We start from the raw sequence: 287693 nt of genomic DNA, 5'->3' as shown, positions 1-287693 counted from the left end.
ATAGGTGCTTGGGGAAGAAGTTGCTTGTAGGGAAAAAAAAAAGAAAAGAGAGAGAGATATAAATTAAGAGCTAAAACAGTTGGAGGAAACTCTTGGGAAAATTACCAAAAAGAGAGAGAGAGGGGTTTCTGCTTATTGAACTGTTGAATCATGGAACTGATTTCAGTTGGAAAACTTTGTGATGAAATTTCATGCAGGGAGAATTTTGGTTTTCTTAGTAGGTAGGTGGGGAGGGTGAGACCTTCTGATTTCTGTTTCTCATTCACATCTTGTTTACCCCAGGCAGGGAGGTGTCCTTCACGCTCACTAACACACTGTAACAAGCCCTTTTTAAACTTCTGATGTAGCTGGGGTATGATCTACAGATTTTTTTATTGGTGTTTAAATGTTTATTAATTAGGCAACTCAAAGCATCTCCCTAGGTCTGACCTTGACCTACTAACATCTGTTAAAATCATAGTTTACTTTATTTCCCTACTGAAAAACACCTGTTTCCCTACAGAACATCAAAACAAATAAATGGCTGTGCTCTAGTGATCTGACCTTGATTCTGTAGCTCTGGTTTCTGATCCTAAAATATTGTTATTCCTTGTTTCCTTTGCTAATTCGTTAGGAATTAATTTTCCACCTAATCCCCTTCTGTAGCTTTTTGAATATAAAGTGTTTATAAGTGCCAAATGTTGCTGTTACTGCTGATTAGGTTATTAGGTAATAATCAGTAGCTGAAATAGGACTTCCCAGAATGAGAAGCAAGCATGGCACTCTTCCATCTCCTCTCCCATCCGAGGAATGGCTGAAACACTCTGGGGCAGCCACACAACACTCTTGTGAACACCTTTCTGAGGTGTCTATGGCTAAGTAACACAGATTAATTCACAGATGCATTTTAATACCCCTTCACAAAATTAACTTTTGGATGCAGTAGCAGGCTTTCAGTGACATGAGTTGCATGTGCCACTCCACAGCTGTCCTTTAGGACTATAATCCAGACATGTGAGAACCCGAAAAGACTAATGCCTTGGTTCACATGGCCTGACTTTTGACCCAGTTTCTGTGCCTAATATTTCCTCTTGGCTGGCTGTAGGCCTTCAGAGGTGCTAATTGAAAACAGCAGGCAGGAGGAATTAGGTGAAAGCTGGGCTGAGGGAACCTGGGCATGGGCTGTCTCCTGCAGCATGTGAACGTCAGAGAAATGTCAAATTACAAAAGCTGTCATCTTCCTCAGTAGCGATGGGCTGACAACAAGCATGGGCACGAGGGAAATTCTTCTTCTGGATACACTTTTGGATTGATTTTGCTGTCAAGATCTAAGTCAGGACAGCATTCCCAACTCTATCCTTCAAGACTGGGTCTGCAGTATCTTTTATGTCTGGGCTGATGTTACTCTGCTGAGCTGCGTGAGAGACGGAGCTGCCTTTATGTTGTCAAGTGTAATAAACCCAAATGTTAGTATGAATTTGCTAACAAATGAAGGTAATTGGGCTCTTTAGGAGGGAATGAGATGACAGCTTTTACTGTACTTCAAATATCAGTCCCAATTACTGTAAATACGATCATGATGCAAAACATTAATTAGGAAAATCTGAACTGTTTGAAAAGTAGAGTCCCATATGAATGATTAACTACATGCAAAATATTGTGCCTGATTAGAGGCATTCTACTGAGACATCCATCTGTGAGCTCAGAAAAACCTGGTAGAAGGTGAGGAGAGATCACAGCACTAAGGGACTGGCACGGCTGAGGTGACCTAGGGAGGGACAGGCCATGTGTATCTCACATAGGGTCATAGGGTTTCTGGGACAGGCACATCTGTTTATCCTCTTTTCTTCCCTGTAAGCATCTTCAGAAGGAATACTTCAGGTTTAAATAAGTCAGACACTGAAACAGTACATGGCTTGCTCACAGAGGACAACAGGACCAGAGAGGAAAGGAGCATGGGTCTTCTAAGTCTTAGCCTTAATCTAGCTCTTATTCCTTACACAAGAGTGGAAGTGGCTGTCCACAAAAAGAAAATTAAACTTCTCAAAAAACACAATGGTAAGCAGAAAGCCCAGGAACTACAAAATTTTCCCTAGATCACCCCTGGAGCAGGTGGTTTTTGTGATCCTGCATTAGCAAGCGTGCATCAATTGCTAGTTAAGAACTCACCTGAAAAAGGGAGTTCAGGTATTTCTGATGGAATAAACACATCCACCAGTTGTCTCCACTCAGCCATGGGCAAACCCTAAATTGTGAAGGACATTCTACTATAATAATACCTATTTTATGTATATATAAATAAATATATATATATGGCCTTTCAGACATAGCTCAGTAACAGAATTAATTTAGGGGAAAAAAGGAAAGAAATATCTCCTAATCTTGTGACTTAGTTAAGTCATATGTTCTTTGGCAGAGGGCAGGACCATGAGAGCTCAAAACACTTTATCTGTTGTTTTGTGTCTTATTTGAAATTCATTAGTCTTAGTTAATTAAAAATACTAAAGAACTAGGCTATTGCTGTTTTATTATGAAACTTGGGTATGTTTTGCCAAATGGGTTATTTTAAGCAAAATATTCTGTTGTCTAAATGTACTATTGTTCCCCATTTGGACAAGTGTCCAGAGCACATGAAAGATAAAAGCTGACAAAATGGTGTCTCTTTGTCAAAACCTTGGTGAAAGAATAAAGCGACAAAGGATAATTGTTCGTACTTTGGACTCCTTTTTCAGGCAGTTCTCAGTCTGAAAGCCCCCTCTCTTTTTTTGGTGGTGATGCCACATTCATTGCTGGTAGAACTGCTCACCACCAGATCACCCACTGATCCAGCTGGAGCATGAATATACGCTCCCATTTCTGTCAAATTACTCACATCACGTGCCTTGGTATTTATACTGCCTCCATCTTCTGTGCCAGCTTTTGGGGGAACAGATGATACCCAGAGCAGCACAAACCCCGCTGGTACAAAATTAACTTGCTTTTGAAGAATTTTGATCCAGCAGCACTTTGCACCAGGTGGCTGCAGCACTTTTGATCCAATACTGGCAGGCGCCAGGTCAGATTTGCAGTACTTGGAGCTGTGTGCCCAGAGCTTGCTCTGATCATGGCATGAGCTTTTCTGCTTTTCTTTCTGAGCGCCTTTAGTCTTCTCAGCCTCTTTCAGAAGGACAGCCTTCCAAAACCAATGTCCAATAAACTTCCCCCGCTTGTTATACTGGTGCATGGCATTATTGGTGAAGATTTTGGAGACAGAAAATAGTATTGCTTATTGTCTGATTCCCTAGAGTACTACAATTGATGCTTACATTTATCCCAAAATGGAAGGTGGCCATTTGTCCCAAAGAAAATGGGTCTAGCTCATAACAATGCAATATTGTATGCATTATATCAGACTATAACAATGACAAACTACGTAATGTCCTAGCCTTTGAATTTTTTATCTCAGTATGCTCTTTTTCTGATGAAATGAATCCAGGCTTATTCATGAGCAGGTTGTGAGAATTTCACTTCAAGCATTCTATCACCTAATTGTTTAGGAGCTCTTAAAGGAATTACCTAACCATTGACCATGATGCTACATTTTATTAGCTACCTCTTGTTGATTCAGAATTAACAGTCCTTTGTGGTCTGTTGTCACAGATTAAAGTTGATGAAGGAGGTGCAATTGCCCAGATTTTAATGGAGTTCAATATAGAAATGCACAGCAAGCTGCAAGAGGAGGGTTCTTTTGGAGGCCTTTTAAAATCAGTTGCTAAAGGGTGGTGTAGGTAACAAGTCAGAAGTACTGTTAGCTGATCATGGAAATGGCTGTTCACTGCTCCTGTGGTCTCTTTCTTTGATTGAGAGAGCTCTGTGATTGAAACCTACCACTGAAACCTCATTCTGGGTTTCTCTCAGCCAAGATATACCTGCTCTTCCTATCATTGCTCAAATTTCCACTGCAGCATGGAAGTTTCCTTTTGAGGGTGGTGCACAGAGGGAACAATTCTGAGAGGACTGGCTCCTCAGTTCAGCCATTCACCAGCAGGTCAAGAAAAGCCGCAGCCATGGCAGATGCTCCTGTCACTGATGCTGTAACTCACTCTGGCCTTGTTCTTGCTGTCTTACTCAAGGTCCTGAACCTGAAATGCAAGGCAATTCCCTGTCACTGAAAGAGCTTCTGGTGCTCCATCCCTGAAGTAGGAACATTGTCACTGATGAAAGCCCTGGTGTCAGTTGTAAGCATTTTTTGACTCGTGCATATTTGGTAGTGTGTGGCTCTAGTGCTCAGCTTAGGGACCATGAGATGAGATTAACTCATGAATATTTGCATTTGAGGTAGGTGTTCTCATTATATTGATAATGACTGCTTCTGGATGTACAGTTTTCAAGAACTTTAAGAAATGAGCAGGAAGAATAAAGGGTGATTGCTTTCCAGAATAGCTAGCTCCTAAAACTACAAAGCAGGGTATAGTCTTCCTAAAAGCACAGAGAGCTGAGAGAGTAAAGCCCAAGAAATCCAGCCATCTTTTACCTGAAAACCAGATGGAATAGATGTTTGCTGGGTACAAGACAGCTGAGTTCTAGCACCACCTCTTGGCTCCCACCTGTAGGTATGGGAAGATTCCAGCCAAATAAGTGAATAATGGGAAATCAAAAAGCTTAGCCCCTTTTTTTGGATAAAAATCATTCCATTCTTATATTTTTTAAGAGATGTTATTTCCTTAGCTAGACGCACAAAGCAAGTAACCTACCAGCCTTACAAAACACCGTTGGAATTTCTGGTATTTCCATTGGAAAGCTGAGCTGTGGATGATTGTCTGTGTTGTTTATATTGTGAAGAATCAGGGCTTCTACAGTCAATTATAAAATCAATTCCTTCCTTTTTCAGTGTAAGGGCAGCAATGTCAGATGCAAAGATATTTTTCCTAGGAGAAAAGGGATCTTGCCAGTTTTACAGATGGGTTGTATAGCTGCAGTTCTCTTTTTCCTATCACAGTCATGTACGTGTTAGGATCTGTTATGGGGCTTGTTTATTTTTAATGCAGATGTCATTCACAGACACAGCACTTCTCAATCAATCTTTGCTCAGACAGGTTCACAAAACAAAATCTTGTACTATCCCATTAAAATTCTATTGTATGAAACACAAAACCTGTGTCTGGATTGCCAAGTCCCTGAGCCACAGACTGCTTTCCATCAGAGCCCCTGAGCACAGGGCTGCGTGATCAGGCCCTAGGACACGGAGTAGGAGGCAGACAGAGATGTTTGGTGGAAGGCACTGGCAAGTGAATGACAGACCTGTGCTGTATTTGTGAGATATGGTAGGCACTGCAATAGTTGCTACTTCTTCAGCTCTCAGAAGCATGGCACAACTGAAGACACATCTAGTTTATGGCTAGTTCCTGAGGGAAAATCCATCTGGGAGATACAGTCTGAGATTGGTGTCCTTGGTAGTGAGTGGCATGATACTGATGCTGTAAATTGGCAAATTGGAGAAGGCCAGGTTATTTACAGTGTGAAATATGTATGTGCCCCATTTGAAACTGTGCTGTCAAAATATTTCATTATTTCTCCAAAACCACTAGGAATTATACATGTCATGATATCACAGCATTTGTTGTCAGAAGGACGAAGTCGCTGGAAGATTTACTTCAGTTTAGATTCTTGAAAACATCTTAGTCTGTCTCAAGCCACACCCTAGCCATAACTGGAGGCTGAAGGATAAGTAGACAATTTGGTTTTGTTATTGAACAGAGAAAGGTTATCAGCAGGTGTCAATGGGCATGAAGAGATACACCAGACTATTGTCTGCAACTCCTCTGCAGCTGGCAGCATTGATGTCCAAATCTTGGAGCACTGAAGTCAAACTGAACAGGACCTCTAGGATACTGTGGTGGAAGTATATGCAGATGGGAAACTTATTTCTTGTGGCTCCAGCCATAATGAGAGATAATGTGTGAAGATATTTAAGCTATGGCATTGGTTCTTTGGAGCACGAGGCAGCTCTGCCTCAAGCTCCGTGTGTTATCTCAAGCAGAGTCATGCAGAGAGACAAGGCTGCACTTCAGGATGGTGTTCAAGATTTAAAATCTGGCCTTGATCCCAAACTGGGACTTCATTTTCCTTCTGTATAAAAGAAGAGTCAGATACTGCCTTGTTTTCCATCAGCAGATTTGACTCAGCTGGGTGCTGACTTTAATGGATTTATTGAGGGATTGTCATGTAACTCATTTTTTGAAGTGAACACCTGTTATGAGGGCATAAAACTGGGATACCTACCCCTTAGGTATGTATATATATCCAACATGTTTGTAGGACATATTTTTTATTAGAAGTTTGTTTTCACATGTCACTAAATAGCCCAAGGAGGGAGGATGAGTGTCTGCAGCAAGAGACATGCTACGCAGTTACAACACCAAAAAAAACCCCATGTTGCACAATTCCTCCTGTCTCAGAGTGGATAAATGCCTTCTTTTCTTGTTCCCTGGAGGACCTCCTTGAGTGTTTCCTGGGTCTAAATAGGGCTTTGCTGGAAATGTTGGTTGGTTGTGAATCTCTCAATGTTGCTTCATGTTCATTTCTTCAATTTGAGATTTATTCATTAATAGAAATAGCGAAAGGATCCAGAGAGAAATCCTGCCTTTTAGGCACAGTCACTGTAGTGGTGAAATTGGAGGGTATCTTGAGCCACAGATATGTGCCTACTGCATTGCTCCTGCTGACATGATAAAGACATGATGGTGCAGTTCAATCACCTGTTGCCATTTAGAAGCCAGTTCATTTACTGATGCCCTTTTTTTCCAGTTCACCAGTTTCTTCTTACTGACATCTCCTTCCCATTGCTATTCTGCAACAGTCAGCCAGCCTCCATCACACAGCTCTGCCAAAAGCTCTGCCAAGACAAATAGGAGGAGAGTGTGTGCTTTTCACTTTGAGGCCAAAAAAAGTTTAATTACAGTCAGTGTCAAAGCCTTAGATTTCAGGATGCAAAATTCCATCCCCTCTGAGTCAAAACCAGAACCTTTCCCCATTCAGGATCACTAATATAGATAGGGCAAACAAGGAACTGAGATGTACTCCCTACACTATGCCCAGGGATCCTTCTCCCTCCCCTAGCAGCAGAGACCCTTTTCAGTCTCAAGCCTAAGAGCAATCCTGACTAAGCTCCAAGTGCTTTTGTGATAAACCTTTTACTAGATGTGTTTCCAGGTCCCTCAGAGTCCAAATCTCATGGCAGAGGCATTGCTGAGCCCTTGTCCTGGGGTGGCATCCCTTGGAGAGTCAGATGAGCTGTCTGGTTGAGCCACCAATTTTTTAAATCTTCCTCGGGGACAAGATACTCATAGAAAACTGAAGAGAGGTAACCTTAGGGAGTTTATTATTATTATTCATGCTGCTGTCTTACAGCAACACTCAAAGGTCAATGGCACTCACTGTTAACACCTTAAATTTGGCTCCTCTAAAATTATTTTTCACACAGCTTTCAGTGAAGGAACTGGAAAAGCCTTATAGGGACATTCCCAACCTTTGTATGCCCATATATGTGGCTGACTCAAAAGATACACTGTCAGCTCAAGTATTGCCTAAAATTAGACTTTATTTACTGATTACTGTTCTGATGTTATTTTTTAAGATTAAAAAAAGCTTTGGCTCCTCTGCTAGCATCTATCTTCTCCCATTGGAAAGCATCCTAGGAGGAGCTGTGGACCTGAGGCCAACTGTTGTGAAGAGGCAACTGTGACTCTCCACTTCAGCAGCGAACTCAAGGATTTCATCCTTTCTCTGTCCTTTACAATGAGCTAGGTCATGTCAGAGATGGGTGTTGAAGAGCTCTTGGCATTTACCCAGCTAGTTTTAGCCAAGTTTCAGTTTTACTGGTGATACCAGGGCATGCACAGCAGCACCCAGTGATAGTGCTGAGCCTCTGCTGCTCCAAACCCATGCCCCTGCTCTTGCACAGACCCGTGAGGAGCCACCAGCCTTCAGCAAGGCTCTTACACGAGATGTAACTGCTTTGTCAGAGCAGTGGGAAACAAACTTGGATAGTCCAAGCACCTCTGTGCCCATTGCCTGGGCTGGGCTTGCCTGTAACCCACCCATCCTGCAGCTTTGCTTGGATGCAGCATTCAAACGAGTCCTGGTGATAGTTTTAGCCCAGTTTGTGGGCTTGATTCTGGGTAGTGTTGGACTATCTCAGAACAGAAGGCATTTCAGTGCTAAACAATATCTGCTCTATATGGCTATTCATTAACTTCAGTGCTTAACTATTTGCAAAACAGTTTGAGATCTGCTTCTTATCAAGTAGTCTGATATCAGGGCTGATGTCAGGCCACTGGCAGCACTGTATTCTGGTGCAGAAGAAGTCAAAAACCTAGTGCTTAGGAATATTAATAATCTATCCTACTAGATTTTCATATCCACAAGGATAGAACAGAAGGGCTCTTCATGACATTCCCAGGCCAAAGATATACCTGCTTCTAAGATTCTTGGAAAGTCCTGCTTGTAAAGGGGCAACAACAGTACCTCATTGCTACATGACTTTGCTCTTCCAGTATCAGGAGTTAAGAATAAAGGCAGCATTTCCCTTCAGACTAAAATTTTCCTGTGATACTGACAAAATAATATATGGTGGTGTGTGTGTGGCAGTGCCATCCATAGCCCCTGCTACAACATCTCTAATGTAAAAAGCAGAGGGAAACCACCAGTGAATAAATTCATTAAGTGCATGCTTTGCAATTACAGCAACCCACAGTGATATTGGGGAATGGCTGAGAAATGTGGGAATTTTGCCTGGTGGAAACTCATAATTTCTTCACTTATTGGCTGGCAAGATTTGTGGTTTTATTCTGTACTTTGATTCCTTCACCCATTCTTTCATCTTGGCTGTATCAAAACCTAGTCCATACACTGCAGCCCTGAATTAGGAGGACCAGACAAAAAATCCTGCCAAAATCCTAAGAGTAAACTGTAGTTTTGTATTAGCATTGTCTTCTCCTAAAAATGAAGTGTTTTCAAATAAAAACCACTGTTTCTCTGGCTTAGAGAAATGCTTGTTGATCCTGTACACCAGAGATGCTGATGAAAACCAACTTCATGTACCCAGCTAATTTAATACTACTATTTACTATAATGTACTGCTTGAATTGCAGTAGCACTTAGGATTCCTAGTCACAGATTGGGGCACTGCTGTGCTAGACACCAGGCAGGCATGGTACAAAAATGAGAGTCTCTTCCCTGAAGAATTTTCAGTCTCTGGCATGAGTATGGTCATTACAAAGACAACAGTCTTTTTTTCCAAGAAACGCCTCATCTTGTTCATTATCCTTTGCAATTAGTCTCATGGGGCTCCACTTCCAGCAACATGCACCTGTTAAGTGCAGCCTAGTCAGAGCTTAGAGAGACTTTGGTTCCTCTATTTTTTAATGAACAACAAATGGTGCATTAGAGATGTTTGCTACTTCAAATATTCAGACATCTGAATTTCTAATTGTTTAGCATTAGTCATAACTTAAGTAGGACAGAGCAGGTTCTATATATAGCTCGTTGCCCAGCCATTCAGGATAGATAGTGTGTTTGTATTTCTTCCCATATTTCCTCACTTGAAAAGAGTGAGAATGCAGTTGCGACATCTCAAGTACTCCAAATTGTTCTGCCCTCATCTCCCTTTCCCCCAGATATTGAGACTGTTTTCCAAATAATAAGGTTTTTAAAGAAGATTAATTCTCACTCAGTTCTTCTGGTGTTTATCTGGGGATTCTCAGCCCTGATGATATAGCTGGATGATGTCTTTAAGCTTGAAGTTTGGGGTTTTTTTAAATTTTTTTAAGCAACAGTTGAAGTCATAGCAAGATTCCAGGGCAGGAGTTGCCCTTGGTATCACAGAAGTCCTTTAATTTCACTGATCATTTTCCCCCTCTAGTCAGTTTTCATTTTTCAGTCTCATTCCCATGCTGTACATACTCTTGCATGTGAATATATCATGTGTTTTACATTACTGCATCCAGCTCTGGGGTCCTCAGCACAGGAAAGACATGGACCTGTTGGAGTGAGTCCAGAGGGGAGCCACTAAGATGCTCAAAGAGCTGGAGCAGCCCTCCTATGAGGAAAGGCTGAGAGAGTTGGGGTTGTTCAGCCTGGAGAAGAGAAGCTCTGGGGAAACTTTAGGGCTCTTTCCAGTACCTAAAGGGGGCTGATGAGAAAGATGGGGAAAAACTTCTTAGCAGGGTCTGTTGCAATAGGACAAGGAGTAATGGTTTTAAATTAAAAGAGGGTTGCTTTAACTTAGATACAAGGAAGAATTGTTTTACAATGAGGGTGGTAAAACTGGAACGGGTTGCCCTGAGAGGCGACAGATGCCCCCTTCCTGGAAACCTTCAATATCAGTGTGGATGGAGCTCTGATTGAGTGGAAGGTGTCCCTGCTTATTGCAAGGGGGTTGGACTAGATGACCTTTAAAAGGTCCCTTCCAAGCCAAACTATTCTGTGATTCTATGATTATGAAGGAAATCCTGGCTCACAACAAGCACATGTGGTGGATGTTTTGCAATTGAATGAGGGTTTCACTTCCTGAAAATTCAAACTCCAGCATTTATTCCATTACCTTCTTCTCCAACAGGAGAACAGTGGGTTGACCATTGAAAAGAACATAGATCCAGAAGTTTGCTCAAATCTCTTCTGCCTGGATGCTGGAGAAAATGCCACAACAGTTCAGTTGTGCTCAAATATTTCTCTTGAATTTTCTAGTAGTGCTCAGATCCATCACCCCAGCTGCCTGGTTCCCCCATGCTCATGACATGGCTACAACATCAGAGCAAAATGCACTAAACCTTGCTGCTGCCACTACTGGCTGATTAGTGAGAGCCCTGGTGCTGCACATGATAAGATCAAGGCAGGTCCCTGGTGTCAGTGGTGTGTTTGAAGGCTGAAGCCATTTCTAGCCCAGTGGTCTTTCCCATAGGAACATCCTAGCTGGGCAGACAACTCTCATCTGCTCCTGGCCCTTTGTGGACAGTTCTTCACAGGGTTCCTGGAACAAGCCTGCCAACAGCATCCATAATATGGTTCCAGCATTGTGGGCTCCCCTCTGTGCTCCCCTCCCAGCCCCACGTTCAGGGGCAGTCCTGGGCTCTAACCTCCTGGGACAGTTCCTGGGGAGAGGCACTGTGGAATTCTCTCCCTGCTCTTCCCTGAAGGTCCACCCTGGTTTCCTCTTCTTCCCTGTGCCCAGTGTCCTCCCCTGGCTCAGCTCCCCTGTTTTGCTCACTGCAGCCATACCCTGCTGTCCATCGTGTCTGTGCGTCCGTACCTCTGCCCCTCTGAACTGAAGTGAACCTGGCTAGCCCAGTGGCTTGCTCCAGATGCATGCCAGATGCAAACCCAAATCCTTGTCCTTGCCTCACTCTGCACCAAGGATAGACAGACAAAGTGGGCACTCAGCTAGCCAGCAAAATCTCTTTCATGGCCAAATGTACCCAGACACCGAGACAACCAGGAATATCAGGTGCTCGGCGCTCCCGGGACATGCCTGTTTGATGGATTTCCTTGTTGCTACCAATAAGTGTGAGATTAGCTCCTCCAGCATGATCATTAACAGCATAGAGGGCTCATGCACGTGCCTGTGCAGCCTTCTCCAGCCCTTATCTGAGAGCAAGAATAGCAGCTGACAAGTCTTGTGAGGTAAATATAAAGGTCAGCTGTTGCCTCCCTGGATGAGGGCTGTCAGGAGGAGAGAGGCTCAGCACTTTCCTGCCTGCATGCTTCTCACAGCTCCTGCAAGTCCCTTCCCTGCTCAGAAGAAGAGAGCAATGCTGTGAGGCCTCCAGAAATGCTTTTTGGTGTTGTCCAAGAGGGTATGGGAGCAGCTCCTCCCCGTGTGACCCTCACTGGTGGGAATATCCCCCAGAACAGGCAGGGCTTTGGGCAAAGGGAAGGCTCTGGCTGGGGCAGCAGGGCCATGCTTGGGATTCCTGAGCAGTGCATGCTGCCCCTGCTCAACTGGGGCTCAGCCATCCCTGCCAATCCACCCGTGTGTGAGCTGCTGGGAACGGCTGTGCTCCTCCCAGACATGGTGGAACCAAGAGGATATGCCTGAGGAATGTTTCCTTCTGCTGGGACCCCCAAACCCATAAAATTATGTCTTGTGAGCAGATATCTAGGATCAAGAGTATTAATATGAAGTTGTAAATGAAAATAGTCCTCTGGTTGAGCTAATGAACTTGGTCTCAGATAATGCAAGATTCACTCCTGCTTCTTACACAGTTCCTGGAGAGATACCTGATAAATTTCTTAACCCTCTGATGCTGTTTTCCCCCATGGAAAGTTTGGGAATTTAAGGTGCTTTACTCTCTCTCTCTCAGGACTGTAGGACAATCTGGTACAAGTTATAGGTGGAGCTCTGCTGTAAGATTGAGGTGCACCACAGAAAATCTCTGTGACAGGAGCATGTGACTTCCTTCCCAGAGCAAGGTGATTGAAAAATGAAAGAGAAATTAAAAGTGAAGGAGAGAATTTTGAAGACTTCTGGGGTCAGAAGCAAGGGCAGATAGCTGAAATCCTTATCAGTTTAATTATTCATCCTGATCTACAACATACTTTTTGTATTTAATTGATTTATTTAGATCGATTTTTATAACTCACTTTAATTGAGGTTCTCTATGATTATTCTAGCAAACTCAATCTGCTGTGGAATAATAGGCAAATGTATTTTGTTCTTAAAGTGACTTATCACCTTCAGGCAGAGTAAGATCCCCTACATTTTTATTTTCTTTTTCTCTCAGTTGTCCTAGAATCCATAATATTTATAACTATCAGACACAGATTTCTTTGTATCCAGACTACCAAAAGATGAAATGGAAGTGTGATGTACACATGATTGCTGGCATCTCAGATGAGCTGAGTTCACCTGAAGTAGTCAGACTGTAAGAATGCATGTCTGATCACAGGGATCAAAAATGAAGGGCTACTGTGAGATGTGGAAATGTTTGCTGAACTCAGCAATTCAAAAAGCCCTTACTGCCTTCTGACAAAGTGGTAATGAAACACTGCACTGTGGTAGAAAGTTGATCTACATCTAGTGTGTGTCCTTCCACGTTTGTAGCTGGACATCTTCAGAAATACCTGGGGTAAGAGCCATACCCTCAGTTTAACATCACCCCTCTGCATTACCATACTTAGAGCTGCTGATCTCTGTGCTGTGGTCACTCACTGAGGAGGGGATTCTTCTCACATCACATTGCTGTCTAAGAATCCAGTGGCCAGGCAAAGGTGGCAGTCTGCACTCCCTTTATAGACAAGGGAACAAGGTGAATGTCCCCAGAAGCCTGAAGGTGCTCTATTGCAGTGGGTGCATCATGCTCTGGGCATGCTTTTGCTTCCCCTGAGCTACCTCAGAGCAGCTGTAATTGCTTTTCAGGAGGTGCCTGAGTTTGAGATCACCAAGGCTAAAGGGCAAGAGCACTCAACCCAAGTCAGAGGAGAGGAAATGGGCCTCAATAGTGCTTTTTATTTCTAGACAATGTTATTTTGTGATTCACTAAAATTTCTGTTTGCTCCTGATGTTTGCAGAGTGAGTCAAATATGAACACTTTTCTTATGAAGGGTATGCTAATCTCAAACTATAACACTAAACAAAAATCTCTAATCCACATGTACCTGATATCCTCCTTGTCTTTCTTTTTTCACCCCTCTGGTGAGAAGCCAAGATTTCTTCTGTTGCAATCTCCTTCAGGAGTGACAGCTGACATTTCACTCAGAAGCTAGTGACTCTGGAGAAAGGACTTTTATATTCCTAGGCAGTCAGTTCTGCATTTGAAGTGCTGAGGGAAGTGTTTTTTGGTTTATGTATCTGTGATAGTTTATATTCCTCATTATCAAGACATCCAACTGTCTCACAGTGTTCCCTGCATTACTGCAAGCCCTCTCACACATCACTCAGGATCTATGAGCAAAGTGGGGTAATAAGACCATGTTGGCTTAGAAACAAGCTTGTGTGAGACATTGCAGACCATGCTCAGAGCCAGGAGTGAGGAAAAAAATGGAGAAGAAACTGGCAGGTTGTACAGGTCTTGTGAAAACTTGAGAACCCCAGCCTGCTTCTACGTTGCATTTGCTATACCTGGATTTTCTCAAGGGACAAAAGTGTCTGCCTAAAGAGACCTAAATAATATTGTAAATTATCGAAAACATAACATAACCTGTGCCATTTCTCACTGGCATCAATCTTTTGGAGAAATGCAGCTCTGTCTTATCCAGATCTCACCCCTAACACACAACAAAAAAATATATTGATCAAAATTCTTCTTTCTTTACCTTTACAGTCACATTATTTTAAGAGGCTTTTGTGTTTTTAAAGAGTATGTTAAACCTAAAAATGGAGACACTGTGATAAAACCCACCCCAGAGCACATCTGAAGGAAGGATTTGAGTTTAATAAGTACCTCTTACATTTTCCTTCAATTGATTGAACTTAGCTCCTGTTTCTTTGAACCTCTTGTTCTCACTGAAAGCCATGCTGACATGCTCTAAAAGCATACAAATAACTGCTGCTGTGACTAGCTACACAATATATTCTGTTCTGTAATACACATTTCAGTTCATGAATGCCTGAGCAAAAAGTGGTAATGAAGAGCTAAATCTCTGGTACTACTACTTGTTTTTCCATTTGTTTCTTCATGATGCACAAGATCTGATTCTTTGGCACTTTGCAAAAAGTGCAGCCGAGGCTGGAGCTTGGTATAACTAAAATTGAAGTTTAGAGCATCCCTAAGGAGATGCTTAGAATTGGGCTGTGGCCAACCTCATACATTAAGTGGCTTTAACTTTGTTATTTTATTAAGGAAATGGAGTTCAGATTTATCACTTTACATCAATAGCATGTGACACCTGTTCTGTCCCAACTCCTGTCTACAATGGGAGACACTCAAGTGTGTGACTCCAGGAGTTTATTGTCTAGACAAGATACAACCAATAGGTTTTCTGTAAAGTTTTCCAATTTAAAGGGAAGGATATGATTGATGTTTCAACTGAGGCAGTAGAGAAGGAGGGCTGAGAGACGACACTGGCAAAGATAATGGGATGCAAAAATGGAAGAACACACATTACACATGGAATGGATATTGGGCAGAAGTTATTTCTACAGACAGCACTTCCTCTTGAAGAGATCAGAGGGCAAGAAACCCAGGTGGAGACACTGATGTAATATGGTCTGGAGCATGAAGACATACCGGTCATGGGAGAACACTTGGAAAAAAGCTCCACGTGGGATTAGGGCAGGCTGGAGGGGAAGGCCTTAGCTGAGGAGGGCAGACAGGGCAAGCACCCGGCCATGGCGTTGAAGAGGTGGGGAAGATCAGCCAATGGAGTCGAGAAGGGAACAAAGAGCAGTTGTTGCCTCCATGCAAGCAGGGGGAAGGCAGTGGAGAGGAGCCCGGCCAGACGGCGGGAGCGGTGCCGGGAGGAGCGGGCGGCGCTGCCGGCGGTGGCGGGGCAGGGGAGCGCAGCGCCCCCCGGGCGACGCTCCCTGCCCGGGCAGATGCTCCCCGGCGGCCCTGGCGGCTCTCTCGGCCTTCCCCGCCAGCCCCGGGACCTTTCCGCCCCCTCTCCCTCCGACGGGGCCCCTGGCAGCTCCGGTGCCAGCGCTGCCCCGGGTCCCCGCCGGCACCGGCGCCTGCTCTGTCCCTTCCCCGCGGGCTCGGTGCGCCCCTGCCCGCCCCGCAGGGCGAGCGCTGCCCGGCCCGGGCGCACCCGGGAGCACAGCAGAGACGGCACCCACGCAAAACACGGGCCCTGCGGAGCCTCCTGCGCCCACCCGCCGCAGCCGCCCCGTGCGGGCGGGCTCGGAGGCGGCGGAGGCCGGGGGGCCGGGAAAGAGCGGGGATGGAGAAGGAGCTTGCCCGGGATAGCAGCGCCGGTGCCGCTCGGGTCGGGTCCCTCCCCGCGGGCCGGCCCGTGAGTGGAAAGTTTCCCCGGAGTGACCTCTCATAGTACGCGCCCGCTAGGAAATCTCATTCAAGTATTTTTGTCAATGGGGTGGGGGGGGCATCCTGCTCCCCGGCCCCCGGCCCGGCTGACGTCACTGCAGAGGCGATAAATATCTGTTGATATAATTGGACGTGAGATTTGGGGTTGCGATAGCGAAACTCGGCCCATCGCCGCTCCGACGGGCCCCCATGATTTATTCAGCAGTAGATCGGGGCACGCAATCGGGCTGTCAGGGAGAGCGTCAGCTTATTAGGCAAGTTCTGCGTGATTCCAGGAGAGGGTCTAAGCTATAAAAATCCCGCGCCCCGGCTCTGATTAGTACCAAATCTGATCCCAAGTTCGCCAGGAGCCGGCTCCGAGGGAGAGCGAGAGGAAGGGACGCCGGGCACCGCCGAGTCCCGCCGCCGCCCGCCCTGCCCTGCCGCCGCCGCCGCCCCAGGTAGGTGCGCGGCCGCGCCCGGGCGCGCAGCGGATGCGCTGCCCTGCGCTGAGCGGGGCTGAGCGCCGCGTCCCGCGGGATGCGGGGACCTGTCCTAACCGCACAGGGAGCGGGGAGGTGGGGAACGGGCGCTGGAAGCCCACAGCTCGTGGGGAGAGCCGCCCCGCCACAGGCACCCCACGCTCCCCCTCGCCCCGGGTGGGGGAAGAGGCGCGGGTCGCGAACACGCGTGGACGCTGCGCAGGGGCTCAGCCCAGCCTGGTCTCCGGGAGCCGCTGCCGGGGCAGACCGGAGCCGCCCCGCGGGGCTGTTCCGCAGGGTTGTTCTGCGGGGAGCGGCCGCCTCGACGGCGCGGATGGACGGGCCGGGCTGAGCGCGGCCGGGGGTGCTGTGCGGGGAACCGGGGAACCGAGGGGCGCGGAGCGGCGCGGAGCGGAGCGTTTCAGCACCGGGACAGCGGCGGCGGGGACGCCCCCTCCCCGGCCGCCCGCTGCCCTCCCCGCCGCTGCGGCTCGGCTTTGTAACCCAACCCCCGTCCCCCCTCTGCCCCCGCAGGTTTGGGCCCCGATCATGAAGATCCCGCTGCTGGTCTCCACGGGAATCCTGCTGGTCGCCCTCCTGCCCTGCCAGGAGTGCAGAGCTCTCAGCAAGAGCCCGGCACCCGCCCCTGGGGCTCTGCACCAGCCAGATTTCTTCCAGCAGCAGCAGCAGCGACAGCAGCAGCAGCAGCAGCAAACTCTGCCTGTCCTGCTCCGCATGGGAGAAGAGTATTTCCTGCGCCTGGGCAACCTTCACAAGAGACCCGTTGGCTCTTTCTCCGCCTCCTCCAGCAGCACCAGCCACCTACAGCCCGAAGCCTCCGCCAGCAACTTTTTCCGGGCGGCGGTTCAACAGCTGCAGCAGCTGCCCGAGCGCTCGCCGGAGAACCGAGAGGACGGCGAAGCCGAGGGTGAGGCGGTGGAGAGGGAGAAGCGATCCGAGGAGCCCCCTATTTCTCTGGATCTGACTTTCCACCTCCTGCGAGAAGTCTTGGAGATGGCCCGAGCCGAGCAGTTAGCGCAGCAAGCTCACAGCAACAGGAAACTGATGGAGATAATCGGGAAGTGAAACGGCCCCTCCCCGCCTTGCCAAAGAGATTCCGCAGTTAGCACAAGAATAATTACACCGTCCGATGTACCATAGTGCTGCTCTGATGTCATCTCTTTATTTTTATATAGCTTTAAACCTAGAAGGGCGTATTCCGAACAGCCTCTGTCCCTTGACTAGCATGCACAACCGTGTACCAAGTGCAGAAACACGAGTGTCGTTTGTAACCTCCCTTACCTTTATTTATTTCTCCATTTCCCAGTTATTCTAGTGCCATCGCTACGTAGGGATGTGTGAGCATTGGAAGAAATGGTGCCAAGAAGACAGAAAACTTTTCTGTTGGGGGCAGGGAGGTGGGAGGGGGAATCTCTGTAAGCTACTTTCAATCCACTTTTTTTTCCTGTAAACATTTTCACAATAAAACATCTTTTCAGCGCTCGGTCGATTTGGTTGTGTAAGAGAATGTTTAATATTTATATTTTTAATAAAAGCTGCAAAGTAAAGATGCCTTGATAGACTTTCTTGCCTAGACGCCTGGGGGCTGCTCCGCCTCCCTCGGCGCTCACCGGGGCGGGGTGGCACCCATGGCCGTGGACACCCAGAGCCGTGGGGAGCCCTGGATGTCCCCCAAGGATGTTTCCTCCCGCCCCGGGGAGCTCTGTCTCCGTGGGCTCTCCCACAGGCGCGCCCCGACGCCGCCGGCCCCGCTCGGGGGCTGCCCCCGCCGCCGCCGCCCTGGGCGCAGGCGGCTCCCGGGAACGGGGTGTCGAGGGCAGATCGGTGCTCCCCGGAGCTGCCGAATCCCACCTCTGCAGCCCCCCGAGGAGGCTCCCTGGCTCCTGCCGCTGTGGCCGGGATCGGGCCGCCTCCTCCGGCCGGGGAGCAGCGGTGGGAAGGCGGTGAGGCACTCCCGCATCTCTTTTGCGTTTTCGCATCCTCCCCGCACTCTAAAAGGGCGGGTTCCCCCCCTGCTTCAGCTTCCCCCGTCCCGACGGCCGTGCCCGAGCGGGGTCCCTCCCAGGGACTTCTAGGGAAGCTGCAGTGGGTGTGGAGAAACTTCCCGGGAGGAGCTGGGGGAAATCTCCAGGACGACTGGGAGAAAATAGTAAATCCCTCACCCCGAACCAAATCCCAGGGAAAAGCTGCTCCAGCAGCCGGAGGCGATGCGGTGGCGGGGCTGCGCTCGTTCCGGGCTGTGCAAGTTCCAAAGCTTTGCGGAGCTCGCCTGTGCAGCCTCCGAAACTCTCGCAGGAGAGTCTTCCAGGGAACGTTGTCCAGGGAAAACAGATACCAGCGAGGGCCGGTAGCAACGGGTGTCCGGGACAGGGGCTGACCCCACGCAGCCTGCTGACCACTCTGCACTGCCCGCTCACCAGCCCTGCTGGGGCACAGCGCAGCCTTACAGCCCCACACAGGCCCCTGCCAAAACAGGGCACCGAGGGCTTGGCTCCGGGATTTGGGAAAGATCCACACGTAACGTTAGTGCAGAGCTTGACACCTGGTCCCCTATGGCACCAAGCACTCCCGGCAGCTGCCAATCTCTTAAAGACTGCTGAGTGTTGACGCCCTACTCTCAGTGAGAAAAACCACAGTGTTGCCTTCGGTATAACTTGTAGAGCCTCTTGTAAGACACAAATTTGATTTCATTTGATGGCTCAACATCTGCAATGCACACAGAACAGGACAGTCAGCATCTACCTTTTCTACAGCACAGCACAGGGGCTTCAAATTAAACCTTGAGTGAGTACCTGTGGCCACCTTATTGCACCCTGGTTCCATGTAAGAACATGTCCCCTTTTGTACACACACTGATGGCTGAGAGGACACGGACACAGTTACAGCTGGACAGACTGGGCAGCACTTCAGCAACTGCCCCACACACTCAGAGCTGTGTGGGGGTCCTGGCCAGTGCTTTTGGTAAATGTCTCTTCCTCACTCCTGCCACCGGGAATCTTCCGTACAAATAATGTGTTTCTGCAAGCGTCATCTGTTGTGGTTTAGTAGAAAGAGCAAGTGCAAAGGAAGAAATGGCAGCTTCCTCCTTCCCTCCCGTGTTCAGCCTCCGCAGCCTGGGAGGCACCAGTGCTGTTAGACACAACCCTGACTTGGGGCTGCCAAGGACATGATCGTGTCACTGAAGTCACCAGCACTGACAAGCGGGGATGCAGGAGGATACTGAGGAGAAACACTGTTTTAGCAAAGAATGCTTCTAGAGAATATCATACCAGCGTTTTAGCTAAGAACATTGGTGAAGTGTTTACACCTACATGGGGACATGCCAACAAGTGAGTTACACAACACTAGCAGTGCTCAGCCTAAAGCTGTAGTGATGCTTCTTCCCCCCTGGAAGTGAGAAATTATTGGAAAACACTATGACTACAATACATAGAATAATCTGTCCCCATGCTCCCCTCCCTCTCAGGTCTGTCAGTTCAAGGGTATGGTGTGGAGGTCAGCTGAGTTCCCAGGAATGAAACCTGCTCAGATGCCCCTTCCCAGGCCAGTTTCTTTGCTGACTGCAGCCAGGCTGCCTGTGCTTGCGGTCCTTCTGAGGAGAAGCACACCAGAAGCCAGCCAGAGTGAGTCATCACTCATTCAGTGAGTTCAGCCACGAGAAGGAGAAGACATGACGAGCCGGCTCGTCACCCCTCTCACTGCTCACGGGAGCTTCCTCCACTCGTCCTTGAGGGTATGGCTCAGAACCAGTCTGCAAAGGAAGGAAAGGCTGATAAATGGAAGAGGAAAATATGAATTGCATTAAAATCCATAAGACTTCACAACATGCAGGGAAACAGAGTGAAGTGGGAAAGAAGGGAAAAGGCAGGGAGCATGGAAATTTGGGAAGCTAAGACAAGACTTCTAACACCAAAGAAGTCAGAGGCACTTTTGCCATGACAGTGTTGGAGGAAGGATTAAGCTGGGTGAGCGTGTCGCATCTGTGCAAAGGGCTTAGTCCTGATTTGGACCTCTGGAATATTATTGCACTGAAGGTGATAAATGCCTCTTCAGAAGTGATCCTGAGCCAGCTTGGCTTGTGTAGCTGGGCCTCCAGATTGATGTGAACCAGAGCCAAATGTTATTGCCAGTGCATTGCCACTCAAAATGATACTTGTTCTGCTGTTATGAAATCTGCCTTGGAAGTGTTTTATTTTTTTTTCCCTTAAAATCTTCTAATATTTGTTTCACTTCAATTTAACTCAGATGAGAAACAGGAAACAAATAATACAGAGATATAAACTTCAGTTTATATCTCTCTTTTTTTTGCATAGGTATCCTACACTTACAGTAGAAAAAGGAATCTGGACATGTATACTGTAGCTGCTAATAAAAGGAATTTCTAAAATTAGTTGAATATTTAACAGACCAGTGTAATAGGCAGAAATATTTTACTAGTTCCAGATCCCTTTGGCAAAGAATGAAGATTGCTTTGTGATAGGATCAGAAATCCTATTAAAGATAAAATTAATAAAAATGTGTGATTTGCTACCTAAGGAAAGCCTTGTGTCTTCATCATTAAAACCACAATTTAACTTGCAATATACAGGATTTTTTCCCCCTTGTATTCCTAGATGCACACATACGTTATTGTGCATTCCTAAAATTAAGCCAGCCACGCTGCCAGTCTTCTTTGTGCAGCTTACTTTTCCTTTTTTAGCTTACTTTGGAAACCTCAGCATGATCTCAGGTGAACTATTTGATGTCAACATACTACTCAATAGAGAGCAAATGACAAAGTAGTGTCCTCTGAATTCCAACATCTCAGTCATTTATAGAATTGTCCTAAACCAGAAAGTTACTTAAGCAGTGTTGCTAATAGACACATCCAGCAACAAACATTGAAGCGGGGATGCTTTTGAGGAACTGAAGCATGGGATGGATGATTTTACTAAGCATTTTTGTAAGTACTTACTGTTAAAGTATACTACAAGAATAAGTAGGAACTAGTGGTATGTTAAACATAAATTAGCTGTTGGGCTTCATTCCAGTTACTACCTATTTCAGTGTCATCAACGAATGAGACAGCATGAAGGTATGAAAATAAATAGATCCCTGTTTCTTTATTTATATCTAATTACAGTTCACAGTGCCATTTTTATCAATATCCTTGATTGCTCTAAATTGAAATAGCCCTATTAATTTCAATGAAATATTATCTGAGAAACTGCTTTATTATTTGAAATGAGGACCAATCTTTGACTTAGATTCATATTTTCAAAGCAAGGCACTCATGGTGACTTACTGCAAAACCCAAACAGGCATCTTGCAGATGAAAATAGCTTTTGCTTGCTAACTTTATGATGTATTTTATCGAGACCACAAGCATGGTGAAAACATGGGAGAAACAGCTGTCTACTTGAATGCAAAAGCCCATTTCCAGCAATGCTGTTGAGAAGGGCTGTCTTCCAGGCTCATGCAAAAGTATGGCAAAGAATTGGGCCCAGGAGGCCAGATCTTCAGCTGAAGGCAGGTAACTAATTGAGGCCTGATTATAGAAGATCTGCCTCTCAGCCCTGGAAAGTGCTGATTGCAAATCTTTCAACCTGACTACAGTAAATACATGGCTAGACTCTCTGAATTTATAAGGCATTGGCGCTCTCTTCATCTTGGTAGATGCAGGAGCGTAGGTGGTTTATTAGTCTTTTGTGATGCTGAAAACTTCGCCTTTGTTTTTGGAAGGGCAGTCAGAGTGCCTGGACTAGCTAAGAGTAATTTTGAACCTGGCTGTACAATTTTGTGCACCAAGCCCTCAGCAGTGTGTGTAAGCAGGCATGGTCCTCACTTCTCACCCTGTAAAAGAATAGGACTGCCAAGAGGTTTAAAACACAATTCCTGCTTTTTTTTTTTTTTTTAATTTTAATCCACACTGGTACCTTGTCATAAAGGAAGGCTTCCTTTAGCACTTTCACTTGCTATTCTAACCAGCCACTATCCACAAATTTACAGTAAATCAAGACTAACTTTGAAGCAAAGAACCATCTATGAGTTTAAAGTTATGTTGAGTGCTTCATAGGATTTGGACCCAATATATAAGAAGAAATAAAGCACAATGCAATGACTTAGACTGGCAAGCTGACTGCATAACCCTGTTAACCAGCACTGCTGCTACTGCATTTCAAGCAAAACAATCTTTGTCTGCATCGCTGCCAAAACTGTATTTCATAATGTGTTAACTCCTTCATATTTTGCTGCGATGACATCTTCCTGTGTCAGCAAAACAATGTTGGAACTCCAACACATTCCCACTGGGTTTGGCTGGGTGAAGCATTTGCTCCCTGCACCTTGCTGCGCTCAGCAGGCTGCTAGTCTGCAATACCTCCATGTGCCTTTCCAAAACCAATCATTTTCCATCACGCCCAGCTAGGAGTGAAGCAAGCACAAAACTGACAGTAGGGACATTACTTGGCTTTTAGGCTTGTGTTTTCACACCTGTGACACTTCAGTGTTTGTCTCTGAATCACACAGTGACTGAGGTCTGCTCTCTTTGTGTAAGACAAGAAACCATGAAAAGGTGCCAGCAACAACTTTGTCCATGTTATTAAGTCCATTCTTCCCTTCCAACAGCAGCCCACACAACTCAGAGTTATACAGTGTGCTGGAATTGTCCAAGAAAAAGATTTCAGCTGTAGATTTTACAGAAAAAGACCTGGTTTGAACCAGGCTGTGATTGTGAAAGACAATACAGAAGCAGGTCATTGGGATTGAGGCATCTGACCTCTCTGTAGGTCCCTGTAATCTCATGCTGGATTATCTCGCTCTCCCTGTTACTGCAACCCTACTCTGCTCCCAGAGGAAAGCTCAGTGCTGAGCATGGCACAACCCTTGCCACATGCCTTTAAGACAGTCCAGATTCAACACTTCATTGTGTCTGTCCATTGCTATTAGGTAACTTGTCAAGCTTCTACCTGAGCTTTATCTTTGCCTTGGCGATCTCCTGGGTAGGACTTGTTTTTCACATTACTAGAATAACAAGTCCCAACCCTTTGGGTCCCTAAAAGTAATAAGGAATAACTAAAGGGTTTACCTCAGATTACATTCACCACATTAGGCCAATGCTGAGAGAGTGCTGAATACTTACCCTTTGATTTATGTTTTCCCTTGTGGTGTCGAGTGACATCAGATGGTGCTTTCAATAAGTACCAGGAATTTTCACCAGGCCAGCTCATGAAGTGGGGAGAGAAGTATACCATGCATGACTGATGGTTGGTTTTGTTTTTCCCATAAGCAAAGTCCAGACTGGAGTTTACATGCCAGCTCTATGGAGGTGCTGAGCAACCACAACTCCCACTGAGCAGCCATTCAGCACTCCTCAGCATTTGGCACGCTAGAATTTGCATGAATAAACAGTATAAGGATCTCAGAGTTGAGCCTGATGAGTCGTTTCAAAGTTGCACATATTCATAATTTTTCAGTATTTGCTTCCTTAAGCAGGACTCTACTTAAATCTGTATTAGGTTCTTGTAAAAATGGGTGTGGAGATGAGGAAAGAGGTTGGTGGGATGGTTTGTCATAACATTTTCATTATTAGGTCCCAGCAGTTATCCTATTTATGCTAGGAGAAAATATGTAGTCTAGGCCTTTTATATATTTGAAATACAGTGAAGTCTACACATTGATTTCTGCTTTACCAGCACGAACCTCAGCAGCCTTTAGGTACAAAGGCTGGGATCTGAATTGACAAACTTTAGTCATCCAGAAACAAGATATCCACTCAAGCAAACTCTGTTCATCCCCTCTAATGGGAGTGATCAGAGAAAGGCACAACCAGAGGGTGATTTGTCCCATGTTCAAAGAAATGGATTGCTCTCTGGAGGTACCTGTTTAACTCTAGTGACTCCACAGACACTCTGGATGACTGGGTTAGACTACATCTGGCTTTTAAGCAATTATACAAGAAAGATTCCAGCCAAGTATTTCAGGATATCAAAACACTCCTTGATAGGAATTCAGAACTTTGACTGCAGTATTATTTTATGAGATCACAAACTCCTAAGTTTAGGAAGTCGGAAGGAAAGGTGAAGGGCTGAATGGCTTCATAATCTACTTTAATGTAGATGGATGAGGCAGTTGGCTACAACCTATGTGAATGATTTCCGGAGCAACAATGCTACCCGAAGCAGGTTCTGCCCCTTGGGTCCCCATTCACCTCTTCCTGCTTTGGTTCCATGGTTCACTGTCCATTTGCATTGCTGCAGCTCTTTGAAGGGCTGTGCTAAGAATGGGAATGTCACTGGAACAACATCATTTTTTTTCCTTTTTTTGAGGTGAAGGAAGATATTTTTAAACCTGGATCATTTGAATGATTTGATTTCAGCACAGCCCAACAAACAGCTTCCTCAGCACAAATGCCCTGTAAGTGGTGGCATCTGGGAAGCAATAAGAGGCAGGGCCATTTGGCAAAAAACTTCTGAATCACCTTTTCTGCTAGAGGAAAAACTGGATCCACACCCTTAGAGGCACATGTACTACCCAGTGCCTTTGCTGCCTCCTCTTTATCCAGCAGGAGAGCAAGGGTGTGAATTTGTTAGAAAGTGTGGGTCTTGGAGAGAGAAGCAGTGAAAATACAGGTTTCTTGATTCCAGGGTTTCTGTAGCCTCAGAAAATGAGCTAGAGATTAAATTTAATGCCCATTTTTAGCTGGCTTGTTTAGAAACAACCCCCAATGTTGACAAGAACAGGGATGATTAAAAAATGCTAGCTGGTTGCAAAGCAGTCACAGAATCTGTAGGCTATGTTTGTCTGCCTCAAATGTCAAGTGTTACACTGCTGGCACTCAACACTTCCAGGCAGAGGAAACAAAGGGAGCACAACAGGTTATTTTTAAATAGTTTAAACTTTAGTTCAAGCATTTTGTTTTCATATTTTTATGCAGTCTAGCTCCTTCAGCATAACACCTGGCAGCTGTCACGTATATCACAACAATATTGTTTCAAAGCTAAGGGGCTGCTTATTTTGCATGGATCTTTTTTATCAGTGGGAATCAACAGAGCATTCTCCAAAATATTTGTTACAATTACCTGCCACAGAAGTACATAAGGTAGCAGACAAAATTATATGCATAGACAAGCTCCATCAGACACAGAATTAGACATATCACTCTCTTAATAGTGGTCAGTAATTAATTTTAAAAGTCCATTGGGAGGAAATGCCTTTCTTCAATAGATCATCACTATTACAACTAACATTATATGGATAATGTCTAATGCAGAGTCTCTTACATAATGATCTCAAAGTGATAAAATATATTTCAGAGGAAAACAGCCCAACTGTCTTATTTTGGTATAGGTTCCACGCATCTCCCATGGGACATGGAGGTCCAGACACTTGAACCTGTGGTGGAAACTGCATTAGAACATGGTGTGGGAGAGCAGCTTTATTCTCAGCATTACTTGGGACAAATGACATACAGTTCCCCTATAAAAATCACCTATTTTTTTCATAACTTAAGGAAGAAAAGGAAGCAATAACATACTTGTGTAATATTTGACCCATTGCTGCACCTCATTGATCCAACTTTTTATTGAGAGTAATTAACTACATATTTGCATGAAACCTAGTCCTCCTACTGGCCAGGAAAATGGAGGAAACCCAACAGGAGAGTCTTAAAAACATGTGAATATTAAGGCTGCATGATCAGAACAGTCTGTCCTGCATCTATCCACACCATTCTTCACTCCTCTAGGAGTGAAGGTTTTTTTGGGACCTCCTGAACAATGAGCCTTTACCATTTCTGCTCACTTGCAGGCCTGCTGGAGAGCTGTCTAGCACAGGGAGGATCCTATTGAGAGGCTGCCAGAGTAAGTGCTGGTCACGTACTACATGCTGGCCACCAGTGCCAGGAAGCTACTCATGAATACCAGCTCTTCCCTCTTCCTCCTACTGCTGCTTTGTCACACAAATAGATAGGAATTCAGATTAACAAGTTAAATGTGAAGTAAAGACCTTCCAAGAACTTCTCCATGTTGTAGAAATTTTGCTATTAGCTTTCAGGGAGAAGTAGCAAAAACAGTAGTGGTTTAATGTCCTGTCTGTCTCTGTCAGGCAGACTTTCCTTTGACTAATGTGGACTTTTGTATTTCAAAGCTTTTTCTCCCTCTGCAAACGGTACTTTTGGAAATCCAATGAATGACACAGTGATAGTTCAGGCTGTGATTCACCCTGGAGCTCCATTTGTGGGATCAGATAACAGAGCCAGCATAGCTTTGAGATGTGTAGACGCACACATCCCATGCTTGGAGGCTCATCCCGTGCTGCTCACATTGTGAGTGACTGCCCTGGGCTCTCCTAAGCCTGCAGGGGGTGAGAGTGGTGTTTGTGAGCTGTGGGCACAGCACAGCCTCTCTGAGAGACAAAACCAGTGGAGGTGCAGGACAAAAAGCAAGATTGTCAGCTAAAGCAACCTGTTGTCATTCCTTAAAGCCACCACATAACAGAAGAAGAAAGTCTTGGCCACAGTTACAACATTTTTTTCCCTCATCAGCTGTTGTTGCTACCACTTTTTCTTTGTGTGCTCATTTTTCCATGTCTCCAGTTGCCTGAATCTGCTCCTTACTGCAACCACAGCAACTGAAGCTGTTATCCACGCTATGACTCTGCTCCAAAACCCCAGAATTGCTCAGTGAGTAGCTCTGTGATTGCCCAGATGGATGTCTGTCATGTCAAATCTCACATTGTAATCTCTGCTTGCCCGTTAGCAGTGCTGGCCTGCTTGCACAGCACTCAGCCAAGTGATGAGCAAGATATTAAATCAAGTTTCCTTCTGTCCCTCTCACACTGTTCCCAGGTGAAGACCAAGGAAGCTGTGATAAATGCTGCTCATAGAGCTTAGAATTCAGTCACAGTTATTGACCCGGTATTGACAGGGTACAGAGTCACTGTCACCAGAGGCAAGCTTGGAACTGACCTGCATCTGGGCAGGCACCAGCTCAATTTTTCTTTAAAAAGAAATTTATTTATTTTCTAAAATTAAATTTTGAATTTGTGCATAAATATAAAAATGAATGCATTTTAAAAACAAATATTTTGTCAGATGTTGAAGAGGCTCATCAGCACTAATGGGGGAAATGACAGCTATATTTTCTTGGTAAGGCATTTTGTAATAGAATAAGTCATACAGCAAGTGTTTCATCATGAACAAAAACCACTTCTTTGTACAGAAGTGCTGAGCCAGGAGTGCTCTGAGTGACTGATCTGTATTTCGATCACCACCTTCAGTGGCTGAGACAGACTCAGGCAGATTTTATAGGGTGCTCTCTAAATTGAAAAGAGCAGTAAGAAATTCAGATCACTTATCCCCCAGGACTGTGAGCTCCTCATTTCTCTGCTCAGTCAAAGGCATGATGTCTCTGTTTGACATCTGTAGCAGGGTTTGAACGTTGCAGCACCTCTTGGCTGGCAGCCAGGGATAACAGGTTTTTTTAATTAGTCACTGGCCTCTTACTTAATGACCTGAGGATTATTGCAAAGATGCCAGGAATATATATCACCTAAAAAGAGATACAAGATTGAATCATCACTCTTTGATATGTCTGTCTCCTCATTTTCCATTTTTAATTTTGGCTGCACATGGTCTTATCTCCATTTTAGCCCCCCTAGTCCTAATCTCCATTTTAAAAGCCCAGCAGGTGGGCACTGCAGGGTGCTGCAGTCCAGCCCCTGCCTGCTCACAAGCCTGGAAACCCTGCAAGTGGAAGGATACCCTTCCCAAACATAGGGGTTCAGGCCCAGTTAACTAATTACCACCACGGGGATTTTCAATCAGCTAGGCTGGAATTTAAATGTTGATCCATCTCTAATGCTTACAGGATACCAGTGCTGCTTTCCAGAGGTGAGTGAGTGGCTGCACTGAAAGCCTGGCCTGTCTCAAGGCAGTAAGGTAACTAAGCAAATATTCCAGAAGCAGATGGTTTGTGTAGTTGTGACATACATCTACCACAATGTGATGTAAACCAGTAACAGTTCATCCATGATTAAAAAATATTTTTTGTTTACATTCTATTTTCCTTTCCAAACTCCTTAACAATGAGCAGAACAGGTGATGCTTGGAGGAGGAGGCTGAATGGAGGTAGAATTCAGTATTTAAATGAGCTAGTCACAGAAAGACAATGTCTATGTGAGCCTGGCTTTGTATTAATTTCAACAGGAAAAATAATTTTGTCCAAACTGTCATTGTGGAGATCCTTTTACGAGTAATAGACTGAAAAAAATGAAATATCCATAAATCAGATGATATCTATGACTCACCAGACAAACAGCAGAGCAGACTATTTGAGGGAAAACTTCAGGTGAAGTATTTGCCACTCATATTAATTATGAGAAACTGTTGTCTGAAATCTGGTCTTAATGCATTGCCCTCACGAGTCATCGCTGCTGTCTCTGAATCACCCAGGTAATTCTCAAAATTAAGGGAGAGGGAGGTGTTAAAAGAGGAACAATCAAGACTTTGCTGATCTCCTCTGCATGCATTGCCAAACTGAGGGGAAAAAAATTCACCTGAAGCACAAAGTCAAGAAACAAAATGGAAATTTACAGGCAAAATTTACCACCAACTGAACATCAGCCTGAATGGCCACAGATGTAGCTGCTATCACCGAGTCCCAACTCATTGAGTCAAGCTACAGAGAAGCAAAGGCAGAATTTCTTGATTGTTAACTGAGTTTCTTGCATTCAGGTACAGGAATGCTCCCCTCCACACCCCCACCGCCACCCCCCACAGTGAAATTTAAGAGATGTTTAGGGAGAAGATTGAAACAGAGTTTGATTTGGGCTTCTACACCAGCTGATTCAAGGGTCTCCTACAAAAAGCTCAGCTTCATGGAGGACAGATGACTCATTTTCATTCAGTCAAACCTTGCAGATATTTTCTAATGGTACAGGAATAAACTCATCCATTTTCCACCTAAGGAAAGGTAAGATACAGGTATATAAAGACCTAGATTGCAAATATCAAGCTGATTTTTGCTGTCTGCATTCCTGGATCTTTCATTAGCACTAAACACACGTTGCAGGGAGCAGAGAGCCTTTGGAGCAGCAGCTGGTGTCTTGGAAGAAAGCTACCTGGGCCATGCCCATGGCTGATGCTAATAAACTTCTTGTTCTGCTCTGGGGGAAACTGTGGGACGGTGTGTCGGGAATAGAGACCCTTTCTTAGCCCCATTCCTGCAAGATCCAGCCTCACAAGAATGCCTTCTCTTGAGCAAGAAATCCCTCTTGGAACAGCTGGCTTGAAGTGGGTGCTTGTCTTCCTCACCTGAGCACATTGGCAAGACTGAGTTTCCAATTTGGTGAAGAGAACATTTCTTATTTGTGTTCTATGCTTGTGCAAACACTCCAGAGTAGCACTGTGCTAAAATGTGGGACCATGCCTTGTATACCCTGATGGAAAAGTGGAGGTATGTGAACAAAGAGCACAGTGCAATCTCTTGGCCTTATTTTGGTTTTCAATGATCTTATTTAGTCCATGTTGTCTGCACATTGACATGACAACCAATAAGCTAAAACTTAGCTAAATACTGATCTCTCTGATGTGATTTAAAGATGTTTCATGGGAAAAAAAAAAAAAAGAAGGATCACCAGCTGAAATTAAAGTATTCAGCAACAGGGCAAAGAGAACTACAGAACTACAGTACATGAATACAGAGAAGACTGTCCTTATGGTAATTCTGGCAGATGGCATAAGGTTGCAAGAAAGTAATAGAAAATTTTAAAACTAATGAAACAAGATTAGCATAGGCCATTCCATTAGTATTTCTCCTCCCAAACAGTTCAGTCCTGATTATATTTTATATCCTCATGGAATTAAAGCACTGTACTTGCTGACTGCAAAGGGAAATTAGATCAGGCTACTGTTTGTGGATGATTAACTTGCATTTCATTTCAGACTAAATGGAGTCCTTTGGAGCCACAGACAGACTCTTTTCTTATGGGGAATTTCAGTAACAGGATGCAGGGTCCAGCACTTCATTTTAGCTGAAATAAACCGGGTAACCACAGACTCAGACAAACCAAGACTTTTATGAACGCTCACAAATTTATATGGTTTCACTGCATGAGAGATGTTGCTGACAAAATATGATTAGGGAAAGTTGTGGGACTCCAAGATCTGCTTCTCCCATGCACTGGAAAGGGCTGCTTGCTAATGTCTGTGTCACTCACCACTAATACAGCCCTCCCCATGGAGCCAAGGCAGTTCATTGATGCTATTCCTGCTCCCTGTGCTGTAATCATTTGCTGCTGGTTGTCATCTCCCAAGGCTCAGATCTCCCCAGCTTCAGACACCGAACAGGGGCAGCTGGGCTGGGAGCAATGTCACCTCACACTCAGCAGGCAGGTGGGACAGGTGCCAAGTGAGAAGCAGCAGCTGCTGCTGAACTTGCTCTTAGTGGAGATGCCTCTCATTCTCTGTCAGAGGCAGAAGCAGCCCGTGGTGACCACACTGCTGATTTAGGCACTCCCCGAAGGAGGATGAGGCTGTCTGATGCAGAGTTACTTATTTTGTTCATGCTGAATAATCTTCTTTTGGCCTTTCTTACACCAAACAATCTGCACACCTGCAGGCTATGGCTCCTGTTGCCTTATCCCTGCTCCCACACTCTGGAGGAAATTTATAGATGCATCAATACAATTTCTTAGAGTGAAATGACCCTTGAATAAAGTAAATGTCGGGAATTAATAGGGGAACTGATCTCTTTTTGCTGCTGAAAACCAATTAAAACCCTATTGGTGCATTCTATTAAAAGAGTCTGAAAATAAATTATATGCTGCTCTTATGATGACAGTCATGCAGGTTTATATTATTATTATTATAAATAATTATACAGTTATTCAAAGTAATTTTGTTATTTGGCTTTTGGGGCTTATCACACAAAGGAACAAGGGCAGTGACCTGATCTTTCATATGAAAAATGAAGACACATAAACTGTCTAACCAGCCACCTCACTATGCAAGGAGAATAAAACCATTTTTATGCAAATAGAATCTGAGACCAAAATGTCTTTTCCCTTCACCTTCTTTCTACTTCATTATTAAATAAATCATAAAGATGTCACTAGAGACCACACAGAGAGAGGTCTCAAACAGTAGAAATAAGAGCTTTCTGCCTTTATCTATTTTTTATTTTAAAAGGTATTCTGAATTTAAAAAATAAGGAGAGGGGAAAGAAAGCATGGTGCTCTTCACATGCCTGATTTCCCAGGAATAAAAACAACCTCTATGTCCTTTAGTAATAATACAAGTTTTCAAAACCAAACACAAGCAAATGAAGATTAAACGATGGTCCATAAACTTAATTGAGATTCACATTGTCCAATGCTCTTCAAATTCAAATTACTACCAGACAGTGAATCTTTTTGGCTAATTTATGCAACTAAAGTGTAGATGATAACTTCTGCCCTCTCCCTTTTAATTATTTTAATTGAGAGATATTCTTCAGTCAGAGTGCTGGAAGTTCTGCACATAAAAGCTGAATAATAGTTTGTCACTTTTCATAGATGCTCCATATCACATACAGTGATGAGACCACAGTGCAGAAAGTGAGCAGGGAAAACCAATCATCTTTGTGTTGAAGAATAGATCAACATTGAATTTGTCTGTCATTTGAGCAAATACCCAAAGCTAACTACAACTGGTTTCAGTCAGATTTTTGGTTTTCAGTAAACAATATTAAATATCCCAGTTGTAATACAGAATTCTCTGTAGATCAGTTATATCACACTGAAAATTGAACACACATGTATGACTTACCTAAGAGGGGCACAAATTTGGAGCTGGAAGATAGTCATGGATATTGTCTACCAAAAAAGGGGTTATTCCAGAAGAGATGTTACAGAATAGTTAAGGTTTAAATTACAGAGTTTGTATTTGGGACAACTTCATTTGGTAGTAAAGTTCTTAGTCCTTGATCTTGTGGATATTTCAACTCTTAATGTGACCTAAGGAAAAAAAAATCCTTTGTCTAGATTGGGTGGGATTCCTGTAAATGCTGCATTTCAGGGCCATGATTGGTGCTCCATGCTCACTGGGAATGTGGGAGAGATTGCTTGAATGGCAGTAGGACCTGAAGGGAATGTGGGGTGTGCTGTGTGAGCTGGGGTGTGAGGGACCCCTTTCCAATATGTCCATGGGGACCTCTGGAGAGTGGGGCTTGAGCCATCCACCCAAGGGAGCATAGGTGATTTGCTTTCTGTGGTGATCCTGGCAGCAGGAATATTCAGTGGATTTGTTTTCCTGACCTTAACCCCTCTGATGCCAATTATTACTCTCCAGCTCTTCCTCCCCTACTTGCTGGACTGAACAAGCTTGGTGTTCTTCACACCTGTCAACCAACAGATTCTCCATCCTGCTGGTCATCTGAACAGCAACTGAAATACAAGCCCATATATCTACAAGAGTAAATGTCTCTTTTCATTTTGAACCAGGGAGATGCAATATTTAACCATGCAGGAATAAGCTGAAGGGTGGCATTTGTGAGGAGGAAGAAATGATTTAGGCAGCTCATGTTGTGAACTAGCATGATGTTTTTGGATAGGAAGAAAGGGAAAAAGTCCTTTAAAGCTATATAGGAACATCACCAGATACACTATTTGAACTGTTAGTTAGTGGTAAAATGAAATATTTCCTACCCATGAAAGTACAAATCATGTATTGAATCAGAGTCCAAAGACGATGTAGTATGATAAGAAATGCCAAAAGTGTTATGCAGAATGCTAACTCCTGTGAGAAAATAAGAAGAGTGCTTCACCAGTGTTGTCATCACATGAAGTACTCATTATCACTATGTTCTGTCAAAAAGCTCTGTTTCCACAGCACTTTTCCATGATATACTTTAATTAGAGGAAGGGAGTAAATACAGTGGTGTGAAGAACATCAGCTGGGGTTTAAAAAAAAAGGGAATATAGCACTTCAGAGTGGGTTGAGTAAAATCACATGCAGGAAAAATACAAAGTTGAAGTTCACATAACTGAAAATGATCACTGCCCCACGACAGCAGTCATTTCCTTTGTGACAGAGACACATCTCAGCTCAGATCCTTAAATCTGACCACAGCATCATCTCATGGCATCACCCTTACTCAGACATCCTGCTCTTTCTATTCTTCTGCATTTTTCTGCTTCTTGTGCTTTCCTATCTCTTGCTGTGTCTCCAGCTCACTGGCAATCCCATCCTCAGCTGTTTCCCTGCTCCTTTCTCCCATGTCCCCAGAACCATGAGCTACTCTGCTCAGCATCCTCCTCCTCCTTCCAAAATGCCAGTGTCACCTGTGATCTGGGAAAATATTGAGATGCAGCACCCCCAAACACACATGCCAACAGGAACTGACATCTTTCCTATGTGCCTGTTTTTGCTCCTGGTATTCAATGAAGAAAGCTGGGTACCAGGCTGCTGTTGTTTTTCAGACAGCTGCCCACATCAAACACAAATTTTGTTCCTTTTGTTCTTGCTGGGGCTGAGGGATGCAGACCACACTTAGGCAAGCTCCCAGGAAATTAACCTAGTACAGAACTTACGTACCTATGGTGAGGTTAGGCTGCCTGGTCATCAGTGTAACTAATAAGAGGAAACAGCTCTTAGGAAAGCTAAGAGGAAACAATAAATTTCATTGTGAATTTACTTTTTGCCAGCTCATGTAGAATACACTTAAGAAGACAATGTCGTAGTAGATTTGATAATTTTAAAGTACTTCTTGTTTTAATTCCACTCAAATATTCCCAAATAAAACCCTGACTTGAAAAATAGCCACTGAAATTTAGTGGTCAGATGTTGCTTTTGTTAAGAAAGTCAGCAAAGTCAGCCACCAAATTCAAGTATCACTGACTGAAACCTCTAGCAGAAGTGCCCCTTTTATCATATCTCTGTTAATTCCTTCTCCTAACTTTTTGCCTGGAACAGGATTGTTTATCTATTGTCATACAATTGCAGCCTATATAGCTGCTTATGTATGCTATATAGTCATCTCCAGACTTGAAGGAAACAGCATGAAATACTTAATACCCACTTTTTCTTTCTCTCTCTCTCTCTCTCTCTCTCTCACACACACACACACACACACAATCCCTTCTCATTGCACACATACAGGTAATTTCTTTCTTAAAACATGCAGCTAGAACCTGTAAATTACTATGGTTTGATTTACAGAGTGCTGCTCATGGGCTGGTCACCAGACACTAGAGCAGGACCTGGTGTAGTGTGCAAATCCTTGCACAGCTCCCTCAACTCTGTTCCTTGTGTCTTTGGGCCATGTGGAGTTTGTATACATGTGCTGAAGGAGGATTATTCAAATTCAGGTTATACCAATTCTAATATTGTCATTTTAAGGAAAACATTCTCCTATACTCAACACATCAGTATCTGTTATCCCATCATGCTGCTGAGTGTCTAACACTGAACTGAAATGTATTTTCTTCACGCTCTCTTTTAATCAAGTCTCAAGATTCCTTGGAGCAAAGCCTCTGCCACAGATCTGAACCCAGGAAACCACACTCCTTACTGAGAGGCAACCAACCACACAGGAAGGCTCTGGGTGTTTGCACAGCTTCATGTTCACATGGGGAAGCACTCCAGGTGCAGCCACAGAGCTGCAGAAGGCAAAGCCAAGCCATAGCTGCTCCACCAGTCACGGTAGGACAGCACATACACAGACTGTCAGCAGGTGATGAGAGTAATCTCATGCACAGGATTTCTCTGCCACTAACACATGCAAATATCTGATGTGCAGTGACATCACTGGCCTCTCCAATAGCTCCTGTGTGTGAGTAATTTGGATAACAGCTGGCACAAGCAAGGTGCACCAGCAGGTAAGCACAAGCAACCACCAGCATGCTGCTTCAAAGCTATAGTCAGCCTGTCACACATTGAACCATCTATAAATGCAGTTTGTGCTGCTTTCACATGTTTGAAATTGCTCTTGTTCTTTAGCATGCAGAGGAAAATGAAGCCACATTTTCCTTAACATTGCTGTTCCCGCCTTGCTGCACGTCTCAGCCCTCTGGGATGACTTTGGGAGCACTGACCTTGGACGTCGCTGCAGTGGCATTACTTTCCTTACCACTCCCTGGTGCACTCTCCTCGATTGTTGCTGCTGTCGGGGCTTCTGCCTTCTTTGCACTTGTTTCCAGAGAAACAGGAGTCCCTACTTTCCCCAGCCCACTCACCGGGGTTGAGCTTGGGCTGCTTGGTTGCCGTGACTGGGACTTATACCAGCTAGGGTAAAACAAGGGATCCGTGGTTTCTGCTGGGGCCGGCACTTGAGTGTCAGACTCGGGAGTCTGTTGAGAACCACTTGGTGTCACAACAACATCCTTAAGCAGGACAGATAAAGAGAAGAACAAGCAGAGTGCACCACGTTACCTTCCTGCTGTAGTCACATTGTTCTGCATGTTGTGTTTGTTAGATAGCACTGCAAGGCATAGGTTTGTCCCACTAATATGATCTGAAAGAATTGCAATCAAAATGCAAAGCAAAAGCAACTATATCATTTGAATAACACAGACAAGAGAAAGAAAATAAATGAACTTAAAAATAGAACAGGAAGGTAGAACTAGCTGGGAAGGGGGTGCTAACTGAGAAAGGAGTGAGCGATGGGTTCATCAATTCAGATAAACCCTCAATTCAATCCTAAAAACTTAAATTCTGCATGAAAGTCTCATGAACCCATACCAGCCATGAATGACAGGTGTAGGTACCTTCAGATGGCTTGTTGGGATTTAGGTTAAGAATAACACTTTTGCCAAGGAGTCTGTTGATACAAGCAGCAGAATAAAGGGAATACTGCAGAGAAGCATTTGCCCACGAGCCTTGCCATCAATGCTGTAAGCCAAGCACTGTTGCTCTGCCAGGAGGAGGAGCAGCCAGATGAACTGCAACTCTACCTGCATCAGGCTCTTGGGGTTTCTGCACACACAGTCTGCTATCACCACTGCATTTCTGCTTTGCCTTTTTACACCAGAAGGCAAAAACTCAAATACAGGTATCCGTCACACCACAACACCCACATACCATGTCTGACTTCATGCCTGATTATCTCCTAATGGCATTTTACAATTTCTAGAGCAGCATGCTGTACCTTTCTCACTTAAGCCTTAGAAATTAGAGAATTCTAATGTTGGTGGGCAGAATTGCTTATGCCTAGTTCTTGTTTGCATAAAACCCTGCATCAGTTAGGGAACACAAGTTTAGTTAACTCAGAGCAAATTTTCAAATTTTGATTAAATCAGTAAAGCCTGATTTAAGAGCATCTTCACATGACTGGTGAAAACTCACACGTGTTTTTAGATCAAAGAAAGAATGAATCTATAGTATTTATTTTCACTTGTTTTAGGTAGGGAGCTTCCTACAATCAAATATCCTTTGTGTGCTTTCTTGTTTTCACATAGGCCTCCTCAAATATATTCACAGCAGCCTTTACCCTTCAGCAACTTCACTGAGTAAATTTCCTAAGAGGAGAATTTGCTAAGTTAATGGTATGCAAGGCAAACTAAAGTAGCACATGAAGTATATTTTTTAATGTACATCTTTTAGAATATGCAGTAATTATGGTCTCATTCTAATCAAATTCCCTAAGAAAAGTGTTGGCCTAAAATATTCACACCCTGAACCTGTTTGCTGTCAGGTTGTAAAAGGCAGTTTCCTCTCCTGTTTGGTGTATGATATTCCTGCATCTAGCTAGACATATCCCAAGGACGATCAGAGTAGAAGGCAGCAAGTGCCATTCACAGAAAACAGTAGAAGTATAATCTAAAAACTGGTGGTGGAAAGCTTCCTAAATCCAGAGAGAATGCCAAATTCTCTTGGTATAAATATTTTAACAATCATCTCATTTATAACAGTTAGTCTGAGTTAAATCACAGCAAGCAGAACATTCGTTGTAATGCACTGAACTCCCAAATGGAGTCTTTTTTATTTATCACTTATGTATCCCATATATATCTTAATTGATCTAGCAGCTAATTTTTTGCCTATCGAGTGACACATGCACATGTTGAAGTAAAGTTGCATGTATGTGTACAAGGGCAATAAATAATTTTACCCTCCAGTGCATTAACTCCCTTAGCCCTGCTCCTGAGTCACGGTGCCCACAGGACACAGGGGAGCATTTCTGGCTCTGCCAGGTGCACTCAGCAAAGCTGGCAGGGCAGTGGGGCAGCACAGACATTTACCTGACCAGCTGGGGCAGCCAGCACTGGCGCTGGAGTGGGTTCAGCCAGGGGCTCTCCCCCTGCACTCTGTGCTTCAGGGTCCTGCTGAGGTGCCTGTGGTACTCCCTCTGACCCTTCCTCTTCCACCTCTTCCTCCTCTTCCTCCTCTTCCTCCTCTCCTGATGATTCTGTGTGGACTTGACCCAAGCCTTCACCATCCTCTGTCTCCTCCTCTTCTTCTTCTCCCTCCTCCTCTGATAGAACATGTGTAAAAGGACAAGATGAGCACCATGTGAAGACGACTTCAGTCTTTAGGTAATTAAGAAGCCATTTGCAATTGCATGGCAAAGTCACTGACAATCTTCTGCCTGGCAGAGAGGATGTTGGTGAGGAGCCTGCTCCCACCAGCCTGGACTGGGCACTGCCATGGAGCTGCCAGCAGGAGCTTTGGGGCAGGGAAGACACTGAACACACATGCTGGTTAAAATCTTAAGCTGTCCCTTTCCATGGGAAGGAGGACAGAAATTCCTGTCAATGCAGTTATCCTCATGAGGAATGTGCAGCACAGCCCTGCACGTTTTGGGGAGAGGCTACCTGGGATCTGGCACAATCTCATGAAAAAAGTCCTTCCAATTCTAGGTATATGTTTGTTTTAATGCCATTGAAGCTGTCCTCATAATTCTTTACTGGGTCAGTGCTTTGCAATGCATGACTGGAAGTTTGAGATACCAACATGCCTAAACCAGACTGTCAAACTTGAAACTTGGTCAAACCATTGCTTTTGTGCCATCTGACAAATCCTGTGGTCTGCAGTCATGGCTCAGGTTGTTTCCAGAGGAAGGCCTCTAGCACTGCATTTTCTTTAATATAATCACACTAGTTATCCTAAAAAATTTGCAGGGCCATCCGAGCACTTAAAAAAAAATAAACCTAGATTTGATTATAATTGATACATAATGCTCTGGTTACATTTTGGCATAGAGAGAAATATCTGATTTGAGGTTTCCTACTCAGTATCATCATGTGAATCACACATAGCTGCTATATAAGAAAGAAATTTTGGTAAAATAAATTACATACCTCTATCAAAATCAATTTCTCGTATTATTTTTTCTTCTCTACTGAGGTTCACTGTGAATTGGTTCATATTCTCATACCCATCCTCTATTTTTTCCATTTGAAATCCTTTAGAAGCTTCAGTAATTCTAAAATAGAAATTGGTTATTGTCATTGGATTTGAAGATAAATTTATAAATTGTGATTATAAAAAACAAGAGTCTCAAGTTTAAAGACTTACTTTTGTAGCAATGTTTTGGCATTCTGTAGAAACAAAAAAGAAATAACTGAATTCATAAATTATTCAATTTTCTCAGAGATTTTATGCATTGAGAAATAATTCTTACAATGTCAGCTTTTAAAAGCACTAATAAGAATTTAAATAGTGACAGCCATGACATCCAGGAATGAGATGAAATTTGGATGGTAATTAGCATACACCTGAGTAAACCTTTTAGTTCTTCAAAGATGTTTTAATTAAAACAGGAATATGATGGGAAACATGCAGAGTTGATAGGAATAAACCCCAAAAGGAAATATTTTTCCTCTTTTTTTTTGGTTGTGTTTGTGGTGAAAAGCATCTGGTCTGTTATCCTCTTTTGGAGACACAAAACTCTATTTGTCTTGGAAGAATATTGTACTCTTCAAAGGCAATTATTTGATGAAAGTAAGTGTTGGTTGTTTTAATTTGGTTTTGTTTGTGGTTGGTTTGGGTGTTTTGTTTTGTTTTGTTTTGTTTTGTTTTGTTTTGTTTTGTTTTGTAGAAATTGCCCTTCCAGCCTTTAATACAGAGGAATTGTAAAATTGCAGGACAGAAATTCTACACCAATGAATTCATTGGATGGGCTGCTAATGGTTCTCTACTCACCTCTCTTAAATTTACAGTAAGAAAACAAGAGACAAAAAAAAAAGTAAAGGTATCAAAATGTATCTTAGCACACAAATTATTGAAAAGTTAATAATTTTGTCAATTTACAAGTGAAACCTATAATTCTCAGAAGATCATGTACACATGAGCATATTGTCCCACCATGGTATTGGTGGGAAAATAAAGATTACCTGGAAAATGTTTGAATTTCTATTTCTTCTAAGGGGACCAGAAACTCATACACAGGATAGTATATTTTGTTGCAAATAGCAAATACTCGTGTTCTTGATTTGGATAGTATTCACAAGATGAGTAGTTATTTTTCTGAGCTGATTCAGGTGTTTAAAAAAAAGAGTTTGTATACATGATCACTTGAAGATGAATGAACTCTGAATGGGCCTACAATTGAGAAATGCTTAAATAATATATCAATAAACCCATCATTCTTTTTCTGTCTTGATTCATAGACTTTATACCTGCAAAAACACAGCCATTTCTGGTTCTTCCATGAACTGGATTCCTGATTCAACCAGTTTTGACACAGCTTCCAAGTGAGCCGCATACTTCTTCATCAGGGAGCGGACGTGTTCCAGTTTCTCCTCTTGGGTTCTAGTGATTATTTGTGTCATCTCATTTTTTCTTTCTTCCAGTACAGAATAGAGATAATCAAATTTTTCACACAACTGTTCTTTCTGTCGTTTGCAGCATTCCTGTGAATCATTTGGTTTATGTTAAACATGTTATGTTCTTAAAAGGGTTTCTATTTTTACAGTTACTTGGAAACATTTTCATCAAAGAAATTCCTCTTTCTGAACAGTGCAAAGGATTCTGAATGACCCCAGAGACTTTTATAATTTTCAAAGTCCAAGCTGTTGGAACAAAAGTTTAAAAACTCTTCTCAAACTCTGAGTTTCAAGCCACTGAAAGCCCCCAAACAGGTTATTGTATAACTTGTGAGTCTGCTAAAAAAAGTAAAAAGGTATTTATGATGTCTGTAGTGATACATCAAAGTCTGAAGAAAAAGTAAAAGCTCCCACCGTATTAGCAGCTGGGTCCATTTGCGTGAACAGAATGGTTTTAAAAGCAGTGAGCATCTCAAACAGCTCTGGAGAATTTTCTTTTTCTGCCAGAGTACCTGGAACAATCCTGGCTGGGCTTGATTTTCACATACGCCCTCTTAGACTCTATTTGGACAAGAGGTGTCCATTATATTCCATTTACTGTGCACTGAATGAGGTAGAGGTTCTGTAAAGAAAATGGGGTGTGACAGAAGCACAAAGACAAGAAGGAGGAATCAGATTCCAACCGGATGTTCAGGCACTGATTTTCACACAGTTTCTTGAGACACTTCTATTGTCCCTCCAAGCAGACAGCAGCATCTTTCACTGAGTTAGGAGGATGGGTTTGATGACTGCTGCATTGAGCGCTCTCTCACAAGAACAGACTGCACTTGTAAAAGAGGATTTATGGGGAGGAGATGGGGGATAGATTATATATAATGTCTAAGGTCTACCAAATAGAAGTACTTGAGTCATCTGTGTGCCCCAGGGCATGACTTTATTGTGGTTAGACCTGGTTGTGGATGGTGTTGATTATTTAAATCTCTTTCCTAGGAACTGAGGCTGAATTGATTCCTCATCTTTGTCCCTTGAGGCATAATGCTGAGATTCTGGCAGCACAGGATTATTAACAGCGCCACAGAACTTTAAGTAGCGATAAGACTTATTATTCACAGCACTTGACCGGAGAGAATCCCACTTTTTTCTTGACTTTCAGCCAGAGCTCATTCCTATAAGTGGTATCATGAGCTCTGTATCATTCAAATGAGAAAGCCTTTCAAAGATCTGCATTTGGCTAAAAATCACTGTCTACATGAGGGAGGAGAGGGGATTAAATGCATATCTTGATGCATTGACCCAAGTATCCACCTCTGCTTCCCAATGAGGAGGGCTAGGCTAAACAGGCACTCCTTGCAGGGGATACAGGCTTGTCCTGCCCTTCTGGGAGTCCTTGTCACTTCCCAGAAATTCCTGATTAGTGCAATTACAGGGTGGAGTTAAGGAAGTTTTCAAACCAAGTGGGTCATGGTTTCTGAGTGTCCTTCTATGTTCAGACCTCAAATAATCTTTTCCCACTCCTCTCCTAGCTTTCTCCCCATGAGATGTCGTTCAGATCACTTGGAAAACAACCTTAATTTCGAGACAGGTGTGTGCTATCTTTGTCATTTGACACAGGACAAATGTTAGGGTAAGAAGAGCAAGCAAGCTATATCAGGGTGCTCTGAGAGATCCTTCCCTGTCTTTAAGCACTAATAGATAGTATTTCCTGCCAGCAGATATTACAGAGTTGTGAATCTCATGAGTGAGAGTGCAAAACAGGTTTTTAACTGCAAATGCTGAAATATATCTGAAATATTCTCTTTCTGCATAAAAAGTTCCCATATGAAGCCTCTGCCTGATGGAATTACTCTAATCAGATTCTGTGCAATGAAAGAGGTTAACAAATACATGACTTTGCATTCTAAAAAGTTCTCAGCCTTTTTGTTTTTTAAAGCACAGCTACATCAAAAAGAAAGGAGTCCTTGCTACTGAGCATGAATCTCACTGCTTGTTCCAAAGGACCTGTATTGACTGGCCTATGCTCTTAGCATTTGAAAAAAACACTGTAATTTTCCCTTTGTTATTAGACTCATTTACAGAGCCAAACAGAACCTAATTATTGATTATAGTTTTCCGGTATTTAGCATTTTAAATTCCTTTCTCAATTTTCAGTATAATATGGGAATTAGGTTGACTCTTCAATCAGTTAAAAGCTGTACAAGTATTTTTTTGCTTTTCTGGTTTTTAAGGTTGGACAGGAGCAGTGGCTAAATGTAGAACTGTAGACTATTACTTATTCCAGCTAAATGTAAAATGATTTTCTGCTAAAGCAGATATTTATTGTTCTCTACAAAGTGTTAAGCAGAAAGAAGAGACAATCCTGGATGGTGTTATTTCCATGTGTAAACATTTCTGAGTTCCAGCGGTAGGCTCTTGTCTTCAAGGACAAACTGATGTCAATTCAGACAAAGCTCTTGCATAGTAGGAAATGTGATTTGCTTGAAATGTAACATGGAAGTGCCAAGGTAAACTCTAAGATCTGTTTTCTGCAATCTTTGACTTTAAAGGTGAAAAGCCTGATAAAACATCAGAAGGTAAAATGGCTGCATTTTCTTTGGGCTTTAACTTTAAAGGTTAGATTTTAAACTGAGTGGATGACTCTGAGGAAGCTGGTTTCAGAAACTGTTGTATTTTTAAGGTATTTTTAGCACAGTGTTTTCTCCATACTTCAGGCTAGGTGCTTGAAGATTTCTTTCTGGTTCAGCTAGTTCAGCTTAAATGAGTGTAAGCTTTTGCTTTTGTATAATTCAAATTTCTGCAGTTAACCTACTTGAAAAGCTTATTTCTGTCTGCAAAGTCCTGATAGCAGCCAATAGCAGCCAATTTCATCCTTGCAGTGTGAAGGCTTCCCAGCTACAAAGTTCTGACTGCCATTAATGTGCTCTCTCTTTCACTTGGGCCAATGGATTAGTGTTCTTTGAAACAAACTCAGACATTTTCTGTTCCTTCTTGCTTGGAATTGTGTGCATTGATTGTATAATTGTTTTTTCTTACTAACTAGAATCTGTACATCTTGGATTAACTTATTTTTCCTTACCATTTCTCCTTTCTGCTCCATCTCTGAAGGGTCAATATAATTCTAATTGGGCTGAGAGGGATGCAACTCCTTCACTAGATGCTTCATCAAATTCTGATCACAAAATCAATTCATATGAACTCCTTTCAGCCCATTATTCTGTGATGCTCAGATTGGTCAAAGTTGATGTTTATATTTGCTTTGCTGATGTAAAGCTCTCAGAGGAAGTGAAAACCACTTCTGCTATTGAATAACACAAAACTAATTCCAACTCTTCCAGAGTGAGGCCTTCACCAGAAAGTCCAGTAAGAACCCAAACTCTTCTCTCCCATGAGCAACAAAACAAGACTCCTTAAAGGACACCATATTAAAACAACACTTCTGTGCAGAAGGCAAAGCAACCAAATACAGAACAAATACTGACATACCTGTGAAGCATGCTGTGCCTACCCTGTGGCTGAGGCTAAGGCTCTGTTCACAGGACCTGTCAGACTTCAGACTAACTGGTCTTTCATGTAAAGATCTTAGATGGTCTTAGATGTAAATCTAAGAAACTGATCTTAGATGTCAAATGAGATGGGAGTTGATGGCATTTTGTGGATCTGCTTTTAACTTCAGTGAGATCCTATTCCACTAAGAATATTGAGCAAGACTTGCTGATATGGATTATCCTTACTCTTTATCCCCCACCATATAACAAAGGCAGAGGTGCTGAGCAGGGTGTACCCTTTGGCTGGGGCAGCACATTTTGGTAATGTACAAAGCCATGAGGAATGGTTTAGTGAAACAGTGTGGGAATGCATTTGGATAAAGTGGGACCTGTTGAAATTACCAGAAATTTAAAAGATGCAATGTCACACTGAAATAACAGCATTTAAAGAGGTGGCACCTACCTCAACCGACTTGCAGGTCTCCTCCAGCTGCGTGACAATCCCTTGCATTCTGTCATTGCTCCCCACCAGGACTGCAATGCCATCACTCAGCTCAGACTAGGCAGTAAGGGGAGAGCAAGCAGAAGGGTGTTAGGTGCTGTCACACTTCAGGGTGACACATCTAACAATGGGGAGCAGGGCACAAACAAGGCATACCGAGTATATCACTTCGTCTTTCCACCAGAAGTGAGAAAAATTGGAGCTTTATGTGCCCACAAGATACCTGCTTGTGTTTTGACATTTGTTTCCTCCCTCAACAGACTATGAAAACACAGATATTTTGGAATTTTTAATGGAGAAGAAACTGTGGTTTGCAAAGAGGGAAGAACTTTGTTCTAGGAAGTTCTTCTAGATGCTTTTGTCTGAAGTGCTGTTTCAACAGGCCCTAAATATTTCCTTTGGGTTTGTTGAGGGAAAAGACTCTTGAGGGGTTGTTTTTTCAGTGTCTGGCTCTAGCCACACCACTGTGGTCTTTCCCTGAGGACTGTAGTTTTTGGCCTTGGAGTAGAGAAGAGGTGGCCCATGGACCTGGAGTGACCAATGTGTTACAGAGTCCCTGGCATGCAGGCACTGGGGCTGGGGCTGTGGTGAGTGGGGACAAGGGAAAAGGAGAAGAAGAAGGTAGAGGCTGGACCACTGGCATGAGGGAAATGAGTGGAGGAAGAAAATAATCCCTGAGTGTGGAGATGGAGATGACTGTGAGGTATCCCTAAGAGAGACAAAGAAGCCAGTCCTAGGGAACTAGGCAACTAGGGAGGGTGATGGGGAGTGCAAGGGGCCCTTGGCACACTGCTGTAGTAACAGTGACAACAGTGTTCATGGCCTCCACAGCTCTGTACAGGCTCCTTTGAGGCCTTCACAGCTCTGTAAAGGCTCCTTTGAAGCATGCATCCTGCAGGTTCCAGGTTATGCCTCTCATCTTGGGCATGACAGCCCCTTTCCATGGGCACTCTGGAAAGGAAGACACAGCTTGCAAATCTCCATGGAAAATGAGTGATTGCGGGCATGGGTTCAGTCCAGAAAACTTCTCCTTCTTCTCCCACCTCTTTTTGATTGAAAAGGATGTTTTTAACTCCTTTCCTAAAGTAACTCCTCATTTGTAGTTTACATGCACACATGCATCTGTGTGACGAAGTTGGAGGCTGGGATTGCAAACTTGGCCTGTCTGATTGCTTGCCCCACTGGGGCCTTCCAGAAAAATGAGCTGTTTATCTCAGGAGGATAACCCAGTGAGTCAGGTTTTAAATTAACACTGTATTAAAAATAAACAAGTCTTTTATTGGTGACAGCAAGGGCAGAAGTTGTTAGGTACATCCTGTGCTGCCAACTATTGAATATTCCTTCATTCACTTGCAGGAGGAGGTTTTTCACTTAACTTTTCTTAAAAATGGCATGCTTAAATGTAAAAGTGTCTGACAGATAACTATTTGATTTGAAATGGTCTGTTCTCTTTCCAGTTCTTAGTGTTGAAAATACCACTTGTTTGTCTCATCTAAAAGAACAGCAAAAAAGGGATTAGGAACTCGAAAGAGAAATCCTCAGCTCCATATCAAAACTGGGATAAATTGTAGTATCTTTTTGTGTGATCTCATAAATTTATTTTCCTGTGTTTCTAAACAGTTTCTACAGATTTATAGCAGCCTTTCAGTCACACACACGAGTGGCAAAGGCAACCCCAGACCCTTTTGGAAACTCGGAGGAAGGTCATGGGAATACTTTCCTGTTGATGGTCCTGTCAGTTTCTTCAAGTACTTAGAGAAACAAAAAAAATATTTACCTTCTGTTGCTGGTAAACACTTGTGAGAGGAGCAACCTGACAGTCTTTGTGGGCACCAAAGATTTTGCACAAGGAGCAGGTGGGCATTTCACAGTTCAAACAATAAATATTAATCCTCTCATCTTCGTGCTCTTCACACATTGGCTGGTCACACTTCCTTTCAGGTCTGCAAAAGAAAATATTTGTTTAAAACAAAGATGGTGCTCATGAGTTTCTGATATCACCACTTAGAGTGTTAGCATGAAACATGGTACATTTGTATAGCAGCATACAAGGCTGACTGAAAAGACAGAGTAGACTTAAACCTGCCCCATGGGATGACTAAAGAGACAACGGTACAGCTTAATGGTACAGCTTAATACAGCTCAAATGGCACAACATGATGTGATGACAAAACAGCAACATGACTTCATATGGGGATTCCTATACAAATGAGGAATGTGACTGGGAGTGTGACAGAATGCTTGCTCATATTTAAAAATTCAAATAACCTCACCAAGCCTGGACTCAGACTACTCATGTATTTTAATTAGCATGTTATCTAACATCTGTCTGAAATATGAAACATATGTAATTTCTTTCTGGTTCATCATGCAAATTGTTGTGCACTTGGCTTAATGCAGCAAAGCTATTGTGGGGAAGACTGACTTTAACCAAGAGTTGAAGATACTGATGAACCTTTAGGCCCATAACTCTAAATCTCTGCTGCTGAGCTTTGTGAGGCCCTGGTCAGGACTGTCAATATCAAACAGCACTGGGTCCTTACAGCCTTTACATTAGGCCAGCAACCAAAACAAGGTGTCACACAAATTGATTTCAGCCAGGTGGCACATGTCTAACTTTACAGTGTCAAATGTTTTAGCAGTAGTTTATTCATTTGTACCCAGCAGAAAAGGCATGGGCTACACAAGTGTTCTTCTCCTTTGCTAAGCTATGAACTGTTGCCACATTATAGCTGTCTGATCTTCTCTTTACCAAAACCATTTGGCTGTATACACACAAGTCTGCACAACCTGCTATCTTAGGATAATTTAGTTGTAGCTTCTTTCAGATGAGCCACTTAGCCAACATTCCCAGTGCAAGTGACATCTCTGGTCTGGTGTGTGTGGGCAGGGTGGTGCTTTCCTGAGCCCACACTTCAGGCTTAGCAACCTGAGCACATCTGTGGCAAACACCTGAGAGTGTTAGCATGTGCTACAGAAGACAGGGATCAGTAGACTGATGGAAAGAGTGTGTCTGGGATTCAAGCCTTCAAAAGCCACCACTGTTACTGTGGCAATATTAAATATTTTCAGCACAAATCATTATCCCTTTCTGCTACTGCTTAGAAAGAGAACTATGACTTACCTGTAGCAAGTGGAACAATGGCATCAAATAAATATTTTTTCATCATTAGAAACTATGGAATTTAATGGAATTACATAGGAACCTTTTTTAAAGCCTTTCTATAGAGCTCTGTAGCAAGGAGGCAACCAGCCATTCTATTAAAGCTTAAAATATATGGGAAAAATAATTATTTTATATCATATTAGAGTAGAGATTTTCCATACCATTTGGTAGAGTGGATACGGCATTTATTTTTTAATGACAAAGTACAGATTTTCCCTTCTGAAGGGAATGGAATATGATCAGTAAGATGCATTAGAAAAAAAATCTAGCAAGAAACAAAATGTCTTACACATTTGTGGTTTTTTTTTAAATTTAAGAGTGCCCTGGGATTTAAAGGGTTCATAAAGAAAATCTGTAATCTGCCATATTATGTGATATACCAGAATAAAACAAGACAAACATTTCTGAAGAATGCCTGTATAATTTGGGTCAGATTTCCAGCATTCATTAACATAAGGCACTTTGTCAAATCAAGCATTGTTTCAATGCTAGTCAAAAGAGGTGTGTCTCCTCCATAAAAGATTCTCTACATTGTTTGCAGATTACTGCAAACAGCCCCTAATATATTCATGCCATTGTGCGCCAGTGGGAGGGCCCATGTGTGAACGCAATACAATGAATTTCAAAGTGATTAATTAGCCTGAGATAGCAGCTCTTCCTGCAAATATTCACAAGATCAGAGCCAGAAACTACTAGAATTTTATTGGACACTGGAATGGTGCCACTTGCATGAAAGACACACTACACAGAGCAAAAAGGTGACGGTGTCAAGCAAGTTCAGCCAGCAGCAGCCAACCTTCAAAGGTGCCGCGGAGAGCTGGAAGCAACCTGGCAGAACTCCCTGAACTAGTGGGGCCCTGAAGACAGTGTCAGAAGACTAGAAATAAACAGATTTACAGTCTCCTCCCCAGGCAGTGCAAAAGGAGAGATTTTTAGCACACCACTCCTTGACTTCAGACAGGGTCCTCTAGATCTGTGTTGGGGTAGCAAAGGCTGAAACAAAACCTCTAAGTTTAAAATGGAGATTGCTTCTGAAACAGGAGATTAAAGAGTAGCTGATAGGAAAATGACTGCATGGCTTAAGCAACAGAAAAGGTTCACCACAGCTGTGCTGGTGACCAGAGAAATGTCAGGTTGCTGAAATGTCCTGATAACTTCGTGGTCTCATTCTTGGACTCTTCTTTTTGAGATGCTAAGCCTCTGTTTGACAGCCAGAGGCTTATTTTTTCCCATTGAAATTGTGTTTGGACCACACCTGAAGAACTGACTGGGTCCTGTCTGGACTGCCCAGTACATGAAGACATTGACATACTGAAAGGAGTCCAAAAAAGAGCCCTGAAGATGATTAAGGGTCTACAGCATCTCTCCTGTGAGAAAAGGGTGAGAAAGCTGGAGCTTTCAGCCTGGATCAAAGAAGGTTAAGGGGAATCTTAACAATGACCTTGATCTTATCAATACCTTTGGTTATCTAAATACCTGAATGGAGGGTGTAATGAGGATGGAGTCAGGCACCATTCAATGCCAGGACCAGAGGCAATGGGCACAAACTGAAACATGGGAGGAACTCTCTGAAGATCAGGAAACACTTTTTTACTGTGAGAGTGACTGAGCACTGGCAGAGGTTGCCAGGAGGGTTGTGGAGTTTCCATCCTTGAAGATACTCATACACCATCTAGACATGGTCCTGGGCAACTGGCTCCAGGTGGTCCTGCTAGAGCAGCAGGTGGTTGGACCAGATGACCTCCAGAGGCTCCTTCCAATCTCAGCCACTCTGTGGCTGCAACTTGGTGAGGCAGTGCAAAGTTGCTGGACACATAAAGAAGCACACTTTAATTAAGAACATAGTAAACCCTTAGGAAAACTGCTGTTAGCATGTTTTCTGGAGGATTTTTTCAAATCCAAAAAGGCCTCTACTGAAGTGCTGAATCCAGTTATGATAGTGTTTTTACTGAGGATCCTAAGACAGGAACGGCTGTAGCCCTTTCTGTGGCATCACATCCCCTGGTGTTTGCACCTGGTCAGGGGATGGAGAGGATCTGCATGGCTCTATGAGGCACAGCCAGGTCATTAGTAAACATATGAAACTGCATTTGCCACAGGATCAATCTTGGGCATACAGTACTAATGACTGGCCTCCACCTGACTTCATGCTGCTCACCATGACCCTTTAAGTCTGGTAGTAAAGCCAGTTTTTGGTCCAGTTCACTTTCCACTTTCCACTGTCCACTCTGTCACAGGAGACAGTGTCTAAAGTCTAGATAAACAGTATCTACTGCTCTCCTCTCATGCACTGAGTTAGTCATCTCCCTGTAAAAGGCTTTCACATTGGTCATGCAGATTTCCTCTTCATAAATGTATGCTGACTATTTCTAATCACCTTCATGTCATTTATATATTTGGAAATGGTTTCCAGGAGGGTTTGCATGAAATACTTTCTAGGGATCAGTGTGCATGACTAGCCTGTAGTTCCCTTGATTCTCCTTCTTGCATTCCTTGAAGATTGGAGGAGCATTTGTTTTCTTCCAGTCCAGTCTACAGGAAACTGTACCAATTACCACAGCCTTTCAAAGATTATTGAGAGTGAACTTGCAATAAGTCAGCTCCTTCACCACTTGTAGATGCCTCCCATCAGGATGTCCAATTTTTTTTTTTTTCAATATTCTCTAACCTGATCTCCCTCCACCAAAGGTGAGTGTTCCTCGCTTGAGAATTTCCCACTGGTCTCAGAGTACTATGATTCCATAAAACTCAACAGAATAGAGAAGTCTGAAGGTGAGTACACTGGCCTTTTCTACATCCTGTATTACATGAGGCCCTGCTTTGTCTAGTAGTGAACTCACAATTTCCCTAATCTTCCTTCTGCTGCTGATGCAGCCATAGAAGCTCTCATTAGCCTCCAAGTCCCTCATCATAATCAGTTCCAGGAGGACCTTGGCTTTTCTAACTTCATCTGCATGTGCTTGGGGAGTGTCTCAAAATCTTGCTGAATCACCTGTCCATCTTCTTTTTGCTTCTTTTTTAATGTGTTTTAGGCTTTGCTTTTTTTTTAATCAGGAGCTCCCTCTTAATCAACAGTGGTGTTTTGGCACCATTGCTTGAGTTCCTGTATATGGAAATAGACCATTTTGACCTTGGAGGAAGGTGGTCCTTGAAAATCAGCCACAGTGATGGACTCTCTGAAAAGCCCACCAATACCCAGGGTAGAAATCGGTATTGAAAACTGAGAAGGCTGTAGAAGTTCATGTGGACATAAGGATTCCTGGATCTCTGTTACACTGCTATCATGGATGCCCAGCCCAAGAAAACTATTGGTGCAGATGAGCTTGGGGCTTTGTCTTGTGGGGAGTTGGAGAAGATCCAGATGATCCCACTCATCATCTCCTTCACTGCATAGCTTGTGGGGCTCCTCCTCTCTTGGTGACCTCTGGTCAGGGAGCAAATTTCCCTGGCCCAGCCTGTCTGAGATCCCCAGATGCCCCTGCAACCTGGCCTGGAGAGACACATCCTGCCTTGGGAGTTTGGGCTAAGACCTTGGAGGTGTCAGGGACAGACATTTCTGGTGGTGCTGGCTATGGGGCCCTGCAGGACATCAGCACCATCACAGAGCCCATGTAGGCTGTTCTCAGCACAGCCTAGTCCCTGCTGCACACTCTGCTCCACCTGTGCTGGGGGCTGCAGGGACAGCCTGTTCCTCAGGCTCTCCCTGGTAAGTGCAAGGCAGAGAGAGTGCTCGACCCTCCCTGATCAGGATTCAGCAGGTAACAAAGCCCAAAGCACCTTTTGATCTGGAATAGCCAGCTGAGATCATTAGAACCTGCCAGATTTCACAAAAAGTCACAGCCTCCTGTTGCTACCCTTTCCTGGTGACAGCAGGGATCCTGATGTTCCTCAGATAGTTTAGGTGATCAGCAGCCTACAGGTTTTCAAAGACTGGTTTAATATTTAGCCAACTCAGTTTCCACTGTTTTCAGTCCTTTGCTGTCTTTTAAAGCTTTTTGCAAACCACCTCCTGCTAAAGAATTCTTCCGTTGTGTTACTAACGCATTCTAAATTGGGCAACAGGCTATGCTGCCATCAGCTGGAATTTGATGAGCAATGGGATAAAAGACCATATGATGTGATACTTAGTAATAGGAGGGGCTGCATATGAGGGCTTAGGTGGACTCTCCCAACCTCAGTCCACCTCCTGCCCCAGTTTTTATTTTAAAAAAACCCCAATTCCTTAATTCAAATAGAAAGTCCAATTACAAAATAATAAAATAAAATAAAACAACCAAACCTTTTGAAATAAGCCAGTCAAATCTTGCTCCCTTGCTCATTTTACTCTCCCTTTACTCTAAGTTCATGTGAAATGCAGATGGGAGCTGGCCTCATTCTGGCATATGCAGTTATAGTAAATTATACCCACAGGAGAACTTGGAAGATGTTCCTGAATAGGAAGAGGTTCCTGTCTGGAAATCACACGTGCTGCCAGTTTGAAGGGCTGTCTTGGGAAGAACAAGGAGGCAAAGATCACATCTCACCCTTCTTCCTATGTATCTCTGCCAGACCCCAGTTGTCACGATGGAAGAGACTGGTATAAAAGGAAGAAGTGGGGAAGACTTGATTTCCCTTTTTGCTTTCAGTGGGACAGAACTGGGAGAAGCCATGAAAGATCTGCTCACACTCTCAGGGGAACCCAAGGAATGTTAGGCAGAGGGAGATAAGCAGCTGAGGCCCACAAAGGGCCGAATAGTTTAGATAATGCTGCTATGCATTGCTGCTACTATGTAGCCCTGACAATGACTTTCATTCTAAGGACATACATGAAGGTAAAATAAGCACCTTAACAGATTAAATAAACAAATCTTTTGAACAAATATATAAGCAAATCTATGTTTTTGTGGTTTTTTCCTATTCTCCTGTTTTATTCATCATGCGTTTTACTTTTGTGGATTTTTTAAAAAATCTTTTAAATCTATTCTTACATTTCTACTTAACTGTATTTTGTTCCAATTCTCCATGAACTACACAGGAAAGAGGACCTGCCCTTTTTTTTTGTTTTGTTGTTTTTTGGGGTTTTTTTGTTTAATACAACTGTGAGCTGAAAAAAAAAGGAAAACCAAGGAAGACATGAGGCCACACATGTCCAGCTTATTTGATCAATAGCAAAGTCCACTCTTGCAGCTTTGTTGATTCATTTCCTCTGAGATTTTCCTGACTAAAATAATGTTTGAGTATCAATGACACACACGGGGGTAGCTGACCTTTACTTGGCACGGAGCGCAAAGGGCAGCAGAAAGGACAATTTAAAGCCAACTTTGTGCTCTCCAGTGCTTTGGAGCTCCAACCTATGCCCAGCTGCCACAGTCCTCAGAGAGATTCAAGCAGCTGAGAGTAGCCAAAGCCATGTCAGGCTCTAAAGCGTTCTCTTTGCTGGTGACTGTCTTCCTCTGCTGGAGGAAGAATCCTCAGCCATCCCAGGGACTGGGTTCTGTTGGTTGTGTCCACCTGCACCAGTGATGCCATCTCTCTGTCCCTGGGAAGTCCAGCTCCCTGCTGTGGTGGGATCAGAAGACTGTCAGGGAGCATGGCCAGGATTACACCTTCCAGGTGAACAAAACACCTTGCCATACAGAACCAACTCTAAGGATCCATGCTGGCGACAAAAAACAGCTTCCCTGGGTGAGAGCTCCTTGCTTGGTGGTCTGGGGCCAGGTTAACTCCATGATAGAATCACAGAATTATAGAATGGTTGGGGTTGGAAAGGACCTGAGAGATCTTGTAGTTCCAATGCCTCTACTTTGGGCAGGGACACCTTTCACGAGCCCAGGTTGTGTGAAGCCCCATCCCTCCTGGCCTTGAACGCTGCCAGGGATGGGGCATCCGCAACCTCTCTGTGCAACTGTGGCAGTGCCTCACCACCCTCATAGTGAAGAATTTCTATATCTAATCTAAACCTACTGTCTTTCAGTTGAAAGCCTTGTCCTACCACTTCGTGCCTTTGTCAAAAGTCCCTCTCTAGCTCTCTTGTAGGCCCCCTTTAGGTACTGGAAGGTGCTCTAAGCCCTCCCCAGAGCCTTCTCTTCTCCAGGTTGAACAACTTCAACTCTTTCAGAGGAGAGATGCCCCAGCCCTCTCAGCACCTTTGTACTCCTCCTCTCGACTCACTCCAGCAGGTCCATGTCTTTCTTGTGCTAAGGACTCCAGAGCTGGATGCAGTATCCCAAATGGGGTCTCATAAGAGCAAAGTAGAGGGAGAGGACTGTCTTCTTCACCTCCCCCCCAGCTAAGTTCTCTACAGAATCCTACCCATCCCAAGGAAATAAAGATGAGAACACATTTTTTTCTGTTTCTGGAGCCATTACACATCAAATGCAAGAAATTACCATTCAGGAGTAATCTTACTTTTTAGAATTGACCTATTTCTCTGCCCTGAGGTCTTGATTCTTGTGCACAGCCACACAGCTCTGAAATGTATTGTTTACCATTCTTCCTTCTCTTTCATGGACTCATAAATAAGACTTGATTTCATAAGTTCACATCCCAAACTGACAGGAATGGAGATATTTTTAACAGAATCTTCATTTGGCATTATGACATAGAGTACCTTCAGTGGGAAATTCAGTTTTCTTTCTGTTTGCACTGTCTGTTTCTCAGGATTTTCCAATAAGATTTGAAATCCTTTCCCTTCTTTAGCATGAGAACGCACAAATACTTGTCTGAACTGTTTTTGCAATAAATTATGTTAACCAAGGTACTTTTCCCTTAATCATGTTAGTAGCTGTGCTGACCTCAAGGGCCTTGCTTGCACGGGTAAGTGTTGCTCATGTGAATAAATATGGCCCAATCCTCTGCTGTGAGTGGAAGTAGGGAAGCTCAGCATCTATTTGGACACAGTTTTCTGTCCACAGTGAGAGCTGACTTCATGGTGCAGCAGACAGTGAGGCATGGCAGCACAATCCCTTTTTGCTTTTCCAAGAGACAAAGTGACTAAATCAACCTCATGCATGTCCTCTGAAGGACACGCATTCCCCTGTTACCTTGTGGACTCCTGCTTGTAGATATCGATGATGTTCTCCACCAGCAGGTTCCTCTGCAGCCCGTAGACGCCGTGTCGGTCCAGGACCACCTCATGCCTGCAGGAGGGGCAGCGGAAGCGGCCCCCCGACGCCACAGTTGTTCCTCCCCTGGTCGGCAGGTAGGGGTTGGAGGCCTGTTCTCACCAAGCAGCACAAGGAGAGGAAGGTATGGCTGTGAAAAACCATGAAAGCCTCTTCCAAAAGCACCAAATGGTAGGAAACCATTTGTCACTATGCCCAATGAGAGGGTAATTCCGACATGTCACCCCTGGGAAAGCACCTGGTGGCTGCTGGGCGAGGGGCCAGTCCCTCAGCTCATGCTCGGCCGTGTCACCACAGCCAACAGGTGGCACTTTCACCTGCTGGGACCTCAGCCCTGGCACCCAGATACATCAACTTTGGCCTGAAATCACTCCCCCCAGCCCTGTCTCACCAACTGTTAAAACTGATCTACCAAAACATGTAAAAAATGTTCTTTCCCATTCATTCCAGCCAGTCCTGCTTGGGAAGCAGAGCTGTCTGTGGGAAGAAGCCTACCTGGAAGATGTCACTGGCACACTTCCGACAGAGGTTGTGCTGGCAGGGCAGGATGACCACTGGCTTGGTGAACATCTCCAAACAGATGGGGCAGATCAGCTGTTTCTCCAGGTTATCCATAGTTTGCTGCTCTTTGGAGAACGACTTGTAGCTCAGGGAGGTGCTCATCCCTAGCTTTTCCCGGGGCATACGCTCAGGGCCACGGCCTTGTGGAGAGGTTTTGGGGTTAATTTCCCCTGAGATAAGTCCAAGGCTGTCTGTGATCAGAGGCTCTCTGTGCTGCTCGGGCCAGAGGACATTGTTTGAGCAGGGGCTGAGCAGAGCCGGGGCTGTTTTTAGCAGCGCTGCGTCACAAGCTGCCGTCCTGCCGTGCCCATATATGCGCGTGAGAGCAGGACAGGCTGGGACAGGTGACAGCTGCCGGGGAGGGGGGAGAGGCCCTGGCTCTCCTCACTCACACATGGCAGCCTTCACCCCTTGATGAGTTGTGGGAGTGATAAGCAAAGGCCATCTGCTCCCTTCCCTTATCTTTGCGGGTCAATGGAAATTGAAGGGCTTGCCCCAGCTTGTGCAGCCACATCCTGCAGCCTAACAGACATTCTGTTGTCAGTGAGCAGCCACTGAGGCAGGATGTCATTTTGCCATGTGTTTTGGGGGGCTCCAGGATCCTACCTTTCCAAGGTGTGAAGTACATGTGGTTACTGGAGAGGACAATAGGAGCGATGGCTGCTCTGGAGCTTGAACACTTCAGGGTGGAAACATCTTGCCACCTTAAAAACCAGACTGTCAGACAATTCAGACTTGTTGTGCATTATAACATCTGTATTGCCTCACCCTTCTCATGAGACTGAAAGTAGAATAAAAGTTTTTAAAAAGCCTCTCAGTTGCCCCATCTCTGGGTCAGAAAAGGGTATAATCCAACACCAGACAAACAAAATTGCCCACCTATAACTGTGCTTGAGTTTCTTCTGGTAAGATTTTGGTCTCAGGAGCTATAACATAAAAATCCAACGTGACTTTGTGCCATTTGTGCACATTAACTCCATGGGCAGGTTAAATATGCATGAAAAACATTTGAATCTCCCGATGAGAAAAAAACCAGAAGAAATACAGTGTGAAAGGCTTTCATTTGTGCTGCTAGAGAATAGGTACTAATTGTATATGCTCTCTCTCTGATAGTTAGTTTGATTCAAATATATTTTAGTTTTGGACACTGCTGTGTTTATATCTGTTTATTAGACACTGATATCCCTTTCAGCTTGGCACTTGTTCCAGAGTTATTTTTAAAATGACAATTTCCCAGATAATTTGTGACATGTGATGCCTGATCTTAAGGGAAAGCCATCTGTGCTTCTAGTTGCCAATAATTTATCACACAACTGTACAAGCAATAAATATCTCATCTTCAAATTTAAGCCAAAGTCCCCACATTAATGTATGAAATCACTTTGCCACCTTACTGTACATGCATTCAGAATATTTCCTTCTCTTTCAGTCAATAACTATAATACTTTCTCCATTCAGTGTCTTGTAGAAACCTTTAATGTTTATTCAGCCTTATGACTGTATAGGGCTAGCATCTGAAAAATGCAGTAGAGCAGCTGGGTGAGTGCCCCATGCATCCAGGGACAGACCCCCAATTCTAAAGCAGGACCCTCAGTCTGCATGCAACACCAGTCTGGAAACTGCACTTCAGGAAAATACAAAAGTGAAGGTTCTCATGGATTTCTGCATGAAAATGAATACTATCCTCTGCATGCAATTGTGACAAATAACATTAAATTAAATGTATTACTGACTATTTTATTTTCAGTGCCTCACATGCTTCGTGTTTGAGTGAACTCCTGTATTCATTTGTTGCCCACCAAGCTGAAAATTCCCCTGTGTAAACTTACATACATTTGTCAGCAGTCCCATAGAAATAAATCGATTTTTCTAAGTCTTGCATTCATGGGAAATTAGTCACAGCTTAGTTAAACCCACCTGAAATCACACCCTTGCTTTGACTGCCTGGTGTGGACAACAGCCTGGAGTCCAGTGGGAGAAGCTGCTCTGGCAGCTGAGCTGTGGACAGCTGGGGCTTTTGGCAGGGCTGACAGGGAGCCTTCCCTGGCAGCAGCAAGAAGATATTTCTCTTCTTTCCCTGCCCTCATAGCTGGGTCAGAGGTGACTTTTGCATCTGGAGGAATCTGAATGCCTCATTCTTGCCCTCCTCCTTTGAGTCAGCTGCCCCTTGCACGGCAAAACCTGCTTCAATAAGAGGCTCTGAATTAGATGAGGAAAGCCATCCTCATCTGTCAGGGCAGGAACCTCCATCTTACTGCCCAGGCAGAAACAGAGAAATTCTGGAGGAATAGCTGAAGGCTAGAAATGTCAGCACACAAAAACACCTGCATATGCTGATGTAGGGAAGGGGGTGTTCATGGCATGCAAAAAAAGCCAAGCTGGCCTTCTGGAGAATGAACTGAGGCACCTCTCAGGGTGTAACATGCCTCTGGGATGTGATTCTGGTGATTTTATACCTACTCACAGAAACTCCCAGAAGCCTTCTGCCGAGTGGCTGAGCAGGACATCTGATGCATCTGCAGAGGACATCTGGTGACAACAAGGTGAGGGACAGCGTGCTGCTGGTTTTCCCCTTTCTGTGTGCTGAAGCATGCTGACATGGAACAGGTAACAAACAGCACAACCAAAAAGAGGAGTCAACTAAACAAAGATAAACCTACCTTTTGCAACTAGGCCTGAGCTGAAATATTTTTCAGGCAGGAACATGTAGTCCAGACATGTGAAAAATTAGTACAGGTTTTTCTGGCAAGGAGAACCACAGCAATAAATTACAGGTAAAGAAATGCAGAGGTTTGACCCCACTTGCAAAGGCAGGATGTAAAGTGCCAGGAAAGCCACACATTGTATGACCACTCTGCAAGAAATAGGAAGAGAAGAGCCAAGTCCAAGACACTGAGGAGAAACAGGAAGATCCTGCAGCTGGTCTTCAGCAGACTAGCTTAGGATAAGCTTCAAAGAACTCACACTGAGAAAGAGCCTGGCACCTTCCTGTGTCTCCTTAGCAGCCCTGTCCCCCTCCTCTTCCTCCCCTCCCACTCCTGCAGGGGAAGGCCACCAGCACACACAGTTGTCCACCTCTGAAGAGTAACCAAGTCAAGCCATCTCTCAAGGGACAAAGGGCAAGAGGAATTGCTTTAACACTCCTTCTGGACAGAAAATCTGGATGTCTGCCAGCCATCACTAAGAAGAATTTATTTTTTTTTTTCAGTATTGCTTGTCTGGGAGTGTTACCTGGCTTTGTTGACATAACCAGAACACTAATTCCTAAATATAGGCTTGCTTTTACAGACATTCCTTCTAACTCCTCTATTTTGCAGCCAAATAACAGCTTGTGGCCTGTGGACTGATGGTCTGGAACCTGGAAAGCTGGCTGCAAAGCAGTGGGCTTAGAAGAGGGATTTGGAGGAGGAAAGAGAGGTTGAGTGATGACCAGGTTCAGGTTTCAATGCCATAATGACATCTCTGGGTTTTGCATTCACAGAATTCCCCTCTGCAACCTCTTATCTTGTACCAGAGTTGTGAAGCTCTTGCGTGTCACTCAGAAAATCAGCCCTGTGGCTCTCTCGCATGACTGGAAGACAAAGAGAAAAATCATATTTTGGCCAGAGGATGCTGTCAAAAATATGCTCCCACATGAGTTGTTTCTCCAAGGAGCCTGCAGAGACAAAGTACACTCTGCAAGGAGCAGGCTCCTTGTCCAGGCATCCTGTCCTGAACATGGGGAGTGGTGAGAAGCATCCTGGTCCATGGGGTGACAGTGCCTTGGCCTGCTGCCACCCCACCTTCTGCCTGTCCTGGGGCATGAGCAAGCACCCTGCCACCCAGCCCAGGAGCTGGCACACCTCTACACTGGCAGCTGCCGAAAACAGCTGGGAGCTGCCCATCATTCCCTGGGCAGGGATCAACACTCATCCCCACCCTGCTACCTCCAGCAGCTCCCCACACTGCTGAGGCTGGTAGGACTCACCTGAAGGCTTCCCACAACATCCCAGCTGTAGGAAGAGGACAGACCTGATGGGTGCCCGAGCAATACAACATCCAAACAAAAACGAGGTTGCCGTCTCCAATTCTGCCCACTCAAATGTGAGACTTATGGCAAAATTATGATGCATCCTTCCCCTCTTCCCATACTGCTACGTCTGCTTGTTGTTCTGGCTGAAAAGATTTGCATTTTTAGCCAAGCATGCCTCGGGGAGGCTAGGGGAGGTTCTCCATCAATCTCACCTTTTGTCTGTGCCCATTTACCCTGCGTGAACAGTCCCTCGGGAGCCGGTGGCAAGCACCGGCATACCCACCTACAGGCAAGCGTGCTGCAGAGGCTCAGATTTCAGTTACATTGACAGCAACTTCATGAGCCGACAAGCCAGCTATAAGATGAAGCCCTCCTACCTATACAAGTGCAAACTGCAAATTATATTTTGCATTTCATGATTTTATTGTGATCGATATACACGCCATGATAAATACTGAGACTACCCTTGTGTGTGACTCAATTTATGCAGCCAAAGAAAGCCCCTGCAACAGAGACAAGTGCTTTCAAAAACACTTGCCTTGAGACTGACATTTTTTCCATTCAACACACACACACACACACACACACACATACATATATAAATCTGTCTTTGTATACCTCATATGTGATGACAGGCCATATGTGGTCAGTATTTGGAGACCTTCTAAAAACAGTCTGAGGGTTGGTTTCAGATCTCCTGGAAAACAAAGACCAGCACAGGAGATAATGACATCTTTAGAAAGTTTCTTTTGCACATATGAAATCACAGCAGAAGAGGAAAGCTCAAAGCATTTCCAAGGGTGAGTCACTGGGAGCACATCAAATGTATGGGGCATGAGACTTCAGGAATCAGCTACAAAGACCAGACAGAGGGAGGCTGTCTGCCCTTTTCTTTTTAATAGAGGATGGACACTGCCCTGAGCTGAACTGTGCTCAAAAGCAGCCCTCTCTGGGTTTATCCATGCTCAAGAACCTTCTACAGTTTGTAGCAAAATGGGAGAAACATGGGATAAAAGGGTGTATGAATTAGATAATAACTTCTGTTCCAAATTAATCAGTGGTACCAACATAAATTATAGCAGATAAACCTCAGAGATTTGGCTTAAAAGACCCTGAAACAGTGAGAGTCTGTGGACAGACTGCAACAAGGACTCATTTCTGCATGCTGTAGTTCTGCCATCGTTGTGACACCAAGACATGAGGTCACTGCCCCACCTGTCTGCCTGGGAGAAGGAAGATCCTTTGGTTTCCTTCTGCCCTCCAGCAGTGCCAGCAAGCCAGAATGAACCTGTCACCCAGCTTTAGGGGACACAGGGAAACAAAGCCCTCTTGAAAGAAAGTCCTGGTTTCCTCAGAGTCCTCAATATCAGGATGAGAAATGGTGCTCAGGCCACACCCTTCAGGCAGGCAGGGTGACCCTGTGAGGTGATTAACATGAGGCATTTACCATGTTCCTTGCAGTTATCAGTATTGTCTAAAGTCTCAAAATCAGTGAGCCTGAAAAGACCAGATGTAGGATAACAAACATGAGATGAACAGTTCAGCACCTCCCCAAACCACATGCAACTTTACAAACCTGAAGATTCCCAAACCATTTTCCCCTCCACACATCACTGCTAGAAAGAGATCCATATTTCACAGCCAAGGGATAAAAGTATGTCCAAAGGACTCGGGGAAGTATTGCATGTGGGAAATAATAGCACTGCACTACTGTCTACCTAAAAATAGGTCCTTTCCAGGACTAGGGACAAGTTTCACAGATAACAGGAACAGGCTTGCTTTTCCACACCCCCAAGCCTACCCTGCAGTGAAAATGAGACATGAAGAAAGGAAGGGTATAAGTAAAACAAAAACAGCTAGAAAATGGGGAGACCACACCAGTTAGAAAAGTGGGGAAATCCCACTTTCTTTTGAAGACTAAGCAAGCAAGTACTTTACTATTTTAACACAACCCTCTGCTTTTCAAATGCACCCCTGACTCTTTCCCTGCTACTTTGCTATTGCAGCATGCCATGAGACCCTCTTTGTAAATCATGGCTCGATGTCTCCCCTACAGCAGAAAGGTGGGAATGGTGAATCCTCCCCAGGTACCTGTATTTTGTGGAATAACAAGGATGTTTGATTCTGGAATGCAGGAGGTGACACAGCAGGCGCAGTACTAGGGGGCCTCCTAAGCATACCAGAATTTAGGGAAAAGGGAATTGCAGAGCTTTAACAATAGGAATTTTGACTGGGTGACAGATTTGTGTTCTGCTCTGGACATAACAGGCCACAGCACCCCAAACCCCACTGCTGCAGCCCTGGCTCTGTCAGTAGGAGAGTGATGTTCAGTAGAGAGGGGTTTGTGTTTCACAGCACAGATCCAGTTCAGGCTTCCCAGCTGGCACCAGCTCATCACTTCACAGGGATACAGCCCTGTCCCAGTGTCAGGTTTCTCCCTAGCCTTGGTCTGCTTGACATAAGCCACTCTTGATGCTATTTCAGTATGCTCTCCATTGCTCAGCTGGCAGAGAAGAGGAATGCAGATATTTTTTTTCCAGAACAATGCTCAGGTCCATAGTTCAAAGGAGACACTGATTTTAAGTTTGTACTCAGCACAAACTTTATACCACATCAGAGACCTGCTGAGACTCCGTCCCAGCTCCCTAGGATGGTCTAGGTTATGTTCTCATCCAACCCCATCTTGAGGGTCATTCTTTCAGGACAGAATAGAGATTCAGTGCTTGAAGACAAATGGTCAAATATTTCCATATTAAAGCAAAAGAAAAATACTCTGGGGGGGGGCAGAAAGGTTTTCACACAGTAAGTTGCTACCAGAACCAGGAAAGTGTCTGTTTATCAAGTGGCTGGTGTCAGAGGTAACAAATGTTCTTAGGGTTTTTGGTTTTTTTTTAATTCTTCTGTTTTCCTTTTATTTCCTTTTGCTATATGCCCTGCAAATGGTTTCAAGGCATATAGCAAAACCAGCATGACTCTTCATTCCTGAGTACCAATACCTTTTTTTTCCCTTTCAAAGTCAGATAAGAAGAGAAAGTTTTCCTTTTGGCCATTTTCCAGTCAGGTTCTTTCACCCACTCCTTTACATGAGATTTTTGTGAGCATAGGGGAACACAGCAGTTGAGAGAGAGATGCAGGCATTTGCAAGGAAAACAACAGGAAAAGCCTTCAAGCCAGGCACTTTTAGCTACGATCAGAAATGCCATCCACTGTGACATTGTGTTCACTGTACCAAGCAGCAGTTTATTGCATTAATGTCCTTTTGAATTATCACTTCAGGAAGCATCTCAAGCATGCCGGCCCATGTCCACACACGTGGTGTTGCATCACCCTCTCCCCACACCAGGCTGTTCCCTAGGAGTCAGCCCTTCTGATTCTGGCAGAGTTTAGGGAATGCAAGGGAAGAAAGGGTGCATAGCAAGTCCTTTCACCATAGCATAACTCAGATTTTATGTGTCTTCTAAAAGGCCTTGACCTTGCCACAGAGGGGGCAGCTTTGCAGTAAGATTTGTGTTTTGCCTGTGCTGACTGAGGATGCACATCTCTCACTACACAGTTCTACCTTCTGCAGTCAGGATTGAGCAACATGAACCAATAGTTCACGGCAACAGACAGCACCATAATTGTCTGATATGATGATCTGGGTGGAAGACAAAGAGTTGGGGCTGGCTGTCTTCCTCTCCTTCCAAAATTCTCCCCCTGATGTAGGAAACAGAGCTTGTCATCAGCCTGGAGGGTGACCCCCTGTGACCCCAGTCATCAGCACTGAGGGAGGCTGTTCCAGCATTGAATGTAAGGGAAGGTGTGCTGATGTGAGCTGAACGTGCTCCTTTGTTCCACCACTGTGGTCAAGAAGCTGGGAAAACAGGGCTCACCCCACATTCCCTGTCACTGCACCCTTTGGGTCAGGAGAAGACAAGCTGGAGAGAGAACAGGCATATGCAGGGCACAGGGAGGGCTGTGATGTGGTGGAAAGCAGAGCCAGAGCTGCTGTGCATTTCCATTGTCACAGCATTTAGAGCTGCACTGCTAATGGAGCCTGCAAGCAAGGAGAGGTAGTGTAAAGACAGAGCCTCTGATGGATCTTCTTACTGCAAGTTTTGCTGCCTCATGTCATTTGTGTTGCTCTTTTTATAATGCTGTGGGGTCAGATCCCTTCATCTTTATCCTGTTGTAGGTGTGCACAAAATTTTAATTCAGATAATCCTTAGGTAAGAGGTGACAAGCTGGAGCAGTACCTGGCCTTGTTCTGATGCTTCTGATAATTCCAAAGCCTGTAATGCAAACATGAGATGGGTGATAATAGATTTATGTAAGAGTAGACTACAAATCACATCTCTTCCAGTTACCCACGTAGCATGGCCTTGGTGCTATTTCCATCCCCAATCAGTGCTATGAAGCACTTCACAACAAGCTGACAGCTTTGCAGGAGCATTGTTTTGTGCACAAATTTGTATTCAAGGCGCCTTTTGGGCCTTGGTTCCCCCTATTCCACAGTGATACAGCTGCTACTTGCCATCATGCTGCTGGGACTGGGGCTGCTGTGAGATCCTGCTGGGAGTTTCTCTCAGGACTGCATCTCTCATCTTTTGATAGCTCAGCTCCCAGGGTAGAGGGCTGCACTGTTTTCAGAGGAATCCTTAAGTCACTAGCTCTAATTAGGGCTCAAAGGAGAGGGGGATCTTGGCAGGGGAGGAAGATTTTTACTCATACTAAACTTCTTATTGTACCCCTGACAGATACATTGAGGAACCTCAGGAGTCATGCCCAGAACCTTTGTCCCATTCCACACCAGTGTCCACAGCTGCCTTTGCCAGCAGAGAATGCCCCTGCTATCCCTGGCCTTCATCAGAGATATTCACCAGGGACCTCATTTCTGCAGCCAAAATGGGACAGGCATGGCTATCACTAACCTTTAGCATTCCAGAGAACATGGCAAGGAGCCTGACATGAGCTAGGTGGTCACAGAGTAACAGTTCACTGTCCCCTTCAGCTAGCAATGTCAGCAGGCAATCAGTAACACTGAAATCCCACTTAATTCAGAAGAGATGAATTAAGAATGGAAATAAAATAATTCATCCATGGCAAAGCCATTAATATCCATCCAAAATATATTATATTTATGGAATACTTAAAAAACTATACAGGCTCCTACCCTTGCTGATCTTAATTGGCAAGACCTCTCACCCATCATCAGGTGTTCAGGTGATATTCCTGAAAAGGGGCGATGCTTCCTTAGAAGCCTTCTCTGCATGTAACATCAGGTTGCATTCAGTGGGGTACTCCTGATATGGCAGGTCTCATAACTAGTCCCTTGGGCTCCTAAAATGTGTCCAGACAAGATGCTTATTCCTAGAACTGAAGTCATGTTTCATTCCCTTTCAGGGAAGTATTTCCCTTTAACAAGCCAGGTGTCCTCCAGTCAGGCAGGAAGAAGGTGCCAACTCTCTCATCCTTTCTCTGGTGACTTGTTTATATGTTCCACGTGAAACGTTTTTTATACCTGACCTCAGAAGGTACATGGAGATGGAAATTGAAAAACAGAACTTCTCAAGGAGCCAATGGGGAGAGCAGGAAACCTTTCTTCATCTTGGTGTTCTTATTTTCAGCCCTTCCCTCACTTTACAGCTTTCTTAGGAAAGCATGTCCAACATGTGGGAGGCAGAAAGAGCCTCTTGTCTCTGACCTAAGCCTGGTGTTGTCCCCACCCCTCCCTCCACTCCAAGTGCTGTAGGAGTCAAGCAGGAGGGCAGAAAAGTGCTGAACCTTTTCTTTCCAGTTTAGGGAGGAAATTGTGCTGCCAGCTGGCTAATGGGTATCTCTATGAGGTCCCTGTGTGAGGCCACTTTGTAAGACTGGCAGGAGAATGTTTGAGGGAAGTGGAAGATGCAAAAGGAAAAAGACACAAGAGGATAAGGAAGGAGACTGTGTGTGCATGCACAGCAGTAAGTCCCAGGATGTAGTCTGCATTGAACAGGTCCTTTAAAAGTGATTTCTCAAGCCCAGCACAATGCCTCCACTTCCTCTGCTACTTTGCAGCAGCACAGCATCCTGCTTCTCATCCTTCCCACATCATCTTCCATGAAGGGGTGAACTGTCTGACCCTCTCCCTGAAAAGACAAGTCCCATCAACCAGGGAGCAGCCTCTGCTTGAGCAGGCAAGGACTGTTCCCCTTGCTTCTGTTCCCAGCACTAGCTTGAAGCAACACATCCCCTCCAAGCCAAGGCTGACTAGGCTCACACACTTTGCTGTATTCTGGTTTTGCCCACCAGAATAATGACAGCAGGTGGGGCAAAGAAGAGATGTTTACTTCATTACAGAAGAAAAAACAAAAAGAGAAAAAGAAAATTGAGATTGAGATATCAAATTGGCATTGAGATATCAAGCCAGTGCCTTTCCCATGACAGCACTCAGGCTTAGCATTGGAGCCAAGGTATTGTTAGCTGGCCAGGTAATGCTAAAGGAGTGAAATCATCCTTATTTTTGCCAAGAAGAAAGGCCATCCTGTCTCTTGAATAGGGAAGAAGTTGGAAGAGCTCTATCCCAAATTAGTGAAATTCTCAGGATTGGAAGAATTTGGGGTTTTAGCACAAAATTTTTTAGAACATGAGAAGTGCTTTGTTCCCCCACAAGGAAAAGTTTCTTGATCAACACAGCCTGAGGTGTGAGGTGTGGAGGAAGGTAGGCTGTCTACTCCTTACTGTGTCAGGAGGGCCTGCAGCAAAATGCCTGGATATGAGGGAATAGCCACGCTGATTTAATCTTCAAAGCCAGTAAATGAAGCCTGGTTTTCTCTCATTTCCCCACCTACCTCTTTTATAAGTTTATCTCTCTTGGCAACTGAGTGTATGTTTTTATTTTCTTTTTGTCTTAACCTGTCTTGCATTAAGTATGATTTCAGTGTAATTGGAGACTAATGACTTGTTCCTTGCCAAAGGATGTGGTAAAACTCCACGTAGAGCTTGGGGCACCTTACCAGCACTCTGAGTTGCCAGCTTGTTCTCCATGATATCCACAGCATTGTGTGCAAACATTCACAGCAATGTCCCTTCCTTCAGCTGCAGCCCCCATGCTCTGCCCTGGACAAGAGTCAGGCAAGGAGAAGTATAGAAGCATTCTAGAAATGTATTACCCCTTCTCATTTCTAGCTCTTACATGTATTCACTCCCTTATTTGTCCACTAGCCTGATTTCCCAGCTCTGGCTCCAGCTTTCTTTAGGCATTTGGAGTGTTTGTTATGACCAAGGCTTTGTCTCAAACCATTAATTTTGGCTGCAGCCCTCGCAATGGCTCAAGCAGGGCCCATCTCACTGGGTCCTGCTTTCAGAATTGCCAGACACCAATTGTTTTGGAATGCAGGACATGCTGCATTAGGCAAAATGGAGCAGCCTTGTTTGCTCAGAGAAATTCTGTTGGAACTACATGGAAATCCAAGAGACTACCCTTCTCTAACATAATTTTTCATCCCATCACTGCAGGAGGGGTAGCATCCCTGGGATCTCTGAGCTCATGGAAGCCCTCTATCCTTCCTAGCCTGGGCATGCAGTGGATCATCTCTCTGACTGCCAACTGGAGGAATAGGTGTGAGTCCAATATGCCCAAGAAGAAAAAGACAACATCTCCACCCCTGCAAACTCTTGTTTGCAATTACACCCTTCCTGTTGTTATACACCCGCCACCCATTTGTACACACTCACCCCCTTTCATTCACTTTGTGGTTTTCCTGGTTAATTCAGGGGAAAATAAAACACATTTGCAAGAGAGAAACTATTTGCAAGTCTTTGCTTATGAAGGATATGCTCCTTCCAGTTTATCCCCCTGCACTAGCCTGAGGCAGTCTGGAAGAATTTGACCTCATCTTCACTACCCACCTTACTTGCACCTCCTAAAGTAAAGTGAGAAAGGACGGAAATGAAGAGAGATTGGACTGAATAACAGGTCTAAAGTGAGCTGTCTGTGGACACAGACAGTGGCTCTACCTCTCACCTACTGAATACACTCCCCACTTCTCACTCCTTGCTCCCACTCCAAGCCTTTTTCTTCATTACCTCAGCACAACCCTCCTCCTCCAGGCTGCAGTTTGGCAAGCTTCTGCAAGAGGCTGAGCTGCCCTGGCCAGCAGGATAGAGCAACCTGGGCTTCTCAGGCAAGGTGTGGTCCCCTCATTACCACCATCTGAGCTGATTCACTTCACTGACCATTGGAAAATTACCCACCTTGTTGGATTGTCATGGTAACTCAGGTGCCTGGAGTGCCCACACACAAGTATAGCTAGATCAAAGCAAGCTCTGTATTTCAGAGCAGTGGAGAAGAGGGGGGGAGGAGTGGGACCTCTTTACTTTGGACTAAAGAGCTGCCAAACTGGCTCATCCTCCTCTAAAACTTCATCCTCAACTTCCTTATTGTTATCCAGAACATAATTATTACCTTCAGTACCCCAGAAGATAATCCATTACTTGAAGGAGCATTCACAAGCAAGTCAAGCCAAAAGCCATCACTTATCACAGTAGTCAGGCAAAATCACTGCTGCCAGGAAGGTACAGTAGCAGTGCATGTTCACATAGGATTGTGGTAATTAACATCTGACTCCAACAGCTCCCAGCATTTTCTGTGGCAGCAGGTTGCATGAATCCCATCCTGCTTCTAAGGAATGGGAAATAGTGCCATTCATGTTCTTTCCCAAGCTCCCTAACATACAGTACTGGTTAACTGTTTTGGTTTGGTTTTCATTGGCCTAATGAAACTAGGGTTGAATATGCAGAGCTTTTTTTCCAGTATCCTGGCTCTCTCTGGTACAGACCTGTTTATAAAAGCCTGAATGGACAACTGTCATGCCAGAACTCAAACATCAAACAAAGGCTACCATGGGAAAGAAGCTTGCATCTCACTGACATCAAGTTATTATCAGTGGTGGATCAACACATTTGACTGTCACAAGGTAAGCAAAGGGCTCAGAAAAGCAGGCAGCAAGTGTCAGGAAGAGGTCCTTAAGCTGAATCCAAAATGTCATAAATCACTGTCTCTTCTTGGAAAAGCAAAATCTATTTTGTGTGTGATTGATGAGTAAAAACTGGAAAACAAGTTCTGTGACCTCACGGTCTTTGTGGAGCATATCAAGTGACCAAGACCACACAGCCACTTCTGTGAAGCACCAATGTGATGCTCTGTAGGAATTCAGAGGCAAAGCCTGTTCAGACAGTTCAAAGAGCATTATCTCTGGCAGCTGAGCTGCAGGAAAAAATTATGGGGTAGAGACCAAGAGTAATTCAGAGGTCAGGGCAGGAACCAACATGTGGACGTTTGTCAGGTGTGTTGTAACAGGAGAGGTACTGATGTGACAGTGGCATGAGGGCTGCCTGGAAGATGGGGTGCTGATGCTGGCTGCCTTCAGAGATGCTCTTATCCTTCAGAGCAGATCAGCTCTGTGTCAGTCCCTGCCCTCCTGGCTCTGTCTGTCTGACCTGGGGTCCTTCCTGGAGGCAGGACCAGACTGGAGTGGAGTGAAGGCTGGTCTGCTACGGAGCTATGGAAGCAGCAGATTCCGGCTCCTTCTCCCACCAGCTGGGACTCCTCCTCCAGGCACCAGGGGAACAGGCAGGCTCTGCTGGCCCAAATGGCTGCTAGGGGCAGGCTGACAACAAGGGCATGACACATCTGCCAGAATTTGGGAATTGGATGACATTATGATGTTTTTCCTGTTTTCCTTTGAGCATAGATATTGCAGCAGGTGACACAATGGGACTTATTCTCGGCTTGGACTTGCAAAGTTTCTCCTCACAGTGAAGCAATATCAGGTATGGAGCTTGGACACGGATATTGGGATTTCCACTGTGCAACCTCTGCATTTTGGTGGTGCTGAACATCAGAAGGAGCATCTCCCGGGTCCCTTTGGGAGATTATAGCACCACCCTCATGAAGGGTAAGGAACAGCTGGGGGCCAGTGGCGCAATGGATAACGCGTCTGACTACGGATCAGAAGATTGTAGGTTCGACTCCTACCTGGCTCGTTCTTTTCAATTTTACATTCTTATACTCCTTCTTGCCTTCCCAACCCCGATCTTCCCCTGTCTTCCCACCCACCCCAACTGTGCATAGGTGGAGGGAAAACTACGAAGCTTGGGTAATTAAAAACAAACAAACAAAAAGCTCAACAACCAAGCAGTTCAAAACATGGAGATGTGATTTTGTGTTCATTTATTTTGATACCCACACATCCTGCTCATTCTGCTTGGAAACTTTCAATTGGGTCAACTCCACCTCCAGACTTATTTTTGAAAACATTTTTTTACATGGATCTTTCCCAACCCCACCGGGAACTTCCAATATTCACATCTATTCCCAGCATCCTCCAGTTTTCCACTGTCACACTCCAGCTTGGCTGACCCTGGAGGATGCTCATTTATCCAGCTCCTCCTGCTGAAACAGGGCAGAGGAATGTGTCAAGGAGATAAAAATCATGTCTAAGTGCCCAGGATGTGATCTGGGAGAGCTGCTGATAGCTGGGTAACCCTGAAATCCCACTTAGCTCAGGTGAAGAAAAAGAAGCATGTATTTACAATATTCAAAATACATACACTGACAAAGAGCCCCTCAGTAAAGGAGTCATAAAGTTTCAAGTACTAACAAAATCGGGAAAGTGCTCTCTTGTTTCCAGTGGTTTCCTACCTTTGCAATCAGCAGAACATCTTCTCTATGCATGTGCCACATATCTCAAACTGCATCCATCAGGAAGCACCTTGTTATGCAGGAACATTTTCACCAACTCTCCTTTGAAGTCCTTCAGGCAGACTGAAACTTTTTACCCTCATACTCCTATGAGATTTATTATGTTTTCCCTTTCTCCAGTAAAAGTGACAACTTTTGTTTGAAATACAAACAAACCTTTTCTTACAAGACAGGTCCTGAAAATTTCCTTTCTGTTGCAGCAGGTGTTCCCCCCTGTACCCATCAGGCTATTTAAAATCCCCTCATCCCTTGATTGCCTGAAGTGCCCTACTCTGGTAACCAACCCAGTGTATCAGAGTGAAATGTTGTATGATTGGGGTTCTTATAATCTCTGGCATCTTCCATTATTAAGTGATAGAAATGATTGAATAGACTGTACACACAGAGCTCGTTATTGGCCCTTGCTGGAGACCAGATACAAAAATATTTATACACTTGCAGGTGACTGTCAGTATTAACTTGCACCTAAATGAAGTATTTCACAGGTTACACTATTAAGCAAGCACTGAATAGTTTGCTACTGTAGTGAAAAGCATTTAGTACCTTTAGATCCATGAGCACGTCCTAGAAGAATGGGAAGCTGAGCCAAAAAGTCACATGAATGTAACAGGCTGTAGCTCAAGAGGCAGAATAGGTGCTTAGCATAAAGGAAGTCCTGAGACCAGGACATTTTGTGAGGGTTTTTGGTTTTGCTCTTTTTCTTTCCTGGCTTTCATTATCCCTCAGGAGTATTACACTCTTACACAGAAATGCATGTCAATACTTTCTGAGTGGGTGGGAAAGAAAAAATATCTCAGAGGTGGAGACAAAGGGAGAAAAGAGATGATCCCTTCTCTTGAAGAAAGTCTGTGCGTGCTTTTATTTTGGAAACTATCTTTAGGAGAAGTGAAAAGAGTTGCCACCAAATCAGTGAAAAAGAGCAAATGAGTATAGAGACGTATATATAGGAAGGGGTGAATCTTGGGAATAAAATAAATCTCTGGCCCTAAATAGAGTCTGTCCCACACCAGGGAATGGCACAGGGATGTGATTTTGGACTGTGGATTCAGATTTGACTGCTAGTGAGTATGAAGTTGTGTGGATAACAGACAGCTAAGGAAATAGATGTGTTTCCTCAATTTGTGCTCACTGAGGTGCCTCTGTTCCCTAAAAGGCAAGTTTTCATGCCTGGGTTCCTCATGGGACAGCTCCTGAGAGGGATACACTGCACCATACTGGAGGAGAAGGGAAGAAAATGTTGTTGGTGGTGTCTGTGTGCGTGTCCACACACATGCACAAACGCGCACTAATTAATGAAGGGGTATCTGGGGCCAGGGACGAAATGCACAAAGAGAAGCAGTGTGCAGGTCTGACTCCTCCTGAGCTTCATAAATCTGTTTCCCTGCTGATAATCTTGCTTGTACGATATTCCCACAGAGAGTGGGTCTTCTTTGCTCTCATATCTGAAATCTACCCCAGAGAAACACTCCCACTCAGAGAGAAGACTCACCCGAGCTTCTGTTGAAGGAGAAAACTTCACTTCCATTCTCCCCCTGCTATGCAGACAGATTTGGACACTTTCAGACACGTTTACTCTCTCCAGGAGCTGCTGCCAAGCATGTTTTTCTGCACCCCACGTAGCACCTGTAATGGAAAAGAAGACTTGAAGGAAAAAGGAACAATAGAACACAGGAGAGAAAAGAGCAGAGTATGAGTGCTGGCTCTCTTATTAACTATGTCCAAAGCAAGCCCATGTCTGTCTGCATTAAACCCCTTCTGTGTAAAGACCTCTATGACCCCTCTCCCTCTGCTCCACATTCTGCTGGAACATCCCATGTCACCCTTTTTGGCACATCTAAAGAACCAAACATCACATCTGTTGCCTTAAGTCAAGAGACAGTGGAGGACTTTCATACACTCCTATCAGCTGGGGTGCTCACAGCCCTCCTTTGTAAGGATTATCTGGCATCACAGAAAGCCCAATCAGTACAGATTGCTTGGCATCACATAAAGCAACATGCAAAATGAGGAGAGACTGTCCAGAGTGGAACACAAAGGATCACCATGGGAAAGAAGACCTAACAAAACTAGCTAAGACTGAACTAAGTTATTTTATTAATTATTTTTGGCTTCATATACAAGGATCCTAAATATATATTATTAAACTGAGATGGGATCTCATTAAGTCATTCATATAAGTATCTTAGAGGTGGGTGCCATGAAGATGGTGCCAGACTCTTTTCAGCAGTGCCCAGTGACAGGACAAGGAGCAATGTCCATAAACTAAAATTCCAGCTCCATAAACAGAAATTCCAGCTCAACATGAGGAAGAACTTCCTTACACTGAGGGTGGCAGAGCACTGGAACAGGCTGCTGAGGGAGGTAATGGACTCTCCTTCTCTGGAGACATTCCTGTGGATGCATTCCTGTGTAAACTCCTCTAGGTGACTCTACCCCCCTCAGCAGGGGGTCTACAGAGGTCCGTCCAATCCTAACAATCCTAACAATTCTGTGGTTATGATATTATGTTATTCATTAAATCTCATTAAATAATAATTAATAATAGTTTTATATCAAACGTAATAATAACTAATATTTTTATGGAAAACAAAAAGCACTTCCAAAAGCATCGCTGCAAGACGTGTATCAGTATTTACTGCAGGGCGGCTATTTCTTTGCAGTGTTTTCTCTTTTTTGTTTCCCCTCAGGAGAGAATAAAAAAAGGTGGTGTATCACACGTGTTTGTAAACGGCGCTAGGAGCGTCTTCCTGAGCGGGAGCGCGGCCGCGCTCCGGTCCCAGAAGAAAAAATACACTGTCTCCTTCGAGCCGGAATCGAACCAGCGACCTAAGGATTCCCGTGGGGCGCAGCCTCTACAGTCCTCCGCTCTACCAGCTGAGCTATCGAAGGGACATGGCCGCCGCCCCCCAGCGGCCGCACAAGGCACCGCCCAGCCCCGCCCGCGCACAGTTCTGCGCATGCTCCCGGCAGCCTCGGCCCTCACGAGGGAGAGAGGCGGGAAGGGGGGGTTTGGTGACTGGGCAGCGGCCGGGGCTGGGTCAGGGAGTCAGCTAATGGCGTAATGGCGCCACTAACTCTCCACTTCTACCTACGAATGTGGAGAGTGAAGGTTTGACTCTGCCTGGGCCGTGTGTTTTTTTGCCATGCGTCGAGAAACAAAAGCAGGGCCCTTCACAGCAACACACACACATCACTTCCAGGTGTTGGCAGCACTCATGAGCTACCACAGTTATTTATTCATATTCCTGTGAACCACTTCTTCTGGGACATGTGAATCCACACACTGCTTTGTCCAGTTCTGTGGGATTCAGCACAGGAAAGACATGGAGCGAGTCCAGAGGAGGGACACCAAGTGATCAGAGGGTAGAAGCAACTCTCCTGTGAAGTCAGGCTGAGAGAATTTTGGTCGTTCAGCCTGGAGATGGCTCCCAGGAGACCTCAGAGCACCTTCCACTACCTAAAGGGGTTCCAGCAGAGCTGGAAGGGACTTTTTCCATGGGTGTGTAGTAACAGGACAAGGGTAATGGCTTTGAACTGAAAGAGGGTGGGCTCAGACTGGATTGAAGGAAAAATTTTTTTACAGTGAGTTTCATGAAAACACTGGAAGAGGTAACCTGGAAAGGTGGCAAATGTCCTCTCCCTGAAAACATCCAAGGTCTGGGGCTGTGAGCAAACTGATTGAGTTGAAGATAGCCAGTGCCCCTGCTCATTGTGGAAGGTTGGAAGTAGGTAACCTTTAAAGGTCCCTTTCAACCCAAACCATTCTGTGATTTGATAACTGGCTACTCTGAAGCTATGGTGTGCTCTTCAGTCTAAACATAGGGAATGCCTTCCTTGCCTCTCCTGCTTGCAAACTCTTCTTCATACACTGCATAGCCTTTATGTAAATGAAAATGTTTGGGTTTTGTTGCAAAATCACACACTTTTCATGCAACTGCACAGCACGGATCTTCTTGCACTTCTGAAGACTAAGGGATAATTAGGATGTAAACAACATTCCTAATCACAGCAGGGTTGCTTGCTGCCTCCAGAGACCTCCTGGTGGTTTTCTTTGATGTCACCTGTGGGAGTACCCACAGAATGTCAGGCCAATGTGGAGTACACTGCTCTGCTCCTCTCCCAGGGCCAGGGGGTTTCTCCCCTGTGTAATGTAATGGTGTGTTAATCGGGGTAATTTGAAAAAAAAAATTGAAAAATCTAAGCCTACAGTGGTGTTTTGCTTTGGAAAACACAGCACTACCAGGCAGACAAATGGGGTTAAATCAAAGAATTCTAAGGGTTGGAAGGGACCTTACAGATCATTTGGTCCTAACCTGCCTGTCAGGGACAGGGACACCTCCCACCAAGATACACTTGTCTTGTTCAGGCTTTATCAGGCCTTGCTCAAGGCCTAATCCTGATCCTGAACACTGCCAGAGCTGGGAGCCCCACAGCCTCCCTGGGAAACCTACTGCAGTGTCTCACCAGCCTGACAGCAAATAATTTCTTCCTAATCTCTAATCTAAATTTCCCCTCTCATTTTGTACCTGCTGCTCCTTGTCCTGTCACTCCCGTTCCTGACGAAGTCAGGATGATGAGATCAGGTGAGAAAAAGAAAAGAGAAATCTAAGAAGCCAGGATGGTGAGATCAGAAGGAAAACCATGACCCCCTCAGCGCGCGATCACGGCTAAGAACAGAAAAAAGTCATGCGAGCCAGGCAGGAGTCGAACCTACAATCTTCTGATCCGTAGTCAGACGCGTTATCCATTGCGCCACTGGCCCCACATGTACCGGCCTCTTCCCCACTATGTTCTATACCCGAGAGCAAGGGCGCCGCACGCCCCCCGCACCCCCGGGTACCCCTCACGGCCCGGGTCCCGTCCCGCCCTTCTGACAGGGGGCGCTCCCGGCCTTCCCGCCCTGCCCCGCGATCGGCCGTAGGGCCCGCCCGAAGACACTGCGTGCTGCGCATGCGCGGGGCGGGCCGGCTGTGGTCTTGGTGTGCGGCGGCGGCGTGAGTGGCAGGTCCCTTCGATAGCTCAGCTGGTAGAGCGGAGGACTGTAGCGGTTACGCCCCACGGGAATCCTTAGGTCGCTGGTTCGATTCCGGCTCGAAGGAGACGCTTAATTTTTTTTTTTTCTCCCTTCCATGCAAACATCCTCTTTAGCAATTGTCTCTTTGGCCTTTGGCAGATACAGTTGCTTTTCTAGAAGAGTTCCAGCCGCATCGTAAACCGAGCCTGTGCACTGTGTCTCACTTTCAGGAGCGACTGTTCCTGTGGGAGCAGAGAATGCTGAGCCTAATGCAAGACTGCCAACACCTCCTGAATTTCTAAAGGAAAACAAGATGTGTGCTCATACTCCAACGTGCCACAAAGCAAGTCAGTGCAGGAGGATACCGGCTGAGATCCCTTTGTGTCATCGCAGTTAATTAGGATGTTGAAATTCCAAAGGTCATTTTTCCAAGTCTCCTCTCTTCCAAATGTCTAGACACTGTTTTTACAGCATAAGGCTGTATCTGCACATACTGCCACAAAAGGAACACATTTTCTTATCCAGCCAACTGAAGTGTTCAAGTCCAGGCTGGACAGGACACATCCCTGCCCATGGCCAGGGGTTGGAATGGAATGATATTTAAGGTCCCTTCCTACCCAGCCCATTCTAAGATTAGCATGTACTGACTCTTGCCTTTAGCTGAAAATTGTGTCCTTACTGGGTCTATCTGTTATAGGTGTCAGCTACCACACCTATAAGTTGTCCCATCTTACTGTCTTCCCAGCCCTGGGACAGGTGAAACTGGCACAAAGAACTAAGTCCTCTTGTCTGAAACTCTCTACCCATTCATCTCTCAAAGTGAAAGGAGAAGCCAGATGTGATGAGATGAGAGAGCTGACTTCAGTTTGTGGAGGGAAGGAAAGGGGTTGTGGTCATCTGTGGTCTTTCTCCCTGGTTTGTAACAGCACACTCTTTTCTCTTCTACAGGAAATGATAACATAGGAAAAAATCAGTAATTTTAACTGTGCTCAGTTTAGCATTCTTCTTCAATTCTTTTTAATGATTTTATTCTACAAAGAGGCAGATATGTAATTCTTTTTGACTGCAATCATATTGGTATTCATTCTTATACAAGGTAGGCAATCAAATTAAGTGACATGCAATTATGTTTGAAGTTTTTTGTATTAAGCATTGTGGCTTATCCCACAAACTTGTTGTGGAGAGTGAAAGTGCACAAACTGCCTAAATAACTAGTTACATGGTGGTACACCTAAATTGTCTATGCTGCCTGTTCTGAGTTTTGAGTGAGTCTTGGTATATGCTAATATCTAAGCACACAAAGGAACAGATCTTTGAGGATACATACAGCCAAAACAGCTGCCCCTTGTCCATTTTTCAAATGCTTGGGCTTTTGTGGTCACAGAGGCTGAATACCAGCCTAGTGACAAATATTCCTGTCTTGTAGCATGCCCAGATATTCTGGCACTCTGTGCTGGCTCTTGAACAGATGCAGAGTGAGGTGCTGGATTTCTCAGGATGCCTGCTGTTGTCCTCAGCAGCACCATGGTTCCGCTCTCTGCACACACCTTTTGCAGGAGGAAATTGTTCCTTAGAGATCCTGATTCCAGTGAAACTACTGTGTTACATCATTTTGTCACACTGATGATTTCTTTTACAAGCATTCTGCATTAAGTAAAGGATTTACAATGTGAGGCCATGGGTCTGGCTGCTTTGCATGGGCGGGCACATCTGCTGCAATCCAAGAGCAAGTTCCTCTTCGGGGAAACCCTGAGCTGTCATTTGACACTTGCCAGGGAGCAAAGCCATAACTTGGGCCAGCTGTCTCAACAGCGTCTCTAGCTGTTACTGGAATGAAGTTGTTAATAGTGTGGCAAGGTAAAGGGAGTGCTACAATTCATACATACAACCTTTATTAGTCAGAGTGATTGACAGCCAAGGTAGATTTGAATACATGGAAGTTTACATATAAATAAATGTAGCAAAACAGAAATAAATCAGGAATATGTACATTTTGACAAGACTTCTGGGTGTGCAACTGAACTGTACACAAAAGCAGATAATGTTAGCATGTGTTCATTTTAGGAACGTTTCTGAAAAGCAAACAGAGTAAAAGCACATTGAAGAGCTAAGTCCTGAAATCCTTCATCATTCTATCTCCACATGTCCTCAGAATACTGATCTTCACATCAATGAGAGACACAAATGCTTTGGTACTTTAAAAACTAAGTTACCTATTTGAAATTAAACCATGAGTTCAGACACTCAAATCTTTAAGCTGCAGGTCCTGGACAACCCCCTCAGAGGCTTGGTCACAGGTTTCTTCTGAGATTTTTTGCTAACTGACATGTTAACTAATGCATTGTGGCTCTTCTGTACAGAGCCCTGTGTCTGTAAAACATGCAGCAGCTTGTCCATCTTTGCTTCACACTGTGAGATCCAGCCATAAATCTTTCCCAAGAAAAGGCTCTCATTTAGAAAGTGTAAATAAGAACCACATGACTTGTGGTACATCTCAAGCCCATGGAGAAAATTTCCTTGGTTTTGGTGAACTTTGGCTCTGGCCCTCTAGACCCATCAGAGGTGTTGCGTGTGAAAAAAATTCCCCAGTTGCTTTTGCTATTATGGGATTTGCTTCTTCCTCCCTAGCTTTAGGCCTGCTCTGTAGCTGTTGTTGAAATCAAGGGTGCAATTCCCAGTGACTTCCATGGGAAAAGTAGGATGGATTTCATATGGGAAAGGATTCCACTTATAAAACACAGCTTTACACCAGACTTTTCTCCCAGTGCCTCTTTCAGCTCTCTGGTGGAAATAGTCACTAGGTAACATTTGGACATTTTCACACTAAATTTCCCTACCAGACAGTGAAACTTAGGAAATTACTTCACCTGCAGATTTGTTATGTACTATGTGCTCTCCCTGCTCCTTCACTGGGGATAACATCCTACGCCAGAACAAACACCCTGAAAAGGGGAATAGTGGAGAAAGGCAAAAGAGAAGTGCCCAGTCTCTGGGCTCTGCCCATCTCACAGCACTCCAGAGCTTTCTGATCCATCCCCTTGACAGGAAGATGTGCAGCACTGGGCTACCACTGGAAAGACAAGCCTCTGGGGTCATGCCTCCTCAGTGGCAGGATGGTGGCACCTGCCCCCTCTCCTGGCACTGCTGGGTTGGATGGGCACATCCTCAGTGGGCAGGTAGGATGGTGGTCTGGAATTACGTACACACGAGTGGTTTCCAAAACCATTGCAACTGAGGACAAAGAGGAGCCTGTGGGTAGGAGGGAAGTGAGTGCCTGTGCACTCTGGCCATGTCAGCATCTTCTCTCATTTCTGAAGCAGAAAACCAGGGCCATTTCTGAGGGCAGTGTGCATGTTGGCTGTCCTCAGTGCCTGCATCCAGGGAACAGATATATAACTGGAACAGGAAGTAATGGTCTTGAAAATATCCTTGTGTTATGGGACTTTTTAAGAAACATTGAAAGTAGTATGTCTTGACTTTGAAGTTACAGCTGGTTCTATAAAACACATTCTTTTCCCAATATATTTAGAGGAATGACATTTGATGTCAAAAGTGAGAATAGAAGGAAGATAATAATGTTTCACAACTCTGGGATCCAATTTTAAGAAAGGGAACAACACTTTCAGCTAGTTATATATTCACAAGTCTGTATAATTTAGTGGAACACTGTGACCCCCCCTTTAGACCACAGCATGCAAAAATAGCAAATACACAGAACTGACAATGATTGATGTAAAATGATCAATAAGGAGAAATTCTGCTGCCTCAGGCTTAAACTACTATGTCAAATCAGTGAGGTGCTAAGCTTAAGATTTAAGAGGTATTCCTTTAGCTCTTACAAATTAGTAGCCTAAGTTCTTCATGCTTCCTTTAGCCATGCCCACATGTATCTCCACTGATTTGTGCAGTGCTGCACCTGAACATACACCTCATTCCTGCCTCTTTATTTAAAATTATGCCATGTGCTCTTAAAGCCCCTGTGCCTGGCCCAGAAGGGAGGTTTCAGTCTTACCCCAATGAGCTGCTGAGGAGGACGGTCACTCCTTTGCTGCTTGCTTTCCCTGCCAAGTCCTTGCTGCTCCCACAGCCCCAGTGCCTGTGCTGGTGTGGTGGCTCCCAGCCCAGTGCCAGCAGGGCAGCAGGGCCACGAGCCAAGGGCACGGTGCAGTAAGCCAGCTGGCAGAAAGCTGTTGGCTGGGAACCAAAAGGAGGAGCTTTGCCACAGGCCCCTGGGAGGAGGAGAGAGGCTCTGGGACAGCCCAGGGTTTGTCTCATGGGTTTGCAGCTTTTGCTGGGAAAGATGCAGAGCCTACGTGTGCTTCTGGATGAGGCTCCTGGATTTGGAGTGACCTGCGCTGTAACAACCATCAGAAAAATCTCCTAGCACTTTGTCTTGGCTCAGGATTTATAACTGCCAGAGCTGGGTCCCAGCAAGCCACTAGCTGCCCTCCAAAGAGCACTTCTTCTCTGGGAAGGAGAGCCCCATCTGTCGTGCCAACTTTCTCTCTGAGACCTGCTGAAGAGCACTTGTGGGGCTCCCTCACAGGAATGTTTCCCATCCAGCAAAACTGCTGCATCCAGGGAAAGTTCCTGGGGCAGGGAGGGACAGCTAGTGTGTCCATAAAGGGACTCACGACTGCGTCTGGGAGGTGAAAATACAGATGCAGGCTGGGAGAAGGCCAGCTATCCCAAAGGGAATATAATTAGAGGAAAAGACAATTTGAAGCTGTGAGAGACCAGCATGCTCTGTACAGGCCATGGGTATATCCCTACACAGTGCAGGTATCAACCTATTGGAAGTAGCATAGAGCCAGACTCTGCCTTGGTAGGAAATTACTCTCAGGTTACTTTTTATTAGCTTAAAGACAACTGTGAACACAGGCTGCAGGACTTATCTCATGTTTTTCTCACTGTGAGAGTCAGTGAGAAGCTCAGCAGGTCCCTGGCCTGCCCTAGGACTCAGTGTGGTAGCTCCGGTGGCTGTCCCCAATCAGTTGTGTCTTCTCAGTGACGTTAGTCGGCTGAAGCGTAATAGGAGTTTCTCCATCTAAATTGGAGAGGACAACAAAGATTACTTTAAGAACCCTTCACTTGCTACCAAAGTCAGATTTCTTGTTAGCACCACAACATTTCATTTGCTCTTCTGGTTACAGCTGTGTGGATACCAACAAGGTGACATTGCCCACACCAAGCCTACAAATGCTCTTCCTCCTAGTCCTCATACAATGGCAGATTTCTGGGTGTTGCTGCTGCTGTTAGACTGGACATTTGCTCTGCCTGGTTCTTGGCAGAGCTTGCAGGCTAAAGGTTCCTGCCTGTTCTAATAGCAAGTGCTTGTTCCTACAAATGGCTGAATATAATCAGAGCTATTGTGAGTCAGCAAGCACTAACCTTGACAATGTTTGTGAAAATGGGACAGAAATGAGTCTTGAAGAAGGCAGAGTTAACAGTAAAGAAGGAGGAGAGTTAAAAGGAAAAAATACGTGAGCAGTAATAGTAATACACTTGAGCGGAGAGAAATCATATCTATCCTGAAAGCCAGCTAGTTAAATAAAAATGTTAAATTGAATTTGAAGTCTTATGTAATGTATATGCAATAGGACTCTGGGAATTACTATTTTAATGAATTTGGAACTGCCAAAACTTCATATTATCACTCTATAAATCCTTACTGCTGTGTACTTTCTCACTCCGTGCAATTTTGTGTTTGCTTTTCCAATATATCTATAAAAATTCATTTGTTGTAGAGTGGAGGAAAGTAGAAGTGAAGTCTTTACAGAGTTTGATGGCTACTGTGTTCCGTCTGATAAAGAACAAGGTTTAGAAAGTGCAGTAAGCCAGCTTCTTCTGGGCCTCTTTCCAACCCACATGTTTTTTGGAGGGAGGGAAGTACTCAAGTCTCAGAGACTGACTTTTACAAGTTCAGCCATCTTAGTGAAATGTTTCGTTTGAAAACTTTGGACTGTCTATATCTTGATACTAACAAAGTCTTCACAGTAATCAAATACAAATTATGACTTTTTTTGCCAAATGACCAAATGTTCAGGGAAAAAAAATCTCATCTGACATTTCCTTCTGTTTACATGACAGTTGATGGGATGAATCATGGGCAAAAGATGTAATGTACAGGAGTAACTTAACCCAGAGCAGGAATCTAATTGCATGCCATACGGCTTCCACTCAGTGGGGGTAGAACAACTTTGACTCTGTCAAGGTGAAAGGCAAGAATGATTAAATGCCAAGCAGCTTCTCTGTATGGGCAATTCCATATTTAGACACAAGGTCAAAGACAGACGTGTTTCATAACTTCTAAAAGTCTATGAGTAATTAATGCTTTGAGCTCAGCTCAGGCTCATATTAGTTTGGCAGTTCCAATCCATTTTTAAGTTGCTGTGTGTTTTCTAGATTTCTGAGCAGCATTCTCTCCCACCCACTTCTGCCTCCAAGTTGTTCATTTTCTGGAAGATTGTTGATGGAGGGCAGAGATTAGCAGTTCATTTTGCTGTGATACCCAGGTGTGCAACAGGAGAGCAGGACCCACTGCAAATCTGTCGCCTTGCCTCCAGCTGATCTGCAGACAGCTCTTAGCTGACACTCTCACCAAGCATTTTGCTGCTTGGACCCTTCTAAGATTTATTATAGGGTTTTTTAGCAGAACAGGGACCCATAGCATAATAAACTGTACAAATATAGTCTGCTAATGGCAAGCTGCAGAATGGAGGTGAGGCAGAATTCACAGTTTAAACTGCTTTCTATAGATAGCTCCTGCTCACTGTTCGCCTACATTTGTATCATATGGAGTGTGGAGGAGACAATGAAGTGATAAAAACTTTTTGCTTCTGAGTTGGGAAAGTATTTTTTCTACTCAGCTTCTTTTATTCTTGTCCTTTTTTTTTTCTCTCCCAGAATCCATTTTCTGTAAAATAAAAGTTGGTCTAGAAATGCCTTGCTTTGTTCTTACAACGATAACCGAACAGGAGAGAACAGACCTGCCAAACTGCTTTGAGTGCATCATTACAGCCTGAAGTACAAAGGCAATCCAAATTCCAATGCCACCTCCTCCGGGAACACAAAAGTTAACAAAAATTTTGCCATCAACTTCAGTGGAAGCAAAATCTGTCAACCTGCCCCATGTGTGTGGGAAAGTGATGAAGTGTTGCACGTGTCTGTGCTGCAGACAAGCGAGTGATACTTCCCTCTGCCAGTGCATTTTGACAGGTTACCTGTAACAACATGGCAGGATACCACAGATTACCTTATTTTGCACCTGTCTAATGTCATGTTTGATCTGAAACACTAAAAAATGTCATCTTTAAAATGTAGTAGCCCAAACGTAACATTTAATTTTTGGTTTTCTGCTCTATATTAGGTCAGAGTCCTCTGGTACAAATCAATAGTTATGAGGAGAAATCCTTGTAAGCTAAGTATGTGCCAGGGCTTGCAAGCCTCTAATTTCCTTTAGTTCTGATGGTCATCTTACCCCTGGAAATACATGCTGTAAAACAAAGCTCCCAAGGGAGACATTGAACTAGCTGAGCACTAGAACTAGTGACATTTATTTGACTAAACCCTTTTTCTAGAGGAATATGAATTCCCCTAGATTTTTTTTTTTCTAGAGAAATAGAAAATCAACAGAATTGAAGCCTTTGGCATGATTATGTTGATTTCAGTGGCAACTCACTTTGCTCTTACATTTTAGGGAATGGATCACTGAACCTTTGGCCTCACACCTCTTTCTTTTTCACTAATAATTATGTTTTATGGTATGTTAGTTTGAGGAATGAAATCAACTCTGTAAAACGTTAATTTTGTTATTGAGAAATGTGAGGAACTGAAAAATTATTCTAGTCATGCCAGTTTGACATGGCAGTTGAGGTCTAAATCTCAAGTCCTTTGGGCAGTGCAGCCAGCAGCAGGCAGCTCCCATTGAGCACAACTGCTAAGGGCTCAGTCTCAGAGCTTTGTAGCATCAGGAATTTTGATGCTTTATCAATGATGCATTCCTCAGAAAAACAATGGCTGATTAAAAAAATATTTGGATAGTTTTTAGTGGGGCCTTAGCTTGAAAAATCTACATTTGACCTCAGTGAGAAGTTCTGGTTAGCAATACTGTAGATGCTGGGGACAGCAGGAAGCAGAGAAATTAATTACTGGCTGGAATGCTCAGTCTGTGCTCAGAGGGCATGCAAAGAACTTGGATCCTAATAGAATCTCCTCTTCCAAAATTAAATCTGCTGCACAAGTGATTCTGAATTACACAGTTTGTTTCTGAATTACATACAGGAACATTCCTATTATTTACCTAAAGGAAGGCATGAGTATTAATTTCTATGGCTCAACATTCAAAAAAGCCCAGTCTTTGCTATTCTAAAAGTCAGCTGTGTCTTTCTGGCCAGCATGCCTGAAGTTGGGATGACAAGGGAAGAAGGCAGGGAGGCAGCACACTTTGATCTTGTTGTCATTCTTTTTTTTTTCCTAAATGCATAGCCTGTTTTCCTTTCAGCTGCAGAAAAGATGCTCGTGCTACTCTTTGTCATAAAGCTTTTATTTTATTCCTTATATGTTGATTTCTTTTAAAATAAAGACAATTCTGCTTTACTGAGACTTGCTGGTTTTGATTAGGAGGAAAATGTAGCCAGACTGAAGAGGAGGGTAGGAAAGGTATAAAGATCTAGTTTCCTTCAGACCCTACCTATGTATTTAATACTGTCTTCCAAATACTTAAAACATGAAATTCCATATTATGTTATTTTTTCAGACTGGTACTTTGCTAAGCATTTAAAATTAATTTTTAATTTGGTCTCAGTGGGACTCAGTGGGAGTAAAGGGATGTCAAGGGGGCCTAAAATTAAAGAATACCAATACCTTCTGGTACCTGTGCCAGAAAGAAAGAGCACTGGGGAATTTTGTTCTGGATTTTGAGGGAGAATTAAAATAAATATAAACAAAATTAAAAATAAACAAATTAAGAAAATGGGCAGAAATTAAGCATTGTGATTCTTCAAAGGTCCATACTTCTACTTTAGACTTGGCTTTGGTATCAGAGACTCATGAAGGACAAGACCCACTTTAGATTTGCACTTTTCAGGTGCCTAATGTTGTAAAGTTTATTAGTTTTGTCTCAAGGTATTGTGGTTATAAAGTTTTCACAAGTAGTTTTTATTGCCTTTGCAGAGACTGATTAAGTATGATCAATTTTTAAGCTGACTGTGTTTACCTTGATATGCCTCTAGGCAAAATCAGTTTAAAAACACCACCACACATTGGCATAGCAGTTATAAAAATAGCATTTGTTTCAACTACTACAAGTGTTTTGTTACATATTTGTGGAAGGGTAAATTTGTGTGAAAAGTTGGGGGGGGGAAATTTCTTACTGCTAAGGGAACATGACATTTGCAATCTGGCAGTGCTATTTTAAGCATAATAAACATAAGAATATAACAGTATAAGATCTTCCATAACAATGGAAGAGAAAATGAGTGAGCTGACTTAGGTCCTTCCTCATAAAAAAACCATAATCTTAATCATAGTTTATGTACATTTGCAACTGAAAAGTGTCTCCAGTCCTTCCCTGGTACCTTGGGTTCTTATTGCTGGAGCAAGGGTCACTGCATCTCTCACTCTGTACATATCTATCCAGTTTGAGATGTTTCTGCTTCCCCTGAATATGAAGGCAAAACTGCCCCACTTTGGCACACTGGGACAGGATTCTTTGTTCAGAGCATGTATCCCATACTAGTGTCAAATTATGAAAACATCCCCATCATCCCTTGGCATAGCCAAAATCTGAACGTGCAGCTGGGGGGATGCAGCAAAGGCAAAAAAAGAGGCTGACCTGCTGTGAAGGTCATTCTGCTGCCACAGGCCCATGTTGCTGTCTCCTAAGTTCCCTGTTCCTCTTGCCCCTAAGTTAGCACTTGTCTGCTCCACCATGAAGCACACCAGAGAATTAAATGGGCCAGGAACTACAGACATTTTTGAGAGGATTAGTTTACACCTGGATTTTATCCAAGGCCTGAGTAAGGTAGAATTGCTACTGCAGAAGAGAGTGAGAAGCTTGGGAGCTGGATGGGAGAGGGACAGGTCCATGGTAGCTCCCATGCATACTCTCCACAGTTACTGCACAACCTCACTGTTGGAAACTTGGCATCTTTTCTTGAAGCCTTCTCTTGAATGGGTACAATATCCACCACAAGCAGGGATAAATTTTAGACAACTAAAGTCTGAATGACAGCTTATTCAGGCCAATCAGACGTGACAGGCACCAGTCCAGCTGAGCCTACTGTAGGAATATAGGATCTAGCATATAAAGGAACGTGAGCATGGAGGCTAGAGGATGAACATTGTCTCTTAAAATGTGCCCTAAGACATTTATTGTGTAAGTGTCTCATAAGAGATACAGGAAATGTTTAGTTGTACATCCCATAAGTTTGGTTTTTCATTAATAGATAATTTGGGAGGTTCACTGGGTTGTGGGCTTTCCTAGAGTGATTTGGCATGTCTCCACTAAAGTCTGGAAGCAGCCTCAGCATTGTGAGCAGAACATCTGGACTACAGGCTTTGAAGGTTGTTTTGAACAGCTTTGCCACACAGTAAGCCCCTACAATACGCACCTCTTTCCATGTCGTTCTTAATTTGCTCTTCCAAATCTTCTGGAGACACACAGAACTCCTGCTGTTCCCCCTCGGGTGCCTTCGGTTTGCACTTTCCACAGCAGCAGTTGAAGCAGCAGCAGAGGCAGCAGCAGAGGTAGCAGCCAGTCAGCAAACCACAGACTGCAAACAGGCCCTGGGTTGAACACAGCAGGATGAAAGTCCTGTTAGCGGTGACCTTCCCCAAACTTGTGGCTGTCTCTTACAGATGAAGGCAGAACTCTGGTTCCTAAGTGCTCGGCACTCAGAGGAGTCCACCTGCTGTCCCACTGCCTGAACAAGGGCCAGGTCTTCCAAAACCCTTCTCACCCACAACCTCCTATTTGTCACTAAGGACCAAATCCACAAAGACACCAACCAACAGGCCCCCACATGCTCAAGGTTTCAAAGTCTGCTGTTCTGCTGATGGTCCTCAGAAAAACCCCTCCAGGCAGTATGCAAAACCCTACCCACCTTAACATGACTCATTTCCATCTTTAAAATGACTCATTTGCCCAAGATCATTTTTGCAAACACTTATTTACTGGCAAGCTCTTGTCAATAACAAAGCTGAGAGAAAAAGAAGCAAAGACCCAGATGCATCCCACATAATTTTGGGCACTGAGATAAGGCATCCAGTTTAGGATGTAGCTGCTATGGACTCCCCACACAGTCAAAGAAAAGTTAAAAGCCCTTCCAGGGGAAGTTTCAGTCATAAGAGTATTTGAATTGCCCATTGTAGGTGTCTCTCTCTCTCCCCCCATTAGCTTGTGCAGGACCACACAGGTGACATCTCCTAAATTATAGTCCTCAGACTATGGTTCCTTTACCTGGGGACTCAGGTAGCAGGAAGTTCTCGCCTTTGATCACTCTTGTCCCCATGGCACAAAGCATAGAGGATTCAGGAGAGCCAACACAATTGCCTGGGGCCAAGACCAGAGATCTTGGAAAGAGTCAAGAGCCAGAAAATTTAAATTTACAGAGCTTTCTTCCTTCAGAGAGGTCAGTTATTGGGTTCACAGCACAGCTCCCAGATGTTCAAGTGTGTGCTGCATCACAGCAATGGCACATGTAGGAGGGGAGCCTTTAGGCTGGCATTGCCAGTCTGTGCTCCACGGGGACATGACAGCAGCCTGACTCCTGACCCCAGGTAGATCCAGGACTACATGGAGATATTTGTGACACAGAAGACATCTCCATGGACATCTCTTCATGGACATAATGGTATAAGAGCAAAGGAAAACCAGTGACGTTCCTGGAAAGCAAATCAGAGCTGATATGTGGAAATAGATGGAAAGAGAGTAGATTTAGATTAGGTATTTGGGAGGGAATCTTCATTGTGAGGGTGGTGAGGCAGTGGAACAGGTTGTCCTGAGGAGTTATGAGTGCCCCATTGCTGGAGGTGTTGAAGAGCAGGTTGAATCAATCTCTGAGCAGCCTGGTCTAGTGGGAGGTCTCTCTGCACATGGCAGGGGGCTTGGAACTGGATGATCTTTAAGGTCCCTTGCAAACCAAACCATTCTATGATTCTCTGAATGTGGGGGTAAAAGCAGCACAGCTTTGTGGCTACCAGCTATATATGGGTTGGAGGTACAGCCTGGCTTTAGCATGACAGTTGTTCAGTCTGCCAAGTATTTGTTGTGTTCCTAAGACAATATGCTGCTTGAAGAAGAAAGTAAGCACAAATGTCAGGATATTGTCAAACTCAGACAATGGAGCTATGCAAATAATATTATGTATGCATGTCTGAGCTAACGATAGTGGGGGCTGGCTGGGGCATCTTTGAAGGTAATAAGACTATTTATATGCCTAATATTAATATAAGCATGTGTCTAGAGTGAGCAAGGAGCTTTTAAATGAAAAGAAGGACTCAGACTTTCTGTCATAAAATGCTTTCCTTCTAATGGACACCTGAAACAGTGCCATAATTCCCAAAATAAGTTATCTGACTGTTTATCATTTATGCCATTATGGAGAATAAATCACCACAATGTATAGAATGAAAAAATAAAACAGAATGAAAGTGTGTATAGGGAAAAACACATTGAGTTTATTCACGATACCTTTAATGTTTCAACATTTCTTGTACTTATATTATCATAGTTGTTAAATCAAAAATCAGTTTATTTATTTAATCAATGAACTGTCTTCATGGTAGAAGGTGAATTGGTTTTTGCTAAAACAGCTAAACAACCTCTATGCCTGCCAGTGGAAAAGCAATTTGAGTTCCCATTACCCATGTCTGTATGTTCCCAGTTTAATATGCCTGCTAAAAACTCTAGCACTCTCAAAAAGAACAGTAATTTTCATTTTTCATTTCTCCTTTAATTTGAGTTTCTTTACTGCTAATGATAAAACTCCTTGCAACTGTCAGATTTTCCCAGTATGGGTATGCTGGGAAGAGGAATGAGTGCAGTGAGGAAGGTAACAAGCCAAGGCTGTGGTCCCTACTGTCTTCCACTAGAATGGAGGAAATCAGGAGTACAGAGGTCATCTGCAGATGATGCTTCAGACTCAACTAGTATTATGATGACCAATATAAAAATTTCAAATTGATCCAGCATTTGTGCATGAGTTAAAACAAATGAGAAATAGTGAGAGCTCAACTTGCAAAAAAAAAAAAAAAAACCCACAACCAAACTAACTAACAAAACCACTTGGTGGCCCCTTTATGCTTTGGGGGTGGCAGGATTTTGGGTTGGGTGGTAATTCAACCACCTGTGGTAATCCTCAAATGACTATATATACCCATTTTAAAATTTTTTTGTAAAAAATTCTTGAAAACCAGGAAACAGTAATTACTTTGCTCTTCAGCATGTCTTGTCTCACCTCTGGGATACAGCTTGCTTGAACAAACCTCACATTTCTCCTTTAGTTGTTGGAGACTTATGAGCTTCTCTCTACTCCCCACTGCTCTCTTTATGAGTCAAAGCCACAGTGGTTATTTCTGTACCTGATTTTATGACCCCAGAGGATTTTATACTCCATAAAATCTCCATTAAAGATCACCAAATAAAAGAAAAATAGAAGTTAAAAAAAAAAAAGAAACGGTGAAGAAAATCTTTTTTGCCAAAAACTGTTAAAGGAGTCCACGCTGTTGCCCTGTCAGTGCTGAGGCCACCTAACTGTGACAAAGAGGCAGAAGGAGAGGGTGGGCAGCAAAGACAAGGGGGAATGATCCATCAGGAGATGACAGCAGCTATGGTGGAGGGTCCAGCCTGCAGCAGGAGGCAGCTACAGCAGCTGCAAGCAGGCAGCATCCAACCAGCCCCTGAGGGGCAGCACCTTTGCAAGTTTGATTTAAACACCCGTACTTTATTAATTGGTTTCATGCACTGTTTCTGCATTTGAGCAGCTTCTGCCTCATCCTGATTCAGAAGTCAAATTATGGCTTCTAAGACCCCCAAAGTGCCCAAGTGACTTCCCAGCTTAAAAGGGAAATGTGGGGCAATGCAGCACTGGCCTGTTCCTCGCTGAACAGAGAATTCTGGGTTCCACAGTTCTCAGATAAAAACTGTCATCACATTGCTTCAAGCAGTACAGATCATCTTCCTGTGTATTCTGTCACAGCCCAGCAGAGTGCTTTCCTGGGCTGCTGTGGCTGGAGATGGGTGGGATGGAAACTGCGTGGATTTTCCACATTTGCAATTCTGTGTGTTGCATGTCTGTAACATTTCAGTATTTGCAGAAACACTTGAATTTGATATATGCAAACATCAGAGGACACCAATGTGATAAGGGAACAAATGAACCCAACTCCTTCATGACTAGAACAGCCCCTTTTGTGTTTTTTCTTGAGCAATATGCAGGGTTTTGTTGTATCATTCTCTTCCTGTCCTACTCTCTTCCTCCATTCCACTCCTCTAACCTTTTCTTTGAGTTCCTTTCTCTCACTCCATCACCAAGGCACATATATCATGCCATAATCATAGTGTTATGTATTATTATTGCTTACTTGCATTGTATGATATATATATAGCAAAAAAGACAGCTAAATTTGTACCTTAATAATTAATTAATTGGTTGTCACATAAATGGGACTTCTTGTGTTTGAATAATGAGTCATTTTTATTTAGTCATTACAGAAAAGAAAGTCAAAATTAACCTGGAGCACTAGTTTCAAATCTAATTAATGTCTGAAAGTGTTACAAAACATGTACTATAATTATATACCAGGTTAAAAAAAAGAGAAAACTTTCTATATTAGTGCTAGTCTGAGTTTACGTTACATTCTGCCACCATCAATTTTCCAGATAATTTTGTTTTATTAAGTTTTTAGTTTAGAGTCAGATCATATCCTTTTTTTAGGATCCTTTTAGCCTGTAGAGAGATCATGTTTTTCAGGGGGTTCCTTGTGTATGTAATTGTCAGTGTGCATTGTAGCATTTGATTTCCAAAAGAGAATAACAGCTTACCTTTGCCCACCAGCTGGAGAGCATGAAGTAGGTGTTAACATTTTCCTCACCAAACTGTTCTGCCACATAGAGCCCTAATGATCCATACTTGTCATATATGTTTCGCTTGGACACATCAGTCAGGGTTGCATGAGCATTGTTGATCTCTTTAAATTTTTCTGCAGCCTCTGGATTGTCTGGATTCTTGTCAGGATGATATTTCAGAGCCAATTTTCTTAAATATGAGACACAAACAAAAAAAAAACAGAAGGAAAATAAGTCATCTGCATATGTGCATGTATACAGACACAAAACATTGCAAAAAATATTTTCACAGAGTGATAATAATTCTGAACTGTGTGTTCAGCCTTCTTTTTTCCAGCTCTGATGTACTCAGTGGAAGAAAAGTGACACAAAGGAACCAAACATGAAAGTTTTGATGAAAGAGGTGTGCCTATTGCACTGAGAATGAACTTTGTGTATTGATACCTAGTCAGCTACTGTGTTAAAGTAGACAGTGATATATGATGAGAGCACAGATTGCAACATGATAATAAATCCCAGGCATTTGTTGCATTATGATTGCCAACTCATTTGCATCATTTAGCAGGTTTTAGCAAAGATAAAGATTTTTTAAAGGTTGTTTAAAAACATGATGATCACACTGCTTATCCAGGCAACATTATTTTCTTATATGGCAAAGGAAATTCTGTGTTCAATTGCCTATCAATAGTAGCTACATTAAAATGTTGTAAACAGTGTCTGTGTTTGCAGAAGCCCAGACAGTGATGATGGAGAGCACAGTTAGCAATTACAATAGAAAGGAAGCATCTTTTTGAAGGACAAGGTGGCACAGCATAATGAGTTAATCCCAGTTTCAAGAGCCTGTCTTTTGGCCTAGTTCCCCACTGCTGCACTTCTGAGACAATCCTTAAAGGAGTAAAAGGGGGTTGTCATAGGATTATCATAGGAACCATCACAGAATGGTTATTTTCACAGGATCATGGAGTGGTTAGGATTGGAAGAAACCTTAAAGATCATCTAGGTCTGGCCCCCCACCATGGGCATGGACAGCTTCCACTAGACCAGGCTGTTCAAAGCCCCATCCAGCTTGGCCTTGAAGACTTCCAGGGATGGAGCATCCACAGCTTTCCTGAGCAAGCTGTTTCAGTGCCTCATGACCCTCACAGTAAAGAATTTCTTCCTAACATCTAATGTAAACACACTCCTTTTTAGTTTAAAGCCATTGCCCCTTGTCCTATCACTTCATGCTGTGGTAAAAAGTTCCTCTCCAGCTGTCTTGCAGGACCACTTCAGGTACTGGAAGGTGCTCTAAGGTCTTCCTTGAGCCTTCTCTTGTCCAGGCCAAACACCAATTCTCTCAGCCTGTCTCCATGTCTCTGGGTTTCCTTGTGTCCGTTCTCTGGACTTGCTGCAGCAGGTCCATATCCTTCTTATTTTGGGATGCCCAGAACTAAAGGCAGTAATCCCTGTGTGGTGTGAGAGTGGAGTAGTGCCAACTAGTTTGGGCTGCTGATGCCATTGGAAGCCTTTACTAGGTCAGGGTTTGTCACTGCCTTTTGCCCCTGACTGTACTCAGCACTGTGGCATTTGAGGAGAGGTACAGCTTGAAAAGTGCAGTGCTTGGCTCCCAGCACTGGGGAAGCATGGCACCGAGAAGAAGGAGTTTGCTTCCAACCATCGTGAAGCACTGGTGGTGTGAACTCACACACACTTGCACAACGAGCATAGACAGAAGTAGATATTTTCAAAAATCACCACTGCCAGTAAAGAGCTAGCAGTCTCCAGGACGTTTATTTAATGACTAGTGCTGACCTCTAGTGGCATCAAAAGTGACTTAGCTGTGTTTTAAGCTGATTCAATCACAGCCAAGCTACGTTTCTATTTGTAAATATTCGCTCCAAATATTTTGAGAGCTAGCCATAACTGCTATGACCAAAAATACTATTTGTGGTGTGAAGGCAGTGTGCCTACACTTCCTCGAACAAATTTAACCTCAGAGTAGAGTCCTACTTGATTTCCTTCTGAAGTCCCAGTATAGGTTACTCCTCCAGTAAAAAGTAACTGCTTTGTTCCTGAAGAGCTCCTGCCTGGAAGACATTCTGCCAATATCAAGACTGATATCAGCCTGGGAACAGCTTCTGCCAACGATCTCTTCAATTCTCTTGCACTCTAGTCACAGAATCATAGGTCATAAATAACTCCTTAAACATGTGTCTAATAGTATGAATAGGTTTGTGTTTGGTCATATTTAATACACTGTGCATATTTCACCTTAAACACAAAGTTTTGGTCATGTTTAACATGTGCCCTAAACACAATAAAAAATTAAATATAAGAACTGAAAAAACAAGCTAAGTCTTGCGTGACTAATGATATTATGTGTCATCCAAGTATTTAAGTAAATTATGCAATCTATCCCTTTTCTTACCTGAAAACAGGCCCCAACAATTAGAAAAAAAAAAAGAAAAAAAGGAAAAAAGAGAGGACTATTACTTTCAAAAACCCATGTATGTTTGCAGGGATTGGACAATCAATTTCCAGCCCTTCTTTCTTTTCCCAGAGACCCAAAGACATCTTCTGGCTGACCTACATCCCAAACAATCTTATAAAAAATAGGAATTTGAGCAGAATGTGACTTTAAAAAGATGAAACACATTAGTTGCACTCTCACTTTACCTAGTATTGTTTTAGACTACTACCAGGACTACTTTCAGCAATTAACAAAAGATAATCTATGTTCTTAGTTTGATTTTGGGACACATGTTCTCACTAAAAAGAGTACATTGCCAAAACAACTCTCTGCACACTGAGATGATGTATACTAACTGAAGATGATTTAGCAATGGGAAAAAGATTTAGATATTAGCAGTGCAATTCATATGAGTGAGACAAAGGACTCTGTTAGGTCCAACCCAAGAAACAATAAAAGTAAGGACAAAAACCGTGTGAGATAACACAAAGTACTAGGTATATGGTACTGTGAGTACCTGTGGGTCCCTGGAAAAGTGACATTCCCAGTTAGGTAATAAATAGGATTCATTATGACAAAAAAGAAGAAGACAAAAAAGTAGAGAGTGAAATGAACAAAGGAGTTTGAAGTCTACTTCCTATACCAAAACCATGGGTTTATGTCCATTCATATTTTTCTCATGGTGAATGACTTTCTCCTTCACCACCTTAGGATCACTGCCCACTGCAGCCCTCCACAGCAGCAAGCAAGTTTGGGAGAGAAAAGTGACAGCAAACAGAGAAACAGCTATCCCTCAAGATGGATAAGTGTGTCAAGATGGATAAAGGCTCTTATGAAAATTAAGTAAGTGAAATAAACTCAAGACCTCTGTCAGTGGTGGCTTAGGTTGAAAAGCAAGATCAGGCCATGCTCAGACACAGGGGTGGGTCAGATGAGGGGGCTTCTGAATGAAGATAGCAATATTTTGAAGACAGGAAAGAATGCTCTATAGGGTCAGATACAACAACACTATGAAGTATCAGAGGACATGAGGAGGATATGCCCATGCTTCCTTCAATAGCTCAGCTGGTAGAGTGGAGGACTGTAGGCTCCCTGGCATGGCCATCCTTAGGTCACTGGATCAGCTCTGGCTCAAAGGAGTCACCTTTTGCCTCTCACACACATCTGGAAATGACACTGCTGCCTTTTTCTGATCCTGCCCAGGAGGCTTCCCTTCAAAGGTCTGTCCAGCCATGAGCTCCTGTCTGAGGCTGGGAAAATGACCAGCCAAGGCATTTCCTGGTGAACCCTTGGGCAGGGGATGGTGCTTCTGACTATGGGGCTTGTCTGCACTCACCTCCAGCAGGAAAGTGAGTGGGTGGGTTGGTGGTGTGCGAGTGATATGAATGGGGGGTGCAGGCTTTGGGTGCAGGGCTGAGTGCCTGGGAGGGGAGAGGACCTCAGTCAGAGGCTGCAGCCTGGGGAATTAGCTCAAGTGGTAGAGCGCTCGCTTAGCATGTGAGAGGTAGTGGGATCGATGCCCGCATTCTCCAATGCTTTTCATTCCCCTTGCTTGGATACACGGCCCTTTGCCAGGGATCCATCTATTCTCTGGGGTCTGTGGGAAGATTCAAGGTGTGCCCTGGATTTACAGAGCAAGATGACATCCAGGGTTGTATCAAGACTGCCAGGGGCAGTTTGGCAAAGGAATTGATGTTCTCCCTCTCTGCTTGACAGCTCTCAAGTGTCAAGGGAAGTAGAGAAAAGGACATCAATGGAACAGAGCAACCTCAGTGGAGGGCCACCAAGGAACTCAAGGAATTCTCTTTAAAGACAGACTGAGGAGAGTAGGTGCTTTCAGTTTCCAGAAAGAGACGTTCAGAGGACTTACACATGATGTTCCAACACTCTGTTAGAAAACAGAGGGATGGCTGTCATTTTGTTGTATCTTATGCTTGAGCAGAGGGCTGAAGATAGCAGAGTGAAAGGGAATCAAGGGAAAATGCAGCAGGATATAGGTAAGCTCTATATCCTGGCTGTGAGGATGTGAGGAAGTTCATCTGTAGAAGATGATGTTGAAAGAGGTTATGGAGCACATGAGCAAGGTTCTGTGATTTCTCAGCTGAGGCTGTTTGAAGGAAGATGTGTAATAGAGGCAAGATGGCACACTGTGGCTTGGCAAAAGTGCTGGGTGAGTGTGTCCTGGGTGAGGTCTGGGGCAAGTACCTGCAATTCCTTCGATAGCTCAGCTGGTAGAGCGGAGGACTGTAGGCTCCCTGGCATGGCCATCCTTAGGTCGCTGGTTCAACTCCAGCTCGAAGGAGTCACCTTTTGCCTCTCACGCACATCCCACACTGCCACTGTCTTTTGGTCCTGCCCAAGGGGCTCCCCTTCGAAGGTCTGTCCAGCCTTGAGCTCTAGTCCTTGAGTCAAGGACAAGAGAATTTGACAAGTTGAGTAGCCAAGGCATTTTTGGTCAGGAAATTGATTTTGAGCACTGGAAGTTGTCTGGAATCACAACCATGATCAGGTGGGTTGTTGATGGTGTAAGAGTGATATGAATGGGAGGCTCCGGCTTTGGGTGCAGGGCACCCTGGGTCAGGGCTGGGTGCCTGGGAGGGGAGAGGACCTCAGTCAGAGGCTGCAGCCTGGGGAATTAGCTCAAGTGGTAGAGCGCTCGCTTAGCATGTGAGAGGTAGCGGGATCGATGCCCGCATTCTCCAGTGCTTTTCATTCCTCCTTGCCTGGATACAGGGCCTTGTCTGGGGTCCCTCTGCCTGCTGGTGTTATTAGGAGTTCTTTGTAGCTGGCTGCACAGATAACTACAGGAACAGGAGCAAGGGCTGTAGACTGGGGTATCTGAATCGTTCTGTTTACTTGGGATTAGATCAGTAGCCTTGCCCACCTTTATGCCTACCTACTCAAGTGGAGTCCTGTGTTATTGAGAGGAGCAAAACATCAAACTAATTTTTAAGTATGGTAAAAAGAATGTCTGGGAACCACTAAGCAGTGAGAGCCACCCTGCTAAGATCACAGAACAGATCCTCCTGGAATATACATCTAGACATGTGAAGACAGGGAGGTGTTTAGAGACAGCTGACATGGCTTCACTGAATACAAATCATGACTGACTAATCTAGTGACCTCCTACAATAGACTGATTGCCTCAGTGGACAAGAAATGAGCTGTGGATGTCATCTACCTGGACTTTGCTAAAGCCTTTGATGTCATCCCACACAACATCCTTGTCACTAAATAGGGGACATGGGGTTTGGGAGGATGGACTGTTCAATGAATAAGGAACGAGTTGGATGGCCACATCCAAAGAACTGTAGTCAACAGCTCAATATCCAAGTGGAAACAAGTACCAAGTGGTGTCCCTCAGGGTCTGTATTGGGACCAATACTATTTAATATCTTCATTAATGATGCCATTGTGAGTGGCATTGAGTGCAGCCTCAGCAACTTTACAGATAAAAAAGGGAGCAGTGCAATTTATATGCTTAAGGGAAGATATTCCATCCAGAGGGACCTCAAGAAGCTCAAGCAGTGTGTCCATGTGAACTTCATTAGGTTAAATAAGCCTTCAAGCTCTTGCACCCGGGTCAGGGCAATCACCAGTATCTGTACATGCTGAGAGAGGAATGGATTTAAAGCAACTGTGTGGAGAAGGACTTGGGGGTGCTGGTGGATGAAAAACTTGACATAAGCTGGCAATGTACCTTTGTAGCCCAGAAAATCAGTCATATGCTGGGCTACATCAAAAGTAGCATGGCCAGCAGTTGTTCTGCCCCTTTATCACCCTCTTGTGAGCCCACACCTAGAGTGCTGTGTCCAGCCATGGGTTCCCTAGCATAAGGAAGACATGCTTAGAGCTGGTCCAGAATAGGGACACAGGACTGACTGGGGATGAAATACCTTTCCTGTTAAGACAGGCTGAGAGAGTTGGGACTGTTCAGCCTGGAGAAGAGAAGGCTCCAGAGAGACCTAATAGCAACCTTTCAATTGATAAAGAAGGCTTATAAGAAAGACAAAGACACTTTTTAGCAGACCTTATGGTGAGAGAACAAGCAGAAACGGTTTTAAACAAAACAAGGTAGATTTAGATTATGTTAAAAGAAATTCTTTATGATGACAGTGGTGAGGCACTGGAAAAGGTTGCCCAGAGAACTTGAAAATACCCTATCACTGCAAAAGTTCATGTCTGGTTGGATGGGCCTTTAAGCTATCTAATCTAGTGGAAGAGGCTCTTGCCCACAGCAGGAAAGTTGGACAACATGAACTTAAAAGTTCTTTTCAACCCAAAATATTCCATTATAATACATGAAAGACAGATGGTCACAAACTGCAGGCTTTGGGTGAGCTAAGCAGAAGGTTTCAAATGCCTCTCAGGAGGTTATTGACTCAACCATTAGACCTTTTACTGTGGTGATGGGAAGAAGAGTAAGACAGTGGGCCACAACTGAAGCAGGAGAGATTCCATTTTTTCCCTCCTCAGGTCAGACAGGCAGGAGAAGAAGAGTGTCCTGGAGTGCTGTGCACTCCATGCTTGGAAGTTGATGTAACATAAATGGCTGAACCCTTGAGTCACCTGCAGTGATCCTTGAGCTTGGGCTGCTGTGGGAGATTTGAAAAGATGTGTCCTGAGCCCTCATTCAAACTGATTGCTTTGACTGCTCTGTCACAGAGGAAGAACTTATTTGGGTCCCTCCATTGCTGTGCTGGTGGAGTGAAGGGCTCTAGGCTCCCTTCCATGGATACACATCACATCTGTTGGGGTGCTGCAAGCCCTAATACATCTGAAATGACCTCATAACTTTGGATACGTCCAGCCACAAAGACTCTTGACACATACACTGATGTGCAGATGGAAGTTCTGCTTGACTTCAACCCTCTCTTGTCTGGACCTGCCTGGCATTCCCTGGACACATGATCATCATTCTGACCTCTGCACTGACTTCCTTGCTTGCAGTGCCTGGTGGTGACTTCTGCTCAGGCCTCTGATGTGGGATGAGCCACCATGGCTGGGTCTGCCCTGGTTTGGTGTTGTGGACATGAGATTTTCTGGGCAATGTGGGTCTAAGGTAAGTGTTTCTTTTTTCCTCCTGGACAGTGTCATGCAGATATATGTGGGGTGGTATGGAAGTGAATGGTTGTCTGAGTGTGTGCTGGGAGAGGCCCGGGGCATGTTCCCATGTTTCCTTCGATAGCTGAGCTGGTAGAGTGGAGGGCTGTAGGCTCCCTGGCATGGCCATCCTTAGGTTGCTGGTTCAACTCTGGCTCAAAGGAGTCACCTTTTGCCTCTCACACACATCCCACGCTGGCGCTGCTTCCCCCTGGGCACCCCCAGAATGAGCTGTCCAGCCATGAGCCATTGTCTGACTTTGGGAAGATGATGAGCCAAGGCATTTTTGGGTGAACGCTTGGTGTCAGACAGTGGTTCAGAGCCCTGGAGTTGTCTGCAGTCCCCCCTAACAAGAAAGTGAGTGGGTGGGTGGTAATGTGCAGTTGATTAGGGGGGCTCAGGCTTTGGGTGTAGGGCATGCTGGGTCAGGGCTGGTTCAGGCCTGGGAGGGGAGAGGACCTCAGTCAGAGGCTGCAGCCTGGGGAATTAGCTCAAGTGGTAGAGCGCTCGCTTAGCATGTGAGAGGTAGTGGGATCGATGCCCGCATTCTCCAATGCTTTTCATTCCCCTTGCTTGGATACACGACCCTTTGCCAGGGATCCATCTATTCTCTGGGGGCTGTGGGAGGATTCAAGGTGTGCCCTGGATTTACAGAGCAAGATGACATCCAGGGTTGTATCAAGACTACCAGGGGCAGTTTGGCAGAGGAATTGATGTTCTCCCTCTTTGCTTGACAGCTCTCAAGTGTCAAGGGAAGTAGAGAAAAGGACATCAATGGAACAGAGCAGCCTCAGTGGAGGACCACCAAGGAACTCAAGGAATTCTCTTTAAAGACAGACTGAGGAGAGTAGGTGCTTTCAGTTTCCAGAAAGAGACGTTCAGAGGACTTACACATGATGTTCCAACACTCTGTTAGAAAACAGAGGGATGGCTGTCATTTTGTTGTATCTTATGCTTGAGCAGAGGGCTGAAGATAGCAGAGTGAAAGGGAATGAAGGGAAAATGCAGCAGGATATAGATAAGCTCTGTGTGGCTGTGAGGAAGTTCATCTGTAGAAGATGATGTTGAAAGAGGTTATGGAGCACATGAGCAAGGTTCTGTGATGTCTCAGCTGAGGCTGTTTGAAGGAAGATGTGGTAATAGAGGCATGATGGTGCACTGTGGCTTGGCAAAAGTGCTGGGCGAGGCCCTGGGCATGTTCCCATGCTTCCTTCGATAGCTCAGCTGGTAGAGCGGAGGACTGTAGGCTCCCTGGCATGGCCATCCTTAGGTCGCTGGTTCAACTCCGGCTCGAAGGAATGACTTTTTGGTTCTGGCACACATCCCACACTGCCTCTTGGTCCTGCCCAAGGGGCTCCCCTTCAAAGATCTGTCTAGCCATGAGCTCTTGCCCAACCTTGAGAGACTGAACAGCCAAGGCATTTTTGGGTTAACCCTGGTCAGGAAATTGTAGTTTTGAGCACACGTGTTGTCTGGAATCACACCCAGCAGGAACATGATCAGTTGAGTTGTTGATGGTTTAAGAGTGATATGAATGGGAAGCGCAGGCTTTGGGTGCAGGGCACTCTGGGTCAGGGCTGGTTCAGGCCTGGGAGGGGAGAGGACCTCAGTCAGAGGCTGCAGCCTGGGGAATTAGCTCAAGTGGTAGAGCGCTCGCTTAGCATGTGAGAGGTAGCGGGATCGATGCCCGCATTCTCCAGTGCTTTTCATTCCTCTTGCTTGAACCTGTGCTGCAAAGAGGAGCACATTATCTAGGACTATGTCCATGGCAACATGGGCTGTGAATTGAAGGAACAGTTTCTCTCACTTTGTTCTGCGTATTTTGGAAAGGATCCAGAATATTGTGCCCATCCTTGGGCCTCCATGTATAAGACAGACATTGACCAAGTGCAAAGAGCCCAGAATAAAGCCACCAGGACTCTTGGCAGGTGCACTTGCCCTTTGAGGTGAGGCTGTTGAGTGCAGATCTTGAAGAAGAAAGGACTGTGTGGGAGATAAGCAAGCACTTATCAAAATGCCTTATCAGGAGGTTATTGATTCAACAGTTAGGCCTTTTACTGTGGTGATTAATAAAGGAAAGAAAAACAACAGGCCACAACTGAAGCAGCAGAGGCTCCAGTTTTTTCTCACCTATGAGACAATTAAAACCTAAAAAGAGTTAATGTCTCAAACACTTGGTAGCAGAGGAAAGGACAGTTTCCATACTGATGAGATAAAGTGCAGTTAGAAAACAGCATCTTTCAATGCAGAATAACACTTTCCTTGGATCAGCTTCCTTATCTTGGGTAACTATCTCCAAAACCAGGTATGAGACAGAACTGCTCTTGTCTCTCTGACATCTGTGAAGGGAATTGAAACCATGAAGCCCCCAATCCCCTTCTGAAAAGTTTGAGAATAACAAAATGCACATGCATGAGGGTTAGTCTATAAATAGCACAACTGAGATGGGTGGGGTGTGCAACCACCACCCAAAGGAACTGAACCAGAGGCACCACTGGGACCCTGGCTGGTGATCCAGATCTTTTCCTCTATGTCTATCTTCTTCTCTTTCTTTCTTCTTCTCTTCCTCTTCTTAAAAGTTTAAATTGCTGCTCCCATGCGCTGTTCTGAAAAGTTTAGATCATTGCTGCCATGGGCCATCCAACTTATAATAAGATTTAAACTTATTCAACTTACAATAAATTTAAACTGCTGCTGTGATAAATGAAATTTTTCTAATTGATTGTTTGGCATTGTTTTGCCTTAATTTAGCCCAAAGGTATCCTGTTACTTGCCTCCAGAACTGCCTTCTAGGGACCTGATGTTTTACAGCTATCCCAGAAAAAATGGTCCAAGACCACCCTCTCAGGACCTGACACCTTCTCAGGTCAGCATGGTGGGAGAAGAATGCTGCCCTGGAGTCTCCATGCTTGGAGGCTGGTGTGATCTGACTGGCTGAAATCTTGAGCAAAATGATGGGATCCCTCATTTAGGGCTGCTTGGAGATGCCCTGAGGACTCATTCAAACTGATTGCTTTGAAAACACAATCATGGAGCCAGAGCAGAGAGAGGACCCTGACAGTCTGTTGGTATCTGCTGGTGTAGTGGAGAGCTGCTGGTTCTCTCACATGGTGATCATTACATCTTGTGTGGGCAGTAAGTGCCTGAAAAGGCCTGAATGGCCCTCACCAGCCTCATGTGGGGTTTGCACCTCCAACCATCAGCACAGGAGTTCTCCTTATGTTCACATCTGGGCCTTCACTTTCTTTCTGTGTTAAAAATCAGGAGTCCTGGTCTCTAGCTCAGTAATGGCCACAGCCATAGCGCTATCAAGGCACAGTGACCTTGGATCCAAACCTGATATGCAGATGAATGCCCTGCATTGACCTAACCCCTGGCTTGTCAGTCTGGACCTGCCTGTCAGTCACTGGACATGATCATCACTCCGACCTCTGCAGTGACTTCCTTGGTTGCAGTTGTCCCTGCTTTGTCATGGTGATAGTGCCTTCTGTTCTGGATTATTGCTTCAAGTGAGCCACCATGGCTGTGTCTATCCTGGCCAGGGATTGTAGGCTTGAGAAGCAATGTGAAATAAGTCAAGTCTCTTATTTCCTGCAAAGGAGGGTCATGTAAATCCAAGGGAGTGGTGTGAGACTGGAATGATTGGATGACTGTAATATTTGAGGTATCTGAAATACATGCTTCTTTCAATAGCTCAGCTGGTATAGTAGAGGACTGTAGGCTCCCTGGCATGGCCATCCTTAGGTTGCTGGTTCAACTCTGGCTCAAAGGAGTGACCTCTTGGCTATGGCACACATCTGGAACTGGCACTGGCACTGCCTTTTGGTCCTGCCCAGGGGGTTCCCCAGAATGAGCTACTCAGTCATGAGCTTTTGCCTGAGATTGGGAAGATAAGTGGCCAAGGTATTTTTGGGTGAACCCTGGCCATGGGAAGTTGATTCTGCCACTGTGCTTGCCTGCAGTCACCTCCAGCAGGAAAGTGAGTGGGTGGGTTGGTGGTGTGAGGGTGGGGTTATTGGGAAGCCCAGGCTTTGGGTGCAGGGCGCCCTGGGTGCTTGGGAGGGGAGAGGACCTCAGTCAGAGGCTGCAGCCTGGGGAATTAGCTCAAGTGGTAGAGCGCTCGCTTAGCATGTGAGAGGTAGCGGGATCGATGCCTGCATTCTCCAGTGCTTTTCATTCCTCCTTGCCTGGATACAGGGCCCTTTGCCAGGACCTGTGGGTGATCATAGTATATCCAGAATGCAAAGAATAAGATGACATCCGTTTCTTCATGGGCAACTTAACCGAGGTTTCTCCCTCTTTGCTTGATAAACATCAAATGTCATCTAAAGTATTGTACCCCATTTTGAGATCTTCTAAGCAGAAAAACAGTCATAGAGAACTGTCTCTGGAGTGCCACCAAGAATCTCAAGGAATGGAGGGGTTTCTCTGTGTGGATGGGATGAGGAGAGTGGATATGTTTAGCCTAGAGAAAGAGAGGTTCAGAGGACTCACACATGACCTTTTGACTTAGAGGAGGTTTCAGAGTAGAATGGCTATATATGTGTCATCTGCTTGGGAAGAGGGCAAAAGGCAGCACATTGAAAGGGAGCAAGGGAAAATGCAGCAGGGCATGGGTGAGCTCTGTGTGGCCATGAGAAGAGTCCATCAACTCATGAAGAAAATGATGTCATGGTTTGCATGACTGACGGGCTAAAGTATTGAGCAAGGAGGTGTGATGTAGGAGGTGAGGCTGTTTGAAGGAAGATGTGGTAATAGAGGCATGATGGTGCACTGTGGCTTGGCAAGAGTGTTGGGTGAGTGTGTACAGGGTGATGTCCCCAGGATATGTTCCCATGCTTCCTTCGATAGCTCAGCTGGTAGAGCGGAGGACTGTAGGCTCCCTGGCATGGCCATCCTTAGGTCGCTGGTTCAACTCTGGCTCGAAGGAGTCACCTTTTGCTTCTCACACACATCCCACCACTGGCACTGCCACTGCCTTTTTCTGATCCTGCCCAGGGACCTCCCCAGAATGAGTGCCCAGCCATGAGCTCTTGCCTAAGCTGTGGGAGATAACCAGGCAAGGCATTTTTGGGTGAACCCTTAGGCAGGGGATGGTGGTTCTGACCATGGGTGCTGTCCACAGTCAGCTCTAGCTGGAATGTGAGTGGGTGGATTGATAGTGTGAGAGTGATATGAATAGGAGGCTCCGGCTTTGGGTGCAGGGCACCCTGGGTCAGGGCTGGGTGCCTGGGAGGGGAGAGGACCTCAGTCAGAGGCTGCAGCCTGGGGAATTAGCTCAAGTGGTAGAGCGCTCGCTTAGCATGTGAGAGGTAGCGGGATCGATGCCTGCATTCTCCAGTGCTTTTCATTCCTCCTTGCCTGGATACAGGGCCTTTTGGTGAGGGTCCCCCTATCTTCTGAAGGGAAAAGAAACCTGGGAAGTAAAGTAGAGGACATCATCCAGGACCTCTCCAAGAGCATGGCCTCTGGATTGAGGGAAGGAATTATCTGACTTTCCTCTTCATTGGATAGATGCAATTTAGAATTGTGTACCTGTTATATATAGGTTTATATTTTTTTTGCTATAATAGAACTAATTTTCTTCCTAATATCTGTGTTTTGGATTCAGAGTGTGAATAATGTTGGTTAGACACTGCTGTTATAGTTCTTTGTAACCAGAGTTTATGCAAAGCCGAGGACTTTTCAGCTTCTTGCACCACATCCCATTAGCGAGGAGACTGGGGGGCACAAGAAATTGGGAGGAGACACAGATGAGACAGGTGGCCTCAGCTGACCAAAGGAATGTTCCATACCACATGACATCAGGCTCAGTATATACTAGGGAGAAAGATGGCTGGGGCCCACTGCTTATAAACTGTCTATCTGGGCATTGTTCTGCAGGTGTTGAACAATTGTGTTGTATATCACTTATTTTGTGTAATCTAATTCTGTTGTTATTATTATTCATATTTCCCCCTTCCTTTTCTGTCCTTTTGAACTGTGTTTTTCTCAATCCACGAATTTTGCTTTTTTCTCCCAGTTCTCTCCAAAAACCCTCTTGGAGGTGGGGTGTGTGAGCAGTTGTGTAGGGTTTAACTGCCTGCTGGGTTAAACCACAACAGCCCTTTTTGGTGCCCAACATGGGGCTTGAAGGGTTGAGATGATGACAAATCTGACTAGAGTACAGTAAAACAAATTTCTTTTAAGCATTCATTATATTACTGTAATAATAACTAATCCTGATGTTTATTTACTTACTCTCAGAGTTGAGAGTAAATAAATTTCTGTTCTCAGGGTTGGGTTACATAACATCTTACTTGCTCTGAATGTTTCTTGTTGTGCTGTTTATCACCTCTTGGGGCTGGGCTAAGGTTATCATGTTGTTGAACTTTGTAACACTGGTTTATGATATCATAAAACTGATGGTCACAAGACTAATTTATTTGTAATCAAGTATTGTTATCTTCCCCATACTTCTAGAGCCATCTATTGGAAACTATTCCTAATTACATCCTTTTTCTTTCCTCCTAGAGGCAATCCGTGGGGCATACACTTCCCATATCTTCCCCTTCTCCTCCAGGGTAATTACAATAGCTCTTGAGAATTCTGAATGTAGTCAGGATGTTCAAAGCAGTATGTTCTTATTGCTATGTCTCCTGATTGTATTTCAGGCCTTGTTTAGAATTAAACAACTTTTTAAGGATACTACCCAGATAGCTGCCCTCAGCCTGAGCATATATAGTCGCAGGATGTATGGGATAGTCCAGGCAAGTATGTACGATAATGGGCATCTCAAATATTCTGAAATTTCACCCCCAAACAAGTTCAGAATCCTGAAAAACTAGTGAAATATTTGGAAGAAGTATGCTGCCAGCCTGGTAATTCCAGAGAGAAACAAATCACTGCAACATGTTGGGGCCTGGCCCATGCCTAGCAAGTCCTGTTCAATACTATTCAGTATCCTCAAGGGGATAAGGTCTTTGGATCTGATGACAAAATGTCAGGCTGCCCCAATCCCAGCGACTGCATCTGAACCAAAGGACCCACCTGTACCGATATCATCTTCACTGGAAGAAATACTGGAAGTAGAAGTCAGCTCCTTTAGTAAGGGATGAAGGAGCGTCTTCTAAGAGTCAGCAGTGGGAAGAAGACTGATCCAAAGCAGGGCCAGAGAAAAGAGGAGGAAGAGAGGTGGCTGCAGACTGAGGAGGAAGAAGAGGAAGAACTCATAAATGAGGTGTTACCCATCTCATCCCTATATTACATAGGTGGTCTTGGTCACACCAACCAAGACCCCCTGATTCCCATGTAGAAGCTGATTGGTCAGCTGGAAAGCCCTGGAGGTATCAGCAGGACTCGCTCACCCTGTAACAGTTTCACATGGCCACTGTGAAAATCTGATTGAGAGTGGAGACCAACAGTAGATTATAGTACCTTGAATGAAGCCATGCTGCTGCTAAGTGCTGCCATGCCAGACTGGCTAGAACTTCAATTTGAACTGGAGGCAGTTTGTATCAAAGGCAGCCAAGTGGCCTGCCACAATCAATATCACTAGCATGTTTTCCTCAATCCCTTTGGCAGCAGAGTCAGGTCACAATTTGCTTTCAGTTGGAGGGGCATCCAGTACACCTGCCCTAGAGGTGGCAATCCAGCCCTAACATTTTCCATGGACTTAACCAGACTGCACTAGAACAGGAATACCTGCAATACATTGATGATTTCATCATATGGGGAAACACAGCAGACAAAGTTTTTGAGAAGGGAAAGAAAATTGTCTAAATCTTCTGAAAGTCAGTTTTGCCATAGATCAAAGTAAGCTCAAGTGACTTACATGGGAGATCCAGTTATTAGCAATAAAGTAGCAAGATGGATGTCATTGTATCCCAATGAATGTGATCAACAAAATAACAGCTAGGTCTCTACCAATTAGCAAAAAGGAAATATAACCTGTATTAGGCATTTGAGGTTTTTGGAGAATATTTATTCCAAATTATAGTCTGATACAAAGCCCATTCTATTAACTAACCTGGAAGAAGAATTATTTCATTTGGGCCCTGAACAATTGCAAATCTTTGAACAAATTGAAAAGGAAATAGTACATACAGTAGCCCTCAGGCTGCTCTGGGCAAGATAAGGTGTTGAAAATGTGCTGCAGGTGGGGAGAATAGTCCTACTTGAAGGCATTGGCAAAAAGCATCCTGGGAAGGCTCAAGGTTGACTCTTAGGGTTTTGGCATTAGGGACACTGAAGATTCAAGGCTGGCTTTACTCCAACTGAGAAAGAAATATTGGCATCATATGAAGGAGTTTGAGGTGCTTCAGACCTCAATGATTAGTATTGAAGCACAGCTCCTCTTGGCACCCTGACTGCCAGTGCTCGGATATTCAGGCTATTCAAAGGGAGAGTCTGTTCTACACATCATGCCACTGATGCTCCGTGGAATAAGTGGGGCACTCCAAGGATACAGTGTGCTTGAATAGGAAATCCCAGTGGCCCAGGAATTTTGAAAGTGATCATTGACTGGCCAGTAGGCAACGATTTTGGAATATTGCCTGAAAAGGAGGTGATGTGTGCTGAGAAAGCCGCATTGTAAATGAAATAACCAGATGAAAAACAATATGCCCTGGTGAGTCCTGTTGTGTTTTGGGGAAATATCAAAGGTGGAAAGCTGCTGTGTGGAGTCCCATACACATCACAGACACTGCTAAATGACAAGGTAAATCTAGTCAGTTTTCAGAGGTCAAAGTTGCTGCTGAAAGCTATCCAGCTGGCTTTACACATTGCTGAAAGGGAAAATGGCCAGTACATTATCTCTATACAGACTCATAGATGGTGGCAAATGCTTTGGTTGGGGAGGGCATTGAAATTGAAGTAGGTCAACTGGCAGAGCATAGGTAAAGCCACCAGGACTGCTGGGTTATGGCAGGATATTTCTGCTTGGATAGAGAACTTTGTGGTTAAAGTATATCATGTAGTCATTTACTCAAGACTCAAGTCACTGACTAACATCAAAAATCCCAGCTGATGGGTCAGGATGCTAGGATTGAAGTGGATCAGGTGGATCTGGACTGGTAACGTAAGTGTGAACTATTTATAACTTAATGGGCCCATGGTATCTCAGGCCATTACAACAGATACATCACCTCCTGACTGAGGGGCGGACTTAACCACGAACTCGATCCATGATTATCCATGAATATGAAACATGGCCTGAAATAAAGCAAGCCAGACAGTGAAAGCCTCTCTCTAATGGAGGACAGTGGCTGAAATGTAAACATGGGGAGGTCTGGCAGATTGATGATATCACATTCCCAAAAATGTGCCAATGCAAGTGCCAGGTGCTTACACTCACAGAACTGTAGAATTGTTTAGGTTGCGAAAGACCTTGAAGATAATCAGATCCAAGCATTAATCCAGCACTGTTAAGTCCACCACCAAACCATGTCCCTAAATGCACATCTACACATCTTTTAAATCCCTCCAGAGATGGTGACTCAACCCCCTTCCTGAGAAGCCTGTTCCAGGCTTGACTACTCTTTGCTTAAAGAAATTTTTACTAATATCTGTGGTGGAACCTACAACCAGATGGCTGGAAACATATTCTGTGCATGATGCCACTGGCTGGAATACTATCCTGGGCCTTAAGAAATGAGGTAAAAATGAACCCCAGAAAGAACACCTGGGTCAGACAATGGTACTTATTTCAGAAGCAACCTCTTAGACATTTGGCTCAAACAGCACAGCATTGAATGGGTATATCACACCTCCTACCATGCACCAGCCTCCAGAAAATTGGACAGATGAATTGTTAAAGACTAAACTGAGAGCAATGGGTGCTGGGACATTTTAACATTGCAATATACATTTAGCAAAATCATGTGGTTAGCCAACACTAGAGCATCTTCTAATCAAACTGGCCCTGCCCAATAAAAACTTTGATGTACATTTACAAAAGGGGAAAGTCCCTGTAGTGCACATAGAAATTATGCTGTGAAAGTCAGGCTGAGTTATTCCTACTTCAGGCAAAGGCAAACCCATCCCTAATACTGCTTTTGATCAAGAACCTGGGTGCACTTGGTGAGTAATGCAGAAGGATGGAGAAGTATGATGTGTACCTCAAGGGGATTTGATTCTGTGTGAGAACAGGTAATTATTTGAATTGTATTGTATTAGTTGCTATATAATGATGTGTAACACCTTTGCTATGGTTGCTATATACCATATCAAAATTATTACAATAAATATTTAGCTTTATTAATCGATGAAAAATGAATTTTGATTAGACCAGGCTAATCAAAACAATGATAGAACCAGAACTGTTTTCAGAATACAGCACTCCAACATCATGCATCATGTCTCCTGTCCCAAAGAACTACTGTTAAAGAGGAGCCCAAAGTCATGGACTAAATAAATTCAATGGACATTTTAGAGGAATGGTCCATAAGCTAAGGGAATTATACCTGCATATGTCTATAAAAAGACCCTAAAAGAAGCATTGGAACCTGTGGGACCTTGGCATGACATAAATGGTATAGAATAAGGCATAAATATTTACCTGGTTTCAGATGGGATTGAGTTAATTTTCTTACTAGTAGCTGGTATGGTACTGTGTTTTAGATCAAGGAGGAGAAAAATATTGATAACATTCTGATGGTTGAGTTTTTGCTGAGTAGTGTTCATCGTGAGTCAAGGACTTTTAAGCTTCTCACACCACCCCACCATCAAGGAGGCTGGTGGGCAAAACTGTCAGCCAGAACAGTTCACCCTAGCTGGCCAAAGGAATATTCCATACCATATGATGTCATGCTCAGTATATAAATTAGGGGAAAAGAAGGCTGGGAGCTGCTGCTCAAGAACGCACTGGGCATCATTCATTGAGTGTAAAGCAACTGTGTTGTGCATCATGTGATTTAGTTCTATTAATATTAGAGTTGTTATTATTATTGTTGTTATTTCACTTTCCATTTCTTTTCTGCCCTAATAAACCATCTTTTTCTCACCCTGTGAATTTTACTTCCACTGTGGAGAAGGGCTTGAGTGATCAGCTGTGCGATGTTTAACAGCCTGCAAAATAAAGCCATGACAGTGCCCAACTTTATGCCTCTGTGTAGAAGACACATGTGGACCATGTGCAGTGACCTCAGAAAAAGGCCAAGAGGATGCTTGGGAGCAGGTGATCCCACACACAGGAAAGGACATCAATGGAATGGAGGAATCTCAGCAGGGCCACCAAGAACCTCACAGAATGGAGGGACTGCTCTACATGGATGAGCAAGAACAGTGAGAGTGTTCAGACTGTTGAAGAAGAGAATCAAAGGACTTAGGCATGACCTTCATGCTTGTAGGAGATTACAGAATAGAGGAAATGCTGTCCTTTATCTGGTACTTGAGCAGAGGGCTGAAGACAGCACAATGAAAATGAATCAAGGGAAAATGCAGCAGGATCTGTATGGCCCTAAGGAGAGTCTATCTGTAGAAGATGACATCCAAAGAGCTTACGGAGCACTTCTGTTTGTGGTTTGCATGACTGATGGGTTAAAGTGTTGTGCAAGGTGCTGTGATGTCTCAGCTGAGGCTGTTTGAAGGAAGATGTGGTAATAGAGGCATGATGGTGCACTGTGGCTTGGCAAAAGTGCTGGGCGAGGCCCTGGGCATGTTCCCATGCTTCCTTCGATAGCTCAGCTGGTAGAGCAGAGGACTGTAGGCTCCCTGGCATGGCCATCCTTAGGTCGCTGGTTCAACTCCGGCTCGAAGGAGTCACCTTTTGCCTCTCACGCACATCCCACACTGCCACTGCCACTGCCTTTTTCTGATCCTGCCCAGGGACCTCCCCAGAATGAGTGCCCAGCTGTGAGCTCTTGCCTTAGCTGTGGTAGATAACCAGGCAAGGCATTTTTTGGTGAAACCCTTGGGCAGGGGATGGTGGTTCTGACCATGGGGCTTGTCTGCAGGACTGTGAGGGGATGAGTTGGTGGTGTGAGAGTGATATGGATGGGAGGCTCAGGCTTTGGGTGCAGGGCACCCTGGGTCAGGGCTGGGTGCCTGGGAGGGGAGAGGACCTCAGTCAGAGGCTGCAGCCTGGGGAATTAGCTCAAGTGGTAGAGCGCTCGCTTAGCATGTGAGAGGTAGCGGGATCGATGCCCGCATTCTCCAATGCTTTTCATTCCTCCTTGTCTGGATACAGGGCCTTTTGTCAGAGATCCATCTGACCTCTGAGGAGGCTGTGAAGAAATATATGGCGTGCCCTGGATTTGCAGAGAAGGATGACATCAAGAGCACTATGGGCAGCTTAATGGATTAATTGATTTTCTCATTCTTTGGTTGTGTCCTACGTAACCCAAAATGTTACCATATTCTATATCCATCTGTGCCCAGAATTGTTACTCTCTCTGGAAAGCCTTGAGGCTGGAAATGGAACTGCAGGGCTGTAGCATTGCCAGGTCTTCTAAAAGCCAGAATCTCTCAGGTATAGCTCTCTCTTGCCTCTTGGTTTTTGCTCTTTCCTTTTCGTTCTCACAGGGAGAGAGCTGAGGCAGAGTAGGTAGAAGCTCCCCTTGGTTTTCTTTTGTCTTCTTTCCTGAGAGGGTTGCTTCAGACTTCCAAGGAGCCACATTTTGTGGTCCTGGACTGCTTCAAAGCAAATTTCACCTGTGTACAGTCACAACGTCGCACCAAGAAAAGCACAACAGCCCCACTCCACATGGCTGTTCCAACCTGCCAGCAGTGCCCAGTGGAAATGGGAAGGCATGGAGTCTGAGTCTCCCCTGCCAACTGCCTGCTGTTTCTCCTCATGAAAAGGTGAAGTCCCTATGTGAGTTCCAGCTGGATTGAGTTTCAGCTGCTGGAGTGCCTTTTTTGACAGAGCTGCTGCCACCAGAGATAGGAGGGGCATTTGTCAGGTTTTAGAATCTAGGTTTTCTTTTTGTTTTGCCCATGTTCTCTGCTGCTTGTTGTTTAGGGGGAGTTTTTTGTAATCACGGAGGTTTGGTATCTGTGTTGTTTTGCTTTTTTTTCTCTCTTTTTGTTCACTCTGTCGTCAAGCAGTCAAAAGAGGGGGAGGGTTTCCACTGTCTTTGTCTCTCCACATGCAATCCTTCATGGAGGGTGCCATATTGGGCAGAGGGTTTTCTCTGCCACTTTTAATTTCTCCTTGTTTGCAGGGAGTCTGCGAGATTTAGAAACTCTGCAACCAGTGATTATTATTGTTATTTTTCTTGTCTGTTGCTATTTCACATTTTTGGTAAACTTATTTTTCATTTAGATATGCTCACGTTCCTCTCTACTTATTGGTGGAAGGGAATTGGCTAAAAATAAATGGGAAGTAACTAGTTTTAAAGTGTCTACCCCCTTAGCTTGACTTAAACCCAGACAGTTTGGCAGTTCTCAAAGATCAAGCCCAGTACGGAAAAGGATGTTAATGAAATGGGACAACCTCAGTGGTGGGCCACCAAGAATCACAAGGAAGCACTTGATTTCTCTTTAAGGATGGGCTGAGGAGAGTGGGCATGTTCAGTTTAAGGAAAGAGAGGTTCTAAGGACTTGCAGATGACCTTGTGGTACTTCAGTGTAGGTCACAAAATTGAGAAATGGCTATAATTTTGTTTTCTCTTATGCTTGAGCAGAGACCAAAAGACAGCAGAATAAAAGGGAATCAAGGGAACATGCAGCAGGACATGGGTGAGCTCTGTATGGCCCTAAGGAGAGTCCATGTGGAGAGGATGACTTCCAAGGAACTTATGGACATTTCTGTGGTTTGCATGAGTGATGGGCTAAAGTACTGAGCAAGGAGGTGTGATGTAGGAGGTGAGGCTGTTTGAAGGAAGATGTGGCAATAGAGGCATGATGGTGCACTGTGGCTTGGCAAAAGTGCTGGGCGAGGCCCTGGGCATGTTCCCATGCTTCCTTCGATAGCTCAGCTGGTAGAGCGGAGGACTGTAGGCTCCCTGGCATGGCCATCCTTAGGTCGCTGGTTCAACTCCGGCTCGAAGGAGTCACCTTTTGCCTCTCACGCACATCCCACACTGCCACTGCCACTGCCTTTTTCTGATCCTGCCCAGGGACCTCCCCAGAATGAGTGCCCAGCCATGAGCTCTTGCCTAAGCTGTAATAACCAGGCAAGACATTTTTGGGTGAACCCTTAGGCAGGGGATGTTGGTTCTGACCACTGGTGCTGTCCACAGTCAGCTCCAGCAGGACTGTGAGGGGATGAGTTGGTGGTGTGAGAGTGATATGAATGGGAGGCACAGGCTTTGGGTACAGGGCACCCTGGGTCAGGGCTGGGTGCCTGGGAGGGAAGAGGATCTCAGTCAGAGGCTGCAGCCTGGGGAATTAGCTCAAGTGGTAGAGCGCTCGCTTAGCATGTGAGAGGTAGTGGGATCGATGCCCGCATTCTCCAGTGCTTTTCATTCTCCCTGGTGGGGACACAGGGCCCTTTGCCAGGGATCCATCTGTGTCCTGTGGAGATTTATGGTGTGCCCTGAATTTACAGATAAGACAGACATCTAGGGTTGTATCAAGATTACTATGTTCAGTTTAACAGAAGAAATTATGCTCTCTCTTTGCTTGACAGTTCTCAAATATCAAGCAAAATACAGGAAAGGACATCAATGGAATGGAACAACCTCAATGGAGGGCTGCTAAGAATCTTAAATAACTGATAGATTTCTCTTTCAGGATCAGCTGAGGAGAGTGGGCATGTTCAGTTTGGAGAAAGAGATGTTTGGAGGACTTGTTGCAGTGCTTAGGCATAGGCTACAGAACAGAGAAATGGCTATAATTTTGTTTTCTCTTATGCTTGAGCAGAGACCAAAAGACAGCACAGTGAAAACCAATCAAGGGAAAATGCAGCAGGATATAGGTAAGATCTGTGTGGCCATGAAGAGAGTCCATGTGTAGAAGATGATGTCCAAGGAGCTTATGGAGCACTTCTGTTTGTGGTTTGCATGACTGATGGGTTAAAGTGTTGTGCAAGGTGCTGTGATGTCTCAGCTGAGGCTGTTTGAAGGAAGATGTGGTAATAGAGGCATGATGGTGCACTGTGGCTTGGCAAAAGTGCTGGGCGAGGCCCTGGGCATGTTCCCATGCTTCCTTCGATAGCTCAGCTGGTAGAGCGGAGGACTGTAGGCTCCCTGGCATGGCCATCCTTAGGTCGCTGGTTCAACTCCGGCTCGAAGGAGTCACCTTTTGCTTCTCACACACATCCCACACTGCCACTGCCACTGCCTTTTGGTCCTGCCCAGGGACCTCCCCAGAATGAGTGCCCAGTTGTGAGCCCTTGTCTGAGTTTGGGAATACTACTGCCCCAGCAGTTTTGACTGAGCCCTTGGGCAGGGGATGGTGATTCTGAGCTCTGAAGTTGGCCAAAGTCTTCTCCAGCTGGAATGTGAGTGGGTGGGTTGATGGTGTGAGAGTGATATGAATGGGAGGCTCCGGCTTTGGGTGCAGGGCACCCTGGGTCAGGGCTGGGTGCCTGGGAGGGGAGAGGACCTCAGTCAGAGGCTGCAGCCTGGGGAATTAGCTCAAGTGGTAGAGCGCTCGCTTAGCATGTGAGAGGTAGCGGGATCGATGCCTGCATTCTCCAATGCTTTTCATTCTCTTTCCTGCACCATAGGTGCTCTGGTCCTTGTGGCTGTGGGGAGCCTTGGATGAACCCAGAGGCTTTATCAGGAGTAGAACAGGCCAATGGCATAGGCATGATTAAGCCATTTTCCCTCCTTGCTTCACAGTAATTAAATGGCATTAAGAGTGCTGTACACATTTTCTAATAAATTTCTTAATCACCAATATACCATCACAGAGGTGTTGTGTTGACCTTTTGGAGCAAGTCCAGAGGAGGCACCCCATGATTAGGTTAGAAGGATGGTGCTCCTTTCCTGGGAGGCAAGGCCAGAAGAATTTGGACTATTCAGACTAGAAAAGAGAAATCTTTAGTGTGACATAATTGGAGCTTCTCAGTACTTAGGCAGGGTTTACAAGAAAGATGGAGCAGGGCTTTTGACATGGGGGTGTAGTGTAGGGCAAGGGGTAATGGCTAGAAATTGAAAGAGGCAAGGTTTAGATTAGACATTACAAAGAAATTCTTCACTGTGAGGTTGGTGATGCACTGGAATTGGTTGCTCAGAGAAGCTGTGGATGACCTATCCCTGGAAGTGCTCAGTGCCAGATTGGATGAGGCTTTGAGCAACTTGGTCTAGTCTGAGCAACCCTGGGCAGAAGGTTGGAACTAGATGATCTTTAAGGTCCCTTCCAACACAAACCACTCTATGAGTCTATGGTTTTCTTGTAAGTAGTCTATCAAACAGGATCTTTTGAAACTTCTGAAGAAAAGAAATCCAGTATCTATCTCTCTGCATATTAATTCACTGTCAGACAAGAAAGCATAAGTCAAAGTACAGTTTCATCTATTACGCCAAAAAAAAGATTCTAAAATTATTTTTGTATTATATTGAAGATAAACAGATCTCCTTTGAAATTCTGCTGATTAAAAGCTCGTTAGCTTTACTCCCTGATAAATTAGATTGTGCCAAACTCCAAATAAAATCACAGAGTCATGTCTGTCATGTTTATTAAAAAGCAAATTTTGCCCTGGGCTGTGGCGGTATAATTAACAGTGACTTAATTAATAATGGCAGGAAACTCAGAATCAGGTATGGCTGGTTTTATACCTTGTACTAAAGAATACCATTTCAGCAGCAGATTTTTGGATTAACATAAATTAAATTATAATTAAAGCAAATCTATGAGACTGACTCATCATTTTATCTTGCAAATATTTACAGCTACTCTATTAAAATTGAATCCCTCTGACATTTCCACTTTAGTCAGAAGCAGCCTTTTTTTTCTCTAATTACTAATAAAGATGGAGAAAGCACCACTGTCAGTTTTGCCATAGATCACTGTGTAAATCATCCATATTCATGCTCAGCATTAAATAGAGTTAATTGCATTCTACATTCTTCCATGACAACTTTCTCCTTTGGGGATTTCCAGAAAATTAAATGTAAAAGCAACTGGAAAACATGAAGTTTGAGACAGAAGATGATTTCTATAGACAGGCTGTACTACAGGGACACAGAAGGTGCAAGTCATAAGTGAATTTGATACCATAGTATCCTTTTTTCCCAGTGGTATAATTATCCAAGACAACAGAACCATGGGATGTCAACAGTTCTCCTTCCATTGTATGAAGAGTTTGGACATTCACTACTTTTGCCTTCATTGAATATGTGCCTTTAGGAGCAGAAAGCAGGAGAAATGCAATTTGTTCAAAAACATGGAGGACAGAGTCTTGCCAAAATTCAAGCTAAATGATGCAAGTAGATCTATTTCATAAACCTTTTTCAGATATATTCTTACATTCAATACAAAAATTAAGCTGTGTTAAGTTTGCCTGGTAATACAGTGCAACAAACAATAGCCAGAATTATGCTGTAATAAAAATTTTACAATATTTATTAAAACTGCAAGTCCATGACTGACATATTTCAGTGTCAAGAACATCTACTTCACAGGTGACATTAAAATTTTTCAACAGCAGCTGAGCAAATTTAAGGGAAAAATTACCCATAAAATCTTCTGGTCTTACTTCTAGGTCTTGTTACATTTCAACAATAAAATATTTGACACCATTTTGATAACTTGTGTTTGACTCAAACTATTCTTAATGTCCTCTCTTCTTTTTCAATAGAGAAACTAGCATTCGTGTGCCAGTATTTTTCAGTAGCTAGTTACACTCACAGTTAAAACCATGCACCTCCTTTTCAGCTCAAATAATTTTCAGATCCCAAGCTCTGCTTTTGGTTATGCCTACCTTCATAAAGTGAACAACTATCTCACACCTAGCAATTTTCCCCTTCAAGGTACATTACACACTCTAATCAAACAATCTTTTTCTTTTCTTCTAAATAATCTTCTTTTTCTTTTCTGACAAGATAAACTGATTGAACTCATGTCTCTTACTCTAGTTCTCAAATTGTCATTACAGCACTTGCATTAGCTTTACTTTTCAATAGACTTCAGGAAAAATACTAACACAAGAACTGGGTGCAGTATTCAAATAGCCCAGGTTAGTTTATCCCAACAGTCTGACCTCTCATTCATTTAGATTAAAATATTTCAGATTATTCACAGACTGCTTGTGGGATGAAATCAGTAGATTCACATTGCGTCATCTCTGATCCTTTTCAGGCTCACAAATTTAAAAAGAAGAAAGGATTGTGACAATGAATGTCTACTGTGCAGGTAACTCAAAAGGTTTTGCCATCATAATCATGCCAGACAAATAAGCATTTTTAGACCTGTTGCAAAGCACATACCTGTAGGACTTCTTAATCTTTTACGTACCTGTAGGACTTCTTAATCTCATCATGTGTTGCTCCCTTCTCTAGTGCCAGGATTTCATATAACGCTTCACCTGATGTTGACAAAGCACGTTGTCTTTGTTCAGCCATGATAGCAGTGCATTACCAAAGCTGCTAATGTAGAACATCATTTAAAATACCAGGGACTGCAAGTATACAGGGATAGTATTTCTTACTGTTCATTTTAATAGATTTTTTCAGGCAGTAAAAGGTTAAAAATACATAAAAATGCATCTAGAATAAAATCTCCTCTATATTATCTTCTGTCTTTTAATATATTTTACAATTAGGAAAAAATGAGAAAATGGAAAAGCAGAAACTAAATAACAGAAGCGTTGTGATGGGTAGAACTGTTCATATTAAAGACTTGATATTGCCATCACTGAAATGAATAGATAAATTTGCTATAGCATTAATACCCAAACATTGTATTTCCACCTATTTTTATTTGTGTTTGTTTACATTTTCCTTTACTAAGTCTTAGGAGAATTATTCCACTATATGTTGAGGTTATTGACTTTTTACAGCAAGGTAAGAGCTCAGTACCTCTGAGTATTACCTAATGCAACGAAGTGGAGAATTTTTGCTTTCTTAACACAAGGGCTCAGGTTCAGCCTAACCAATCTTAGGTGCTTAAATTGTGATTAAATTTGAATCTGAACCAAACTAGACTCCTTATACTGTCAACAGACATAGAGACTCCAAGAACCACTGGCCAAGCACTTTCTCCCCATTTTCTCCACAGTGTGCTCAGGAGCTTGAGTATCGTGTCCAGTTCCAGGCCCATCAATTCAGGGAGAACATTAAAGTGCCAAAGCAAGTTCAGAAAAGAGCGATGGAGCTGGTGAAGGTTCTGGAGCACAAGTCTGATGAGGAGCAGCTGAGGCAGCTGGGGGTGTTTGGCCTGGAGAAAAGGAGGCTCAAGGGTGACCTAACCACTTCCTTACAACTCCGTGAAAGGAGATTGTAGCCAGGTGGGGGTTGGTGTCTTCTCCTAGGCAACCAGCGACAGGACAAGAGGACACAGTCTTAAGGTACACTAGGGGAAGTCTAAGTCAGACATAAGAAGAATTTATTCACAGAAAGAATGATTAGATATTGGAATGGGCTGCCGGGGAGGTGCTGGAGCCACTGTCCCTGGAGGTGTTTAAGGAAAGACTGGATGTGGCACTTTGTGCCATGGTTTAGTTGACATGGTGGTGTTCAGTCATAGACTGGACTTGATGATCTTTTCCAGCCTGATTGATTCTGTGACTCCCAACCATGACCCTGAGAACCAGTGGAATGAATCTGGACCTACATGATGAGAGTAGATACCAAGAATTGACCCAGGTATTATAAAAGTAACTTTATAAAAAAATTGTTTATGGGAAATACTGACATCTAGCAGGGTCCTATCTTATTTGAGATACAAGAGTTAGGATTGAATTAATGATAAATTTAACATGGTACCCTTAAGTATAGCGCAAGCACAGACTGACAGATTTAGTCCACTTCAGATCTAACATTTTTTCCTTCCTTTTTCACAGAAGAGAAGCAGACAAACCAGTGATTCTTCACTGAGAGGTTTGACTACCTCCTTACAGTGTGCAGTTCATCCTTTGGATTTGAAGAATGAAACATTTTTAAACCAGACCTTGCTAATGCTAGGCAAGAAACTCAAAGAGCAGAAACTCCTCCTAGCAGCTTTCCAATATTTAGAGAGGGCCTATAAGAGATGTGGAAAGAGACTTTTTACAAGTACATGCAGTAACAGGACAAGTGGGAATGGCTTTAACCTGAAAGAGGCTAAATTTAGATTAGATATTAGGAATAAATTCTTCACTGTGAGGGTGGTGAAGCACTGGAACATGTTGCCCAGAGGAGCTGCCCCATCCCTGGAGGTTTTCAAGGCCAGTCTGGATGAGGCTCTGAGCAACTTGATCTAGTGGAAGGTGTCCCAGCCCAGGGTAGGGGGTTGGAACCAGATGACCTTTAAGGTCCCTTCCAACTCAAACCATTATAGGATTCTACATGAACCACAATTTAAACCACAAGATATAGATACCTATGATTCATAAGAGAAAGCTACAGCTCATTGATGGCAGACTTGCCACAACAAAACTTTCACCACAACTTTCTTTCTTTGAACGTTGGTCCCCTCTCCAAATGTTGAAAAGTGATCACAGAAAAAGCCTAAAAGTGAGCTGTAACCCCAGTCATAAGAAAAATTTCTATAAACCAGCTTTGTTAGGTAAGACTACCCTCTCTTTTATTACACCCTTCTCATTGCTGAGCTAGAAACACTATCATGACATTATTCATATATTATTTACTAAGCCACATTTTGGTTCAGAACCAATCATGTAGCACTTTTAAGTTCTTTGGTATTATTCAATATGAAAAAGAAAATCAAATACCATGTAAGTACACAGAGAAACATAATCACGTAGTAATTCTGGCATATAGTATTAACTTTGATGTTTTCTTTTTCTGATCAACCAACTCACAATTAAGGGCCCTTTGACCTGCTGAAAAAAAATACCTTTCTACTCTTAGGTGTGGTAAACAATCCCTCAATTAAATGTATTGAACTTTTGGTTTTAAGTTAACAATTAGAAAATGAAATTGCACGTGAGTATCTAGATATTACTTTACCACCTGCAGTAATAAAACACATGTGTTTTGTTCATGATGGCATGCCTAGAGGATATTTAGCATAATCCCAGGATCTATCCTGGCACTGGAATCATGCAAAGCATATGAAGCCTGTTAATGCACAAGGTAATGGTAATAATCATGTGGAGTCACAAGTATACAGCATTAGTTAAAAATCTGTGACATAATGCTGATCAGCTACCTGACAGCCCTGAAGCATAAACTAAAATTAAAGTCATGGTGGATTTAATTTTGAAGAACTACAAGGTCACGTAATTTGTACTTTCTCATACAATAATTTTAATAACCTAGTCAGCTATGGAAATTTAGACTCAATAGCCTATTCAGTCTTCTAGTGATTAATCAACTTGAAGCTTTAACTTTAGCTATTCAAAATTATTTCTTACTTATTTAAAGCAGTCCTATAAAAATACTAGAAGTGCAATAAGACTACTTTTCTAGAAAAAAGTTAAACTCTCCTTATTAAGGAAGATGTAACAGTCACAATTTTAGTACTAGATACATTCCTCATGGCTGAAAATACATTAGAATCCTATTTTTGAGCTACTTATTTTTTTCCAGTAGAACAAAGTCAAGATGTTGTTTTCTTCCTTGAATGACAATAAAACTATTAAAACACACTCCAAATTCTGGTAATAATTCTACATCTCCTAAGAAGATAGGACCCCAGTTAACTTCAGCTCCTTCTATGCCGATTTTACACTACCCAGCATTAAGCACCTTATAGAGAGGTTGTAATAATATGCCTTTTTTTCTTACAATACCCATAGTTCATTTGGATTGGTGCTGAAAAATAAGGCAAAGTTATTCAAAGAACATACCTGTTTCAAAAAGTGGTGGCACACAGGCTGGCAGGTATAAACTCACAACATTATGAGTTCAATACCTTGATGTTCTTATGCCAATATCATCCCAAAGGAAAGAAGCAAGTGCCACCAGAAGTGCTGCTCCACAGAAAGCAGCTGCTGCTTTTCATCCTTCACAATCAGGGTTAAACAGGTCAGTGGAGTCTGATTACGTCTTTTGTTGTCCAGTATCCAGTTGGTTATCTCTCAGGAAGATCTATGAAAGAGCAAATAAAACATTCATGAGTCTAAAAGCTGATATATCCAAGAGTTAATGACACCAAAAAATTTGGGACAACTCTGTATTGAGTTAGTTCTTCTTCTGTGCTTTACTCCTGATAGGGTATTGAGTTTGTCTTTTTTTTTTTTCCCATGTAGACATATTAAATTGTTTTAAATATAAAACAGTCTCTTGCCCTAAATTACACTTCTTTAAGACCAGCCATGGCTTAGGTTTACTACTCAATTTATTCCAAAACAGGATTAATAGAAGAAGTCCCTTTAGGACTTAGTCCTGAGTTCCTGTAAATTTTTATATCAAAACAGAAGGTGTAGGATGTTGTCTTTTATTCTGATGGAGTTTCTTCTCTTACACCATGAAAATCTAGAGGGCCATTCCTTTCCATTTGGAACAGAGAAGACTATAAATGCTAGAGACTTAAAACCCCCAATTTTTTCTGGTATATCATCCTTGGAACCAAACAGTTCATCCTTTGCACTCAAAAATTTCCTAGATCATACCCAATTCCAAACCATATCCTTTGTACTGTGTTGACTTTGGCTGGCTGCCAGACCTCTACCCACCTCACACCATCCACCATACCCCCTTCAACAGAATGGGAAAAGAGGATAAAGTGAAAAGCTCAAAGATCAAAATAAAGATAGGGTGATCCCTTACCCATTACTGTTATGGGCAAAACAGACATAACTTGGGGAAAATGAATTTCGTTTATAACTAATTAAAAGAGATTTGCATGGTAAGAAACCAAGACAAAAATTGAAAAACCTTCCCCTCGCCACCCTGTTTCCAGGCTCAAATTTGCTCCTTCATTCACATCTATCCCTCACCATCCATGAGCAGAGCTAGGAGGACAAGAATCATGGGTTGTATAGTTAAGATCACATGAAGTATATTTATAATTTTATATATATATTTATATATATATAACATATATGATACAATTGTGGTCAAATACATAATAAAGTATGTTATGATCACATATATATGAAGTATATTTATGATTATAGAATTATGACCATATAAAAACAAAACAAGAGGATAGCCAATACAAAAATTGCTAACTGGATGCTTTTTAATGTGAAGCATATGATTTTAACATTTCTCTAGTTTTTAGGTATATTCTTAATTTCAAAATTTCCCTCTAATTTCAGCTTCCTATGGGGACAAGGCAAAGGACATTTCAATCTAAAATGTGAGTGATTTTCATAAATATGAGAAATCAAAATAGCATAGTCAAAGTACCTTGCCCAGGACAATAACAACAGAGTAGGTATAGCTAATTTTACTGCATTGTGTGAACACAATAAACCAGATTATTCAATCAACATGCTTGATCGCTATCTTTGAAATGATTTTATAATTCTTGCAATACAAAGCAAAACAAAATGTACTCTTTCTAACGGTAAGAAGAAATTTAGGGAACAGAAATAAAACCAGGCAGAAAATAAAATCACTTCCAGGTTATCCAAATCCCTTGTATTTATATTCATCCTATTACAAGATCCCTGCTCTGCATTCCTGGCACACACCAGGACTTGCAATTCCGTGTGGATGCAGCTCCCTCTGGTGCGCAGAGCCGGGACCACTCTGCAATCTGCCTTGCTTTTCCTGCTAGCACTCTTGATTTCTTTGAAGGAAACGAACACAATCCCAGTGAATCTAAGGAGTTTTGTCCCTTTTGGTGTTCTGTATCCTTAACATATTCTAAAGACTCTTTAAAAGACTCAAAATTTGCTGAATTGTAAATCTTTTTGTCAGATCAGCTATGCAATTCAGAAGAATAACCAGATAATTTATTACCTGTTCACTCTTCTCATTCATTTTTATGGGTTTTGTATTGTAACACCTGATAGTGCACCACAAGACCACTGTGGCAGGCAATGCAAAACTAAAACACAGTTTCAGGCTCTTCTATCTAAAAAATCTGGTTTATACTGTACATTTCATGTATACATTCCATGTATTTTCAAACCAGGCAAACCAGAACATGCCTGGAAATTCAAAGTTGAATATCAGACATAAAAAATTTGAAACATGGCCCAGACAAACAGGAGGTCTGGGGTTACTTCAGAAGCCTCCAGTTACACATAACCAGAGCTAAGGACTGAAGGACTCTGAGTCATTCCAGTCCTTCCTCCTACTACTCCCTCTTTTTCCAGCTCACAGTGAGTTCAAGAACTTAAAGCCTGGAGCTGAGATATACATTGTCATGGTTTGACACTGGCACAATGCCAGTGTCCCCATGAAGATACCTTCTCCCTGGTTTCTGCTGTGAGATGTGACCAGGAATAAGCAAAGCAGGCTCCTACTTAGGAAAGGAAAAAAACCAAAACTTTATTAACTACTCTACAACTACAAATAAAAAGGAACACACACACAGGGAAAATGAAAACCTTACAAATACATTTCCTCCTCCCCCCACCAAATTTCCAATACAATGCATCTATTCTTCAAATCACCAACTCTTAGTCCAGCACCACCCTTCAAACAATCAATCCTCAGTCCATCAAGAGGAGAGGAGTCCTTCTTGTACCATGGGCTTCCCCTGGAAACACAGCTGAAGCCTCGTGTGTTTCTGTGTCACTCGTGGCACCGCCCGGAGTACATCTGCCGTCGTGACCTCTTCCTTTCATGTCCAGTGCTCTCACCACTGAACACGGACCAGAGCTGCTTCTAGGGTTGTCTTTTTAAGGATGCTCTGTCCCGATCCAAAAAAGGCACAGTCTCTCCTTTGGGACACCTGTCCCCACAATCTCTCCTTTGGGACACCTGTCCCCCCCCCCATATTTTTCACCCCCTGGGGCCGAGGGGCACCAACACTGAACCCTCTTGGTTCTGTGGCCATTGCCTCCCCCTAGAATGCAGTCTCTGTATTGGGTCTGTCCATGGCTGTACAAAAAGAGTCCAGCAAAAGCCACTCTATCATCTCTTCCCACTAGGATTCTTCTCTACTCTTCCACTATTTCTCACTCGCCCAGACCTCTCTCACACTTGCACATTCCTACCTCATCTTCCACTCTATCTTCCAGGAGAGGTCAATGATCTGTAAAGTTCTCATTCTCCAAAAAAGGGGTTAAAAGCTCCTACAAGCACCCCCCCCCCCCCCTCCTTCTCCATCCCAGCCGTGCTGCCGGCACAGGCCCATGTTTATCCAGTTTCAAGGTTACAGTCCCAGGCACCGTCTCTCTCTCTCTCTCTCTCTCTCTCTCTCTCTCTCTCTGTGTCTCTCAGGGGGGGCTGCCCGATGGCTCTCGCTCTCTCTCTCTCTTTCTCTCTCTCGCTCTCTCTCTCTCTCTGTTGTCTCTCAGGGGGGGCTGCCCGGTGGCTCCCGGTGTGTGTCTCTCTCTCTCTCTCTCTCTCTCTCTCTCTCTCTCTCTCTCTCTCTCTCTCTCTCTCTCTCTCTCTCTCTCTCTCTCTCTCTCTCTCTCACCCTTCCACCCCGGGGCTCAGGCCTACCTCTCCCGGCCACATGGCTTTTCCCCTCCCCCTGCCCAGCCAGCAGCTGGGCCGGGGGAGAGACCCGAACTCTTTCCCGCCGGAAACCCAAAAGGACCCTCCCAGGGGAGAGCCCTGCTTTTAACCCCGTGTTCTCAGAGGCGGATCCATGTCCTAATGGCCAGGTTAAATGCCAATATTAAAGTCTGAATATCTATTGGCCAAAAACACAGCATCCCAAAAAACACATTTCCTGTCAAACCACCACATACATGCATAAAGGTACTGGCGTCATTGTTCAACAGTGGTGTGAATTTTAACTTCCAAGGCAAGGAAAGACAATTTTTAAAAGCAGAATTATATTCTTAGTTTGTTGAATCTGATAGGGTTAATACTGACAACATCAAAGCATGTAGGAGATACAAGTGATTAGATAAAGCACTCCTGACCTTTATGGAGAACCTACTCTTTCTTCCAGTTGTGGCAGGGAAAGAAAATCTCAGATTTTACTTTGAGGAACTTGGTGATTGAAATAAACTGTCTTGACATGCTTCAGTGAAGCCAGCAGGTTAAGGGAGATAATCCTTACTATCTACTCAGCTGGTAAGGTCACATCTGGAGTGCTGGGTCCAGATAAGGGCCTCCAAGTACAAAAGAGACATGGACATACTGAAGAAAGTCCAAAAAAGGGCCACAAGGATGATGAAGAGACTGGAGCATGTGTCCTGTGAGAAAAGGCTGAGAGAGCTGGGACTGTCCAGGATGGAGAGGGCACTGTGGGGGGAACTCATCAATGTGTGCAAATGTCTGAAGGGACAGTGCAATGAGGACAGAGCCAGGCTCTTCTCAGTGGTGCCCAGTGCCACAACCAGAGACAATGGGACCAGACTCCAAACCCCCAAACACAGGAGGTTCTCTCTGAACATCAGGACACACTTCCTCACTGTGAGGATGACTGAGCACTGCCACAAGTTGCCCAGAGAGGTTGGGAGTCTGCATCCTTGGAGTCACTCAAAAGCCAGCTGGACATGGTTCTGGGCAAGTGGCTCTGGGTGTCCCTGTTTGCTTTCCCCGAAACCTCCCTGCTATGATTACTATTACGGCTAATTTCTGTGCCTTGTTCAACAAAGAGGTGGTCCACAAGGATGTTGGAATTTATATTGGTGACTGACCAGACATGCCAAGAGAAAGAAGGCAGGTGAGGATACTGGAACAAGAACTCTTGCTAACTGATGACTTTTCACTGGTGAATGAATGGCAGTCTGGAAAAAGAAGACCCAACACAAGTAAAGCATGAGTAAAGTGAAGTATGGTAGGCTGATAATATGTGAATTCAGAAAGGGTGTATACAGGGGTAGTGTGTTCTAGTTTTGCAGGATTTTTTCCTTTGTCTTATATTTTAATATTATGCTCTGGTGATATCAATATTTGGAACATTCAGCTAAGCAAGATGGTCAAGGGGAAAATGATGGAGACAGTGAAAAAAAAAATGCTTCTGCCAAGATGTGCTGGACCACTGGTTAAGGCATGGGGATTGATTTTTCTTAAGAAAGAAGAGTACTTCTGAATTGCTATGTCCCCAAATGCTCTTCTTATAATTTCTTTGTATCCAGTTCTGTTTCACATGCTCCTGGACATCTAGTGCCCTGTCTGAACTTTACTGCATGCTGTTAGATATTCCAACAATTTCCCAAAGAAAAGAGCACTGGATTAAGGTCCCTTCTTCAGAGAGAGACTTTTTAGATGTCAGTCAAGCCCCACAATTTTACAGCAAGAAGTTACATTCCTCTTGCCTCATTTCTCTGTTACAGAATAGTTACTGTCATTATGGCTTCAAAAGCAATAACAGAATTGATTTAAATAATATGATTGCATTGCATCCATTTTTAAATACATGAAACTATATTTGAAGGAAGGTATTCCATCTGGTAACCCATCTGCAACTCCATCTATACATGAAGTAAGTATTCATAAGAGAACATTCATATATTTGAATTCTCTGAACATATTGTGACCTTCTGTTACTATTCACATAGAATATCTCAATTTAAATATATCTTGGGTTTTTAATATCTTTAACTGAAGTACTGGAAAAAAGTAGCAAATTCAAGAAGCAGAAGCCTTAAATGAACAGTCAATTACATATTTAAATTTCTCATGCCTTTCCATGGTCAGTTTGACACAAAGAAGCAATCCAGACCTACAACTTCCTTGTTCATTCCAGTAAACTCAATTCAAAGCCTTGGCAGACTACTTAAGTGACAAGACATAAACAATTTTTTTTTTTCCTGGCAATTTAAACTAGAGGCCCCTGACATGATGTTTTAAGTAATAGTAATAGACTTAACTTTTTCAACAACTTACTCAGGAAACACTGCTATCTTTGAAATGGGGTTTATGAATTTTATTTCCATCTGCGATTTATGGAAAGTTCTGAATATTCTCCCTAATTTAAAGTGGGTTATGGAGGTAGCCTTAACTAAGATGTAAATCACAATAATACGTCCAACTTTAAATTAAAATACTTTCTGAAAAGCAAAGACTAGGAAGTTTATTTAGCTTTGACAACTCAGAGGTGAGTTTTCTAGGTCTTTGAGTAAAAGTGAAGTAAGAGAGTTCCCTAATTCTTTATTTAGGCAGTGTTTTGGTAATTTATTTTGCAAGCAGCTGTAGTGCTTTAAGGCAGTATTTTACAACTTCCTATAGTAAATTTACAAATCCACAGTGCTGGTAGCAAGGTTATTCATTTTAGCACCGCCTAATCAGCTACAGCAAAGATTCAGGAAGATTAGCTTGAACAGTATAAGTAAGTGCTTTGACCTATTTCTCAGGCTATTTTACCAGAAACATATTAGGAAATAGCAGTACCACATCTTCACAGTACCTGTTCTTTGGGAATCAAGACTTGCTTTTTGTTCTCTCCACCAAATACAACATTTCTTCAGCACCAAACAGCTCTCCGCAGTTGTTCCTCCTTCACATAGTTTTCATAATTCACCCTCTGACATCTCCTGCAGTCTTTGTCTATGCAAGCTCTTTCTCTACCCTGCACCTACCATTCAACTATTCCCTCCAAAATTCCTGCAAGCTGGCTGCTTACGTACATAGTTCCCAGGAGGGAGGGGATGCAGCAGGGGAGATAGCAGGCAGTAGCTATTTCTCTCTAAAGCTTCATTAATCCCCACATTGGATTTATTGCCCTGTCTTAGAAATGCTCACTTAATTGATGCCTAAGAAAGGTAAATTCTTTCTAAAGTGCTGATGAGTAACTATCTTATCTAGAGCCAGAAAGGAATGCCTGTTCAGTGGTTGAGTTACAAGTCAAAGAATTAAAGCAAAATGCAATCCCAGTTGGGGAATTACAGATTAACAGATGAGAAGACAGAAGTCTAAGATATTTTTCTTTCCTGAATGTTACTTACTGTGAGAAAGTAAAAATTTTTTTTAAGTATTTCATTAGCATAAATATTTCACCAGTAAAGTAAATAAGCAAAACCGTAAACATGAATGTTATTGTGCACATAGCTACTGGAAATATTTCGCAATGGTCAGAAGACTAACATTTCAGTAAATTAGTAGCTCCATTGTTAACCATTTATCACAGCTGTTCTTAAGGGTTTTTTTACCTCACCTTGTTATGACAAGACCTCTCAGCTGGAAAATAGTCAGAGCTGAAACTCAAAGTCTGAATCCATGGGATCACAGTTGGCTCAAGTTAATCTTAGGCTGCCAGCAAAGGAGTGGTGCAAACTTTCACTGATTTTCTTTCTTGCTATTATTTTTTTCCTTAGTTTTCAGCAAAATCAGCTTTCTAGTCTGACTCATTCCACAACTGGCATCATTACTAGAGCTGATGCAATGGAAGTGGTGACATCACACCTTTTCAGCAGCAGTAAAGCCTTACATTGTTTTCAGCTCACCACAGAACTGCACCTTCAGAAGGATCCAGGAGCCAGAACGCCATACATGCGCGAAGCACAAGTAAATTCTTTGGAAAATAGTATGAATAAGGAGAAATAAGACTGCTCTGGACTTAGTCTGTGGCTAAAGGATAGGCCAATGTTTAACTATATATTAAACATATTGGAGACCTCTGCTGCCAGCTTAACACTGCCATGGGTACGTGACACAAGGTGCCGTTCTAGTTGAAATGTGCTCTGCCAATTCAATTTGTTCCAACAAAACTCTGGCAGGTTACCTTTGTCCCAGCAGGATTAGTGCTGCAGCAGGTATCGGTTGCCCACACGGCCCTACTGCTCTGTGGTTCCGGCCCAGTGCATTTCCTCTGCAACCAGGATAAAAGCAGACAGGCGGCAGAGAATCCTCACCGAGCGCTCTGCTAATTTGACAGAAATGTAATCATGTGCCCACACCTGATCCAGATCAAATTTGTACTGCTGGGTGATGTGGCATGGCCCAGAGCCAGCAGTAATGATTGTGGAACCACAGCAGTCGGCGAAGGCTTCTCCTGCAGAGGAATTGCCCGTGCAGGAGACTGCACACAGCGAGTGTGGCCTATCGCTGTGGAAACAGCCTGTGCAGGCTCCCCCAAACATGCCCCGATCCGCACAAAAGAGCCATAGCCAAGCCCTTGCCAAACCACCTTTCTTTCTACCCTCAGAGGCAGAGTGCTGGGTTAGCTTCTGACTGAGAGCATTAAGCATGGGAGTGGAAAAAAAAAAAAAAAAGGAAATTACATGTCTGAGGTTTTTCTTTCGGGCAAGTCTCTTATAAAAATAAAGGAGTGTACAAATGTCTTTGTTTCCCTGCCAACTTTTATAAGAACTAATTAAGACCAAGAAGAGCTTCATTTTCCTCTTTATTTCATAGAGAGAACAGCTAATGAATTTAACCTATTGATGATTTTGCAGCTGCCTGCTTTAATTTGCTTATGATTGGGAAACAAAAAGTTAGTGTAACAGCAAAGAGCTGCCAAAGCCGCTGAGCGGTCACTGGTGCGTGACCAGTGATCCAGCTGTGTGATCAAATTTCAATTAGGCAGCTGTGACAACAGAGCACGGGCTGTCCTTCTGAGCAAGAAAACAGTACTGAAATTAAGGCCACTGCTTAGCACTTGCTTATTTTCAAGCCGGCTGATTTGCCCATAATAAGGTCAACATAACCATAAACGTAGAGACTGCTGGCATTTATTCTCTGCCAAAGAACATCTTGAACTTTTCAACTTTATGATTTATCTATTGATTGCAATAGAAAATTCAGGCCACAAAATGCAGTGGTAATTGCTATCAATAAATGAGAAATTACACTTTACCTGAAAACAATTTTCAGAGGGAAATATTCACAGGCCTTAACATAACTCGTATTTCTTAGTTCAGTCAAGTGGATTACAAAGCATTTATTATATCAGGGAGTCCTATGGGCTTTATGGAAATTGTCCAGAATTCAATAAAGATTTTTATGATTGTTATAAACTCTACAAAATAATTTTTAACGTCCTTTTGATTCTGAATGTGAGATCCCAACCCTCTATAAATCAGTAACAGAACTCACAGCTGAGATTGACAGAAAATGAGCACCCAATAATTTGCAAGTCTTATTTATAAAATTTTCCGTAAATTACTGTACATGACTGGGGAACCTTATGGGTTTTACTCACAATAAACTTTACAGTGTGGGGTTTTTTTTTTTCCAAATGTGGCAGGGGGAGGATGATTCACTTCAGAGGAAGTGAGTTACTTCATTTTCTTGCTTTCCTTAAAAAATAGCTCTTCAAACTTTTACATGTTATTTCAAAATATTATTTCAAAACAATTTGCAAATATTAGCCAGGGATTCCCAAACTCTGGTATCCTAGCAGCAGACTACCTAAGCTACTTAAGAAGGCATAGGAACTACTGCTGCCCTGCTGCACCATCAGTCCCCAGCCAAGGTTAACCCTGCAGCAGCTTCTGCATGAAGCTTTGTACAATCCTAACAACTGGAAATTAGACTATCAAATAATAGGTAACTCTCAGATTTCCACTATTAATTTTATTCCAAAATCACAAATCTGAAGCTGTGGAGCTTTTTCTGGGAAGCAGGGCAAAAGCCCTTAGAGCAAGTAGAAACTGGCCACCAGATGGAATGTAGCAGTATTATAAAGACTTACAGGGAGTGGATGGAGTCTGTGCCACAGAAAGGGGAAATGGGTTGCTGCAGAGTGCATGTCAAATCCAAGGAGAACAGGATCCATATTATGTATTACTTGGTCAATATATGCTGCTACTGTTTCACATCACAATCTCCTTTGCTCGTGCCAGGCAATAGCAGATTTCACCCATTTTCCTTTTCCTATTTAATTTGAAAGTCACATGAAATTTAAATTAATTGTTACAAATTGCATGGAAAACAACATTTTTCCTACATTTGATAAGAAGCAATTATGAATAAGTTTGCTTGATGAACATTTGTTTATATTTTTTCAACTACTGTTTAGAAAGATCTATTTCATCAATTGTTTCCACAAATGGACATTCATGCATACAGATATAATAAAGTGACAAGAAAACAAAAATATAACTGAAAATTGAATTATAAAGCAATTTAAGCTTTGAATATATTTGCTGTTTGGGAGCATAGCTTCAGACTGTACATTTATCCACATTTTGCAATAAAACAGGCACTTGTAATGCAAATAGTATTGACTTGCAGTGTATTAGTATTAATTCTAACTTCCAACAAATTAAATTCTCCCATTATCTGGGAATTGATTATTTTGGCTACAGAAGCAATGACATGTCATTTGCCCACAGATCATCTATTTCAAGATCACAGCAAGATAAGCAATCTTTCGCCAAATTAAGCTTTTTGGGCCTGTTCTCAATTCTTCATAGTCTACAGAAATGTCAGCACTTCTATTGGGGTTTTACACTCATTCTGTCTTTTAAGACAGGGCTTTCTACTTATTTTGTGTAGTCAGAAGTTGGGTGTGTAAGTAAAACCTCCTGCATAGAACTAAACAGACGTTATGGTTTTTCCTGGTTTTAGGTATTCTATAAAACATGCTGCCTTGCAGGTTTGGAACAATTTGCAGACTAGCACATTTGTTCAGATTTTATACATTTTAGTATGAAATTTCTTACTAAAGAATTCTATTAACAAACATCCTGAGTCCAGGGTAAGATGAAACATTATAAAAGCTGCTTATTTTCTTAGGCCTATGCTTGTATAAAAGTAGTCTAGAAACTCCTAGTAATGTAATTTAATCTAGAAAACTGCTGACATGGTATTGATTTATGTAGATTTAACTGATGTTCTGACACGACTAGAGGGTGCTCTCCATAATCCCAGCTCAGCAAAGCATGTAAGAACACGCATAAAATTAAGTATATGCTTTATACCACTAACACTTTATGCCAATTAACCCATATTTTCACTACAATTTCTGCTATGCCTATCTTGTATCACAAATATATTACATAAATATTTAACATATGTAATATATTCCATACATACATTACATATTGCTCTTATCTGTTATATATTTCAATATGTTACTCACGTATTCCAATGAATATATTTCTGTGAGATTTTAAAACTAGATTTTCTGAAATGAACCACTTTTTAAATTATGTGGTATCTGAGTAACTCCTTACATAACACTGATGTACACCATGTAGGTGAGTTTTTATGATACAGATGATGTGGTCTAAGGTAGGCTGACTCCAAAAGGGGCACTCCCACTGCTAGTTACATACCTGCACTTGAACCAGCTGTGTTGTTTGGCTGGTCCCACGTTTTATGGGGGGGCGAGGAAGGGGTGGGGCTAAGAGTAATTTTTTTCCAGTTTAACTCTCTAAAACTCTCTTGGCTTTCTCTAGAGGTGAGCATCAGTACTGGTAGGAGCAAACAGCCAGGAGGAGTGAGCCTCCCACGGAGGGGCATGGCCTCTCTGCACAGCAGGATCTACTTTAGCACAACGTGTATCAGCAAAACGTGCATTTTAAAACCACATTTCCAGTGCGCTTCACACCATTGCAGGGCTCAGCCTCTTTGTTTTACTGCACTACTCCCCGCTTCCCCACCCCCTCCCCCATACAGCTTTTAAAACACGAGACTTGTCTCTAATTAACTGCAAAGCTGGTTTTAAGAAATTGATGAAAAAATGTTCTCCTAATACTCAGACTCTCTTTTATCTGAACATAAAAGTTTATCAGAGCTAATCCTTTTAGTACGCCCTAGTCTTACAAGAACAATTTTCTTTCTTTTGGTCAAGACAAAGGAGCTGAGGAATTTCTGTAAACTAACCCTCCCATCACTTTGTTGCATTTTTGTTGACACATTGGCAATATTCCTTCCAGTTTTAATTGCATTAAGCACATAGAAATTTAGTGAGTTGTAAATGTGACAGGATGCCAGTCACCTTTTCACAATTGTTGAAAACAAAAGGTCTAGCAAAGAATAAACCTAAATAAAAGCAGGGCTAGTCTCTTGAAAGTAATGAACTCTTTTTGCTGCATTTGTTCAGGTAGTTAATGGGAAGACTGGCAGAATGACAGATGTTTTTCCAGACTTGCAGGAGAAGTCATGCTCATGCTAACCCTGACACATTCTTTCCTTTACAAAGAAATGTCAGGATGCTACATGGCAGAAAAACAAGAGTAGCTTCAAATTTTAATCCTCACGCTTCCACTGCTGTAGGTTTTGACAGAAGAGCAGTTCCACCAATGAGCTGAAAAGGAAGAAAAATATTTAAATCCTGATTACTTTCTGAAGCAAGTTCAAATTTAATGGAGAAACTGAGGTAGTATGCCTAAGCATTTTTTGAAAAAGCATAAAAATAACTGCTTGGAATATAATGAAGTCATTTTATTTGAATACTAATTAGTATCCAGTTTTACTACTAATGTGATCCTCTGAATGAGATTGTTAATTCTAATAGTAGTTAATATTAATTTCAGTTTAACTTTTTTGTGAGGGAATAATTGCACACAATAGCCCTTCAATAAAAATAAAATTGAATAATAAAAAAGCCAAAATGCAAGAGGAATGTAGGTGTAAGAGGAAGACTGTAGGTTCCTGTATGCAGTCATCCAAATTTTCAGAAGTGTAAATGCTGCAAGTTACTCCAATTCCCATTTCTGATTTGCTTCATACACCAAAGAGAGACTGTTGTTAAAGTGTCCTTTTGTTGCTAGAAATTTTTCATTAATTTTAGCATATATAAAAAAGCAACTAGTCTACATTTTCATACAAATAAGCTTCTGCAACAAGTGAGTGTGCTCATCTTTAATACAACCAGACATAAATTAAAATGTTCTTTGTCTGAAGAAATTCTGAAGTTACTGCCAGCACTGGTTCTATAAAAAGCAGGACTAGTTAAAGCTCATGCTTGATTTATTTATTTTTTTTAATAGGAATTGCATTAGCTGCTTCTCCTATGGGCTCATATCACTACAGAACTTTCTGCAGAATTAATTCAGTAGAAAGCCCCTTCTGCCCTAGAAGAAGGCAGGACCCCAAAAAAGGTCTAATTTTTGACCTATAAACAGCAAAGTGCTTTCCTGTGATTTTTAACAACACAACACAATGAGATTAAAAAAACATTGTTGCTTCAGCCTAGGTGGTAAGCAGCAACTTTAGCTCATTATTTCACTTCTGTCAGCATTTGATAGTCTCAGCTTTAATATTACAGGACATCTTTAGTATATATCAATAGGCCAGTAAAGGATCAGCTGTAGCATCAGGAATCTTTTGAACTTAAACATGACTTCCAAATCCAAACCTAACTCTAATCCATAATTATGGATAATTTTTTATAAAATAAAAGTCAAAATTGCTTTAGAAAATCCTTGCAAAGACTGTGCTAAAAATTACACCTTCATGTAAAGAAATTTAGAAGGATGTGCAGTTTTAATGAGGTACTGAGGCATAAAACATAAAAAAAAGCTACCAAACAAAATCAAAATAAATCACTAGATTTTCTAAAGATAGAATGGGAGATTGATGCTCTACAGTTTATCATGGAGGCTGCCAGGTACTGTACACTGAGTGGCATGCTAAGAAGTGATTCATCTGGTGAATGTGCAATTAATTTGCTACATCTGTTCATAGGGGTCCAAACCCACCTCCATTACCAACATAAAAAGCTGTGAATTTTCAGATTCTAATAACACCATTAAACTTATAAGCTGCACCTCGGAAACTGCACCTGGGGTTCTCATATCCTCCCACTCTGATATTAAAAATATTCTGCACATCAGCTGTTATTATTCATGTAAAAATGACACAAAGAGAAGCTTTCTCCACAGGCTTATGCTGACACCAACGCCCTTAGTTATTTAAACTGTAGTGTAAGGATTTTTGTCCAGGTAAATGCAATCATCAGAACTCCACTGACTGAGACCAGTTAAGCTGTGTGCACTCTAGCAAAAGCTTTTTAGAATTGCATTTAGAAAGAATTATTCCCAGTCATATCTTCAGTGGAGTTAGAAAGAGCTGGCTTTGAACCCATATTAAATTTGTGACAGTCTGTAGCTGTGTTTAGAAGTGACTTTTGTTAGCCTGTTTCCACAGTCAGACCTGTTCCTGGAGGCTATAACTTGTCAGTAAAACTCCAGTCTTAAATTAAGCATAGAGGATGATTCTTGGGGCTGGAAGCAAATTAAAACTTGAAATGCTCTGGGATCACTCTTTAACTTTCTGCTCCAACTTGCTGGTTTTGTCGTAGAATTGGTACATATTTATTAGCCACTGTCAGCTTAGTGAAACTGAAGTTATTACAAACATTGAAAATATTCTGAACAGGTTTCAATATAATACTTAAAATACCAGAAACTGAAGCAAAAGCAAACAAGCAGTCTGCCCAGACAAGTCAAACCAACTTTATCTGCCTCTCCAGCAGAGTGACAAAACCTGTAGCTAATGGGAACACAGCACACGTGACTTAGCTTGTCTTTGCTGACGCCGTCCTTCGCCACGGCCCACCCTGACAGTGCCATAAACACCATCACATACCCCACTTCATCTGATTGCCTTCACAGACACTAACTGAAGCACACTTAAATTAGGAGAAAGGTTACGCCATGTTCCTTCCTTTCAGTAAAGAGAAAGACAACTTCAAAGAACAACTTGAAGGGCCTGCTGTCTTTCCCTTAATTATTGACTATGAAATTAGCCTTAGGCAACTACTCCCCAAGTTAAGCCTCTAAAGTCAGGAATGATGAACCTGGGCCCTAGAAAAGATAAAGCTACTGCAATATGGGTGCAAAAAATGACTGTAAAACATTCCCAGAGGAGTCAGCATGAGTTGACAGGATATACTGAATACCATTCTTCAGATCTCTTCCAGGTCTTAGACTAACTCATTCATGGAATTTTTACTGCTGAGCTGTTTTGAGAGCATGCTTATTAAAATTGCAGATGACAGAGAGCCAGGAAAGTCTGAAAGCATATTGAAGGACAGGACTAGTATTCAATCTTGACCAACCAAAAAAATGGATTGAGGAAATCACAATACACTCAGGTGAAGGCAAGTGTGAGTTATCACACTCAGGAAGAATGAACGCACTGAGGGGATGATGCAAAGTTCTGCAGAAAATATCCAGGGTGCAGGGGATATCAAACCAAAGTGGAGACAAGAATGTTGTATTGCCCAACAATTCAAAGGAGCCCAATGCAGACCCAGGGCAAGGCAGAGGGAAGGGACACACCAAATAGGGAGAGAAGTACATTTCAACTGAGCTGCCAGATGTCTGAAATTCCTATGGAAATATACAGTATTCACTCAGACAATAACTCTGGGTAGAAAAAAAGGACTAAAGAGATGACAAAAACAATGTCTAAAAATGCATTATTGGGGATGTAACAAAGAAAGACACTTTTTACTTGTCTAGAGAATAACCCTGATTTTTAGACTACATAACTTCTTCAGGTAAGAAGAAAAGCTAAAGCGTCTTGTGCTTGTTTTGATCATGTACCTGTACAAATAAATATTTCCTCTGTTCTCAGGATGTTTTCAAAATACAAGCACATTATGCCTTTGAGGATGCTTGTTTTCCATTTTGTACAGAGAACACGGGAAAAGCATCCTCTTCTGCTCAGACTGTTCAGTTCTGCTCGTGTTAGCTGGGTGTGCCCCAGAGAGGCACTCTGTGCCGTGCAGTTAATCCTGCAGAATGTCTTGCTGGAGTACCTGTGTGATTTCATCTTTTTACTGTAACCAGGAAACTAAACTAACTCTGATTTTGTGATCTTCCATCTCCCCAGTTTCACAAGTGCTGCTCTTTGTGATAAATACGGCCATCAGTAATGCTTTTTCCTTGCTAAATAGCACCCTGAAAATAATAAAGATGTGTAAAAGACATTAATGCAAATGTGAAAAGAAACACTGAAACATTATTAATGCTCCCTAAATTTGAATATTCTAATTAATAGCTGTATCTGCCATGATAAAGAATCCACAAGACACAGGGCTTACATGGCTGAACTATGGCACCTCATAATATCCTTTGATGCTTTTAAGACATGCACCACCATGGTACTCAAAGAACTCCATGGCTGAAATTTATTTCAAACAAAATGCTCTGAATAAATAATTTGGAGTTGTTTAACCTCTATGACAAAAATCAATAAAACCCTCTTTCTTTTTCTACAAGATCTTAGTGAGTGGCAAGTGAAGACAACAGAAGAATTGGCAGAATGTAAGTCACAGAATATGCATTCTTTTTGCAACAAACATATTTAGGCTGAAAATATGTGACTTACCCCATAATTTTAAGGCTTTGTATGTCATCCTGAGGTAAGATTGGGGATTGGAACTAGATGATATTTAGGATCCCTTCCAACCCGAACCATTCTATGAGTCTCGAAGAGTTTTTCTCAAGAAATCAACATCAGGCTAATATTAATAGTTTCTGTATTTATTAAAAAATAGTAATTTGTGTCCTGAGAATATCTCACTTATGGAAACAGTCACTGCCTAGAAAATCTATGCTTACTTCATAATAATGTATTTCAGTTTCCTTAGAGGTGTTTATGAAACTTTAATTAGAGATCAAAGATAATCTGAGGGGCAACACTGGGTATGTTATTTAAGGATACACTGTGTCAGACTGAAAATTAAAGTGTCCTTAAAGAACTAATTTCAAATAAACAGATGGAAAGTATGCAGAGCTGACAGGAGCCCTAAAACACACTGTCAATAATCTTCACTTATAGTTTGACCATATAGGATTGCAATATACACTATTTATATTGTAAAGTAAGAATATACTTTTTATTTCCCCTAAAAACATATTTTTGATGAAGTGAATTTCAGATTGACTAGAATAAAAATCCATCCTACCTGAGTACAGAAAACAAATTCTTTTGCAGTAGAAAAGAACAAAAAGTAATTTTGAAAACTTATTGGGAGAGGGAAATCCTGACACCAGTGAAGCTGGTGGAGTCCTATCAGTAACTCAAATGCACTGCTGATTTAATGTAAGCAGGCCAAATATGAGTAAACTATCAAAGAATGCAGAAGAAAACCTGACATGTCTTAATTACTGGGAAAAAAAAGAGCTGAGTACGTTATTTTACTTTGAACTACCATGTGCTTATTGTATCTTGAAATATTGTGCGCATGCATTATAAAATCATACTGGGAATGCTTGTGAGATTTTAATTTTTTTAAAAAAGGAAAAAAACAGTTGAAAAAAGCCTTTAAGACACAGCAGTTGATTCAGTGTCCTCCTCATGTGTCCCTATGTTCTTTTGGCTATCCATGAGACAAAGTGGGATTACAGCTCTGCAAAAGAATGAGGTGCATTTGTTAACTTCACAGCTCAAGGTGAAATGGCCATCAGTCCACATGTATAAAACTACTTCTTCTAGAACTAGTTCAAATAGATGAAAATCCTCCATACAAACCACCTATTCTTTCCAAATGGGTTCCTCCAAAGCTGTGTCATTGCCTATAAATAACCACTATCATGTGAAATCTAAACCTTTCTGCCAGTAAGCAAGCACTGAGAAGAACAATGTATTATGCAAAATTAAATCATATGAATCATTTTGCAAAATCGGATTTTTAAGTGGGTACAGGCACTTCATATATTATTCAAAGAACAGAAACGTTCCCTTACCTATCATGCTATATTTAGGATTTTTTTTTATGATGGAGAAATAAAAGAGATGAAAGGATGGGAAAAAAAAAAAAGCAGTTGCAGAGAGACAAAGGGAGGCTTAGTCCTAAAAGAAAAAAAAAAATAGCAAAGTTTATTTCTAGGTGTCCCAGCTAATATGATGTACATAGCTATGGGCTAGTAGATCACGTCATGGATTATTCCTTTTCTCCCTTAAAGTGCAATTCTTGGAATTGTGTGGTTTGCAGGAGCCTCATTTTTTATGTTAACAAAAATTACATGGTTTTACCTCTTTGTCTTGCAAAAAATCCCACCTCTCCCCACTCTAAAAATGAACCATAAGGGTTCAAATGCATATACAAACTCCCCAGTGTATTGCATTTGATGGATGATGCATTTTGAAACAAACCTATCTTTCCATGTTTGATTTTCAAGCAGCTGTTCAAGGCCAGGCTGTACTGACTGGTGCTCAGCCTCCCGAAGGAGCAGCCAGGGTATCCAAATCTGGCCCTGGTGACACCACAGCCCCCCGAGTGCTGCTCCCCAGTGTCCGGGCACAGCCTGTGAGATGGGGGATGGGGAACTGAGGGCTAATGGACACAGAACATCCTGAGTTGGAAGGGATCATCACAGTCCAACTCCTGTGCACAGCAGGACCATCCGCAAGAGTCACCACGTGGTGAGAGCATTGTTGGAACACTTGTTGAGCTGCCAGGCTGTGACCACTTCCCTGGGGAGCCTGTTCCAGTGCCCAAGCACCCTTTGGGTGAAAAACCTTTCCCCAATATCTGACCTAAACTTCTCCTGACAAACCTCCTCCCATTCTCTTGGGGATGACATGTTATGACACAGGGACACTGAGTCAAACCCCCACTTACCACCGTTCTGGCCCAGGGATTCCAGGATCCCTTGGGTCTCACCCAAGCAGTGCTGCATGTCAGGTACTGTATCCAGTTTTGGGCCTCTCAATTTAGGAAGATATTGGGGTGCTGGAGCAAGTCCAGAGAGGGGGAATGGAGTAGCTCAAGAGCACAAATGGAGCACAAATTTTAGGAGGAGCAGATGATGGAGCTGGGGGTGTTTAGGCCTCTGGGAGGGAAGGAGGCTCAGGGGTGACATTACAGCTCTCAACAGCTCTCTCAAATGAGGTTGTAGCCAGATGGGGGTCGGTTTCTTCTTCCAGACAACCAGCGACAGGATGAAAGGACACAGTCTTAAGCTGCACCATAGGAGGTTTAGGTTGGCCATTAGGAAGAATGTCTTCACAGAAAGTGTGACTAGATACTGGCATGGGCTGCCCAGGGAGGCGGTGAAGTCACCGTCCTTGGAAGTGTTTAAGGAAAGACTGGACCTGGCACTCAGTGCCATGGTCTAGTTGTCACGGTGGTGCTCGGTCACAGATTGGACCCGATGCCCCCTCAGGCCTTTTCCGGGCCGATCCGTTCCGTGGCTCCGTGGCTCTGAGAAGAGCCGAGGGAGGGAGGGGAGGAGGGCGGTGCCGCCCCCCGCCCCTGCGAAGGCGCGAGGGGGAGGGGGCAGGGCGCATGCGCGCGGCGCGCGGGGCCCGCCGAGCCGCCCCTGCCTGGTGCGCGCGGACGGGGAGAGTGTGGGCAGCGGTGACGTTATGACGCCGCTCTGCGCGTGTCGCCAGCCGCGCGACCCACGCACGGTCCGCCGGGCTCGTGCTTGCTCCTCCAGCCGGGCCGCCGCGCGCGGGCGGGGCGGAGGCGCCATCCCTCCTCCTCCTCCTCCTCCTCCTTCTCTCCGTTCTCCTCCTCCTCCTCCCCCTCCTCTCCGGGTCCCCTCTCTGGCGGCCCGGCCCCTTCCCCTCGGCAGAGCGGCGCCTCCTCCTCCTCCTCCCGCTCCCGGCTGTGCCGGACAATAGGGGCGAGCGCGGCGCGTGTCTCCCCCAGCGCGGCCCCCGGCCCTCCATGCGCGGCGCCGGGCAGCGGGGCTGACAGCGGCTCCCGCCGGCGGCAGCGCGCCTGAGGGAGGGAGGGAGCGGCGGCGGCCGCGGGCTGAGGGCCGGGACTCGCCGCCCCGGGCGCTGACAGAGCCGTCCCGCTCCGCCGCCTCCCCCTCGCTCCCGCCGGCGGCTCCCGCCGGGCTTTGGCGGCGGCGGAGCACAAAGGCGCGGGGCCCGGCGCGGCCCGGCCCGGCCCCCCGGGGGGCGCGGGGGCGGCAAGGAGGCGCCGGGCCCCCGCGGGGCTTCGCCGCCCGTCCTTCCCCGCTGCGGCGAGCCCTGCGCGGGCAGGTGCGGCGGGCGAGGCCGCTGCCCCGCGGCGGGCCGGCGCACGGAGGCTTCGTCAATGGAAGTATGTTACCAGCTGCCCGTGCTGCCGCTGGACAGGCCGGTGCCGCAGCACGTCCTCAGCCGCAGAGGGGCCATCAGCTTCAGCTCCAGCTCCGCGCTCTTCGGCTGCCCCAACCCCCGGCAGCTCTCGCAGGTAGGCACTGCTGCTGGGCCCGCCGCCCTTGCGCGCCTGCACCCGAATACCGGCGCGGTGGCGAGAAAATGCAGCATTTAATATTTTTATGGCTAGTTATTGCCGAGGTTATTTATTTAGCATCGCTTGCGATGCGAACGGTGAGTTCCGTGGGGTTTTTTTTTATTTCTACAGCCAGTGGGTTATTTTTTTTTTATCCTGTAATTTTTAAGCTAGGACTGTTTTTTATCTCTTTTATTAGCTTGGGCTTTCTTTGAAGGGTCCAAATTTCCTGTGGGGTTGCCAAAAGCTGCAGCGACTTTACTGAAATGGTGAACATGCACTGCAGTGTTTTATTTGGGATGCTCTGCTTTTTCTCTCTCCAAGTATTGAGGCTTGGCAATTTGTCTAGAAGAAGACAAAGATCCTTGGCTTTTTCGTTTCCACGGTATTGCTCCCAGCCCGTATTACATCAGTCACAATGTGAACTGTACTGTATTTTGTTTCATCTGATCGTGTTGGAAATACTGTGAAAAAGGTCATTATAACTCTCAAGACAAAAGGCAGGTTTTTCTTGTGAACACTGCCCTAAATTTCTGGATGTGCGTTAGTATGGTTTCCCAGCACCCAGTGATGAAATTATATTCTGGCGGAAGTCTCTGGAGAAAATCTGGAATTATGGTGGAAAGCATATGTTTTAGTGGAATCAGCCCGTTTTGGCTTCGAGGGATTTCCTATGTCGAGATTGAAAGGTCTATTTAAGTGCTGTGAAGTATGTTGTCCTTACAAAGATGTTGTCTTTGCATGTGTAATGGTAATTTTTTGTTCTTTACGTTTTTGGTGTATCTTACTAAGTTATTCTACTTTTTTTTTCATGACTTGCTGTGCTACACATACGTCTTTGTAGAAAGTACAGAGCTGCCAGTCGCTTTTGGCTTCCTCCCCTGTTCCGTAGCAGTGGAGCTCTGTGTGTGTGTGAGCATTAGGCACATGTAGGAAAAATCAACAAAATACTGTGTTAATGACCAGGAACTTGAATGCACGTGGAAACAATTATTAGCAAGCAGATGAAGATGAACATATGTTGGCAATACTTCCTTCCCTGATATACATGTAATAATTGCCAAAAAACTTTGGTTTTATGGCAAATTAATTTTCCATGGCAAAATTAATTTTTATAGCAAATTAAATTTTATAGCAACCAGGTTAGGATCTTTTCCATTTGTACTGCTTGTTCTGAGCTGTACTTAGTGATGGTGGCTTTTCCATATATATAAGTCCTCTTGAAGGTCCAACCTAATATAGCACATTTCGTTCTGTGGAGATGTCTCCCTTCTTTGAAGCATTCGTGGTTTTCTGAAAAGGAATAGGCAGAATGGTCAAGGTGATACATTGTATTTCTTTCTGTATGGTCTCCAGAACAGGTGGTGCATGAAGTGTACACAAGCTTACCAAATTACATCTGGTATTGACATTTAAAGCGCTTTTTCTTTAACTTTCAAGCTTCTCAATGAATTCCCTATTATCAGGCTAGTATGTCCCTCAAAGAAGAGGTACTTGAGTAACCTGTAAAAAGGGAAAACTATGTGTGCTTAACCAGGTAATATTTTGTCTGCATAAACCAACAAGTAACCAAGTTTATGCAATAATAAGGAATTAGGATATTTAAGTGAGGAAGCCTTTGCTGTTATCCGACATCTGATTAGCTTTACCTTTTTTCCTCTTTCCTTGAAGTCTCCTGCAAACAATAGGATGTGAATAGGTCTGCCAGACCTGCAATCACAGGTTGGTGTAAATGACGGACTAAGAATCATCACTAGTGAGGTTCGTGATTCTGTGTAACTTGTGAATATAGCTTCACCTTACAAGTCTTTTGTAAGACATTCCAGTTTCACTTCTGTCCAAAGAGTGCTGAACCCTTAGCAGTTTGTCATTTTCAGTCTTCTGCTCCAGATAGCTTTGAGCAATAGGAGTAGCACTGGAGATATGTACCCAAGGAGCTGGTATGTACAGCCAGCATTTTACAACTAAGAGACATTTAGCAGGTTTTCTTGGAAAATGTAAGGCCTTGAAAATTACATTCCCACTTACAGATTAAAAGTGACTTGACATGATTGAGTCATAAGATGTTTTAGGCTTATCCTTCCAGCAAGAAGGTATTTTATATGGGAAACATACATGAGATTAATGCACACTACATTAGACATAGCATTTAATTGGACAGACCTAAGCAGGCAAATATTTATCTCTTAATTTATTAAGTAGAATTTCAGTTTTCTTGAAGTTTCTCTGTATGGATTCAAAATGTTTTCAAAATTCAAAATGTATGTTGCTTTTTTAAAGCTTAAATAAAGTGGTGCTGGAAATGACCTCGAGGATTCTGGTTTACTCCTCTCAGCCCTAGGAAGGATAAATTGTACTTGCAGCATTATTGGCAGATGTTTGTCTAATCTGTTTGCTTAATCTATTTTTTAAGATATAGTCTTATGAGATGCAGTGAGTTGACATAACTCATTATTGCTGAAGGTTAAAAGCCCTGACATTGGGAACGTGTTATTACTGCTTCCTCTATGCCATCTCTGATGCTTGTCAGGTGTTTGCTCATTCAGTTCACTAAAACAGCACAAAACTAACCCAAGCAGGAAACTTGGTAGCTTCCTGCCATCACTTTGAGTAAAACAGGCTTATTGAAGTTTTACAGAACTGATTTAAATGAAAAGATGGTACCACTAGACTTTTGAAAGTCATAAAAGCTTTAAATAATAGAAATTACTCAATCTCACTAGTCAACTGTTCTTAATAGTGCTTAACACTTCTTGTCATAAAACAATTCTTTCTTAATACTGAAAATCTTAGTTGTGGTGATTTACACCTTTCACTGTATGCAGTAAATGTAGAGAAAGGCTTATTCCTTTTTGCTTGTAGTTTTCTTTTATGCATTAATGATTTCCCTGTAGTCTTAATTTTTGTCAATTTCAAAGTCTTTACAACAAAAATAATAAAGGTAACATCTGGAGGTTATTTGTGATATTTATTGTTTAAGTCCAGTCAGGTGAAAAGCTGCTGTTGTATGGGTATATACAAATGTTTCAGTTAATAATCATCTTTAAATATGAAATAATTTTAAGTGCTATTGTTAAAAGCTGGTTTTGAGGGCATTTGAATGTATAAGTGTTGAAAATACCAGGATATTTCACATTGATGAGATTTGAATTGAGGTTCACTGTGAGATCAGGTGAATGTTAACTAGTACCTTGGATCATACATTCAGGGTGTTCATTCCATTATCTTTTTCAAATTAAAGCTGAGCTTTCAGAGAACAATTTTTGATTTATTGCTTCATCTAGTTTTTAACTTGGGTTGTTAATAGAAGTTAAAAAGTTTCTAGAATTGTACTTACTTAGTGTGAAAATTCTTAGTCTGCGTTTTTATGAATAAGGATTTATAATGAAAACCACAAATGTAGCTGCAAGCTACTTTTAGATTGTCCTGCATTGCACTCCCCCTCACCCCATGCTGAATTGACATAAACATATCATAAATGAGTAAGAAAACTTTGGCCTAACCTGCTATTTTTGACTCATTCCCATCTTTCTACTTTGTAACTGGTTCTGCAGTCTCTTTAGTTCCTCCCAAAATGGCATCAATGGTATCTAGTAGCAGTGTCTGAATAGAAGTAAAGATCTAGCTTTAGGCTTTCTGTTTTTAAATTACTGAAATTGATGATGACAAAGAAAGATATGTCCTAATGATGAAATTGCATGAAGAGGGAATGGAGCAAACAATAGAAGACTCCATTTGAATCTCAGAAATGTAGGCACTGTCTGCACCTGAAGTGCCAAGTGCTACTGTGTACCAGGCAGTACCATGGCCTGCAGCCTGGTATTCACTAGCCTGCTTCACGACCCTTCTTCTTTGCATCTCCATTTCATGCATGTGAGCAATGCAGTGTCAGACTTGGTGACTCTCATACCTGAACAACAGATTGTACATCACACAAATGGAATCCTACGGAATTTGACTTGGGGGATGAAGTGGGGGAAAGTCACTAAGAACAACTAGAAATATACTGCATTGGTTGATTCTTCAGTGAAAGGTGTATCCTTCCACTTTCCCAGCATTAGCAAAGTGGTTAGACCACCTTTTTTTTGTGTCACTGTCACCTTCTTCTTGTCACTGTCACCTGATGTAAACCAAACGTGTTTTGCTCTGCATGTAGCAGGGTAAGTTAAAAGATGCAGTTGAGAGGTGTATTTATATGGTCTGGACATAGACACTGGTCTTTAATTCCATGGTTGCACCTTTTTGCTGAGAGAAGTGTTGGCATGACCTATTTTTCCATTGCAGCTGCTCATTTCTACTCCTGCATCTTCCTCTTAGTTGTGTCAACTTTTTTTTCCCTTTTTTCTTTTTCTTTTTTTTTTTTTTTGATCAGGTTATTTTTCAGCCATGGCTGACTCATTTTACAGTTTCATAAATGATTGTGACTGTTAGTAAGGAGGAAGCAGCACACCACAATGCTAGACTAGGAGTAGCGAGCAGTAGAGCAGCAGAAGGAATGCCTTTCATTGGCCCTACTACTGAATGTGAAACCTTGTCCTAAGCCCCTTTCTTTTCTCATCCACCATTTTTCATAACTTTTCTTCTATACCTTTCTAATCCTCTTCATCAGTGCTTCTCAATTGCTGGCTCTTTCATTAGATTTCGCCTGCCATTTCCCGTATCTCTACTGCATGAATAATTAATGAGTTAAAATAATGAAATAATTTTCACATTGTGATTCCTAGCCTCTGGAATTAATTCTGTGTTGCTGCTCTGCTTGCCATTCCCTTCATCTTGTATTTATTGTGTCTGGTTGCTGAGATTGCATCTATTCATATGAGAGGGAGAGACTGACGCTGACTCTACGCACAGCACAGACAAGTTCTGATTGAGGCTTTCATACACTACAGTAATTTTATGTGGCAGTTCATTTTTAAAATGCCCTGAGTTTTATGACCAATTAACTTTTTCGTATGTTCTAGTGTAAAGCAACATTGGTACTTCATTCAGCAAAAAGGTCATAGCAGCTTCTTTTATGGCCTAGAATTGTCTATGTACGATCTAAACAGAATAATAGTTTTAAGTCCCCATTAATTAGATTGTCTTAAATCACCAGAAGTCAGTTCTCCTTTGTCCAGATTGTGTAATAGTATGATTGTGCTTTGTATGAACCTCATTTTTAAGATGCTGTCTTTAAAGAGAAATTGATTTGAAAAGAGAGATTATAGCTATGTGCTCAAGTTGGGAAATACTGAATTTTAACCATAAAACAATTTTACAAGAAGTCAGCATTAGTATATGAATATTCCATATTCTATATGAACTAATTATATAGTAATAGCAGGCAAATACAGGTTGTTGGAGTTCAGAGTGTTTTCTGTGGGATGTCTGTTTCAGCAGCTTTCCTGAAAAAAATCCCTGTTTGCTAGGTAAGTGTGTTTTTCTAGGTTGGATGAGAAAAGCAACAGTGTCCAAACTCAGTTAATTCTGAGTCCATAAGCTCAGCTTTGAGTTAATAACATATCATAAAATAATGTAATTTTTCAGACACGTCTGCTCTGCAGTTTTGGAGCATGAAAAACAATGCTGAGGATATCTGCATTATGAATCTTTATTTCTTTGATTCTTCTATTTTTGAAAAGCCTACAGTGGAAAAAAATGCTGGTAATAGAATGGTGATTTGTTAGAACAGTTCTCTATCATGACAATGACCATTGGCTTCTTGTTTTCTTGTGTTTCCCTCATCACTTGGTACCTGCAACTTTTCACTGGTTTTCTACTCAGTAATTTTCTTGCATTGAAGATCTCAGATTCATGACTACATTTCCAAGTCATGCTAGGTTATGGCTCATATATATGAAACACCTTTTGGATTGGAGTGAACCTGTTGTATTTGCTTTTGTTCACTGCACCTGCATGGGAATAATGAGTAATTTGACAGCTCAAGTTAGTTTGATGGTTTGCCTTTTTTTTTTTTCCTCCCAGAAATGTGGAACTAGAGTAGCTTAGTTGTCCTTTACTATGTAAATATTTGTTAACACATGTCAGTATTTTCCTCATGTGAATTTATACATTTGTGTGTCTAAGATACAGATTCATGTATCTTATGATTGAAGGAATGTAGTGTGTTCTGTTAGAATGTCTTTTCTTTGTAAATGAAGGCATGAAGATGGACAGGCTAAAAATTGGAATCTTAATCTTGGTAGTCATATTACATAAAGCATTTAGTGTAAATCATCATTCCTGTGCATTCACAGCTGAATGAAATGTTCAGTTCTGCTTGAAAAAAGTCTTTTATATAAGCAAGCACAAATACATGGTGTGGGCATGCACGTGCATGTAGGGTCTCATAAGAAGCATGTGTCTGTCTGGGACCAGGAATTGAACACAGACTTCTCAAGTTCTAGTTCAGAGTTATGCACAAAATCCTCTCTCGAAATGTTGAAAGAGTTCGAGTTTCATCGGATTTGAATTTTTCTTCAGTTTGTTCTGATTATGTCATTAACAAGTAACTGCAGTGTAAATAACCACCCTGTGTAATCCAACAAGGCAGCCTGCCAAAGAAAAAATGTCTTATTATAAAAATGCAGTTATGGGAAACTAGATTTAGGGGTTAGTTGGAGTGTTGTTTATTTGTATGTTTGCGTCCTGGCTGTATTGTAAGGAATTTGTAGCCAAATATTTTGTTTTCTCTCTAGTTGAAAATAAATTTGTGGCTGTTATCTTGCCTTCCCTGCCCTCCTCCCTTCCATACCCTGAGAATTTTTTACTTCTGTTACAGCAGCCTGACTCCTGTTTTCCTCCCACTTCCCCCCTCTTTGTACACCTTTGATATGGCAATCTGATTTATTATCTTCCTGACCACACTCCCACAATAATTATAATTAGAGATTCCTGGAGTCTGCTTTTTATCACAAGGTGGAGGGTGAATTCTTTTCTCAGCTTGTAGCTGAAGTAGTGAAGGAGCCAAGGTTTGCAGCAGGCCTTCCTCCTCTGCCTGTGTGAGCATCAGAAGGAGTATGCAGCAATGAGAGTAATAAAGAAAGGTCTGTATTAGTAGAATATTTTACTATTTCTTCCTCTCCTATCTGCCAGATGAGATATGAGGAAAGAAAGACACTGTTTCCTCTACCAGTCACAGGGATTTTTTCCTGTTTCTCCTCCCATGACAGACGTAGCTGGAGGCTACTCTGACTAATAACACTGGATATTTAATACACGTGAAATACAGCCTGTTGCCCCCTTTAGGGCAAGGGGTCAGTTCTATCCCACGGGGTAAAGAAAATCAAAGGAAAATATAAGAAACTTATTCCAAGGCTGTGAAGGAAAAACTCACAATGGGAACTTAGACTTCAGTAGGTGGATCAGCCTTGGAACAGAAAGGATTTAGAAACTGCATGAATTTTCTGTCTGATGTGATGGTTCTTAGTTGTCTTAAGAACGGAGGTACTTGTGGTGTTGGGATGATGGCAAGCAAGTAACTTCCCTAGGGACTCAGTTATATCTGGATCAGAAAAAATTAACACTCTCACAAAAACTACTTTGAACAGAATACTCTGGTAGTGGAGGAACCATAGCTGTTGTGGCAGGAGTGCCACTGGCCTGTGTTGCTTCTTGCTTTGTATTTGTAGCTAATACACCCCATATATTGATGCTGCAGTTGATCACATACAGAGGAGGAGGTTTCATGTTTAGTCAGGCATGAACTTGCACTTCCATTTTCTTAAACTTTCCAGTAAAGTTCATGTGCCACAGTAATCTCTTGAAATATGTGTGTGTGGCAGGGGTGTGTGTCTTATCAGTAGTGCCTTGTCTTCTCTTTTGCAATGGTAAAGTCCTGTAACCAGTTTTCAAAAAGCCTGTAACACTTAAATTTCCTTGATTATTACCTGTGGAATTTTAGACTTCAGCTGCAATAATTGAGCTTTTTCAGGTTTTGAGCAAAAAAAAAATCTGTAGTTTTTTTATAGTCGCAAACATAGTGTGAAACTGCTAAATAATAAATGTCTATATATGGATGGTAAAGGTCAGGTTTTTTGATGGCATTGTTTATTATGAGATTTAGACTGTACATTTGTTATGGAGTTCTGCCACTGTTCTGTTGTGAAGTCTGAGCTACATTTCTTTTAATATGGTGATAATAGGAATTTCTGCACTTTGCACTTAATTTAAACAATATATTTAATACGCTTGTCCTAACTTGTTTTCATTTGGACAAAACAAACTGATTATATTTTTGTCCAGATAAAACAGTGTTTAGCTCACAAATTGGTAGACAAAATGGTAAAGCTTTATTGCCTGAATTAAAACCAAAAAATAATCTTGAATTTTTAACCTTGAGAAGCTCATAATGTCCCAAATGCTAAAAAATTTGTTGTCCCCTCAATATTTTTTCCTTTTCCTTTCAAAAAGGATAATGGTTGTCCTTTGCATCTAGTCCTTCTGCTTATATCTTTGTCACTTCAGATTATTGCAGGAGTTTTGCAACCTACCATAAGTGAAGACTAGAAATCAAACCTAGCAAATTGCAGGTACTAAATTCCTGAAGTTTTGTGTTGGGATTGTACTTTGTGATCATTGACTTTCAGGTTCTTTTAAGGAGGAGAAAGGCTTCATCTCCATACGGGTGTTGAATGGTTGAAGCTATGGTTACCTTGTGTTTTTTCTTTTCCTTGTGATATTGTGATGTTATTTTTGCCACGTCCTTCCATCTTAAGTTCAGACCTGAAGGGATTTTTTTGTTTGTTTGTTTTAATTAAAGGTCTCTGGTTAAAATTCTTCACCTATCACCTTTTGATACAATAGACTGTAAGTGAAATAATCAGCTGTGCACTACAAGGCTAATCCATTTTCATGAGCTTTTTAGGAAAGATGATTTGAGAGGATTAGACAAGGAGCAATTATTCATGATTGGCTGAATAAATAGAAAAGACAATTAAGACTAATGAAGTTTAAGACATTTCTCATCATTCTTAATATTGTTGTATTTATATGAGAACATGGGAAAGAAGCTATATGCTGAAAAATTTGATTGTTTTGGAAGCAATTTGTGAGTCAGGAGATCAAATTTTTCTCTTATGCTGAGCGTGGGTGACAAAGGGTCTGGTTAAGGTGGGAGAAGAGAAAGGTCAGTAAGGCTAGAAAATGCATCTTGAGCTCGTTTCTCAGGGTAATAATACATGTTACAGAAGGTTTTTGTTTCTGACACTCCTGAAATTAAGATTGTAAACGTTAAGTACAATGATTTTTGTGTTTAATGTGTCATGAGAAAGAGAAGGGCAGTTTTTTCAATTCTGCCTTGACATGTAGTAATGCTGTGCTTGATGCTTGGAGAGGCTTTGTGGTTGATGATTATTGTTGACAGGAGCCATCGTTTTTATTACTAATATTATTTTAAATGGAAATTCTTTTTCAGGTATGAGTTTTATTTAATGTCTGCAGTCACAGTTCCAAGGTGCTTTTGGTGTTAAATGTAGAGGCAGTATTGCTTGCACAGTAATTGCTTTTAGCTGCCTATCTTTACTCCTGCTCTAGTGCTGACAGTTGCACTCCTCTGACCCTGTGGAAAGCTGGTTTGCTGAGCTGCAGCAGCAGAAAGCCCTTTAATTTTTGTAGCAGTAATTTTCTGCTCATTTGTCTCTCCCTGGTTTTCTTGCAGGATCTGAGGAGTGTTGGCGCACGGGAAGGAGCAGGGTTATGCGGGCAGAGGCCACCCAGAGTGTGTGGCAACACTGACTCAAGTTGTTTCCATTGCAGTTGGAGGAATGTCCAGAACAGCTGAAATGTGTGGAATTGTTTCACTTTCTTGGCAAACAAGAGTGGGCTCATTAATTCCGTGGTGTTATTCAAATTAAGTAATGCACTGTATTCAGGTATTTAGTATTTCCAAAGACGCGTTGTGCACTCTGTGTCTTTTATATATTATTATTCACATGGCTTCAAAATCTGTAATTTCATCCTTATTAGGTGAGTCCATGGTTCTGTGCGTTTCAGGTATTAGACTTGGCTTGTTTGAACATTTTAAAAGGACTATTGATAACTTTTGAAGAAATTGATTGTACTTGATTAAGTACATTAAGTCAAAAGAATCTGTGGGGTTTTTTTACCTGTAAAACATCCAATTTCAAAATTTGGGTTGTTTGACTTCAAATTATGAAAAATTTTGGTTTTCTTGTCTGTATGAGTAGTAATTTAGAAATAATGTATAAATGAAAGGTTGTTTTCCTGTGAAACTGGAAGTGTCTTTCCACTCTGCATATTTTTAAAGAAAAGTGGCTATGGTTGCTAGAGTTTATAAATTAAGTGTGTGAGAATATGAGGCTCAATCCTGTCATTTGTCTTTGGAGAATTGTTTAGCATACTTAAAAGGCTTGCTAGTGTGTGTTTGTATGTGGGAGTGAGTGTGTATATATATAAATATATACATATGAAAATAAATATATTGATATATATGAAAATGTAGTAACTGAATAAGGATATGGTGGGTGCTGTGTAGATTCAGAAAAGTGTAAAAAACAGTATTCATTGTAGCATTTGCTTCCATGTTGTCCTGTCTCCATCAAGTCACAAGACAAAATTATATCCTCAAGATGACAATTTTGGTAATATTTGTTGCTCTCAGTTGATCTTTTTAAGTAAGAAATTTTACTTACTAGATTGCCAGCCTTTATCAGTTATAGTGAGGTTTTAGAAGCTTTTGGTCAGAACGACACGTTTGTGTTACAGTTGGGAGTGTTTCAGGATGATGTCAGGTAACTGTCGGGATTCTTCTCCTTAGTCCTTTTGGTTTTCCTGGTTCCAGGTTACATGTTGTTAGATATCTCCTTCAAACTTAGTAGAGCTTGCCCTGAAGCATGTCTTAGGCCAAGGACAGTCATACCACAATAGCTGTTCTTTATGTTACTGAGTTGCCAAGTCAAACAAATCTGGATTGACTGTGTACATGTGTGCACAGTTGTTCAGCCATCCATTTCTGCTGAATTTAGTAGAGATCACAGTATGCTGATTATGTTGATTGGCAGAATTATTTTGAATCGTGTCCTGAAGTGCATTCAGTCCTGTGGAGGTATTTGTGTGTGGGTTCATTAGAGGCCTGTGGGGAACTCAACTCCTGGCCTAGGAGCAGTGCCTTGAGCAAGTTGGGATGGCACATGCCCAGAGTCTGCCCAGAGTGGCACCAGGAGAACATTCCTGAGAGCTGTCAACATACAGGAGATAAAATAGGCCATACTGCCTGATACGTTTGCTGGATTGTGATAGAGGAGAAGAAGCTGCAGCAGTAAATGTATTGGTTTCTATGTCATGCATGCTGGCATTTGAGAAGAGAATGGATCAGTAGCAGATGATGGCTCCGCAGCTGAAGTAAAACTTGAGGATGGAAAAGGTGATGTGCATGGCTGTCCTCTCTTAGTAACTCTTCATCTTTGCTGTGTAAGATACCTCGTGATTTCAGGTTATGCCTGAAATCTCCTTTGTAGTATTTGTGAGAGCAAAGACTGAGACTGACAAAAGGCATTATGAGAGATGTGCCACCATTGCCTTTTGGGGTTTGTTCCTCTTGGGAGAAGGTGAAGATCAGATAATTGTGTGACACGCGTGATAGCAGAATATTACCCCGGCATGAGATTGTTGTGAAAACAATGTGGTTTTGTTGAATGCACACATTGATCCACATTTGTTTCATCCATTGTATCCTCTTCCCTCTGCTGCCTGCTTTGCAGCATTGCTTTCTTTGTGTTCGTACATGGTGGCTTAAGCCCAGATGCAGCCTCTCTAAAACCTTCCCTGAAAGTTTTAGGTGTCTTTATGAGGCCTGGTGCTTCACTTCACTCTAAAAGTGCCAATGGAAATATTTGGTAAGTAAAGAAGATGGACCTATTGTGAAAGTATTATTTGTTAGAGTAATATGTGATAAGGTTTTAAGCAGGTTTCTGCTCTTTAGGGCTTCCACGGATCAGTGCTTTGGGAAACAGAAGGAAATGGCTCTTGTCAGTAAGAGAAAGCTGTGAGCTTTTAAATCTTCCACGGACACCTAGGTGTGTGTGTGTGTGTGTGTGTGTGTAATAGTTGTGTATGCTTTCATCCCTGCTTCTTGTGACCCGAGATTATTTGCATATGAATATGGGCTGTGCTGCTAATTTTCTGCAGGGAATGAGAAAAAAAAAAAGATCGTGTGCTGAGTATGGCAGCGCCTACACAGTAGAGGCCCCCAGTGAGGCAGTAGTTGCTGAGTTATAGTTTCCAACATTGGGCTTGCCTCTCAGTTGCTTCTTCAGTGCCTCTGTATTAGTTTTTTCATCTGGTTGAAACCTTCAGTGCAGCGTGACAGATTTTACTCTTCTGTTCCAGTGGTCTTTTAAGCCTCTCGTGGGTCCTCACAAGGATGTGAACAGCTTCACATGTGTCTGGTCCATGGTGTTTTCTCATAGGTGCTGTTATTATCTCTGCCTCCAGTTTGGGCCCCCTGTGCTGCTGCCTTGTCTCGAATTCCAGCAGATCCAGGACTGCTGCCTGCATGCAGCTGGGATAAAGGGGCCATATTTGAGGTGTGCCTAGCACATAATTCACCAGCGGCTTCAGCAGTCCTGCTTCTGGATGGCAGGCTGACTTTGGGTGGGTGCAGGTGTGAGAACTGTACTCTTAACTATGGGGTGACAGGATCTTTCAGCGTGGCTGTTAAAGTACATTTGGAGAGAGGGGTAGTTTTTACTTAGGGTTGAAGGGACTTGCAAAAGCAAGGGCACAGGGAAAGAGAGAGAATCTTGGTTTTGGAAGTGGGCCTCATTCTACTGAAAGTTCAGATGGAGACTTTGTTTACAGTTTCTATTTTCTGTATTTTTTTTCTGAAAGCATACTCTTCCTTTGACTGCTGTCTTAACATCAAAATCAACCAATAGGGAATACAGGCCTGAAATAGCTTACAAAGGGAGACTGTGGAAATGTGATTTTGTCCTTAGCCCACAGATTAGCAATTGGAAAGGGTTTGGTAAAAGTACCAAGGCAATGATATCCAGAGGAAGCTTCTGATATGGGTTAATTAGACCCATGACAAGCTGAAATAATTCTAAGTAAAGTTTCATCCTTGACCTGACAAAACTTGGTTATATGCAAAAAGGGAATTAATATTATATCCTGTCATTGCAGTACTTTCTCAATACCTTTTTTTTTTTTAATATTCAATCCCAGGCATCCTGCAGGTTTTCACTGTTCTATGAGTCCATGGTCCTACACTTTCTGTTTCAGGAAAGTGAAACATGTTAGTGACAATTCCTTGGTGCATTCAAGACTGTAATGTTTGGGTTAAACAAAGATGGAGATTTGCAGTTTGCTAGGCAGGTGAAATGGTTGTGTAGTTAACATAGATAATTAGTGAATGGATTATGTTCTTTAGTTTTCTAGTATGCAGGTCTAACCCTTATGTATCGAAATTTTTTTTTCCAGTTTGCATTTCTGAACTAGCTAGTTACACTTACTTGGCTAAAATGTGCATGGGTTGTCTGCATTTTAAATCTTTCTCAGTACTGTTCTGAAAAATAATGCTGCAGTAAAATTAAGTCAAAGTACTGTTAGACCTCTGCTCTACGGCTGAGAAACAAAGATTGTAGGTGAGATAGGGGATGTGGTTTTCTCTGCGGTGAAAGCCGTGACCTCTCATGTCCTGTGTAATCTGGTTGAAAGGCACTGCTGAAGTGTCCGTCTCCTTCAGCATCTCTGTTCCAGCCTCAGCTACACAGACACACAGAAATGCATCCTTTCACTAGATGTGTTTGGAATCTCTCCTCTTTCATAAGTTCCCTTTCCTTGTCTTACTGGCTCTCCTATAAGCTGTTTTGTCTACTGTAGAAAATGGGAGTTCTTCTGCTCCTATACTTTTGAGGGGAAGAGGGACTCATGCTTAGGGAAGAAGGGTCTGGTTAGTCTGTCATGCTTGATGCTGCTGTTTGAGATGGAAAAGAGTTGAGCATGAACGCAAATACTCTGGGGTCTGAGCATGTAAATGGGGGCCCCAGAACCAGTAAGAGAATTACTGGGGCACATACTGCAATAAGCATTAGTGCTGGCCTCTTTAGTGTTACTTTCACTTTTAACTGCAGTGTATTGCTTTTTCACTGAATGAAATTAATGTGTTTAGGCTTATTTGCAAAAAATTGCTCTGTTAGAGAAGGACGTGTCTTTGATGATAGCCTTTTTATGCCGTATCTCCAAGACTTTCTAAGCCTCCAGCAGCAATCATGGGTTATTCTGATTACTGGGAATGTTTTTTGCTATGGAGAGCAACATGATGTCTTCTTTTTCTGTTTTAGACTAGAAAACATCTCTGGTTTTAAAACTTTTTTTAGTAATTCATAAACATTAAAATACTCTTGGCATGATACGCAACTGCATTTATCTTTCATGAATGTTCACCTTCCTGAGTATATTTCAAGTATTTAAGTATCAACTTATTATTTGACTTATTAGTAACCATTTTGAGGAAAGGACTGTCAAGCTGCTTGTTTTTAAGGTTCTCAAGCAGTGTTTGAATGAAACTAGCTAGTGGACAGATGTGTAGGATAATGCTGAGTCTTCATCATGTGTCTAAACTCCAATAATCTGTCCTTCTTACTCACAAGATGAAGCACATAAATTTAGTATCTCCTACTTTCTTGTCTAAGAATGTTGGTTTGTCTTTTTTTTAACTTCACAACTTCAACTAGAATTCATCAAGCAAACGTGGTATTTAGAAGTGTGAGCTGTACTTTTTGATATTAAAAACACTGAGGTAAAATATTTCAACAGCAGTGTGAAGGAGAAAAAAACCTAGATGTGTAAAACTAGTAGGAAGGCCAGGCAAAAGGCATAGATGAGTGTGTAATTTAAAAGGAAAAAAAATATAGGTGGGGAAGAGGATTTTCATGGGTAGATTTTTCACATACTTGAGAGAGGAGTTCCTGTGTAGTGGTGTTAAGAATTGTACATTCTTTGCTCTTGTCCTTTGATTCATTGTAAGGGTACAAAGGTGGCCTAAGTGCAGCCCTCTGGCTTCTGTTGGCAGTGGTAAAGGGACAGATGAGGTTATTGATTCATTCTCTCTGTTAGGCACACACTTCAACAAGAAATAAAGGCATTAAAACTTGGTATATGAGGATGGACAAGTTTTGGAATTAAGAAATTTTGGAATTTAGAATTTTCAGATTTGCTACTTTAAATTGTCCTACAATCATCAAAGTATGGCAAAAAGGTGCCTTCTTAAAGATGATTAAGGAGTTTTAGGTATTCCAAGAGCAGCTCTTGAGGCTATGGAGCACAAATTAATTCTAATTAGCCCATGGTGGAATGTGTCATTGAGGTTTTTAAAACCTGTTCTCTATGGTAGATATCCCAGCATGTTTTTCAAGATGTTTCACCATGTTAAAATCCACACAATACCACCTGGAGGGTTCTTCTTTAAATTGCCAGTCTGCTCGGTGATGTGTATCTCCAAATCCAGCTGACAGCTCAAAGCTCTGAACATCTGCAGTGACCACATTACATAAATGTGCTGGCACGGCTGTCGGTTCCTCCCACGCATTCAAATGAAGCTGGTATGGATGTACTGTATCTTTTTAATCAGCTTTGTCCGGCCATCTAGGTGATTTGTCTTTGGAAATGATGTCAGTTACTTAAGAATTTGTGGTACCTCATGTATAGGCAAGGAAAGTGTGGTTGTAAGAAACTGAGCAGGAAGAATGAAAGCTGAATAACCTGGTGATTAAGGTCCTTTCTGGCAGCTGAGACCTCCATGATGTTTTCAGTATTTTGTCTCTTTCTGAAAACTGTTTTCAGGGTATGCAGGTAAGTGAAAAAAAGGAGAAGTTTTTTCCTGAAGTGAACTTCGAGGCTGGTAATTTTTGGTGGTGTCTGTTACTTGTTGTTTGGAGAAGTGAAGTAACTGATTTTGTGGGTAGTACTACCTCTGTTGGTGTTGTCTGGAATATAAGTATGGCCATGCAGAGAAAGTGTACAGAGCAGTGTTCTAGAAATTGTATCTGGACTGACAAATGTAACAACTCCAGTTGCAGCTTGAATATTTTTTTACTAAGGGTTTTGAAGGTCACATAAACTAGTTAAATACTTTCCTTAGAAGTTAACCCTTATACTTGTTACATAATATGATGAATTCATTATATTTGCAGATGAGAATGATTTAAATAATTTTATTTAAAAAATGCTTTTTGCATCATGGCAAATAAAAATTATTTTTGTATCCTGTTGCTTTCATTCAAATACAATAGGTGAAGCATCATAAATGCAGCTATTGAAATTTACTTTTTCTTGTTCCTAGGCTTTTATTCTTAGTAGTGGAGGTCAGTTGTTATCCAGTCCCTCACTTTTTAGCTTTTATTTCAAGCTTGCATGTTTTCAATACCTTAATACTTCAGATAAAATTCTCAGTATTTCTGTAACAATTAACTTTTGTTAGTATTTTTCTGTTTCTGTGAAAAAGTGGAAGTCTAATGCCTTTAAATTGCAAACATACATAGATGTTGTGTCGTAATATTAATGGGTGATTATTATGTTTTCAAATGTTTTGTGCTTTTTAAAATAGGTTTTTATCTTAGCCATTCCATTATGACCAAGTATATTATTCTGATAGTATTTTGGCATGGTTTGGTGCTATCCCAGAAAGCATCCCTTGATAGAAGATTTCTAAGAGACTTTGAGGATCTTCATTTTGGGGGTGGCTGGGGGATGGAAAGAGCCTTGCTAGTTAATGCCTGACTACATCTTTTCTGTATTGTAATGAAAAACTTTTTGTGGGTATTAATGATGTCAGTTCCATCAGCACACAGAGTGTTCTTTTGCCAGCACAATAAAGAACCTAATGTAAAATCATCACACACCTTCAGAATCTGGCAGCCTTGACGTCTTGGAGGCCTTCATTGTGTCATATGAGTTCAGCTGTGGGCTGTTGATTGTTGCAGAAATCTAGACAGGAGCGTGAGGGGGAAAAAAAAAGAATGATGTCCTACTTGAGCTGGGTTTTGTAGATTTAAATGGCAACTATATCAAGATACTGCAGATAGTTTTATCAGTCTTGTTAAAGATTGAACTGTCTTTATAGGTACTGAATTATCCTTTTGTATCAACACATGTAATGGCCATGTTACTTCACTGGTAATAATTACAGAATTGATTTGCCTTTTAAGAAGTATCATAGTTCTTGGCTATTTGCAAAGCTCAGGATACAGTCTGTATAATGCTTGGCATTATGCACTTGTTAGCTTTTTTTTTTTCCTCTTGATTTGGTGATTTTTTTTCATACTTTAGTGTTGAATACTTTTTGGTAGCTTGCCTGTCAGTTTTGACCACAGTTACAAAAAAGTGGCCTAGAAAGCAGGATTACCTCCCTCCCAACTGTTTGTCCGTGTGTCCTCCAACCCACCCCATATGTTTTTCAGAAACATGTATTGACAACAAATATGCCAAGTTATTGTTAGCAGGACTGTTGTCACTCTAAGGGACACACTGGTATGCCATTGATTTGGTCTGATGGAGTTTGACACCACCTGCATTTTGGAAAGAAAAGGTCTCTTACCTACATTGAGATCATGCATGTGTGTATTTTCTATTGGAGAGAGGGGTTTGGAATCAGAGCAGCCTCCTGCACACATGTAGCAGGCTTTGACATGCACGGCTTTAGCACATACATGGAGGCAGTTCCCATAATCATAAGCTGAGAATCTGTTCTAGACTTTGTAGTACCAAATTATCTCAGTGCCCAGAACTTGCTGCTGTGCTCAGCATGATGCCAAGTTGCTCTCTGAAGGATTTTCATATATCTGGCACTTCAGATTGATAAATATAGGAAAATCGGATAGTTACTTTTAAAAAACTTTGCCCAAACTGGTGTGTGGTTGCATATGCATGCCTAAATGTAAAATCAGAGGTGAAAAAATAATCTGCTTGTTGAGGGAGGCAGGAGTATGTCTGACTTCACTTCTGGATCCCTGTTTGTGTGGACTGTGAAGTGCAGCCCAGGTTTCTTCTGGATTAAGCAGGTGGTGGTGATGCTTAGCTCTGACCTGCAAGTAGTTAATTGTCATGAGCTAAAGAAAAGCCTGTGAATGTTGTCTTCCCCTTTCTTAGAATACCTATGCTGTTGACATTGAGATTTAGGAATTCAGTCACTTCTTCCAGCCTCTGTGGAGAGGTGAGTTACTCTTCTGGCTTTGCAGAATGCTTGCTCCTCATATTTCAGGAGAGGTTCTTGTGCCTCACTACAAGCCAAGCTTTCCCAGCTTCAGCAATGATGCAAATCCAATTGTGGTTCCTTGAAAATTGTGTTTCTGTCTCAAAGATTTGTTCAGACCTCCATCACCTGCCATTTTTTCATGTCTTAAGAGCAAACAAAAATAAGTAATGTTGGTGTTAAGCTTTCTCTCCTACTTTTAGTCTTATCCACGGCGTAGCAAGGATTCTGTTCAGTTGGTCATTTGATTTCTTATGTTTCACCCTTTATGTTTTAAATAATAAAAATACTAGCAGTTATGGAAATCACCACTCTTTCAGTTTTTAAGGGAGTTTATCAGAATGGCTTATATGTAATTGTTAGGAGAAAAAAATAGCAAAGTAATCCATCAGGGAGTTTGTCAGAATATATTTTATGTACAAAATGTCTAGGAAAAATTAAAGCAAAATAAATAAGTATGCTGTGGTATTTGTTTAGAGAATAAAAGCTAAAAGCTAAATTCCTCTTTCAAGGGGTTTGTGATGTAATTTAAAATAAAGAGAGGAAGGGTTTGGGTGTTGCTAAGCTTTGGGTGTTTTCTAGGAAAACCATTTTATATGGAGTGATTACCATGAAAATATTGTGAGAATTTCCAGTAATCTCATGTGCCAGTGGAAGGTAGCTTATTGTCCCTCCATGTGGTTTTATAGGGGGTATTGTTGTGACCTTTATTACTTTGCATTCAAAGGCATTTTTTAGATTCTAGTTGTCTTTATTTTTTCTTCTGCAAAAAAAGGGAAAAGTATTAGCATAAAAAAGTACTGGTTGATGCAAACTAAAATTTATCTTGTGCTTTCACAGATGTACACTGCTTTTCAAACAGTATTTTTCTGTAATGCAATAATAATAGTTACAATTCTGATTTCAAAGCTGTGTTTTTGTGGTCTTCCACCATTACTTGCAAAAAAAAATATTTTCTTTCCTCCAGTACCTCATTTCAGGAGCCTTGCATTTGTATGAGCTTGTCCCACTCCTCCACAACATGTCTGGATTGAGGAAGAGGTGGAATAATACATATTGCCTTAGGACAAGCCATACTTCAGTGAAAGGCTGAAAGGTGAAGAGCTGAAGGGCAGTGAGCCTCCTGTTACCATGTGCCCATGGCATGGGGGAGGCTGGATCCAGGAAAGGAGTTCAGCTTATTACTCATACTTCTGCTTCTCCGGGGTTGAGTGTTACATTGAAACTTGTTTTGCAAAATTTGGGAATGAAAGGAAGATAGAGCAAGGTCCATGCACTGAGGTGCCAGTCAGTGCCAGCCCTGGCTGTTGTACCCCATGCAGCATTGCAATCTCTCAGTTCAAGGTGGGCTGGAAGTACTTGGAGTACTCTTGTACCACTAAAAAACCATAACTTGGGAATGAGACATCAGTTTTTCAGATAAACTGTGCTATACCTGGGGATTTTTAAGACATCAAGCCATTATTTTTATTAAAAAAGGAAACTTGAGCAGTGTTAAGTCTCATTTCAATTATTATAAAGGAGGAGACTCTCGAGCACTCTGCAGTGCCTTTTTGGCTAACCGGTTCAAAGCTTTGTACAGTGTTGAATTTTCAGGATCAAAGCCATTTTGGCATGAACTGTGCACTTGAAAACTTCCTCTCATCATTATGGACAGATTGCTTTACTGCTAATGCCCTGTCCACACCTAGCCCTGATTACTACACTACTTACAACCCTAGTAGGCATTGTCTGCCTAGGGAAACAGTTTCAGACTACTTCTAAACCCACAGTTTTAAAGATTTTTTATTGAGCTATAGGGTTTGTAGATAATAGAAATAGCCAATCCAGTGTTGAAAGTTCGGTTGTTCCTGGAAAAGTGTATCTCAGGTCTAGGATAAAAATGTATCAGTTTACAGAACTACCTTAACTTTTTTTGCATTGTACTATTTTCTGTAAAATGTTTGTACTCCCTGGTTAAGAATGATTGCTTTAAATTTGTGCATTTGGTTCCAGCTTGCATGCTGAGTATATTTGTATATCTCTGTATAAAGATTTGTCTATTGCTCAAGATACATTTTAATTGTGTTAATTTTAGAAACAGATTTTTGTTTTCTATAATTAGAAATTATAAGTTATATATGTAGTTTGTATCTTAAAACACCAGAAGTGGTCTCTGAGATGATTGTAGAGTTTTTTTAATTTCTCTCTTAAGTTATGTTCTGACCAATAGCTTCTTAGTTTGATTGTTGTTTTTTTTTCTGGGATTTTCTGGTTTGTTTTTTGTTTGTTTTTTCTTTCTTTGGTGTGGTTTCTTTTTGTATTTTTTTCCCAATTGAAGCAAAACAGAAGAGCTGTGAAATAAGTTTTCTTCCCTTATGGATATAACTCTAAAGATAATCACAGCATTTAGGAAATATGCATTTCAATTGCCTCTTCATTCCATGTTAACATCCTTACATGAATGCATTGTGAGATTTTATGTTTTTTTAATCTTTTACAGGAAATCCCTGCCTCCTTTATTGCTAAAAATGTACTTGCTTTTGTTGTGAAAAGCATTTTAACCATACCTTGTGGTTTTTGTCTGGGAAGAATGAAGGATTGGATGTATTTAAAGGACAGCTAAATGCCACTGGAGGAAAAGATACTTCCCATGCTTCCATCTTGTAATTGCTTATTAGTGTGGACATATGCATCATGATTGTATGCTTCTCATTTGTTGAATGCTTGATGTGAGATCTTGCAGCCCGATTTCCCTTTCCTGCCCTCTTCCTCTCCTCCACCCCCCTCTAAAGAGGGAGATGCTTAGGCTCGGGAGCCATGCTTATGTGTAAGCTTCATGTGATTAAAAAAAATTGAAGAATACAATTCTAGCAATCTTAAATTGTGTGCCCAGAAGAGCTGATATCTGGGCTCTGATCTTGATGCTGGGCTGGAGTTTGAGGATGAATACTTATCATAGAATCATAGCGTGGTTTGGGATGCAAGTGACCTTAAAGATCATCTAATTCCATCCCCTCTGCCAGGAGCAGGGACACTTTCCAGTATACCAGGTTGCTCAAAGCCTCATTCAACCTGGCCTTGAACACTTCTAGGAATGGGGCATCCACAACTTCTCTGGGCATCAACTTGTGAAATCCTCTGATAGTTTTGATGAATGCTCTAGGGGAACCACTGAAAAAATTAATTCTTCCTTTGGAGTTTGAGCCCTTTGCAGTATGTGGAGGCTATTGCCATTTCAGACCTTCCACTTTTTAAATAAAGAATTATGACTTAGTTATGGGAGCAACAACCTATGTGTATAAATTGACTTGGGAACTCTGAAAATCAAAATGTAAGCTTACTCTTGGTCTATTCAACAACAGCGAGTATATGCTGTAGGAGAATTGCTAGTAATCTTTGGTTTTTTAATACATATTTTTTGAAGTGAGTTTAAAATTAAGGGCATCATAAGTATGGATTATAATAAAAAATTATAATGTTTTGGCTGATGATTTGTTGCCAAATATATCTTCAATGCAGGATATTTTCCAAAATATTTGTATTGCTTGTTTAGAAGGACATGTCTGCAACTTCCTTGAAAGACATAAAAACTACTTAATAGAAATACTTATGTGTACTTAATAGAAAGTACTTAATACTTTCTATTAATACTTTATTAGAAATATTATTTCTATTAAATACTTAATAGAAATACTTGCTTTATGTATCTCAAAGCCAAATAAAAAGTTCAGTGTTAAAAATGACTTTATTATGTCTGGGATTTGAGACGTTTTTGCTCTTCATAGTTTGGAAAGTAAATGAAAGACCGAGAGTTGGGCTTTTCACTGGTGATTTCAAGGAATTCTCTGGTGTGGTATGCCATAGGACTTCACCCAGGCTAACTGGTTAGCCACAGCATGTGCTACCTTTCTTTTCCTGTTCTCCTACACTATTTGGTGGAATATGATGCAAAAGAAGAGACATTAGAATGAGAGAGAGTTGTTCGGAAATTTTTGATTAGAGGCATGAGGGCAATTTGTAATTTTGTTTAGAAAGCAGTAAGAAAGACATTAAGGCAATTTTGGTGGGGGTAGGCTGATTTACAGCATGGGAAGCAAGGTTCTGTTGTGTGTGTCACAGGCTGGCTCCCCATGGAACCTCCAAAAACCCAGGGATCTTGCACTACAGGTTGGGTTGCACTTCTTTGTATATTTCTTAGCTATGTGGGACTAGTCTTTGCACTTCCAGTATTGTTCCCTTTAGGAGCAATAACATCCATATTCAGTAACTTATTCTAAAGCAAAAAAATGTTTTTAATGTTTTCTGCTATTCTTTTGTTCTGCATGATCATCTGTATTTCCACCAGTCTTCAAATTCTGTTAAAATGAGAAAGGCTTTAATTATATTGAGGTCTTGTGTCTGTCTTCCATCATATTTGATGAAGTAACTGACAGCAGATCCTCCTTTCCCCTGGAAAACGGGATGACTGATGCTGTGTGCCTTTTGATCTGTGAACTCCCAGCTCTGACATAATGATGAGAAGCCTGGAATTTTTCTACAGTCATACAAGCTACTCTTCTCCTTTTCTTACCTCCTTTTCCAACTGTGTTTTGGGAGTTGCTTGTCTAGCTTGCTTTGTCCTTCTGCTCCTTTCCAAAAGTTCCTCTGTAAAATTAGTTCACTACATTAATAAGAAAATTATGATCCAATATACCAGATTTCCCCTTTTCTGTCTAAATAATATAAAATTAATGAAATTAGTGTGTCTTGATATTTTTAGTTTGTCATGCAGGCAGCAGAAGTTTAGTCCTGGAGATAATCCTGTAGCAAGCTGAAATGGCTTCTTGCAGAATAATGGGATGATTAGTGATGCCAAATTTAAAGACAAAACTGGAATCTGCTATCAAAAATATGTGTGATTTCCACATTCCTGAAATACATGCAGAGCTACTAGTCATGATTCTTGGTCACAATATAAGATTTTATCATTAGCTTGTGTGCAAACAGAGAATACAGCAAGCGGACTAAACCCCAGACTTCAAATAGCAACTTCAGCCAGAGTAGCTAACTGTTGCCTTAATTAGATACAGCTTCAAAGTATATGCTAAGATTTTTCCACTACAGCTTTTTATCACTTCCACAAGTTCAGCCTGCCCTATACAGATGCTTAATTTGTATGCTGGGCCCTGTGATAAAGCTATTTCTGTCGATGAGATTCCAAAATTGTAGGCACTGATGTCAATGCAGATGAGGTTAGCCTAATTTGGTCAAGAGAGGGCTATGCCATGCAAAATCTTCTTTACATGGGCACATAAAGGCCAGTGCCAAGACTGACAGGTGTCCAGTGGGTGGCAAGGAGCTTCAGAGATAAACATTCTTGTTGGTAGTGCTACAATTCTTGCTTCTTTAAGAAACAATGTAATAATTATAGGGCTGTTTTCAGCATCTCTGCAGGATAACTAAGTAAAATGGTAATGGCAGGTAATTTTACAAATGTAGATCTTCTAAATCCTATTGAAATAACGTCTTTTTTATGCTTAATTCAATTTCTGTTTAGTGTTAAAATCCTGACAATGAAAGCAGCATCTTGTTACCTTCAAAAATGGCATATTAAATTCAGAGGTGTACTGCTGTGAAATCGCTGTAAGAAAAATTACTTGAAAGTGGATTTTAATTGTAGGAGGTCTTGGAATGTTGTAAATGTGATAAAGAGCACACTCAGGTTGAATAATGAGGAGTCTGTACAAGGATATAGTTCTTGAGAGAAGGCTGTAGAAAGATACTAGTGGTAGTATCCACCTTTTTTTCTTATGTCAATATGTCAGCAGTGAAGTGTATCAAAAATGTATTAATCTATTAATAGAACACTTCCTTTGTATGCCTATTTCCATACCTCCTTCCATGCCTCCCCTAACAGGATTGCAATCATACATTGTTTTTTGCCTTGGAATTTTTTATATTAGTTTTGAGCTTATAATTCTTCTGTTCCTTTGTCAGCTGCTTCTTTCTTAGTACTGACCTATTAGAAAAAAAGCCAAACCAAACAAAAACAAGTATGCTTTTTTTATGTCCAGGAAAATATTTCTTACACTGACATCTCTGTAATGGAAAGCTGAGCCTTTTCAGTGTATTTCAGTCTCAAACACAGTAGTCTTTTTCAGTTCAACACCTGCAGACATGAGGCACAACAGTACTGAAAAGCTCTCTCTGTTTCAGGGTCAGCTTTATCTGTAGTGGGGGAGAAGCTGAAATAAGAAGATTTGGGTTTTGATGAAAACTGTTTGGATGCATGGATTGCTGGCACCTACATGCTGACAGAATATTAATGCAAGGCAATAATTACATGTTTAAAGTTGTGTAGATGTGTATGAAACATAAGGTTTGTATGAAAGTCCCTTTATTAAACTTCATTGTCAAATTTTTAGAGCATTTACTATAAGAAATCTGCATCTGCTACAGGTCAGAGAATGAGAATTGAGAAGTAAGAAAGGGTTGTATTGGTAGCTCAACAAAATGAAAAGTGGGAAGCTGGCAATAATATATTGTGGCCTGGAAAGTGGGTGTTGAAATGGCAAGTGGTGTGCCATGGGGAAGTCTAGGGTTTTCAGCTTACTGTCTCATTAGAACTTCTTCAAGTTGAAGGGGTTCAGCTGAAATTGATTTGCCTATCCAATTCAGTTGAAATTGGTCAGTTTATCCTTAATTGGAAGACTAAAAGCATTTTTGGGTATGGTGGGCAAGCAAATTCTGCAATAAGTGTTTAGTGCAGATGCATCTCTAGATAAATTTTGTCGAGGAAGAACATTGTAGCAGAAACTAACTGCTGTGGTTTGGGTTTGTAAAGGGTGTGTATTGGGTTTTCTGTTGTTTGGTTTTTGTTAATTTTGGGTTTTTCATTAGTTTCATTTGTTTGGGTTTTCTTTAAGTTTAAAATGTTAGGGGTTTTGTTGAGGTGAAAGAAGTTGAATGTAGTTGGTTTGTCTTTTCTGTATTTCATGTACTGTACTATGATACCATGTGTGGCTTCTTAGTTTTGTGCTTTGCCTTTTGGTGATCTTTCTTTGACACCCTTTATTCTTCATTAACTCTGTGATGACTTAAAGTTAATAATTATTTTCATTTACTGTCATAAATTAAATACAATATTGATTTGTGAATTTGACAGCAAATGGTGTAACCAGTTTCAGTGTTTGTCCTCTGTGGTTCTTCAGTTACTTTAATGGAAATAATCACAAAATAAGAGAATGAAATCCAGACTTTATTTATTTCAGATATTTTGTGCTCTCTGCTTAATTTGTGAAGGTGAATCTTCCAGCTTTCCCCTTGAAATATAATCTTTTTTGACAACCTAATATTTTTATGTGATGGCTAGCAACGAAACAGAAACAAAGACCATTTTATTACTGTCTTTCTAATATTTAATATAAACTGTTAGAGCTTTACCATATGCCAGTGTGCCTGGGGAACTGCTGAAATGTGTTGGGTTTTGTTTTATTTTGTTTGTTTTTTCCCTGTGGGAATTGTTAATTTTTTTAAAATGAGATTTGAAAATTGAAAATCCTTGCTTAAAGTAATTGGTAGCTGTGTTGCCTGGGGAGTCTTAGTAAGCATGAATATTTTCATTTTGTGTAAACTGTTCTTTAAATGCTTCCTCCAAAGTGAATTGAAGTGTGTGTGAAGGGGTTAAAGGGAGCTTTTAGCAGTGCTGGATTAGGAAAAACTTGCTAGACAAGAACCAGGCAGGAAGATCTTCCTCTAGGCTTAGAGAGAGGTGAGCCCTCATAGATATGGGAGTACTCATCACTTAGTCAAATAGAGGCTTTTAGTTGTTACAATAAATTTTATTTCTTTCCTTTTCCTTTTCACGTGTGAATGAGAAAGAAGCCCAGGGAGCAAGGGAAAAGGAGCATCTCACATTGTACCCTGCCCCTGTGCCTTTTAGCCTTCACTTATTGCACTGCATTGCTCTCTTCCCTGATTCATGAGCTGGACAGATGCATCTGTAGAAATTCATACATGAGCTGCTGTGTGGGGGGGCCCTGAGTGCTTCCTGTGCTCCCCCTTTCCACACACACCCTTCTGGAGGCTCCGAAGCATCACGGGTGAGCTCGTGGTGTTCACATAAGTGTAAAAGTTATTGGGAAAGCTTCTCTCCAAGGCAAAAAGCTTAAACCTTGGAGGTTTTAGAACACAGACTTGTTGTGTCCTTTGTGTCTTGTATTGATAGTTTGTAAAGAATTATAAAATACAACTTGTGTGACTTTAAGTTCTGTAATTTTCTTTTCTGGTTGTTGTGATGTGTTGACAGTTTTGCTCTCTTTCTGTAAGATTGTAAACTCAATGTTTTTTATTTAGATTCCAATTTAAATATAGCACAGTAAGATGATCTTTCACCATTCAAAGGATATGCTTTAGAAATAGAACATAAATTTTTTATTCCAAAATCTAAAACATTGGTAGCTGTTCTTGTCACACGATAATGTTCAACTGTTCTCACATTGCTGGGTTACTTGCAATATGTGAAGTACGTGGGAATTGAAATTACTGTTGATTTGCTTCCAGTATACCATTCAGTCTTGGCAGAAGGTGTATTTAGCATGAAACGCAGTCACTGAGAGTAGATAAAACTCAACTTCTTGAGTTTTAAATCTACCTTTACTGAGTGGATTGCAGTCTTGAGACCCTGGTGGAACTTTGTCTTGTAACAGTGGTACAGTTGTTCAACTCTTTGAAATCACAGATGAAGGTGTTTGTATTGAACTCTAAACTGGGCCTTGTTTCTGGCTGTGAATGAGCAGGTTGGCAGTACCTGCCAACAGGTGTGGGCAGATACAGGCTGCTGTAGACCAGTCCTGACTGAGAATCTGTACAACTTCTAATATGGTTCTCCGTTCAAGGTGATAAGACTCACTACGTCCAAGGGTTAAAAATTAATATTTCCAAAAAAGTAAATGACAAATACATGTGTGTCAACTTTGTCCTTACTTTTTAATTCTTTTTTTTTTTGTTTGTTCTTTAAAGAGGCTTTTGAAAAAGTGGTGTATAACTCCTTTCCAAAATCTCTTCTCTGGAGAAAAGCAGAAATCTTAGTTCTGTGAATTTAAGCAAAGTCCTAAAATGCCATAGTAAGTAAGCATCCTTTGAAAGCGTGTGTCTGAATAAATCAGAGGAAGAATACTGTATTGTAGAACCTCAGTTAATCTTGTGGTGATTTGTTTTACCTAAAACAATAAATTTCAGTGTTGCCATATTTAAATGATCTAAATTGGATTGCTTGTCACTGAGACAGTTTATACCATATAACATTTTTTGTTATGAAAACACATGTAGTTAAAAAACTGAAGTTCATGATATGACAGAGGTAGTGAGAGTGTTCAAATTTGTATCGCAAAAGAATCATTTTAAAAAGAAGTAAACTGATTCAAGGTGTTTTATACACCCCTCAACTACAATATGTATGGTTTTGCCTTTTTCAGTGTTACATGTCCATTTCTGTCAACCTCCAAAATCATGATGTTGAGCAAATAAGAGGAAAGGTTTAAAACAGCCAACAGAAGAATGCAATGTTTAATAATGTGCTTTTTTGGACAAAGATTTATATGATTTCTTTATAAAATATAGACTACCTCTCATCCCTTCTAGAAATAAAGGACACAGCATGATCCTAATAGTTTTCTATTGCTATGTTGCAGTAGCAATAGAAAATTCGCACAATGATGGTACTAAAATGCAAGTTGTTGACTTCTTTCATTCATTGGGATTGTATCTTTTCTAAGGGGGATTTCTTTCCTTTTCTATCTTACTGAGGGCTGAAATGGAAGATTTCTAAAACTGAAAAGTGTTTTTTAAGGGTGTCATTTCTGCCCTCTGGATCCGTAGCTGTCCTTGACTTTCAAAGTTCATGTTTTGGAGCTCTCAGCCCTTGGTTTAAAATCAACCAGCCTTTTGAGTTTAGTTGCAACAAGTGAGGCAGTTGGAATGGTGATTAATATGTGGTTGTGAAGGTGAATTTTGCTAACTTTCTTAGATTTTCATGTTTGCTTATTCCTTGCTAGCTCATATGTAGCTTTGTTGATGAGTCACTGTCCCTGGAATTATTCAAGAGATGTGTAGATGTGGCATTTAGGGACATGGTTTAGTGGTGAACTTGGCAGTGCTGGGTTAGCGGTTGGACTTGATGATATTAAAGGTCTTCAACAACCTAAATGATTATATGATTTTGTTAATAAACAGCTGGAGTAGTTGGAATCTTGTACCTAGTTGCAATTTGGGCTAACATGGCAAATCTTTTAAATAAAAAGCTGAATTGGAAGTAAATTGCTTAGATAACATTTTAAAATAAGATGTAAATAGAAGTAGCATTTGTAAAAGTTGGTTATCATGTATACACTGTGAAATTCTAGAAGTTGTGCTCTCAGTATCTTATATCAGTATAAAAATAATGGTGAATTTTCTTATTTTTTCCCCTTGAGAGCAGTGTTTAGTGGTTGGGTTGGGTTGCAGCAGTAGCTACCCACACTTGTTACAAGAATACTTATAGATTACCATTTAATTATTTTTTTTGAGTGAAGTCTGCTGGAGAAAGAGATCACACATGATACATAATGAGACAGGGAGAAAAGCAAAGAAAAGATGGAAATGAGTTGTGGTTTTTTTTCCACTGTGTGCTGATGAATTTGTAAATGATGGGCTTATTCCTCTACTGTCATTACAAGCTGTTGACACAGTAAAGTTCCCAGACTGGTTCACAGCAAGTAATAGGTCAGTCAGGAGTGTATCCTAGAAATCAGTGTGCCACAGGCCTCTGTTCTGGAAGGGGGTGTTTGAAGGGCAAAGGAGACCCCATGGAGATTTCTTTTCTGGGCCAGGTGTACAGGTGCAGGCACATGAAATCAGGTCATTCTGGCAAGTAGGAGGGATAAGCAACTTTATGCCTCCAACTGAGCATAAAAACTCAGGTGGTGATGGAGATTGACAAAGCCCTGCTGTATTTAAACGGAGCCACAGTGAGACCCAGCAGTGTATCTGAAATCTGGTGCTCTGGTTTCAACTCTGGATTTCTTGTAGGTGTTACTGAAATGGTTTTTTGGGGGTTAGAGCATTCAAAGGCACTTCTGCACAAACAGTAGTTACTAAGCTTTGTAAGGTAACCCTGAGCCATTCATCAGGGCTGATGAACTTCAGGAAAATAACTAAATACAGAAAAATATTGGAATAGATGGGTATTTAGAAATGCACAAGTAAAATTGGGATCCTGTATGTGGTACTCCAAATAGCAGAGTATGTAACAGGAAATGATGGGTTTCCACATGGAGCCTTGCAGATCTCTAGGAGTGTATGTGGAAATAATTGGAGCCTTACAAATAATCATGGTGTATTAATGGGGGAGCTACTTTGAATGGGTAGGAGCTGGTCCCATGTGATGCCTGTTTCCCAATGAGAGCAAACTGGTATCTTTAGCAAATTCCTTAGTGGAATCTTTGTAACAACTGTTTCAAGACCCCAGTTGCTTTCTGCTGTATTGATAATGCATGCTTGTCTTATCAGAAATAGCACAGAGAGGTTTGTTCAGCAAATGCAAAAATTGTAGCAAAACATGCCTTTGACTGCTTGAATGCATCTGCATTACTGCATATCATCAAGTCTACATTGATGCCATTGGGATATTTCTGTTTCTTTAGAAATGGTAAGAGACAGCAATGGTACGTGTGAGCTGATGGTAAGGAGAGAGGAATAGGTAACAACTTGTATGTGAATGTTAGGTAATGTATGCCTTACCAAACGTGGTGTCTCTGCAGACATCAAGAAAATGGGTTTTAGAAAAACTGAAAAAGAATCTGTTAGAAAGCAGTAAAGAAAATGAGAAGAAAGAAAATGAACCAGCATTAGCAACTTCCCCAATTAAAAAAAAACCAACCAAACAATGCAATGTATGATAGCTATTTTTTGTGTGCTTCTCAGTTTCAAGATGAAGCTGAGACTGATGGTGGTGTCCACAGCTGAAGGGTCCCTGCAGTCCCAGAACTGAGGCACTGTAACAGGGAGTAGTTAACAGAGAGGGAATTTAGTATTACCACATTTTTATGTTGCCTTCTACCTGCAGGTTTACAGTACTTACTAAAAACTTGGAATAATTTCTTCTTTGTAAAATGTAATCTCTTTCACTTTCACCTTGCAGTTGTTAGTAGGGTTATTCAAAGCAGCACTTCATCCAAAAGAAGCACTTGAGCTTCTGTGTTGATTTGTTAAACTTCTCACACAAACCAGTGCACTTTCTGATCTTACTCTGTCTCCAAATTCAGAATTGTATTGCCAAAACAATCTTTCCATTTCCAAGCTGTAATTAAAACAAATAATGGTCTAGTGGTGCTTAACAAGCAGTCAGATACTTTTATTTCTCATATTAAACTTATGCATGAGACAGTTTTAAGATAACTTCCAGTAAGAGAAGGCTTCTTAATTAAACCACTTAATGGTGGAAGACAAAAGAGGAAAGGTTGATCACTTTGTATAGTTCTGTTTGCTAGGTAATGTATTTGCTAGATAATGTATTTCTGAAATTGGTGGGAGAAAGTCTTGCTCCATAAACCTAGGGCAAGACTATGTGCACACTCCTAGAACATCTTCGTGTGTTTTGAGACAAGAAAACAAGATTTGTCAGGGAGGATTGATAATAGTGGTGATGGAGAAGAATGCTTGACATTTCAGAGTATAAGGTTATTTATGCTTGAGTTTATTCAGAGGAGAGTTCAGTCTTGAAGCAAATCACCTCATTGTTCCTGTTTGCTGTGCTCATTTGATTGTTTTCTGGAGTGGTTTTGGTATGTGCTAACCAGGCTTCTTCCAAAAGAAACTAAATCATTCACTCATTGTGTGCACCTAATGGGCCTTAAACCTCAATAAGGTTGTAGGGGTTTGATCAGTTACTGGATCATTTTTTGGCAGCTTTGAACCTCCTGTAGTAGGATCTGGTTCAGGAAGTTGGAGTAAATATGGCCTTCAAAAACAAATTAAAACTCCTGGGCTTCATATAGTATAGGTGTAAAAATCTGAGCAGCAGGTGTGTTTTGATCTGCTCCAGTTGTGCCAAAATGTAATGCAAATATAGCCTGATGCCATTTATTGTGGGTTTGTTTTTTTTAAAGAAACATCAGACTAGTGGTGATTAATTGTTAGGGTGTTTTAACCTTGTCAACTGTTTGGAGGTGGTAATGTTTTTAAATTTATCTCTGTGACAGTTGGTATTTTATGTGGAACTTTACAGAGCTTTAGATAAGTGCTGCATTCATGAAGTGAGGTATCAAAAGGCCCATTCTGAATGTTCTTGCCTTTGGTTTCGATCTGACTGTTTTTCTGGGGCATGGGGACAGGGCAGAAGATAAATGCTTGGAATGTAATGGTTCTGTAGGGATTCACAGGTTGTGCTGAGAACATGACTATAACTTAAAAGACATCATAAACATTTGGAATCGTGATATTAAATAACAAAGAGCTCTATCCCACTTAACAAATCTCCTTAATTTAGTAAACATCTGCTGTGGTGTATGTCCCCTTTTCCTGTGGAAGGGAGGAAATTAGTTTCTTAATTTTAAAACTACTCCTTTGGTGCTCTGAGCTAACTTTTGTGTTTTGTGCACATATTGGAATTTGGAATTGATTTTTTTGCAAAAAACAAAAAATATAGGAAGAGCAGATTCTTCATATAAATTTGCTTTCAGTTATTCAGTGTCATCCTTTTAAACTCCTCATTATCCTACACTGTTCTTTTTTCTCCCCCGCTGTAGCTCCTTTTTTTCCCTAAGTGTTTGAGATTTATTTGTATCTTTGAAATGAAACACTTTTGTCAGCTTAAAATGACAGAATGAATCTCAAGGCTGCACCAAGCATATAGGACCACTTTGCTGCACAATCAGTGTTCTTGGAGGAAGTTAGACTGCTTTCCAACTCTGGGAAGGGCTGGGCAGGCTGTAGCCAAGTTCAACCCTTGGAGCAATAGATAAAAGCCCCATTCCAGTTCAGGCATGGGTATTTAGTGGACAAAAGAAGTTAGACAATGACAATTGGTTTGAACAATTGCACACATTCGGTGCATTTACTTTCATTAACATTATTTATAGTACGTTGCTATAAAAGCAAATTTGAAATATGTTTTGAAGTTCAGTTCTTAGCAGTTCTCCAGGTGGCAGAGATAAAAGGAGCTTGTGAATATCACAAATGCTGAAATCTGCTGGAAACAGGCTCTTCATGGCATTTCAAGGCAAGGCAGTATCCTGACTTAGCTTGGGTGTTTTGACTACTGGAGTTTGATCCTATTGTCTGGCACACTTTGCTGTATTTAAAGATGATGACAGGATGTAATCATGGTTTTACATTTCCGTTGGCATTTCTGTGGGGTTTAGTAAGGTTTTACTAATTGCCATGTCCCCTGCTTGTAAAACTTTCTTGTTGAGTCCGGCATTGGCAGCGAGAGGAGCGGGGCAGAGCACATTGCAGGGGCTGTCAGGTGACAGCTGCTGCCTGCCTTGTGCCTCACTGCTGTGCCCTGCTGCCTTCAGCACTGGCGGCCATCGGGGGGAGAGTATGCTTCAGCTATTTGGGGTGATCCAATGGGAATTGCATTGATCTGGTGTTTAGCTCTGATCCTTATCAAATGGATTACTTCTAAGGTAGGCCATTTTTAAAATCTGTTTTGACTAACTGGGTTTATAAGTAATCCCAGAGAAAACAAGTCATTAAGAACTTCACAAGCACTTATTTTTTCCTTTTTAAATCTAATCTGTTTTGGAAACATCATTTGCCATTTAAGATTGTGTTTCTTAATTGTTCATACATGATTTTGTAGCTCTTGACTTTCGCTTGCCTTGAAGTGGGAAGGAGTGTGTTTGTAGCAGTGCCAGTTAGGAGAGGAGAAAAAAGGGATCTGAAATGGCTTCTGAATGGCAGGAGTTGACTTCCCTGTGTTACCAACAGATTTCCAGTTTTATAGCACCTTGAAGCCTTTGTGAAAATAAGGAAAAACAATTTTAAACATAGTGAGAATAATACAAATTAGTGTATTTTGCTTCCTGGACAGGATATCCTTTTTGTATTGTTGATTTCAGAGTTGCTGGAGTGGAAATACCAGTTTTGTTTGCTTATGTGAAATATCTACTTTACTTTGTAGGCTTTCTGTTTGAGATCCCTGTGTTTTGCAAAATGCATGCTTTATGGTAGGATTAAGTTTTTACTCTCTCATTCCAAAGAATGGAAGTATCCCCATAATGAATATTTGTGCTGGTAAATATAGGTGAGATTGGTGTCTGGAGATGAGACCAGGCTCTTCTCAGCATAGCTCACTGCAAGAAGGAGGAATAAATTTAAATGTAGCATTATGAAGGAGAGCCAGAATAATTGGAGAGAATTAAAGAAACTGAAAAAAAATAGAGTTCCTGCGTTAATAGATAATTTTTTTGTTATTGCTACTGAAACACATTTCTAAAATTTTTGTACAATTAACAGGAGAATATGAACAAGCATGAATTTGAGTTTGTTGTGAAAACAAGTTTTGCCAGGCACCCATGCCTGTACTCTTCAGTCATTGCCAGTAACGTGTTTCTAAATTTATTAAAAGCAAAAATGGTCAGGCTTGGTTGCTAGCACTTGTGACAACTTTTGTCACATCAAGAAAGAGACCAGGATGCCCAGTGGATGTTCAATTGTGACTGAAGGCAGATTCTACAGATTTACAGCCTGTGTGCTAGACCAGTACATCATCTGCATTTTGCTGGTATATTGTTGAACTGCTGGCTTTTTGGAACTTGACGTAAAAACCTGTTCAAGGATTATGTCTAATCCAGTTTGGTCAGAGATTGTTTTAAGGTGGGGAAAAAGAAAAATTCCAGGTAGCTGTCATAATACAGTTAGGCATAAAATTCCCTGCTATTTATGATTGTGTTTCTGCATATGCTAGTGGTGGTTTCTTTTAAAGAATTAGTGCTTTTGTGTTCATTCAATTACTTATTTTGCCATTGCCTTGATGCTATTCTGATTTAGTTTTCTTAGGCAATACCCCTGTAAACCAATTAAACCAATTGCTTGTGGGTTTTTTTTGACTGTACATTCTTTCTGATCAATTGTCAAGGTTTTGTTTTGTATATTTTTAAGTCTTGATTTTTTCTTAATGTTGGTAAAGCTTTGGGTAAATTTTATGCCACATGATATACATCTGAGGTATATAAGAAAAAATAGCTTACAGATGCTTGTGAGATATATGTATCACTAACATTGATAACGATCAGTCAAATGATAGCTAAGTTTAAAAATGGTTCCCATCTGTCTTGATCATGTGAAATAGCTTTATATGGAAGAAAATATTAAAATTATCACATTTGAATATTTGAAGGAAAGGTGTGGTTCTTATTGCTGATTAAATTTCAGAAAGGCAGTATGAATGACGTTTTCTTACTGTTGGTAAACTTTCAGAGTAATGCTTTGAACTGCAGTGAAATTTTTAAATAGTAGTAGGACCATTTTGCAGTGGCTTACCTGAATTCAGTGTCAATTTAAGTGCTTCTGAAGAGCATTTTTCTGTGCTTTAGTGAGTTAAAAACTTGATGGTGCTTTTTGGAAAACTGACGCTTAGCATGGAACTTTTAAATACCTGAAATAAGTCTAAGATACCTCACAGTCTTGCTTTTGAAATCTAATAATAGTTGGAGATGTAAGGTCTTAACTAGTTTGTCATTCTCAAGACTTTTAGTTCATAAACGATCTTAAATGCTTTCCAAGGGTGTATATTTGAGGTAGCATTGCAATTGGTATAACAACTTCTCCACACTTGTCTTCAGAGCAGTTGAGACAAATGCTCTGATAGTTCAGCAAAGAGCTTGGACTAGAAAGTCAGGTAGGTAAAAACACCTGCCTGTGTTGCTTTCTGTCCTGTCTTTTCTTTCCCAGCTTCTGTATAAACAACTGAGTAGCAAAATGAGGGTCATGTAGTCCATCAAAAAGCATGGATGGTTCTTTTGATGGGTGGTACTGAATTTTGAAGGCCAACAGCTCTAGCAGGTGTTGTTAGAGAATGAGAACAGGAGTTGTTTTGCTAGACTGTCTACAAGCTGGCCCTTGCTGAAATGAAGTGCCCAGCAGTAATGCTGGTGCTCTGCTCTCAGCAAGATTGGGAAGTCTGCGATAAAACTGATACATCAATGGAAACATTTCTGTTTGACACAAACAGCAGCAGGTGCTCCGTTTCCAAGTGGTACATGCAAATGCTTGTGCTCCCAAGCATCACTGAAGCGGTTTCCCTTTGAAGATGTATCTGTGTGCTATTTTGGCACGTTGTTCCCGTTACATGGCCTTTAATAACTTTCTATACTCTGAAAAGATATTCAGAGAGATCTGACTTAAATCTAAGTTCTGGTAGATACTCCCTTTGCATGTTTTTGCAGAGTCCTTGTATCAGTGTTGTTAGAGGATTAATGGATCTTCCAATTTAGTTTGAACTTCTTCCATTCACCTTCCACAAATAGGTCTCAAAGGAGAAGAAAAAAGGAAGCTTTTTGACTTTATCACCCTTCTAAAGAATAAATGATACTCTAATGTGAAACTGAAGTTAAAGGTGAGGCTTTGAAAGTGGAAGTCCAGTATAAACTACCCTTCCCAGTCACCTTTCTGACATCCATCTTCATGGCTGAAGCAAATCAGCCCACCCAGGTCAGGTGGCTGTGCTCGTGCCTGGAAGGGAGCAGAGCAGTTGAGAACCTCAGGTAATCATTTGAGGAATTTGTTGAATCACTTAGGATCCAGCACATTCCCACCAACCAAGTTGTCCTTGTGCTTGCAAATGGAACCTGCCTAAACACAGACCCATGAGGGTTGTCTTGTCTTTGAGCACTAGTAATTCTGTCTGCTTGCTGGAATGGTGCTTACTTGTTTGATATTTCTACAGAGGGTCAGTATTGTCATTAACAGGTACAAATCTTCAGGTAGACCGGAGAGGTGGTGCAGAGATTTAGAAATAAATTCTTATGCTAAATGAGTTAAAAATATTGACAATAACATGACAACAAGTAATATTTTCTGATCCAAGGTCTCTGTAGGGTTATTCAGTGTATGCCATGGTTGTTTCAACTTTGTAAGTAAGGTATATTTTTAGGGTAAGTATGGTGTTGGTGTCTTGGTGTAGGCTACAGAGAATGGGCCTTTGATTAGACATGAGGAGGGTGGCATTTTTGGTCATCAACAAGGGTAAAATCCTGCTGATTAAGTTGTTTGAACAGTTTGGTGCTTGGCAGTAACTTTAGTTCTTCAAGACACGTTTGTCTTTCTTCTTATGAATTTGTTGTCCGATCATATCGCAGGAAAAACTGAAGCATTAAATCTGGTTTTTCTCTTTGCTGGGCTTAAGTAGTGGAATCAACAATATATCTTAAAGAACCCCATAGAGGGTATGTTAAATTACTTCTCTCTTTCTGCCTTTTTCCTTGAATTTTTCTGGAGTACTATAGGGGGTAGAATAACAAATGCACTGTCAGTGTTATTTGGAGTGGGAAAATAGGTGATGCACCACAGCCTGCAGGAGATGGTCTGTTACCTATTTGCAGGGTAAGCTGACACAAAGCAATCTGTGTCTGGGTGAGTGCAATATTATTTGTTTACTTACCACAAGTTGCTAAAAAACCTCTGTACCATTAGCTTTGTCCTTTGTCTCTGACTGCCCACCACAGTGCTCAACTCTCTGTACCTCACTTACTAGCTTGGTCTAAAGATAAAAGATCTGACCACTCATTACCCACCCCCCAAACATCTGTTGGTGGAACTTGCTAATACATGTTTTCCTCTTATATATTTTATTTAACAAATTTCAATGAATAAGTGTCTTTGAGACCTCAGTCCTTTTAGCAGAATTAGCTGAAATTGTCCTGCTATTTGTGTAGTATTGCTAGTGAAATTTATACAATAAATTGTCTCTATTTTTCCTTAGAGAACCAAACTTTCTAATGTAATTTTACTAGATTTGATTGTTTCAAATATGTCCTTGCAGAGCAAAATCACTTGTCCATATGAGCAACTACTGTATGTTTTTAAAAATCTGCTTTGTATTTGATATCATACATGGATGCACTACTTTATATATACTGCTTTATCTAACAATATTTTATTTTAGGGAGCAAGTAATATTTTAGAATCAACCTATCAAAAGGATTTCTTTTTCAGTAAATTTTTGTATATTGTTTTCTTTCTTGCAGACTAATGCTCCAGTTGTATGTGGGTCTTGTAGCTGCATGTGTGCTTAGGTTTCTCCTGTATTAGATTACAGAACTGTATTGGACATGTCCAGAAATCTGTGATGGACAGGTGCAAATTGCAAGTTAGCACTAAATTACATCACTGATTGTGCCTAGTCAGTGATATGAAATGTTCCAGGCTATGGAAAATATATTCAGCTGAGATTTTCTGAAACTCAAAGGCAAGTTTAATGAAAAACATTGAAAATGTTAGTGAGAAATCAGCATCATTTTCTGGCTGAGTAGCTGTATTTCTACCTTTCCCATCGGGACAGGCATACTGCTGTGAGAAATGCTGTACAAACATATATTGAGGAATTATTTGCATGGTTTATGATCTTCCAAGAAAATATAGAACAAAGGCTGAGACAACATAAAAGTTCTGTACAGGGAGTTCTTCCTTGTAGTCTTTACAACAGCTTGGGCCCCATTATTATTATTGGACCCCATTTGGAGCTAGGTCTTTTGGTCACTTCTGTAATTGCATATTAATCTTACTTTTGGAAAAAGCTTCTACAACTTCAAGTGTAAGGTTTTAATTTTTGTTTTGGCATGAAAAATATTAAAAAGAATAAGTGTAACTTATGAGTTTGGAGTTTTAGCGCACATCACTTGTACAGATCACGGTGATTGAGGTTACTCATCTTTAGTCTGTCTTTGAGTTCATTTCGGTTGTTCTGTAGATAGATGCATATCAGCAGTTCTGCCTTTTTGCCTTTCCATGTAATTTTTCTTTCCTTCATTTCCTTCAGAATTCTTCTCAATAGGCAACATTATTTTTTCTATCCTGTTTCCTAACATGATTTGATTTCTTATCTTTTGAACTTGCACATTTTCAGGCTGTTGTGTGTCCCCGAGTTAGTGTTGTTCCTGATGTGTACATAGAAAAATGGGTGATTGTGTTTGCCACCAGGCTGACTTTTATCTGAGTTCTCAAAGGCGTGTGGTGACACTCAATGGCATCAAGGACTTCACTGTCCTCAGTGTAAGAAGGAAGTGTAGTGTGCAGAGAAAGGTCATAGGAGTTTCTAATGTGCACCTCCCACAAAAAATCTTATTTCTGTAAAGAAAAAATGGAGGTCTGATTGTGAAGGTGATCCTCTCATCTTAGGATTAACAGGTAACATTAATGAAGGCCTTAGGAAGGGGCAGAAGATGGTCAAAGTACAATAAAGGCACAATGAGAGGCTGGGTGCTAGGTGGAGTCATGCTTTGCCGACTGTGTGATGCTAGTGAGAACATTCCTCCTGTTTTTAGCTGTTGGAGGAGAAGTTCACCACTTCGTGGGAGACTTCCTGGATTGTAACTACCACAGTAGCTGAATATGTATGACACATAATGTGTCCCATGTAGGTAAAAAATACAGTTTATATGGGAGTATTTCAGTCTTGTGCATGGATAACTTGATGACTCTTCTGAACTTTTATCATCAAATTTGAAATACTACTTGCTGGCTTTCTCTGAAATGCCTTTATGCATCTTAGCTCAGTGATACCTTGCTTTGCCTACAGAAAATACAAGGTAGAATGAAAGTAGCATGTGGCATCCTAGGGCTGCAGTAATGGTGTAATTTCACTTATTACATCTCTTACCTTTAGAAGATGGAAATACCCCATAGGTAAAGGTAGATATATGAACCAGGAACTGCAAGTATTTGTTTCAATATGGTGTTCTAGAAGGCCATGAGGAGCACTTTCTTGTGTCTGCATAATCTCATTCTATGGCTTTCCTATTGTGAGGAATGATTGAGGAACATTGGAAAGGAATATATGGGGGTGTTTTTAACCACACTCTGATCTCGTGTTTCATAATCTTTTCACTACCAATTCCTATTCTTCCTTTGTTCCCTCTTAAAGCAAAATCAGTTGATACATATATTTGAAAAAGGCATTTTGCATGAAAGACACACAATTTCTAAAATTAATATTAAGAGTTAAAATGGAAATGGTCAATAATTTTCATTTCAATTTAAAAATTATTTGCTTCTAACTTGCTTAAAATACACTTATTTTTTTCAGAGACGTGGAGCAATTTCCTATGACAGCTCAGATCAGACTGCGTTGTACATTCGTATGCTAGGTAAGCATACCATTTTCTATATTGGAACTTCCAACATTTATGATTGATTTAAATAATAACTTTTTAATATCTCTGTTGAATTGATAAACTTAGCATTCTCTTTCTCCTGGATAATATTTTGGTTAGAATCTCCGCAAGAGTTTGGGTTCTTATATGTTGACTTGGGTTTTTTTTGATTGTTTGCCTTTTTTAGTTTCTTTTTTCCTGAGTTAAACATTGTGTAGGATGTTTTACTCCTATATTGAAGAAAAAGGAAAGGTATTATAATTAACACAATGTGTTTGGTAGAAGTAAAGTTTTCTAAGTGACTCATGGTTGATCTTTCTGTAATGGAATTTACCACCTCTGCATTGTATCTTTCTAGTTAAAACTGTAGCTTAGAGAACACTTATTGGAGAGTTACCACACATTCTTAAAAACTTCAGTACTGAGGCTATGAAATGTGCCAGGTGTACTTGAAATAATGATGTGATTTTAAACAATATTTTTCTTGTTAATCCTAAAGGTGACTTGAGAAAGGAAAGGGTGCTTGACAGGGCTGAGTAGTTCAGTCAGCTTACTGAGGAGTCTTCCAGAGTAGCAGGGAGATAAAGGGTAAAGCCCAGTTCAAACAAAAGAATGGTGTTGGGAGGGGAAAGCATCCAGGGGAGACCCTCTGTGGTAGTGAGTGCACAGAAGGAGTTGAGGTCATTTGTTGAGAGGAGAAAGAGGGAAGGCTCTTGCAGATCTGGCTGCCAGATTCAGTATTTCCCACACCTCTTCTGGAGGCTGCTGGTGGTGCAGATGGCATGGGGACTGTGTATGTGCTCTAAGTCTGTTCCACTGCTGTGTGATGCCACTTAATTTAAGCCACCTTGAGCTATGAATCTGTGTTGAAATGGACTATGAATGCTTGCATGATGTCTCACACAGCTCAATGAACACCAGCAGCTACTCATTACAAATTCTTAACCATCTCCAACTAAATCAGCCAGAACATGTCTTTTTATGCCCTGAGTCTTTTCAGTTTAGTTGTATACTGCACATGTTCAAGTCCCCAGAAATTCATAACTGCATTGTCTCTGAATTTAAAGTTGTAAGATATATGCATGTGTGTATAAGAATTTATAGTCCTAACCTACATATGTAGGAATATATGGTCATATATACATATAAATTCAATTTTGACTTAGCAGTTTCACTTTTTTTTCCAGTTATTTTGATTTTTTACATTTGTGTAGTTGTTAATACTGTAGCTCTGACTGTCTACTGAAGGGGTTTTGATCAGAGAATTTAATTACTTTGGGGATTTGTTAAGATGAGAACAGAAGATACTGGGTTCTAAATGTTTATTGAAAAAGCTGCTGGGTTGTTGTTGTTGTAAATAGGTTTATTTTGTTTTCAGAACTTAAAATGAAGTAGTTATGCCCATCATTTCTGCAGCAGGATTTGTGATAATGCTCAAGTAAATCTAGACAGAAGCAAAACATGGCTTCCTCTAGTTTTTGATACATGCATCTGACTGGAGAGAAAAATTTAATTTGTCTTGGAAAACTTCCACTCTTCTCATAGGTAGAACTGGAAAATATTCAGAACATGATGTTAAGTAAATTAATTTTTCATTTGTACTCTCATTGAAATTAATTATTACATAATGAGATTGATGTTTGTTATAAATAGTATAATTCTTGCTGGCATAATTCATTCATGCTGTTCTGCTATTCAGAAGCAGTAAATCTTTTAAAGGATTGACTTCCAACTTAGGTGGGGGAGGAGGGTACCAACAAGCAAACAAAAAATTGCTCATGGCATGTTTGAATCATTGTGTCGTAAATTTGTGTTTTTTTCTCACTTAACAGATATCACTTGGTTTATGCAAATGTTATCTGTACTATACTGTACAAGTTAGCAACTATTTACATATTTTTTTGTACTTGTAAATCAACTGTAAAAAAGACCAGCCTGAAAGCTGAACAGTTGGACTCATCAGTATTTAGAAACATTCATATTAGAGTAGATTCAAGGGTTAATATATTCTATTACAATTTTTTGCAAGAAATGTGAAGCATTGCTTTTCCTGCAGTATTATTAGATTTTTGGTTTTGTTCTATTTATCTTAGTGCACTTGAGCGAAATAATCTATAAGGAATCATCAGCTGTAACTTAATGGGAACTTAGGCACAGTCATCAGCAGATTTGCCTTTTACTTGGTTGGTTTTATTCCATACTAATGGAATAAATGTATCTACTAATAAAATGTACCTTGATAAGGTGTTTATCTTAGCAGACCAAAAATGTAAGGCTAAAAGTATCTACAATAACTCCCTCTGCCTTTGTTTAGTTGTGCTGGCCATGAAGTTGCTTCATTCAATGTTTTCAGGCTGTTCCAATGGTAATCCAATGGAAATTCATTTACAATAAGTAATGAGGAATTCCTGTGCTATGGCAGTGTGTCCAGGTTCAATTTAAAATATCCTGTTTTAGGAGTATGCAAAATAAAAAGCTCACTCCTAACTGCCTTCATCAGTGTGTCGATATAAACAGGCAGCGTTGACTGTAATGACTCATCTGTCATACCCCATTCCCAAAATATACACTAAGCCACTCCCGTGTGCCTTATTTACTATTTTAAAATATAGATACAGATGCAGCATTGTAGAATTTTTCTTTTAAGACCTTGGAAAGGCTAAAACATCTGCATCACTGCAACCACTTTTCTCAGCAACTATGGGGAATTCTCAAAATATCTTGTAAGTGCTTCTGTGTAATCTTGATACTTTTCTGATTTTTCTGTTGCTTTTCTGGTTTCCTTTTCTTGTTGCTTTATATTGACTGAAAGTTTTTCTACTGTGCATGGGGTAGAAAGTGTGAGACACTGACTGCTTGTATTGGTGAGCATGCACCTCTCAGCTGCAGTTGGAGCATTTATCTTCCTTTAGAGGTCTTGATCACTTCAAATAGGAATCATTGGAGAAAAACTACTGTGTACTGTGCACGCTCTTCTCTGGTAGTTTGTTTTTATGTTTTCTGTTTGCTTTAATTCTGGCACGTTCAGCTGACCTGTCATCTGTTTCTCCAACAAATTTAATAGGAATTTTAATCTGTGAAGTTATTAATTCTGTCTGAAAATCCTGCTCTTCACAACCTCATGGCTTTGACTTGAATCCTTTACCTTGAGGTGGCTGTTGTAATTTCTGCTCCCAGCTGTCCTCCATGGTCTCTGAGGTTTCTGCCCCTGCTCTGGATGGCCTCAGCTCCCCAAGCAGCTGCTGCATTGTTGCTGTGCCACACTGCAGTGTTAGGGCAGCACCAAGTATGTGCTGGGTAACCCTAACGCCCAGGGATGTCAGCTGTGGCATTTCAGCTGCCTCGTAAGTATCAGAGCTGTCCTTGTGGTGTGAGCAGGAATCTGAGACAGGGGCAGGAATTAAACAATCTATTTCAAGGTAAGTTTTGTTACAGCCCTAATTACTTTTCAGTTTTCAGTTATAGCTGCAAACCTCCCTCTTACATTCCTTCTTCCATGATTGATTTAGTCTTCAATTAAATTTTTGCCAGTATGATCTTTGTCTTAAAAATGCAAGTGATCCTGATCATGCAGGACTATTCTGGAAAAAAGTGTAGCTAAATACTCAGCCATCAGATATTGTATCATTTTTGTGCTCAGATTAAAGGTTGGAAAGGAAAGCTTCACATTTTTAAAATCTTTCTCTTGATTCCTTGGAATCAGCAAAACTCTCAAAGAGGGAAAAAATTGTTCCTGGAAGTCCAGTATCATTAAGATGCTGGACTTGAATGTGTTCCATAGAGGTAACACAGGAATCTTTCCAGTGTGGCTGAAAGTGGCTCAAGAAGAGATACTTCAGATAAAAGCTGTCAGTCAGCTTGCTGCCCTCCCCCAAGAAAATTTACCTATAAGCAAACTGTGGGATCTGATGGCTTAAAAAAATGTGTAAGCATTTCAATATGTTTGTAAGGGTCTAAATAAACAAAAGTTATTCATAAGTTCTTTTGTTTTAGGTGTTGAATTTTAATTGTCTTTTGGCTACTGTAATAATGGTTGGCTCTGCAGTTGGACTTCTGTTGCTGTTTGAAGGAATTATGTAACAGTGTCCTTTTGTTTGATAAAAGTAATCTCAAATCTGAGATATCTTCTGCTTTTTTATGAAGTTCTCTGTGAAGATAAACATGTCTCTTAAAATTAAATTCTGCATAACTTCACAGTCACAGGGTTGCAAAACACTTGTGCAGGATTTCCCAAGCAAAGTGATGTGAACATGTTATGTTGTGTGAAGGTACAATGAAGTGGGTGCATTTGGGATCCATTAATCTTCTGCAGGTTACATTAACCAAAGAGTGAATGCATAATGACGATCCAGTATTTCTGGATGTTTTGGAACTAACTATACATATGCACTAGAGATTAGTTTCACTGTGCTAATAACACATTATTTCATAATGTGCAGCCAGTTATCCCTTTTTCTACTTCTGTTTATTTAGAAACTTAGATGGATGTATGGTATCATCAAATTCCACTTGTACCAATATTTTTCAAGTACATTTATGGTCTGAAATCTTGAAAAATGCAGCAGTTCTGTACCATGATAATGGAGGCATCTCTTTTGCTTTTGTTTTGGCACAAGAGAATTTTCTGCTTTGTTTGCTGTAATGAATTCCAGTCTTGTAGAAGGGGTATATTTTTCCAGAATAAATCCAGTTGTATTCTAAAAAAAATAATCAATTGTTGAGATATTGTTCTTCTTTTTTTTTTAATCGCTTCTTCTACCATGATTTAGGGAGAGAGAATTTTGTTCAATAACTATGTAATGAAAATATTTACCTTCCTTGCTGGGAATTCCTCATTTTATATGTATGCAAGTAAATACAATTATTTTAGCTTTTTCTTATTACAGCTGCCTTTTTCTTAGTTTGCCATGTGTGTTTTTAGTATACAATTCCTTCTTTGGCTAAATATTCCTGTAAATAGATATTCTAATAATTCCTGTTTAAAGTAATGTAGTCAGTTGCACTTCTTCATTTTACTTACAGTTTTTCTTGCTTTACTCCCTAAAGTTCTCAACATTGCAGGCATTTCAAGGGTACCAAGGATACTATTATTCAGTCTATGCTGTTAGTCAAGGGTAGTAAATGAAAAAGAACAAAGCAGAGAGAAACTTTCTGGACATCATTTATAAGATGAACCTGCTCATTTTGTTATTTGCAGAATTCCATGTTGGTCTTCAGGTATTTTTCTGTAAACTTTTCCTATTTTTGACACTTAAAACAAATTGTTTGCCACAACCTAGTCATACACTGTCTGAAACTATTTGCTGATTGGTACTGTGGTTTGTAAATTTTAAAAGTAAAAAAACTGCATTTTAAACTAAAAATAAATCACAAAAGCTGTATCACCTTTTCTGTAAAAAATTAGCTTCACTAAAAAACCTCTTTTATTTTCTTTTAATTTAGCTGGTGAACTCATTCACACAGCTGTAGCTATGCCTGATTACCCAGATAAATATGAGTGAAAGGTAATGAAAGTCAAATTTTCCTCCATCACCCTGTTATTTTCATATACAGCTACTAATGCATTTGCCCCCTCTCTTCCAAAGTTTTCTCTCTTTTTCATTTTTATTAATTTATTTTGTAAATAAAATTCACCAGTTGCTTGTGCCTAACAGAAGAGTTCTACAATTTGCTGCCTCTGTATTGCCTGGAAGGAAACGAGTCTCTTGCACTCTGCTCAAATGAATGCTTGAAGCCTTTATAAGTAATATATTGTAAGTGGTCTGAAAATTAATACTTGGAGATAGTAATTGGGTTGCTTCCCCTTGCAGCTCAGTTAGGGTTTTCAGATAAAATAAAAAAGGATTAATAACTGAAGGGCACATGTATTTACTATATTTTTACTGATGTGTAAACTTTAAGGGAGCCCTGGGCCTGCTTACCCTTTTGTGGTCCTTCCAGCATGCCTCACAAGATAACATTCATGTAGAGTGCATCACTGTAGATGTGTCAGTGTTTATAGATATGTATCTCTAGAAAGATACCTGTTAGGTATTTAAAAGCATATTTACTGAAGTGTAAGTCAGTACCTTTAGCTATTTTCTGATAAGTTGACTGCTTCAGCGCTACGCATTGCAGGTTAGAAAAGAAAAAATGGAAAAAAATGCTCTCAAGATGCCTATGACTTGATGAAAAATAAATAGCTGTATTTTTATTTAGTTCTTATAAACTCAATCATAGTGCTTTTTGTTAATTACTTATTTTGGTTTCATATGGAAGTGCTGTGTTAGAAGTGAGGCAAATACGACACTTGATAGATTTTCATAATTAGAAACCACAACATTTGCACATCTTAAATTTATCTTTGTTAGGGTTTGAGGAGGGAAACAGTATTGCATTTGATTCTCAAAGATTTCTCCAAATTTGTAATTACAAAAGGATTTTAAGTGAAAGTTTTTTATGCAGGTGAACTGCTTATATTCATACGTACAACTATCTAACAAAAGAATACTGATCAGCTTTCAGTTGGTAAAATGCATAAGTAGAAATCAAGTAGCATGCTAAAAGATTGAGGTTGAAGCTAATTACAGTGCAAAATAGTTTGATCAAATTTTAATACTGAGTTTTGGTATTTTAATAGGCTCTTGTGTAATATTCAAACAGCTGAGCGCAAGTAAGTAAATGCTAGTGGGAAAATATTATATAATATAAAACCATATTGTAACTAGCTTCTTTGCTGAAAGCTACCATTTCTAGAAGTTGAATCTTTTTTGTATTCTACAGAATGTTACTGTTGTATGTGTGTTACTGAGGAACAAATCAACTTTAAATGTTCTTGTTTTCTGTCATATTAAGGTGCATTTTTACCATACTGGTGTAGCAAGCTCTTCCTAATTTCATCTGAATGCTTATCACATGCTTCTGGCAACGTATGCTTAGGCAGGAGAGATTTTGGCAAGAAAGCATGTGATTGCATGTTTAACAAGTCTTCAAACTTTGTTTTGAATTTCACCTTTAAAACAAAAAGCATTGAAGTAGGCCTATTGTTTGAATTACTCTCCTCCATTAAGAACATGAATCTTTACCCCTCCAGGCTATGTTCATTTGCATTTTATCTCTGCCACTCTTCCACACTTTTATTTCACTCTTGACCCTGTTTCTAGGAGATGTGCGAGTAAGAAGTCGGGCAGGATTTGAAACAGAGAGAAGAGGTTCTCATCCATACATTGATTTCCGTATTTTTCACTGTAAGTATTTAAAAGCAGATAAATGACAAATAAACAAAGGCTTCCATCAATTTTAAAAACTGAGCCTCTAAAGTAAAGTTAGCAGCTCTTATAGCAAGATGATTTTTTATACTTCTTAGGAAAATCTTTCATTCTAGTTCATTACCAAATGTAGAAGAGGAAAATCTTCACTACTAAATATTTTTTTAAAAAAACTATAATTTTAAACTCATTGAGTTTAGACCTGAATCCATATGAAAATGAAGATGTATCTTCTAAACAGCTACTGATGTGTGTGCTGTGTGCTTACTTGGCAGACACAATCAGTTGAGGAGAATACTTTTCTGTTTTTATAAAGCACTAGAAAGGCCCTGTCCAGGATGATGATTGAACAGAATTACAGTAATGTCAATATTCTTGACCTCATCATAATGAATTAACATTTACATCTACTCAGGTGCGTAGCTAGGACTTAAATTTTTGGACAGAGACAGATCTTAAATAAAAATTAAAGTTCTAGGAGAAAGTGGCAGCCTAAATTCTTTTGATTATGTGTTTGAGGAATCTTTTATTTTTTTCAGAAGTGTTACAAGAAGAATATTTTTGTAGAGAAAAAAGTTAAATTATCCATCCATATTGTTACAACTAAATTTGTCAGTAGTTGTAATATAAAGTTTTGACACCATCAAACCAATATGCAGCAAAAATGCAGGGGATCTGAGTCTTAATTAAATTATGCCAATAATTAAGGTATTAAGTGCCATAAAGGATCTATACCAGCATTGTATCAGCACAATTCCAACTATTCTGAATGCAATGGAGAGATTTAGTAAAGCCGATTTTATGGTAGTAAGTGTGGTTGTTGTAATTACCTTATGAATAAAAATGAGTGGCAGAAACTGGTCTTATACTCTGATCTTAACTGAAGTTATAATTTTGAAAAATAGATAATTTCTAAAACTCTTAAACTCTTAGTTTTGTTCAAAAGTTTCATGAAAATAGGTGAGAAAACAAAGTTTGAAGAGTGTGCTATGTAGATTTTTTTCAATATAGAGGATAAGAATTTCATCTCAAGTCCTGATTGAGTATAATAAATTCTCTGCAGAAATAGCATGCAATTTATGAAGTACATAATTGTCTTTTTGTGTATATATATATATATATATCTGTGTGGCATTTCATGCTGATATAGGAAAATACTAACAAGTATTAAAATAACTGCCTGTTAAAAGGCAGCCAACATATGATATTATTGCTGTTTTCAGATTAACTGTTTTTTATGGTCCTCATCACACTTTTTCTTTCTATCCTGATGATTGTGCATCAGGCAGATCATGACTAGTCAGGAAAAGGATTTTCACACCCTTTCTCCTTGCCCCTACTTGTTGAGACACAGCCACCAGCTTTTAGCAACACCACCTGTGGTGTTTAATGACAGCAAAAAATATTGCTAGGAGGCCCAAAAATTTCTTTGGCTTTAACTTCCTTCTCAGGTCAGTTCATCTGTTAGTTTTCAGAGTTGTCATATTATAGTCAGATTTTTTGCACTTCAGGACTGTAGTTTGTTGAAGAGGTGCTCTTTGACTTCCGGGCTCCTGCCACATTGTGGAGTTTCTTTCAAAGTCAGGAATTCAGCACAATCTCTCACCATATTAGTAGGTTATCTAGTACTTTACATAAATGTGGGATTCTTTTTTATCCATAAAAATATTTTTTTAATGCAATGATAATTTAGTCCTGATCAGTGTTTCCTTAATTGTTTTAAGTCTAAGAGATTTAGTAATGCACTATGAGACTGCCAGTAGAGAGAAGTTGCAGGAATCAGACTTGACCTAATTTTTAGGATAGTCTCCCTGCCCGTTCCCCTGCCTTCTCCTGGTTACTTCAGAAGGAGTTGATTTTGCCACACAGAGGTAAATGTGGCAAAATGTAAATGACTGAAAAATACTCACCCATTCGAGCAATAACATGTGAGAGGAGTCAGTTGTCTCTTCTTTCCTTGGGGCAAATACTGAACTGGAAGGGGTCTCTTTAGCTGAAGCAGACTAAACCATCTGAATGTTGCTTTTTTTTTTTTTCCTCCCCACCACAGCTGTATCCTGAACATCAGTAATGCATGGACATGCTTTCTCCATGCTTTCTCCATTGTGTTTGTATAGTTCCACTGTAAATGTCTTGTACTATCCACTAGCTATATTCTGTGGTTCTAAATTGTTTGCAATGATCATTGCTTATGTGTTTTGCAGAGGATTTATATAGTTGCTGTCAGTCACAGTGCTGAAGCATTAGTGCTGTTCTGTGTTTTGCTTAGCTAACTTTGGTTGTTCAGCATTGTTTTCTTTTTCTGTCAATGATGTTTGGAGAAGAGGTTGAATATCTTTCAGGAGGGGTAGGTAATAATATGCTGACTAGTCTCTTCTCTAATATTTATTGATAGGCTCTTAACCCAGTATTTTACTGATAGGTTGGAAGAGTAGTGAATTTTAAATGCATTACTTTGCTTCATAACTATTTGAACTCATAGCTTCAACCAGTGTTGCTGAAGTGAAGTTTATCAGCACTTATTTCTAAAGATTACTTCTGTATCTTCTTGGGCATTATAAGCTCAGCATCGCTATCTTCATCCCAGAATTCTGTAATTGATACATGAATATTCAAGTTTCTAACCTGTCCAGAAGTATTCTCAACAGTAACTTTTAGGAAGTTTGATTTTAGGAAGATGGTTGGAAATATATTGTTGTTGTTAGGACAGTGGAATGGGAGTAATATCTGATATAATAGCTTTATTAAATGCAGGATTTCACTGATGATTAAGCTAACTTTGTTCGATGGTAGTTTTCCTAATGCATTATCTGTTATTCCAGCAGTCTCCTTTTTATAGGTAATTGCAGGAACTACCAAGAAGAATAGCTTAATAAATTTTTGTTTTAACAACACTGCTTCCTGGTGAATGGGCAAAGTGAGGATTATATTCTTCGTGTTGGTTGGCAGCTGGTTAATGTTATCAGTTAGTAGGTTTTCTGTTACTGTGTTCTGTTGGTTATGCCTGAGTGGGACCATGGGCATAACGTCAAGATGACATCTTAAATCCACCATTTCTGGAAAGGAGAGAGCAGCCAACTTTATTCCTCTGAATTTCTTCCTCAGCTTTCTTCCTCTGAATTCACTGTTGCACAGTAAAATGCATACACTGTAATGTTTTATTGAAGAGACTGTAGAGCATTGGATCTACTTTTGACTCCCTGAGAAACAAGAAGAGAGTTTTGCAGTTCGCTTTGAGAATGCAACATGTACTGTTTGGTTTTCAGGGAAGCTATTGAAGAAGTGATTGCAGTGGTTATAATCTTACTGTCTTCTGGTTTACCAGTAGGCTGTGGTTTACACGAATACTTCAAAATTTTCTTTACATTACTTGAGACATCATATCCAGTAATTCAGTCTTCAGTGTTGTCAGAATATGTTGATAAAAGCTAATGTGAAACAAAATCTTTGATAGAAGAATTGGTAAGTGACAAGATAAAAATAATCCTTTATTTCAGAAATAGTAAACCAGTAATAAAGTTTTAGGCTTTGCTTTCTTGCTATTGAGAGGTTGTCAATAGTGTCTATTTTTTATATATGTATGTATGTATGCACACTACACATAAGAAATTTTGATTGTTGGAGGTGTTCCTAGCATGCACAAAGAAAGGCATATATAATGTGCCCTAATCATTCTCTGTTTCTCCTGAAAAAAACCCCAAACAGTGAGTGTGCACAGTGATATGTACAGTATGTTATAGTGAGGAAGTGAAGCCAAAATGAATAAAGATAAAATGAATAATTAAGATAACATAAAAATATTGAGAAATGTCATATGCCGATACAGCTGAAATTAAAGCTTTTAAGCTTCCTTTTAGGAAAGGATTGTTGGATATAGTCTGGAGGAACCACACAGGACAATGAATACTTTGGTTTTGCAGAGAAAAAACATGGTTTTCTTCTTGTTTCTCCTGTTATGCCTGGCCTAGAATAAGTAAGATCTTGTCAAAAAGGTTTTTAGAATTCTCTCATGCCAGTCTCATCTGAGCATGCTTCTGTGGGGAGATGATGATGCCATTACATGGGTGGCCTCTGTTTTGTGTTTTATAGATAACCAAATCTGTCACATCTGTGAGTTAAAATATCTTAGAAAGAAGAAGGGATTTTGAATTAGTCAGTATGTGTTTGGTAACATTCAGGAATGCTCAATTTTGAAGAAAATAGTTGCTTGCAGACAGCGTAATGGTACAGTATAAGACTTCATCGAGACTTAGATGATTCTCCTTAACTGTGTATTGGAGCCTTTTTAGGGGGAAATGGAAAGAAAGGAAGAGATATTTTTATAGGTGATGGATAAATCTAATTCTCTTCCTTGAGAGTGCAAATACATGATGAAATTTCAGAGTTTACCTTCATTATACAACCTTCAGACTGTTTACTTGGAAATTACCATTTGTGGAATGTATTATAAGCTATTCTGAGATCTGGCAAAAATGTCAGCATGTGCTGTTTCAAGGATGTTTTTAACTTTCTGGTTCTTAGCTCATGTACCATTTGAAAATGGTTACCTTGAACAGTGAGTTTAGACTTCCCTTGGCTGAGATTCCAGAATTCAAAGAAGAGACAAGAGTGCAAATCCAAATGGATTGCCTGAAACAATTTGAAAAATCCTTGTAGCAGCAGCTAATGATGCTTTTGGTGATACCATCTAAAAGATTGAGATAAACTAAGCAGAGTCCAGATTAATTTCAATGCCCTTTCTGTTTCAGAAAATAGAGCAATTACCTATTTGGTTATGTTTAACAGGAATTATCTGTCTTGTTCAGCAGTCCACTGTGAAGAAGGGTGAGTTTCACAATGAGTAAAGTAATGCAGGAAGATTTATGTGATCATAGCTTGAAGTATTTGTTTCCTTTTGAAAATGCCATCACTGAGGAGTAAAAAGCTTGTACTTGAGAGATTACTTCAAAAGCTGCCTTTCTGTGAATAATACAGTACTGAATTTGTCTTCTAATTATTCACAGTCCAGATTATTCAAATAAATTGTGGTCCACAATGTGAGAGAAATTTTGACTTTGATTTAATTTGGAGAATGCAGTTACACAAGGGGAAATCAGAAAATGCTCCAAATACAGTTGTATTGGCCAAATGAAAAGAGCGAGCTTGAAGTGAACTTGGTTCGGGAAGATGTGGGGATAAAAAGTTCTAATTGAGAATATAGAGCAGGTTTGTTTTTTTTTCTTTTGTTATTCTAGATGTTTGTTTTACCTACTGTTTCTTCTTTCCAAGGTACTGTAGAACAGTCTGTGTGCTCTGGAGTCTTACACAGGTACAGGCCACTCTGTATTTCATTGCTGGCTTAAGTTTGACCATAGAAGAAGACAGTGATATATTCTATTTTTTTCCCCATTTCTTCTGAACCTCTCCAATGAATTCTTTCTCCTAGTACCTTATTTAGAAAGGCTTTTTTTTTTTTTTTTTGTATGCTGGACAGTTTGGTAGAAAATACCTGAAAATTCTTTTGGTTTCATCTGCGCTCCCAGTTTGACTTTCTGTACTGACCATCATAAAGTAAAGTAAAGGCTGGTAAAGGAAATTCATTTTCTGTTAACCATGATGGGTTGTTTTTCAATTCTTTTATTTCTGGTGATGAAAAATAGACAAAAAAGATGAGTTGAGAGTTCTGTCATTCATTTACTGTAGAACTGAAGATTTCTAGGACACCAAAGAGAGGTGGGTTTTTCTGGGAAGACAGCAAGAAAATGATTTGGCAACGATCTGAAATATATTATCCTTTTGGGAAAAGAGTTAGGAACCATTATATGTCAAGTTCTTCAGGAGGATCAGTATCTTGATTAACATGGCATAACCCATTTTGTAAAAGGCTGTGTTTGTATATATTTTGTATATTTATGTTCTGATGATATTCCTCTAAATAATTAGCTTCAGCGAGGTTTCTTAGTTTACGGTATGCTGTTGTGAATTGCAGATTTGTCATGCCCTATGAGTGGATTAGGGTTAAAAAATCCCCAAAAACGCAACTGCAGGATTGCTGGGCTTATGATTCAGTAAACTGGTATGGAAAGACTGCTTTGTATGTAGTTTCCTAGTCCTGAGATTATTGCAAAATGTTACTCATTTAAGCACAGAAATGGCAGTGTTTAATTCACTTAATTTTGTATCTTTCCTGAGGTGTTTACAGAAATTCTAAGATGAGCCAAAATTCAAAAGAGGTAAATTAGTAAAGTCCTGTAGATACCTTTTCATGATGTTTTTTTTTACACTTCTACTGCTGTGCAGTGACTTATAGTGCCATTGGAGAATTGGCACTTGTTTCATACTGAAGTAGTCTAATCCCTTCATTTTGAGCAAATTCCCCTAAATTAGCTCTGCTTTGAGCAGAGGATTGGACTAAAGGACCTTCAGAAGTCTCTTCTGTGCCTTCCCACCTAAATTATTCTATGGTTCTGTGCTTTGCTAAGGCAGTAAGATCCTTTTGCTCTGTAAGATCCTTCAGAAGAAGTTATTTTAGGTGGTGGTGATGCCTAGCACTTCCCCTCCATTGGGGACCATCCGATGAAAACCACTAGAGTTTCTAAGATAGTCGTGGTACTGCTAGACTTTCTTGAAACCTTACTTTTTTTCTGATTCCACTCAGAAGACACTTGTAAAGCCATGTTTATTTCATTAATCCTTAACCCACAGCATATTTTCCAGCAGTCATTATTATTTGGAAATTAATGGAAAATATTTGGAAAATAAAAAAATATTTATGAATGTGTATATAGTTACATATTGTACATTAAAACCAAAACAGTATGGCTTAATATTTTTTTAAGCAGAAGATGAAGTGTAGTGCCTTGCAATGATGCTAGTCTTCTAAGTGGTTCTAAGAAAGACAGGAACTATAGGGAAGTAATTTAGACCCCAATAATCTAAATTAGTCTTTTTATGTAACTTTAAAATACTTACTAAAATTATATCTTCCAAATGAAGTAATAGTTTTCTAGAACACTTGAATACTGAATGTTGTAAAAATATTTTAAAATTCAAACCATGAGTGGTAAACATTCAGGGGAGTTAAATAGCAGTACTTAATTTAGAAAAACCCACAAACATTCATGGATCTAATATAGTGCATTTCTTAATGGTTTGATGGGAATAGATGTGAAATTAGAATGGTTATGGGTCCCTCTAGTGGTGGGAAATGCTAGATCCTACTTTCAAATTATTAATAAATTGAAAATTATTTTTATTCTGGAAAGATGGATCTTTAGAAAGGTGCATCCTTAGATGGTTTTAATTGGCATCTAAAATGGAATATTTCTTTCCAACAAATATTTACAGGTAGTGGAAATTTTCAGATGTGTCAGGTTTAGTGATAGTATCTGCTATGTCAAACTGTTAATTGTGCAGTTGGGTTAATACAAAAAATTCACGAGAGATCACTTTGTTAAAAGAAGATAATTCCTTCATATTTTGGGGGAAAAGCCTTCTCTGGTGGGCCAATGCTCACCTCAAAGTTCAGTTTTTACATCCAAACATAGGAAGGATCAAATACTCAAATCCTTTTTTTTTCCTTAATTTTTTTTTGTGGTAGTGATACCCAAGATCCTCAATTAAGCCCTTTTTATTGGTGTGTAGCAAAACTCAGTGCTTTCTATAATGGATAGTTTTCTATCTGCCTTTTAGGCTGTAGCAAGGAAGAAACGGAGGTAAAGTTCTTAAAGCTGGATAGCCTTGTTTTAGCCAGATTACTGTCAGAGGGTGTAAGTCTGTCTTTGCATTATAAGAAAATTGAAGTACATTGCTAGGGTTTAAGGTTCCATTAATAATTAAACCAAATGATAATTGTCATTCTTCCTTTTGTGGACTGTCCTTAATATACAAAAGATAGAATAATTTTGAGGCTAAATCCATCAGTATATTGGGATCTTTTAAGTGATTGTCACTTGTCTTTACTTACTTCAGCTTTTTATATTGGCATGAGAAAAATAAATATTTAATACCCTTGTGAAATGTGCTAAAACATTTTATTTTAGGTTTTCATGAAGTTAAAGGATTGGGAGTGGGAAGAGATTAAAATTAGTGTCTCGGAATACAGATGAAATCTGTTGCATGAAGGCGACTTGTGTTATTTTATTGCTATATATACATCACATTAGCAAAATAACTGATATTAATAACCAGAATTGCTTCTTTTTTTTATTTCAGAGAAAGGAATTTTTTTATTATACCAGCATCTCACTTAAGATGCTTAGAAACAAGATTATAACCATTTTTATCAAACAAACAAAAAGCCCCAAAACCTGTGATTGATGCTTTGGATGATAACTCGAATTTACAAAGGAATGGCAAGAGGAAGTCATAGGACAGCTGCTGTTGAGTAGGCACTAAGCCCTGCAGTTCACCTTCTGGTTCCTTGCACCAAAAGCACTTCTCAATGCTATAGTGTCTTCTTAACCTGCCCATCATCCCAACTTTGCTTTCATTCTCTTTCAGTTCAAAAAGCTGTAAATATCAAATTTATTTTACTGTTCTAATTTGTCCTTAAACTGTCCTTGTGAGCAAATAGTCAATATTGGATATTAGAAGGGCATTTAGCACACTGCAGGCTCCAAATGAAAGTAAAGATGTTTGGGCTGGGAGATGTTTTTGCAGCATGCTTGTTCATGAGCAAATGCAGTGCACTCTTCATTCTTTAGTCTTCTTTCCATAATCTATACATTACTGAGCCTTGGTTTGGTAGTGTCTCTGAAATTAGCATCTCTTTTCATGACTCGTGATAGAAGCGGGGAGGTTGTCATTCTCATATTAATCATGCATCTAAAGAGAATGAATGTGCCAGGAGAGAAATGCCAAGTTTCCATTGCACAACTGTATCATTCATTTTACCAGTCTTTTCCATTAACTGGCCTTAGCTGATCTGCCAAAACCACAAAACACTTGGTTTTTGTGTCCTTAATAATAATTGATATGTGAGGGAAAGGAAAAGGCAGGCACAGTAGCTATCAGTGTTCCTGCAGCTGGAGAATGTATCTTCCCCTCACCCCCTTCCTTGAAAGCCAGCTATTTTCTGTTTCAGCCTCCCCTTTAAATTAATAACCTGTCAGACCTCTGCATCTGACTTGCTTATTCTGAATTGTCCTGGGGTAAATGTTTAACTGTTAAAGAGAGAAATTTAGTTTTTGGCTTAGTGTAGTCCCACAAATCAGGTGCTCTGGAGCTGCAGAGGGATGGCAATGCTCAAAATCTCTTTTCTAATTTGGAAGTTACTCTGATCATTTCAGATCTAAAGGATAAAGACATTTATTTAGTTAAGGTGTTATTATCTAGCTTGGGCTATCCATGTGCAATAACTAATAGCTCAAAGGGAAGCTCAAAACCCAGCCCATGGGGAGGAACAGCCCCACCACAAACAAGGGCAGCCCTCAAGTGACTTGGCAAAAAAGGAACTGGGTCTCCTGGTGGGCACCAAGTTAAACATGAGCCAGCCATATCCCCTTGCTGCAGAGAAAGCAAGTGGGCTGCAGCAGGAGGAATATTGCCTGCAGATTCAGGGGGGTGATCCCTCTCCTATGTGCAGCATCAGAGGCCTCACCTGGAGTCCCTGTCTGGGCTCCCCAGGAAAAGAGAGACATGGACATACCAGAGAGAGTCCAGCAAAGGGTGAGGAAGATTAAAGGGCTGATGAGAAAAGGCTGAGAAAGCTGGAACTGTTCAGCCTACAGGAGGCTCAAGGGCAAACTTCTCAATGTATGCAAATACCTGAAGGGAAAGTTCAAAGGAGACAGAGCCAGGCTCTTTTCAGTGGTGCCCAGTGTGAGGACCAGAGCCAATAGGCACAAACTGATGCACATCAGGAAACACTTTTTCACTGTGAGGGTGGGTGACCAAGTGTTGACACAACAAGAGAGGTTGTGGAGTCTGCATCCTTGGAGATGCACAAAAGCCTCTGGGAGATGGTTCTGGTCTAGGTGACTCGGCTTGAGCAGAGGAGTTTGACCAGATGAACCTCATCTGGTGCTTTCCTACCTCACCAGTGCTGTGATTCTGTAATAAGCAGCACTGCTGCTAGGAAAGCTGGAATAATGTAGGCTTTGCTTTTTTTTTTTTTTTTAAATGAGGGGTAGAAAACCTAGGATTAATGCGTAGTAGAAGTGGTTTACGAGCTAGGCAAATTTGGTGATAATTTAGAGTTTAAACATATTTGTAAGATGAGTAAGTGTCAATAGCTTATTGTGAAGAGAACGATGGTTCAGCTTCACAGAAAACCAAGTAACTCATTTGCCTCTGTACCTCTATCATCTTCAGAAAAAGTCCTGAAGCAAGAAGATGTGCAACCCCTCCTAAATGACTTTGATACAAGTATAGGTGGAACACAGGCCTGTACTGCCAAATTATTGCATTTCTGTGTTCTGTTGTGTATTTTGCTGCCAGAAGCTGCTGTTTTCCTTGTAGTACCTACAGTGTACTATTCCCTCCAAGATTAACGGGTGGTACCTGTGTGAGGAAACTTAATTTGTAGCATGACAACAAAAACAAGTTTTTGTGAACTGTAGATCTGTAGAAGACCACTTGAGAACAAGAAAATTAACTATGCTTTGTGACTTTGTGGGTATTTTAGATAATTTTATAACCTAAATATAATAATTTTATTTTATTATATTTTCAACCCAATAATTTCTATTTTGAAATTTGGCTCTGAGGGAAATGGATCAAGAGTGGGGGAGAGACACTTCTTACTGGTAGTATACACTGCATTAGCAGCAGCAGCTGTATTGCTCCCTGCTTCTCTATTATGCAGGCTGGTAGTGCTCAGACTGTAACATCGTGGTCACAAATATGCTTAGAAATATTGGTAAAGTAATGTAGCATGACAGAATCTATTTATTTTCCTGCTGTACACATGAATGTTGCTTTATAAGCAACCTTTATCATATGTAGTACATCTGTTTACTTAATAAAAAAAAACCCTGGGATATATTATAGGTACCAGTGTCTTCAGAGGAAAAGCCCTTGGCCTTGAGAATGATAGCTTGAAGGAGGGTAACTTCATGTGGAGATGTCTGTGTTAGCCCTGAACTTCAGTGTCTTGATGAAGTGTTTCAGGCATGTCTGAAAGAACATTCAGTTGTGTCAGTTGAATCTCTGTAAACACAGACCATTGGTAGGGAATGGTGCTGTGTTTGATTAGATACTCTATGATGATGCCACTGTCATCTCTATTTAGAGGTATTTTATTAGTGTATTTTGGGAATTAATATATTAATGTAATTGCTGTAATTGCTATGAGCTAGCATAGAACAGAAAGCAAATTGGAACTTCTGCAGGGAGAAGAATTAAAATGGATAAAGATTTATGTTATGCAGAATTAAGCTGCTGTCACTAGGAATCACTGAGACTTTTAGTTCAGATTGTCAATAAGGCCACACCTTCCTGTGTACATTTTAGACTGACTTTAAGAATAAAAGTTGTAACTCCTTACTTCAGCAACTTCTAATATGTCTCATTTTTGGAAGGACAAGAGGTCTGTGCTACAGACTTGTGATAATTTTTTTTATTATCTGTATTTTTTAAAAATAGCATGTTGGCATTGACTTCCTTACTTAATACCTCTTTTTTGAAATTTTACTATTTAACATGAGTAATTTCAGGCAGGTTGAATGAATATCAAGATAAGATTTTTGGCTTTCTGTTGGTTATATAAAACTGCAGTTGGGGGGGCACTGTTGATAAGAAAGTCAAGGCTGAGTTTGGCCTAATGTAATTCAAAATGAGAATATCTGGCTCGCTACAAAGGAGCTGTAGCTCTGTGTAGTTTGATGCTGGGGTTTCTTAAACAGTTCAGGTACATCAAATGGAACTGGACATAAACTAGTATTGGTCATTTGTGTAAATCAGTTTACCTAGTACAAGTAAAGCAAAATATTTGGATTAATCTTTGGAAAGAGGTTGAAATAATTTTCTGTTGTGTTTTCACCATACTGGGAAACAGAATTAGATATGCTGTGAACATAAATGTCATAATTGTTTGGCAGAAGAGTGTAGTTATTTGCAAAAGCACCAAAATTACTTGAGTGTGTTTAAAACTTCAGCATAGTAGAGTTAAGAGATTTTTCTGAGCTCTAAACTGTGTAAAAGTAATTTGTACTTGCTCAAAGCCTACTTGTATCTCCTGTATCACCACTGAGTTTCTGATACTTTATTGCTGGTGTATATGTCATCTTAAGTGATTTGTTAGGACATGGATTGGATGTGTATCCATGACACCAATTTTCCAAAAATAATTTGTTTGCAGTACTGTGTGTGTTTTTAAACAATATCAATAATATTTTTGTCCTTTCAATAACAGAGTTCCTTAAAAAGATGAGTTGCAGCTATGATTTAAGTATTTGTTTTTCTTCACAGGATGCTTACACAGAACATATTTTTTTCAAATCTGTGGCTCTGTATTTAGTATTAATAAAAATATCTGTATTTGTGCTGAAATGTTTGATACTCAAAAAAGGGCATTATCTTTATACCAAACTTCCCTGAGCACTTGTCTTTTTGATAAAGGTTTTTTAGAGAGAGTGTTTATTTTCTTGTTTTTTGTAGCAAATTCTGAAATCGAGGTCTCTGTGTCTGCAAGAAATGTGAGAAGGTTGCTTAGTTTCCAGCGATACCTGAGATCTTCCCGTTTTTTCCGTGGTATCACTGTTCCAAATTCTTCAAACATTTTAGATGATGATTATAATGGACAAGCAAAGGTTGGTTGCTTGATTTTTTTATTTTTTTAAAGTATGTTTTTCTAAATGCTTGCTGGTATATATAACTATATCACATATTAAAAGGGCAACCAAACACCAATTTTAAGCATATTTTTATGTGTTTATATATATATATATATGTATATGTATATATTGTAATGAAATTGAGACAAAATTTCATGGTCAGTAGCAAACTCCTCTACTGCCCACAAGTTTACTTGGATGATTTTTATGTTGCTAGTGTTTTTGTTGTTGTTTTGTTTTGTTGTTTTTTTGGGGTTTTTTTAATAACTGGTGAATTAAGGATGCCCTTGAATAATTGAAGAAAAAATGAAGAGAGGAAAATGTATCTGTACTTAAGAAATGTAATGGAGCAATTTAGACAACTGTTCCCTTTGATTTTTAGTCCAACCTCACTAGTGAACAACTGGAAGAGTGACTGCCTGAATTCAATAAAGTACAGTAAATGGATTTCTCAGGACATGCTTATGTCAAACTGACTTTTTCTTTGGTAGGCACTTCTAGAGAAGAAATGTGATAGCTGAAATACACTTGTTCAGCACTAAAGCAGGGAAAGCAGATACTGGGAAGAGAGTTGGTGCTAAGGGAGCAGCTACCTGGATGAAAGGCTGCTGTATTTGCCACAGAGGATGGAAAGTGCTGAAGGGGATTGAACAGGCAAAGGTTATTCAGGTTATTCAGTATCTCAAAGGCTGTGTCACTGCATGCAGTGCTTTTTTGTCATCTGACACAGAAAAACAATATACCAATATACTTACAATACAATGGCTGTGTCCATGCTGAATATCATCAGGCTGTGGTGTACAAAAATATTGGAGAACCCGGAGAATGGATCTTAAAAATGTACATGCAATTTAATAATAAAAATATACTGTTAATGCTTTTGTTTCTTCTGATAGCAGAGTTTTAGCAGCTGGTAGAGAAAAGCTAGAACCAATAATTAGGTCACAAAACAGCTCTACCAAATTAATGAGAATAGGAGAAGGCAGGACTCTGTTGTAAAATGTGCTGGACAGGTATTTCTCATACTGGTAAGGGAGGCAAAGATTGGGACTGCTCAACTCTGGTGAGGCCTCTTGCACTGTTTGCTGTTCTTGGTCATTCCTGTTGTGGGAAGAGCAGTTTATGTGGAACAGATGTGATAAAGATGTGCTAGTTGAGTGGGGTGAAAAGTCAAAAGCCAGGTTCTTAAATTAAAATGCTTATACAATGGCTCAAATATCTTGTGAATCACAAAGATACTGTTCTGTAAGCAGGGGGAAAAAGGAAAAGGTAAACAACCACACAGAGATTAATTTGCTAGTCTGAATGCAGAGTCATTCTGCCATACTATTTCTGATTTGAGCCTAATTGTTTTTAATTGTCTTTTGAGAAATTGACGGAAGGTTGAAAGGAGGATCTCCAACCAGTTCTGCCAAGGCACTTATTGTTTGGTTATTTCCCTCCAGTCTTTTTATTTGTAAATGTGTGGTGTTGTTCAGTTACCAGACAAATTTAATTATTCTTTTACTACTATTTTTTATGTAGAAATTCTAAAGACTTGATCTGTCTCTGAAATCTTAAATACTCCTCCGAGCTACAGGAAGATAGACATATACTGATTAAAAAATGACAGCTTTTGTGTTTCTTTTCAGTGTATGCTGGAGAAGGTTGGAAATTGGAATTTTGATATTTTTCTTTTTGATAGACTGACAAATGGTGAGTTTACTTTTGGTATTTAATTTGTGCTTTATCTTCTTGCATAACTTAACTATGACACTTATGTTGCAGTGTTGTTTGTGATTGTTTGTTTGCTAAAAAGTGCAAATTTCATCAGGTACTACTTACCAATTTAATAGTTTTTAATCTGAGTCCTAGTTTGCCTGGTCACTCCATTAAAATAATGATACTGTCAATACTGATACTAATAATTGGTTTTTAGAAGAGGCCCTTTATGTATTTTATAGGTTGTTGTTCTCTCTTAGTAATTTAAAGTAGTAATTTGAATACAAATTGACAAATTTTATGATGTTTGACTTCTTTTTTTCGATTATGAGGTGCTGGTAATTTTTATGGTTCTGTCCAAAAGGTCATTTATATTGATCAAGTATTTTTCTGATAAATGTAGTGTTAGATAGAATAGTTCTATTACTTTATAGTGCTGTAAGAGGCATGGTGGTGTTAATCCATTATAATTATGACATAGAATACTTGGGGAATTGGGAGTTGAGCAGTGGGAGGCTGCTGTACACATCGCTTGCACGACATAGAAAAAGGAAGAGACCATTTTGGTGACTTTTGTGTGCCCATTACAAATAGCAGTAGGAACTACAGGAATAGTTGGTTAAAAAAACCAAAACCCAAGTATTGTTCATTTTTAGGCAGAAAAGAGATCTGTAAATGTGCTGGGAAGGAGGAGGGAGGGAGGGCTGCTGCACTGGGCAGGGTGAAGTTTTGCGTTATAATCTCAGCAATGGCAGCTGGGTTTTGAGCAGAATGGAAGGAGGAGATGAGCAAGTCCAATATCACAGTGATATTTATGCCAGTGTGGGAAGAGAATGGAGGGCAGCTCTTGCAGATTTTGCAGCAGTCATGTGGAGTAGGTAGCAAAGTTGCAATTAAAGTTGCCAGAACAAGAAATTAAGTTCGAAAAGGAGAATGTGGCACCAAAAGATCTTTTTCTCCTCTGTTTCATTGAAGGGGTGCTTGGCTTAATCAAATGTAAAAGCAGTAACCTCACAGTTATTTTTAATACAGAAGTTGGATAGAAAAAAATGAAAATAGCAAAGACTTGTAAAAATAGAATGCTTATATAGATAATGATAAACTTTATATAACTGAATAAAAAAAAGCTATGTGTACAAGTTAACATGTAAGCATAGCTTCTTTAGATTAGTTTATCAAATGAGAGAAGTCTGAAGTCATCCTTCTCATAAGAGCCCTCTCTACCTTTTAGATGTGCTTTTTTCAAATACATTTAAAGTACTACCAGAAGAGCTTCTATTGTGGAAGCCTTACAATATCACCATCCATTTTGCATCCTAATTAAATCATTTTGATCAGGCAGGCTTGTTCTTGAAAGTTTGTAAGGGCAGAATGCTTTATATAAAACTCTGCTGGATTGGCTGCCCTGGATGAACCTCTGTGGAGGAATTTCCCCAGTAAATGTTGTTCCAAGAATTGCGTATTTATTTCATTGTGAAGATGTGACATGAGAATACATTAATTCTAGTCTAGTAATAAACTTTATTTAGAAGAAATTGTTGTGTCCTTGTACCTCAGTTTCTGTCTGTGCTAGTTTTTGTAGTGCTAAATGAAGGTTCTCAGCCATGACGTTGTTTGCAGAGCAAATAATGGACAAGCTATTAAAAAATAAACATTGTGGTCTGTGTCTCTTATGGTTTTACTTATTTTACCACTGCAAAAGATTGTAATAAAGCTATGAGTAGACAACATATATTATGAGCTTGTAAGAGTATACATTTTTTGTAGAGTTCCAGGTAAAATAAGAAGTCCAGCAAAATACACGATGAAAATGAGAGAGAGCATATTTGCAATGTCCTCTAATCAATAGTGTTGTCTAGCTTTTCTCTTTGCCTGATTACATTTGTATTTTGTATATGTGTTTGTGATATGTTGCATAAATATAATTATAAAATGGAATATAATTATAATAGATTTGCATGATGAAACAGGTTTTTTAATGTTCAGTAACATTTTCTTCCTATCAGTTGCCATTGGACAGTTGGTGAATGCTTTAGAATTAAGCAAAACCACTGGTTACTAGAGACAGCTAATGGAAACTTGTCATGTAGTAAGATTTAATATTTATAAATTGGTGTACAATATCATGACTTGGTGTAAAAAAGTTCGCTTGATAATTTTTGTGACAAATTTGTTTGACAGAATACATTTCTTGTGGAAGAGTCACTGATTTCATGGCTTCCAATGAATTAGTATTTTCATCTTATTTTTAGGAAACAGTCTAGTCAGCTTAACCTTTCATCTGTTTAATCTACATGGACTAATTGAACACTTCCAATTAGATACGATGAAACTTCGTAGATTTTTGGGTAAATACGGCTTTTTATTTTGATGAATATTGCTGTTTATCTGCATTTTTATACCTTGACTGAAGTCCTGGTTGTAGTTTAGCAATAAGGTTTGAGGGGTACTAATGCAATCTACATTGTGCAGTGATTTAAATTATATTAATTGAGACAATCTCTCAAAGTTTTTATGAGTATACAATTTTCTGTGTTAAATCCAAATAAGTATTAAGAAGTTTAATAGTTTCATAGCTGATGCTGTATTCTATTTATTAAATCTATTTAGTATCTATTAAACAATCAGGAATATATGTGTCATTGTGTGACATTTGTATTGGGAAAGGCTAGACAGCTCCTTTCTTTGTTCTGATTTTTAGTTCTATGTTGATCTTTACTTTTTCCAATGATACAGTTTCCTAACTGTATGGAATATGTCCGAAATATGTTTTGGTGCCAGTTTGGTGTTACCCCTGCTTGCTCAAATTCTCCTACAAGTAAGCTTTGCACTGTGGACATAGTTTCTCCCTGGACAGAGTACAGGACAATTTTAATTTAATGTCTGGGCCTGTGTCACTGGAATGCTTCTTTGAAAATAATTGTAAATGCAATGTAGAATATTCAAACCAAGTGCTACATTCACTTGACAGAGCTGTCTGCATCCCAACACATAAGACAGGTGCTGGTATGAGACCTCCTTCCTTTGGTTCTTCTGTGACAGTATCTTTAATTTTGTGAACTGGGATGATTTTTTTAACTGACCAGGAGAAACAAGTTTCTGGTCCCTTTCAGCAGTTTTTCACAGTTACAGAGAAAAGGAATTCTGTGGTTACAAAGTTTGTCACTTAACAGGGGAGCAATCACATTTGGAAGTCTTTTAATGTTTTTGTTTTCACAACTTAGTTCTGGAAGACTAGGACAGCTCAAATGCTCCAGTGCTACACAAAATTCACATTATATGAGAATCTATTGGAATCTTTTTAAACAGAGAAATCTTGATTTTAGTCCTCTATAGAATCTTAACTTTTTTTTTTTTTGTGTATGTGTGTATATATATATATATACATACATACACACACACACATACACAGAATCTTTCAGTGATTTCCATGATCTGCTTGGAGATCTGCATCTTCTTACTGTGTCTTTACAGGTTCTTATTCCAGACCTAAACCAGGGGAGAAAAAATGCAAAGTACTGCATTCCTGAAAACAGGGTGGTTGTGCTACTCTGATTCTGGCAAACTGTGATCAAAATGTTGACCTAGATCTGCTTTAATAAAATAAGTAAGTTAGGAAAATTGTAAAGTTCAGGTAGCTGGATCAGCCTATGAAGCCATAATAAAATTAAAAAGGAAAGCCAGGGATATATGCATTCATGCACTTGATGTGAGGAATAGGTGGGAGAGAGTTCTACTGCAAGTTAATAAAGCCTAAAGCCATTTATATTGATTTTCATTATTTTTCATATGAGCTGTCACCTATCCATTGAGTACTATTGAGATGACATGGTGGTGACAGTATTTTGACTTTTCATGAACCTCAGATCTCACAAACACAATGTCAGTAATGCTGTAACATTACATTCACACTTACATGGGTCCTCTGGCCTTGTAAATTGAGTGGAAAAGAAGCTTGTGGGCATGCTTGTTTGGTGGGACTGACAGACTGTAGTCAGACAGGAAAATGTTCTTTTGAGGTTTGCTTGGAAGAACTAATGTGTAGTTCTTCCAAGCAAACCTCAAGACTTTAGAGATAGTAGGCAAGACTTCAGAATATAGTTTGATTGCTGTGCTCCTTCCCTTCAATCCTTTTTAACATTATAGTTTTTTCATTCCCTGTACTTGAGCTAATGTTGATGCCCTTCAAAAAATTCTGCCTGTAATGTTCCAGGACAGTCAGGAAGATGGAGGAAAGAGGAGGAAAGCAAAGAAGTTAAATAGGGAATATTGAATCTAGGTGTAGTTAGTCAGACCAGCATCTAAATGAGATTATTTTCTAAATTGCATATGGGCTTACATTTGCCTGAGTAGCAAGTATGAGAAAATGCCTAGAATACATATAGAAGTGGTTTTCCATGACCACTTTCCTGAATGGGAAAGAAAAACACTTCATATGATGAGTTTTTCAAATTCAAATGATAATTTTCATTTTGTATTCAGTATTAACTCACCATTCAGACAGATTGTCAAAGACAGCTTCCCTAGGAAGTTCTCAAAGTCAGAGTATCTCAGATTATATATTGATTTCAAGTTGTTTAATTTTTGCTCTGAGGTGACTTTACATGTAGTTGATTTCCTTTAGCAAACACTGTTTCTTTGCATAAAAATCTTACAGCTGCATCATGGTTCAGCTGTTGATTTATTGACTCTGATGCTTTTATTGTATGTAACTTGTGATACTGCATATTTCTGTGCCTAATAGGGGCATATAAAATGGTCCTTGAAAAAATTGCCATTTTATTTAAATTTGGATATTTGTTTTTTTCCTGCAGTTATGGTTCAAGAAGATTATCACAGTCAAAATCCTTATCATAATGCAGTTCATGCTGCTGATGTGACTCAGGCCATGCACTGTTACTTAAAAGAGCCCAAGGTAAGGAGCATTGTCACTTTTATATCACTCATACACAAAGAAATATGTGTTTGTGTGTATATGCATATGAATGGATTGTGTGCACATATCACAGAATCATTTAGGTTGGAAGAGACTTCTGAGATAGAGTCCAACCTGTGACCAAACACCACCTTGTCTACTGGACCATGGCACTGAGTGCCACATCCACCTAAACACCTTGATTTAAACACCTCCAGGGACGGTGACTCCAGCACTGTGGACAGCCCATACCAATCTCTAATCACCCTTTCAGTGAAGAAATTGTTCCTAATGTCCAGCCTAAACCTCCCCTGGCACAACTTCAGACTGTGTTCTCTATGCTGTCACTGGTTACCTGGGAGAAGCAGCCAAGCCTCCCTGGCTACAGCCTCTTTTCAGGCAGTTGTAGAGAGCAGTAAGGTCATTGATCTTACATAAACCTACATGCATATATCTATGTGTATATGCACATGCAGGTTTTATCAAAAGTAAAGAAACCTAAGAACCTAACAAGAAACACTTCTCAACTCTCCCTTGCCTTCCCTGTTGCTGAGGCTGTGGATTCACAGTTAGTGTGCTTTTCTTTTTTCTCCCCTTCTGAGCTGACATTGTCTTTTGTGTGACTTCCTGCTGAGCTAGAGCAAGGAATTAAAGTTGCAGCTATTTAATATAGTGCTGTGCCCCAAGACATTTATGTAGAATTGGAGCCTGAGTCAGAGCTGGCAACAATAAACCTGTGTGCTTGTCATCTGGGGTGGTTTTCTTCTTCCATAAACTATCATTACCCTTGCTTTGCTCATCTTTGCTGTTACTGAACAGTTCACTTCTACAAGATGCAGTTCATAGCAATACATTAGGAGTTCTCTTTGGCTTTCTTTTTAAGAAAGGGTAGAGTGGCAGACCTTAAGGAGCTAAACTAATTTAGTGGTTGTTCCTCTACTACTTAGATTGCTATCAGGCTGCTTCAAGTGATGTCTTGAACAGTTTCAGGGCAAAGTCCTGTCCTTCTGTATTAAATTGAAAGCTGTAGTGCTCTGTAGCTAGATGAAAAGTTATCTACCTTGTTGTAGATTATCACCAATCTGGTATTCCCTTGAATAGCTCCTTATTCTGCTTCTGAGGTAAAAACAAGTAAATTTTGGCTCCAGAAAACCTTTTTCAGAGGCTCTTTGCCCACTCCTCCCACTCAGTTTCTCAGTGCTGCTCTCAGACCAATTGGTGCAGTGAGCCTGATTAGAGCTGGTACATGATGAGCTTTTTTATGGCATTCAGTTTGGAAGCTCTGAGCATTTTTTATTTAATACTCGTGATGGAAGTTTTGTAAAGCTTCAGATACAAGAATAGGCTTGGTATTTTTAGTAACATGTGCAGCTACAGTTCAGTGTACTGAACTACAGTTCTGTTGCACTAAAGTACATAATAAACATGTGAGGTGTGGTAGATGGCAAAAGCAACGGGGAACATAAACTTCTGTCCTTGCAGGGTGTCTGCTGCAGTTCACCTTTATATGGGCAGAACTGTCCTCTCTGTTTTAGTGCAAACTAGACTTTGTTACTGAGTTTAAACTTTCAAACCTCTCTACCACAAGAAGGAACACCTATGAACAGTGACAGTAAGTCCATGTAGATGCATGCTGAGTTAATTGACATGCTCTTTGAAAATATTTATTTGTGGCAGATTTTTCTCCTTTAGTTCTGGTCCTGGTAGACCTTGAAATACAATTTTGCATAAGAGTAGAAATACATTCTAAATAGTTCCAAGTCTTCCAGAGCATTAGTTTCTTCCTCTTAGGAGGAAAGGTTTTCATGCTTTTTAAAATTTAGTATGAATTTAAAGCAGAATAGACACAAATGGACTTGGTGAATGAGAGGGAGAGCTAATTTTAAGAATTTGCTGCTTTTATGGGGTCTGGTTAGGAATCAAGCTTCATTACCAGACACAAAGGATTTTGTGTGCTGGCATTTTTTATGAGTGGACTTTGCCATTCAGAAAGAATAATGCTTAAACCATTGTTGAAATTTTGTAGCTTTTGGGGGGGAAATATTGTGAAAAGTCAGTGGAATGTTAGTTTTACATCTTCAAGATTTTCTCCAATTTTCTATTGGCTGTTAATTACTGAAAACATTCATGCACTTTTTCTAAGGCCTTATTGCATTACTAACATTTGTTGGGTTTGTCTTGCAGCTTTCTGAGTCTTTAACTCCATGGGATGTCCTGCTTAGTTTAATAGCAGCTGCCACACATGATTTGGATCACCCAGGCGTTAACCAACCTTTCCTAATTAAAACAAATCATTATTTAGCGACTTTATATAAGGTAAGGATAAAATCAGTTGTTTTGTTAAAAACAGGTTTGGAGAGGAGTATAGAAAAGGAGTATAAATTGTGATGTGTTTAGCTAGTGGTAGGATGGATTGCAGACAGTGTTTCCATGGCACTGGGATAAAAAATTGTGCAAATTAAGTATTCAGGATTTGTGGGTTTTAACCTCTGGGAAAAACAAAAAAGAAGAGAAGAAAATAAAACATGAACCCCAAAACACAGCCAAATTGTATATAGCTCTTCAGCCTAAGAAAAGGGCATTTACTGATATGTGTTATTCCCTTTTAATTCACAGAATACCTCAGTATTAGAGAACCATCACTGGAGATCGGCAGTGGGGTTGCTGAGAGAATCTGGTTTATTTGCACATATGTCATTAGAAAACAGGTATGTTTATACCACATAGTATAGATTAGTTTCAGATAGAAGCAATCTGTCAGCTAAGACAGCCCTGCAAAACAAGATAAGTTATTGCACAGCAGTTTTGAGTACAAAATATAGAGATCTATTTTAAGAATTCCTGGATACTGTGCTGGTAGAGTAGAGCAGTTCATGGTGCAACGTGATACTCAGAAAATAACATGTATTGCAAGCACATTGAAGGAGTGTATTCATGTAGTCAAGCACCTGTTCAGACTAAACTTGGCAGTCTTTTCTCGTTCTGCCACCACAACTGTAGTTTAAAATAGACCATCTTCACCTACTCTTGACAAGAAATAATCTTGAGACAATCAGTTCGTGCATTTTTAAGGGAAAAAAAAAAAAAGGAGGGGGAGGAAAAAAGCTAAAAACTGTTTTAGTCTTTCTGAAAGCTGCCAATGAAATATTCTGATATTTCTGTGAATGTTGCAGGAATTTTTCAGGAAAAGAAAACAAACAATTCAGTGAAAAGGCTTATTATAAAGCTTGTATTTCTATAATAATATATATGATAAAATGCCGTGTAGATCTAGTGATGACTGTTGTTCTTAAATGATATGCTTTTGAATGTTTGTTATTTCAGGCAGCTGATGGAGAGCCAGATAGGTGATCTCATTCTTGCCACAGACATCAGCCAACAAAACGAGTACCTGTCCATGTTCCGATCCCATTTGGATAGAGGAGATCTATGTTTGGAGAACGCAAACCATCGTCACTTCATCTTACAGGTAAACTTCCTGCTCGTATTTTTGAAAACAGCATTTTAGTGGAAAAACTAATTTGCTTTAAGATACTAAATACTGCTTCTGCCAGGCCTTCTCCTCTTTCAAAACGGAGCAGAAGTGTCTTTTAGTCTTTCTGTTCCATTACAAAGAGGTTGTTCACTTTAGTTCCCACAGCCAGCACTTCTCCCAAGTGCTGGTGTGTGTTGGTACGTCTGATAACTTGGAGCTGCTGAATCAAGGTGTTTCCAAGACAAGGTTTAGCTCTTCTAACAACTCCATTGCAGCCTCAGAACTGTGAAATGCTTTGTCAGAACATATTTTGGAGAAGGAAAACACTGCTGTTGGGAATCAGTTTGCAGTTGTGCTAGTGAGGTTTAGCAAACATTAAAAACAAAAGCCTTGAGAATCTTCTTAGGTTTGTAGGCATTTTCTTACTAGGTTCATATTGTGGGCTATAAGAGAAAGTGGACAAACAGATGAGAAGTTCTGTCTTGTGCAAACTATTGCTAAAAATACATGCATGAGAGCCAGAAATGGAAACCACGGCTTGCTTGCTTTGATGCTTCTTTTTCTGTAGTTATTTTTGGTTCCTGTACCAGTGAGTATACTAAATATAGTGGTCCTGAAATACTTTGAGTTGACTGAATTTCCATATTACTCAGGGATGATCATGAGATCTCACAATTCCCTGAGTGTTTTTTAAATATTACAGAACATAACTTTGGAGCAGAAGTGGTAGGTAGGCTTGCTATTCACAAAACCTAAAATAATCTGCTCTCAAGAGTTAAGTAATTACAGGCACTTGAGTTGAAGAAAAGATGATCTAACACTGTGTGTTAACTTGTTAGATGGCTTTGAAGTGTGCAGATATTTGTAACCCCTGTCGGACATGGGAGCTGAGCAAGCAGTGGAGTGAGAAAGTAACGGAGGAGTTCTTCCATCAAGGCAAGTAAGAGTAGAAGTATCTGTTAGTATATCATGTATTCAGTGTGGAGAGAGTGTCCATGAGCCCTAGTCCATTTATATTTTGCACTAACAGAGATGTACAGTATAGGAGTTTTTTACTTCCATGGGTTGTGTCTCCTGCAAAAGGTCAGAGTTACTAAAACTCAGCAGAGAATCTGCTTAGAATCTGAACCTAGAATGGCTGATAAAATACATCCTTCAGCTGAAAGGTGCTGCAGATTAATAATTATGGCCACTTTAAAATTGCCCTAGTGGTTTCAGCAAATTATGGAATATGTTCATCATGTGTCTTCAATATTTAAGCTTCAGCTGTGAGGCCTGTTGGTAAGCAGGTAAGAGCCAGGGAGATTTGTAGTTACTGTGCAGTTTAGACTACTTCTGTGAGGAGTTAATAAAGCCTTTCATTGGCAAATGGAGGGAATTTGCTCCATTGTTATTAAATTATTTTATAATAAAATTAAGGGTAGTTTGGTGGACTTGAGACTTGCTAATTTGCACGTGAATATGGTAAATGGGGAACAGACTGCTTTATTTGGTGCTAATCATGTGAGACGTAATCTTAGATAAAGGTGATGGGGAAGCAGAAACACAAATTGCCTTTAGCGAGAAATTTCTGAAAGCTAAGCTATCCTCTTCCATATTGCTGAGGGGGGATTAATTTGTCGTTTCTGTGACAGTGTAGGTTTTGCAGGAAAGAGGATGGTAATCCTTCAGGAAACTTGTGGTTCTCTGGGGTTTCTGTAATTACTGTTTGATGAAAAATACCAAGTATTTAAATACAGTAGTTGTAAGTATTGTTAGTCTGACAGATCTGCTTGGTTTTTTGGGAGTTGGGAAGAGAACTAAATGCATTCCACCAGTTGTAGGGTAGTATCCTTGTTAGCCAACACTCACAGTTCACTTCTGTTAGTGTTTGATTTGGTTGGGGCTTGATGATTTAATCGTTGCATTATGCTTTTGTTTCTTTAGGTGATATTGAAAAAAAATATCACTTGGGTGTGAGTCCACTTTGTGACCGACAGACAGAAACTATTGCCAACATCCAGATTGGTAACTGCAATTCAGTTCATTTTAGTAGATTTCTTTCAGCATGCAATTTGAAAAAAAGCACCTTTTGGATACATTTCCTAGAAGCTGAACATACTCTGTGTATGGCAGCACTTCATTATAAACAGCAATTTTATTTTTATTTGCTACATAACCTCTCTTGGATTGTTTATGAATGGCACTGCCCTGACAGTCCTGGAGCCCCTCTGTTTCCTCACAGAGCAGGTTCAGTGTGGGAGGCAGCTGTCTGACTTCTCCACACTGCTGCCCAGAACTTTCCTCATCTGAAGGGTGTTTTGGGAAGAGGAGGGTCCCTTGCCCTTGCCATATAGTCTTGGGTGCCTTTTGCAGTGAGCTTGTGACAACTGGGCATGCTGGGTTTAGCTTTTTGGAATGTCAACATTCCCTTTAAATACAGCCTTTAAGGAGGGTGGTGGGCAGAGATGTTATGGAGAATGGTGGATAGCCATTATATTAATAGTTTTTGCTAACCTTGGATTTAAATAGTAAAATGTCTTTTTATAGTTAATTTTAATAAAAGTTGATTATGGAGGTAAAGTGGGACTCAGTTAAAAACATAGTAAAAGAAAAGAACAAATTTAACAACAAGCACAGAATGAATTAATGCTTTAGATTTACACAAAAGCTGATGTGTTCAATCAGCTGCACTGTTTAATTTAGAGTGCTAGGAAATAATATCTTTTTTAATTAAAAGATTCAGTTTTGGCTATCTTACCATTGATTTTTTTGCGTCATGTAAATAGACATTACAAATAAATGAACATGTGCATACACACAAAGTACATCAATGTATTGTTTTGTGGCCTTGTTTAAAAAGTTTCTAAAGGTAGTATTTTAAATTATTTTTAGTCACCCCAGGATTGTGAAAACAATATATTCTTTTTCCCCTGTGTAGTATAATTCCGACACACTGAAGGGCAATTAATTATAAAATCTTTTAGAACTTTAGGTTTCCTAAATTGTCTTAGTTGCTGATGTTTAGATTTCTCTCCTCCTCCATATTGTTCAGTATTTGTCTTCATTTGGTCATTGCTGTGAAAGGAAGAGGGTGATTTGTAATGCAGTGTATTGATGTTCTTCTGATTAGTAAAATCTTTTACATTTTGAGAGATTTTTTGTAAAGATGCCCAAAATATCTACATGAATATTTAAATGCACATTGGAAGATAGTAGTTTAACACATTTATTGTTTGCTACTAAATGCTATTTAAAGTATTTAGTTTGAGTATTTTACTTTTTCTCTGTATTTTTTTTTATTTAATCTGCCTGTTTGCTTGTTTCTGAAGGTTTTATGACTTACTTAGTGGAACCACTGTTTGGGGAATGGGCCCGGTTTTCCAACACGAGGCTGTCTCAGACAATGCTTGGCCACCTGGGACTGAACAAGGCAAGCTGGAAGGGAGTGCAGAGGGAACAGTCGGGCAGCGGTGACGATGTTGACCCCACTTTTGAGGAAATGGACTCAGACATTTTACCTCAGGAACCTCGATTGTCCTGACCTCAATCTCCATGACAAAACTGCCTCTTCCCTCGGTATCCACACGGTTGGATTCAAGGAGACACATGCCAGCCCAAGGTTTTGGTAGAATGGTAAAATGATGCCAGCATTATTTATTTCCAAGTTTTCCTTTGACACAGACCATTTGACCCAGAATTTTTTTAAGCCACCAGACCTGAACATAGAGCAATATGCACCCGCCTCAGTTGGTTGTCGTTCGGAACCTCGAATATGCAAAGCACAGCAGCGACCGAGCCTCGGAGCAACGGGACGGAAGCGTCGCCGTGCCCCCTGGCTTGGGTTTTCTCATGATATTTGGAATACGGTCTTCAAATCTAAGACTTGACATGGATTGTTCCACTCCCTTGGAATTTAGCAAGACTTGCATAAATGTGTTCAAAGCATACCTTCCACTCAGTCCCTGTTTTAATACGGAAATGTGAAGTGCCCATCCTCTGCTGCCTCTGGCAAGACTCGATGTTTACAAATGTACTCTGAAACTGTCGGTTCTAGACTTAACCTTTGCGCATGGCTGTGAAGGAACCACTAACTTGGGTTTTTTGCTTTTTTAAAAGAAAAAGATCAAATTTGAGACTGCAGCTCTTGTTTCTTTGGATGCCAGAAAAGCCTCCCATTTGCCATAATTTTGTTTGTGCACTGGGAACTGAGCATTCATCATAGAGCACAGCCAAGCTTTACTCCAGTGCTGTATGGGAATGCAATTTTTTAACAGCGAAAAAACACTTCTGAATCTGGGAAGGGAAGGGGTGGGGGGGAAGCGTCCGAACTGCATTGCGATTCTGCAGTGGGAACATTGCATGTTGTTCTCACTATTGTACACTTGAACTGCACATGCAAGAAAAAGGTGGAATGTCTAAACACCATAATCAGCTCAGGGTATTTGCCAATCTGAAATAAAGTGGGATGGGAAGCGTGTCCTTCAGAACAAGGGTACAAATGCCCCTTTCGCTGCAGCGTGTGTGTATGTGTGGGTGTGTGAGTACGTTTGGGACGGGGGAGGGCGGGAGGGCTCGGGGAAGGGTTTGAACGGCAACATTTTTTCTTTCTTTTTTTTTTTTTTTTTTAATTTATTCTTTTAGAATGTGACAATTTCATGAACAGCCACACTGGGGAGGAAACTGTAACAAATTGCTACAGATGCCTTAAACTATGCACAAAGCTAAGTGACCAAATTTGTTTTTGATTTGAAAAAAAATAATAAAAAAAAGTGCATTGTTTACGTATTCCTCCCTCTACTGAAACATTACCCACTGATGGATTTTTGATGGGAAAAGGAGAAAATGTTTTTTAGGACAAAATTAAGGACTAATTTTAAACTTTAAAACATTCCATTTTTGTAATTTGTTTTACATTGTTTTAAGTACAGTAAGCACAACTGTAATCTAGTTTGAGAAACTGGTGCTTTCTTTTAGTTCATTTGTATTTCCCTGTTATTATTGTAAAAGACTGTTTATTAATTCTGTTTACAGTTTGTTGCAACAGCCATTTTTGGAAGAGAGCTTCAGCGTAAAGCCATTTGTAAAGGCTTTGCCATATTCATTTTAATATGTGCCTGTTGCTGTTAACTTTTAATTAATAAAACAAAATCTTTTCACATTATGCTCCTGTACATTTAAGTTATGACTGAGTCCAGCGTTGTGGAAAGGTAGCTAAGGTTGCAGTCAGCTTCCACTGTAAAACTAAGCCAACTTTTGGATTTGAAAATACTAGTCCTCGTATGCCAAAATTTATTGCCTCTTGGAGCTTGGCCTTTTACTGTTTGAAAAGCAAATCCTGACTTACCTGATTGTTTCCCTTCTAAAACTGTTTATTATTCTTTCATGTTCCCTGAAGTAGTATCATTAATCTCAAAGTGGCCATGTTTAAAGAAATAAATTTCTAATGAAACCATTCTTTTGAGCCTGTGTGAACTTCCTTCCTTTGCTGTCAGTGCAAGTTCTTGATGTTGACTCCAACACAGAAGGACCAGATGGGACAAGGAGCTCTGGTTGTAATTTTCAGCCATTTTTGACAGGTTGCCTTTGAAAGGGTGCTGAAGCTGGGAGAATACAGAGGTAAGAACTGTGTGTAACATAGCACAGAGAAACTGAGAGAAACTTAGTACAGAGCCAGACTTAACTGGGTTAGATGTGGGAAAGTACTGATTCCTCTTGGACCTTTCTGAATGAAATGTGCCAAACTTGCAGCTATTTTCAAAATGACAACTAAGATCAGTCTGATGATGCCTTTTGTGACACATTTCTAAAAAATGAACTTGGTTTAAAGAGCATCAACTGCATTTTAAGTTTTGCTACTTGTTACAGGAATATGTTAATATGTAATTTTAATGAAAATTAATAATAATAATATAACAAATAGGTATATGGAGTATTTCAACATAGTATTTATAAAGAGCCTGTGATTTTTAATATTGTGTAAACTTGCTGTCCTTTGCTCTGACAGGACCTAGAAGAGCTTGTCAAAATGTAAAATAGGAGGAGTAGTTTTATTCCAAGCCACCCTTCCTAGAAAGGGGTCTCTCTACCAGACTGGTAGAAAGACTGCTTCTAATCCCACCTCTTCATGCATGTGGAAGTGTCTGTCATTGGACTTGAAATAAGAAAAATGCTTTTTCCATGCTGGATGGGAGTGCCCTCCACAAATCCACACTGAACTTAAAACATTCCTGCAGCTTCAGCATTTCACGTGAGAGCCGAGAGCCCAGGCAAGGCAGGCACAGGAGCGAGGGTGCCACAGCCCTTGGGAGCCCCTGGAACCCAGAGCCCTGCTGGGAGAGGGGCCAGGCCCCCCAGCTGTTCCAGGCCACAGATCTGCTCCCAGCACTGTTCTGTACACAGGCACAAACCGGCCTCAGGCCATGGCCAAGGGGGCCCAGCCTCCATGAGTGGCCTTAGTTTGAGCACTTGAGGTGTTTTTCTGTGGGCAGTGGCACTGTGTGCAATTTCAAGGAAAAAGATACACATTAAGGTACAGTGTAAGATAAGTTATTTGATGGCAACTTAGTGATTTTCTGGCACAGATGACATTTCTTTTGCAGTAATTTTACATCACTGCTAAAGCTCATTTCTGGTGCTGGATACCCCAGTTCAGGTGAGCAATGTCTGGTGTGGATGATCCTCATGCTTTAGCCTGGTTTAACAGGTAAAGTGACATCTTGAATTTTACAGGTTTGTATTTAACTGGGCTGCCAGAGGACCTCAGTGTACCAGGGGACAGAGAGGCTGTTGAACAAGTCCCTTCCTGCTATCCTTGTGCTGAGGCATAAACGCCCCACTGGCTCCTGAGAACCACTGTTTGTTTGTTTGTTTGTTTAACCAGCATGCAGCTGAATCAACAGTGCAGGGCTGTTTCACAGCCACCCCTCCTGTTACTCCTGCTGCACAGCAAAGTAAGCAAACCAGCCCTGGAGGATCACTATAAGGAGGTAGTCACTATACTGATTTATAGTCACTGTAACAGAATGGAAACTTCAATTTTTGTGGCTGCTATCACTTGTAGAGTACCACAAATCAAATATGGCATCTTTATTTTATCTGCTTTTAATTTTATATAGTGGCAATAGAGCATAAAATACAAAACTTAAAACCAAAGTTAACTTTTCACAAAGGTGTTTTAAAGGCACTTAAAAGAACTGAAGGACTGAGTGACCAATCAGTAGGACTGATGGCAGAGCACTTTGGAAGGAAGTTACATTGTGTACGTATTAACACCATTCAAGTTCCACACCAGAAAACAAAGCTTGTACAAAACCATGTACAACCTACATTCCAGTTATAAGCAGCAAAGCTTCCCCATCTCCAGTAACCTTGTCAGAGCCATTCAGCTGTCTTTATTTAAGAAGTGCTGCTTTTGTCTTTTCCTGGCAAACAGAAGCTCCCAGAGGCAGTTGTACTTGTCCCAGTAGCTGGGATTAGCTTAGAGCACCAAAAATACCCAAGCTCAGCGTTTTCAATGCTCATCCATGGGCAGAGCAAACCAGGGTGCACCTCAGCCACAGCTCTTGGTTCCTGAACAGCTTTTTCACCCTGACTTGTACTTTCAGCTTGAGCCTTTCTACACCTGTGGAGAACATGAGCTCAGGTGGTTGGTACAGGTGTGGCAGGAAACAGCTGCTGCATCAGTAGGGCTTCCCCTGAAGATGGGCCATGGGCAACAGCTCATCCCATCTCTTCCCTGCAAATGGGGCTACGAGGGCTTGTGCAAGCCCCATCTGCCAGAAACGTACCCAGGGAGCCAAGCTGGGCAGAAGGTGTCCACGAGCATCTCCTAGAGCAGCACAGATGAGCTGCTTTTGGCAACTTGCACCCCACAGTACTTTGTTCCTTTGTTTTCTTACCTACAGCACTTTATGCCAACTAACACATACTCTTTGTTATTTTAATCTGTTGCTATTTACTGACTATTCCAAATTCCCTTGACTACCTTCTGACAGAGGCTCCCACAGCATGATTTTACCCTTTATAATGGCCACAGGATGATGCAAGCAGGTTTTACTCCCTTACCCTTGCAAGCTGAGGTGAAACAAACAAAAAACCCCGCACAAAAATGTACTACTATGTATAATTTAGAGATTTTTTTTTTTAATTTAGGACCTCTGCAGCAGGTTCAAGTTTTCACTTTGTGTCAGTAAAAAGCAGAGTGCCTCTAGGTTTTCTTTGGGATAAAAATTTGCTACAGTTAAGTTTAAAAGAAAGACTTCAACATGAAGATTTCAGTACAAAATTACACATTGTAGTGCAAATTATAGGTAGAGCTCACATAAAACTGGTATTAACTTAAGGATGTATCACCGTCATTATTAACATGTACACAAATTTTTAAGCTGGTCAGTTATGCACAAAAAATGTTGCATATATAACTTAGTGTTAATGGACTAAATCCATCACATAAATCTGAGTGGAAAGCCAAGCTTGAATACAAAATTAATACCTGAGTATAATGGTCCAATTTATTCCCCTTGATAAATCACCTACATACAAACATGTTTAGTGCCTCGTTTCTGCATTTCACTTTAGATCTTTCTGGGCTGTAAGAAAAGAGACCTCTCAGTACTAGTGCTAGTTGCAACATAAAATATTTTATACAAAGCAGCTTAACAGTCTTTTGCAGAATAATCTTTAACACTAAGATTTTTCAATTAAAGTCTTCATCTTTCCTGTAGACTTCAGCATGTGTGGTCCAAACTGGAAAGAAAACCAGAAACATGTTCAGATTGCTTTCAACACACCCCTTATTGAACTATCTATCCATCCAAGCAGTAAAAGCAGAACTTGGGCAGAAATAATTTCCTTTATCACCTGCTTCTCTGCATGTCACCAAGTAAGGGGAAACTTGTGTTAGCAACAGCTGAAATTGCTCAGAGGAGGGAGCCCACGACCTGCTGGAGCAGGGCTGGAAGCAGTTTGCTCCAGCACAGTAAAATGAGATAGACTCCACTGTCCCTACACCTTGACAACCAACTGCTCCAGCAGCAGTTTAACAGTGCTTCTGCTCTTACTCCACCCTGTGTTTCTGTGCAAGTCCCTTGCAAAACTGTCATACAAGTCTGATCTAACAAAGTTAGATACTGGTAAGTAACTGATGGACAGATTTTATTAGCTCCTTATGGATCAACATTCTATCATTTAACCAAAATCTTCAGTTTTCTTAGCTCTTGATGACTTGATGATCTTTTACCTCAAAAGGTGGATTGTAAATTTCAAAACCAGAAAATCATGAAAAAACCCTGAATGAATAAACACTGCCAACTTGTTTTCTTCTCCTTAATACACCAGAGATGCTGAGGAAATGTGATTAATTCTTGGGAAACATCTAGCTTTTTATTTGAGAAGAACAGCCTGAACATTACAGAAATAAACCAGTAGAGGCCAAAAGGCAAGTAAGTCAACATTAATTAGCTGAAGTACTCAAAAGTCCTGAGATTTGTGGCAACAAAATGTTATTTTCCTTAAAACATATTTCAGAGCAGAGCCAGCTTTTGGACTTTAATGTGCATTTTTTCAATTGCACAAATGAAAAAAAAAAGCCTCTTTACTCTTCTTGTCTGGTTCCACAGCATAAGGCTTCAAGGATTGCTGACAAACAAAACTGATCTATACCAGGCTGGTTTTTAAGTGTACATTGATAGAGACTTGTATTTTGAATGTTCACTGCTTAAAAAACAAATTCAAATCCATCTGAAATAAACTAGAAGCCATTCATAACTTGTGCCAGGAGGTGGACTTCAAATACAGTTTCATTTTAACATTCTCACACTATAAAGAAACTGCTTTCATATGCTCAGCATTTCCAATTACTCAAAGAAACTCCCTATAAGAAAGAATCAAGATCCAGCAGGCACTCTGAACAATTTATTTTCCAAATTCTAGGAATGTCTGATATGTTTCAGGATCTTGCTTCAAAGTTTCACCTGCACCAGCTGAATGGTTAAGGTTGGTAGTAACAGGCAACTCAGTTCAGACTGGATTTGATGTGAGCCCTTAGCAATGGTTTTCAGAATATCAGATGCTGTGGCAATAGAAAACATTTTTGTTTTTAAAAAATAGCAAAACTGTAACAGGACTTTTTAAAGCTAGGGCCAAGACACTACACAATCCTAAGACTTGCCACTAGAAACATTTAATTGCCAAAAGTCCTGGCATATCAGCTGTACTTCACAGGGTTTTGTGGACCTAACAAATGAGATGCTAACTTGTGTAACACCTACACATGTTAGCAGAAAGATGTAGGTTGGTTTGCACAACTATAATTTAGTTCAAGGATGTATTCAGAATCAAAATACTCAAATACTCACCAGCACTACCTCAGTCTGTGTCTTTGTTTCAGCCTTTGGAATCACTTTTTCTGTTTCACCTTGGCTTTCATTTTGGTATCGATACGCAAATTTCTTTTTGAGAGCTTCTGCTATTAATGCTGCCGGATCTGCAGGCTGAGACACTTTAGGTTTTGTACCTTCTAAGGATCTAGAAAAGAAAATGGTATCAGTCTCACCCTGAAATAGTTTTGAGTCATAAAACCAAATCACTAATGCCAATCTTGTTACATTGACATTTATTACCTTTTCACCGAGCGCAGTTTCACACTGTTCATGTCTTTGAGGATTTCTAGCATGTTTGGTACTTCAGGCTTCTTTGGCCCGTTTTCCACCACATCCTGGCCAGCATTCATTTTTTGGTTTTTCCTCTCTTTAATGAGATCAATTGCAGACTTACTCTGACCCAGACTTGAGGGAAGGGGTGGAGGCAGAGGAGGAGGAGGAGGTGGTGGCAGTGATGGAGGTGCAACAGGGACAGCAGCTGAAGCAAGTGGACTTGACCCAACTACAAATCAAACATGCAATACAAGTCAGTTTACTTGTGACTGCCCTTCACATGTCACAAATGCTCAGGTAAGAAAATCACTGTACTATCTTTAATTGAGCCCCCTCTACTGCCTTTAGATTGTAACTTCTTCATTCCTAAACCATCTAAGTAGGTTCAGCTAAAAAAACATATGAAAATCCTTCTTGAAAAGTTAGAAGTGTCCTTTGAAATTCCAGTCCTAATTCTAGGTGCATTTGTGTCCTTACTGCAGTGGGACAGATGCCATGACATCTTCTGGTTATGTTCTCCCCCTAATGTTACCAGTATTTCCCTTTCTTCTCAGAGGCAGCTACTGAGCTGGAAGTCACAATCTGACACAGGAGCAGTGTTTCTCCCTGCTTATCATCACAAGTAAGAAATTTCCATACAACATTTTTCAATGTAAATTTCAGAGCTCAAGCAGTGCTTAAATTGAAGCTTATTCAATTGAAGCTGTCCGAGGTTGAGGATTTTTAGGCCAGCTATTCATCTGTCTCTACTCATAGAGATTCTCACAATAACCTTGATTTTGAGTTCCACGTAGACTTTAGGTAAAAATTTGTGTTATAAATACAGTAACAGTAACAACCTGACAAATAAATAAAGAAACCTCTATTTAATTGCACCTTTAAAAAAACAAAAAAAAAAAATCCAATCAAACCAGAATTTTGAGGCTTGGAGTATAAAGTGTGTAAAGATATTTATAGAAATAAAACAGACGAGTCTACTCTGTATCTGTAGGAAAACACACAGCATCATTATCACGTTCTACCACAAGAGGGAGATAAAGATGATAAAATAAAAATTTAATTTCCATAATAAATAGAGGTAAAGGGGGAGAAAAAAAAAAAGCTTATACTTATTTCACATGCCCCCACCCTCCCCCCCATAATTAAAATTCAAGAGTGAAACTAGCTGATCCTTAAAACTATTTCATAGTTTTGAATATGAGCAGTTCAGGAACAATAAAGTAACTCCTATCAGTAAACAGCTAAAGAAGCATCTGAAAAATCACAATATGATTTTATACACAAACATAGGCAAAGCTGTACTTGTGAAGTGACCTTAGGAAAGAGTGACAACCAAATGCCTGTCATCTGCAGCAGACAAGGGCCCTCTCCTGCTAATCTCTGAAGACTTAAACTGAAAGGAGTCAGAGGTGATGGAAAGAGGAGGAAAAAATCCAGGAAAAGAATGATTCTGTTTACTACCAGAAACAGTGCACCACTTTTGGTTCCATATGGACAATGTGTCTGGTCCCAGAGATGACTGCAGTAAACAATTAATTGCCTTTTCTGTTACTTGAGATGTATATTACGTATTCCAAAAACATAATTAGCATCTTGTATGAATACTTAATGATATCAGAGAGCCTATTTCCTCATTGAATGGAAAGACTTCAATGTCAGTAATTAAGTTACATTCTTTTAGTTTGGTATAAGCCATCATGTTTATCATGAGCTTTGCTCTGAAAGCTGTTTAATACTTCTTTACTCATTCACAGATTCAGAGCTCTGGCAGATTTACAGACAAACACAATGACTTTAGGAATACTAAAAAAATACAGAAAATCTGGCAAGTCACTTGTCTTCAAGACCTATTCTGTACCCCTTGGTTATTGTGCCAAACTAACCAAAACAATATGGAGAAGTGTTTGGTGTTGCAGTATCTCACAAAAAAAGAATTAACACTGTAGTAATTATAAAAGGGACACATTCATTAAGTAATTTTTACTAAGAGCAGATTTAATACCTGTTGTCAAGTTCTGCTGCTCTTGCAAGGTTACAATTTTGGCTATCTGTGCTCTTAAAGAGGCCAGTTCATTTTCTAGGGCACTGATCTTCTGCATTGCTTCTTCGTTTGCCATCACTGCAATCCTGGGCACTGGCTCCTCTCCCGCCGGGCTCTGCAAGGACATTTGTCTGAGTGGGGGCTTCCTGGAATGATGAGCCTCGCCTGGAGGAGGCTGGGCTGCTTTTAACCAAACTTCTGACCTGTAACAAACATATCACAACATGTTTTAAGGGCTCTGAAATAGACAAAGACTAAAGCAATGTTACCTACAAATCAGGGGTACAAGTTGAAGACCTGATCTCAGAATTGTTTTTACACAAATCACTTCCACCAAAACCTTAGATAGTTTAAAGTAAATAAGAGCTTCACATCCTTTCTCCTTGCATCATGAGCTGTGTTTCTTCTCTTCTCCGAGACAGCATTTTGTAGAATCCTTGGTTTCAGCAAGAAAAAAGGAATACATTTCTTCTTATCCCACTCTATTGCTCTGCCTCAAACCTATTGTATATTTCATATATTGTATATTTCATATATATTGTATATTTCATATTTCAGCAAGGAAAAAGGAACACATTTCTTCTTATCCCACTCTATTGCTCTGCCTCAACCTATTGTATATTTCATTTGAATTAAGATTTTTCTTCCCTTAAACGCTACCATTTTTCCCCATGGGCAGCAAAATAGCCATTTGCAATTGATTCCTTTGAAGAAATAAGAGTTTATTTGTTCCACATGATATTTTTTTTGTACTGTTTGGATTCCTGAATTTTTAAAAAATTAAAAAAAAAATTCCCATTCTAGCAGCATTGGGAAATATTGAGTGCATGAAACAGCTTAGTGATGCAGAGACTGTTTGCCAGTTGATGGGAGAGGGTCTCATATCAAGTTTTCTAACACAATAATTAGAACTACAGAGAAGAAAATTTCCATACAGTTTTAAAGAGTCCATGACCTCCCCTGTGCTTCTCAGAAGAAAATGTAACTGTTGCCTTCCCTTAAAACCCACCAAAGCTCAAGCCATGTTAAACACTGAGGCATTATTGAGCATCTGCTCAAACAAGTCCAATAAGCCCTTACAAAGACACCAGCATTTTAAAACTGGTTATCTCAAGAATCTGAGGAATCTGATCCAGTTAAAGATGTCCCTGCTCATTTCAGGGGGGGCTTGAACAAGATGGCTGTTAAAGGTCCCTTCCAATGCAAGCTGTTCTATGATTCTGTAAGTAGAATTGATAAGGATTGATGACAACAAATCATCATAAACTTTAAAACACAAAATGTGGCCACATACTTAACTCCTCAATCCTCCTTGATGTCAATCCCCAAACTTCTCAGGCATGCCAGGATTCTATTGTTTGTTTAAACAGGAGAGTGAGAATAGGGCCTGGTAAAAGGGCTTTCTGAAATGGGTAGAATGGCTCCAGGCTAACTCAGCCCAAGTGCCCCATCACTCTGGATGAGTGGATTGAGCTACTGTGGGTGCTCATCAGGTTAGATATGCAGCTGTGCTAGACCTAAAGCAAGAGCCAAGATTTAAGGCTAGAACAAGCCCTGTGCTCTGACCACATCAAACCAAGATTAGATACACATTTAAGTCTTCTATGACACTGACAAAAACCATCACCACAACTTGCAGAAATTTGATCAAGGAGAAGTGAGTATTATGGATGCTGAAATTTAGGTGGTGTTATCTAGACAGGAATAGAGAGCAACTCAAGCTGAGAACAGGATACCTCCTATAGCAGCCACCTTCCTGCTCTCTTAAGTAAGGTGGAAGGAGCCAGTGGTCATTTCACGCCTTAAAACCTGCCTTCCAGAAATTTAAAGGAGCAGAATAGCTAAACAACAAAGGGTATTTTCTGCTGAGAGCACTAATAGAGATGTCTTGACTGGAATCTAACACTATGGAAAAATATTATGCCTGAGTTGTCATTATTACTCTGTCCAGGGGTAGAGGAAAAATGATTTCTCATTTAGTTGCTTCCTGTATAAAACTGTATTCACAGAAAAAAAAACCAAAACTATGTCTGCAAGACTGTTTACTAAATTTTACAGTGGATAAATATTGAACAGTAACACCTATGTGATCCTGTCGAAACAGAGAATTTCAAATGCCTGGAAAACACCTAATGCATACTAGCTCCACTAATACCGTGCACAGACGTAATAAACAGTGCACACTGAAATAGTCATATTTGCTAAGTAATTCACTTCCTGTGCTCCATCATAAGCTGTTTGCCTTAAGGTCACCATGTATCTGCAGGATTATTTTAGTCCCATCCCACATCCATCTGTCCCTGCTCCCCCCTTCCCATGCAGACGTTTTAGCAAAAATGCAGTCCTACATCTTTCACAATAGGTTCTTTGAAGCACCAAAGAGCCATTCTCCCTGTTGCCTCCATTAAATGTAAGAGCTTTACAGTTCAATCCTTAAACGAAATACTTCTGTGCAAACAAAAGCAGTATTGGACAGTTAATTTCCTTCCTATCAAACAGACTTCAGAAACAGTGTTTCCCAAGCAAGTGCTGAATTCTGTGATTCCCCTCTGAGTTTGTGAAATTAATGTGGAAGTGCCAGAATGTTTGTTATGCAAAGCTTCACTGTAACAAGTCATGTTGGAGGGCATCTAGGTCATTACTAACCTATTTTCAAACCTATGCTTTCAAATTAAGAACAGTATCCTCCTGTAATCTCTGAAGCCAACAATCTGTGCCCTTCTCTGACAGATTAGTTTGTTTAGAAGAAAAACCTGCTTTGCACTACAGTACTGTACTTTCATTTCTGCATAGCCCAAGCAGCAACCTGAGTAGGATGGAATAGAGAACTTCATCCCTTCAGCCAAACTGTTTCATGTAGTGACAATGCTGTGCAAAACCCTTGGTCCAACACGGCAGTACCTACCCAGCCTTCTGGACACAGGTGCTCACATGCTTCCCTGCCAGTTTTTGTTATGAAGATTAAAGATGTGAAACACAAACCACAATTTTTTCATTGTATTCAGCAGACTACAGAGCCTTAACCAGAAAGGTGAAAAACAACATGCCAATTACTGGGTTGCCAGAATGACCATTGCTGCTAATGAGAAGCTGTACAGTTCACTGCCCCATGGTAATGACAATCTCAGGAGAACTGCAGAATCACTGTTAGCAATTTTGCCATAGCACAGCAGACATTTTCATTGCTTGAAGCTATTGTGTGCAGTTCTTTGCAACATAAATAAATAAAATCCAGAGTCTTCCTTGTATAATGTCAATCTCCTGTATGTTTTCCAACAAGTCTTGGTTTCATAATCCTATTAGTCTGACCTCTACTACTTCTTTTCCAGACCCTACCTCTGTCTCTTCTCCCAGCATTTCAGTGCTCTCTGTTAATTTGTAATGCACAGCAGAGTCTCAGAGGACAGAAGTGAAGTTTCTTCCTTTCAGTTAAAAAGTCCAGAGAGAAGATTCTGGAAACATACCTGAGCCTTGTAGAGACTTCACCTTCTTCTTCAGCAATCCATCCCACATCAGCGAAGGAGGCCACTGCATCTTCTCTGAGGTGAGCAGGAGTGTTTCCTTCCGCGACATGAGAAATGAGCTAAATTTCAAAGGCAAGATTGAAGGTTTTAGAGTCAATACATTCAGCCCAAGTCACATTTATGTTACCCAATACTTCTACTGAGGCTACATGTAACTATTAACACACACATGCACAAAACACATCTGTAGACTTGAAGCACTTATTTCTGTCCTGTGCTCAGTCCAGAATCATTTCACTGACTTCAAACTATTAATTCCATTCTGCTGAACACGTCACAGAAGTTCATGGCTAACTACATACACCATCACATGATGCTAATGAATACTAAAAATCCAATGCAAATTATTACCTTTAAAACAAACAAACATCAACATTCTCACACAGTTTTCTATACTAACTCAAATAGTATGTTTTTAAATTATATTCATGACCAGTAGTTAAAAAAAGACATTAAGGCTGCCAATACTTCTGAAGTATTTTGCTCTAATTTAATATTATTTTTGAAGTGAAATTCTGCCAAAGTTTCCCTTTCCCTACAACTTCTGTATAAGAAGTATGTACATTGCACAGGGGGAAAAGCAAACAAGCAAAGCAACCCCAAAACCAGGCAAAAAGGCAATTCTACCAGCTCAGTAATCACAAAGACTTTGAGTGAGAGGTAGGATGCAATCATAACATTATACATTACGTGCTAACAATCTTATTTACAACATGCCAAACAAATGGACCATTTTCCAGCATGGTTCTGGCCATTAGCTTTACAGCTGTCTGAAGGCAAAGGTGAGCAAGGTTTCAGAGTCTGGAACCTTTCTTCAATTTCCAGTTAAGTGACCTGAACAGTGATTTGAAAAATTGTTTTGACCATCAATACTCACTCCACAGTCACAACTCAACAAAATGGTTTCAAATCTATTTTGAAATACAGGCTGCTTCCCCAGGTCAGATGAGGGAATGTGTTCAGAGTCACTGGACTCCTGAGCAGCCTGGGATCAGTATCTCAGCAGATAAAAGCTACTGAAACAACTTTCAGTAATTTGCTCTGCTCAGTCTTTCACCTTGAGTTCCATATCTCCAATGCATATATGCCCCAGCTTTTGCTTGTATTCCAAAGAATCACAGACTCTTTAAGGTGGGGAAAGCCCTCTAAGATCACTGAGTCCAGCTGTTAACCCAACACTACAAACCCACAGCCAAATCTGCATGAGTTGCTGCAGCTGTTCAAGTGCTGCCTGTGGCCAGCAGTGGCCAAGGAGCTGGGAACACTGACAAAGATGGTGGCAGTAGGTGCCAGTCTGCAAGGGCAGCCTGCACCCAGACCATCAGCATTGAAGTCAGTTTTCAAGGCAACCCCACTCTGTAAGAGCCAACTACTATGAAATGTTAGCATTAATCTGAATTTGTAGCAGACCTATCACAGCAGGACTGCAGCCTGGATGAGGTGAAACTGTTTCAGAAGAACATCCACACATATTTTAGTAGTAGCCTCGGATACAGAAGTCTCAGGAAGAGAGAAGTTGTGGGCTTGGGGCTGTTTTTTTCCCTGGGAGTTGTTGCAAACAGCCTTAGAAATTGAGATTAGTTGACTTCACCTCACACTCTCACTTGTATGAGAGTCTTTATCACAGCTCCCAGGAGTGCATATTGGCACCATCGGATCATTTGGAAACAACAGGGTTTTTTCCAGGTAGCATCAGCACAGATGGTAATATGTTTATCACATTAACAGTTGTGCCTAATACCATTACAGTCTGCCTCTCTTTAAAGCAGTCTAGAGAATACTATATTGCATGTTAGGATTTTTGCTGTTTGAGGTTTCCTTGGCATTATTCTTTTTAAAAATTAATAGAAATTTTCAAGACCACAGCATTTGTATTAATGCTAATGGCAATTTTAAAAGAGCCATAATACATGAGCCACTTTTTGCAGGTGATACAGATTTTTCTAGCAGTAATATTACCATTAAAAGATTGAAGCCACTTTTAAAGACACTACACATACTTGAATCAAAAATAATTTTCTAAATCAACAGTAAAGAATATATTTACCACTGCCAGAATTCCTGCATAGATAAATAACTTCTAATCCAAGATTTAGTAGTAAGCCTTCTGTTATGTTGTGATACAAGTTTCTTCTTAATTTTAATTCATATTTATATGTAAACAGAATCTGCTTGTTACCCCATATACAGATGTTTCTTTTCTCTATCCCTAAAAACAACAAAGTCCTCCTCAGCAGTAGAATTCGAATTTCAAGTTAATGCAAGATTTTTACTGTAATTTAAAGGTGAAAAGCCAATACCCATCTCTCAAAACTTTCACCTGCCTATGAACACCTCTGTGATTACCCCTATCCTCCAGTCAATTTCAGCAGAAAAAAGCCTGAACAACTGCTCTGCCAGCATCTAAAATGGAGAACAGAGAACTGAAGACAGAGGCCCAGTTCTACTGGATGGCAGGAACTGAATGAATCAGTGCTATAGCCTGCTTTTCTCTCTCTGAAAACTGTATAGTTGCTTCCCCCACTTCCTCCTTGCCAGGCTTTCTGCCTTAGTGTGCATGGGTGCTGCACACACAGACACCCTGAGGGCTGCAGACCCATCATGGATTTCTGATGACTACACACTGTACTGCCCTGGCACCTCGAGTGGCAAGGGACACATAAAAGAGTCATTGAGTCCAACTCCCAAAGAAGGAGTCAGCCTCGCCAGTGTTTCCGCCCGGTTTCGAACCGGGGACCTTTCGCGTGTTAGGCGAACGTGATAACCACTACACTACGGAAACGCTGCGCTACTCGGCTATGCCGTGGGGTGCGCTCCCTGCTCTTTGTTTGCTCCACAAAGTGCCAAGCAGAACAGAGACTTTTATACACAACAGAATAAAAACCTCTTCGTTTCAAATTACTAATACAGTTATGTATTAAACATTCGGAAACACTTCAGGTAAGAAAAACTTGCTGTGATTTTCCAAATTAGCCCAGTAAATTCAGATGTTTGTAACATGCACACCAAATTATTAGGAGACTTCCACTGAGTTATCAGGTATCCATCAGACAGACAGGAGAAGCATGAGACTAAAACAGAAGTACTGTAGTTAAAGGATGCTATCTTGAGAGACACTACTGTAGGTTTGGTTGAATCTACCTAGGCTATACTAGTAAGTTTAATTTTATTATCTCCTAAATACTACATATAAATCTAAAAAATATGACACACAAAAGATCCGTATTAACTATTTTCATAGAGTGGATAAGGTACATAAACTCTGCCACTTCTTACTGAATATGTAAGCTGCATTTTAGTATATAGCAGTTAATTTAAATGTTGACTATGGCAAGATCCACAGAGTCAGTAGACTTCAAACATCAAAATGTTTGGCTACTATTATTTTTTCAGACTAGCTGAACAAAAGCATGCTAGAAGGTATGTATGGACATTACAGAGATATTCTTTCAATGAATCTCATCCATTTATCAGAAGGAAAATGCAGACCTGTGAAAAGCCTGATGCTCTGGGGTTAGAAACATTGATTGCATACATGCACCCTCAGATGATGCAAGTAAGATTTGATTTGTTTTTTTAAACAGAATGACTTACAGCAAGGTTCAGCTCATGGTCCTTTCATACTAGAGCTAAAGCTGGTAAGAAAGAAAGAGGAAGAGACAGCTATAGGAAAGTGTCAGTTGCAACAGCACGAAAACGATTGAGATCAGTATTGAACATCACTATAGAATCTTAATGCTGAGATAAAGACACAAAGAGCAGATGTTAGCATCACACTTACCATGTTCAGAAGTTTATAGATTAAAATAGAGTCCACACAAACCATATACATTTTAATGTGTTTCAAGGCTCAAATTTTGGAATTCCTATTTTTAATTAAATCAACTCTCACAACTGTACTTCTGTTTTCAGGATCCTTTCATCTCATAGAAGGTGAATGCTTATACTTAGTGTACACACAAAGCTGAATGAATGTCTCTTTAAGAGGACTAAAAAGTCAAATATTATACTTATTTTAACAGAATCCAGACCAAAACATATTTATGTATGTATTTATTTAGTTATTTATTTGCTTAAATACTAAAAATAATCAGGAACAGATTCCTCAGATATATCTTACCATTCCTTGCAAGAACATAAACCAGGCATGTCCTCTTTTATGTACCATATTAAGAGAAGTCAGTATTAGGCTAACTATCTGCAAACGAGCATCATCTTCCCTTGTATGGCCTTCACAGCACAGAAAATCAGACACACAGAAGACTTCACTACATTTTAAATCTGAGGCACAGGGAGCCTTCTTGCTGGCAAAATACCTACTAATTATATATTCAAAAGTTTAATCCAGCATGCCATTTGTTGTCCTCACCTGCACAAAACTCCACATTCCTTTATTTTTTTTTTTCATCAAGCCAGTAGAAATGTGAGATGGCTGTCCCATTTCTCAATTAAGAGAGGCAAAATGTTAGCATGGCTTTTACTATCACACCAATAAGGCTTCTATGGTTATCTGAACTATCTAGTTTTGCTACTGTAATTTCAAGTCTAAATATTGTTCATACATTTCATTTATGATAAAGAAATTAATTTAAACATTGAAAAATTTAGCACTGTGGAAATTACTATATTTTAAGTGTGGCAGCTGATTCCCTCCATTCATCTTTACACTCCCCACCCTTGCTCAGCCCACGGAACATTCCTCTCTCAGCTTGAATTTCAAACACTAAATTTCTCCAATTCTATACCCACCCCCTACCCCTAACACCAGAGTTGAAGAGATTATGTGTAACAGCTTCCACTTTCCCATCTGTTCCTGAAAGACTCATTATAGAAAGCATGGGTTTTCTCTTCCTTAAGCTTTTACACTTGCTCTTTACCCTACCCTTTCACCTACACAGTGCTAGCCTTGTATTTTAAACAGAAGCAAACAGGATACTCATGTTATCTTGTAACTAATTTTTTGATTTCTGATAAAGTTGTTTATTTTCCCAAGTATTTTTAATACTGTTCATCTTTACAGGCCTCTTAAGCCTAGCTTATAAGTACTGTTTATATAAATAAGTTTCAATCATTTTTCTCTTTTATGACTTTTTTTTCAACTTTCCTATTTGGAAAAAATCTGAACTGGAAGCAGAGACAAGTTAAGTAATTCTCCTATATCTAGTTTATCATATTCTACTTTTACAAACCTTCTAGTAATGAGCAAATCTCTTTATCAGTATAGTGAGAAACAGATTCTAAATTGCTGAGGACACCTACCTGAAAGTGAACTCTTGGACACTGTATAAGAGAGAGGTTAGTACCAATTTTTCTTACAATACTTCGAGATGAACCATAAGGCTTGCTTGACCAAAGCACCTGCATGGGAAAAACAGAGAAGCCAGCTGTTAAGGGAACTGAGTTTTGTATCATATTGTAATAGCTTTCCCTTATTCTTCTGTACCACGCTTTTGCCAAACATATTTACTAATTTCTTTCATGCTGGAATAGGATATAATGTATATACACTGAATTCTGTCCCAGTGAACTCCTTACATTCTATCCCCAAACTGGCACAAACACATTACACATCATCAGTACAGTACAGTACTGTACTGTACAGGCTGCTTAAGGTAAGACAGACTCTGGATTAAGTCTAAAGCCAAAACAATAAATCAGGTAATGCAGAAGACTCCAGGAGCTGAAAGTACCTTCAAAAACACAATATTCAAATTTTTGAGACAATAAAGAACCTACATTCAGAGAGACACCTCTTTTTATAGGGTTTCAAGGAAAGCCACTCCATCATTAAAAATCCTTGAAGTCACATAGTTCTTCATTTCTCAAAATATTTTTTTTCTTTTTAAATTAAGAGCTCTTCTAACAGGAATAGTGTCTACACTTCTTAATGAAAGTAAGTATCAGCTACAATAAATATGAAAATGTAACTGTGAAATTAAGGAGCAAAGGAAAGTAAAATGAAGAAAATAAGACAAAATTTTTGTACTAAAGGAACTTTGTCTCCTGCCCCAAAAAAATAGATTCACCTAGAGAAAACTGCCCACAGCAGCTCAACACACCAGGCTTCATTATAACTGTTTCTACTTCAATTTACATTTTTTCTATGTTGTTTCAACAGGGATTAAATTTGCTTCTTTTTGTTGTATTTAGTATTTACAACAGCTTTATAAAGGAAATAAAATGGGAGTTTAATCCTAGGAGAATACTACAAAATGAGCCAGAACAGAAGCAAACACCCCGGAGAGAAGTAGGAAAGATTTCAGCACAGGCAAAGGCAACAAAAACAATGCAAACGAGAAAAAGAATAATAAGAGGACTCTAACACAGGGTACATTATTAGTAAACAATTAGAACATTGGATGGTAATTTAAAAAACTTGGGCCAATTATGGCTGTAAATATGAATTTACTAATCAGACTTTAGTTTTTAAAATATCATAGCTTCAAGCAAACTTGACATCCTGGTAGAAGGTTGCCCAACAAAGAAAACAGGAAAAATCCAGGCTATTCTAATTGGCAATGGCAATATTGCTTGTATGATGACTGTAGTGGTGCTGTGGGAGTTGCATAACACACAGCTGAATATTTTAATATACTAAGCAAAGATCACTTCACTACTTGTAGATATTGAAGGTTCTATTAAAAAGGAAAGTTTATGTTCCATGGTATTGATCCCCAGATTATTTCACAAACATGCCTATTTCTAATTTCTATCCTTCCTTCCTCTGGCTTTACTGGAATGTAAAATTTTTGACATAATAAATGTGCACTGCACATATGCTACATCCTCACAACAGAGCTGCAACTTTGCCACGAATCCACTTAGATCTATTTTTTTTCCATTCTATAAAAAAAACATTCTCTTGCTTAATACACTGCTAAGCTGAACACAAATTTTTCAATGCAGAGTAGTGTATTGATGCTGCATTTTGGTTGCCTCAACCAAGACCTCACATTTGTGCCTATCACCTGTTTGTTTACATGTCTGAGCAAACAGCAGGTAGATCAGTGGCCTTCAAGTACAAGTCACTGACAAACAGCACCACAGTAATACAGTCTCATTATTAACAACTGATTCTGATTAAAGCAGAACTGTTGGCAAGAGACTCAAAGTGATGGGGCATTGGAACAAATAATGCCAGTCAAAGGAAGGCTTAATAAGTTGCAGAAGTAATTCCACAACAGCAAGACAGTCTAGACTACATGCTCTATTACCAACACAATGCAATGCATTTTAAACAAGCAGCAAAACTTGTTCAGATATTGCTCAGACCACAGACAAGTTGTTGACTAGCAGTCAAAAATATTTGGTTTCCAAATGCCCTTGGGGCTCTTCAACAACAGTGGTTTGGTGCACCAAAATGCTGAGTGACTCAGTTTTGGTACCACAAGATATGCCAGGACATTATTGTCAGAACACTGCATGCAAACTGTGCCACAAGGGATTCAAGTAAAATCAGTTCCCTGCTCAGCTGAGCTGAGGTCTCAGCACTGCTCTAACCAAGTTTAAACAACTTCTTGTTGACTTGAAGCACTGGCTGAGCAAGTCTGCAAAATGCTACTTAGTCATACACTGCTATTGCATCAGTTCTTCACTGCGACATTTGGAAATGTAACTGCATTATCACAAGCTTCATACAGTAGAGAATGGGGAAAAAAAGACTAAAAACTTGTTTCTCTCCCTATTTAGGCTGAAATTGCTGAATTACTAGTGTTATAATGCAATACATTCTCATACTTTGAATTTTCAAAGTTACAAGGAATCTCAGATCAAAATTCAAATAAAATCCTAAAATACAGATTCTGGTTGTCAATGTTTATTTACACTGTATAAACAATTTGTTCTCCATAGATTCCCAAGACTGATAAAAGGTTCTACCACAATAATACTGACCAAATACCGCACATAGCTTTTAAGGATTTCCCCATTCTTAAAACATTAAAATACTTCACTTACAGGGATTACTGCACTGAGGTCAACATTTGTACTCAAAATAGCTTCCTAAAGGTCAGTGACAGAGCAGCTGATGTGTAGCAGTTCTGTCTCTCTCTGCTAAGCATTCAAAGAAAACTCTCTATATAGTCCTCTCCAAGAGGAGAGCTATGCAGGCCTGTTCCTCTGTTTACCCAGCAAAGAACGCAGCTGTGTTGCTCTCATGTACTGTTACACCTCCAGAAGAGGTAACTATAGCACAGAAGAGGTAAATGTAGCACAATAATAATCATCTCAGTTTCATGGGGCTTTTGTATCTCCAAGGTAAGAACAAGCAATAAGATTTTTTTTTTTAATCACTGTTAAAAATAAGATGGAATTCTCCTTCAGCTTCAAAACACACACAGAAGTCCAGCATGAACAGCAATGTTTAAAAAGTAAACAGTTTGTTGGAATACAAGGAACTGCGTAGTACTTTTAACACATTTATTACTCAATATTTCAGTGCTCAAGTCATAAACTTGATGACTTTTCAGCAATGCAGAATCATCCCAGTACCTAAAGTGTTCTTCTAGATAAGCACAAACTAAACCACATTAAATGCTTTCTATACCTTATTTTCTGAAAACATAAAGGAAGTTTGAAACACTTACTGATTCCATGTTCAAACCAATTTGTTCAAAAGCCATCCTAATTAAGCGCTTCAGCCAGCAAATCATCAGGACTGGAAAAGGCCTTTCCGAACTTGGATTTAAGCCTTCCAAACCTACAAGGCTGCCAAGGTTCCATAGTAGTTCTGAAATGAGACACGTAAGAATTTTAGATGCATGTTGTGGAACATGTACAGAAGTAAACTGCTAGATTCCTAAAAAGACAAGTTTTAGATACAACACATATTAGATGACACCAATACCTTGTACTGTAAAGCAAAGGTGTTCAGAAGGCATCTACTTAATACAGGTAACAATGACTTTTTAGTAGTGTCGTTTTTACAGACTCATAGAATTGTCTGAGTTGGAAGGGAGCTCAAAAGTCATCCAGTTCCAACCCTCCTGCCATGTGCAGGGACACCTTCCACTATCAGGTTGGTACAGGGCCCCATCCAGCCTGGCCATGAAAACTTCCAGGAATGGGGCATCCACAATTTTTTTTGACAACCTGTTTCTGTGCATCAGCACCCTCATGGTGGTACATATCTAATCCAAACCTATCCTCTCTCAGTTTAAAGCCACTGCCCCTTGTTCTATCACTATATACCCTTGCAAAAAGTCCCTCTCTAGCTCTCCTGTAAGTTCCCTTCAGGTACTGGGAAGAAATCTAAGCTGTTGTAAAGTTAACAATTAAAAAATTGAGGAAATGACTGCTCACTTGAGCTTGGACAGATGATGGCGTTCAACAACTCTAAGTGAGCATCAAGCCCTATGGAACGCCTGCAGATGGGGATTAGCACTAAGATTGAAGTGCCATACTCATATCTAAAACTCATTTCTATGCGGGAACAGACTGCAGAAAGATGATCACCTCTCCTGACTCACATTCTCTGACAGCTTTGTTGTTCCTTCCTTTTTCCTACAACTAGAGAGAGAAAGGAAACATGGAAAATGACTAATGCAGGAAAATTACATTAAATACTGTAGATGTAGGACATGAAAATATTCAAGCAGTTTATAAGATTAGACAGATTTCAAATTTTGTCTATTTATACACACTTCCATTCCCCTGACTCAAGATAGTTTTATTGCTCCTCTAGCAAAAATAGTGTACTTTTTCTTTAACTGTGTTCTACACCAGTCATAACCTGGACACCACTGAGAAGTGTATGCCACCAAAACCAGGAAAAGAAGCCACAGACTTGTGTTTACATTTCTTTTGTGTAGCAGGCTGGAAACAACACTCTGTTGATGCACCCCGAGCAACGTATTTGTAGTATGAACAATGGTGTTGCTGTAGTCACTCTATATACAGACAGGGATGACTAAAGCAATGCAGCAGCAAGGAACTGGTACTTGGGAAGATGGAAAGTCAGGAGATGGAAAAGCTCTGCTGTTTGGAGAAGCCAAACAAGCCCTTCAGTTAAACCATCATTGTTTCCATTACAGATTTTTTTCAACAGTTTACAGTTCCTTAGTAATAACGTACCTCTTGTGGAAACTTGGCAGAAACAGTACAATCTTACAGTTATCTTTTTTTAGACAGGCTTAAAAGACAGTTGATATTAGTTTCTCATCATCATCACAGGATTTTGTTTTGTTTGTGACTAAGCTCAGAAGAAACTGTTAATCTACACCAGGAGATTAGAATGAAAATGACAACTGTTATAGGAAAAACAATAGGGAAGAATAATGGACTAGCTACCAAACAGCCATGAATACAAGCTACACTCATTCATAGTGAATAAATAAGTCATAGACTCCTTTATAGAATGCTTGAGAAGTCTATTAGAGAAGCATCACCATCTACTTGATCTATTATTCCTTTAGGTATCTGTTATTCTTCCATTACACAACCCACTCTTTAAACCTTGGATCTCATTGCACCTGCAGTGCTCTTAAAACAGGAAGAATACAATGCCCCACACTGGATTTGGCATCCTATCTGCCACCGTAGCATGCAGTTACACAAAGGAGAGGAATGCTCCTTTAAAAGGGGAAACCTGTTCCAAAGGTGTGATTACATGTGATCTACTCCACCTCATTCCAAAGTCCAGACTTGTTCAACAAGCAGTGTGGAAATCAAAAGAAAAAAAAAAAAAAAACTTCATCAAGACAAATTCAAACGAAAGAAAAAACTAGGGTACAAAGAAGTACAAAACTTGTAATAGTTTTGCTGAGCAACTGCAAAGACAGGGCTGGCTGAGAAAGGCAAGTGATAGGACTAAAAGGAATGACTGTATCCTGATACACTGGTCTCTCAGCCAGCTCATAGGTTTAAAGGAAGTCAGAGTCATGTTTTCTTCCAGGCAGAGAAGAAAATGTATGATTTTGTTCCTGATTAAATGAGAGGTCCAAGTCTAACAATAAAGACAATCTGAACAGAAGTGAAAAGTGAGTGTTAGAACTTCCTCCAAAGAAATCAGAGCAGGTCTAGAAAGTTTCTAAGAATTTAAGAAACTTAAAGGCAAACAGATAAAAGAACAACACAAAAACTGACAAGATAACCAATTAAAAGCACAAAACCAGATGTAGAAAAAAAGTAGCACAACATGAGGATGACAGAATAGTATAAATATGAAGTAGTAAGCTAAAAAAGGCAAGCTACAAAATGGGTTTCATCTCACTGGAATAAAACAGTCCTACATGTATTAGTAAGAGGCAAGAGAGACAACCATGATGCAATAGGAAAGAGAACAGTGTGTGATTTGGATAGTCAGTATGTATTCAGTGTTTTCACCTGGCAGTGGCAGGCAAGACAGGTGTTAACATGGAATACAGACAGTGCTGAGAAGTTATAAGCATCCAGGACAACAGTATCTAGTGAATTTCTAGTGAACCTTGCAAAGTTCAGAAACTTGTCAAAGTAATTTTTGAAATATTGATAATTAATTTCAGAAACTCGGTCAACAGGATTCAAAACCCCAGGAATCAAAGAAGGAGCATGACGACACAAAGCACTGGAAATAGTCCAAAACACTTATCCTGCCATAAAATATTACGGTGACCCTTTATAATTCCAGGTTCCAAGACTTTGATGACTGAACACAAAAGAGCATTCATTCAACAACACAACTACTTCAGTAAAATGAATATTTATAGTACACTTTATAAGTTATTGTTTCCTCTGTAGCCTAAATACTTCAAGTATTTGAGACTGGGGTCATCAACATCTTGCTCTTTTCAATGACCTGTGTGCTGTTGCAGAAGAAAGTGACTGAAATCAATCTGTAAGAGCACCCAGTTCCTGGACTAGCTTCCTTAGTTTGTGGCTCTAAGGAAAACCACCAGGTTTGAACAACCTCCAGTTAATCTGTTATCTAAATGAAAAATGCTTCTTAGTGTATTTTTATCAGATTAGGAGTTTACAGGACTATCTCCAGGCAAACTTCATACTTGTTTCCTTCCAACTATGTTGCACTATACCTTTCTTCACAAAACTCAACTATTTCACAATTGGTTTATGTGCCAAGAACAGACAGGGTTCATTCCAAAAGAAACTGCTGGACAGCAAGAATGAAATCATTAGCAAATTCACCTCTTGTGCCCTGTATACATACCATTTTCAGAAGCAGAAGCTGAATGTTTATGGCTTTTAGTAAACAGAATAATACCTCTTTTAAAATATTGATCTTTGTGGTATTTATCCTCTCTCTTCTTGGTGCTACCTACAGTAAAAATAGTTTAATTTCCCAAAAAATTTCCATAATCCAATTACTAAAATGAAGAGCCCTGAGTGATAGTAATATTGCCATAAAGAAACCAGTCCTTCTGCTCTGCCTCAGCAAAAGTATTACAAGGATGAGCAGCACTTGTGGACAAGATTACCAAGATGTCCAAGGAGCTGTAACATAAAGAATTACATTTCACTGCATAAAGCATGAGGGGTTGGAATTTCATGGGTTCATTTCAATGAAACCCAGAAATTAGCAATGCTGAAGAACTTTCTTACTGATATGGAAATATGGAGGAATTCTTTGGTTTAGAAATGAGGAGGTCTACATTTCCAAGCCCCCTGGAGCTTGTTTGCCCCTACTTTTCCCAACCACTTTTGCAGGCTCTGTGCAATACTCTCATATCAAATAGCAAGCCAACAAAGCTGAGAGATAGTACCACTGATAAATGACAAAAAGTTAATTAAATAAATATAAAACCTCTGGAATCTCTGCACATAAGGTATAATATCCAGTAAATATGAACAGAAGCCCTTTGCCAGGCTTTTTAGTGAGTCCTACACACAAAAGATTAAAAGAAAAGCAGATGCAATTGCTTTCAAACTGAAATTCTTCTATGAGTTTTTCAATGTTGCATTTATCCAGGTCCCCTTCAGAGCATGAGTTCTTGCTCTTTAAAAGAAATACGATATTCATATTTTTTTTACTGAAGGTTTCTCTCATTCACTTAAGGTCCATACAAACATAAAAGAGAATGACTTGATGGGATTGATGGAGCAGATTAGTTTTAACAAAGAATAAACAAAGGTATGAAATCTGAAAAATGAAAGGTGTAGTCTCTAAATTCAAAAGGCATAACTTTAAGAAGTTTAAAATTTTCAAAGAAGCATAGGTTCAAAGGAATACCAGCCACATCAAAATGAAATGCAAAGAGACCAGTCTCCTCCTTATTTTAGCAAGAACTAGGGCAAGCATATCTCCTCAGTCTTTTAGGCTACCACATGACCCAAGTCCATCTAATAAAATTACATTCACAAGGAAACATTATTTAAAAAGTAATAAAGGAAGATAAAGCAAAAAAAAAAAAACCATTATCACAACAGCCAAATGGGCAGAATACTCTCTGGATAAAGGACCAGACTCTGTCCCAAACTGACACAGACCAGCTACAAGCAAAGTAAATATGCATTTGGCAGAGGTCATATAGCCAGAAACAGGAGTCTGTTCTTTGGTGTGGAAGCAATAAATAATGGAGCAGCCCAGTACTAACAGAAACACCTGTTTGGAAAGATATGGAGAGATAAAAGTCAGTAAATACTACAGGGATAATCTAAGCTAGTACTGGTATGAAATTTAAAGCAGGAATTGAAAATCATACATATTTGCAACAGAAGTTGCTAAAGCTTTCTTTAAAATATATCCCCATTGTATTTACCTGAACATGCAAAGCCCTATTAATCAGATTTCATTCATGCTATCCCATCTTGTCAACTTAGGACAGAGAAAAAAAATCTATGTTTCAGCACTAGTTTAATCAAAGGCCTTTGCTCAGCAATGATTATACCTGCACAGTGCACTGTGATACCACTGAGAGGTAAGTGAAACCCTTCAACACCTACAGACCACAAGGTATTATGTGACAGAGACAACCAGACACCTGCACTTCCCTGCCGGACAGACAGACAGACAGACCTCCCCACCAGCTGCTGTGAATGTCAGTCTTTCTGCTACAGTTTTGAGAGACAACAGCAGGTAAGTCTTACAAACAAAACGGTGTGTTTGTCTGAAAAAACATTTTAAAATGTCCAATTTTCCCCCCAGATATCTCTCTGTGTAACAAGGCAGAGTTCCTACACACAGTAATCATGTTTTACCTAGTGACCCCTACAAAGCACATTATTTGCATTCAGCAACAAGCAACCAGAACTTTTAGACCTGATGTGCAGATAACTCGACTGACTCATTTTAATCACCTAGGTAAAAACCAGTGGGGATGAGAAGACATAATTCCTATTCATTTAATCTTTGTTAAGTCTTGCCTTCACAAGAGCTGCAGAGCACTCTGAGGCAGCATGTTAATACTAATGAAGTACTGCTGACGCTGTCAGGCAGAGATCAATGCACTACGATTGATTTCAGCATTCAAACTCTACTCACCCTCAGTATTTGGAATTTCAACAGCTCGTTAAACAAAAGGAAAAGACGTACCCAGCAAGTTACTTATTTATGACCACTACAGAAAAACTTGAGCACGGCACCAGTATCACTAAAGGTGCACACAGCAAGCAGTGTAAGTTTACAGAAAAGAGAAATTAAACCACCATGCCCCTTAGGGTTCATTTTTCCTCTTATACGCCAACTCTCTATTTTAAAGCATCCTCAAAAAACTTTCCATATTATCTCAACATGATCTTATATTTACATTATTCCCCGTGACCTGTCACCTTCTCATCACAGCAGTTCACCTGCACGAACAAAAGCTTCGGCCCAGCACCCCGAGGCGCTTCCACGCTCCTGCCGGCACCTGCCCTGCCCGGGGACGACGAGGCCGCCCCGAGCGGCCTGTACGCGGTTTCCAGGCGAGCTTCCCCTCACGCACCGCCCCTCGCCCGGGATCGGCCACGCCAAGAGGGGCTGACCAGGGGGAAGAAAAGGGGGTGCCCAGGAGGGAGGAAGGGGCTGCCCAAGAGGAAGGGGAGAATCTCGGCCGCGGCCGCCGCCACTACCGCTGCTGCCGCCACCGCCCCCCCCTCGCCTCACCCGCCGCCACGGCCGACGCGCTGCCTCACCCGCTGCTCGCGCGGCCGCTCGCGACCCTGCCCCGGCAGCCAATCGGCGGCCGGCTCGGCGCCGCCCCGGCCAATCGCGAGCCCGGCGGCGGGCGCGGGAGGCGGGACGTGGCGCGCGCAGCGAGGGTGAGGCGCTACCCGGCAGGCGCCGAGCCGGCAGCGGGCGGGGGAGCCACCCCGCCCCGCCCCCCGCGCGGTCACGTGAGTGGGACCCGCCAATAGGGGCGGGACGCCGGGCGGTCCCGGTCCCGGTCCCCGGGCAATTAGCGAAGTGGATAAAGGACACGGCTTCAGGCTGTGCCGGGGGAGGTTCAGGTTGCACGTCAGGAGTAATTGGTTCACGAAAAGAGTGATTGAATGTTGTGATGGGCTGCTCTTAGAGGTGGTGGAGTCACCATGCCCAGAGGTGTTTAAGAAAGGCTGGAAGTGGCACTTAGTGCCCCGGTCTAGGTGACAGGGTGGTGGTGCTCGGCCACAGGTTGGACTCGATAGCCTCACAGGTCCTTTCCAGCCTCGCTAATTCTCTCATTCTGAGGCGGTGGGGAAGGGCAGCGGCCCTGCCCTGTCACCACTGGGCCAGCGCTCCCATGTTCGCCTCGTGTGGTGCCTTCGCGGCGGCTCTGACTCCACCACAGCCATGGCAGCCGGTGGCCTGCGGCTCTCTGAGGTGCGGCTGTCGGCTGCGGTACCGCCGGTGGCTCTGGGGCTGGCTGTGTCCCATTAAGACCTTGTGGAAAGGAGGGCCGGCACCCCTGTGGAACCGGGCGGAAAGTCGGGATCGCTGTGGGGCAGCGGCGTGATAAAGGGGAGCTCAGAGTTTCTTCGGGCTGAATTGATTTAAGCATTACTTAGCGGGTGTTTTCAGCTTTAGAAACTACCGAGAACTTTACCTCAAGCATTTTAAAATAAGGTGTGAGGGTCATGTGGAGGAACGAGGAAACAGAAAACCTTTGCCTTGATGGGGACCCAAACCATCGTAAAAGATCAAGATGCAGCACCTGGTGCTTTTAGAGATTTTCAGCCTTAACCATGCCTTGATTCGATATGAAACCAAATCTAATTTCGATGTCTCGTGGTGTGGGGAATACCTATTTCGGGTTTCGAACCAAGATATGGGCATCCTCTGTCCATACAGCTTTATTTAAGCAGTAAATTCGACTTATCGTGGTAACCGTCTTTGGAGAAAAAAAAAATAAATCCAACACAAATGGAGCTGCCCGAGGAGCGTGTTTCTGGACTACAGCGCTCGGACTACACCTCCCGGCCTGCACCGCGCCCCTCACAGGAACAAAGAGCTCCTCGATTGGCGGGGGCCCGCCCTCGGTAGGCGCCAATCGCGCCGCGCGGTGTGGCGCGGTGCGGGGTCAGAGCGGGCTCCGGTGGGTGGTGCAGGCGCTCTCGTTCCGGTGCTCAGCCCGCGGTTCCTCCCAAGCCGCTTCCCGTGCTCCGCTCGCCGCAGGCCGCACCGCCCCGCGGGACATGGGGGAGCGGAGCTGAGCTGCGAGTCCGCCCAGGGACGGCTTTTGCGACGGTACGGCCCTCCCGGGGAGGGAAACAGGCCGCGCCGGGAAGGGCCGTGAGGGGGCGGCGTGTGCGGCCGAGATCCCCCTGCTGCCCGATCAATCCCGGAGCTCCTGCTGCCCGGTGCCTGCGGGGCTGAGTCTCCGCCGATCGCGGGGCCTGGGAGCTGAGTCCCGGGGCCTGGTCCCCGCCGCGCTGAGGCCTCGGGCGCCTGGGGAGGGCTGAAAGCGGAGCTGTGCGGGTTCCTCGCCAGGGCCGCCCCGGCGAGAGCACAAAGCGGGGGGGAGAGCGACAGACAGACAGGGCTGTGGTGCCTGGGTCAGGCTTTGGTCTCAAAGCTACGAGAGGAGACAGGAGCAGGCATCTGGCTCGCTGCTCTGCCAGACTCCTGAATTATAGATATCTTATTATAACTTCTAAGACCGCCTATTTTTTTAAATTAAAAAACTCTCCGGGAAGTGGGCGAGGGCGTGAGTTTTGGTGGAATTGATTGTTGCAGGTCATGGAGAAGGGTGAGGATTTCAGAGTTGTCTCTGGAGTTGGGGCTTAGGAGAGATGGAGAAGGGTCTGGGGATAACAGAATCACGTAATGGTTTGGGTTGGAAGAGACCTGGAAGAGCATCTAGTTGTAACCCCCGTACCCTGAGCAGGGACACCTTCCACTCAACCAGATTGTTCAGAGCTCCATCCAAGCTGCCCTTGAACACTTCTAGGGATGGGGCATCCACAACTTCTCTGGGCAGCGGGTTCCAATGCCTCACCACCCTTACAGCAATTTATTCCAATATTTGATCCCAACCTGCCCCCTTTCAGCTTAAAGACATTACCCCTTGTCCTATCACTATATGCCTTTGTAAAATGTCCCTCTCCATCTTTTTTGTAGCTCCCTTCAGATGAGTGTAGCCTAATGGAATCGGTGGGGTAAAACTTGGTCTTGTGGGTAGGTTTTTTCAGAGGATTAGAAGAAAAAAGGCAAAAGGTGATCAGGATGGAAAGAGTTATAGGAATGATATGGTGCTTGGGACACAGACTTGGAAGTCAGAGACTTTGATTAGCATCAGCTCTACTCCTGACTTGGTTTCTAAGTCTTGAATAATAAGTTCCTTTGTGTACTATGGAAAATAGTTAATAATACTCAACAGAGCTGCTTTGGCTTTGTTTGGTGGTTTTGTTTGCTGAGGTTTTGTTTTGTTTGTTTTGTTTTGTTTTGTTTTTTTTTAATATTAGAGTTTTTTCCTTTGGAAACACAAACTTGTTTTGGTTGAGCTACTGTATCTCCCAGTTGATATCTTTTTGATTTCTGATAGTCCAGAGAAATAGTCTGGAGACTAATCATTGGCCTGTACTTTTCACTCTAGCACTCTCCTGAAGTAAGAAACATTGACTTGGAGATTAACAGAATTTTTTCTCTGTGAAAATTTCAGAAATTATCATAATCTAAATGCATGTTTATGGCTCACTGTTTTTGATGAGTGTGATAAATTTATGTTCCTCAGAGGCCAACCTCCAGTGAAGAAAAACTACTTAATGTTGGCAAATCATGTTAAAAGAATGTGATCGCTTAAAAATTGTATTTGTTCTTTGTTTTGGGGGACAGTGAGTGATTTAACAAATTAACAATATGCGTTCACTCCCACTTTTGTGCCTTAAGCTACTTGGCTGAGTTGGTACTGGCAACAACCAGGACTACATTTAGCATTTAGGAGTTTCTGAGGCACAAAGAAACTTTTTTTTTGCACCAAGATTTTAGCATTTTCTTTGAGCAAACTTATGCTTTTGTTGCCTGTTAAGTAGTTATTATTAAACAACTCTGCAATCTGATACTCTCACACTAACACGTGTCTCCTTTGAAATTGATCTGGTGGTTTGGACTTCGACTGCAGCAAGGTGTGACCTGCTTGCTCTCTTTTTATTGAGGGATACTTGTGAAAAGGAGAAAAAACAGCTCAAACCCAGCCTCCAAAGCCCTTTCTGCCTTTGAATGTATGGTATTGCATTAGTTATTTCATATTTGGATGAAGAATAAAGCTTAATGTTCACTGTTCTTGATACACTGTTAATATTTTGGTGAGTTTTGTGGTTCATTTTTTGTAAAATTCTTTGATTGCTGAAGCTGCTCTGAAAATACTTTGGTTTTGCACCCTTGCACAGAAGGATGTTTATGGACTTCTAGAGTGGCTTGTGAGAAGACTGGATTTATTGAAAACATTTTTCACTGGTGTAAGGAGAAAAAAACTAACACACAGTACTCTCATAAAGATTGACTGGTCTGAAATGACATATAGGAAACAAATAAAAACCTTATTATCCAAATATATCTGTTCTCTGCATAGGAAGTTTAGATTTCCAGTTTATAAATTTCAGGACTCACATCCTTGTCAATTCCATCCACCTTCATGAATTCTGGTCCTTGGGTTTTTGGTACCTTTTTTGTTTAGAGCAAATCATTGCCTTTGTGCTTTTTTTGTCTCTGTTTTAATTGATGATAAATGTTGTGATAGTAGCAATAATTTTTTTTCCAGCAGGTATTTTGTATGAATGGTGCAGAAAAGATGAATTCTGCTATGAGTGAGGAGCCTGATGCACTATCTGTGGTTAACCAACTCCGAGATCTAGCAGCTGATCCATTGAACAGACGGGCCATTGTTCAGGATCAAGGATGCCTGCCAGGTCTCATTTTGTTTTTGGACCATCCCAACCCTCAGGTTGTTCATTCAGCTTTACTAGTAAGTATTCTGAAGATAAATTTCTTTGTTGGTAGGGAATTTTTAAACTTTGTTCAGCAAGTTGTTTAAACAAGCAATTTACAAATGAAACTGTTTAAACAAGTGAAAATGTGAAAAATAATGCCTGGTTTTATATTAAGTTGATATTCATTACATGTGGTTTGTTTTTTAGAAAATCATGTATTTTAAAAATGACACATTGTTACAGGGGATTTAAAAAAAAATATATTAATTTACTTTGCATTTTTTCCCTAATACAGCTATTTCACTTTTTGTGTGGAGGGAGGTAAGGACCCTTAAATCTCTTTTTTAAGATGAAGCCATAGAGTTTGGTAAATATGGACAGTGACTTGATATTCCCTTTATAAAAATCAAAATCCAGTCATAGGATAACTTAGGTTAGAAACAACTTCCCAAGGCAATGTAGTCCAATCCCATGCCCAAATTAGGTGCACTCAGATCAGAACTCATGGTTGTGTTCACTTGATCTTCAACACCTTGAAGGATGAAGATTCCATAACTTCTCTGGTACACTCTTCCAGCATTTGAACAGCCTCATGGTATTAAAAACAAACAAACAAACAAACCCAAAACCTATCAGTACCTAATACAATTTGTTCCAACTTTTGTCTCTTTCTTCTCATTCTAAATCATAAATGCTGAAGTCCTGATTTATTATCCTGAATTGTAATATTAGCTTAAAAATGTATTTCTTGCTTAGAAATGGGAGAAACGAAAGTCAGGATTTAGTAATTTCAAGAGCTGAATTAGAGTTCTAAGATTTAAAGTTACTGAAGTTTATGTGGTGCTCCTTTTTTTTCAATTATGTCATTATTTAATTGTAAAAAATGTGAAAGAGCAAAGAGCTCTGGCTTTTACATGTGTACATGGGAGGTGCACATTATTCTTTATTTCACTGAGACCTATCTGTACCATAATTCTTTGGTTTTCATTTGTGTTGCTTTCATGGTGGGTGTTAGTGGACTTCTTGAAATTACTTTAGTGACTGATTTCTTTTGTGTTTGGGGAGGGAGGTTCCATAAGGAAACCTGTGTCCTGCTAATTGTTTTTTAGGTTAGCCTTGCCATAGCATTTGGCAGACTGTAGTTTTCTTTGGTAGGAGAACATAGATTTGAGTTTACTGTTCTTGGAAATCTGTTGCACTGGTTTTCTTCCCAGTGTAGTTTCCTTAGACTGTGCTTTTTAAAAGAAGTTCTTGTTTGGATGTCCCACTGTCTTTTCCCCTCCTTTGTTATGCTGGGCTGTGTATTCTTACTGCCTGCATGAGATTTGCAAATCAGTCTCTTGATCATGTTACAAAAACTAGTTCTGCATAAAAGGACTGGTTTTGTCAAGTGATGAGCACTAACCCAGTTTGCAGTGTGGTTCCACAGCCCCTGACAGTACTCAAGTTGTGTTGAAAGGAAATCTCCTTGGGTGAGGATGGGAGGCAGATGGGTTGTCCTATGGATTGATAACCCACAGTTAGAGTGGATTGAGAATCAGGATTTAGAGACCAGGATGTGGCTGCAATGAGAAATGGATCCGTTTACTGTGGATACAAGTTCTAGTCTTCTGCTCAGACTCCTTGTGTTAATGAGTTCTTGAACTGCTTAGGTTCTGAAGGTTTAAATATCTTTGCTGACAACTTTTTAGCCTTCATGTTTTATATTTTTCCATTCTGAAAAGTCTTTTTGTTTTTGTAGTCATCCTGTTGGTCAAAAAGTGCTTCCATTTGAATGGGAATAGTTAAAAGTAATGATCTTCCATTAAGTGTGTACCTAATAAAAGGATGTGCAGTACTGGCTTTAAATTTCTTCTCATACTGCTCAGAAATTCCTGCATTTGAAATTGTAATCATCTGTATGAATCATAATAGTTCCATATATAACTTTTTTATGTTTTGTAGAACTTTTCAGGGAGGGTGGTTTTTTTGTATTTGATGAAGAATTGATATGTATGTTCTGTATATTTCTATTTCTGGTTTTCTCTAGTCTTGATTTCAGAAATTCTTTATGATATACTCCAAATGTTAGAATTTTTGAATGATATAAATTAAAATCAGAAGTAACACAGGCAATACTACTATTTTTTCCCCTGAAATTTGGACTAAAATTTTACGAACTAGAACCCTGAAGTTAAGGAACTACTTTAAAATTTCACATCGAAACCATCAAAGATGTCTTTTTAACAAGACCAGCAGCAGTGTATTTTGTGTTAAAATATGCAGGTAGTCCTATTCATTATGTTGACCTTACTTGATGAACTCACCTATGTGAGCCTTAAAGCTAACACAGGTAAGTGTTTAGCTAAACAGAAGCTGAGCCAAAGTTTATATCAATAGCTTTCCCTATGCTTTCAGTATACTGGATTTAATAAGTGTAAAATTATCTCACTTCTTTGAAGGGATACCTTTGTATCTCCTGTGGGAGGCAGGAGGGATGGGAACTTCCTGGTGTTGAAAAGTTGGGTCAATTAAGTTGGTCTCATGACTTTGGCCTTGTTTGAGCTGTGACTCAAAAAATTAGCTGTTAAGAGAATAGGTTTTTCTTTGTCCAGCTGAGTTGCACCCTTATTAAATTGCCAGAATAAAAATAAGAAACTTGTTACACAGGCAAGGATATATTTCATAGCATGCAAGTTGCTTGAGAGATATCATTTAGGTATTTCCCCATAGTTGAAAAGTAAGATAATAAATGGATATACAACATTTATAAGATGCAACTATTGATACTGGTCCTCATCTGAAAATAACAAAAATCACATCTCAGGTTCTTACCATGCCAGACAGCAGCCAGAGTTTCTTGAAAGGCAATAAAACAGTCTTGAGAATTTTACCTGCTATGTGCAGAAGATGACTTGGAAAAACAAGCCCTGATGATTAGTCCTCTATTTCTGAAGGGATTAAGGAGCATGTTATTTTTAAAGCAGTTACTGTGCAGTGTAGCTACTACATGGCTATATATAAAGAGTTGGTGTGCTTCTAAACCTTGTGTCACAAACCCCATTTTATAAATCACTGTATTTATGTATTGAAGGATTTTTCAAGTGCAGTTCTTGTACCTACATCAGTAAAACACCTTTGGAGGCTCCTTCTAAGAAAACTTTTTCAGCACAAGCAATAGAGAGATGTCTCATGAAAAGAAGGACTGACATTTTAATTGGAAGAGTGTTATGTTAGGAGGATCATATGAATATGCAGTTACCAACTGGGGTCAACAATGTAAAACTGTGCAAAGAGCCTGCCTTGAAAGTCAAGTAAACAAAACCTTGAACAACAAATAAGTGTAATTTCCCAGTTTAGGTTACAGTAAGCTAAGAAGCTTGCTGCTGCTGGTGTTCTTATTCCTGTATGGAATTATGAAGTTGCAATTAGTCTTCAAAAGTTTATACGTGTTTTAGACCTCCTTTTGTAGACAGTAGGAACTTGGTAGTGGTGAGGTTTCTATTTCTAGTACTGGAGGAGGCCACAGAATTGATGGAAATTGTACTGGAAGCATCATGTATAAAAATTACTTTAGATCTCAGGTCACATAAATGTTTATTGGAAGGGACTTCTGGAAGTCATTCACTTCAGTTTCCTGTTTGAATTGGGACTGTCACCAGCACTCAATCAGGTCAGTTGTAGCTTTGTCTCGTTCATTCTGCAGTTCCACTAGGTCATCTGTTCACTGTTGTGCTACCTTCAGAGGAAAAAAGCTTTTTATTATACCTGATTTGAACTTCCCAAGCTACAATTTGTGGCTGTTCCCCCTTGTCTGCTGCTGTAGAGGAAAGTTGGGCTTGACCATCTTTGTAAAGGCTTCTTGCATAGCTGTAGACAGCTGTTAAATTGTCCCTTAGGCTCTCAGCTGGTATTAGCAAACCCAGTCTCTCAGCCCTTTCTCATAGATTAGATACTCTGTGCTTTCTGTGTATTTATAAAAATAAAATATTTTTTTATGTTTGTAGTAGGTGATAATTCTTTCTCTCCCTACTAGACCTGCCTCTGTGACTGTTTGCAGATGTGCACTAACAGAAATGACTGGTGATGTGCTGGATCTATTGCTGATCTGCTGTGCTCCTCTTTCTTTTAGGCTCTCCGCTATTTGGCTGAGTGCCGTGTCAACAGAGAAAAGATGAAAAGTGAATTGGGTATGATGCTCAGCTTACAGAATGTAATACAAAAGTAAGTTTACAGAATGTAATACAAAAGTAAGTTTACAAACTTACTTTTTAGAAAAAGTAAGTTTACAAAAGTAAGTTTGTTGGATCCAAACAGTGTAAACATGTAATTGTGGTACAAAGTGCAACTTGGCCTGAATTTGTATGCTAAGTTTCTAATATTGCCTTCTTGAAATTATGTGGCTGCAAGCAAATAATGATTTTCATTTTACGGTATTTTGAAGTAGTTAGACCATAGCCTACAAGAAATACTAATTTACAGGTCATTTGCCAAACAACAAATTTTCTTTGCCTTGTTACATGATAACTATTTTTTTCCTTTTCCTTCAGGTTCTCTTATAATCCTTCTCATCATTGTATAAGGTTGCCTCGAAGTAGTACAGTTAAAGAAATTACGTGGCATCTGCCACATTTATTCTTTGAACCCCACCTTTGGGTAGGGAATTTGTTTCAGTGTATTTTTGGAAGTAAGTATCTGCAGTTCTGTGTTGAGAGAACATCTTGCAGGTGGAGTAGAAATTAATGAGTTTTATAGTGGTCTTTGATATCTTTGTATGAAGTGTCAGATGGGTTATGTCTCTTAAAATTTGTGATTGTTGGATTTTCTCAAGATTTCTAACTGCTGAGTCTTGAGTACTGGAAGATCTCTGTGTACATACACACTGGAGATGATACACTTAATCAACAGAAATTTATGTGATTAACTAAGGTGAATCCTATTCAAAAGGAACCCCAACAGCCTCCTTCAAAGATTATTGTGTCGTAGCAGAAATTAACTTGCCGTCAAACTATCTGAAGGTGATTATTTTACACACAGTTTGGTAGGGTTCTGTTGGAGCTCTGGACTTTGGAGATGTGAGGAGCTGTTCCATGGGGATGGAGAAAAGTCATGTTGCTGCATTGAGATGCCTCAGATGAATGTTTAAAACAATTATTTAGAATAGGGTAAAACACAAGTGGAATTGTATATTAAATATTTAGGTAGAAAAATTGTGAATATTTTCAGGGTTTAGTTGAACCTCTGTCACTTGTGCTGTAGATGTACGAGTTTCTTTTAGAAAAAACACAAGGCTAGACTTTGCTAGTTCCTTCATCCCACAGCCCCACCAGTTTTGGCAGTGTGTCCTATTATCATAGAGTGTTAGGGGATTGGAATGGACCTTCTAGTTAGGGGGTTAGAAAGGATCATCTAGTCCCTACCCACTAGACCAGGTTGCTCAAGGCCTTATCCAACCTGGATTTGAACACTGCCAGGGTTGGGGCACCCACAACCTCCCTGGGCAACCTTTTCCATAGCCTAACCACCCTCACTGTAAATAATTTCTCCCTAATATCTAACCTCTTTCAGTTTGTACCTATTGCACCGTGTCCTATTGTTCCTGATGAAGAGTCCTCTCTGGCTTCCCAGTAGGTCCTGTCAGAAACCAAAAGGTTACAATGAGGTTTCCACCCACAGCCCCAACTTCCTCACCCTGGCTTTGTAAAGGAGGTGCTCCAGTCCTCTTACCAACTTTGTGGCTCTCCTCTGGACTTGCTCCAACATTTCTGTGTCCTTATGTTGAGGACACTGGAACTGTGCTCAGCAGTTTGGGTGGGGTCTCATGAAAGCAGAGTAGAGGGGGAGAATCACCTCCTTCAACCTGCTGGCCACACTGCACTTGATGCTGCCCAGGATTTGGGATTATTATTGGATATTACGGGATTATTGTTGTATTTCCCTCTGTCTGACTCTCCTTATCTATATGTGTGAACCTGAAGGAGGGGAAATTATGGTTTGTACTCAAGTCCTGTGTGATCTAGGAAATATCATTACTGTTCACCTTTAAGTACTTCATTAATTGTGCTAAAGCTAAAGACAATTGGGTATTGGCATGGAATTAAGAATTATGTTTGAGTATCATTTTATGATTCACCAGTTACGCAAAACACAAGGATTTAAAACATTTGTCTTAAAAAGAAAAATTAACAAAGCTACTAAAATTTAGAAGAGATGTGTCAATTTTTAAAAAATAATGTAAAAATTATAACTTCCAAAATGATAGGTGTTCTAATATGATGTATGGATAGAAAAATGGAATTAAGTCTTAAGATATTCACCTTTTCTAAGGACAAGCATAATTAAGTGAACTATACAGAAGTCTTTGCTACTTTTATAATAACAATAAGACCTGAAACATTTAGGTAATAACAGAAGCATGTGCTTCAAAAGAACTTACTTTTAGTATGAATTACATGTCTATTTAGAGTGCAGAGACATTCTGTAAAAGTTGAGAGGGGAGTGGTTGTTCATTATCAGTGTCTGTAGCTTGCAAATATTACTTGGGAAACATTAAAGAATTTGGAAATCTCTTCAACAACATATTTTTCTAGGTTTCAGTTTCAAGGGCCAAAAGAGCGAAGTTCAGATATGTGCAGAAAATGAGAGATAAGTCAATGAAAACTGGAAATCTTGTAGGTGTTTCTTTTTTTCTAGAAAGCTCTTTGGCAACAGTAAGAACATACATTGGATTTGTATGCTTGTAACATTTGGAAAGTGTGATATCATGAAAATTTAAATACATAGCATCTTCAACCACAAGACTTTGTCATGTGCTTGTCAGGATTTTAGATTTTAATGTTGACAGGAAATGCTGAAATTGAGTTTTGTACTGCCTGTATAAATATGGGGAAAGATGGTAGAAAAGTGCTTAGAAGATAAATGTAGACTTCTTTTTATCACAATTAGGTTTTGGGTTGTGGGGTTTTTTGTTAGAAAGACTGTAGGGCAGAAAACAAGGTCTCTGCTGTCTTTGATTTGCTTTACAAATTGCAGGTTCTAGCTTTTAATTGATTTCAATTTACCAGAAGATAATGTAGTCTGTTGAACTGAAACTAGACATTAATGGATGCTTTGGTCAAAATTACTTCATGCTCTTCTGTTCCCATGTACTTTCCAAAATCTGTGTATTTAACTCATTGTTCTATCTAAAATATTTTTTATTATTTTCAGAATTTAATTTGGGATTTAATTTTTTTTGGTAATGTGGTACAAAAATGCAAGGAAATTATACAAAAAATATAGGAACTTCTGTCACAATTCTGCTTTTCCTGTTTTTGTTTCTTTCTTTCAAGTGAGACAGAACCCAGCATCTTTTGGACCAGAAGTTGTAGTCAGTGCTTTTAGCTCCTGACAGATGACGCACATCCTGTCATCTGAATAGTTCCTTTTCACCAAGGAATTTTCAACTCTCACTGTCCATTTTCTCACTTAACTAAATAATATTCAGTGGCTTTCCCTGTTCAGTGCTGATTTATGACAAACTGTGTTCTGCCACTGATAAAGCTGTGGTGTGTCTTCTCAAGCAATGAAATGGAGTGCAGGCAAATCACAAACTGAATAATTGTCATATTTCAAATTTAAGTTTATGTTCAGCAGTGCTGAACTGATGCTGTGCTAGGAAGTGGAGGTGTTTTAGCATTCCAGTTCTCTTTTCCTTTCAGTTATGCAGATCCTGAAATTTGAGGGCTTTTCTCATCATATGTCTTTTTATAAGCCTTGAAGGTTTCTGTGTTAGAGACCTCTAGTCCAGGTATGGAATTTTTTCTCATAGCTTAAGTGCAGCTAACAAGTCTAACAGATCTTTAGATGGTCAATGCCATCAACTGGAAAGTGGTTGGAATTGGTTTTCTACTGTTGGCATCTTTTAGTAGTACATGGGAGCCTTAGGCACAAGTCCTAACCCTTCCATTGCAAGTGTGCACAACCAACGGAAAAAGGCTATGCCACTGAATTAAACTCAATATCATGATGGCAAAATACTATTTCTTTCATGAACACTATTGAGGATGAGAGCTGAAATTGAGTGCCACCGGTTTATCCAACCATAGAATCATAGAATGGTCTGGGTTGGAAGGGACCTTAAAGATAATGTAGTTCCCACCTCCTGCCTTGGGCAGGGACACCTTCCACTCATCCAGGTTGCTCAGAGCTCCATCCAAGCTGCCCTTGAACGCTTCTAGGGATGGGGCATCCACAGCTTCTCTGGGCAGCCTGTGCCAATGCCTCACCACCCTCACAGTGAAGAATTTCTCCTGTGCTGGGGACCTCAGTGGTAAGTGGTAAATTGCACTGCATCATGAACAATGAGTAGGAAATATTTGGGACATCTGAGTTTGACAGTTCTTTGAGGTACCTTCATGTCTCCTTCTCTGGCTTATCAGTCCTCTAGTATTATCTGATCAACTTTTTGCTATTTTGCTTATTCTGAGTGTTACAGCTTAGTTGTGAAAATCATGTTGCTGCTCAAAACTGATGTCTGGCTGACTCCTTAGTTGATACTGCACTTAAGGAACAAAGAATAGGTTTCAGGTTCACTGTGACTGATTTTCAAGGCATATGAACACTAGATTTTGCTAACAGAAGAGTAACAAATTTTAAATGTAGATCCTGGAAGTTACAGGTTCTACAGGAGAAGTATGGAATGTCAGCTCTGAGGAGTACAGAATGAAAATTTGATGGCAGCTAGATATTTTTATGTTTAGGATTTGTTTTCTGACTGAACTTGATTTGGAACACATGACTTTCTAAGCTTCTTCATGTGAAAGACTTTATATACTTTCACATTTTCTAGGACATATGAAGAGCTGTTTCAGCTTTCATGGAATACTTCAAAATATTTTTCAAGTATAAAAATTTCTGGTTCCCTGTTCTTTACTTGGTGCTTTTTTCCTTAGCAAGTGAGATTTTTTTTTTTTTTTTTTGTTCACCGACATCTGCTTATTTTTAAGTGAAACTTGAGGCATTTTTCCATGTTATAAGCTAGGAATAAGCAATTGTGTTGGAGCGATTGCAGACCTTTCAAATCTCTACCTGGAGGTTTCCAATCTTCTCTATTTCTTTTTTTAGGCTGATATTACAAAAATGTTACATTCCCTTGTCATGTGTACATGCAGAAGTGTTTTTATAAATAGGTAAAAAAAGAGAGAAGAGATTGAAGCTCTTTGAATACTGGTATTTCATTGTATTCCAGCAGTCATCAGCAGTAATTTAATATTGAAAACTGGTTTAGTTGCTGGCTTTATGAATTGTGTAGAGGACTTAATGTGTCCATATGGACTTTCTAAAATGTTATTAGCAGCTTCTAGAATTAAAATTAATTAGAATTTATTGCCTACAAGGAAATACACTAATTTGTGTTCAGAGTGAAAGTGTCTTTTGATGGACAATAAAGGTCAAAGTTCATAATTTTTCATAATCTTTATGAGCAGCATAATGGTACGGTTTCAGTATAACCAGTATGTATTTAAAAAAAAACACTGATGAAGAGTCAATGCACTAAATAGCTCTTATTATGGAATGGCAAATTACTGAGAGTAAAATTCCAATTACTTAGCTAAAAGAGCTTTTCAAGATAGTCTTCCTTTGCCAGGTTGTCAGATTTAACAAGCTGAACTAAATCCAGTGCATTAATCAGCTCTTCCAATTTATTACTTGCCTAAGAAGATTAGGGCAATTAATATGTGTTTAATTAGAGTCCCTTGCAGATCTGGTAAAATACATGCAGTCTATAATTGCTGACTTCTTACTCAATTTTAATTTTTGGTAGTCTTAATTACCTGCACTTTTTGAAAATTTAATTATTCATTGAGACCAGCAAAGTTTAAATTTATGATATCTGACAAAGAAAAAAGGCAAAAGCCAAGTATTTCAGATAGTATTTGTTGAAATTAAAATAGTAGGGATGTTGCATCACAACAGTTTTATAATTTTTTTGTTGTGTGGCATACTATTTTTCTTCTTTGTGAGAGGATGGATGGTTGGAGAAAGACAGGGCAAAGGCCATATATTAATTAGGAAGTAGGCAAACTATGTATTTAAAGGGATATCTGATGATTAAAGGGAAGTTGCCATATAGCTTCAAGATAATACTTTGTGAGAAATTACAGTTAAAAACATCTAAATTTCTTACATTTAATGCATTGATGTTATTAAGTGGAATGCTTAAATTCTGATCTGCAAATGAGAAGGAAACAGCTTTTTATAGACTGTAGAGATTTTATTTTTCTCTACCTGAATCACTTAGTAATGCTGTTTTTGTAATCCTTGGCATGTGGGGTATCTTTAACACGTCATAGTTGAGAAGCAGTTGAGATTGGGTAATGGGAAGCATGATTCTGTTGCATGATTATTTTTGCACTCTGCAGTACTTATGATTCGGCACTGAGAAGTTGTGTTTTTGGAGAAGTATATGATCATCCTAAGCCTTGGATTTCTGTGTGAGCAGTAGGTTCCAAAAACTTTGGCTTTAGTTGCTATTTCCAAATTGTACTGTATCACCTGAAGGAAGAATAATATACACATCTGTCTGTTCCATGTTAACTTTCCTGGGCTTTCCTTTCCTGTTGTTTTTCCCAATAAAATGACACCCTTGGTTGCTGGTGCATCTCTGGGCTGTGGGGCTCCAGTGTATTTACAGCCCGAGCAATGTGTTTGTTAATAATAGAAGGTCACAGCAGGAAGACGCCTGCAGGCTGTTCTGTTCACATTGTTAAGCAAAGTAGCTTAGTATCCCCCTCTCCCCTAGATACCCTGAGTTTCTTTAAAGAATGTTTTCATTGTATATTTTCTAAATGGTGCAAGTTTTGGAAATAGATTGTTTCTTGAAGTTACTTTTGAAAAAGCATTCTCTGCCCCCTTTCCCCCAAAATGTGGGAGACATCAGTAACTCCTCTTTAAAAATACCATGTTATTTGTTATAAATAACTGAAGGCTCCTTTTGTCTATCAAATCTTCCTGGTATTTGAAGGAGATTGTATCTAGGGGAGAGGGTTTAATGTAGTGAGCGACCTCAGTTAGTTAGGAGTGTTCTCAGTACAAGTTCTGCTCTTTTTGTTTGTGGCTAACTAACAAACAAAAAACCAACTAATAACTTTGGTTCAGCAGTCTTTGTTTCCTCTAGTGTATTTCAGTGTTAGTAACCATATAGAAGGTTATGATCTCAATGTGGAGGTGCTGGCACAGGACAAATGATGACAAATAAAACACAAGAAGCATTAGTTAAAATCTTACTGTTGCAATATTGGTGTTAACCTAGACTTTAGTCATAATGTAATAGGCTTTCTGGGAGAATTTTACAGCTGCTGTGAGGTAAGGAAATAAGGTTTAAAGTCTTGTAAAGATGGATGTAATTTTTAAGACTAGTGGAAGACTGGATCATCAGCAATTGAAATGTAACTAGCAATTTAGGTGTTGAAATACTACTGTGAGTTTATATTTGCATGGGTTAATAGAAATTAGCAGTCATGTAATTAACTGTTCTAAAGGTTTGTTTTGAGAGGTACAACTTAGGATAAGCTCCCTGTTCATGTGTAGATTGATCACAAAAAAATACAAAAGCATGGCCTAATAGAGGGGTGTCTTCTGTGCCCTTACAAGTTGTATTTTTCATGTTAGTGGGGGATTTTTAAATTTTTTGGTTTATGTCAGGACCTCTCTGCAGTCAGAGACATTACACAGTCATCATTTCTACTTTTATGCAACTTGCTTAGTGAGCTAAGTACTGTACTGTACTCAACATGTACAGTACTTAGCTCACTAAGCAAGATCATGCAATGATCAGTACTGTTTCTGTACTTAACAGTTTAGGTGTTTGTTAATCTCTAGTTTGGGATTTAGTGTTTTCTATTTCTTTCATTCTGTCATGTGGGTGTAATTTCTATTACAGTATTTTTGACTGCAGAAATACCACATCGTTCTGCTCTTTGTTCTCCAAGCTATTGCTTTTACCTCACAATGTTCCTCTTGTTGTCTGGCACTTCTGTCAGGACTGTTGGTTGGGCAGCTTTACACTGCCTGATATCTGTCTCACTGTAATCCAGGTACTGTGCTTCCATGGACTTTTCAGAGTACCAGTTCAGTACATACTGGTTCAATGGAGCAGCTTTTACTCTGCTACATCAAAACATTTGCACACTCCATGAAACAGCAGAACTTTTGTTACTGGTTTCTGTGCAGTACTTGCAGTTGATGCAAAACTTTCTCTGACATGACAGTGCTTGCTTGCATTTCAACAGTTTCTTTTGCTTCTTTTCTTTGATAGAAATGTTCCATTTTCTTGGCATTTTGAGTATTTCATATTACCTCACTATTTGTTAGTTAACAAAGTAAGTAGTTGTTAATGAGTACCTGCCAGTTCTTCAAAATCATGGCCTTTGACTGGTTTACAATGACTGGCTGAAGAATATAAGCAATGAAAGTAGTGACCTGTCCATTGAGGTGCCTAAGTTGTACAGTGGTGATTTATGTACAATTACCAAATTGTCTGTTCCTAAACCTGGAAGAGAATTTTCAGTACCTGTTACTGAGTAAGTAGACATTATTCTTGCTTTTCTGACAGAGGGAGTGCCACAATCATAATTGCTTTCAGTGCTTGCTGTTTAAATGGGGAAAAAATTAGTTGGGAAGTTAAAATTAGTTGGGAAGTTTAAAATGAGTTAGTTGCTTTTCACTGTAGGCAAAAAATAATTGTAATGAGTATTGCAGAATTTAAAAAATAGAGAACTTTGAAACACTGAGAAAAAGTTATTAAGTATAAAATAACTTTATTAAAACCACATCTATTTAAAAGTCTTTTGTGCTCAATAGGTTGTCTTATCCAGTTTCTTCTTTATTTAGAAATTGGCTGGAACAGGGAGCTAAATATTTTAGGAAGCCATTGAAGCTTAAGATGTTTTACTTCCTATATTTTTGCAGAATTTATATTAAAACAAATAGAGAACTCAGAAATGTTGGTTATAAAAAAATGAAGTGGTTTACAGAGTGAGATACAATGTTATGATATGTTAAAAAATAAAGAATCCGAGTTGATATTTAAATGACTGCTGACTGTAGGATAGGAAACAAATACTAATGCTGGACTTAGTGCCTCAAGATCTGCCTGATGTGGTGTGCCAAAGGCAGCTTATTTTCTTTTTGTGGGGCAGTTTCTGTACCTGTGTTGAATGGTAGAGATTTAAGTGGATTGGCATAAGAGTCAGGATTAGTAATGGCAACGCCTCTAATGGTATGGGTGCCTCTAATGCTTGATAAACCTTGTCATCAGCTGGTGGTGAAAGCATTTCAGGAATACAGTGACCTTCTCTGGTTACTATTGAGTTTCCAAGAAAAACTGCTGAGGTAGATTCTTCAATATGCTGATTTTTACTGATGCTTGCTAAAATTAAGAGCTAAGAAAGCTGAAGATGCTTTGAAATTAAAGCAACAAATTGTGTGGTGAAGTATTTAATACTAGTGCAGGTGTGGATTGACAGTATTGTAGGCTGGAGTCATTTACTTACAAAGAGGGCATTGATACATTCTTAGCACTCTGAGATTTCTCACCTTCTCCTACCAGTGTCAAATGTCTACATTTGGTTTACAGTGACCTTGTCCACAGGTGGTATTTGTCCCTGGTCTTTGACCTTCATAGTAAGCATCCCAAAAAATTACAGATTTTTTTCTAAGAAGCCATAAGTGGATTACCCTTTTATTACTCTTCTTTTCTGAGGGCTGCTTGATCAATAAACATAGTAAGGTGCTGGTGTGTGATTAGAACTTACATGGTTTCAGTTGGATATTACAGGCAATAAATGCTACAAAGGAACTTACTAATGATGATACAGCCTTCATTAGTAGTTTCTGGATGGAGCTGTTATTTCAGAAGGAAGTAAATTTTATGTGATTTTCAACAGGATGTATTTCTATCCAGGAATATGTTTTGATACTTTGTTGTTTTGTAGTACCTGCTATGATATCTTTTGGCCAGATTTCCATTGGATTTTGCAGTAGAAAGTCCTATCTAATAATTTGAAACAAATTAAAATTGTTAGCACATGCTGTATTTATACAGTACATCATCAAGTTCCCACAGCACTTTTTTTAAACCTTGTTGTATGCTTTAACCTATTTTGCATGGGGACTGCAGTTCCCTTTGACTAGAAATGAAGCTGCTAATACTGGCTTACTTAAAAATAAAAAAGTCATTTCCTTGCTAATAATTAAGTAGTTTAAGAGTAGGAGAAGAAAACGTTTGAACAGTTACCTACTTTGAGTCTCTACTGAATTAATATTAACTATATTAGCAAATTAATCAAATACAAAGCTTAGACATAGATATGCCTACATAGATTAAACCTGCTTTTTTTTTTCCTCTGGGGCAGGTTGCTGCTGGAGTGTAATTCTTACTATGTTTACAGGCTTTGTTCAGGGAAGCCTGAATCTTAGAGCTTTCAAACCCTTTGTTTTCTTTTTTTTTTAAACTTTTCTCCAGTAAATGTTGGTGAAATAATCAGATGAACCTTACTTTTAAAAACTGAAATAAACAGTGGAGATTTTAAGATATAAAAGGATTTTCCAGATAATTATGGACTATAATCAACTATTATTATATTATATACTTAGTGCTGTTAGCATGCTGATAACACAAGAAAGTGGTTGGCTTCCTCCAAGATGTTTCTAAAATTCTTCTGTACTGAGATGATTTCAGCACTGCCAATAGTTCTACCGAGTCACCACAGCATCATCCCCAGGAAGAGCTGGCTTTTTAATGCCAACATTTTACATTTTTCATTGCAAAGGACCAGAGACAATTGCTGCCCTTAAGAATTTTTATTTTTTTTTTAGCCCTGATGCAATTTGTTGGAACCCTATAATAAACATGATTTTTGCCATCCATGAAATTATTACTGTTCATTAGCAGGCAAGATGTTGGAATTAGCTACTGTGAATTTCAACATGGAGTTTGTCTTTTATGTGTACTCTTGTCTAGCAAATGCTGCTATGAAGCCTTTTGAGTGTAGTTGAGTTAACAGGCCCTGCATCTTTTTTTTTAATGCAGAGTATGTCCATATGGTAGATACCAAGCTGTGGGAGATCAAAAGTTGATTTTCCATTTAGTGTATAAATAGCAAGAGTTAAACAAAATTGGATGAATAGCTGGGTTAAGCATATGGCATATGTTCAAATCCGTTATCCCGTTCTTGGAAATTCATTCTCTTCTTGTGATCAGAGGACAATAGAATGAATCAGGAAAATGTTTTAAGTATAGGTAATTAATCAATTTGCTAAATGTTTAAATTAATCACAGTTGCTGATTTTACAGCAGTTAGTGGGATTGTACTGTGATTTTACTCTTACTTAAAACTTTTTTAATATTTAGGCTTTTTTGTTTGCTTGTTGTCAACAGTCTTCAGGACATCCCAGCAATTTCATGGGGTTTTTGTACATCTTCAGGGTCAGTGGGTATATGATGTAAACTGAGCTGGAAGTGGCATTGTGAAATCCAATCCTTGCTCCTAATTTCAGTGGAATATGTCTTGTTAAGTACAAAGTCAGCCTTAAGATATCCAATTTCCTTGTTCATTACAAGCTTTTTAGTTTAGTGTCTCCTGGTCAAATTGTCACAGCTGTGACATGAGTAGTGTGTGGAAGGCTTGCCAAGTGAAAGGTGTCTTGCAATTCTAGGGAGCAGTGTAGGAAAATGTGTGACCTTGCCTTGTTGCTGTGGTGCAGCCACCTTGGAGCACATGGTTGATACCACTGGAGTGTAGGCACATAGCACTGCTGTACTCAGGCTGGGCTTAGGTTCATTGAGCAGTCCACATGCTTGGTTTTGGGCTTTGAAGATCCATGGTGCTGCTGCTTATTCTGTCACTTAAGGCTTGCCCAGTCCTACAGGTTCTCTTGTTTTTCCTGTTCTATACCTTCAAATTGTTTTTCCTGTTGTTGATCCATCACTATGCTTTCTATATTGTTATTGACCAACACAAGGATCCTGCTGTCTGTATTCTTCAGGATTTTGACTTTTTTCTTTTCAGAAAGCAGGTGGTAATCATTTTGTCAGCTGCTCTGTGATATTATCTGGTCTTTGCTGTGTTTTTGGGGCTAGAGGGAGCTGAGGTGTAGCATGGTAGTAGCACCATACCAGGATTCTGAGAAGGTGTGTGCTGAAGTAACACTACTCTTCAAGTTGTTTTCAAATAACGTGCCTGCTGCCTGGAAGGAGTCAGGAGAGCAGTCATGTGCTTATGAGTGAGCCCACTGCATCACGGGATGCACTAAAAGCTTACAAGAAAGAGCAGCATTCGTGGAGATAAGAAAGAATCTTGCCCTGGCACTGGAGCAGAACAGGCAGAAAAGCAGCTAGATCAGATAAGTGTCTTGAAACAGATTGCTTTTTCTCTAATACCATGCTCTTTCTTTAGGGTTGTCATTCATGCTCAAAGTTTTCATCAAAACCATGTCAATCACTGTGTCTCACTTCTAAAATCAAAGATTAGTGATTTCCCAGCCTCCTCTTACAGAATGTAACAACTCTTTGCAGCTTACTGCTCCCTTTAGTTGCTGAAACAACTTCTGTCTTTAAATATAGGAAGAAAGTATTCCAAAAGAAATTGTTCCCTGGAAACAAATACATGAGTGATCTTAAAGCATAGTGATCTGAGTATATGTTGACTAGCCATTTGTTACCCATGACTAAATAATAAATCTCTACTGTGTATATACTTTAAATGTTCTGATATGCATGCACTTGCCCAACAGTGATAAAACAATGATAGAATTTGTGTCATATGGGCTACTATATGCATTGTAATGAATTAAGTTTGTTATGGAAATAAAATTATGGTTGAAAATATCACTACTCAGGGTCCTAGGGAAAAATATAGGGACAGTGCTTGCATGTATGAAGAGGATTGGGATCAAATGAAAATATCTGCTTTTATGTGATGATAGGTTTTCTCTAACTTTTTGGAAAGGTACTTGCATCACTCTGTAGATGAGGTCTCTCAAACTAATGTTTTAGAAGGAAAAATTACATTCAGTCCTTTGTTATGTTCAGTGATTTAGGATTCTTCTGTGAGTGTAAGTTAAGTCAGAGAGTTGTTTATACTTTTAATTTATGAGTAGGTTATTTAGGATGGCATTTGCCAAGGTCTTGTCAAATATTGGAGCCTTAACTTGGGTAATGAAGATATTTTTCATCTTCAAACTCTTCATATTCGTTAGACTTGAATTGTGTTGTGGATTCTTTTTACAGATCTGCATTTTAAGGTTCTACTGTCCATTACTATGTAAAATTCTTGAGATGTCAATACAGGAAATTTTACTTGACTTAGTTTTAAAATGTCTAGATCTGTTTCCTTATTTTGTGTTTAGAGTTTATCTTTCCTTCACCACTGTTAGCTACTTTTCTTTTTGCTTTTACAGAGCTGCTCTTTTCTTTATTTGGTTTCCCAAGTATTAGTGAGCAAGAGCTCAGTGATGAGCCATACAGTGCATGTCCACCTGTTCTGTTTGGCTGTATCACAGGCTTTGTCCATGATTTGTAAGGCTATATGTCCTGCTCCCTTACTTATGGAGCCATGCCAACTGAAAATATATATAGTGCAGACACTCTCTATGTGAAAAATGTTGTTATATAAGTGGTGTACTGCAAATATACCATTCTTCTGTATCAATTTCCTTGCTTGGATCTTAGAGTTGTGGGCCATGAGTTCTATCATAGAGGCTACCTCTGGTTACCCTTTTCTCACAGAGGTTTCTCAGTTTAGACAAATGAGCTGTAGCTCTTCTCCGTGAGGAGGGGAATGAGCTGTAGTTCTTCTCTGTGTCTCCTGAGAATCGTAAAACATCCTCAGTTGGAGGGGGCCCACAAGGACCATTGAGTTCAGCTCCTGGTTCTGCGCAGCACAGCCTCACAGGTCAGCCTTGAGATGCAAGTGATGCCCAATTCTAAACCTAAAAGCTGAGAATGGTCTCTCTGTCTGTCTTCGGTTCTCTTGCTCATGAGCAGCCCTGGAGAAAACAGGCCCATCAGTACCAGGCTGAGATTGGTCCATAAATTACAAATTGAATACTGTTGAGCTACATCAGATTCAGAGATTACAGTGTAAATTGAGTGAGTTTATATATACTGGCTTTTTGATCTATGTTGTGAAGTTACTTGAGATTAAAATATTTCTTTAGTTTGCCTGTGTGAGCTCATCTTTGGCTTTATACTCTTATTTACTGAACACAGTTAATTACAAAAAATTATATATTTGGAGTGAGAAACCTGGGAGCAGTGTTCTCCTGAAGTCAATGTCATGTTTGAACCAGTGAATATTGGATTTTTAAGTTTTGTATTAAAAGTTTCTAAATTGTTATTATAAGGTGTAGTTTTTCTGTGATGAGTGTGTGTAATAAGATCTTGCTATAACCTAAGGTGGAACAGGTTGCCTAGGGAAGTTGTGGATGCACCATTCCTCAAGGTGTTCAAGGCCAGGTTGGATGCAGCTCTGAGTAACCTGGTCTAGTTGAAGGTGTTGCTGCCCATGGCAGGAGGGTTGGAACTAGATGATCTTCAGGGTCCTCTTCCAACCTTAGCATTCAAGGATGATTCTAGGAAGATGAAAACATCAGCAGTACCAAATGACAAGTTCTAATGACTTTGAGAATGATGCCTTCCTTTTTACATTTCATCTTGCCTTTAGTTCATGATGCTTTAAGATAGAGTTCACTGCTCAGTCCTAAATTTTTCTAAGTCTAAATATGAGAGCAGGAAGTTCCTGAAATCAGTCTTTGTAATTTTCAAATGCATTAGAATTATGTAAGCTGTCATGCAGAACTCTTTGGAAGACAATGTGTAAGGAAAATAGTTGGCAGAAAATTAAATAAATTTTTGCTTTACTTACATAAAGCCTATCTTCTAAAATATTCTTAACCTGAAAGATTAGAGATCCACAAGTAGGTAAAAATAGATGTGCTCCATGTATATTGCTGTTTGAATTTACTTAGTGACTTCATGATATGTGTTCACAGACTCACAGAGTGATTGAGTTTGGAAGGGACCTGTGCAGGTCATGGGTCCAGCTCCCATCTACTCAGACATAGGCACCTAAACCACCTTGCCCAGAACCATGTCCAGGCAGCTTTTGAGTATCTCCAAGGATGGAAACTCTACAACCTGTCTGGACAGCTTCTGCCAGTGCTCAGTCACCCTCAGAGTGGAAAAGTGTTTCCTGATTTTTCAGATTGTGCCCTTTGCCTCTGGTCCTGGCTTTGTCCTCTTTGCAACCCCTTCAGGTATTTATGTACATTGATAAGCTCCCTCCAAGCCTTCTCTAGACTCATCCATCCCAGATCTCTCTCCCTTCTCTCATCAGCCCTGTAATCAACTTCCTGACCCTTTTCTGGACTCTGCAGTGTGTTCATACATCTTGTGTACTGGGAACCCAGACCTGGCCACAGCACTGCAGGTGAGGCCTCACCACTGCTGATGAAAGAGGCAGGATCACCTCCCTTTATCTCCTGGCAGCACTCCTGCCAATGCAGCCCAGGATAACCACTAACCTTTGCTACAGGGGCACTTTGCTGGCTGATGCTGATCTTTGTGTTGAACAGGTTCTTTGCAAAGCTGCTTTCCAGCTGCTCACTCAGAGATTGTGCCTGATCTGAGTGGTGCCTGGGGCTGTTCTTCCCCAGATGCAGGTCTTTGCACTTGCCCTTGTTGAACGTGATGAGATGCCTGTCAGCCCTTTTTTCCAGCCTCCTGAGGTCTGTCTGGCACAGGTGTCTGATGTATCTGTCACTCCTTCCTGTTTTGTGTCATCTGCACATCTTGTTACGGGTCCATTGTGCCCCAGATAGTTAATGAAGATACTGAACAGAATGGGACCTGGTGTTGATCCCTGATGTAGGCTGCTAGATACTGACCTCCAGCTGGGTTTCATGGCCTTGATCACCACCTTCTGGGCCTGGCTATCTAGCCAGTTTTCAGTCCCCATCTCAATCTGGTCAGCCAGTCCATCCTGCATCAGCTTCTCTGTGGGAATTGTGTAAGGGCCAGTGTCAACAGACAAGTAGCCATTTGCTGTCCCATCCTAGTGAAGCCAGTTGTTTCATTGTAGAAGGTTCCTGGGGTGCCCAGGTATGACTTTGTCTTTGTGAATCTGGGTTCACCCTTCCTGACCACCTTCAGATTTTTTCCATCACCTTCCCAGGGGTTCAGATATTATCAGAGCCTTGAAATTTCATAAATGGACAATTAAGTTTGCCATCTTTATTGTGGGTAGTGGGGAGACTGACCAAGTACATCCAAAAGCAGAATTACTATAGAAGTGAAACTTCTGGGATTAAATGACATAAATCTCCTTTCAATAGAGTCTGGGATGTAATTGAGTCTTGGGTAAAGAAAAATCCCCTCTTTTATTTGGAAACCTCCTGTGTCAAGGTTATGAACTCAGTAGAAATGCAGTAATGAAATGGTGTTGCAGTGTGTTACATGTTTGGCTAATGTGTCTTTAGGGCACAATGGATGCCACTAAGGAAAGGCATGTAATAGTTCCTGTGCTTGTGCACAGGTCTGCTCTACTTTGAGTAGAGTTACAGTTGCGTGTTTCCTCTGGTGCAGGAGTTAGTATGTAATTTACAAGTATGTACACACGTTTATTTTTAAAAATATGCATAAAATATTATAGCTTAAAAAAAGATAAGATTATCTTTTACAGTCTCACGCCCCCATGTATGCATTTATAAACTTATTTATGTCTTGCCCTTCTCTAAAAGGGGAAAATCACTATATTAGTCTTTCTCAGTCTTTGTGCTTGTTCTAAAGGAAGAAACTAAGTCTCTGTTACCTTTGCATCAGATAAAGCTATGGTAGGAAGGTTGTCATGCCCTTCTGTTGTAATTTATGATGCTGTGTGTTTACTTCAGTCAGAGCCATAATGCTGTACACTGGTTACACATTCTTTCCTAGCATCCATATTCTGCCCACATAATGGAGTTGTAGCCATTAGTTTTCATGTCCTTTAAGGTTAGCAAAAACTTCAAAAAATGTCTTGCCATGCTAATAAAACCTCTGCAGTACTTGGACCATGTTTAAAAAGTTATTTCTAATAATAGTGTAGAAAATGAGAACTATTTCTTGTATCCTCTTATGACAGATACAGCACGTGTCACTTGGATTGGATTGTGTTCATATTTCTTACACAGCCAGCCTTGGGTAAACATGATGGAAGGACAGGCAGCAATCTAGGATGACAGGAATTCAGGAAGACAGTGAAGACTGAAGGCTTGAGTTTCTGACAGGCATCTTCTGAGTCTTGCTGAAGTAATGTAAGATGTTACCGCCTCTGAAAGAGATGGTAACCAACTCTTGCCAACTGTTTCTGTGCTCTAAGTAGATGCTGCCATTTCCCTAGCAGGCTAGCAGCACACTAGTCATAGAATCACAGAACAGCCCAGCTTGGAAGGGACCTCAGGAGATGATCTGGGAAAGGGGACCTAGGTGAGACTATCTTGTGTCCTGTCCATCTGTATCTTGAAAACCTCCAGCAATGGGGGCTGTACTGTGTCTCTTGGTGAGATTTTCAATGATGAAGTGTTCTCAGACAAGCTCTAGCTGCACAGTGAATTTATAGTATGCACCTGCACCTTCAGTGGTGAGTGAAGTGCCATACTGGAGTGGGAGAGAGCAAGAGTTCCTATGTGCTGCTCTGATGGTGGCAGGAGGCTGGCTCACACAGCTGTGAGCAGTGTTATCTGAAACTGCTGACACACTGGTGCTGGGAGGACTGGTGTCAGTGCCCTCAGAACTCTTCCCCTAAAGTTTTCTCATTTTAGGCAACAAAACCACAGCCCATGAGTTACAGTAGTTTTAGAAAAAAACCAAAACTTCCACTGTTTTGTGGTTTCATTTTATGTGCAGTTTCATTGTATTTGTTTTTATTAGGAATATAGTATGTAAGGAAACAGACTCACCACTGAACATCACCTTGGTTTTGCAACCAAGAGGCTTTATTATACTTACTTCCAGATAGGTGTTTTTTTCCCCTTAAAGATCATAGAATCATAGAGTAGTTTGGGTTGGAAGGGACCTTTAAAGATCCTCTCTCTAGTCCAAACCCCCTGCAATGAGTGGGGGGATATCTGCAACTGAATTTTCCAATTTGATGTTGAATGGTTCCAGAGATAGGGCATCTAATGTTTCTGTGGGCAACCTGTGCCAGTGTTTCACCATGTTCATCATTAAAAATTTCCTTTTATCTAATCTGATATTAAGATATAAATGTTTCTGTTATTTTTACAGCTGTTGCAGAAATTGCTTTAATGACAGAATAACAGGTTGCTTGTATTCAGACTAACAGAAAACTTGTATTCACTCATTTTACTAGTATATTTTAAATTGTAGAAGGTTTTGTCAGGAATTCTGGGCATCTTTGTTTAACTGAGTTGCTGGAAGTGTAGTATTTTGTTTCTGCAGTGTAAAACTGGTGCACACCTTCACTTTGGATTTTATTATTTGGAGTTTATTGTTCAGTCTGTTATTTCTAAGTGGCAGCCATTGTCCTTGGTCCTGTAGTGTAGTGTCTGAGTTTCTTACTGCTTTTTATTACACAGTCAGTTGCTTATTGCTGATTCTCTTTAAATAAGATTAAAGTCTTGCATTTGGGGTTTTTTTTTAAAGGTAATAAGGGTAACTTAGTGGTAGATAGTGGTAATCCTCTGTTTGGAAAAATACAGGAAATTATCTGAGTATCTTGTTTGAGAGTGTGTGTGTGTATGTGTGTATGCTCATAAAATTGATCAGTATAGACTTGTTTTAGGAAGATCTTGGAATAACTGTGTCAAATAAGACCCAATTTACTTTTGTGTTTTAAAGTCAACAGGTTGTTTCAGTTGTGCAGTTAATAGCAGATCATTAGTTTTCAAGAACTGTGCCAGCTATAATGTTGGGAGAATAAAACATATATGAAAATCACTGTTGACTTTTTTGTTTTAGGCATTTGAATATTTAATATTTGCTGACATAGTGACAGCTTTAAATTCTCTTTATTTTGCATGGGTTAGTATATATATGTATATATATATACACACACACATATATTATGGGAAGTATTAAGAATGCTTTTATTTCTCATTTGTCTTTCTGACTTTTTTTAACTCTCTGATGCAATAGTACAATTGTTTTGAAGCAAAACCCCTTACCAACTGCATAGTGGGTGCTGTAGGTGGAATAGTGACATTTTCAGTAGTTTGCTTAGTGAGCTGTATTTAAATTTACCAAAAATAAAACTTGTCTGTTGTAAATCACTTGATATTGACAGGATTGTTGTTGAAAGAAATTGGCAAAACTAATAATAGGTGGGTTAATTCCTTAGTCTCTTGATAAGCTATCACTTTAGCAAAAGCTGTTTTATTACTACCTCAGGATATCCTGTTGCATGGCTTTATCATCAGTTTTATTACTTTATATAATAAATGATGGAAGGATGAAGTTGAAATCTTGGTGAGTTCCCAGCACTTTTTTCTGTGAATTAACATAAGTGATTTCTTAGTATAGGAAAGCAGAACATAAGCATGTATTTAAAACTGAACATATGTTGGAATGCTTTCCCTTTCCTAGGTCTTGGTTATTTGCTTATTACCACTTTTTTATCTTTCTTTTTTTTCCCCTCTGAATGTTGTTAATCTACTGTATTATCACAAGAACTGACATTTTCCTTTTCAAATGGGTGCTGTTCAAAACAAGGTGCAGAGAAGTAAAAAAAAAAAAAGGCTAGCTGAGACCCCCACAAGCCAAGAACTCCTAACATGCTTGCTTTAGTAGTCTCTCTTGTCCATATGGTAGGATGGAAAATGTGTTTAATGGCTGGTAATTAAGGAAGTCAAATGAAAAAAAAAATAAATCTAAAGGTACTTGTTACTTACTTAGTGTTTGCTAAACAAAGCAGCAGAGCTGTCATTCATCATTTTAAAATTAATTGCAAGTTGATGCAGTAATAATTTTGTTTCTACACAAAGCTTAAAGTCACTAGCATAATTAAAACAGGGCTGAATTTGGACTACAGATTTATATTAGTACCTGATTAAAATTAGTTTTAATTAAATCTTAACAATTTAGTATATGTTGAGTCTATTATCTACTTTTTTCTATCTAAAAAGAAATGCTATCATATAATTTCTGCCATAAATTTTAGTCTAATCAGGAATAACCTTTGGATTCTTCAAGAAAATTTGTGTTTCTGCTGTGCTGCTGATGTTCAGTAAATTTGGAGAAGAAAACTTCGGGAAAGATGCCAGTTCTGCAGAGAAATTATTTTTCTTATGTAGCAAGGAAAGTGGGAAACAAAACATGTCACAAGGCAATTGGAGAAGTTATAAAAAAATAAAGCTCAACACAAAGTAACCCTGGAACACTGACCGTCTACTACCATGTTTGGCTTGTAGTTGTCAAACTGATGTAAACTGTGTTCATGTTGTTTGAGAACAGATGTGTTTATAATGAGCATAGAATCAACAAATTGACATAAAAATTAGAATCAGGAAAAGAAAATAGTTTTACCCAATTTTTGCTCTTCCTACTTAACATTTTTGCCACGTCTTGACTGTACCGTGTGGAATATTCCAGTTGCAAGGATGTAATCAACAGCTTTTTGCAGTACTAATGTGAAAACAAATATGTGGAAATCTTAGTCCCTTTTTTTCTTTCAGGACCACTACACCAGGAGAGACTAAACTCCTGGCTTCTGAAGTCTATGATATCCTTCAGTCTTCCAACATGTCAGACATGGACAATGTGAATGAGATGAATTATCGTCGGCGGAAAGCACAGTTTTTCCTTGGCAGCACAAATAAGCGTGCCAAGACAGTGGTTTTGCATATAGATGGCCTTGATGATTCGGTAAGGAAACCTTCAGAGTTTGTGTAAATAAGGCATGCTGTACTGAGAGTTATTTTAACTCCAGAAATCCAGTGAGGCTCCCTGTGTCACATCATTAATTGTCAGCAATTTCTGTGAATTGTATTTTGAAGCATGAGATATGTATAAAATATTGCATAAATTCAGCTTACTCAGAACACCTAAAGAAGAAGCTTTAAGGCAGTTTTCTTGATGGTTTTTCAAGAAAGAATAGAAGGTACCTTCAGGATTTTTCACTTAAGGATCTCTTGTAGTTGTATAAGTGTGTTGATCTAAAAAAAGTTTCCTTTTAGTTAAGAGAGATTTCAGACACTGGGAGTTTTTTTATTATTTGTAATTTAGCAATGCTGTATTTTCTTTGAGCTGGTTTTGCTGCATCTTTTCATTGTCTGTGGGATCTTTTCTACTGTAGTGACCAGAATGGCATTTGAATTAATGAGGTCTCACTGAGTCTTTATGTAATGTCAGAATAACTTCTACAGATTTATCTACCATACCCCTGTAGATAACACCCCAGGGCCATGTTTGCCTTTTTACGGCTGCCAAACAGCATGTAGGCTGTTTAAGCACGTTATCCACAAGTGCCCTCCGGACTCTGTATCTTTCAGTTTTGTACCCATTTTAAATGATCAAACCTGATCCTTTGCTTTGTTGCTTTGCATTCTGCCAAGTAAGCATGTCCACGGGCCTAGTTTACCAACAGCATTCCCACTGTTCTGTTTTCACAAGACCATCGTTAATTCCTTTAGAAATAACATGCTGCTCTAGCTCACTTTATACAAATATTTTTTACAGTTTTGGCCTTCCAGCACTTGCTCTAGCTAAAAGGCAGTGCTTTGTCAACACCATTGGATTTGCTACTCAGTGAAATTTTTTAAATTCAGTCCCATAGGTTGTTGTTTTTAAGCTTGTAGTTGATTTGTTTGTTTACAGGTATCTCCAAGCAAGAAATTTCATCCACTTCTACTTCCTGAGTTTAGATGTTTTGCTTGTAGTCCAATTCTATCTTAAAAGCATGTCTTTTTCTTCAACAAATGGAACTTAGCAATATTTGTGGAGTTTTCTCTCTGCAATGCTGAGGTAAAGATATTGTGAAAAAGTATAGGGTATTTAGATATTCATCTTTAGAGAGCAAAACTGCAGGTAGATCACACCAGCATGTTTTCCTAGCTTGTTGTTAAAGGAAGGTCTGTCTGTGCACAGGCTGAGATAGCTGGTGTATGTAGCTCTGTATTTCATCAGATGGTTAAAGAAATGCTAAGAGATGCTCACCAGAAGTTAAACATCCCTGTAATTAAGTGTTATGATAAGTTGGGACTGGGAGGGTGTTAAAGCTTGTGAGCAACAAAAGCCATTTAGTTTCATTCAGTACTTTATTCCTGACTTAAGTAGCAGAGAATATTAGGCTGCATGTATGAGTTTGAGAGGCATAGTGAGTAAACACAGAGCTTTAGACACGGTGTTCTCAGTCATTTACATTTATAAATGGAAACTGCTGTCAGGAATGGTTGCAGGTCCTACAAATGCTTGTGGATTTCAAAACCTCAAATAGTAGATAATTGATTGTTTCAGGAAGAGAGGGGAAAGGTCATTTGTTCTTTAATGTGGTGTTTTAAGATCTAATAATCAAATTTGGTGATAAAGGTAAAAAACAAGGCAGTAGTTCAGGAGTTTGTGGCATGCCCCTCAGTCAGTTTTCTAGTCTGTACATTATAGTAGTATTTGTGAGAGGTATGGTAATCAGGGTTTGATGTGTAAGAAAATAACCTAAATTTTGTCTGTGCCCATGCTTCAGGAGTACCATGCAGAAGTATGTTTAGTTGTGTATTGCTGGGTTTGCGGCTACCTGCCCGTGAAATGGCTTTTGCAAAGTATGTCTGTGCAGCAAAGCTGGTGCCTGCCAAGCTGCCAGCTTTTTACAGAGTTTGTGTGGACCTTAGTAAGTTTTTTCTTTTAAGAAATTATTCACCAGTTTTCTGGTCATGGAAAGCCTCATTTTGAATTAAACTGAGGTGCCTGTGACTCACCTGGGATCTTAAGAGTAAAAAGCTGAATTCTGTCACAGAATTGCTACACACCCATGTATGAATTTATTTTTTTAGGCTAAGAAGCTATGAAAGTTTTGCTTCCTGTGTCCAGATGTAGGTTTCAACTTTGACTTGTGTCAAGGCAGCCTATCATCTTTGCATCAAATATTTCCTTTCTATAGTAAAGGTAGCCTATCTGACAAAGGTATGTTTTGGAAAACTCAAAAATGTTAGCTATTTCAATACTCAAAAATGTTAGCTGTTTCAATACATAAACTTACACAAATGAATTGTTTCAATATATATGCTAGACTGCTAAAAAACCCCCCAAACTGCTTCAGTTCATTCTTCCAGAGATTAAAAGAATTTAATTTGCTTGTTGTACATGTGAATACTGACTAGTGATTATTTGGTAACTAATGCAAATATACTTTGAAATAACTAATTATTTAAAACCTTACAGAAAAAAAAAAAGGTGAATAATTATTTTAAACCTGTTTTAAAGGCTGTCACTTTATTTCTGATACAGTCCATCTTTTTTTATCCCCTTCTGTGCTAGCAGTCTCTCCAAGTATACTTTAATTCTTTTTGTTGCAACCATGTTGTGCAAATATTAAAAGGAAAAAAGTGGAACATTCTAAGGTAATGTAGCAGATGCAACTAGCACGGGTCAATGTAATGTTACAGCACAGTAGGTGATGTCACTTGCTTTAAACATAACACTCTGTGGGTTATCAACCAAGTATTTTCCCTTTAAAATAAGAATTAAGCATGTGCTGTGCCGTGATGTCTGTGAGCTGCCACAGATGAAGCAGCTGAAAGGTACAACAGCTGCTTTGATGCATTCAGTCAGTATGGAGCCAAGGTGTCTGATAAATAGCAACTTAAACACTAACTACTCATCAATGAGCACTTCAGTCAATCAGACCTTAACCAGAGGGGACTGTTTAGCTGATCACACAGAGAAAAACATTCTTTGCTTTTCAGCACTTTTCTCTAATTATTTACAGTTGATTCCATCCTTCTTTGACTTCTAAAGTGTAAGCAAATTTTCTTTTGCAGCAAGAGAGTCTAATATTTGTGCACTAAAATGTAAGTCTTAGTTTTTCTGTTACTCAAGCGCACTTTTGTAACCATGTGCTTTGAGACATACAGGAACACAATTAATTGTGAGTATTGTCACAGAGTATGTTTTTTAATTGTGGGACTTTGTTTTTCAGTCTCGAAGGAATCTTTGTGAAGAAGCCTTGTTGAAAATTAAAGGTGTTATTAGTTTTACCTTTCAAATGGCTGTTCAAAGGTGTGTGGTCCGAATTCGCTCAGATTTAAAAGCAGAGGTAAGTGCTTTGTAACCCTCCAGACCCTCACGTTATTGCATTCTGTTGCACTGAGCTCTTGCTTTTTTCTGTGTGTTTGTAGGCGCTGGCAACAGCGATAGCATCAACCAAAGTTATGAAGGCACAGCAAGTTGTGAAAAGTGAAAGTGGTGAGGAGGTAGGATCTCTTTCTTTCTAAATACCAATTGTTACAGCTCAGCTGTATCTTCAATATCAGCTCCTCCGTGCCCATAACATCTGGTAGTAGGCAAAATTTTTTAAGCATGAGTGTTACACATCCAGTACAAGAGACTCAAAGATCTCCTGTGTCAGGATACAAATCCATGGAACAGTTACATGGAAATTACTGTTCAGAAGAAGGATGAAAGTACTGTAACTGATTATCTCTATAATGATATGAAAAGGGTCTCAATGGCAGTGGTGGGCTTTCTTGGTTGGTGTTGCTGATGTGCTTTTTTTTTCATAACTACTACGCTAAAAGATAGTTGTATTTACTTGATACTTTCTCTTCCCTTTTAAGCCGAAGCTTTTCTTGTCTTTCTTCTAAGCATAGTAGGTTCCATTTATGTTCTTGCTCTATAGGGCAACGGGGAGGAGTTTCACAATGTACATGCCTGTCACCCTGAACATGTATATTATGTATATTATAACTTTGATTCATTCTTTTCAGTTGCAACATTTGACATAATTTTAATCTGTTGTGTTTTACCAGATGCTAGTTCCGTTCCAAGATACTCCAGTGGAAGTAGAGCAGAACACAGATCTACCTGAGTATTTGCCAGAAGATGAGAGCCCTACTAAGGAGCAGGACAAAGCAGTGTCTCGTGTTGGCTCACACCCAGAAGGTGCAGCAAGTTGGCTCAGCACAGCAGCAAACTTTCTATCAAGATCTTTCTACTGGTGACTTGTGTTTGGTGTTGAAAGACTGTGTGAATGAACCAACAAGGGGGCCAGTTTTCCATTGGTGTGGTGAACTGCCAAGTGCAATTTGCAATAAATCATCGCGAAAATTTTAGATTAAGCAAACGTATGCTGCATTTTACATTTTATTGGACGTTAAGCCTGATAGGGCAGGGGTCAAAGGACAGAGGCCTCCAATCAAATTGTTCCTTCATTAGTTTTTCATGTAGATTTTATTGCTTCACTTTTTAAAAATGGGTCCACTCTTATATACCAAATGTTTATGCTATACCTATAGAACTTTAAGTTAAGTTTGACTTCACATGAAACACATGGTAGAGAGAATCCATTCAACTCGTCTCAGGGCCTCTGTGAAAGAAAATTCTTAATAGCTCCAGTTCTACATTGAATGAAACTCCCTTTTCATTTCTACATCCCTTTGGACTAACATTGTTTTGTTCAATTTTCTAGATTTTGACTCCAGAGAAAAATACAGTCTGCCTCTTTTTTTGGCCTTTGTTTTTGCCAGCTGTGTTCACAGCATGAGCACGAGGATCCCCCCTTTTGCTGTTAAAACTAGAATCACTACAGACTTGAAATATGTAACCCTTTTATGTATATTGATTTTTTTTCCCAGCCTGCCCTTAACTATTGGAGTGCTTAAGATAAGAAAAAAGGGACTGAAAAAACACAAATATGTATACATACATTGTACAGTAAATAAACTAGAACATATTTGTAATGATGGGTGTGACTGACTTATATATATACATATATATAACTAATAAATACCACTGACTGCTGTTTAGGCTAGCTGGGAAGACTAGCAGAAAAAGCTGTGGTCTGATGTAGTGATGACCCCTTGCAGCTCTGCCTGCAGAGAATAGAGGAATGTAGACTATATTTGATTAAGAAATGGTGTTTACTGTTAGGAAATATTTAATGGTAACTAAAACTTTAAACTTGAAGTATAAAGCAGGACAGAATGCCTCTTTTGCCACAGTGCCACACTCGTAAATTTTGACTTTTTTTTGTTTGTTCCCCCCTAACAATCTCGATATGCAATTACTGTTTCCTCCTAATGTCTTTCATGAGACTCCCATGAAAATACATCAGCTTGGCTTAAAAACATATGCAAACAATTGGCTTTGCCCTGTAACTTACAGACAGTATAAGTCTAAAAATGTCCTAGTAATTCCTGTGAGCAGAAGTGATAATAAAAGCAAAACTTCTGTAGGTAGAGAATAACATATATCTGAGCTGTTAGTAAACACTGTGCCTGAGAGGATTCAATACACAGTGCTTGAGAGCTGCAGTGCCCCTGCTTTGTTGCACCAGAGAAATACAGCTGAGAACTTTGAAACATGTTATAAATGTTGTTATATAGTGCTTTTTTGTGGTAATGTATTTGCTATAATATGAATCATATTTACCACTTGGAGACTCAGAAAAGAAATTTAATGTATCAAAGTTATTCTGCTGTGCCTATGCACAAGGAATAAATAAAAAAACCCACAGGCCGTCGTAGTCCTACAGAAATGCTGAGGATATGATAATGTAAAATAATAATAATAATGATAATAATGCAGGTCAGAGTTCACCCACCCAGGTTAATTGTCATTCTGGGGAAAAAAAGAAACCCAAAATCTTGTTGGCAGACTAGATGTCTCATGTTTTTTAATATATCTAGTTTATTTTTGATTCAGGTTTACACGCACAGATTGAAAATACAGGCTTTTCAGGGCATGTATTGCTTTAAATATGTAATGCTCTTCATATTGCTGTCTAGAATGTTACAGTACCAAATGTGTTTGAAAAGTCCTCTGTTCTATAGCCATGAATGCAGAGTTTTGTTTTTCTGCATTAACATCTGTTTGCATTTGCATTACTGCACATCTATTTACTAAAAGACTACACCCTTTGGATATTAATGGTTCAATACCAGTAGGTATTACAGTTCGTTTGTGCATTCGGTCTGTAGATGTGCTTTTATGACAGTATTGCAGCTCTTGTAGAACAGTTTAAGGCATCTGTAAAAGTTTTTGAAATACATTGTAAAATAATAAAGGATAATATAACTAAACAAAGCATGACTGGTGCCTTTTTAAATGTCTAAAGAAAATCTGGTGCCTTCTTGTATGTTCTGCCATTCTTTTAAGCTGCTTGTGGTTTTAGAAGTGTTTTCATCTGTAATTTCGCAGTGAGGAATGCAGATGTCCAGTTGTAGTGACTCCTTTGCTGTATGTCACTCCTTTTGTATGTGTGAAGAACATGCTTACATTTCAAAGTTTTCTGTAAAAAGTGGGTAAGCAGATGATTCTTGACAATATTATTTCAAATTGATTCTTAGGGGGCTTTTTTGGACATTAGCTTTTTTAATAACTGATGCTATGTAGGTCATATTTCATTAGGGAAATTAAGAAAAATCAACACTTCTGGAGAAATTGCTTTGATAAAAGTGGGGGGGGGGGAAGTCATAACACAGACTCATTAATTTATGTTTCTACTTTTTCAGAGGTCAGATGAAGAATAAGAAAACCCTTTTGCTCTGACCTAAGGATATGACAAAAAAAATTACTGCAAAATTAGAGGCTTCTAAAAACAAGCTGAACTGGGGGATGGGGCATTGGTATTGCATTGCCAAGTTGCAAAGTACTCAGTTGCCAAGGAAGTTGCTGCTTACATCATGGTGGAAGTTCCTGAATTGTCCTAGGGTTATTTCTGTACAGCATAATGGAATAATCACTACCATGTTTCCTCATAATAAGAGTAAATGCTGATGGGATAGGTAGAGGCAAAATTGAGGCTCATAGCTGTGCCTCTGTGTGCAGCTGTCAAAGCACTGTAAGCATTCTGCAGTACAGTGAAATAAATTATACTCTGGCTTTCCCACTCCAAATCACCTATGGCTTATTCTGTACAAAAATAGCTGATGTGGCTGAGTTTAGCCACAGGCCGTGTAAGCTGGTGAGGCGGGTACTGTGTGGGGCTAATTTGGAAGAAAATGTTGACTACCTAGGCAGATGCAAAGTGGCAGGTGTGAAGTACTCCTGTAACTGCCTGCTATGTAAAATAAAACGTGGGTGCGCCTTTTTGCCTCTGACAACGTTCTAGCTGTCAACTAGCAGAGTTTAAAAACACACCTAATAAAAATTAGCAGCACCATTCCTTCCCATATCCCTTTGGCGGAAGGCTGGATCATACAGTCTTTCCTGTTTTTTTGTCTGTACCTAATTATTCAGAGTTCCTAAAACGTTAGCAACCTCTGTCTGGTAAAATTAAGGGTTGAAAACAGATAGAGATGAGAATAATGTCTCAACCCATCTCTGATGCTGATTGTAATTCTTCAGGAAAAGTTGAAAGCACATGATTTGGCAAAAGGGAGTGAGTGGAGGGGTCACTGGAGACTTCTTCAGTGAGGTACAGCATCTAATTAGCCCCAGGGGTGACTGCCTGTTGAGGCTCTGCTCTAAAGCTTAGTATAAAGCTATTAGAAAAAGAAATTGTTCTATTTGTAGTTTACAGAGGGCAGGCAATGGTCTTTGTTTAGCCTGCATTGCAGATTTTAAATAGGGTTGAAAAAAGCTGATTTAAATTGGCAGTACTTTGCATGTATATAGAGAGCACATAGAGAGCCAGTCTACCTCTATGAGCTGACACATGTGCCACATCGGAATTGCATTATTTTAAAGTTTTTTCAAGTTGCTGTTCATTTATGTGCATGCTGCACTATGCAAGTGATGGCAAGAGTTAGAGCTTCCTCTGTGGAATAAATTAAGATCCCTTAAAGCAGTTAAAGTCTCAAGATACAAACACATCTCAGAGGAGATGCACACTGTTAACAGATTTTTGTGCCAGTTGTCATGGTAGAAGTTGTTTATTATGTTAGGATCCGAAGGCTGCTATGTGGATCGAGTTCCCAGCAGCTCTCTCTCTTTGTGGCTACCAAGATACAGAACTTGGTAGCTAAATAATTTCTGCAGTGTTTAATACTTGCCCAGTGGCTACAGTTCAGATTGATCAGCCACTGCTGCTTGTGCTACTCTATTGTTTCTAAGGAGCTGAATAAAATCACAAGTGCAACCAAACTTCTTATGTCAAAAGCACTTCTGTGCCAGCAGTGCATGGCACTGTGTCTGACTGGCATAACAAAGGTCTTTTAAGTAGCTGTTAGAGAAATCTGAATGCCACAAACCCACCATATGACAGGAGTGTTGTTTTCATTTCCTATCAGAGCACTGAGCTAAGTTTAAATACAGAAAATAAGGGGGTACTGTTTGAGGTAATACTTTGCTGTTTCAAATCTCTTCTCTCTGAGATCCTTCAGGCTCATGGCATGCTAACTGGTGCAGGGAATTGCTGTGTCAGCTTCTCTGTGGGAGCTGCCCCTCTGGATGTTTGCTGGTGAAGGGAGGGTGAGATCCCTTGTGAGCCCATGGTGAGCTAGCAGGGAGCAGCTGGCACACTGTTCACACCTAAGATCCCACAGACACGTGAACATACGTAACACAAGGTCTTTTAAAAAGGGTTTTTCTACTGACCTCATTTTTACAGACTGCACAACAGAATCTGTTTACCCAAATTGCTCAGGAATCCTGGGAAGTGCAAAATTTTGTGAGCTGTCTCAGATTCTTAGTTCATGCTTCACTTCATAAATAAACTGAAATGTTTTCCATTTTAAGAGAGACCTTTGCACTGTCACCTTCTCCGGGCTGGAGTAGGAAAGTCAAACCTGTCACAAGCAACTTTCCTTATTGAGTTATACATTTCCTACATCAGGATGTTGAAAGGCATGGTCAAAAGCCAATTTTCATCTCAAAATAGTTCTTACTGATTCGTTGAAGTTCTAGGTAGCAAAGAACTTTTGGTAACAAATACCTTTTTAAATTGTTTAAAAAAATGAGCTATCTTTGCATATGTTGTATTTCAAAAGCTTTGCGCAACATGATCTATTTCAGCAGAGTTAAACACCACCCTGACCATGGTATTTGTGCTCTTTCCAGCAATTAATGTTATTAATTGGTTTTAATCTTTAACATTTCTCTAAGGAGAAATGTTAGACTCCCCATATACACAGTATTATATATCTTATATAAATGTGGTGTTTCGTTTTAATTATTTGTCAAGAGCATGTTTTGGTTAAACTCCCTTCCTGCCCCTGTGTATAGCACAGGTAGAAAATGACAGCACACCAAAGTGTCCCTTTTGTGGTGTGACCTTTTGCCTGTGCTTCCTTCACTGGGCAAGTATCCGTGGTGTATTGTTTTGTATTTAACTTTAAAGGGTAGATAGATGATCCAGCACAGGCAGTCCTGGGAGGGAGTGGAAGGAAGCTGGAAGGCAATTCACGGGCAAAGAGACTTTGCATCTGCAAATGGCTGCTCCTCCTAGCCAGAGGAATAGTGCTAATTTAGCTTTACATGAGTTGTCTCAAGGTGAGGATTTAATATGCATTACTGCAAGATTAATTTTTTTCTGAATAAAATCTTAAACTGTCATAATGGATTTTTGATTGTAAATCCGTGTATTATTCGTATGGAAGTCCCACACTCAATATTGACAATGCCATTCAGTTCATAATCTTGGTATAAAACTAGCAGCTTATACGTTGTCCTTGGATTTCATGGCTTTACCTCCTTTGCTACAACAAATATGTGCTGTAATGTTTTAGCAAATAACCATTAGTGTTTATACACTGTAATTCAGTGGGATGTAGTAAATGGCATATTTTAAGGAGTCTATTTCTTTGCATATAAAATACCTGTAAAGCTTACTGAAGGTGAAGAGTGGCTACTACTTAGCTCTCAATTGTTGGCTACATTACTGAAACAATGAAGATATATCACCCACTATAATAGGGAAATAGCAGCCATTTAACATAGCTGAGCATTAACTCTGTCATTTAGGCTGCTGAAGCAATCTTATTGTTATAGTCAATGTAGCTGCTTTTGTTTCTCCATATGTGTAGATGTTCTGGTGTATAAAATCCATTGGTGTTTGTAACAGTAAATTACGTGTGCTCAGGATACTCCTGCTCTTTAAATGAAGTTATATCTGAACCTTACAACAGGCTAAACAAATATAATATAAATAATGACTGGTTTTTGAAACCTTTTTCACTGTTATAGCTTCAACAATAAAAATTCTCTGCCGTTCTGCAAAATTTTTTTCTAAGAAAATAAAGTAAATAGATTTTTGGATATAAGCCTTCACTGTGAAAGCAGCTTCTTGATACATAATTTCACAGTGATTATTATCAAATAGGTGTGTGTTACACTCTTCAAAGCTAGGAACCTGTAAATAAAAGCTGGCAGTGGCTAGTTCTTCACCTGGAATGTCTCAGAGGTCATACCCTCTCTAATATTATGTTTGTAATTCATATTTGTGGTACTGGCTAAAGAAGTGAAGAATGTCATATTGTGCTGTTTTCTTTTTTCTTCAGCCTTCCACACACATCATCCCCAGTATAATGAACCTGATGTAGGTAAAGCTAAATAGTCAGTTGCAATTCAATTAATCAAGGGCCTATGATTTTATTATGAAACGGAAATGGTCATTATTAGGGTAAAGCACCAAAAATAACTTCAGAAATTTAAAAAATGCTTTGTTGAGGCACTGTTCATAATATATATAGGGAAGCATGGTGCAGAGCTGTCTGCAGAATGGATGGATATCTGGTTAACTACAGTGAGAGCTACACCTGACTATTATTTGTGAAGACCCTGAATGTGTAAGAGTTTCCAGCATCATTTAAATTAATTGAGTAGGAGGAAGAGAAGAAAAAAACCTAATGCCACAAAATGAAGAAAAAGCTTGAACGTAGCCCAGCCCTTCCTGGTCCTTCTCTGTCCCTCATCCCAACACCACTAGACTGCAGCAGGGTCTGTAAACAGAGATGTGGGGAGGAGCAGACCCTCTGCTCATGTGAGACTGGCAATGAGTGGAAGAAGTTGTCATTCCCATTAGATCTGAGATACTTCAATATTCCAGTAGTGGTTGCTCATAAAGACACAAATTCTGAAACTGAGCTTCTATCTTTAGAAACCCCTTTTTGACCAGACAAAATATTAGCGCTCTAGGACCAGTGTTTCTTCTGCAATGTCAATGCCATGCTATTTTGGCTAAACAACAGTATGGTTGTCTGTATTTCTGGCTTGTGGGACAGTCTGCCATCATCAGGGAAGAGAGAAAGGGTGGTCTTTAAATAAATTCTCCTTTTGGGGAACTGTAAGGATACTTAAGTTTAGCCTTCATCTATGTGCTGTGTGCCCACCTCTAAAGAGATGTGTACTTAAATGTCATTCCTTCCTTCAGGATAGGAACATCCAACCCCAAAATTCCTCACTGAATCCTGAACCCTGAGCCAGCTCTCAGCTGCTGAGTGATGGGTTTAGGATCATCCAAATGAATGATAAGAGGTACCCAGCAAACTTCCAATATCTGGTCCCAGTGACTACAGCCCATCTCAAGTACCCACCTACTCCTAGGCTGAAACGGCAGCTGGCATCAGCTACTCAACCAATCCAATTTACTTTCAATCACACCATTACTACAACCTCCCTCCTCCATCTGTGTAAACATATGTCTTTGTTAAACACCACCATTTGTACAGGATAAAAATTGTCAATGCTGACAAAAATGCCCCCACATAATGCTGTTGTGATTGCAATGTTGTCCTTAAGCTGATTTTAAAGAAGTCTGTGAGCTGATCAACATCTTCCACTGCTATTAATTGGAAACTTTCTTTGATAGGAATAAATAATGTAAAAATGTTTTTATTTCATCCATGGGTGATGTGTTCTCACTTTCCTAAGACAAAGCTCTTATAAGCCACTTATTAATTATCAGTAGCAGTTTGCAGTGCCACCGTAATACCCCAAAGCAATGGCTGTTCCATGGATAGCTTTTCTAATAATAGTGTCTTGGCAAGAACATACTTCCTTCATACTTTTCTGAGGCTGGCCCTTAAATCTGGCAGGCAAAAGTTAAAAATCTGAAGAAAGTTACTGGTGATTGCTCCTTGTACCAGCTTTTATGGCATAACCAGAACTGGCCTCCATAAAGGAATTTTTCCTTTTTTCCATAGCAGAGGGCAGTACAACTAGGACTGTCCTACAAGGTGACTGAATTCCAGCATAACCAAGGGCCTCCACTCTCTAAACCCAAGAATTATGAAACAATGTAAAGTGGATGAGAGTATCTGTTTACACAAAGAAAGTTTCTGTGAGAGACATGAGAAGGCAGAACTAAGAACCAAATTTGTCTCCTGCCAAGGGGAGAGCTGTTTAAGAAACTGGACACCCACAAAAATTGTGCAGTGCATTTTGCTGGGCCATCCTGCAAAATGCTGGCTTGACCAGCATGAAACAGGAAAATTGGTTTGGGTTCTGTGACCTGAGCTTCTTGCTCTTCAGGACCTTGACTCCAGACACTTAAAATTAATAGTTCCCTTCATAGAAAAAAAGTAAATCCAAGGATTTTGGGAGTTCCAGTCTTGGTGCAGTGTCCATCAGCACAGAATGTGAGGTCCTTAGGCAAGTATTTTTCTTTTGTACAAACTATTCTTTTAGTGCACACTTTGTTCCTTGTTTTTGCTGTTATTACAATACTGTTGTTGTCATCATCATTGTAGTCTTTCATCCTTTCAGTCCTTATAATACTAAATATGGAAATTTAGTTCCCACAAGAACCTGGATTTAAATTGCTCTAGGATTCAAACCAAATAATTTTGTTTCTTTGTTTTATCATGATGTTTGGGTATGCTAGAATGCAGTTCCCTGCTTTTCCCCATCATTTCTGCAGCTGTGAGGATTAGGGATGCTTGTTTTAAATGAAAATTGAAATTTTGTGGAATTCCTTTTCTTACAAATTGGGGCTTTGCATCAGAAAAACAAAACAAAACAGAAAGTTAAAAGTTTTTCACCCTTACTTTGCTAATTCCTCACTGGCCTCAGCTTCATCCTGCTGTTTCATGCAACCTATTCCTGTTTCCCTGGCTTGTGATTTTGAAGCATTCAGAGTCTTTTGGATTGTTTGTGTTTTGCTTTGTTTTCTTTTGCCTGTTTTGATTGCCATAACTTTGCATCTCACTTTTCAACCAGGCAAAGCAGGATAACAGGGCTGAGAGTTTCTGCTCCTTTGGGATTTGGTAAAGTGAAGTATTTGAAACAAGTCAGAGAGGCTTGACTGAGCAGCAAGCACTGGGCCAAGATACGAGGGGGCTGTTAGTAAATCTCACCCCACACATATTATGAAATCACAGAAATTGTCTCTGGTATGTGAAGATTATGAAGAGAAGCTGTATCACCTCCCCTCCTGGATGATTCTTGTATAAATGAAAATGTGGGAAATCAGGAAACTCCTTTATTCTCTGTTTGAAAGTATTAATCTCTGCTGCTGCCAGGAGCCTGGGTGGCTGCTTGTGCAACCCACTAGTGCAGGCAGGAAGGACTCCTGGACTTCTACTACCACCAGTTCAGGTATTCTTGGTAGCTGGTGGTCTGGCCTTATTCCCCAAGCTGCTACTTAGTGGTTGATGACTGTGTGAATGTTATGAAAATTCTGAAGAGGCACTTTTTAAAGGGAAGTTCTGATGCAAAGGGAAAACCCTCCCCACCTCCTCCTCTTCCAGCCTGTGGACCTGCAGCACTGCCTTGGTGGATGCTCCATCTCCATCTAATTGACCACACTAAAACTCCTGTGTGAAGGGGCAATGGGAAGGAGGGACTGACTGACACCCCACATAAACAGATGTTTGCATCAACACCTAAAGTTAACTGAGCCTTTAGAGTCCAAAGTTGTAAAAGGTCTGCATGGCCCTGCTGGTTTCCTGCTGCATGGGAAGAGATTTTAGGAAGAAACTCCACTTGTGTTGTGTCTCAGGTGTTTGCCCATCTTTCGGCTGCTGCTGCCTATGCCCATTCCCATTACTGATGGACCCATGTCAAGCACAGGGGTTGTATCCTGGGCCTCAGCAATGCCACTGGGGGCTGCTCCCCGTGGCTGGCAGCTGATGCTGCCAGCTCTGAGATGTTCTGCCATCCTGTTGAAACTACTTCTGCACATTAAGCAAGATGGCAAGCTAGTAAGTCACAGAATCACAGGCTGGAAAAGACCTCTGAGATCACTGAGTCCAACCTGTCACCAAACACCACCTTGTCACCTAGACCACGGACAAAGTGCCACGTCCAGTCTTTTCTTAAACACCTCCAGGGAGGGTGACTCCAGCACTTCCCTGGGCAGCCCATTCCAATATCTAATCACTTTTTCTCTGAAGAATTTCTTCCTATGTCTAACCAGAAGCTCCCCTAGTGCAGCTTAAGACTGTGACCTCTCATGCTTTCTGCCTGCCTGCGACAAGACGCTGAGCCCCTCCCCTGGCTACAGCTTTCTTTCGGGGTGTTGGAGAAAGCAGTAAGGTCATCATTGAGCCTCCTTTTTTTCCAGGCTAAATACTCCCAGCTTCCTCAGCCTCTCCTCACTGGACTTGTGCTCCAGACCCTTCACCAGCTCCGTTTCTCCTCTCCGGCCCCGCTCCCGCCCCCGTGTCCCTCCCTCCCGAGCTGCGGGTCCCGGCGGTCGCGCACCTGTTGCGGTTCTGCCGGGGCTGTGCCGGGGCTGTGCCGGGGCTGTGCCGGGCTGTGCCGGGGCGGTGCCGGGCTGTGCCGGGCTGTGCCGGGCAGTGCCGGGCGGTGCCGGGCGGTGCCGGGCGGTGCCGGGGCTGTGCCGGGGTGTCCCGGGCGGTGCCGGGGCTGTGCCGGGGCCGTGCCGGGGCTGCGCCAGGCGGTGCCGGGGCTGTGCCGGGGCGGTGCCGGGCGGTGCCGGGCGGTGCCGGGGCGGTGCCGGGGCGGTGCCGGGGCGGTGGCCGGGCGGTGCCGGGTGGTGCCGGGCGGTTCTGCCGGGGCGGTACCGGGCGGTGCCGGGGCTGTGCCGGGGCTGTGCCGGGGCTGTGCCGGGGCTGTGCCGGGGCGGTGCCGGGGCTGTGCCGGGGCGGTGCCGGGGCTGTGCCGGGGCGGTGCCGGGGCGGTGCCGGGGCGGTGCCGGGGCGGTGCCGGGGCTGTGCCGGGGCGGTGCCGGGCGGTTCTGCCGGGGCGGTACCGGGCGGTGCCGGGCGGTGCCGGGCGGTGCAGGCGCGGCGGGTGCGCAGCGGGGCGGCAGCACTAGATGGCAGCATGGACGTGCCGATGGCCGGGAGGCGGCAGGGAACGGGAACGGGGAACGAGAGAGGGAGGAAGGGAAGGAGACAGGGAGCAGGAGAGCGGGCAGCCCGCCCGGGGATGCTGGCACCGCAGCCCCCGGCTCCTTCCCGGCTGGGGTGCGAGGCTGAAGATGTCTGACCATCTTTGACTCCTTTGGATTTTTTTTTTTTGCTTGTTTGTTTGTTTTAATGCATTCTTTCACTTTTCTGCCGAACTTCGTGTGGTTTTCATAGATGGAGCATTAGTCTTTCTTTGTTCTCATATGGATCTCACACTTACGTTTCTTTAATTTTTTATTTTGTTGGGTTTTGTTTTGGTTTGGGTTTTTTAAAAAAAAAAACCCTGGAAATTAGTTTTGTCTCTAAATAAAGACCTGTTTATTTTTTACAAATAATTTATTCATAACTGCATATAAAGCGCTACAGACGATCTTAATGACCCATGAAATGGCAATGGATAGTGGGTTTTGTATGTCTGTGTGTAAATATCTGCAGATTTATGCTCTGTGTGCCACCTGCTTGAGTGACAGAAGTCCTGAGCTGATCTACCTGGCAGCAGTGCAAGTACAGGATAACTTAATCCTAGTTTTATCCCAAATGTAACACAAATCAGGATTCAGCCCTAGTTCTTTGCAAATAAATGCCCCCTTCTAGGTCCATGCTTTGGTTCCAGAGCAATGGAGATTCCTTTTGGTTCAACCTCCAGACCCGTGCTTGAGCCAGGCTCCAGGAATTGCCAAGGAGTTTGTAGGTTTGTAGGTTTAGTTTGCATGAGCAGTGGTTGGCTCTCAGACCTGCCCAGCACATGGCAGAGGCTGCTGTAACTGGGTTTCACCCAATGCCCCATCACTGGCTGACTTTAAAATACAGGAATGTGAGCAGTGCCTCTCTTCTTCAGCTGCTCTGGTGTTTCTCATGGTGATACCTGTTGGAAGAATGTCCATCTAAATGGGGAATTAGTGAGAAGTGCAAAAAAAGTGTTTCCTGGAAGTGGCTAAGGTTTTGTCTGGGTGTGTTTATTTTTGTTTTGACTGTGTTGTGCCTCATTCAGCTCTGGGAGCAGGGATGGCAGCTTGGCTTCTCCTTTCCTAAGGAGAGCTGATTCCCCTGCAAGGATGGTGCTGGCACCACGAGAGCCTCCTGGCTGCTGTGCCTGTGGGGTTGGTCCATGGGTGTGTGGAAGGTTGAGTGAGGCAAAGGAGAGGTCTGCACCCTTTAGCTGTGCTGGGATATGTAAAGTTAGGCCCAGGTTAATGCAGCCAAAATTTGAGCTCCAAGTTTCTTCTTTAGAAAGTGATGCCCTTCCACTCTGTTTTGTTTAGCTTCTGAAAAACAGAAGAATTAATTGTGAAATTAGAGGTAACTAGTGCCACTGTTATGGAGACAATCAGTACAGAAGGGAAACAAAAAGGAATTTTAATTTAGAACCTAGAAGATCTTTTTCACAATGCCATGTAGGCACTTTTATTCCAAAGAACAGAAAGCAGACACAAATATTTTTTTCTGTTGTAGGGCCTGTTTAAAATGTATTACTGGAAGATCAGTTGACTTGGTGGGTATGTGTGGGAGAGAGAAATGTTGTGTGTATTCATTCAAAAGGCTCTTCTTGTTACCTGAATGTTTCTGAATAGACAACAGTCTGTTTATAGACTTCCTCCTGCCCCCCACAGTGCATATTCATCACCATACCCTATGTTATATATAAGTGCAATTTCATAAAATTGCTGCAGGTGCAGAGGCTTTGATATTCTAGCAGTGTAATAAACAGGGCACATGGTCATTTTCCTCATGGGACCTTTCCAAGAGAAGTCAGCTTGGTCTGTGGCCACAGCTGCTGGCCAAGAAGACCTGCCCACAGAAATTTCAGCAATAGCTTTGTGTTATGGTCCTATCTTACCTTGTGTCAGGCTCTGGTTGTAAGCGCAGCTGAAGATGTTGGTGTAAAGTTCATTGATGTTTGTGTCATGATTAAATTCCCTTCTCATGTCTCTAAGCTATTTCCTTGAAAAGAGTCTGATGTATTAGTAAAATGGACTGCTTAAAACTTGGAGTCCCATCAGTGAAATAAAAAATAAGGATTGAATAATGCCATTTAAAAGTGGATGATGATACCAGTATTCCATAGAGAGAGAGAAGCAATAAATGAAAGTTGTGGGTGTTACTGACTATGCTACCAAATATTTTCATACCAATTAAAATGTAGTGCCACTAGAGATGTTTTCTTCATAATATGAGACAGAAGTACAAATACTGACTCAGAGAATGACAGTGGGGAAATGAGCTTGTTCCACAACAGATGTATAACAGGAGAGAGGCACATATAGCAGAGTGATTCAGGAAAAAAAAGACACAGGATTGCTTGTTATGGAAATGACAGAATTTGAGGTTTCTGTTCTGGGGACAGAAAAGAGAACTTCTCCTGACAGTCAGTCAGAAATGAGAATTCACTCTAGGCCTTTAGAAATGTTCCAAATGGCAAGGCCCCATGGCAAGCCTAGATGGTTGTGATCCCATGACTTAGGCTGAGTGCAAAACTTGAGGTTTTTTTACCTTTTCATAGCAAGTCAAACATAGTTGTTATATGAAAACTGCCCAGTTTACTCTGGGATATTTTGTCCATAATGAGGTTTGCGGTTTTGAAGCTCCAGACTTGGAAAGTCTCCTGTGACTTTTGTTCGCACAGTATGGACATAATCAAAAGGAAATTTGGGGAGCCTGAATTCAATTGGGATTCAATTGGACATGTTTCCAAGGTGCACTCATAGAGGAAAAAATATGCCCATGTCAGCCTCTGTGTTGTCCTCTTCACAGCAAACATTCAACAGTTCAGTGCACAAAGACTATTAGTTCTTTGTTTTTGCCTCTTGCTGTCTTGCTAGT

The 287693-nt window shown here is 40.8% G+C and overlaps 6 protein-coding genes and 14 non-coding genes across 26 annotated transcripts; 14 read left to right on the top strand and 6 right to left on the bottom strand.

Moving 5' to 3' along the window:
• Positions 1 to 16064: 16064 nt before the first annotated feature.
• CRH (corticotropin releasing hormone) lies at positions 16065 to 17967 on the top strand. The gene is made up of 2 exons (XM_054645852.2): positions 16065 to 16378; positions 16934 to 17967. Exon 2 carries the CDS (start codon positions 16949 to 16951, stop codon positions 17483 to 17485), a length of 537 nt encoding a protein of 178 aa, XP_054501827.1. The 5' UTR covers positions 16065 to 16378; positions 16934 to 16948; the 3' UTR covers positions 17486 to 17967.
• Positions 17968 to 19229: 1262 nt separating this feature from the next.
• TRIM55 (tripartite motif containing 55) lies at positions 19230 to 56021 on the bottom strand. Its single transcript, XM_077191325.1, has 10 exons — positions 54890 to 56021; positions 54314 to 54486; positions 45903 to 46068; positions 44087 to 44182; positions 39995 to 40228; positions 38892 to 38914; positions 38675 to 38799; positions 37616 to 37848; positions 35471 to 35758; positions 19230 to 20171 (listed from the first exon to the last, which is right to left on the bottom strand). Exons 1-10 carry the CDS (start codon positions 55076 to 55078, stop codon positions 20052 to 20054), a joined length of 1647 nt encoding a protein of 548 aa, XP_077047440.1. The 5' UTR covers positions 55079 to 56021; the 3' UTR covers positions 19230 to 20051.
• Positions 56022 to 68899: 12878 nt separating this feature from the next.
• Positions 68900 to 68972, top strand: TRNAR-ACG (transfer RNA arginine (anticodon ACG)). Its single transcript has one exon. It is a non-coding gene; the product is annotated as a tRNA-Arg (tRNA).
• A 3516-nt stretch (positions 68973 to 72488) lies between these two features.
• TRNAY-GUA (transfer RNA tyrosine (anticodon GUA)) lies at positions 72489 to 72579 on the bottom strand. The gene is given in 2 exon segments: positions 72489 to 72524; positions 72543 to 72579. It is a non-coding gene; the product is annotated as a tRNA-Tyr (tRNA).
• Positions 72580 to 74379: 1800 nt separating this feature from the next.
• Positions 74380 to 74452, bottom strand: TRNAR-ACG (transfer RNA arginine (anticodon ACG)). The gene has a single exon. It is a non-coding gene; the product is annotated as a tRNA-Arg (tRNA).
• A 246-nt stretch (positions 74453 to 74698) lies between these two features.
• On the top strand, positions 74699 to 74789 carry TRNAY-GUA (transfer RNA tyrosine (anticodon GUA)). Its single transcript is given in 2 exon segments — positions 74699 to 74735; positions 74754 to 74789. It is a non-coding gene; the product is annotated as a tRNA-Tyr (tRNA).
• Positions 74790 to 79395: 4606 nt separating this feature from the next.
• On the bottom strand, positions 79396 to 119370 carry DNAJC5B (DnaJ heat shock protein family (Hsp40) member C5 beta). The gene is made up of 5 exons (XM_077191318.1): positions 119147 to 119370; positions 115651 to 115778; positions 89751 to 89964; positions 85318 to 85492; positions 79396 to 79751 (listed from the first exon to the last, which is right to left on the bottom strand). The coding sequence occupies exons 2-5, from the start codon at positions 115755 to 115757 to the stop codon at positions 79657 to 79659; spliced, it is 591 nt and encodes a 196-aa protein (XP_077047433.1). The 5' UTR covers positions 115758 to 115778; positions 119147 to 119370; the 3' UTR covers positions 79396 to 79656.
• On the top strand, positions 94437 to 94525 carry TRNAY-GUA (transfer RNA tyrosine (anticodon GUA)). The gene is given in 2 exon segments: positions 94437 to 94473; positions 94490 to 94525. It is a non-coding gene; the product is annotated as a tRNA-Tyr (tRNA).
• On the top strand, positions 94853 to 94925 carry TRNAA-AGC (transfer RNA alanine (anticodon AGC)). Its single transcript has one exon. It is a non-coding gene; the product is annotated as a tRNA-Ala (tRNA).
• On the top strand, positions 98536 to 98624 carry TRNAY-GUA (transfer RNA tyrosine (anticodon GUA)). The gene is given in 2 exon segments: positions 98536 to 98572; positions 98589 to 98624. It is a non-coding gene; the product is annotated as a tRNA-Tyr (tRNA).
• TRNAA-AGC (transfer RNA alanine (anticodon AGC)) lies at positions 98953 to 99025 on the top strand. Its single transcript has one exon. It is a non-coding gene; the product is annotated as a tRNA-Ala (tRNA).
• On the top strand, positions 102168 to 102256 carry TRNAY-GUA (transfer RNA tyrosine (anticodon GUA)). Its single transcript is given in 2 exon segments — positions 102168 to 102204; positions 102221 to 102256. It is a non-coding gene; the product is annotated as a tRNA-Tyr (tRNA).
• Positions 108976 to 109064, top strand: TRNAY-GUA (transfer RNA tyrosine (anticodon GUA)). The gene is given in 2 exon segments: positions 108976 to 109012; positions 109029 to 109064. It is a non-coding gene; the product is annotated as a tRNA-Tyr (tRNA).
• TRNAA-AGC (transfer RNA alanine (anticodon AGC)) lies at positions 109389 to 109461 on the top strand. Its single transcript has one exon. It is a non-coding gene; the product is annotated as a tRNA-Ala (tRNA).
• TRNAY-GUA (transfer RNA tyrosine (anticodon GUA)) lies at positions 111210 to 111298 on the top strand. The gene is given in 2 exon segments: positions 111210 to 111246; positions 111263 to 111298. It is a non-coding gene; the product is annotated as a tRNA-Tyr (tRNA).
• On the top strand, positions 112395 to 112483 carry TRNAY-GUA (transfer RNA tyrosine (anticodon GUA)). The gene is given in 2 exon segments: positions 112395 to 112431; positions 112448 to 112483. It is a non-coding gene; the product is annotated as a tRNA-Tyr (tRNA).
• A 19120-nt stretch (positions 119371 to 138490) lies between the features above and the next one.
• On the top strand, positions 138491 to 214432 carry PDE7A (phosphodiesterase 7A). Of its 2 annotated transcripts, XM_054638327.2 has the most exons (13): positions 138491 to 139359; positions 178839 to 178899; positions 186048 to 186131; positions 198732 to 198883; positions 200539 to 200602; positions 202861 to 202956; positions 205423 to 205523; positions 207708 to 207839; positions 208140 to 208231; positions 208848 to 208992; positions 209838 to 209934; positions 210925 to 211005; positions 212310 to 214432. In XM_054638327.2, exons 1-13 carry the CDS (start codon positions 139222 to 139224, stop codon positions 212519 to 212521), a joined length of 1455 nt encoding a protein of 484 aa, XP_054494302.1. In that variant the 5' UTR covers positions 138491 to 139221; the 3' UTR covers positions 212522 to 214432. The 2 variants fall into 2 exon arrangements, with proteins under 2 accessions (XP_054494302.1, XP_077042192.1); XM_077186077.1 differs by lacking the exon at positions 186048 to 186131 and having other exon boundaries at positions 138493 to 139359.
• Positions 214433 to 216051: 1619 nt separating this feature from the next.
• On the bottom strand, positions 216052 to 240350 carry MTFR1 (mitochondrial fission regulator 1). Of its 5 annotated transcripts, none has more exons than XM_077186094.1 (8): positions 240243 to 240350; positions 233783 to 233925; positions 230457 to 230555; positions 225138 to 225256; positions 221635 to 221876; positions 219600 to 219861; positions 219336 to 219504; positions 216052 to 217725 (listed from the first exon to the last, which is right to left on the bottom strand). In XM_077186094.1, exons 2-8 carry the CDS (start codon positions 233846 to 233848, stop codon positions 217666 to 217668), a joined length of 1017 nt encoding a protein of 338 aa, XP_077042209.1. In that variant the 5' UTR covers positions 233849 to 233925; positions 240243 to 240350; the 3' UTR covers positions 216052 to 217665. The 5 variants fall into 5 exon arrangements, with proteins under 5 accessions (XP_077042209.1, XP_077042203.1, XP_054494322.1 ...); XM_077186088.1 differs by having other exon boundaries at positions 240214 to 240276; XM_054638347.2 differs by lacking the exon at positions 240243 to 240350 and adding an exon at positions 239919 to 240198.
• Positions 227907 to 227979, bottom strand: TRNAV-AAC (transfer RNA valine (anticodon AAC)). Its single transcript has one exon. It is a non-coding gene; the product is annotated as a tRNA-Val (tRNA).
• A 1228-nt stretch (positions 240351 to 241578) lies between the features above and the next one.
• On the top strand, positions 241579 to 275703 carry ARMC1 (armadillo repeat containing 1). 2 transcript variants are annotated; one of them, XM_077186063.1, is made up of 7 exons: positions 241579 to 241773; positions 244286 to 244489; positions 248566 to 248657; positions 269145 to 269334; positions 272600 to 272716; positions 272799 to 272873; positions 273429 to 275703. In XM_077186063.1, the coding sequence occupies exons 2-7, from the start codon at positions 244298 to 244300 to the stop codon at positions 273618 to 273620; spliced, it is 858 nt and encodes a 285-aa protein (XP_077042178.1). In that variant the 5' UTR covers positions 241579 to 241773; positions 244286 to 244297; the 3' UTR covers positions 273621 to 275703. The 2 variants fall into 2 exon arrangements, with proteins under 2 accessions (XP_077042178.1, XP_054491213.2); XM_054635238.2 differs by having other exon boundaries at positions 241580 to 241773; positions 244289 to 244489.
• The last annotated feature ends 11990 nt before the right edge of the window (positions 275704 to 287693 follow it).

Source organism: Agelaius phoeniceus, chromosome 1 (assembly GCF_051311805.1).
Source record: "Agelaius phoeniceus isolate bAgePho1 chromosome 1, bAgePho1.hap1, whole genome shotgun sequence".
In the NCBI taxonomy this organism is placed as follows: Eukaryota; Metazoa; Chordata; class Aves; order Passeriformes; family Icteridae; genus Agelaius; species Agelaius phoeniceus.
The sequence above is the reverse complement of the archived record's forward strand: the minus strand, read 5'-3'. Positions and strand labels throughout refer to the sequence as shown.

What these genes read in the sequence shown, in the direction of transcription:
- CRH (XM_054645852.2), top strand. Translation starts at nt 16,949, where the DNA reads ATGAAGATCCCGCTGCTGGTCTCCACGGGAATCCTGCTGGTCGCCCTC.
- TRIM55 (XM_077191325.1), bottom strand. Translation starts at nt 55,078, where the DNA reads ATGCCCCGGGAAAAGCTAGGGATGAGCACCTCCCTGAGCTACAAGTCG. An exon ending in TACAAGCAGGAGTCCACAAG is followed by an intron (nt 46,069 to 54,313) that starts GTAACAGGGGAA and finishes TTTCTTTTGCAG; the next exon opens with ACCTGAAAGGAAGTGTGACC. An exon ending in GCCAAAACATTGCTACAAAA is followed by an intron (nt 38,800 to 38,891) that starts GTAAGTCTTTAA and finishes TTTCTATTTTAG; the next exon opens with AATTACTGAAGCTTCTAAAG.
- DNAJC5B (XM_077191318.1), bottom strand. Translation starts at nt 115,757, where the DNA reads ATGGCTGAACAAAGACAACGTGCTTTGTCAACATCAGGTGAAGCGTTA. An exon ending in GAGATTAAGAAGTCCTACAG is followed by an intron (nt 89,965 to 115,650) that starts GTACGTAAAAGA and finishes CTCATATTTAAG; the next exon opens with AAAATTGGCTCTGAAATATC. An exon ending in TCTCCAGCTGGTGGGCAAAG is followed by an intron (nt 85,493 to 89,750) that starts GTAAGCTGTTAT and finishes TGTTCAACCCAG; the next exon opens with GGCCTGTTTGCAGTCTGTGG.
- PDE7A (XM_054638327.2), top strand. Translation starts at nt 139,222, where the DNA reads ATGGAAGTATGTTACCAGCTGCCCGTGCTGCCGCTGGACAGGCCGGTG. An exon ending in GTTACTTAAAAGAGCCCAAG is followed by an intron (nt 205,524 to 207,707) that starts GTAAGGAGCATT and finishes TTTGTCTTGCAG; the next exon opens with CTTTCTGAGTCTTTAACTCC. An exon ending in GGAGGAGTTCTTCCATCAAG is followed by an intron (nt 209,935 to 210,924) that starts GCAAGTAAGAGT and finishes TTGTTTCTTTAG; the next exon opens with GTGATATTGAAAAAAAATAT.
- MTFR1 (XM_077186094.1), bottom strand. Translation starts at nt 233,848, where the DNA reads ATGATTTGCTGGCTGAAGCGCTTAATTAGGATGGCTTTTGAACAAATT. An exon ending in TTGGTTTGAACATGGAATCA is followed by an intron (nt 230,556 to 233,782) that starts GTAAGTGTTTCA and finishes TTTCCCATGCAG; the next exon opens with GTGCTTTGGTCAAGCAAGCC. An exon ending in CACAGACTGAGGTAGTGCTG is followed by an intron (nt 217,726 to 219,335) that starts GTGAGTATTTGA and finishes TTTTCTTTCCAG; the next exon opens with TTTGGACCACACATGCTGAA.
- ARMC1 (XM_077186063.1), top strand. Translation starts at nt 244,298, where the DNA reads ATGAATGGTGCAGAAAAGATGAATTCTGCTATGAGTGAGGAGCCTGAT. An exon ending in TTGTTCATTCAGCTTTACTA is followed by an intron (nt 244,490 to 248,565) that starts GTAAGTATTCTG and finishes TCTTTCTTTTAG; the next exon opens with GCTCTCCGCTATTTGGCTGA. An exon ending in TTACAGAATGTAATACAAAA is followed by an intron (nt 248,658 to 269,144) that starts GTAAGTTTACAG and finishes TTTTTCTTTCAG; the next exon opens with GACCACTACACCAGGAGAGA.